General features: G+C 40.5%; 6 protein-coding genes across 14 annotated transcripts in view; 4 read left to right on the top strand and 2 right to left on the bottom strand.

The window, feature by feature from the left end:
* Positions 1-32047: 32047 nt before the first annotated feature.
* ZNRF2 (zinc and ring finger 2) lies at positions 32048-96039 on the top strand. Its single transcript, XM_063303960.1, has 5 exons — positions 32048-33197; positions 59372-59467; positions 85725-85830; positions 87050-87131; positions 88777-96039. The coding sequence occupies exons 1-4, from the start codon at positions 32729-32731 to the stop codon at positions 87105-87107; spliced, it is 729 nt and encodes a 242-aa protein (XP_063160030.1). The 5' UTR covers positions 32048-32728; the 3' UTR covers positions 87108-87131; positions 88777-96039.
* Positions 96040-113838: 17799 nt separating this feature from the next.
* On the bottom strand, positions 113839-148423 carry NOD1 (nucleotide binding oligomerization domain containing 1). Its single transcript, XM_063303959.1, has 11 exons — positions 148005-148423; positions 144854-145028; positions 139803-141606; positions 139231-139314; positions 137695-137778; positions 135189-135272; positions 131371-131454; positions 126113-126196; positions 120308-120391; positions 115327-115410; positions 113839-114326 (listed from the first exon to the last, which is right to left on the bottom strand). The coding sequence occupies exons 1-11, from the start codon at positions 148218-148220 to the stop codon at positions 114254-114256; spliced, it is 2856 nt and encodes a 951-aa protein (XP_063160029.1). The 5' UTR covers positions 148221-148423; the 3' UTR covers positions 113839-114253.
* Positions 148424-158483: 10060 nt separating this feature from the next.
* On the bottom strand, positions 158484-166152 carry GGCT (gamma-glutamylcyclotransferase). 6 transcript variants are annotated; one of them, XM_063303954.1, is made up of 6 exons: positions 166029-166152; positions 165089-165147; positions 163324-163494; positions 162721-162866; positions 161184-161319; positions 158484-158871 (listed from the first exon to the last, which is right to left on the bottom strand). In XM_063303954.1, the coding sequence occupies exons 3-6, from the start codon at positions 163483-163485 to the stop codon at positions 158710-158712; spliced, it is 606 nt and encodes a 201-aa protein (XP_063160024.1). In that variant the 5' UTR covers positions 163486-163494; positions 165089-165147; positions 166029-166152; the 3' UTR covers positions 158484-158709. The 6 variants fall into 6 exon arrangements, with proteins under 6 accessions (XP_063160024.1, XP_063160025.1, XP_063160026.1 ...); XM_063303955.1 differs by having other exon boundaries at positions 166049-166143; XM_063303956.1 differs by lacking the exon at positions 166029-166152 and adding an exon at positions 165628-165886.
* Positions 166153-184158: 18006 nt separating this feature from the next.
* On the top strand, positions 184159-204138 carry ENTPD3 (ectonucleoside triphosphate diphosphohydrolase 3). 4 transcript variants are annotated; one of them, XM_063303948.1, is made up of 10 exons: positions 184159-184728; positions 192532-192659; positions 194917-195034; positions 197772-197922; positions 199231-199390; positions 200330-200560; positions 200878-201150; positions 201365-201475; positions 202159-202296; positions 203888-204138. In XM_063303948.1, the coding sequence occupies exons 2-10, from the start codon at positions 192552-192554 to the stop codon at positions 204119-204121; spliced, it is 1524 nt and encodes a 507-aa protein (XP_063160018.1). In that variant the 5' UTR covers positions 184159-184728; positions 192532-192551; the 3' UTR covers positions 204122-204138. The 4 variants fall into 4 exon arrangements, with proteins under 4 accessions (XP_063160018.1, XP_063160019.1, XP_063160022.1 ...); XM_063303949.1 differs by lacking the exon at positions 184159-184728 and adding an exon at positions 184741-184759; XM_063303952.1 differs by lacking the exon at positions 184159-184728 and adding an exon at positions 191628-191720.
* A 2563-nt stretch (positions 204139-206701) lies between these two features.
* RPL14 (ribosomal protein L14) lies at positions 206702-213890 on the top strand. The gene is made up of 6 exons (XM_063303947.1): positions 206702-206876; positions 207418-207519; positions 208547-208641; positions 210076-210175; positions 212376-212429; positions 213786-213890. The coding sequence occupies exons 1-6, from the start codon at positions 206874-206876 to the stop codon at positions 213849-213851; spliced, it is 420 nt and encodes a 139-aa protein (XP_063160017.1). The 5' UTR covers positions 206702-206873; the 3' UTR covers positions 213852-213890.
* Positions 213891-255099: 41209 nt separating this feature from the next.
* GASK1A (golgi associated kinase 1A) overlaps positions 255100-256447 on the top strand; it is a 13421-nt gene continuing 12073 nt past the window's right edge. Inside the window, exon 1 of the mRNA XM_063302036.1 lies at positions 255100-255159. Within this exon, the coding sequence (XP_063158106.1) occupies positions 255100-255159 (60 nt within the window). The remainder of the gene's footprint in view (positions 255160-256447) is intronic.

Genomic DNA, 256447 nt, shown 5'->3' with positions numbered 1-256447 from the left:
TCTGTAATTTGCTCTAAGCATCTCAGGATGTGCACCTCTCCCCATCTTACCTTTACCTTTTTAAATAAAGCAGGAGGCTTGCAGCCACCCTGTACTTTTATTGTACAGGAACATATGGATGCAGTAGGTCTTATTGGAAATAAAGATGGTTCAGGAGGCCTTTTTCCCTTTAATTGAACCTGGAAACAATGAAAATCACTTGGGAAGGAGGGTGGTGACCATGAGCCCGTGATGTAATAAAATTTAAATTATAATATAATGTAATGGTATCTTAGCTAGCTAAAGGAGCAGATAATCAAGGATGGATGGATGGATGGATGGATGAATGGAAGGAAGGAAGGTTTTGCATACAAAAAAAGCCACACTCACTCTTGGTATCTCCGTACAGGACTAGAAAATAGTTCTGTCAGAAACCTTGGAAAGCTGCAATAATGCTCAGTTAGACAGACAGTTCCAAGTTAAATGAAGCCACAATCTGATCCAGGAAAAGACAGTACATTATATACATCAAATAGAGTAGAGCTGTGCAAATTTCAGATTTAAAGTCAAAAAGATGCTTCAGAGTACAGGGGAGTATGAATGTAGCACCAGTCTACAACTTACACCACATGCTGCGGAGAACAGCCTCATAATTCTGAGAAAAAGATGCAGCTGCTTTAAAGACTGATCACACTAATGCATCGTTTTGCCTTCAAATCCGAAGTGCTGTACAGCTCTGAGGGTGACAAAAACTAAACAGAAGGCCCTAAGCCCATGAAAACCAAGAACTGGTAATACACTGATTATATTTCTAAAGATATATGCCATAATACAATGGCCAGACAGAACCTAGGCTAACCTTTATCTACCCCAAAGACTTTAGCAGCAGGCCTTCCATAATCAAGAAACACTTTTTGAGAATTTAGTAGCAATATTTCTTGTGAACCTCTAGGGGTCAGTGCAACCTAGATTTTGATGGCAAGCACACTTCCTTTTGCTGATCAACTTCCATAGCATTATAACCTTTGCTTGTGTTAGTAAATTGGCACTGTCATTGTTGGTTGTAAATCACATCACATCACATCCCCTGGTATTTCACTGCAATAGGCTCTGAACAGCAGGACACCCCAGTCAAGGAAAAGGAATCTTCTACAAAGTCTTACCTGGCTGAGTGAGCAGCAGTATTTACATGGACTAAGTGAAAACATGCAAACACTTCCTGTGATTTCTCTTACCTTATCTTTGTCCAAGTCCTAATTTTATCAGAATCCCTCCCTACTGATACTTTCACTGTATCTGAAGAAGCAGAAACTCAGTCTTGAAGGTTGAAGAGGCCCGTGGTGTCTTTCATCCAACAGAAAAAGGATTAAATGGTGATAATGTCAGTTAATTTAAATAAACAGGGAAGGAAGTGGCTTAGGGCACGAAGCAGAACATAAATAGATAGAAAACAATGGTGCTAATTTGAAGGGGCTGTAATTGCATGATGTAGAAAGAGGGGAATGGGTGCAGTGATGGCTTTTGGGGAGCAAACCAGGAAACTACGCAGAGCCTCAATTTGCCCCTCATCTACCCCATTTCTTAATGGGTGAAGATTTAACAACATAGGTTTGAACTGCAACTAACAAAAAGTCTGTAGCTTTTATTTTATATATTTTGTAAAATTTTTCATATCTGAAACAGAAGACATAGTATGCTAGTGTAGTTTACACATGAATCAATGTTAAATTCTTTCCTCTTGTAGCTGACAGAAAATGTGTTCCTACGTCCACCTGTGTACAACAGGCAGTCATGGGAATTAACTAGTTATCAGTCATTAATTGGAATGAGAAGATTGTAGACAGAATGTGGCATTCATTATAGGAAAGAATACTCTCAAATAAACTATTTTAAAACCATGATAGTAGCATTTGTCAAAAGGCTAAAGAGGCATAGAAGGATCCCAGATGGCAAGGACGTAAGTGAGGTCATTCAAGTATTTGGGCATCCATTTTACTGAAACTTCATGGAAAATATATAGCATCAGCAAGAATAATGGCTATGAGATCAGTGAGAACCATTTGCTCCTTTTTTAATCCAAAAGGAGGCCAGTTAGTACAGCCTGGTCTCAAGATCTTCCAGGGGAAAACAGTCTCAGAGTAGACATAGGGGCCACAATTCGGGGTTTAAGTAAACTAGAGGAATTAGAAGTGGTCCAGAACAAATTCATGACATCAGCTCTAGCTTTACCCCCATGTAACTGGCAGTGATGTTGAAATTAGAAGTGGACCTTCCATCAATTTATATAAGGGTAAAGAAAGCAGTAATTTTATATTACAGGAGACTACTGAGACACTTATGCCCAACATTTATTTGGCAAAACAATGCCTCCACGAACAATTTAGTGGATGGGTGAATTCATGTTTAAAACTATTCTTGCATTTTCACTAGATCAAGGAACTGCTGAATGACATAAATTACCATACATTATTGAGGCATTAGTTGTTTTTTAGACTTTAGACAAGATAAAGAGCATGTGCATAGGCGTAAGTTGGCCAAGTGGTACTGATTTCTTAAAGATGGAAAAGGAATGTCATCTTTACAGTCTCTCACATCCTACCCTGAGACAAGCTTTCACAGAACTTTGTTTTCAGACAATGCCAACATCCTATTTGAATGGAAGATATACAAGATTACCAATTACACAATGTTTATGTATTTGTGATAATTCACAGGTGGAAGATCTGATCCATTATTTATTACATTGCAAATTATATCAGGAACCCAGAGTAGATTTATTATGCCTTTGTTAACCCAATTTAATCAGTCCAGCATAGAAGAAAAAATCCATTTCCTGCTGACCTATATAGACAAACATGTAACAAAACAAGCTGCGTTGTTTGAAATGGCTGTGAGGAAGATATGACTGCCCCTGTTGACAGTACTGTTAATTGTAAGGAGTATGAACTGAGCTGATATAGATGGTTGTAATTTTATATGAATTTTGCTAAAACCTGTGGTTGCAAATAAATGTATTAAATGTACCTAGTTGTCAGTTGCCAACTGTATACATTTGTAAGTTAATATTTTTAAACTTTCATTTCTTAGAAAGAATAAAATACACTTGAAAAAAGAATAAAATACACTTGAAAAAAGTTGAAATTCAGCCAAGCCCACAGCTATTCTTAAGTTGGGGAGGGGTCCCAAAAGTAGGGATGGCAGATATGGTCACTTCAGTTGCTGTCTGTTACGTTACAATGCAACAACTTCAAAAGTATTTGTAAAAACGGTGAGAGAAAGAAGATTTAGGAGGAATGGATGAGCCTAGCCTAGTGTCAACCCCTGGGCTATGAGTTTTAATTTGATTTGGACTTTCTATTCGAGGGACAGAGTATTGCACTTTTCTGTAAGATAGGACTCTGACCTCAGAACTACATGAGAGCCAGGATCCCTAATTTTATGCCAACCTGTGAAGAATTCAACAACGAAGCCATATTTATTTATTTATTAATCAAATTTATATGGCCACCCATCTCACAAAAAGTGACTCTGGGCAGTGTACAGTTGGCTGCTGGGGGTGGGAACAAGCTCAAAGGAGGAGATGTATTGATCTGGGGTACAAGCTAAGGCCACTGCTAAGGTACAGGCCCCAGAATTCACAGAAGTCAGCAAGATAGCTTTATAAACTTTTAAACTAAGACTTACGTCTTAGGATTTACGTCCAGTAGAATTTTTGATTTTTTTTTCAAATAACTGACGCTTTTACATTATTGCTGATCTTTAACAGCTCTGCTGTATTATGCCAGATGTCTCTGTGGGGATGGCACATCTGGCATACTTCGTACAATCAGCTTGGTTAGTTTTAAATGCATGAAGGGCCAGTCGGTCAGTGGCTACTAGTCTGGATGACTGTAAGTTGCCTCCAACAGTTCAGAAGCAGGATACCTCTGCCTCTCAATGTTAGCGGGGGAGCAACTGTAGAAATGGGGTGTGCCTTAATCAGGGATCTTCCCATCGTGATGGGCCACTCTGCAAAGCTAGATGCTGGACTAGATAAACCTTGGGCCTGATTTAGGACTGGTTTTATATGACCGTCCTTACAGGCTTATCTTGGATCATCTAAGGGCTCAATCATGGGCAGACAAAAGTACTGTATGGGTTTTTTCTTGTATGATCTTTGCTCATACTTTACTTGCTTTTTTAAATTATTGGTAGGAAAGAGACAAGGAAGCCCCTGTTAATAGACAGGGGTAACTGTTGGGACTTCATTCTGAAAAATCAAAAGTAAAATAGCATTACGTTTTGAGACAGAAACATTAAAAAAAGAAATTCCTTCCTCCTGAGAACAGGTGATAATTATTTTTTGGCTTAACATAGTTGCTGCTAAGAAGTAGCAATGTGGCACACCAGAAGGCTTGCCAATTATGCCACATGTGTGGTTTGTAACCTTTGTTTCACAGCTGTGAAAGATGACTGTCATCAGGTTTGTTTTTCACTGATTTGTATTTGCCTCTCTAATGTGTCTATCATTGCTAGAGTCTGATTGCAGAGAGGTGTGTGTGTATGGAGGAGTAAAATAAAATGCACACTTCCAAGCAAGGAAACCTCCTTCCTCCCGCTTCCAGCTCCTTCCTTGTTTTTAAAGCATCTGAGTGATATAGTGATATATACCATCTACTGTAGGTATTGACTTGCTTATATATGCTGTGTGATTCTGAAATAATGTCTTGGTGAATTCGGTTCAGGAAGAGGAGAAACTTGATGGAGCTGTTATTCCAGAACAGCTAATGGGATTCAGCAGCCTTGCTTCCTGTCTCAGCGAACTCTACTACAGACTGATGGAAGAGCTGTTACCTAGGGATAACTGAAGGAGGAACTTAATGGAGGGCTTGTAGGATGGCTTCAGTTGCCCAGCATGCATTTTAGCCACGACTTCTGCACTCTTTGCTGACCTGTTGAGAGGCATAGTGAAGGGAAGGTCACCACTGGTGATCAATGGTCATGTGGTCATATTGCAGAGGGACAAAGGTGGCAAGAAACACCAGGTATGTTACAATGTCGTCAGACAAAAGATGTATATCATGTAATGTGCATCATGGCATTACTGACACAAATCCCATACACTGGGTAATTTGTGAGTGTGGATGCAATGTCATTGTGGCTCTACTCTACTCACCCCATGCCAGTGCTGTTAATGATATTATGTACTCTGGAAACCTAGAGCACATGGGCTGCGTCTTGCATCCTTTGATTAGCAGACTGAGGATCACACTCCAAAACAAAGACCAAAAAGCTGGCAGAGCTTCATTTGATGTAGATATCAAATTAAAACTAAATTCCATTATTGAAACAAAGTTAATGTTAGTTAATAATGTACAGTAACTTAATGTAACTCCATCCTACGGTGTTACAAATGAGAATTCTGAAGCAGGGCCTGGACTGTTCTAGGAGTTCATAGCCCTGAGTTCTGGAAACTCCATGTAGTCCTTGTGCCTCAGATGTGCCATCTACCCTAGAACATGTGAAAAAGTCTTCATATTAATTATCTAAAGACAATGGAGTGGAAAGTAAGTTATGTAGTATCTAAAATATCACCTGATTGCACCATTGCTTCACTTATTTCTTTATTTATTAAATTTGTATGGTCATCCACCTCACACATATGACTCGGAGCAGTGTACAAAATTGAAACACAAAGCTAAACAATTAACATAGTTCAAACACAACCATTTAAAATCCATTCAAAACAATTAAAAAACTATAATAACAAAAAAAAAACCCCAGGGGAGAGTACATTCTCAACTCACACACAATATAACCATTTAAGGGGCTCTATACTTCCATGGGATGCCCAGGCCCAATGGCAAAACCAAGCTTTAAGGGCCTTCTTGAAGGCCAGTATGTTTGGGGCCAGTCTCACTTGGGCGGAATGATGTTCCAAAGAGCGGGTGTAATGGCAGAAAATGCTCTTCTCCCGGGTCCTGCCAAACAAAACTCATTGGCCGATGGGACCTGCAACATGCCCCTCCTGCTAGATCTGATGGGATGGGTAGATGTTATTGGAGAGAGGCGGTCTTTCAAATAACCTTGCCCCATGCCATGTAGGGCTTTAAAGGTCACAACCAGCACCTTGAATTGGAAGCAAACTGGCATATCTAAATTTCAATCAATGGGTAACTGAAACTGAGAATCAGTTCTAAAATCAGTGAGACAAAAGCTGTCTTCCTACAGTAGCCACGAAGTATGCACATCTAGCTACAGTTTTACAACAGAGTAGAACAGACAAAGGGTATGGAAGTATGCCTTCTCTGCCCCTGCTCTCTGGAATCAGGTCCCTCCCAAAACCCATGTGGCGCCCACCCTGCTGCCATTCTGGAAGGCCCTGAAGAGCTGGTTGTTCTTCCAGGCCTTGGGTTAGGGTGGTTCATATTGAGTGAATGGATCCCAACTTGTTTGTAACCATCATCACCATCATCCAAAGAGAAAGAACTTACAAATGGTGTGGATTGACTATAAAAAGGGTTTGACTCTTTTCCACATAGATGTTTCAAAATATTTGGCATTAGTTCAACTATTCACAATTTTATAAAAGAAGCTATGAAAAAATAGACAACAACTTTGATGATAAATGGTGAAGAATTTGGAAATGTAAACACCAGGAGAGAAATTTTCCAAGGAGATTCATTGCCTCTATTGCTTTTTACCACCTCAGTGATACCCCTCAGCTGTAACCTGAATAAAAGAAAACTCATGTATGAATTGTCAAGGCAAAGTGGAAGAATATCCACCTGTTATACATGGATGATCTGAAACTATATGGAAAATCAGGAAATAAAACCAAACACTTATTTAATATCACAAGGATTTGTGGAATTTGACAAATGTGAAATGTTCCCTATAAAGAAAAGAAAAATTGAACAAAATGAATAGAATTTGAAAGGGAGAATATCATAAAATATTTGTCCATAGAAGAAAGCTACAAATTGCATGGTGAAATTAAAAAGAAAACCAGTTCAGAATATTTAAAACAAGAGTAAAAAATTCTAAATTCAGAGTTAAATGGTAGAAACAAAATCAAAGCCATTAATACTTGGGTGATGCCAGTAATCAAATATTCTGCTGTTAACAGTAGGTTTGGCACAGCTTGAACTGGACAATTTAGATCAGAAAACCCCAAAACTGATGGCAGTGCACCATGCATTGCATCCAGAAAGTGATATTGATCGATTATACTTAGCATAAAAAATCAGAGGCTGTAGTTTCCTGCAGGTAAAACACAGTTGCAGAAGAAAAACATTGATCAAATGATTACATCAAGGCAAGCAAAGAGAAAACACTGATCTAAGTTTGCAAAGAAAACATCCTGAAAGTAGCAGAAGCAAAAAACAAACAAAAAAGACTATAAAAGTGAATTGCTGGAAAACTATTTAGAAAATTGGAGAAGTAAACCATAACATGGCCAATATATAAGAAAAGAAAAAAGAAAAGAAAAGGGATAAGACCAATATTTGGCAATGGCTGTGAGCTGGCACCATCAAAGAAGAAACAGGATTATTTTTTGTAGCCCAGAACAAGCATTACAGGTGTGATGAAATCAAGGATTCAGCATGTGTCACACAGCAGCTAATGCAGACTTTATAAAGAAAAAGATGAAACTGTGGATAATGTAATTAGTGGATGCAGGAAAATTGCTCAGGCTAATTATATCCAACATCATGACAAGAGTAGCTGTGCAAAAACTATTAATTTCCAAGTTTCCACAATGTAGTACAATTACCAAATTGAGGAAGTTATTGAAAATGATGATGTTGACATTTTCTGGGATGTTCACATACCAACTGATTGTTACCTAGAACATACTACAACAGACATAGCAATAATTGAAAAGAAAAGAATAATTTTTTATAAATGTGGCAATACTGAAGGACAGCAGAATTAAGAAAAAAGTATTAGAAAAAAAAGAAAATATAGAGATCTAACAATCAAAATAGGTAGATTATGGAAAAGCCAAGCCAAGCCAAAATTTTTGGTACATTAATTATTGGCCTGAATAACAAACAGAGTAGACACATTTTTAGAAGAATTATATATTTTGGTATATCAACTGCAGATTTACAATAAACCACTTTGCTGGGCATGTGTTATATCTTAAGACATCACTTGGATAATTCCTAGGTTCATGGCTGGGGCTCAAATTTCTAAAGAACCCCCATGAAAGATGTTACTATTTTTGTTTGTTCTTTGAACAGTGTTATTCCAATAATAATAATATCATCATCAGATGGAGTATGGAGCGTAGGAAGCTTCATAGAAATATCTGTGGGCAAGTTGGTGCCATACTGGAGAAAAAGGCAAGAAGCTGTAGTTAAGCATCTCATGGCTTAGTATATGTGAAACTGGCATATGTTAAATTACAATGTTCTTTTTGAAATCTTTTTTCCTGAGAATAATTTTTTAGCTTCATAAGCACAGATATTGAAAGCAAGGATCAAAATAAAATATATCTTTAATCTGCAGGGAGACAAAGCTGTTATTGCAGCATTTGCAGGCTCTCCCTAATCTAATAGGTCCAAAATACTTCATAATGAAATTAAATTTTCCTTAACGCTGCTGTTTGGTGTTGCCTGCAGAGAAATGCCACTAACCTGGATTGGAACCTGGATAGCAACCCCATGACATTTTGGCCTAATGTGAGTGCTCTCTTAAAGTTAATAGGCCTTCTAGTACAATAACAGCAGTTAGCTCTGTAATTGACATTGCAGTGTAAGGGATTGTCAGTACAGTACGGATCTACATGGCTGGAGACAAGATCCTGTCTATCTGCCAAAAGTAGTGAGACAGACCCATAAATATGAACATCAGAGTTAAAACGAATGAGTCCCTTCTCTGCTTTTCTAGGGAAGAATTGAACCACATATAAAAATAACATTAACCCCAATACCTGACATTTGGGGGAAAAGCATAAACATTTGTATTTTGCTTTGTATTTATATTTGTATTTGTAAATGCACACATTTCTTCCCAACATATCTCTGAATATTGGTTTGATAGTCAGCATTTACTATTCAGCATTAAGAGCCAGTTTGGTGTAGTCATTAAGGCATCAGGCTAGAAATTGGGACACTGTGAGTTTTCTGACAGCGAAGCCAGTTGGGTGACCTTGAGTCAGTCTTTTAAGCAAACTATGGCTTAGCACAATGTTCAGCCTAGCCACTTGACTATAGAAGAATGCATATGCAGTGCCAAACTCTGACTTGGTGTTGCATAGATTAACTTCATTGTGTATCCTCCCTCTCTTTGCTTCTCTCACAGAGCAATACAGAGGAAATCAGGTTTTATTTCAGTGTTTATTATGCCTGAACTCTACGTGAATATTCCTATCTGAATTAAGTTAGCCAGTATCTTAGACTGGTATGACTTAAAAAAAATAAATATAATTTGGTGGGTTTGGATAACACGGATATGTCTATGAAATCACCTGGTCAGGTCAATTTGAAGGACACTATGTTGTGCATACAATGGTCTCTCTCTCTCTCTCTCTCTCTCTCTCTCTCTCTCTCTTTCTTTCTGAATTGTAATTTAGGATCATCCAGTGAAGCTGTATGGTGGATGATTCAGTACAATGCTTAGATTTCATTACAAGATGTAGTAATGGATTAGAAGAGTATTAGAAAAAAATCATCAAAGATAAGGCTATTAATAGCAGTTAGTCATTATAGATATAGTGCATATTATCTTCAGCATCAGGGGCAATACATTCCTGAATGCAGTTGCTGGGGATCCTGAATGGGAGTCTACTTTTGCACCCTTGTCCTGTTTGTGGACTTCTTAGAGGCAACTTTGTGTCACTGTGGGAAGGAAATGCTGGACTGGTTCAACACAGATGGGTTTCTGCAGTTACCTGCACATTAACCACAAATATTTGAGAAGCAGTAAATATTTGACAACTGACACACAGGAACAGTCAGCATTTGACAGCATGTGACACACAGCAACTAACACAAGATAGTATTTGAGGTGTGTGTGGTGAAATCTCAACATAAATAAATCATTAAAATGAATGCATGTTGTATTTATTTCTGAGGTTTTTGAACCTCAGAAGGAAGGCCTAATATACAGCTAGTGGAAACCAGCTGGGTTGTGTGACTTGGTCAAAAAAGGCAAAGCAGCAGAGAGCCTGCTTTGTCCCTACTTGTCAGCAAGGACTCTCAGGGTAAAGGTCAGTTCTCAGATTGCTACATGTGCAGGAGATGGTGTTGTAAATAAATACATGCTGAGTCAGCCCTTATCAGTACAAAGAATCACCTTGGCCCTTGCTAGTTGGCCATAAAGCCTCTGGAAAGAAATTACAAAAGGCTCCGCCCTAATGTCATTGGAGAGAAACCAGTTCTAAATGGAAAATAGTTGTTGACATTTTTGTAACCCTAGCCCTTTCCATTCTTTTCATTAAGAAGACTCTGAGGAATGTGAGTCCCAGAAAAAAAATATTTCTGGACTGAGTCGCCTGACTGAGAGCTGCCCGGGTCTGCAGAGGGGCTGAAGAGATGCCCCTCAATTGCGGGTAGGGATTTAGGGCTGCTGGATTGTACAGGTCTGGGTTTTGTGTATGTGATTGACGTCACACATTATGCTAAGCCTTGGCTTGTTTATCCATGGCTAATTGAACAAACCCAATTGCTGGGTTTACACGACACATCAAGCCATAAAACATGGTTTTAAAACCCCAGTGGCTGAGGGCATGCAGCACTGGGAACCCAAATAACAATATTAAAAAGGTTTGGTGGAACCTACGTATATGCAGACTCTTTCAGAGATTGAGAGATTGATCTTTTGAGGTTTTTGAGGTTTTTTTGAGGTTCCCAGTCACAATAATAATAAAAATAAAATCACAACATAGGGTAAAGCACATACCCACACAAAGACTGAAATGTGAATATTGTTTTCAGTAAAACATAATGAGTAAGTCTCTAAATTTGAGACCCAATTAGAAATTGTTCCCCAAATGGCACTCTTGACCCCCTCCCTTTCCCAGATTGGCTCCATATATCTGTTATTTTGGAAACTGCATTGGGGATAATTCGGTTAAATTATTGGCACACAAACATATACAGACATAATAATTATTATATTTAATCAGCTGAAGCAGACTCATCTATTATGTATCAAATCCCATTGCCAACACTGAGCAGTAGCAAATTATCAGATGCGGAATAATCAGTTTTGCAAAATTTAATTTCAATTCAACTTCAAATCGCCAGTGACTTCTTCTAGTTCTCAGCAACACTAGAGGACAGTTGCCATTGTTCTGGAGTAAATAAAGTTTGCCACCTGCCAGCACTGACTTTCTAAATGCTGCTGGGTTGAATTGTCCCTGGATGTGCAGACATCTGTATAAGAAGGCAGAGCCTGGCAGTATCTCCAAATACATGATTTGCTTGTTAGTATTGCTCGGTTCACATTCAGCATAGACAATACAGTATATTGTTGACTCTCGTCTCCTTAGAATAACAGCAAAGGAATTACAGCGATGGGGTCAGTGATCTGTGAATGCGAATATGATTGGTTCAAGAAGAAGTAGGTGGTTCTCCCATCAACAGCAGTTTCCCCTCCCCTGAAATGTGAAACAAAAATTGTTGGTTAAATAAATTAGAAGTGTGTGTGTGTGTGTGTGTGAATAAAGCAACACTGCATAAATATATTTCATCTCTGCACTTGCAAATGTATTGAGTGAAAGCTTCATTTGTGACCTGAAGATTATGCTTCCCAGAATAATCAGATGAAGAGCAAGTACTCTAGAAAGAGAGAAAAGAGGAAAAGAATATTAGAATGCTAAAAATAAAGTTTACATTGTTCCTGGGTTTGGTCACACATTGTATGTTCAGAACTCACTTCTGACTTCCCTAGTCCAAAAAACAATATGTTTTGTGTGTTTGTGTGTGTACGTACACATAGTTACACATGCGCAGGCAGAGCAGGAATGTAAGGCTCTGGCTGGGTTGATTGGGTTTAGCATTTTGTGCAAACTTGGCCAACTGTCTTATGCAACACACAGTAATTAAATCATGGCTTAGTGTGATGTGTAACCCCAACCATTATCACTTCTGGCCTTAACTAGCACTGCTAGCCTCACTGTGCATCAGGGAAGGACCAGAGTCCCAAATGATGACAACTTGTAACAACTGATTACGGGGTTTATTATTGTCAAAAGGAGAGGAAGGAGAAGATTGGGAGGGGAGGTTTGCAAAGCTTCAAATAACACCTTAGAGTTTTCAATAAGAAAATGGATTGTAGGCAGTAATGTACTGATCAAAGCTGAAATGCTTGATCACAATCAACAATATACAAAAGTCAAGCACCTCTGGTCCACATTCTAAAGAATTCATTAATATAAAGCATTCCTTGTAATGAAGAAAATTCTGATTACCTGTTGCGCTCCAGCTGATTCTAATGGGAGTTCCAGTAAAACATTCAAGCCAGAAACAAAGCTTTCAACAGAGGTTAATTCATGCAGCCAAGGAATGCAGTGTTTTCCTTCCTGCTTCAGACAGTGTGCAATTGCAAAGTTACAGGAAGGTTGTCTATAATCACTTCACATTTTAAGCACACATTCTAGAAAAGTTGGGATGTGACTAAGCTTTCCTTTGCTTGTTTTTCCCCAACACCAAATGTTCTGTTCAGTTCAGTTATCCTGCTGAAAAACAGAGCCCCAAGCTCTTTTACATAATTTCATTCCAAATGTTCCCCTGGGTTGGAAGGATAAAAAGATAAAGGCGTGGGAACAGTTACAGTACAGTTACAGGTCTATTTAGAGACCTGTAGAGTTCAAAATACTGTTTTATGAGCATTGTTATAAACAGTTGGAATAAGTGTGATCAGATCCATTAATCTTCCTTTGCCATAATTATGAGCTGCAGGCAGGTTTTGGGTAAGTTCTTAGATTCAGTCTCCATAATAATAAGTGACTGTGAAGTCCAAAGAACTTGGTCAATATCCCTTAAGAACTGAGCATATGCCTTAAATATATCCCTAAATCCTTTGCAGCGGAGCAGATGCACAGGAGTTCCCTGGCAAGCAGTAGGTGGCAAGCAATAGGCTTAGTACATTTGGGGGTTTGGCTTAACCACATCTGACCAGTTGTGGCTCTTGTAATAAACCACATTGTTCTCTCCGTGTGAAGGAGAAAACAATTACTCTCTCAGCAATACAGGTAGTCCTCAACTTGTGACCACAATTGGGACTGGAACTTCTGTCGTGAAGTGATGTGGTCGTTAAGTGAGTCACACCTGATTTTATGACCTTTTTTGCCACAGCCGTTAAGCAAATCACTGTGGTTGTTAAGCGAATGATCCGATTGTTAGGTGAATCTGGCTTCCCCCATTGACTTTGCTTGTTGAAACCCCCTGGGAAAGTTGCAAATGGTGATCATGTGACCCCTGGGATGCTGCAACCAATGTAAATACATGCCAGTTGCCAAGCTCCCAAATTTTGATCATGTGATCACGGGAATGCTGTGACGGTCATAAGTGCAAGGACCAGTCGTAAGTCACTTTTCTCAGCGCCATCATAACTTCCAACATTCATTAAATGAATGGTTGTAAGTCAAGGACTACTTGTATTCCATATTGGACGTAACTGGTATACCAAACAGTATAATTCAGTGGAACAAAGGTTAGTCAGTGGAACAAACACATAGTCATTACAGCAAAGTTATGAGGCTCCCTGTATAATGTGCAAAAAATGTGGCAGGATTTTTGGATCACTTCTAGATCTCAAACCTCCCTCAGATAAGGGCCTTTCCCTGCTATTGCTGGAATCAGCTCTACAAAAGTACACATACTCCTCACTTACTGACAGTAATTGTTATCTATATGACACAATCGTTAAGTAAAACATCACGTGACTGCACCGGACTTATGACATCACTCCCACTGCAGTCGTTGAGCAAATCACCTGTGGTCATTAAGTCATGTGACTGCAACTTGTGATTTTACTGCCTGCTTCTCCATTGCTTCACTTGTTGGAAGCCAACTGTGAAGCACACAAATGGCAATCACATGACTGTGGGGTCCTGCAATGGTCGTAAAAGCCTGCCAGTTGTGAAGTGCCTGAATTTCGATTGCATGACTGCAGGGATACTGTGATGGTTGTTAAATGCAAGGACTGGTCATGCAGTTACTTTTTCAGCGCTGTTGCAACTTTGAACAGTCACTAAACAGGGCAATCATTAAGCGAGGATTACCTGTACTGCAAGGCAGTAGATCTCAGATCAGTTCAGCATTATTCTAGATTTCCTGCTGTCTGCTCTGGATCCTGTTTTATAGCCTCATTTTTGTCTCCAATTCCCATTGGCCTGGCTCATACAACATGTTTAGCTGGATGAGATTTGTATGGTTTTGACTTAGTGTGCTATATAAAGCCTCATATTGTGATACAGTCAGAAAACCATGATTAAGCCATTAATGGCTTAGCATGTGTCTTATGCTAAAACAACAAGCCCCAACTCTTCTTGCCTTTAGGAAAGTTGTTAAGACCTGGCTCTTCCACCAGGCATTAAGGGCCTGTTGAGTGGGAGTGCCCCTGTAGTTGTTCTGTTGTGTGCTTGGTCACCATTTTACCTTTTGTACTTGTACTGTATTGTCTGTTTATTATTATATGGTTTTGTTTTTTCTTCTTTTATTTATTATTCATTTATACCGTACGCTGCCCAGAGTCGCACTGTTTGAGTTGGGTGGCCTTACAGATCTTGAATGAATGAATGATGAATGAATGAATGAATGAATGTTTTCACCCAGTCACAATGTGTGGTCCTGTGTCCTCATTAGAGATTTAAAGGTCCAGAGACAAAATGGATGGAAACTAAAAATGTTGGGCTCTTTCTGTCTGTATCTCACAAACTTAAGTCCCATGGATTTCAGTGACTTTAACTGTGACTAAATCTGGTTCCATCTTATTGAAAATAAGCAATCTGTTCAAATGTTATCCTTAACATGGTGCCAGTTCACTAAATACCACAGATCATTCTATCTTTTAACAGTTTCTCAGACAGTGACATGTGTAAGCCTGCTTGGATATCAGAGACCTACTTTTTATGAAGAAATTATGTCTTGTTGTCATAGAAACAGCTATGAGAAGTTCCAACAATGTGCTATGAAGGCCTGGATGCTAAAGTATTCATAGTAAAATTCTGTTCATCTGTGTCCTGCTTAACAGTTGCCTACAAGGGATTTCTCCAGTGCTATTTGGCTCCTTAACAACTGGAATCTGTTCAATACACAGGATTTGAGATTTTAAAACAATCCACTTAAAAGGACACTCTGCAGCATCACACGATGGGCCATGACATCTGCAACAACTGGCAGACGCACAGACTGCATTGATACTTAACTAAGCAACGCTTATAAACAACACAACCAGGGGGACTCTGCAGTGCATGAAAGACTTAATTTCAAAATGGGCATGTGCAAATTCAAAGACACTAAACTCAGATTGTCTGTAGGTCTTTTGTTAGTAATGATGAATTAAGCATTTGTCTTATGAGCATTGTTATAAGCAGTTTCACTACTACTAGTATTGTTGATGCTGAAAATCAAGCCATCTGTGTAAAGGCATAAAGTGGTTGTATTATTACTACTGCTAGTAGTAATAGTAGTAATAGTAGTAGTACCAGTAGTAGTAGGTATGTATAAATGCTTTGGCACATAGATAACTGAATTATTTTCAAATATTTCAAAAAGGACAATCTAGAAGTAGTTCCTCCATCTCATAAAAGGACTGTAGGGGCATACTTTTTATCTGTAGTGGCTGGCTGGGGAATTCTGGGAGTTGGAGTCCACACATCTTCAAGTTGCCAAGGCTGAAAAACACCGGGCTAAACAAAGGTTTTGTAAGAGACCCTTCTCTCCACCTTTCTATGGCTTTGCTCCCCCCCACCAAAAGTCTAATATCAGGGCTAATCAACACCAAACCTGTATCTCCTAATGCAACGGAACAATATCCATGCCCCCCCACCCTCCATAACAGCATTTCTGCAACCTCCGGAATAGTCAGGGCCAACATTTTTAATTTTTTTCTCTTAGGGGAATTTTAAAGGATGAAATGGGTATCTTAAATCTTGCAATGTGGAAGGTATCTATTTTAGCCATACATTTGGGGGGCTTTAAGGGGCAACCCATAAACTCTCCTCAAACCCACCTCAAGCCAGCCTGAAAATGTTGGCTCTGTCCACCCTGGCGATATCACCAGCCATATTCCTGTAGTTCTCACAGGCCAAATATTAAAAAACAAACAAACAAACCAACAGCTCCATGCAGCAAGACAGTTGCACGATAGACCAGTGTTTCTCAACCGTGGCAACTTTAAGATGTGTGGACTTCCATTCCCAGAATTCTCCAGCCAGCATGAGATAGACTGTGATAGTCAGACAGACAAACAAATGCATTTTTTTAAGACAGTATGATTTGTTGAACATCTGATTTTGATCTTCCCCTAGCTTTCATGTATCCCATTATATGAACAAAGTCCTCTACAGTGTTCAGATTGAAGTCATCCAGTGCAAGTCACACTGACAACAAAGGTCCGCATAGTTAAAGCAACGGTGTTCCCCATAGTAACATATGGCTGTGAGAGCTGGACCATAAGGAAGGCTGAGAGAAGGAAGATCGATGCTTTTGAACTGTGGTGTTGGAGGAAAATTCTGAGAGTGCCTTGGACTGCAAGAAGATCAAACCAGTCCATCCTCCAGGAAATCAAGCCAGACTGCTCACTTGAAGGAACGATATTAAAGGCAAAACTGAAATACTTTGGCCACATAATGAGAAGACAGGACACCCTGGGGAAGATGCTGATGCTAGGGAGAGTGGAGGGCAAAAGGAAGAGGGGCTGACCAAGGGCAAGGTGGATGGGTGATATTCTAGAGGTGATGGACTCGTCCCTGGGGGAGCTGGGGGTGTTGACAACCGACAGGAAGCTCTGGCGTGGGCTGGTCCATGAAGTCACGAAGAGTCGGAAGCGACTAAACGAATAAACAACAAGTTCAAGTCAAGTCCAGTCCAAGAGCTAGTTTGATGTATTGGTTAAGATGGTGGCCTAGAAACTGAGAGACCATGAATTCTAGTCCCGCCTTAGGCATGAAAGCCTGCTGGGTGACTTTGGGCCAGTCTCTTTCTCTCCGTCCAACCCACCCTCAGGGTTGTTGTAGGGAAAAGAGGCAGGAGTGTTATGTATGCTCTCTTGAGTTGTGCAAAATAAGAACAGGATATATATCTAATAAAAAATTAAATATTGTTGAAAAAATAAACACATGAGAAGGGAGAATATGGGCCTTAAATTTGTCCATCAACAGTTAGCACCTCAATAACTGGCTAGGCATACAAGCTACTTTGTCTTGGTCTTTCTGCAAGACAGTTAATGCATTATATTTCTACTTAAATTATAGTTTTTATAAAATAGTGGGGGAAAAGGACATTCTGGATAGGGGTTTGGGTAAGTAATATGCTGCACGTGCTGTGGATATGAAATTCATTTATTTATTTTTGCTTCTCTACTATAGTGAAAGTGAATGGCTCATTAAATGATTTAAGGTTCTTTGGGGCACTTGCCATAGAACAAATTGGGTCAAAAGCAGGATTTCAAAATGAAAGTTATGTTTCATTTATAAACCAGCGTTTTTCATTAAAGCAAATGGATCTCTGACACTGAAATGGCAGAGTGCTTGTTAGCTGACTAATCCACCCAAAATCTTAGACTCTATCTTCTGGTTCCTCGGGGGCAGCAATTTTTCTACATGCTCATGAGCCCCTCCCTCCCTTTCTCTTTTTGCTCACTGGTCAGGAGGGAGCCAGGGCAGAGCCATTTTCCCAGACACTCCAGCTGGGAAGCATGGGTTCCTTTCCTCCTGACTGCTGCTCCTGACAGTGCTACTGCTCTCTGCTGCTGCTCTAGTCCTGCACGTTTGGGAGTAACTTTGCTTTCTGGACAGATTGAGTATGACTACAATTAAAAGAGGATGTCTCTTTAAAAATCTGTAATATCATACCTAGTAATGAGGTTTATGTTAGCATCTATACATGTGCGTACACTCAATGTAAATTGGTGTCTTCTTTTGTCGCATAACCGACATACTCCAAATAGTAATTCATCCAAACCAGAAAACTTTGCTGGGGTGAGGGAGTGATGCAGATGGTTTAGTGACATAAGCCATGCAAATGTTCCTGGCTGCAAACAGCGAAAGGATTCCCTTCAGGCTTGAAAAGAAGAATGTTGGAATAGTCCTTTAGTTCTGTGAAAGTTAATGTAGAAGAATACAGGGAAGATTTTCAAATCTTTCTTTCACCACGTGATCCTCCAGATAATTCTTATTAGTTGGCTTTCCACTTCAGTGCCAAGCTGTTCAACGGTAGTTGCACTTACTTGTGTGGGTGTGGGTGTGTAGGCTGCCCAATAATAGCATAGCTTTTGCATGCACGTTAACAATCAGAACTTCAAGAATGTGGCAAGGAGCCCAGATCTCAAAAAATGAATCAGGGAAAAAGAAGTACCCCTTGGGCTCTATGTAAATTTTAGGAATGGACTGCAAATTTACTTACCTTTTGGAGGACTGCCAGCTACACCATCGGGGGAGACAAAATCTATTATGTGCATCTTTCTTTAACAAGGGTTACAACCCTTTTAAAGTATTATTATTAATAATACTTCATATGCAGTTTTCTTTTCTGTTATGTTTAAATAGATAACAGCTATTAGAAAAAAGCAAAGTCCTTGGTTCTCCTGTCTACTTTCTCTGATGTTGGGGGTGCTAGTTTTTAATTTTAGGCATTCTGATATAGGATTGAAAGGGAACTTGATAAAAGAAAGTGGCCTCTGGGCCTAATCAGGCTATAGAACTCTTGGCTATTTTTGAACACCCTGGAGCAGTGTTTCTCAATCTTGGCAACTTTCAGAAGTGTGGACTTCAACTCCCAGAATTCCCCAGGCAGCCATGCTGGCTGGGGAATTCTGGGAGTTGAAGTCCACACATCTAAAAGTTGCCAAGGTTGAGAAACGCTGCCCTAGAGATATTTCTCCATAGTGTGCCATGATCAGGGACACCATCATTGTGGGATACTGTGGGACATGGACGCTCATCGGGGTATCTTCATTGTCCTTGCTCAGTAGCTTTCACTTGCGTACATTCCTTGAAACTTGAGAAACACCAGGAATATATTCCTCAAGGGGAGCCTTGATACAGGAGGGGTTTAACTCTTTGGATGCAGAGGGACCTGTGCGCTCTCCTTTGATGATTGGACCCTGTGTGCATCTAGCTGCTTGTCTTGTCTGATCAGGGTCTGTGTTCAGTATATGAAGTGAATAGGATAGGGATGTAGCTATGTCTTTGCACAGAATATATGAACGTAAAATAAGGAGTTTTTTCTGAATAGTAGAGTTTCAATATAAGTTATTTGATTTTGTGCACATCTCTGGGAATGCTTATGGACAGCATCTACGGTGTGACACTAATTCCCTGAAACTAGGTTTTTTAGATAAAGACCTCAGGGAAAGGGGAAGTAATGGAAGTGGCTACATAGAAATCTCCGACAAGGTCTTTCCCAGTGAAGTCTAGCAAACCAGAAAGAGGAACTAAACTGAGGTGCATGTGATTTTAGTTTCCCTTGTTTGTTGCCTATATTTAGCTCCTTTTTCTTTTCCTTTGGCTTTTTTTCTTAGTTTTATTTCTCTCAGTAAAATGGAGTTTGTACATGCATGCAGTTATAGTGCACATGAAGTGTTAAGGAGCCATATTCATATATTCTGCAACCTCATACGCAGCAATATAACACCACTGTAGCATTGGGATATTTGTTTTTAATGAGAACAAGCAACTTGAAACTACATTTGGCCTGTTCTCAAATTGTAGTTTAAACCAGTCACTATTATTATTGACATCATAGCGACCCAGCTTATATCAAACTGAACACTGCAATGCTTCATGTACAGGAAATAAGAATATATGAGTGTGAGGCTTCGTCCTCAGTTTTCTTTTACGCCTGAAATGAGACATTGCAAGGCATGGCAATATAGAGGGGTCACCTTTGGTAATATTCCTCTATGGGGAGCCGTGATTCTGAATCAGTGGCAGAAGGGGAAGAGAGTTGTCTTTCTGCATTTTATTTTGTAATTTTTAATTTTGGCCAGACAAGAATCAGGAATGCTTCACCTGATTTTGCTTCTCACATTAAGACCATCTCAGCATGGTATACTGAATTACATGGTTCACACATTAAAACCATATACAGTTTACATCTACAATGTGACATACTGTAGCACGGTGCTTAAACTAGTTAAGTCGTTGGCACCTGTTGAATAGATGTAGCCTCAGACAGCAAACCAGTGGGGCCTGTTTTGGTCTTATAGGCAGAGATCGATATAAATCATACCTGTATCTTGGATACCGTAGAATGACTTGTAGCCACTGTCATAAGGATATGACATAGAAGTGATCTTCATGCTCTTGATCAGCTTTGTTAATTTAGCTGATTAGCAATTTTCTTTCCTTTTCATTGCTTGACTAAAAATCCATAATATAATTAATGTTGTGACCTGAGCTGCAACTCTGTCAGAGAGGAATTGCTAAGAATAACAATGAAATTTAATTTTAGATGATGTCTGTATTTGTCCACAATCAGTAAATCCTGCTTTCAGTATTTTTATGAACTTGCTGTGTCTTGTTATTGCTGGATCCATAGCTATGATTCTACTTTCAACTATTACTTGATTAAAATTCAGGATGTAACAAGTAGATAACAGAAAAGCTTAACAGTTGTGAATACTTTCTACATGTAATTTATCTACAAATCAGGGATGTAATTTGAGACAGGTGCTTGACAGAGGATATATGAGAACAATAAGTTTGGACAGTTATTCAAATTAAAAGTATGAAGATATAAAAAAATAGACAGGAGCCTGAGTTGTCTAAGGCAGTGTTTTTCAACCTTGGCTACTTTAAGATGTGTGGACTTCAACTCCCAGAATTCCCCAGCCAGCATGAAACCCTGGTCTAAGGTAAAGTCCTCTGAGATACAAATTCTTTTTCCAGGGATCTGATAAAAAAGAGACCCAATTGCATCTTATTGATAAAACAAATATTACTAAGGAACTGTAGATTTCTAGAACTCTCTCATCCAGAAGACTTTAAACAATAGCATGCAACAAGATAATTGCAGAATAGACAAACTCTATTAGAAATATTTTGCAATTTTTTGGCTTGTAATAGAATAAAGATGTTTATTGAATAAATTGAAAGCAACTTTTGATCTGGCTTGATTCTAATTGCCCTCACATTGATTCTATAACTTTTGATTAAGCTGTTGGAGTGCCAAAAGTGTTAGAGCAGGAAGGATAAATGCTTAGGAAAGATGTCCTGCATCTAGATATAACAAGGTACACCTGTTCATCACTGCTGGATGTATCCTGCAGTGGAAACCTCTTGAGATTTTCCACTTATCTGAAAGGATAAAACTGTTTGATGAGTATTAGTTGAGAAATCCAAGTAGCACTATGTCTGCTGCGTTGAGTTCCTGAAGAAAAACAGGAAGTAAACCTAATGAATAAATGACTGACTGAATAAATAAACAAACAAACCTTTTCTAAAGATTATGCCTGAGTGTACATGGGGCTTACTACTCATCAAGACATCTAAGTGTTTTCCTTATTAAGTGGAAAAAAGTTTAATGATTCTTTCCTGCTTAACAAGAATATATGCAAAAATAATAAAGGCGGGATAGAAAATAAATAAAATAATAAGGTGGGATAAAATTATGTACATCATTATTACTGAAACAGCATCATATTATCAGGGTTAAGGAAATGGCTAAATTACTGTACCATGATAGCAGTTAGGAAAGGCAAGCCTTTATTTTTTTAAAAAAAAATTACAATATACAACTTCGTTTGATTGCATAGGCAGACAGAAAATCAGATTTAGTTTCTTTTACAGATAGGTAAAAACAACAATTACATTATAATGCCAATTCATCAGACCAACATTTGCGGTGTCTAGGACTATATCTGATAATTAAAACCAGAGTTGTGCAGTAAATAAAACCTCATATAATCAGTGTGTTGTGTGTGTGTGAGAGGTAGAAACTGGAATTACAGTTGCTGATTTTACTCCCTGATCTTTACAACTGTATAGCTTATTTGCACAGACTGTATAGGCAGGATCTGTGCACCTATGACTGGAACAGAAAGTCTAAGTAGAAACACTGATCAGTGTATGGAGGTCTGTAGCACTTCACACAATCCCAATTACCATTTCATGTACAAATTATACTCTACAAAGGTTTCCTAGAGAACTTCCTACAAAAGAAAGCAACTACATATTTTGCAATATACCACAGAATAATGGTCTTCCTCTGATATATCAGATGCTGCTAAATTATATCAATCTCAAATCTTGGAATCTTTCAGTAATTAAAGGCCTATACATATTACCAACCTTCTGTTCTGTAAATATGTTGAAGAATTTTAATAAGAGCAAGGGACACTCTGCTTTTGGGAACAGATGCCCATAAAATTAACTCTTAAACAAGCAGACTTCAGCATTCTTGGAAATAATCAGCATTGGATTTTATATAATTGTGTATCAGTTCGTATAACCATTTGGGTATGGAGATTTTCAACTTAGATACACTCTGAGAGGTGTGTCAAACATAATGCTGAAACACCTTTTGGCACAAATGGCAGCAACCCAGACTACAATTCCTCCACCTCCTGGCCTATCAGTCTGCCCTGGATGCTGAGAACTGTGCCCCCTTTGCCAGGCTTTAATATCCACTTTGCCATCAGCAATCTCAGCTGCATGGAAATCAGTGGGAAGGAAGAAGCAATGAATCTCTGCCACCAAATGTTCTGCTCCATGGCTATTAACAATGGCTACCTTTCCAGTGTTGTTGATGAATACCATAGCCATCAGCCAGATGGATGCTTCTTGGTACAAGGGGAAGTCAGTCCCTCTCGGTGAGGGAAAGGGACTCTATTCTTTTCCACCTCAGCAGGCAAAATCTTTGTACATATGCATGGATAGTATCTCTTTGCATGAATGTATGTGCACATGCACGTGCAGCTTCTTACTCACTGCATTTGGCCTTTGGGCATGAAATAGAGTCTCTTATGGTTCGATATTATGGGAATAAGCCTTGGGCCCATGTCTTCATCCCTTTTCTTCCTTCTTCTGGCACATCTGTAATGAAATTGAGTAGTTTACTGTTTTCCACAAACTGGGATAAACTAAAATACTTTAAGGATACCTTTTCCAAACAAGCCAAGAACAAATTATGATTTATGGTTCAAGCCTGCTTAAAAATAAATGCAGTTCCTGATCTGGATAAAAAAACAGTAAATTAGTTTAAATACAAAAACAGTTTCTCCCTTCTGATCACCATGATGCAGCTACATCGGAGGAGAGAAGACAGAATTGCAATGTGTCTGCAGATAACTAAGTTATTGTAGTATGAAGCTCCAAAATATATTTAGGACCAAAATATTAGCTTGAGACTATATAAGCTCTTACCAACTTTATTATGACAAATTACTATAATTTATTTAGCAGATTTCAGGAAACTGGTGAGACTGCTCTCAATGGCAGACTTGCAGATTATATTCATATAATACAAGTTCTTCAGAAATGATCTCTAAAACAAAAGGATATTTTTGGCTGGTCTTCATGAATTTCAGAAAAATAGTAAATTGTTGGCATTTAAAAGTCAGAAAAATATATGCAAATAGGCATTCCTATTACTAAGATTTCTTTTGCAGTTTTACATGTAGTTCCAAAATACTCAATATTTGTACTCAAGTTAAAGAAAAAGTTTATGCCATCTGATTCACCAGACTCTAAAAACCAATTTAACAGGATATAACAACTTTAACTTAGCATACCTCATCTTCTTTTCATGTCTCTGAGAAATGAGATTAGTGCTGAATTAGTCCAGCTACCGCATTTCTCTTTAAAGATGGCAGATCTAATACATGCTTGTTTCTCAGATCAAATTGAGCACAGAACTGTCCAAAGCTGTTTTCACTAGGTGTCAGTGTGGGTTAGTTTATTGGGCTCTTTCCTCAAAAATGAAAGAAAAGATTTGCAATAATGTCTAGTAATTTTGAATTTTTGTCATCTTCCAGTAGCATCTTGGTGTAATAATTCTGCTATTTTTGGTTTAACCATCTGCCATTCTCAACAACCTTCTCTCTCCTAAAAGTGACATGAAGAGATTAATATGCAAACATTAATTCAAAGTTTTTTCCAACTCAGATGGTGAACTTCCAGCAAAAGCTGATTCCAAAAAAATGTAATTTATATAAATAAATAGGAATAACAATAAGCTTAGATCCTAAATTACTCCTCCGTTCACATTCCTTATAAACAGGGGAGGCATATAAGTTAAAATAAGTGACTTATATATGGCTGGAAGGCAGGATGGAAAGGTTTTGAGGAGAGAAAATGTCTACCTATTCCTTACAGAGTTGTAGCCCTTCAAAACAGATATTATTTCCCAGGGTTCCCCTATTCCTAGGAAAAAAAATTGTGTATGGATGGTAGAGGGGAAGGGAGGGAACAGAGACAGTTGCAGAGTGGGTTAATTCTATGAAATCTCCATAGCTTTTACAGCCTTAGCGTATACATTTCTCAAAAACTGGTATCTTTGTGATAAATAAACAAGTGTTAGGAAAGTATATATTTCTAATACAACAAATTTTACTTTTATAAATACCTTAGAACTTTTGCTCAGATTCTACTGTTGTATGTATGAGCTCCCTTGAATGCTGTTTCTGTATTTTTTTTTTTTTGGCATCAACAGATTGCCGCTCCACAGCAAATCTCAATCCCATTATTTGGTTTCTATTCTGGCAGCATTCACACATATTGCTAAGCCAGGATCTTTAAACTTTATATTTTGAACAAGCCATAATAATTTGGGTTCATATATAACACTGATCTATAATGAGCATGTGTGCTAAATCAAAAGTAATCAAGCCATAAATCAGCATGATCTGTAAATCTAGCTATGTTTGGAAGTACTATTTCATCTTGCTGTTTCTCTTAAAGACTTGAAAGCAGAAAACCAAATTCAAGTTCTTGACCACTCAGAAAGATTCCTCTGATGATTTCAACTATGTCACCCAGTTCTGGTAAAACAAATGAGTCAATTTCAAAAAAGTTAGAAATGCTTTGTTCACAAATCATCTTAGCTAGCTATTCTTACCTCTGCATTCATTAAAAATACCTTCATATGTCCCCTTTTGCAAATAACATAGTTTTGCCAGGTCATCCTGTAATAATAGCTAGAAATCTAACACAATAAAAGCTAAGATTCTCAGAAATGCACTGTTCCTTTAAAAAAACCAGACTGTTGCTAGTGATTTGTATTGAATTAACAGTCAGTATGTATTGAACATCTTCAGCAAAGGATCGTTACCTTGTCGTGGTGCTGGAGCTTGAGCACCTCAATGATGCCATGAGCTAAACCGTGAAGGGCCACCCAAGACGGGAAGGTCATGACAGAGAGGTCAGACTAAATGCGATCCCTGGGGAAGGTAATGGCAACCCACCTCAGTATTCTTGCCGTGAAAACTAAATGGATCAGTACAACCAGAGATATGTCGGTATACCATCGGAAGATGAGACCCCCAGGTCGGAAGATGGTCAAAATGCTACTGGGGAGGAACAGAGGATGAGCTCAACTAGCCCCAGACGTGATGACGCAGCTAGCTCAAAGCCGAAAGGACGGCTAGCGGCCGACGGTGCTGGTGGTGAACGGCGAATCCGATGTTCTAAGGATCAACACACCATCGGAACCTGGAATGTAAGATCTATGAGCCAGGGCAAATTGGATGTGGTTATTGGTGAGATGTCAAGATTAAAGATAGACATTCTGGGCGTCAGTGAACTGAAATGGACTGGAATGGGCCACTTCACATCAAATGACCACCAGATCTACTACTGCGGACAAGAGGACCACAGAAGAAATGGAGTAGCCTTCATAATTAATAGTAAAGTGGCTAAAGCAGTGCTCGGATACAACCCAAAAAACGACAGAATGATCTCAATTCGAATTCAGGGCAAGCCATCTAACATCACAGTGATCCAAATATACGCCCCAACCACAAATGCTGAAGAAGCTGAAGTAGAGCAGTTCTATGAGGATCTGCAGCACCTACTGGACAACACGCCTAAAAGAGATGTTATTTTCATCACAGGAGACTGGAATGCTAAGGTGGGCAGTCAAATGACACCTCGAATTACAGGTAAGTATGGCCTGGGAGAACAAAACGAAGCAGGACGCAGGCTGATAGAATTTTGCCAAGACAATTCACTCTGCATAACAAACACTCTCTTCCAACAACCTAAGAGACGGCTTTATACATGGACTTCACCAGATGGACAACACCGAAATCAGATTGATTACATCCTTTGCAGCCAAAGGTGGCGGACATCTGTACAGTCGGTAAAAACAAGGCCTGGAGCTGACTGTAGTTCAGATCACGAACTTCTTCTTGCACAATTTAGGATCAGACTAAAGAGATTAGGGAAGACCCACAGATCAGCTAGATATGAGCTCACTAATATTCCTAAGGAATATGCAGTGGAGGTGAAGAATAGATTTAAGGGACTGGACTTAGTAGATAGGGTCCCGGAAGAACTCTGGACAGAAGTTGGCAGCATTGTTCAGGAGGCGGCAACAAAATACATCCCAAAGAAAGAGAAAACCAAGAAGGCAAAATGGCTGTCTGCTGAGACACTAGAAGTAGCCCAAGAAAGAAGGAAAGCAAAAGGCAACAGTGATAGGGGGAGATATGCCCAATTAAATGCAAAATTCCAGAGGTTAGCCAGAAGAGATAAGGAATTATTTTTAAACAAGCAATGCGCAGAAGTGGAAGAAGACAATAGAATAGGAAGGACAAGAGACCTCTTCCAGAAAATTAGAAACATTGGAGGTAAATTCCAGGCAAAAATGGGTATGATCAAAAACAAAGATGGCAAGGACCTAACAGAAGAAGAAGAGATCAAGAAAAGGTGGCAAGAATATACGGAAGACCTGTATAGGAAGGATAACAATATCGGGGATAGCTTTGACAGTGTGGTCGGTGAGCTAGAGCCAGACATCCTGAAGAGTGAGGTTGAGTGGGCCTTAAGAAGCATTGCTAATAACAAGGCAACAGGAGACGACGGCATCCCAGCTGAACTGTTCAAAATCTTGCAAGATGATGCTGTCAAGGTAATGCATGCTATATGCCAGCAAATTTGGAAAACACAAGAATGGCCATCAGACTGGAAAAAATCAACTTATATCCCCATACCAAAAAAGGGAAACACTAAAGAATGTTCAAACTATCGAACGGTGGCACTCATTTCACATGCCAGTAAGGTAATGCTCAAGATCCTGCAAGGTAGACTTCAGCAGTTCATGGAGCGAGAATTGCCAGATGTACAAGCTGGGTTTAGAAAAGGCAGAGGAACTAGAGACCAAATTGCCAATATCCGCTGGATAATGGAAAAAGCCAGGGAGTTTCAGAAAAACATCTATTTCTGTTTTATTGACTATTCTAAAGCCTTTGACTGTGTGGACCATAACAAATTGTGGCAAGTCCTTAGTGGTATGGGGATACCAAGTCATCTTGTATGCCTCCTGAAGAATCTGTATAACGACCAAGTAGCAACAGTAAGAACAGACCACGGAACAACAGACTGGTTTAAGATTGGGAAAGGAGTACGGCAGGGCTGTATACTCTCACCCTACCTATTCAACTTGTATGCAGAACACATCATGCGACAAGCTGGCCTTGAGGAATCCAAGGCTGGGGTTAAAATCTCTGGAAGAAACATTAACAATCTCAGATATGCAGATGATACCACTTTGATGGCTGAAAGTGAAGAGGAACTGAGGAGCCTTATGATGAAGGTGAAAGAAGAAAGTGCAAAAGCTGGTTTGCAGCTAAACCTCAAAAAAACCAAGATTATGGCAACCAGCTTGATTGATAACTGGCAAATAGAGGGAGAAAATGTAGAAGCAGTGAAAGACTTTGTATTCCTAGGCGCAAAGATTACTGCAGATGCTGACTGCAGTCAGGAAATCAGAAGACGCTTAATCCTTGGAAGAAGAGCAATGACAAATCTCGATAAAATAGTTAAGAGCAGAGACATCACACTGACAACAAAGGTCCGCATAGTTAAAGCAATGGTGTTCCCCATAGTAACATATGGCTGCGAGAGCTGGACCATAAGGAAGGCTGAGCGAAGGAAGATCGATGCTTTTGAACTGTGGTGTTGGAGGAAAACTCTGAGAGTGCCTTGGACTGCAAGAAGATCCAACCAGTCCATCCTCCAGGAAATAAAGCCAGACTGCTCACTTGAGGGAATGATATTAAAGGCAAAACTGAAATACTTTGGCCACATAATGAGAAGACAGGACACCCTGGAGAAGATGCTGATGCTAGGGAGAGTGGAAGGCAAAAGGAAGAGGGGCCGACCAAGGGCAAGATGGATGGATGATATTCTAGAGGTGACGGACTCGTCCCTGGGGGAGCTGGGGGTGTTGACGACCGACAGGAAGCTCTGGCGTGGGCTGGTCCATGAAGTCACGAAGAGTCGGAAGCGACTAAACGAATAAACAACAATGTATTGAACATAGGCTCTGACCTGTTTTATTTCTGCTATTATCTATCATGGCATTTTATAAGACACTGACACATACAGTATATAAAACTACATAAACTGTTGTGATCAAAAAGCCAAAGTTGACTACGATTAATGACATAATTATAAAAGTACTTGTTGGCAGCAAAGTTGAACAAATTGAGTAAACATACAGTATGTTTTTAAAAACCTTAGAAGAATTTTCATTTGGATTCTCAGACGAGTAAACTAACTTTTGCCAATTATGCTTTGTTGTTAATTATAAAAAGCAATTGTACTAGATAGATTTACTATTGTTCTTTTTTATCCTTCCATTTTATTTTAGCATTTTTTTCCGGAAATATACACTATTCAAAATATATAGTTACCTCTTTAAACTTTCATATGGCTGTTTAGTGTTATGGTTAAGTGTCAGCCCTTCAAGGAAGATCAGACTAGGAATCCAATGTCATATAGGTCAGTATGACTTTTACTGTAAAGCTGTAGTAACAGAATCTTGCAGGTCTGAATGGATGGTTTCCCCCCTCCCTTTATCTTCATGAGAACTAGGCAGAGGCTTCTCCGAGACGTTCCTGCCCCGATTCTGTCCTCTTTTATCCAACTGGTATCTTGGTAGCAGCTCTTCCTCCTGGCCCTCAAGATCATTCCCTCTTCCCTCTACACTAAGGTGTTGGACCAGAAACCATGAGATTGTGAATTCAAGTCCTCCCTTAAGTATGAAAGCTGGTTGGGTGACTTTGGGCCAGTCACCCTCAGCCCAACCCATCTTACAGGTTTGTTGTTGTGGGGAAAATAGGATGCAGAAGCATTATGTACACCGCCTTAGTTGTACACAGTAAAGGCAGCATATAAATCTAATAATAATAAAAACTAATTGAGCAGTCCTAGGCTTACATTATCGACAGTGCAGTGCAGTAGAAATTTTGCTCCATTTGGGCTGCTATCTCCACTGGATGAGGCAGATAAAGACTCCTTTAAACTGAGCTTGACTCCTTTTACGAAGTCTTTGAGTGGTCTCTCAGGGATCTGTATTGGATTGTATCTTGGTGATTAAAGGTATTATTTTTCAGGACACAATATATTCCATTATATGTTCACCTAAAACAACTTAGTCCTGACATTTCAAACTATTTTTAAGAATGTTGTGGATTCCTTGGAGGGATTTGAGGGATATTTTGATCATTCAGACTAAAGTATTATATCTATTTACTTACTATTTTGATTCAATATAGTTGCTTCCCTCCCTAGAAATTTGGAAGACTCTGAATATTAAAAAGATGTGCCACAGACAGTCAATTCCATTATCTGGGGCTGAAAACTTGAACACAGGAAATAATCAAAACTGGTAGCAAGAAAATTGGCAAGATTTTCTACACACGCATATTCAGTTTAGACATTATTTATTTATATTCCGCCTTTATTATTTTTACAAATAATTCAAGTTGGTGAACATACCTAATGCTCCTTCCTCCTCCTGTTTTCCCCACAACCACCACCCTGTGAGGTGAGTTGGGCTGAGACAGAGTGGCTGGCCCAAGGTGACCCAGCTGGCTTTCATGCCCAAGACAGGACTAGAACTCACAGTCTCCTGGTTTCTAGCCCAGCACCTTAACCACTAGACGAAACTAGCTTTTAAATTTAAATTTTAAAATTTTAGAGAAAGTGGTTTTATTTTGATCTTAGCTTAATAAAGATAACTGCAATGGGGACAAAGCTAGAGTCTTACTGGGATGTTTTTTAGTCTCTTACTATTTCCAATAGATCTGTATGGAATGAAAGCCAAGCAATGGATAGTGGATTGTATTTTATATTGCAGATGGCAAACGTAAGGAAATATTTGCAAGAAAGCTAGCATATCTTTTAAGACCTGGAAGCCCAATTGGAAGCCCCTATCAAGTAACACGTGAACAGTGCAGCTGTTACTCTTTTTTCACTGTGGAATATCTTTTGAGACAGGCAGTTGGAGGTGATACCCCTTCTCACAGAGAAAGGTTTATAATGACTTAATTATCAAGTGCCATAGGATTTCATATCTAAATGCTGTGGGAGAAGGCATAAAAGATGTTCACACAATTTGTCTGGAAAACCAGAATGAACAAAAGGCAAACACTCAGTTCATCAGTGTTGATGTTTCCATTTCAGGATACCAGTATATCACTTGTATTTTGCAGTACAGCTAGCTAAAAGAAAAGTGCAGCTTTTAATTTTTAATTAACCTATGTAATAACTTTCACAATGACTCAAGACACATTATCAAGCAGTAAAACTGAAATGTCATACCTCCATTAGAATAACTTTGCAGATTTATTTGTTATGCTTTTGAGAAGTTCAAAGACCAGTTTACTTGCTGTGAAGCCTACTTTATAAAATGGTAGCTACAAAAAAGTTTCAAGTAATTTAATACTGAAATGATGTATTACTAAAAAGAAAGTACAGAGGTTAGTTATAAATTGCCTAAGTCAACAGCTTCAATCTCAAGCTTTTTACAAAGAATCACATAACTTTCCTGCAGAGTTATGTACAGTTTATTATCAGTACACATTCACTGGAAAATATAACCGCTTTCTGTTTGTTATTCAATACACTGGAAACTCTGAATTTCACTCACTCTTACAAAAATTCAGAAAAGTTGAAAGAGCCTTATTTTTTGATTTCTCACTCATGCTATACCACGCAGGAACTCCAGAAATCACACAATCGTATTTCAAAACACAACTAAAACCAGCAGTATAAGACAACGGTGATCCCCTCCATCAAAGGAAATCTTAGTGAGAGTGACATTGCTACCCCACACATTATGGTCCTCGCCGCTTCCAATAAATAAAAAAGCAATAATAATAAGAGAAGCTTCCAACTGCCAAAATATTTCCCAGCAGCTGTTATAAAACTTTTTCCACTCTGGAGTCCTCTGGAAATGTTCTAATCCTAAATCCCAGAATTCCCAGGCAGTATGCTAATATGTGTTTGGAATTCTGGGAATTGTAGTCGGAACACTTTGAAAGAGCACCGGGCCAGGTAAAGCCCGGTATAAAGTAAGAGCGCCTTTAAACTTAGGTACGCTATATTTTACTCCTCTTCCGAGTGATAATCGGGACCGAACACCAACCGCTTTATTTTCCAATTTAGAACCGTGGATACGTTTCCCAGGGCAGAAGTTACGTGCATCCTTTCCCCTCCGATTAACACCCCCCCAAGGCTCGCGGATGGACAGGAGATTGATTGACAGATTCCTTCCGCTCACTACCTAACATGCTTCCAGTACAAGCCTTTGGGGTTTCTTTCTCCTCCCGCCTGTAACGGCTACTGACAGCAGAAACTGAACTAGCCCCCTTCTGCACCGAGGAAAGCTGCGCCCGCTGAACTTCTGCCTGCCGGCAGCAGCTTCAAAACGCAAGACCGCCCCGGAGGCTTGACCAGAGAGAGAGGGAGGGAAAGGGGATTCGCGCGAGTCGGATGGCCTGGCGTCTGCCTCACCCCGCGGGCCGAAGCGCGCGCAAACCTGCCTTCCCATTCCACCCGTCCAAAACGGTCGGGTGCGGTACCTCCGGGACTGGCAGAGGGCGGAGCAGGAGGCGGCAGGAGTTCCCTCAGTCACCCGCCCTGCCTCCCGCCATTATGGCGACATGGCGGTAGAAGGAGAGCGAGCAAGCAAGCGAAGCGACTGCGCAGCCGTGCCGTCCCCTCGCCTCGCACTTGAGTGAGCGCGGGGGAATCGGGCCGAGGCGGGGAAGCGGCCTCTCAGGCGAGTGGCCGGCCGCGGCCGCTTCGCTCGCTTTCCTGTCGGCGGGAAGGGAGAAGCGGCAGAAGGATGGCAGAAACGGCGGGGCTGAGCTCTCAAGCCGCAGCGGCGCCATCACTCCGCGCCGCGGCGATAGGTCCCGGAGCCTCCCCCGTCGCTGCTTCTAGGGTCCCGCAGAGATGGAAGCACCTTCGCAGACCCGGGGCCACTAGCTGAACACCGCTTCCCGCTGCTCCTTCGGCGCTCGGGCTGGAAGGACGAGTGGCGGACGTTTCGTTCTCTACTCCGCCCCGCCGGCGGGTCCCACAGAGAGGAGCCGCAGGAGGAGGAAGAAGAAAGGAGGCGGTGGCGAGGGAAGGACCATGGGCGCCAAGCAGAGCGGCCCTGCGGCCGCCAATGGCCGAACGCGGGCTTACTCCGGGGGGGACCTGCCGTCCAGCAGCAGCAGCGGCGGCGTTAACGGGACTGGCGGGCGGCCGATAGGCGGAGCGGTGAGGTACACGCAGCTGGCGCCAGGACTGCACCATGCGGCCTCCGGCTCCTCGACTAGCGGCGGGGCGACGACGGCGGCTCCCCCTTTGGCAGCGCCCAGGAGCAGGTCTTTGGGTGGGCCAACCGCCTCCGGGACTCGTGCAGCGCATTCTGCCTTCAACATCCCGAACAGCAGCAGCCTTTATGGCTCCCAGGACTCGGTCAGCAGCACTCCCGAGGAAGGGGGGCGGGAACGAGCCGCGGCGGGTGGCGGCGCAGGAGGACTCGGCGGGAGCAGCGGAGGACCCCGGCTAGTTATCGGCTCGCTGCCCGCACACCTTTCGCCTCATCTATTTGGAGGTAAACATTCCTGTCGGCTATGGTGAAAGGGGCCTGTGGGAGTGGGGAACTAAAGTCCTTGCTGAGAGAGAGTAGTTCTGGGGGCTCCCTTAATAAATGTCGGGAGAAGGAAAAGGGGAAAATGTTCATTATTAAATCTCCGAATGTTCGATGGCCAGACTCTTCATGGTTTTGATCTCGGGACTGCTAGTCTCCTCCAGGTCGAAGAGCATACTCCACGTGACCGATAACAGCAAAGTTTCCATTGAGCTGCTAGTACTATTGAGTACAACCTTGCTGTTTAACGAGATTGAGTTACACTGTGTTCAGGGGTTGAGTCTGCCGTTAAGTACTGTACAGCTAGGTAGGTTTGAACTCTGAAGATAGGTATTCAAAGTAAAATTGTAGTCAGATGGGAATTACTCCCAAACAAGTCCGACTGAGTACAACACGTTTTAAGTGCACAGACTTGGCTTTGCATTATTAAATGTAGCTTTACATGTACTTTAGAGCTGGCTGTTCCCTTGCTCTCATAGATTACCATTGTATGTGCACAGTGGGCCACTTCTTAAGTGCTTTTTTCACTGGATACTTTTCTGACAGAAACCGATGTCACCACTGGAATATAATGATCAACAAGTGCTTCTGTACTGAGGAGTCCTACTTACTTGAAAAATTCTTACAGATAATTTTTTCCCTTAAAGTGGCAAAGCCTTGGGTGGATTTTAATTGCTCATATCATCTAAGGAATATTGAAACTATTTTTTAGAGTAGGACACTTAATTGAAATCACACTGGACACAATATTACAATAATGATAGATGTTGGTTCATCTGTGCTTTTTATTTGGTTTTTCTGGAAAGAATTATTAAGAATGTTCCAGATTGAACAGGTCTGGTTTCTTAACTTTTGTTTCAACAGAGGAACTGAAAGAAGAAACCAAAGCTGTAGTACCTCAGTTAATATAAGTGTCTGCCCTAATTGTTTTTTGTTGGTCTGTAAAGTCACTTATCTGATATTTATATAATTAGGATTTAACTGAATAATATTCTCTCTGTCTATGCATGTTATTTTAAACTGACCAAAGTCTATGTTTCAGTATTGGCTTAAAAAAGAGAAGGAGTTTGTTCCTAGCTTAGGTTAATGAATTGTTCATTCTGAAAATGTTCTGTAACTTAAGAGTTACATTAATTTTATTTACTTGAAACAAAAAAATATTTTTTAATAAGCAAAGGCATTCAGATGGGATAAGAACAATCGCAGTAGCAGACTTTTTACGAAGTATAGAGAATTGAAAATGGGGTCAATAGTCCAGGTTGAAAACTTACTTCTGCACTCTTGCAGCCAATATAGTTCAGTGGAATCCGCTAAGTGCACATAACATTTCAGCCTTAGTACAACGCTGACTTTTAAAATGCAATAGAGCTTGTAATGTTGGTTTTGAATTCTTATGGAAATAAGTTGAATTTTTTACTAGCTTTGTTTTATAAAACAGCTTCAGCTTTTCTAGTGCTCTCCATTGCTCTTAATAGTGATTGCTTATACGAGGTCTTTGGCTGAGCTGAATACTTAAGTCTGTGAGATATCTGTATGATGAGACTGCAAGAGGATGGTGTGGGACGTTTGCTTCCTTTTTTCTGGCAAAGGTGATAAGGTGAAATGAATACAATCTTCCTGTGGAAGTTTTGGGAAGAGTACCTGATTGAGTCAGCACTGCAACTGTGTTTCAGGAAATACCTTGAATCCAGTTAAGTCTCAGTGTATTGCTATTACCAGCTCAGTATGGCTATTAAATTTTTAAAAATAAAATAACAAGTGTAGTGATTGGTTATTCCTAATATGTTAGTATTGTGCAGTGTCTGCACTGGAAATCTTATTACATGCCTTTTCTACTGGGTGTTCCCTAATGGTTGAGTTCACATATTGTATTAAGCAATACAGTAGCTTGCTTGATTCTGAGTTATTAGTTATAAGCCAAATTTGCACACCATACTGATTTATTGCTTGTATGAATTGAGCCAACAGTGGATTAACTACAGTTAAACAAATCATGGCTTAGAGTAATGTATGAACCTATCCACTATGTTCCTGAAGTATTGTTTATTAGAACGAAAGCCTCCTAAAGGTTGGCTGTTTCAATAACTATTGTATCAGTGCTTATAGCCTCTCTAGAAACAAACAAATTGCCAAAATGTTGGATTTTAGGCTGTGTTGCCTTTTTATATATTTAAATTTATACATGAGAGTCTCTGCATTTATTATATAGATCTGTCTTGGATTAAAATAGATGACTAGTTTTAAAAAACATTTCAAAATTACAAATTATAAAAAATTACACATTACACATAAGCCAAATGGTGCATGGGAATTCTTATCATGTTCAAGTCTCTCATCCCATCTATAGTAATCAAAATTAATAAAATGCTTTTGTTCTGAGTAATCTGTTAATTTTATATGGAAAATATACTGGCTCTGTGCCATCTTTCTCCCTCTGCGTCTAAATAGCTCATAAGGGCCTGTTAATAAACAGTAATTTTCAAAATGCCATCAGCTTTGAATAGTAGAAAAGCACTTTTCTGGTCTATTGCTGTTAGATATTTTTAATCAGTCTGATAACATTGCAACTTACTAGATGACTTTGTTATATGCAACCTTGAGCTCTCAGAAAAAAGTCTTTACAACTCAAAAGTTAAGGTTTTTTATTTAGGATGTAAATATCATTATGTTGTTAATCAAACAGTGCCCCAATTTTTTCCAACAGCATTTCAGTTTCTTAGAGCGCTTGCTGATACGTGATCTTGAACCATTCATATGCTACTAAAGTTCATCTTTGTAATGAGTGGAGGGCTGCTTTTAACTAGCTCAAGCTTGTCTAGATGTGGCTTCTTCTCTAGCAGTTCCTTGTATATTATGTACCTGTTTCAGATATACCATTTTAATTTTTTTTTCTTTTGGGATTTATTTAAAACTGGGTTCATTATTTGTAGACATGTATTAATTTGTTACTTGAGCAATTAATATATAAGTGAATGTTGAATTAGTTATGTATGTAATTGGTTTTATGTATGCTTTTTCATGTTTTTAATTTTTTTTTAAGAAAAATGAAAGAAATAGGGCTAATGTAAAATTTTTCCAAATTCGAGGGAAAATTTATATTAGCCGTATTTCTACATGTGATTGTTTCACATATTCAGGTTAAACTTGACATATTCTCATTCCTTTTGAGATGTTTGCTAGTGATGTTTTTGCTAGGAGTGTTTGCTAGTGATGGATAAGGTTGGAACCAAAAGTGAAGCCATTGCTGTTTCAAGCTCCAGCACAAGGTTTATAATAAATTGCTCAGCATGTTTATAATGCCAAGAGTTGGCAATTCAGAAAATCACCACTCTTTTGAGTGCTTTGTGGCTGGAATTGCACTTGTTTCCCAAGAAGGCAAGCTTTGTTTGTTCTCAGTCCCAAAACAGAACCTTTCACCCTTAAATGAACAGCTCTCCATCATTCAGGATCACCCCATCAACTGATTTTCATTCAGAATCAATCCCTAAACTGATTAACACTGAACCACAGTCTCATGATAGAGCATTCATTTCTGTCTTTCAGATCAGCTCCTTTTATTCACTTGATCGCTTTCTGCTTTCTCCTCCTGTTGAGTTGCTCCGCATCATTTTTGTCACCCAGTTTGTTTCTGTTGTAAACCAGAAGACTTTATAGAACCCCATTACTATACTCAAGCCTCCCTTTACCAAGCAGTAATGCTTTGTTTAGTTGTTTCTTTTTGGGCTGTCTAGAAGCATTTCAAAGCTTCCAGCTGTCCTCTATCTTTATTCCTGAGAATGTCCCTGAGACAAAAAGGATGACAAGTGGATGAATGCCAGCTTTTCATTTTGAAGCACTTGTAGTTCTCCTCCAAAAAACAAAAGTAACATTACTAGCATCAGCTGGGCATTTTACAGGCACAACTCCTTCCAGATGTGGATACTGATCAGGTATGAAACATTGCTCAAAGATAATGTGCCCCTTTTATGATTGCTGTGGCACATAAGATATTACTCCATGTGATCTAGGAGAGTGTGTTTATAGTATTTTCATTCTTTATGGTTTTCTAGAACTTTGCATGTTGTAGTAGTTAAAGTGTCAAAACTATTTCTCTACTCAGCCATGAAGCATATTGGGTGACTCTCCTTTAGTTATTTAGCCCATCTGGCAATGGGGGGCACTATAATGATGAAATGGAGATCAAGTATGCTGTCTGAACTGAAGGAAGAGCAGCATACGATTGTAAGTAAAAAATAAAATATTGCCATTTTGAGTTTTTTCCTTTGTATTAAAATTTCATTTGATTTTATACATTTGGGAGATGACTGTTGAAACAATTCCCAGATTACTCTGGCCATGATGACTATTCTGGCTAGCATCCAAATGACTTTGGTGTTACATGCATATTAAAAGATTAGGTAGGTAACAATTGTACTTCAGTTGCTAAGGCAGCAATACTGTCGTATAATTGTGAACAGATTTCTGTGGGTTTCTTCTCCCACGCTCCCCACGCCAAAAAAAAATAGAACCAAAATAGCTTATTTCAAAAACTAAAACTGAGGGGGCGCACTAAAGCTGGTGTGCCCCCTCAAGAAACCATCGCTGGACCCTACTATACTGGACAATTTTTGCCCAGTCTCCCACCTCCCCTTTTTGGGGAAGGTGGTTGAGAAAGTGGTGGCTTTGCAGCTCCAGAGGATTCTGGATGAAACAGATTATCTAGACCCCTTTCAGTCAGGTTTCAGACCCGGTTATGGGACGGAAGCGGCATTGGTCACACTTATGGATGACCTCTGGCGGGAGCGAGATGGAGGCAGTGCATCCATTCTTGCTCTTCTTGACCTCTCAGCGGCTTTTGATACCATTGACCATGGTATCCTTCTGGACCAACTTAGGGAGTTGGGGGTGGGCGGCATGGTTCTGTGCTGGTTCACCTCCTTCCTCCAGGGTCGGTCCCAGTCGGTGTTGATAGGGAGTGAGAGATCTGGCCCGTGGCCCCTTCTCTGTGGGGTGCTGCAGGGTTCGGTACTCTCTCCGCTCCTTTTTAACATCTACATGAAACCACTGGGCGAGATCATCCATCACTATGGGGTGAGGTATCATCAATATGCAGATGATATCCAATTATACATCTCCATCCCTGGTGAAGTGAGTGATGCTGTGGCCACCCTTTCCGAGTGCCTGGGGGCTGTGGGGGCCTGGATGGGGGACAACAGGTTGCGGCTGAATCCGGGGAAGACGGAATGGCTGTGGATTAATGGCTCCTCGATTTCTGGGAAATTGTCATCTTTAGTTCTGGATGGGGTTGCACTGCCCCAGACAGACTCGGTGCGTAACTTGGGATCCTCCTGGACTCACGGCTCCTGCTCGAAGAGCAGGTGGCAGCCATGGCTAGGAGGGACTTTGCACAACTTCGTGTTGTGTGCCAGTCACGCCCCTTCCTGGAGCGAGAGGCCCTTCAAACGGTCACTCATGCCTTGGTTATCTCCCATATAGACTACTGCAATGTGCTCTACATGGGGCTACCCTTGAAGAGTATCCGGAAGCTACAGCTGGTGCAAAATGCAGCTGCGCGGGCGATCTTGGGTTTCCCAAGATCAGCACACGTCACTGCTTTGCTCCACGAGCTGCATTGGTTGCCAGTATGCTTCTGGGTCCAATTCAAGGTGTTGGTTATCACCTTTAAAGCCCTACATGGCACAGGTCCAGGTTACCTAAGGGACCGTCTCCTCCCCATCACATCAGCCCGTCCCACCCGGTCGTGTAGAGAGGGCATGCTACGGACCCCGTCGGCAAGAGAATTCCATCGGGCGGGGTCCAGGAGGCGGGCCTTCTCTGCAATAGCACTTGCCCTTTGGAATATCCTCCTCCCGGAAGTGAGATTGGCTCCCTCCCTCCTGGACTTTAGGAAACAGCTAAAGACCTGGTTCTGTAATTATGCCTGGGGTGGGAGGGAGAATAGCCATTCTTGGGGATGGTTAGTTTCTTAGAAGGACCCAGCTCTGCCTACAAATCTCAAAGAACTTTTAGCCATCAAGGTTTTTATTATATTTATTGTATTTGTATTATTGTGACGGTTGCCTATTCTAAAACACCTTCAGACTCATGAGTAGGAATTCAAAGATATCTGATTTATTAAAGAATAGTATGCAGGATCACAGAGAAAGCTGAGAATGACGACAGCGCGCCAAATACAAACTAAAAACCCTCGGTGCAAATGAAATCCCTCCCCCCCCCCCGTAGAATCTTCCCAAGTTCACAATCCCAGGTGCTCCTAACGGCTTCTGATGGTCTGCGGGAAAAGTCCTTGAACAGAGCACATAACCCAAACACATTCCATTGTAAGGAATACAGATACAGAGCTTGGTACAAGGTTTCACAGCAGCTCCCTCCCAAACAGAAACACGCGTCAGCGCCATGGCATGTGAAACGTTACGATGTATAAACTACATTGAATCAGTGAACATGACAATTACTGGGTTTTATAGTTTTATATTTTTATTTTTATTGTAAACCGCCCAGAGTCCCTCTTGGGAGATGGGCGGTGATAAATTTGATTAATAAATAAATAAAATAAATAAATAAATCAAAGTTACCAGGGGAATTTCATCTAGATAGTGCAGTTATTTAAAGTGGCGTCAACCAGCACTAAAGTCATCAACTAAAAAAGGATAAAACTAATGTATTAAGGAATTAATGTTGAAAGCCGAAATAGGAATCTGTTGGATCTTCTGATACACCTCTGTGGATAGCTGCAAGAGAATTATTTTACCCTTTTTTATATGCTGTACAGAGAAAGTACACAATAGCTATTGATTCCTTTAGCAGGAAAGTTCAAGTGCCAGCGTGATCTTACATAGGTTCATAGTGGCTTTAGACAGAAGGCATAGTTGAACATGAGAATATATGGAAAAACTGATCAAGTTTCCTATAAACACTTTTCTGATCAAAATTTACCCCAGTGCCTCTGTAAAGGTATATGTATTTTACGTCACTATGATCAGCCATGACTCATCTGTTACATTTCTGCCAACTAAAAGAGAAGAGGTCTAGAGAAGTATAACCTCTCCAATACCATCACTTGGTTTTTCTAAAGCTTTCTTACAAAGGCTGTACTTCAACTGTTCTAATTGTTTCATGGTTGTATTTATTTTGTTTGCTGGAAAACTGAGTAATTTTCCCTGAGTTTCTCTGTTGCTGCGTTGTGAAAGAGGTATACTTCTTAAATACTGAAGCTGTTGCTATATCTGTAACATTTTTTCTGCCCTGGCTCAGATATACTTAAGTATGTCTACTACTGAGTGAGCAAGTTTGGATAGCATAACAATCCATAAATAGGGCTTATCAGTGAAAGCTCCAGTTTACAAGTGTAAACTTGTAAACTAGTTCACTTCAGTTGGCTGGGTAGAAAACATTTGTCTTTTAATTTTATGATGCTGTGTACTTCTGGGCACTATTAACTTTCAGCCTCAGGTGGATTCCCTGATAAACTACTTCTGGATTATTGTATCCTCATGGGATTGGTGCCTTTAAATAGCTTTTGAGCATGAAGTGCAAAACAAAATTATCATGAAAGTAGGATCTGAAGAAAAAGTCTCCCCAGATTTCTATGGGAGAAGTGTGATTTATTTTCGATCTTGTTAATGGATACACAAACAATGTGAATTGAAAATAGGAATGTACGTGTACAGAAAATAAATGTTTATGCCATAAGTAATCACATCATTAGGGATCCGTACTTTTTATTTGTTTATGTAGCAGAGATTTGGATATTGTAACTGTGGCAAGTGTTCCAAGAAAAAAACTGACAATTGTCCAAAGCTGAAATGATAGCATGGAACCATAGTTGTTCCAGAGTGGAGGAGGAAATTGAAATTTAATTATTTTAGATAGACGAGTAAAGAACATAACTAAAAAGGCCATGCTTCCTAGCAGTGAAAGAGAAGGTGTATTAACTATGCAATCGTTTATTTTAGCTATTGGCAATTTAATTTTTTTTAGAATCTGTAAAGATGTATATGTTAAAAAATACTTGAAATTCCTTGGTATGATTTATGGTATAGATTGGGACTAAAAATATTAGAGCTGTAATGTTTTGGGGTGAATTAATTGCTTTTTTGTGACATCTGGAATTCTTAATATACTCTAACAGTCTTTTTGTTTAGTTATCCCTTCTCCCATACTTGGACACCAGGCTGCTGACATTCCTTCAGGTAGGATTAAAAATAAAAAATAATGTAATTTAGAAAAATTGTTTGGGGAGACCTTTAGTCAAATTTAGTTCTAAAATGTGTCATGCCTTGTCTTGCCATTTGTCATAAGGGATGAACCTGGAAAGGAAGGAACCCACAGTTCCTAGCTAAGACAGGATTGTCATGTCAATTTTGAACAGGTACCTCCTGTTCAGAGGCCATGAAGAGAACAGACCTTTGCAGCTGAAACCCAGAACAATAATACATTTCCAGTTTCAATTCTGCTGAATCATAGTCCATCCAGAAACTTCTTTTGGGTTTAAAACAAAACATTTTTGTCTCGTGCACCCCCTGAGCCAAAAATAAAATACTTTTTACTGGCATCTGGAAATCATGTTTGCTCTCTTTATTCTAATCTGTAATAATCTAGCTGAGTCGTATTTGTGAGCATTCTGTTGAGTAAGCCAATTCTTGAATAAGACATCAGTGTGTGGAGAGCTGAGATCCCCAGCCATCGCTTAGAGAAGCCTGTCACTTATAATATAAGCTCAGTACCTTATAAATTGTGTCTTCTCTCTATGGAACACTGCAGGGACAATAATTTAGCTCCTCTGGAGATCAAATGCTTTCTTTAAACTGCCAAATGCAGTTTATGTCTTCATTTAAAAAACCCTATTTCTAATAATGTAATCAGACTATTAATGAAAGTGATCCTGTCAGCAGAAAACAAGTAGTATCTGTTTATTGTAGACTTATCCATGATTTTAATGGACAGGTTTTTATGAGTTTCTAATATTTAAGGACATTATTTAGTTTTCATACTTGTTTTTGCAATCTGAGGAGCCTACTTCATTAGCTAGTATTTGTGCCATTTAATATTATCTAATATTTGTCATTAGCAAAAGTTGTGAAGATAAGTAGGACCATTCTAATTTAAATCAGATTAATACTCAAATTATTTCTAGAAAACATATTGGGAAATACTTTGGGATATAGATCTTCAACAAATTTTGGAACAAAAATCTTTATCTTTGACCGTTGATCATGATGGATCTGTATCAGTTTCACTGTCAGAGAGAATACACAGTTACAGATCAGTTCTGAAGAACATGAGTAAGAGGTGCTACTGTGGTCATGCCCTGCTTGTGGGCTTCCAATAAGCATCTGGTGACCATTGTGTGAAGGATCTTGGCCTGAGTAGGCCCCTGTGTGATCCAATATAATTCCTCATTTCCTTGTATCTGCTTTAGCATGGGGTGACTTTATATTGGTTAAATACCCTATTTAGGAACAAGGACTGTTCATTTTCTGTTTTTGAATATTTTCTGTTTTTCTGTAAACTGCCAATACATTTTTTCTGTTGCTGCTTCTCATACTTTTTCCCCATTCTACAAAAAGGCAATGAAGCAAACTACTTATACTTCCTTAAATTTATTAGACATTTAAATTTATTTAAATATGACTGAATGGATAATTCGATTAGAAATTTATTAGTATTGGATTGGTCAAGGTAGCATCCAATACTGACTCTTCTCAAATAGCAATACTTGCTATTACCCCCCAACTGAAGGAAAAGCAATCTAATTTCAGTATTTAGTAGGGTTATGGATTTGATCTCCAAGCAGTGTTTTGAATGCACAGGGATGTGAGCATGGTACCTATCTGCAACACCTTAAATACCAGTTCGTTTTCCCAGGATTGGCAGATACACTTTTTGGATTTAAAGTGCTGCTCAGTCCTGGTATCTATCCCATGAAAGAGCAAAGATGTTAATGAAAGAAAGTACAAAATCTAGGAAATTCTTCCATGACCTCCCCCAGTTTTCAGAACATGATCGAGTGTTCTGAATAGGAGATATCCAAAATACATAGAAACCTAAGAAAGTAGTTCTGGTTCTGTAAAACAGAAGTGTACAAAAGCAAATTATTTTCTTAATACAGATAGTATAATGGGAACTTAATAAGGGGATGGGGGTAATCAAACACAATTTTTGTAAGCAAGTACAGAAACACATTGGAATGCAATTTTTGAAACATTTATCTTGTAGAATCATGCTTGGGCTGTCCCAGTAACTTCAGTGTGTTATACAAAGATTTCGTAACTGCCATAATATAATATTCTGTTGGAAATTGTATTCCAGTGCAACTTAATACTGGATGGCTAATTCTGATCTTAGTCAAGTTAACTTCTAACAGATGAATTCCCAGTTACAAATATTGGAGAGACTATCTAGCTGTATGTTCAAACAATAGGAAGGGATCTTAGAAGTCATACAAAATCGGGAGGGGGTGTTACCCTGAGAGTAATACCCAGCTGGTGGTCTTTCCTGTTTGCATTGGCTGTATAGTATCATTGCTGTCTATTGTCAGCAATAAATGAAATAATTTTCCTTATTCTCTGTGAGCTTATGCTTTCTAAGTTAGAATTTTGACTGAGGCTGCACAATGCTTTAGAAAGGATATATATGGAGTTGGCTCATGATACTGCCAGTTTGTCTGTCTGTCTGTCTGTCTGTCTGTCTGTCTGTCTGTCTATCTGCAGTGAGTGGGGGCGTTGGTGCCTTCCATTCCTTGCTAATGGGAACTAGTGTCAGTTGCCAAGAGTATTATGAGAGGTTCTGTGTCGCTATAATAGCTGCCTAGTGTTTTTATAAATACGTGTGTGCTACTTGCAAGCATGACACCTTAGCTAGTTCTACTTGTGGTTGTCTTGAGCATAACTGGAAATCTGCATTTTTATGATTTTGTAAGGATAAGCTGAATTCTAAGCAATAGTAGTCTCTATTTATTGTAGTACAAGTTGTATAAATATAAATATGTGTTGCTTAAAGTATTTCTTTTTATTTGGATCCTGGGATAGTAAACATTGTTACAAGGTTTGCTCAAAATGAAATAGAAAAGACAAAAGTTATTTGGGCTTGGCTAAACAAAGATGAAGAAATATAATTCTATATGGATTGTGTGCATGTGTTTGTGTACTTTACCAGGGCTTGAAAATAAATGGAAGAATGAGAATAATTAGGTGTTTGTATCAGGTATTTGAAAATATAGCTTCTTACCACAGAAGAATAGTCTGTTATCTTTGTGAGAGTATCTATGTGAGTTATGTGCTTCAGGCTGGAATGATAAATCCTGTAAATATAGTGTGGATCAGAATTGCATCTGTAATTCATATATATTTTCCTTTCATATAGATATTTGCTTAAATGTTTATTGCGTGTAGAAGATTATATCCAAAAAAAATGAGGAATAGTCACATTCCTTGTGAGTTAATCTACCTTTAGGGCAGAAGACCTAGGATAATTGAAAACCTTCAGGATTCTTTAAAGTAGTGTGATGTCAGGTTGATCTGTGAAGCTCTTAATAGGGCAGTTGCAGTGGTAGAATTGTTTTTAGGACTCTAAGAAAGAACTTGGCAGTAATTTATTTTAGCCCTTAGGTTTATTTACTTCATTCCAAACCTTTTTCCTGGAAGGCTTTGTATAATAGATCATTACTATTCAAAAGGAAGTGACATATGCACCTCATAATACTCCAGTGACCTGACTGTTTTGTAATTATAGGCTATACAAATATAGAATATATGTAGCCATTCAGAAGATACTTCTTCCATATCAGAAAAAATATATGCTATAATCTTGTATGTGTTTATTTTAAACTCTTTTTACATATAATTTATCAAATTTGGGGAGAATGTAATATACATATTGTTGAAATGTAGATCGATAATATTCCATTCAATGACCGGATTATTGAAATGTAAGTACTGTAGAGTCTATAAGCATTAACTACAAAGTGAACTTAAAACCTATAAGAAGTAAACATATTATACTATAGATAAACTTCGTATCTTAATAAATCACTTTCAGATTAATTTTGATAACAGAAAAACTGGACTACTGTTTCAATCCACTAGCTTGTTAGGGTTGTATAATAATAACTTGTTGTCTAATATGCCTATATATTTAATTATAAACCATTATGGATTATAATTCTTCAGATGGATTTATTCTGTCTCTGGGTTTGGGTTTCTCTAAACATAAATTTTTAAAATATTAGATCTTGTCTGATTCTTTAAAATAAGGATATATCTTTCCAGATTATGTAGAAACTCTTGTTAACTGTTAATTGTTAATGATTATTCATATTATATTGGTTACTTCTGTTGATTTGAATAATGATTTTGAAGTGTTAAATTGATATAAGATCACCTTTATATGCAATACTCATTTAATGTTACTCCAAAAGTTTTTATCCAATTTTATATGGCTTGTAAAATTCTTTTCTATTTCCTTTTTGCTCTTTTATAGCTTTTTCTGTTTTTTCTTGACTGTTTCAAACATATACATTTTTTTAAAATGCTTGTACAGAAGGTATCTGTACAGAAATACTGATCACTCCATTCATAAAACCTTGGCTTCCTTTATATATTTAAAAGCATGCAAATAGACATATTAAAGTCAAATATAAAATCAATCCCCCAAAACATATTCCCTCAGAGTATAAATTTTTAATCTAAAACATTACAGAATTATTGCTTCTTTAAGTTCCATGTATTGGAAGTCTGTAGAGACTTTGACAATATAACTTACAAATGTTTAAAATGGTACTTTAAATACCAGAATAATTTATACTAGGATGTCATACAATTTGCTTACATATTTATGAAATCAGTTATGTAATTTTGTTATTTTATTCTGGATCTAATGCTAGAAATTGTATACATGCAAAGCCTCATGGAAAAAATTCCTTCCTAATTATTACTTTCTGAGTCTAATTCACTGTTGAGTAAAATTCTTTGCCATGCTTCTTTGTATTAGTAAACATTGCACTATTTGTTCGTTTGGTTGATTTATATAGCCACCCAATTTGCAAAAGTGACTCTGGACATCCTACAGTTGGCTAGAAACATGAAAACAAAGGAACTAAAAATAAAACACAACGAACTCCCAGAACAGAAGAACAGAATAACCTAAGCCAACAATTGCATATTCATTTCAAGATATTTCATTTCTGGACAACTCGTTCCATACTCTAACCCGTGCCCAGGGAAGAATCAGGTTTTCAGGGCCTTATATAAGACAAGCAGGGTTGGGGGCCATCTGAATCTCATTCTGTAGGGTGGGTACTGTGTCAGAGAAGGCATGCTTCCTGGGTCCTACCAGATGACATTATTTTGCAGACAGGATCTGAAGTATGCCCACTCTGCTGGGTCTCTTGGAATAAGCAGAAGTAATTGGAGACAGGTAATCTCACAAATATCCTGGCCATGTGCCATGATGGGTTTTATAGGTGATAAATTGAATTGCACCTGGAAGCCTATAGGGAGAGAGTGTAGCTTGCAATAGGAATCAATGCAGCCTGCAAAATAATGGTATTAGATAGGCATACTGACTTATGCTATAGTTAGAGTTTCCTGCACCATTGCATTCTGGATGAATTTCATCTTCTGGGCAGGCTTCAAGTGTAGAGCACATTACAGTATTCTACTCAGAGCTGAGTTAGGTATGAGGGACTGTGAGCAAGGCTGCCTGATCTTGGAGGGAGTCCAGTTGGTACACAAGATGGATTTGTGCAAAGGCTGCCACTTGTTCTTCCAGCAGGAGGTGAGAGTCCAAGATGATCCCCAAATTGTACTAGTTCTGCCTGGAAGAGTACAACTCCATCCAGTTATAAAGATGGAGAGTCTCCTGAATTGGGGGACCCCAAAATTCACAGCTGCTCAGTCTTGCTTGGGTTGAGCCATAGCTTATTCTCCCACAGCTGGACTCACACAGCTTTGAAAACCTTGACAGTATCACTAGGTTGGCCTATGGTAGAGTTGCATAATTGGGTATCATCAGCATATTGGTGATATCTGACCCTGTAGTGGTGAGTCACCTCATCCTGCAGTTTCATGTGGATGTTAACAGCGAAGAGAGAGTAGAGCCTTGAGGGACCCCACAAAGGAAGAGCTTCAGGCTAGATTATCATGTCCACCACCACTCCCAAACACCAACTGGAACCAACCCTGGAGGAAGGAGGGTTGTTTTTTTAACTGCCTCTTGCATGGAACTCTACAAACATTAATGCAGGACATCAGTAATGTTTTTCAACAGTTCATTTCCATGGGCATTGTATAGCAATCCTTTTCTTCTAAAGATTGCTCTTTTTAAAAAAAAATGTTTTTATTATTGAAACTTAAACAGATTGCTGTTTTATGGGATGTGTTAATTTTTAACAGTTTTTAGCAATGTCATCTTTAGAAAAAGCATAAGACAGACATTGTAAAGGAACAAGATAATTCTCTTCTCTTTTTTCTTGCTTGCTTTCCTGGTGCTTTCCCCCTTTTCATCTTTTCAAACACTTAAGAGGAAAGCATTGCCCATCACTGCTAGGATTCTGATGCACTGATAAGGATGACCTTGATATGTCATAGCATTTACATTTATTTTGTGCAGCTATATGGGGTAGAATGCAGTAGAAAGTAGTAAGATGCTCATTTTCTAAACAGAACTCCTTGTCCCCAAGGGCCCAAATTTAGAACTTGTGCTGTAACTTTTCTATTACTAGATATATTAAGTGATAGCATGTAGGAAGTATACACATGCAATATTCAGGCATACTGTGGTTTAGGGAAATTGCTGTACCGTTAACTTTTTTTCTTTTTTCAGAGTCAGGAGTTCCATTTCTTGCCTATTGACATTTCTTTCAATTTGTCATTTTATGCATTCATTCATACACAAGGCAGTAATGAATAGAACAACAGAATTAAAGCAATGCTTGCATAAGATTTTTCCTAAACAGAAATCCTGCTGGGCAATTTCAAAAAAGAAAAGTGAACTCTGACACAGTGAAAAAAAGTAAGTGCTTACTCTTTTCACTTCTCTCTATTGAACTTGATGTATCCAAAGTCCAGTGAAGTTTACTTACCAGTGGAGAATAGTCAGAAGTTGGAAAGCAAGTCAGACTATACACTTAGACTTTAGGTTTACTTCTCCTTCAAGTTTTTTACATTGAGGTTTTATAGTAATTGACATATTATGTATTATTTATTGATTCTTTTTCAAAATCATGCTGTCAGTTACACTTCACTTTTTATTCATAAAAATTGCTGCAGGGTAACGAGTCACACACTGTGATTACCCCACTGGGTTAACCGCATTTATCATTGTTTGTTGTCAGTGAACCACACACTGGGATTGACCCTTTGGATTGTCGATAATTAGCAATACTTCCTCCATGTATATTTCCACCCAGATATTTTTCTTTCTTTTTTTTCTTTTATATTTTGCTTAATCATTCATTTCAACTTCTGAAGTGTGGCCATGCTAGAAACATGCAAACATACCCCTTTAAATTTGATTGACTAAGCTGTGAACAGAAGGCTTAAGAAACAGACCAGGTCTGCTCTTCTTTGTTTTACTTAAAGCTAATTAATTATTATAAAAGACTAGATAACGTTTCTTTAATGTGTAGCTTATCAAATGGTTACGAAACTGAACATCTAAAATTTAGTAACTGATCATGTTTAGCATCTAAATTTTGATAAATGATTGTTAAACATTTTGGTCTAAAGGGAAGTGGGGGGAAGTCTCTTCCTAGCGTATTCAAGCACGTCTCACAGTACTTTGCAGAGTCCTTCAGTTCTTTGTCAGTCTCTCTGAGGCAGGGTTAGGTGAAGGAGGAGTGCTAAGGAAAGTGGAAAACAACAGGATGGTTTTGTCCCAGAAGATGAAGTTTGGGATCATCTCCTCTCCCTTCTGTAAAATCTTTCCTCTTTTAAAATATCACCTTGGCCCATCCCTCTTGTTGATCTTTCACTACTTCTCTGTACTATATATGGTATGATCTTGTCCTCTTTTCCCAACTTCTCCATTTGCAGTACCTTCTTGTATTAGCTTGTTTGTGAATGCTACTAACCATCTTCAGTGTTTTGTGTCAGATGCAGAACCTGAAAGAGAATGGAAATGGGTCAAAGGAAGGGCAGGGTCCTTATGCTGTGAGGCAGAGTAAAGGTTTATGCTTTTGACATGGTTCATTTAGACAAGGAGAACTTCTTGGCATAACAATAGTAATTACTTAGAATTTGCTTTGGTAACTTCTTTCAGGTTCTGGGGCTGACACTGGGAATTTCCATATTGCCACTGTTTCTACTCCCCAGTCTCTCATCATCCAAATCTGTACCTTGTGTTCTGCAGATATGTTAGTTGATGCAAAGTATCAGACCAGTTACCGTATCAGACCAGTTACCGTATTTAGGGAAGGGCTGGGGAAGAGCTGCAAAGCTGTCAAGTCACTTTTCCTCTTGCTTAGAGCAGTTGAAGCCCAGCAGTTGGGAACTGGGATAATGCAATAGTTCCTGCAAATAGGGAAATGTATTGCCCATAAATACTACATGGTGCAGTATTTCAAAGATTGGTTTTACTGTGGATTCAGATATACCACATCTGAGTCAAAAATAAGATGGTTTAGTTCTCAAATCCTACCATGTTATGATATCATGAAAATCTGGAGCTAGTTTCACCATCTTTATGTAGTATTGCCATCTCTATAAAGAAAACTTTTCAAGACCCTTACCTTAGGGGACATGGATTCTGTCAATATATTTACTTCTGCTACTGCACATTAGATTCCCTGGCTAAGTTTGCTAAGCTTATTTAGTCATTTCATTGGGTTCATCACATGTTAGATCTTTTGGATCTCAAAGGAAATATCATTTATCTTTTCTAAATAAAATAGAGACACCTTGTTTAACATTGATGACATCATCATGCAAATGACATATTCCCACAAAGTCCTACTCTTCAATTCAAGATATTTTCCTCAGGAATAGATACCCCTCCTTACAATTAATCCATTAAAACAAGTTTTTACTGTATGTACAAAGTGGCATGCTATCATTAAACATTCATGTGTTGTTACTTCATGATATAGGGTTTGTGTATTAACAATGGTACTAGGTTCAAAATAATATTTATTGAAAATGGCCCTTTAATGTAGACAAGGCTCTGGATGTTTTCACTTGAGGATTTGGTGATTTATTTTTTTTTTACTATTCCTTATAATGATTTGGTGATTTATGTCCAGGACTTTCTTAATTGACCTTAGTTCTTCTAAACTGAATTTGCTGGCATAAAATTTGCAGCTTTAAATGAAAATACTACATTATCAAATCCTCCCAGGTGGTAAATTGAAACACTTTATATACCTGCATATAAGCCCATCCGTGGATGAGCTGACCCTCAAATTTTCAATCAAAATACCATCAAAAATGCACCGCCCATGGATAATCCAACCCGTTTTTGTATGTTTTAATTTTCACAATTGGCTTATCCGTGAGTGGCAGCTAAGTTTTCATAGGTGGCATTTGATCATACATTTGTAATATATCTGGTAGCTGAAGTTTGTAAAGGAGTATACAAATAAAATATATCGTTCTTGTGATTGTGTTCACATCAAGGGTTTTAAACCATGAAACAAACATTTCAACAAACTACCAGATGGATTTGCAGTTGGCTGACCAACCGCACTCAGAGTGTGGTCTTTAATGCAACTACATCTACATGGAAGGAAGTATGCAGTGGGGTACCTCAAGGTTCTGTCTTCGGCCTAGTGCTCTTCAGCTTCTTCATAAATGTCCTAGATAAGCGGATTGAAAGGGCACTCATCAAATTTGCGGATGACACAAAGCTGGGAAGAACTGTTAACACTTCAGAAGATTGATTCAAGATTCAGAAGGCTCTTGATAGACTTGAGCATTGGGCCCTATCCAATAAGATGAAATTCAGTGGTGAGAAATGTAAGGTCCTGCACTTAGGCAGGAAAAACCAGACACACAGGTACAAGATAGGCAGTACTTGGCTCAACATCATGCCTGTGAGAGGGTCTAGATGTCCTGGTGGACCACCACATAAGTATGAGTTTGCTTTGATTGGTAGCATAAGTATGAGTCAGCAGTGTGCTGCAGCAGCCAAAAAAGCCAATGCAGTCCTGGGTTGCATCAACAGAGGGATAGTTTCAAGATCACAGGAAGTGCCACTCTCTACTACACTGGTGAGCCCGCAGTTGATATACTGTGTCCAGTTGTCACCACAGTACAAAAAAGATGCTGAGGCCCTAGATGAATGCAGAGAAGAGCAGCAAAGATAAGGGGTCTGGAAGCTAAATCTTATGAAGAATGTCTAAAGGAACTAGGCGTGTTTAGCTTAACGAAGAGAAGACTGAGGGGAGACATGATAGCAGTCTTCCAATACTTGAAGGGCTGCTACAGGGAAGAGGGTGTCGATTTATTCTCCATAGCACCTGAGGGTAGGACAAGAAGCAATGGGTAGAAGCTCATCAGAGGGAGATCCAACCTGGAAATAAGGAGGAATTTCCTGACAGTGAGAACTATTAAGCAGTGGAACAGCTTGCCTCTTGGAGTTGTGGATGCTCCATCGCTGGAGATTTTCAAGAAAAGATTGGACAACCATTTGTCTGAGATGGTATGAAGATTCCTGCCTTGGGCTTAGGCAGGGGGTTGGACTTGAAGACCTCCAAGGTCCCTTTCAAGCCTTTGATTCTGTGATTTCAAATTGGATTGTCAAACTTAGTTTTAATTATGAAAAGGGATCTAGTTGTCATTTAAAAGTAAGAATGTATTATTTAGCTAATGTATGAAGTTATTGAAGAAAAGCCTCAGCTTTTAAGTATTGAAGACTGAAAACCTTTCTGTAAATTTACCTGGTTATGCATCTCCTTGAAGACAGATGGACTTATTTAGAATTAATGTATAGACTCAGGATATAATCCTGATGGAAAGAGATGGGAGTGAGGGGACAGCTTGCTGTAGTGTAACAATTTTTTTTCTAGACGAGGCTATGATCGACTCTTATCTCCATACCCAATGTAGGTAATTTTATCTGAAGATGAAAAACTAAGTCCAAATTGCTATAGTAATGTTGTACATGTGTAAGATCTATACATGTGCTTTAAAACCAATAGGTGAGGTCAGGGGCATCTATAGTGTGGGGCGGGGGGAGGACCAGAATGATAGAAGCTATTTTGAATATTTGTGCAATATTGATGAATTGTACAAAGGGATGGTGCTTCGGTTCCATAGCACCTTCTGCCTTGGCCCCTTGACCACCCCAGCTGCAGACACCGTTGTGGGACATTATATTTAAAATATAGTAACATTCTTAGATCAAATTGGAGGGCATAGAAAATAATAAGGCAGCAACTTTAATCTGAACAAATCTATTATCTGAGTGCCTTCTCAGAGCACGATTACTGCCTATTTTGGGAAGTAATGGCGATGAAACCTATCTGAAAGCTGTTGTGACATGAATGAGTTGCAACTTGGCTCTTTTTGCCTATTGCCACTCTCAGTGATCTGGCGCAACCATAAACCAATGGAAACTTTTGCTTCCATCCTGATTAACTGCAAGCAAATCTATTCTGAAACATAAGGTATAGTTGAATTTAATTATGATAGTTTATTAATTATAATTATGATTTGTTGAAACATTTCAGTTTTATAGTACATAGCTAGAAGTTTATTTTTGAACAGATTGTATTGAAAATTAACCAACATTTGTTGAATTTGCTTAACATGATATAATTTCTAATTCATTTAAAAAAAGGTTCCAAAATTCTCCCAGGTATACTATATAAATGGAATGAAGCATACAAGCCTTCTTATACTTTTCATGGATTCCCATTATTTTGATTCCACAATTATCTGGTTTTATTTGATAAAATATTTATAAGGCAGCCTGAAAACTAACCGTTTACTAGTTGTCATAAACTGTATTGCTGCTGTTAAATATAAAATTGCTGTTAGACAGCTTATATATTACTTAAGTATGAAGTGGCATTAATAAAATTAAAATATTATACTAAAATCAGTATGTTTTAAAATTAAAAGTATAAAGTGTCTTAGCAATACAGTGTTGCTAGCAATGAAGTTAGCAATGAAGTAATCAGACATATTTGAACAAAGAAGCAAATCTTTAATTGTTGGCAAAAACTGGCTGCTCTGGAAACCTAACTAACTAATTTTCAGTGACCACAACACTGAATCCCAGAAACTGTAGTTTTGCACTCATTCTTCAGCAAGGTATTTGGCCCATGTCTTCTCTATTCTTGACATACAACTTAATAATTGCTCTATTGAAGAATATATTCCATGTTAATTACAATAGAAAGACCCATAGTACTGTAACTTAAATCTTAAGATTTATAAAGGTCTTCGTCTTGCAATGAAAATATGACTCTGGCTTACTAGGAAAAACAACCAAAAGTTCCTAATTTAATGTAACAGTAAGCAAACCACCAGTGGAACCATCTTGTTTTTATTTGGTTCATCAAGTTAGGCGAAGTAGCTGAACTAAATGTGCAGCATGCACTAATGTTCTGTATTTTTATTATAAAAATACAGAACATTAGTGCATGCTGCACATTTAACAAAAATTCTTAAAGATTTTGTGGTATCTGAATTGGCCACTGATGTCCTAGGGAATTGCAGCCAGCAGTAGTTAATTGTAACTGGACATTTTTTTTTAATTCCCCCAGGGCAAAGAATTCCAGTTTAGGCCATTAATAGAAAATTTATGGCAAGAACACAAGAAATAAAAACAGTAATTAATATCTGAAGTTCCAAGCATCTCCATCTATAAGATGTTACATGTGTTATCTCCTATAGCATTTGAATGAAAGAAGTAATTGTATATGCATTTTTAACATGGAGTAGCTGCTAGAGGAATGTCACAATGTAAGAGGATGTCTGTAATTACATTACACAAATTGTCATAGTTTTTTTCATTAAACTTGCTGGAAATGTATTAAATACATACTATAATAATAAAACCAGTTGTGCTTCTTTCTAGTTGGTTACCAAGTTTCTTGTGAAAAACAAGTTGAAGTTATTTGGATGGCTTGAACAGAAGATATGGATTATTAATATTACCCACATCTTTTATTTTAGAACAGAGTGACCTCCATTAATAAAAGTTTTAACTCTGTGTGGCAATTAATTTTGCTGCTAGAAAGAAGTAAACATGCTTGCTTGCAAATTCTGCAATAATGATACTATATCTTGATCATATTACACCTTTGCTGAAGCAATTGCACCAGTTCCCAATTAGCTACTCGGCCGGGCTCGGGGTTTGAGTTATGACATTATTATGGTTGATTGCACAGTCAGCCAGATGTTTAGACTGAATTTGGCATTCTTGTCCACCTATTAAGTCCTTCCCAAGGATCTGGGATAGGCAGATGTTGTTCAGTAATAAAGGTATCATCGCAAGCTGCCTATTGTTGTTATTGTTATTATAAATTGTATGCCATCTGACTTCCAACAACTGGTTGGGTACAAATACAATGATAGACAAAAATGAAGAGATGGAAACAAACGAAGCCACACAAACCAAAAGGGGCTTAACTCACTCTCCCCAAAGGCCTGGATGAAGAACCAGGTGTTAAAGGCCTGTTGAAACACTAGCGGGGTGTGTGTGTGTGTGTGTGTGAGAGAGAGAGAGAGCTTATTCCAGAGGGCAGGCTGTGCTACAGAGAAGGCTCACTTCCAGAGTCCTGATAGGTGGCATTGCTTAATTGAAGGAATCTGGAGTGAGCCAACCCTGCCAGATCAAATCAGCTGGGCAGATACTATGGGAGACAGGTTGTCCCTCAAGTAACCATGTCCTATGCCATGTAGGACTTATACATGGCATGGTCAACAACCAGCACCTTGAATTCCATCCAGAAGCAAACTGGCAATCAGTGAAGCTTACAAAGTAGAGGTGTTACATGGGCATACCATGGCATGCCCATCACTGCCTGTGCCACTGCGTTCAAGAGCAGTTGAAGCTTCTAGGTTGTCTTCAGGGGCAGTCCCATGTAGAGCATGTTGCAGTAGTCAGGGCATTGTGATGGTCCAAAGAGTTCCCCAATCTAGGAAAGGGGACATCTGTCACACCAGATGAAGCTATGCAAAGGCTTCCTGGCCACAACTGCTACCTACTCATAGAGTAGGAGCTGCAAGTCCAGGAAGTCCCTCAGGGTGCACACCACCTCCGAATGGGGAAGTGAAACCCCATCCAAGGCCAGAAATGTGGTATCCCCAGATCTAAGCATCTCAAACACCCGTAGCCACTTGGTCTTGATGTGATTAAATTGGAGACATCCAAATCCACTGAGAAGGATACTGCAGTTGATGGTGTCAAAAGCTGCTGAGAGATGAGGGAGCACCTCCACCCCAGTAGGGAATGGCCTTGAAGGGCAGGAGGAAGAACCACTATCAAGGCAATAAGAGAAGTGAGGCTTGGGTCCATTCCAAGTAACTAATTTGAGAAAACATCTCAGGCCCATCCCCATTTCCCACAGATAAAATGAGGGAGGGGGAAGCACATTCAGACTTACAAGATTGTTACTATAGCTGTTCCAGTAAAAGTTGTTTAGACATACATTGTTTTCTAAATCTGGTCTACCTTATAGGGCTGACAATCCCAGCTCCACCACAAGTCATCTACAAGTGCAACCAAAGCTTTATTTCAGTCGTTGGCTAGCAGAACAATTTTTTTTTAAAAAGTCACATTTAAGTTGTTGAATATCAGTGTAGCCTGTACACCACAGAAATTGACTAGAATAAAACAAACTATAAAATCGTATCTAAAATTTTAAGTTTAAAAATTTTGGGCATAAAAATATAATACACATTATGGAATTTAGATAAGGCAATTAAATGATTATTTAGAATAATAGAGTAAAATTACCAACCTAAAATACAGAACTATTCTAATGCTAAAATCCATGGAAAACCTATAATATTAATATATCAAAAAAATATACAGTGATATTATGTATAAAGAAGAAGAATATATAAGGAGTTATTGTGGTTTAGAGATTAAAAGTTAGAATCCAATTATGTCTATTTTGTTAAAATGACTCGGGCAGCTGTTAAAATAAGGCAGAAGTAAGAATCAATTGATAGTAAGGACATAATACATTGTTATAGAATAGTGACTAAATGGACAGCTGCATCTGAAGTAGTTCCAAACGGATAATGTCTTAAGAGGTGTTTGAAGAGAAGTTATGGTATATTGTACAAACTATGGAACAGTATTTGGCTATATGTAGTCATCAAAGTAGAGATTGATTGTAGAGTACTATGAGATTGATCTGATAGTAACAACTTGAGATAGAAGGAATAAGTGCGACCAGGGTGCTTGGTGGGATGGCTATCAGCAGACACAGTTAAGGGTGGAGAAATATTAACATTTTGCTGCCCTTATTGCCACAAAATAATCCTCTCCAGCTGCCCACCCATTCCAAGTGGTGACAAGGGCCTCTGATGAACTGCTCGCCATACCTTTACTGTTAGAGAATTGCTTGGTTGGGAAAATTATCAAGGGAAATCCTACTACAAATATGAGAACCACTGAATGTCATCTGGTAACTGGATACAGGTTGGCTTTCTCTATCGTAACTTCTGAACTCTGGAATCCTCTCCCACTGAAATTCAGGAAGAGCCCAATAAACAGAAATACAATAGCATCCTCTTGTTGAAGTTCTCAACAACTGTTATTTAAAGACTTCCTGTCTCCAATATTGGGAATAGTATACCTGTCATGACTAATAGCAATTGATTGTTTTGTTCTGTATGAATTTATTTAATGTCAAATAAAGCTGTCCAGGTTGGTAGACATCAATCCATCTTGTCTTATCAAATTTCTTAATAATAGTTACATGCTATGCAAAACACTTTATTGTATTTGGCCTGTGGCCATTCAACTTCATCCTTGACATTAAATAGGAAGGAAAACCTGTATCTATCCATTTCACTATGCAGATAGTCCTTGCTTAACGACAGTAATAGGGACCAGAATTTATGTTGCTAAATAATGTGCTTGAAAAGCACAATGTCACGTGACCACGTTGCTTAGTGATGGCAACCCCGGCAGTCCCTGTTGCCGTTGTAAAGAGAGGTTTGCAGTTTGTTAAGTGAGGACCTCCTTGTGGCTTCCTGCTGGCTTCCAACAAGCAAGGTCAGTGGGGAAACTGGCAGGAAGTTCCAAGTCCTGGGTGGCTCGCAAGCAGGCCAGTGGGCAGTAAGTGGCTGGCACAATGTGACTGGGTGGGGGGTGGCTGCTGCCAGGTGCGGGAGGGTGTGCCAGTGGTGCCACAGTGCAAGCACAGCCAGGCTGGGAGTGGCTGCTGCTGGGTTGGGAGGGCACACCATAGCCCGGCTCCTTGGGAGAAAAAGTGGTGGGAGCAACTTACAGGAATGACTTGCAATCTTCTCTGCTGGCTTTCCCATTGACTTTGCTTGGGGGAAGCTGGTAGGGAAAGTTGCAAATGGTGATCATATGACCACAGGACGCTACAACCATCATAAGTGTAAGCCGGTTGCCAAGCACCTGGATCATGATCACATGACTGTGGGGGTGCTGGGGCAATCAGAACTTTGAGGACCAGTTGTAAGTATCAGTTCAGCACTGTTGTAACTTCAAACAGTCACTGAACAAGTGGTTGTTAACCGAGGAGTACCTGTACTCATAACTCAGGCCTTATCAGTATGGAATTAAGTTTGGGGGAGAAGGGTTTGCCCCAGAGACCATTGTTGTTCATTTGCTTACCTTAAATAGCCTTTACCTTTTAATGCCATTTCACTCCATTTGAACAACCTTTAGTATTAGTAGTAGTTTTATTTAATATGTACGTATAATTAAACATAATACAGGTAAAATTATGTACAATATAATCCAATATCACAGTAAAACAAGCTCCTTACTAATTTTTTGTCTTAATAAAAAGTTGATGATTTCTACCTGTCTTGAGTTTTTATTATTGTTAACAGTTCCCTTGCATATTCCTCTCAACTACTCACGTTTTCTGCATCTGCCATGTGGGGAGGATCTGTAATGGGGAAAAGAGGGAGACAGGTGATTGCCATCCCAGAACCCTACTTAGTTGGATTCTCTCCTCCCTCCCCTCAAAGAGAGCTATTGCCATTAACTGCCATATGGAAAGAACCCTGGAAAAAAAATTTATTGGCTATTTTTTGTATTTTTATTCATGATTGTTTATATTGCTTATAAAGCACTTTAAGAGGATTTTCTGAGAAGAGAGATACAAATAACTGCAATCATAAATATCCACACTGGTGGATGCATCATGATGGGTTATGCTCAGACTTCCTAGAGTTTAACTTACCTCAGCTTCCCTTCCTATTTAATTCTACTCAGCTCAGTCCTCACACAAAATACAGTATTTTGCACTACCCACCCCTAAAAAATCTGGAACTACATAATACTCTTTTGTAGCAATTAGCCCAATTGTTATATCTGTATTCTTGTGTTAACTATGAAAGAAACAGTTGTTTCTATTGAAACCTTTATTAATAAGATTCATCAGTCAAATAAGATGAAGTAAATCTCATATCCAAAAAGTTTTTGCCCACGGAGGACAATGGAGTGATATCCTTGTTGCGATTATAGCATGGGTACATACATTCTCAGAGATAACTGTCAACCATTGATTGATATTCTTGACACAATCGGCAGCCAAAATAAACAGACATAATTGATTGGTGAATGAAATAAGTGAGACAGCCAAAATAAGCAGACATAATTGATTGTTGAATGAAACTTACCTGTAAGCAAAAACTCTTTGACGGGCAAAAAAAGAAGAGCCAATATGTCGTTCTAAGCATAAGGACTTATGTCTTCCAATAACAGCTAAGATAATCAAAAATGAAGTGCCATGGACGTTACGTTTTATTCATTCTTCTTCTAAACTGAAGTTTGTGCTTATTGGTTCTTGTCAGTGGTATAAGCATCCAATTCCATATATAGATACAGTATAATCTGTCTTAAATACATGGCCTATTGTAACTGTGAATAAGACACTAACAAAGTACTGTGATCCCATATGTGTAAAAATGCAAAGAAATTAGAGATGCAGTTAATAAAGCAAAATGGGATTATTTATGTGTTTTTCTTTTTAGGATTCAAATGCCCAGTTTGTTCCAAGTTTGTATCTTCAGAGGAAATGGATTTACATCTTGTGATGTGCTTGACAAAACCAAGGATAACTTACAATGGTAAGAAAAAGAGTTCATTATTGATTGATAGTCTAATAATTAAATGAATATAAACTTCACAATTTTGATACATTTCTTCAGGTTAGATTTTTGAACATAAAGATTTCCAAGAATTAATACAGTACATATCTAAGATGTCTGTTGAACTTACCTGATACTTTCTTTATTTCAGCTGATTTTCTCTTTAATGCTTCTCCTAGATTATGTTTTATTTTTATTTTTCAAGGATCATAATTAGTGTTTGAAACAATTTGAAATCAAGGATTTCTTCCACTCTGATACTTATGTCTTGGCTATTTTTACAATGTGGCTGAACTTGAAGAATCAAAAGTGAACGTTGGAAAAATAAGTTGTCAAGTAATGAATCTTTAAGGTGAATATACATTCAAATGTGCAGAATAATCAATTTCAGGGGACATGAGCAGAAAGTAGATCTAGGCCAAGATAGAATTAGGTTGGCTACAACATTGGGTTCTTGGTTGTTGTATACAATTTGATATGCATTTATTTACATCCATTTCTTATCCAAGTACCCAACTATTGTAGCAGAAACATACATACACACAAACACCCTGCTAAACTGGCTTTTTTCCAAGCTCAGCTTACAATTTGTTTTAAACAAATAATCCAGGAGTTTTTAATCAATAAACCCCTATTTCAAGTTAGCTTACAACCCTGGCTTGTTTGGGCACTATACATAATACTCCTGTGTGTTAAAAAGTGATCTTTATATGCATTTCCTGATCCCACAAGCACCGTAGTCCTCATAGTCAAAACATTTACCCACGTTTGCCTTAAAGGAAGGACAGGCATGAATATACCCTGTGCTAAAATAAATAAAATTCTGGACTCAGAAAAGGTAACTCTGAGACATGTATATACTATGCAGATTGAGCAAATGTATTCTTTTTTTAATTGATGTTCACAATTTGCTTTGGGATTTATAGTCACAGTAATAGTAATTCATTTAGAAATATTTCTTCATCTTGTGATCCTATGATTTAGTTTATTTTGTATAATAAACTACAATGACAATAAGTGACAATCCAAAGTAGCCAGATGACTCGGTCAGTAATCACAGAGCTGTTGATAAAAGGTCTAACTGAAGCAGATGGGACATATCTCACTACTTCTAGTTCTTGGTATTGATTCTGTGAAGAAGCTGGATTAAAACCGATCTAGATAATCTGTGTCACTTAGAAATCACTGCTGGAAGTTGTAGTTCAGTAACATCTGCATGACATAGCAATCTCACTTTAATATGAGATTTTAAAGCACATTATTGGGAAGGTGGAGAAACTGTTTTCTCTTTCAGAATTCTGAAGGTGGCTGTTTTGTGTGATGATACGGGATAGGACAGCTAACAGCCCAGAATTAAAATGCGGTGTTCTAGGTTAGCTTGCTGTCTTATTCCACATTGCAAGCAGATCTCACTCAGGCTAGCTTTCATATTTATAAAAAACAGAATATATGTCATACTTCTTTTACAAATATAATCAATATTCACACATATAGTATTGACCATATTGGAAGCATAGAACGTTTTCCCCCTGCCCTCTTTGAATCTTGGAGACACTAAGCACACTAATAATGGCATATTTAAAGTGATGTAGACAATTAAGAATTTCCTGGAAGTGGCATATCTACTTGCCTGCCATTGCTGATAGTGGGGAAGGCAAAGAGAATGGCATAAATGCAAGTTAAATGAACTATTCTTCACTTGCTTTTTTAGTTTGAGTTCTGACAAGTTCAGTCAGAGGAAACATGCCTGGGGGAGTATAGCTGCACTTGGGATTGGAGTTACATTGAGATGCAAAGTTAATTGGGCCATTTCCATAACAATTTTATGTTATTTTATATCTCTGCCAGATATACAGAAGTAATTGTGAATATTGAGTGTTCCCAATTGAAGTGAATATTTGTAGCTCAGGGTTGCACTTTGGAGTCCTTGGTGCTCTCTGAGCCTTGCTGTTTTCTTGCAGACATTTCATTGCCAGACTAGGCAACATCTTCAGTGCTAGAAGGGAGTGGGCCTTGCTCTCTGTTAATATACCGTGGCTTGCCCTGCTTGTGTTGCTGGGGGTGTTGTCCTCTCCTTGGGAGTTCTTTGATTGGGCGGTTGTTTGCTGCTTGGTTGATTGACTGAGTGTTCATAAAATTTGCCAAAAGACAGAAATGGATGAAAGTATGAGCTTGAATATCAGAATCTGCAAACTCATGCAGTTGTGACTGATAAAGGGAGGGGAGGAAGTGGAGTCATGTAGGCAAAGTAAATGCCAGCGAAAGCTTTGGTAGATTTGAGGATCCTTGAGGACTCATCTTTTTATGAGTCTGAAGGATCCTCAAAGATTTGGCAAATGTGATGCTCCCTGAGAACTCATCTTTTTATGATAGGACGACAACAAAAGTAAAAGTGTTCTAAATTACATTAAGAGAAGAAGAGACTGTTAAAAACCATAATGGAAAAAAAAATCAGCTGTGACTGTTTCTGGCAAATACATTGCAGTTCTATAGGGAACCAGATATAAATATAAAAGGTGTTACTTTTGAGTTCAATTTTCAGTTTCTTAGAAATTGAAGAGTTACCCAGTGCACAAGTATACATGGGAAACTTGCATCATCTCTTCTAAAATTGCCTTCCAAAGTATTTGACAGGATGGGAAGATGCACAAGGAGACTAAAGCTCTTTTTCTAAAGCATCTTTAAATCAATAACATCAGGAATGGTCAGATAACAAGGATAACGAGCTGCTTTCGATTCTTCCCCAATTCGTAAAATTGGAACGTTTATTAATCTTCCTTCACGGTGTTTTGAGACCAAAGAATTTATATATTATATGCTCTTTGGACTATTTAAACAGAATTTCAGTGGAACTTTGTCCACTTTTTTTTATAGTTACAATCACCAAAATGTAGTTTTATTTTGATGTAACATTGGCTTGCAAATGTATAATAAATGCCTTGGTATAAGTTATTTAACAGAACACTAAAAATATCTACGCTATATCATTAAAAAAAAAAGATACTAAGAAAATGACCTAAATAGAATCTGTAAATGTTGTAGTCTTGTGACTTGTGAGAATTGCATTTCAAGGTAGAAATTGGGTCTTATCTCAGGATGTTTATGCAGTGGTTTATGTTTGATAGCCCATAAGCACCTCATAAGAGAACATAATTATTTTATAGCTTAGTTCTCTAAACCAATAAAACAGGTTTTTCTTCCCCTTGGAATGCTCTTTGTCTTAATACTGCTTTGTACCTATTTTATATTAATATCTTTCAAACTGCATTTAAAAATCTTTTTTTTTTCTATTCAAATTGCAGGAATAGATGACTATTCAGATCTGAGTATACATGTCTGAACTACTAAAAGAAGAGTCTTTTGATGACATAAATTGGAAAATATTTTCTGTGTCATTTCACTTTATGTAAGACCAATAAGACCAACAAGTCCAACTCATACATGTCCGCAAAATGGACTTGTATTTATTACTACAATGTTAGGGTTTTTCTCAATCTGGCCCAGATCACAGACACAAAGACTGCATTTGTTTTTCCTCACAAAAACTGTTTTATTATACAAAATTAAGCTCCTATTCCTTACTTTTAATCTTAATGCTAATTCTATGCTTGATTCTATTTTCTTACCTATCTTACTTTACCATCTTTCTGTTACTATAAATTTACAACTGTTTCTATCTTATTTAATCTATAAATTTCTATCTCTGTGTTCTGTGTCTGTGTTCCTATATCTATGTTTGTAGCACTGTGTTTTGTCTTAACTATTTCTTAACTCTTTCAATCTTTTCATTTTCCCCAAGTCTTCAGCTCTTGAAGCCAGTCTCCGACCATACGCATGTGAAAACCCTTTTCACTCTTCCATTGACTTGCGAATGGGTTTTTCTCTCCACCCCCACCCCTCACAGTCCTCTTCCTTTCTGGTGCTGGTTGTGGAGCTCTGCCCCTGGGCTGTTGCAGGCAATGGGCCTGCTTTGGTTTGCAGACTCTGGTCAGGCCCTTTTCCTCCTCCATCTCTCAGCTCTGCCTCTCAGCAGGTCCTGCAGCTCCAAGAATTGCTCCAAGTTTTCTTTTGCTATCTGAAGACTGCCTTTGTGTTGGAAGTTTCTCTTTCCCACTTCTCTGCTGTCTTCCTGGCTTGACTCTTTTCACACCCCATCCACCACATGTCTGCTTTCTGTTCCATTTTATGGGAGAAACTCTTCAATTAAGGAGAGGGTGGTGCTGTTTTAACTCCCTTTCCCCGGTAGCACCAAAACTATGGATCCCAGGAGGAAGAGGAAATGCCTGCTCACTCTGGATGGTGCGATCACTCTTCCACAAACAACTTATATGCCACTCCATTTCTGATACTCCAAGCAGCTTACAAACTACCAGTATAATACAGTTAAAAACAGAACCAATAATGACAATTTTATTTCAGTCAGTCAGATGCACCATCATTCAGAGGTAGCACAATCTTCATTTTTCCCCAGATGACTTCCTGAAGAGCCATGGCTTTAACACAACCCACTGTGTAGCTTTCTGACAATTCAGTCACATGCTCTAGATTCACAGTTGTTTGGATTATTGTTGTTTTCCTAGCTCTGTTTTCTTCTGCCATAAATCATGTGATATAGCTGTTAAACCAAATGTTTATTGTTTTAAAATTTTGGCAAGAAATCATGGTCAAATAATTTGGGTTTGGTCATTTTTATTAACATCAAAGCATGATCTTGAAGCCTCCCATTCATATAACTACCACAACCAAAAGAGCAACACTGTCTTCTGGCTGCTCAAAATAGCTAAACCAGGTCTTTGGCCTACTCAAATATTTATGTTTTAAACCCATTCAAAAATCAGTCAACCCAAATTTTAGAAGACTCATAGGAACATCCCCAATTGCTATACCACAGGCAGTAGCACAATTGCATTGACATTGGGCAATTTATTTGTCAAATATTGTGAAGTGGCTGTGCACAGAAGTTGACTCAGTCAGATTATTCAAATCCTTAATAACACCTGCTAGTGTTAGTAGGTTACATTAATCATCAGAAGGCAGCATATGACCAGCTTCATTCCTATTTGGAACTCCTCAGTTAATACGTAGCAAGGTGTTATTCTATGGCAACATAATACCTGAAAAGTCCCTGATAGGACAAAACCAGTGAAAAGCATTGGTTGCTGTATAAAAACACCACACAGGATATACACTATGTAAAAATAGAGAAATTTCCCTTCCTTCTCCAAGAGAGGGGTGGAAGTCATATAAAACCTCATACATGGAGGCATGACATAATGTAACCTCCCTCCCTCCCAGAGCTTAAGGAAAGGTGGACTGTATATACCATTCTGATAGAGACTTACTAATAAGAAATTTATTCTAATGTTTACCTAGTCTGTTTCACTGCAATTTTCACCCATTGGTTCGTTTTATTGAACCTGGAACAACAGAATATGTATATTGAATCTTCCCTCTAAGAGCCTTTCAGATATTTGAAGATAGCTTTCACATCTTCCCTTATTTTTGCCTTTCTGTAGGCTTTATCTATTAAGTTGTTCCTGAGAGATTAGAAAAGGCCTGTCTTTTGTGGGCATATAGCAACTTGTCAGTCTTAAAATGTGATCTGATTAATGCAGAATAGAATGAAACTATCACCCCCAATAACCTGTCCATTATGCTTACGTTAGCAAATCGAAGATTTTTCTTTGCTAGCACAGACTATACTGGTTTTATGCATTAAGAAATGTAGATGCCCCTTCTATCTTTTATGACTTATTTTTGTTCTTCCACACAAAAAATCTTGAATTTCATCTTGTTGGTTTTGAACATTTGATCATGTAATTTACAATCTGCCTAAATTCTATTTTCTGTGATATTTCCCTCTCTCTGCATTTACATGTAATTTGCAAATAAAACTACCATCCTCATCCAGGGCATTTTTTTTAAAATAACATTTATACAAATGGAGATATTGTATTTTTTTTAACAATTCCAAACCTGGGATTTATAAAAATGTTGAATAGTATTGGGGCTAGTACAGATCCTTCTACCATACCAGTCAAGAATTTCCTTCTAGGGATAGCCTTTAGTCAATACAACTCTTTCCTTTAGACAGCAAGAGTGCTGTCTTAACTAGTTTCATACTCCACCCAGAGTCCACTGTAGTTGGGCAGCCAATAAATTTAAATAAATGAATAAATAAATAATCTACATAACAAGAATAGTGCCTGACCCATATTTTAAAATGCTATCCGGGCTGTGAAAAAATGTCAGCTGGTTTGTTATCTGCTATAATGGCTGGTACAAGTAACCCTTGTTAATTGTGGAGGTTCCATTCCGGTGTAAGATCACAAATAACATGACCTTGAGTCTATGGAAATTGGGGAATTAGATTTCAGAGGAAGGGGTTGTCTTTTTCCAGTGGACCTTTTCTTTTCTCATTGCTGTTGTTGCACTATGTACCTACATTTGTTACTCCTCTTGAATTTATCTCTGTTGGCAATGCCCGTTTAGTTAATCATTTGGTGGAATATTTTTTAGGAAATGGGAAAAAGCTAGAGTAGCTTTATTGCCCATTTTTTCCAAAGCATATAAACATGGATCACAAACTATTATTATATCAAAACATTCAAAAACTAAAATACATGTGATAGAAGATCTTACATATATCAAAAAAAGGGTAAAGGTTTCCCTTGACGTAAAGTCCAGTCATGTCCGACTCTAGGGGGCGGTGCTCATCTCCGTTTCAAAGCCTTGGAGCCGGCGTCCATAGGACACTTCCGGGTCATGTGGCCAGCATGACTCATGGAACGCCGTTACCTTCCCGCCGAAGCGGTACCAATTAATCTACTCACATTTGCATGTTTTCGAACTGCTTGGTGTGCAGGAGCTGGGACGAGCAACGGGAGCTCACCCCGCCGCGCGGTTTCGAACCGCCGACCTTCCGATCGACAGCTCAGCGGTTTAACCCGCAGCGCCACCGCGTCCCTTTACATATATCAAACCTGCATACAAATATATTTTATATTTAGTGTTCATATATTATAACATTTGCACTTTTATTATGGCTCTGAAACCATGTTTTATTTCCTTGAAGAGTTTTGTTGGCTTTCTTACTTTTCCTTTCTAGCAGACCTTGATAGGTATGCCCATAGAAAGATAAGGTGTACATTCCAAAGACAGCTTCTTCAGAGGAAAGGTATTTAATAACGGTCAGGGGGCCCTAGCAAGGGGAGTGATGTTAAGATGGAGTGGAAGAAGGAGGTTCCTAATATGGAATAAGGTTAAGGTGGCATATGGGTAACTGAGTAAGAGGTGGTATTCTAAAGGAGGAGTTGAATGGAATGTAAATAATGTGCTGTAAGGAGGGGGTCCTGCACAATTGCCCACCTAACAGCTTGTTGTCATTACTTTTGCTCTTGGGTGAAGAATAAAGAACTTAATTTCATGCAACTACCTGTATCTTTGATCCTGGCTCAGAAGTGAACCTGGTAAGGAAATAAAAATTCTAACACGTATTACTTGAGATCAATGGTCAATATGGTAAATAGAATTGGCTAAAAAGCACAGCAGCAAAAATATTGAAGATTTATGAACAAAGGAATTCTTTTATTTTTATTTTACATTCTTAGCGTATATAATTCACAAAGCAATGTTTAAACTTTAAAAAATAGGGAAAAAAAAAAGTAAAAAAGGAGGGAAGTCCAAATACAATTTGAAACTGGGAAAAATCCTTAAAATGGCCATTATATAATAATTGCGTTAAAATCATGCTCCTGGCTTCCGCCAGACTTTCCAATAGAACATTTTACCACAAATTTTCCAAGTAGAATTTTCCTAAGAGTTAAATATCAATGAGTCTGATTATCAGAACCCAATCGACATCCCAGTATGGCCCAAAGAGTTCTTAATAGATTACCTACATCAGTGCAAATCCATGCAAATGGATAGACCAGCCTTTCTCAATCTTTTGACCCAGGAGGAACCCTTGAAATATTTTTCAGGCCACAGGGAACCCCTGCACATTCAGGCTCAAATATAGGCCAGAAGTTACAACATTATTATATTTGTTTCATGTGTAGGCCTGTATATATGAACAGTGTTCTTAAACTGAAAATAAAGAATGAAACTTACCTCTTTAATGTGAAGTTGCCTGAAGTTGAAATCATGGAATCACGTCTCATGGAACCCTAGGGTTCCCCGGAACCCTGGTTGAGAAACCCTAGTTTAGTTTAGTTTAGTTTAGTTTAGTTTAGTTTAGTTTAATTTTCATTTTCATTTTCATTTTCATTTTCATTTTTTCCAGGAGGGTAGTTTAGTTTGGTATGGTAGTTTGATCTTTTCTACTTTTGAAATTATTTTCCAATTTTCACTGTGTTGTTGATCATTGTGTATTTAATTATTTTAAATGTTTTAAAGTAGAAATCTTATTACTGTTGTAGTTTTACATGGAAATACTTCACTTAAATTAACTAGTAACAGCTGATAATTTCATAGTAGCTGTTTCATTTTTTTTTCAAATCTAGAAATTATATAACAAATGGAGAGTTTTTATGTGCTAGTTTAATGGTTTATATTTTTAACATTTTTATTGTGTTCTAAAACTGATGTCTGGGCTGTATAGTATATGTTGGTGAATATTCTATTTGACTTCAGCTAAGCAAAATAACTCCCATTTAGGTTTTACTATATTTGTATGTAACATCTGATTTTTCTTCGTTTTGCATGTGCATGCACATGCTTGTGTGCATGCATGTTCACCTCAAGACTTGAGTTGAACTCAACTCAAGACTCCTAGCAACTACCTGGATAAGTTCATGCAGTTTTCTTGGCAGCATTTTCAGAAATGGTTTGCCATTGTGCCATTTGCCTTCTTCCTAGGGCTGAGAGAGAGTGACTGGCCCAAAGCCATCCAGTTGGCTTTGTGCCTAAGGCACGGCTAGAACATCCAGTCTTCTGGTTTTTAGCTTGGTACCTTAACCACTCTTCAGCAAAGGATCGTTACCTTGTCGTGGTGCTGGAGCTTGAGCACTTCAATGATGCCATGAGCTAAACCGTGAAGGGCCACCCAAGACGGGAAGGTCATGACAGAGAGGTCAGACTAAATGCGATCCCTGGGGAAGATAATGGCAACCCACCCCAGTATTCTTGCCGTGAAAACTAAATGGATCAGTACAACCAGAGATATGTTGTTATACCATCGGAAGATGAGACCCCCAGGTCGGAAGATGGTCAAAATGCTACTGGGGAGGAACAGAGGATGAGCTCAACTAGCCCCAGACGTGATGATGCAGCTAGCTCAAAGCCGAAAGGACGGCTAGCGGCCGACGGTGCTGGTGGTGAACGGCGAATCCGATGTTCTAAGGATCAACACACCATTGGAACCTGGAATGTAAGATCTATGAGCCAGGGCAAATTGGATGTGGTTATTGGTGAGATGTCAAGATTAAAGATAGACAGTCTGGGCGTCAGTGAACTGAAATGGACTGGAAGGGGCCACTTCACATCAAATGACCACCAGATCTACTACTGTGGACAAGAGGACCACAGAAGAAATGGAGTAGCCTTCATAATTAATAGTCAAGTGGCTAAAGCAGTGCTTGGATACAATCCAAAAAACGATAGAATGATCTCAATTCGAATTCAGGGCAAGCCATCTAACATCACAGTGATCCAAATAGATGCCCCAACCACAGATGCTGAAGAAGCTGAAGTAGAGCAGTTCTATGAGGATCTGCAGCACCTACTGGACAACACACCTCAAAGAGATGTTATTTTCATCACAGGAGACTGCAATGCTAAGGTGGGCAGTCAAATGACACCTCGAATTACAGGTAAGTATGGCCTGGGAGAACAAAATGAAGCAGGACCTAGGCTGATAGAATTTTGCCAAGACAATTCACTCTGCATAACAAACACTCTCTTCCAACAACCTAAGAGACGGCTTTATACATGGACTTCCCCAGATGGACAACACCGAAATCAGATTGATTACATCCTTTGCAGCCAAAGGTGGCGGACATCTGTACAGTCGGTAAAAACTAGGCCTGGAGCTGACTGTAGTTCAGATCACGAACTTCTTCTTGCACAATTTAGGATCAGACTAAAGAGATTAGGGAAGACCCACAGATCAGCTAGATATGAGCTCACTAATATTCCTAAGGAATATGCAGTGGAGATGAAGAATAGATTTAAGAGACTGGACTTAGTAGATAGGGTCCCGGAAGAACTCTGGACAGAAGTTGGCAGCATTGTTCAGGAGGCGGCAACAAAATACATCCCAAAGAAAGAGAAAACCAAGAAGGCAAAATGGCTGTCTGCTGAGACACTAGAAGTAGCCCAAGAAAGAAGGAAAGCAAAAGGCAACAGTGATAGGGGGAGATATGCCCAATGAAATGCAAAATTCCAGAGGTTAGCCAGAAGAGATAAGGAATTATTTTTAAACAAGCAATGCGCGGAAGTGGAAGAAGACAATAGAATCGGAAGGACAAGAGACCTCTTCCAGAAAATTAGAAACATCGGAGGTAAATTCCAGTCCAAAATGGGTATGATCAAAAACAAAGATGGCAAGGACCTAACAGAAGAAGAAGAGATCAAGAAAAGGTGGCAAGAATATACAGAAAACCTGTATAGGAAGGATAACAATATCAGGGATAGCTTTGACAGTGTGGTCAGTGAGCTAGAGCCAGACATCCTGAAGAGTGAGGTTGAGTGGGCCTTAAGAAGCATTGCTAATAACAAGGCAGCAGGAGACGACGGCATCCCAGCTGAACTGTTCAAAAACTTGCAAGATGATGCTGTCAAGGTAATGCATGCTATATGCCAGCAAATTTGGAAAACACAAGAATGGCCATCAGACTGGAAAAAATCAACTTATATCCCCATACCAAAAAAGGGAAACACTAAAGAATGTTCAAACTATCGAACAGTGGCACTCATTTCACATGCCAGTAAGGTAATGCTCAAGATCCTGCAAGGTAGACTTCAGCAGTTCATGGAGCGAGAATTGCCAGATGTACAAGCTGGGTTTAGAAAAGGCAGAGGAACTAGAGACCAAATTGCCAATATCCGCTGGATAACGGAAAAAGCCAGGGAGTTTCAGAAAAATATCTATTTCTGTTTTATTGACTATTCTAAAGCCTTTGACTGTGTGGACCATAACAAATTGTGGCAAGTTCTTAGTGGTATGGGGATACCAAGTCATCTTGTCTGCCTCCTGAAGAATCTGTATAACGACCAAGTAGCAACAGTAAGAACAGACCACGGAACAACGGACTGGTTTAAGATTGGGAAAGGAGTACGGCAGGGCTGTATACTCTCACCCTACCTATTCAACTTGTATGCAGAACACATCATGCGACATGCTGGGCTTGAGGAATCCAAGGCTGGAGTTAAAATCTCTGGAAGAAACATTAACAATCTCAGATATGCAGATGATACCACTTTGATGGCTGAAAGTGAAGAGGAACTGAGGAGCCTTATGATGAAGGTGAAAGAAGAAAGTGCAAAAGCTGGTTTGTAGCTAAACCTCAAAAAAACCAAGATTATGGCAACCAGCTTGATTGGTAACTGGCAAATAGAGGGAGAAAATGTAGAAGCAGTGAAAGACTTTGTATTCCTAGGTGCAAAGATTACTGCAGATGCTGACTGCAGTCAGGAAATCAGAAGACGCTTAATCCTTGGGAGAAGAGCAATGACAAATCTCGATAAAATAGTTAAGAGCAGAGACATCACACTGACAACAAAGGTCCGCATAGTTAAAGCAATGGTGTTCCCTGTAGTAACATATGGCTGCGAGAGCTGGACCATAAGGAAGGCTGAGAGAAGGCAGATCGATGCTTTGGAACTGTGGTGTTGGAGGAAAATTCTGAGAGTGCCTTGGACTGCAAGAAGATCCAACCGGTCCATCCTCCAGGAAATTAAGCCAGACTGCTCACTTGAGGTAATGATATTAAAGGCAAAACCGAAATACTTTGGCCACATAATGAGAAGACAGGACACCCTGGAGAAGATGCTGATGCTAGGGAGAGTGGAAGGCAAAAGGAAGAGGGGCTGACCAAGGGCAAGATGGATGGATGATATTCTAGAGGTGACGGACTCGTCCCTGGGGGAGCTGGGGTTGTTGACGACCGACAGGAAGCTCTGGCGTGGGCTGGTCCATGAAGTCACGAAGAGTCGGAAGCGACTAAACGAATAAACAACAACAACCTTAACCACTACACCAAACTGGTTCTCAATAAATTACTGTTATTTTATTTGTTTTAAATCCTAATATTTTACTGTGTGTTGAAAAGATTGTGAGAAAATTACTAAGAACTTTATATACAGTGCAACATAAGGCATAAGTAATAAGGCAATTCCACTAAACCAAATTCCAGTTAATTTAGGATTGCAGAAAATATTCTGATTCAGAATTTTAAAGGATACCTCATCATTTTTTGCAGTCTCAGTTTATAGGATTCACGAGAATCAACTGTGAAAAATAGGATAGAAACCAGATTAGAATGATTCTAAATAGTGGTCATAATTCTGAATTGCCAAAGCTGAGATGCTACCAAACACTTCATTTTTTTCTCTCTAGTTGAAAATGAGCTGTTCCAACCTTACCAGAAGTTTTCTAGTTGTAATTCCTATAGCAATACTGGCCCTTATCAATTTTTAAATAAGCATTGATGTGGTTAGATTCCCCCCTGAGGACTTCTGAAATATAAAAATCTTGCACTAGAAATTTATATTCCTTCTATCTACATAATCTCTAGTGAGTGCCTGTAATGCTAGTCTTCCATGACATATTGAAAGTAATTCCTAATTTAATCTGGCTCTACAACTTTGGTTTGTCTAAAACTGAGTGTGAAAAGGCAGTTTCAGAGTTTGATATACACTACTAAATCATTTAAATTATAAGTGGAAATGTTTGAAAAATTTTGATGGTCCAATATTGATGTGAGGATAGCATGAATAGTTATTTTTAATTGACTTCTTTCTTCTGATAAAGGTAAATAATGCTATTTGATATTATCTGGCTCCTCTTGAAGGAACAAATTCATTATGTCAATTTATGTAATAGTTTTGTCCATATAATATTCTCCTTCTATTGTAAAATAGATTTTTTTCATACTTGGCAAGTTATGAAAATGATATAACATGAGTTCCTGGACAGTGGATCAGTTGAATGGCACACCTATTACCTTCATTGGGTTACTAGGATGACTTATATGTGCAAACTAGGATCATTTATGATGCTGATTTGGAGCTTTACTGATCCTGAAATCTAGAACTTTCAGAGCAACCAAATACTTTTTATAAATGTACTCCAGTTTTTATTCTGACTCAAGAATTATATATGCCCTCAGGAAAAAAGATAAGCATTCAGAAACTGGATCAAACCTTTCTTCTTCCTGGATCTACTATATATAACCGCATGATATATGTATTTATGTGTAGAATCCAGATTAAAGTCAATTTTTATTTATTTTATTTTATTTTATCTAATTTATATAGCCTCCCATCTCAAACTGGTGACTCTGGACAGTTAACAATAATAAAAACAAACAATAAAAACAATACCAAAAACTAAAATATAAATACAGCCGAGAGATTGGTGTTAGCACAACCATGAAATGGGGCCCCAGACCCAGGCACAAAGCCAGGCCTTCAGGGCCTTCCAAAAAGCCAAAAGGGTCGGGGCCATCCTAATCTCAGGAGGAAGGATGCTCCAAAGGGCAGGAACCACAGCAGAAAAGGCATGTCTCCTGTTCCCCACCAGGCACCATTCCTTGGCTGACGGGACCCGGTGCATGCCCATTGTGCTGGACTGGATTGGACAGGTAGAAACAACTGGGAAAAGACAGTCCCTGAGGTAACCCGGTCCTAAGCCATGAAGGGCTTTAAAAGTGACAACCAGCACCTTGAATTGCACCTAGAAACACACTGGCAACCAATGCAGCTCCCTAAGCAGTGGTGTTACATGTGTCGAATATCCAACACCATTTACTACCCGGGCAGCTGCATTCTGTACCAGCTGAAGCTTTGGAATGCTCTTCAAGGGCAGCCCCATGTAGAGTGTGTTGCAGTAGTGCAAACAGGAGGTCACGAGAGCATGAGTGACAGTGAGTAGTGCCTCCTGGTCCAGGAATGGGCACAACTGGCACACAACCCAAAGGTGTGCAAAGGCCCTCTTAGCCACGGCTGCCACCTGCTCTTCCAGCAGGAGCCATGAGTCCAAGAGGACCCCCAAACTGCACACCGGGTCGGTCTGGGGCAGTGCCACCCAATCCAAGACCAAAGATGGAAGAACCTTGATACCAGGGGGCCCAAACACCCAAAGCCACTCAGTCTTGCTTGGGTTGAGCCGGAGCCCATTGCGCCCCATCCAGGCCCTTACAGCCTCCAGGCACTGAGATAGGACATCCACGGCATCGCTCAGACAGCCCGGGGAAGAGATATAAAGCCAGGTATTAGCATACTGATGATACCTCACCCCAAACCGTCAGATCACCTCACCCAGCAGCCTCACGTAGATGTTAAATAAGTGTCATGCGCTGCCTACCTCTGAATAACATTCAGACACTGGTTTGCGAATCAGGCTCTGGTTTATTGCAGGGCAGGTACAGCGTTGGTAGAAAAAAGCTGAGAGTGACAGGAGCGCGCCGGTGCGGGGTTTAAATACCCCGCGCCGGTCAGCGCCCCCTCGCTCACGGTCACGTCACCCCCCTTTGTCCCATGCGTTGCCCTGCCGGTGGGTGAGGGTTTCCGGGATCGCCCATCATCAGGTTTCCATTCTTCTGCTGATTGCTTTCAGCTGGGCGATCCCCGTTGTATTGCCGCTGATGGCTTGGGTGGCTCCGTGATCCGTTTAGCTATTGTTTGTTAGCCGTTAGTCGTTGTGGGTTGATGGCTACTTAACTTGTACCCCTTCACCTATTTCCTTGTCATTGTCATGTGTGCCATTGCGCTGATGACTTTAGCTCAACGGCACTCATGACATACTGCCCCCTTTTCGAATAGTGTTCTCCCCCGGTTTTCTGGGTTTTCCCCGTGGAGCTGTCAAAACGCCACATTTTTTTTTTTTTTTTCAAAGTTCCCGCCGGAGTAGTTGTCGCCCCTCCCTTTGCTCCTCCCTCTGCCACGTGCCTTCCCAGGGTGTCCATGGTGCGCATGCTCGGGTCCTGACCTGGCGTGCGCATGCTCCAGCCACACCCTGTTTGTTTGGCTCAGTTCGGCGAGGCGAGAGGCGTGGCTGGTCGGGTGCTTCTCAGCTCCAGGTAGGGCCCTTCTTTTCTTATTTAGAGTGCGTCGCCTTTGTTGTGTCTCCTGGGCGTTGCCCCCAGGTTGCCCTGTTGACTTGCTTGCCACTCCCCCGCGGCCGGGGGGCGGGGGGAGGGTGCTGGCGATCGTTTGTCACCACCCCGTGGGCCCGGGGCGGGGGGAGTGAGTCCCGGGGGGGGGAAGGTCCACCCAAGTCGCGGGCTTGGGGGGGGCCCTTTCCCTTGGGGCACGGGAGGCGGGGGGGGGGCCTGCGGGGGGGGGTTTGGTTTTGCTGACCTTGGTTGCGGTTTGTCGGGGTATGCCCGGTGAAATGCTCTGGTCAGGTCAGGCGCGTTAACGTTGTGCGCCGCCACCCATTCCGGGTGGGGGAAGTGTTTCCACCTGACCAGATAGTGTAGAGTTCCTCGTTGCTTGCGGGAGTCGAGAATGTCCCTTATCTCGAAGTGGTGCTGCCCGTCGATCATTAGCGGTGCGGGCTGTGGCGTGCTTGGGTGCCATCGGGAGGTGGTTGCCGGTTTTAGGAGGCTGGTGTGGAACACCGGGTGGAGTCTCCGGAGGTTGTGTGGCAGAGGTTGTGTGGCAGGTCCAGGCGTATTGCTACCGGGTTCGCTATTTGCGTGACTCGGAACGGCCCGATGTACTTAGGCCCCAGTTTTTTCGAGGGTTGGGTTGACTTTAGGAACTTGGTGGATAGATAGGCCATATCCCCCGCCTGGAACGTCGGTTGTTGGCGCCGGTGCTTGTCGGCCTGCTCTTTGTAGGCAGCCTGTGCCTCCTTCAGCGCCGCCGTGATTACTGGCCATGCTTCCGCGATCTTCCGTCCCCAGTCGCTAGCGTCCACCTGAGGTTCCGGGGGTTGAGGTAGCTCCGGTATGGGGACGAAGTCGCGCCCCGAGACTACTTCGAACGGAGTTTTCCCCGTGCTCGTGTGGACGGCGTTGTTGTATGCGACTTCGGCGAACGGGAGCAGTTCAGCCCAGTCGTCTTGGTGGTAGTTAGTATATGATCGTATAAATTGCTCTAAGGTGGCATTAAGAACCTCAGTGGCTCCGTCCGTCTGAGGGTGCCAAGCCGTAGATAGGGCCTGTTGGGTCCCCGTCAGCTTCAGGAAGGCCCGCCAGAATTTGGAGGTGAACTGTGTGCCCCTGTCGGTCACCACACGTGCGGGACATCCGTGTAGCCTGTACACGTGGATGAGGAAGAGTTTGGCTAGCTGTTGTGAGGATGGGACCGACGTGCAGGGGATGAAGTGGGCCTGCTTTGAGAAGTAGTCCTTCACCACCCAAATGGCCGTTTTCTTCTGGCTGGGTGGGAGGTCCACTATAAAATCCATAGAGATTTCCTCCCATGGGCGGGAGGGTTCTGCCACCCGTTGCAATAGCCCCGCGGGTTTGCCTGGTGCCCGTTTGACCCTAGCGCACGTTGGGCAGGACGCCACGTAGGTTTTTACGTCTCGCCTGAGCGCGGGCCACCAGAATTGACGCCGTGTTAGGTGTAGGGTCTTGAGGAACCCAAAGTGTCCCGCTTGCTTGGCGTCGTGTGACCTATGCAAGATCGCCTGGCGTTGCGAGTCCGGGACGTAGATTCTGCCTTCCCCCCATGCCAGGTCTTGCGCCATCGTTACCTTGTCGGGGTTTGCCAGGAACCAGGGGTCGGTTTTGAGGGCGGCGGCGAGGTCCGTGCGCATTCCCCCTGGTAGTTGCGGTTGGCTTCTTTCCGTCGCCGGTTGTCCCGCCGTCGGCTGCGCCGTAGAGTCGAGCTGCCTCCGTGCGCCGCTTCGGGTGGTCACGGCCATCCCCAGTTCCGAGGCGGATAGGACCGTCCCAATGGTGTCTGGGGCGGGCTCTTCGTCTTGAGGCAGTCGGGAGAGGGCGTCGGCCAGGAAGTTCTTCTTGCCCGGCATGAACTTCAGCTGGAAATCAAAGCGGCTGAAGAATTGGGCCCATCGGACCTGTTTTGGGCTAAGGCGTCTAGGCGTTCGTAGGGCCTCGAGGTTCCGGTGGTCCGTCCAGACCTCGAATGGTTGGGTGGCTCCCTCGAGTAGGTGTCGCCATGTCTCTAGTGCCGATTTCACCGCGAAGGCTTCTTTCTCCCAGACGTGCCATCGCCTCTCTGTCTCGGAGAACTTCCTTGACAGGTAGGCGCATGGTTTCAGGAGTCCCGTGGGGTCTTTCTGTAGCAGGATGGCTCCCAGGGAGAAGTCTGAGGCGTCGGCTTGGACCACGAACGGCCGTTCTGGGTCCGGGTGCGCGAGGATTGGCTCCGTAGTGAACAGCGCTTTCAGCTTGTCGAATGCGGTCTGGCACGCGGGAGTCCAATTCAGCACTGTGCCTGGGTTCTTGGCGCGTCGGGTGTCCCCCACCCCTTTGGTTTTGAGGAGGTCCGTTAAGGGGAGGGCTATCTCAGCGAACCCCCGGGCGAATGACCTGTAGAAATTCGCGAATCCCAGGAAGCTCTGTAGTTGCCGTCTGTTGCGGGGCCGCTCCCAGTTTAGCACCGCTTCGACTTTTGCGGGGTCCATTTCGATGCCGTCCCCGGAGATTCGATACCCCAGGTAGTCTAGGCGCTCTTTGTGAAACTCGCACTTTGTAGGCTTTGCATAGAGCTGCGCCCTTCTGAGCTTGTCGAGGACTTGCCTGACTAGGGTTACATGTTCCTCGTGCGTTTTTGTGTAAATAAGGACGTCGTCGATGTAGACCAGGACCCCTTTAAACAGATGTTCATGCAGTACCTCATTGATGAGCTGCATGAACACCCCAGGGGCCCCCGCGAGTCCGAAGGGCAGTACCTTGTACTGGAAAGCGCCTAGGGGGCAGTTAAACGCCGTCTTCCATTCGTCCCCCTCCCTGATTCGGATGCGATAGTACGCCTCGCGAAGGTCCAATTTGGAAAAGACTTTGCCCGTGGACAGGTGGGCGAGCATGTCCTTCACCAGGGGTAAGGGGTATTTGTTGGACAGGGAAGCCGCGTTTAGGCCCCGGTAGTCGGTGCAGAGCCGTAGGGTCCCGTCTTTCTTCTCCCGGAATAAGACGGGGGCTCCGACCGGTGAGCATGCTGGCTCTATGAATCCCCTGTCTAGGTTTTTATCGATGAACTCCCGGAGGGTTGCCATCTCCTTCGGGGTCATCGAATAGATCTTTGGTCGAGGTAAGGGGACGTCGGGCAGTAGGTCGATCCGGCAATCCGTCTTGCGGTGGGGGGGTAGTTGGTCAGCCTCTGCCTCTCCGAAGACCTCGGAGAAGTCGGCGTATTGTTCTGGTAGGTCTGCTGTGGTAGCGGCGTTGTCTTGTGTGGTCCGCTCGTCCTACCGTGGGGTTGCTTTTGCCAGCTGGTACTGGTGCTCGATACTCGCCGTCGCCGAATGTGAAGGTGCGGGTCGCCCAGTTGATCCGCAGGTTGTTTGTCGCGAGCCATGGCATCCCCAGGACTGCAATGGGCCGTCCGATGTGCGTGACTACGAACGATGTGCGCTCGGTGTGAGTGCCCATTTGCAGGGTGACCGGCTCGGTTTGTAGCGTGGCTGGTTTCCCTCCTGCTGTAGAGCCGTCCAGCTGGTGGAATGCCAGTGGCGTGGGGAGGGGGAAGCAGCGGAGGTCGAGTTTGGCGACTAGGTCGGGGTGGATGAGGTTTTTTGAGCACCCCGAGTCCACTAGTGCCGCGGCCGTGGTGGCTCCGTTGCCGGCAGAGAGTTGAATTGCTGCCAATATTACGGAGCTTTTGTCGTTTCGTTGAGGTGGTCCGCGTTGCTGTCCCACCGCCTGCCTCGCCACGCGTCTCAGAGCAGGCGGGGAGCATTTCCCGCCGGCTGGTCGGGGTCGGTATTGTCCTCTTCCCCCCAGTAAGCGTCCCAGCCCTCTTCCGGTGTCGCTGTGGCCACGGTCATTCGGCGGTGAGGAGGCGGCCCCGGGTTGGGTGGTTTGGGGCTAATTTTCGGGGTGGGCTTGGGCGCGCTGGTCGGCGGTCGGTTGGCGAAGCAATCCGCCGTCTTGTGCCCTAATTTGCCACACCTCCCGCAGGGCTCCCGGTTGAACTTCTTTTTTGGGTATATGGGGCCGGCCATCCCCCCGTGTGGTGCGGGTACCTTTTTCCCGGCATAGTTTGTGTCTTCCGTGGTTGTCATGAGGAAGGTGCGGTGCGCGTGTTCGGCTTTCCCCGCGAGGTGGATCCACCCGTGTAACGTTTCTGGGTCGTCGCGGTAGAGGGCCCATTGGAGAACGTCGCGGTTGAGCCCCCTTTTGAAGATTTCCAGCAGGGTGGTCTCGGACCAGTCGCTGACCTTCCCCGCGAGGGCTTTGAACTCCAGGGCGTAGTCAGGGACCGTGCGTGTGCCCTGTTTAAGTCTTTGGAGTGCGCTTTTCGCCCGTACTTTGGCTAGGGGGTCTTCGAAGTAGTTTTTCATCTCTTTGATGAAAGCAGGGAAGGTGGCGAGGGCGGGGGAGCTGGACTCGTACAGTTGGACGTACCAGTCCGCCGCCCTGTCTTGGAGTTTGATCGCCACGGCGGCGATCTTGTCGGCCTCGGAGTCATAGGAGTGTCCGTGCCTCCCCATGAACTCCCTCGCGTTGGTCACGAAAAACGAGAGTTTTGTGGGGGTCCCATCGAAGAAGATGGGGAAGTCCTTTGGGGCCCGGGCGTTTTGTGCGGCCCCGCCTCTCGCTTCCCGGGGTGTGGTGTCGGCCGCCTGTGCCGTCTGCTGGCTCTCCGCTGGCCCGTGTGGGTTCGGTGCTTCGCTCGGGGTGTGGGCTTGTGCGGGGACGTCGTTGGGTGGCGCGGGGGGCATAAGCGCCTGGAGCATGGTCCGGAGTTCCGTCAGTTGAGCCCGCATGGCCGCGAGTTCAGCTCGTGCCTCCTCGTCCACAGCCCGCGCCGCCGCTGGGGCCGGTTCCGTTGGCGCGTCCTCGGGGGTGGGTTGCCGGCGGGGTTCATCGTCCCTCTGCCGCGGGTCCGCTTCCTCCGCCGTCTGATGGGTGTCTCCGTCGTCCTCCTCCGTGTTGAGCGCCGTGGGGCTGTCGCTCCACGCCCGTTGCTGGGGTGCGATGTGGAGCGCGGGGTCCTCCGCTGGTTTCGGAAGTCGTGCTGCTCCCTCCCGCGGTCGGGTTGCCTCCGTCGCCATCTCCCCTTGGGGTTGGAGCTGAGGCTCGGGTCGGGTGGGGTGGGCGTCCATGGCTCCGGGAGTCCGCGGTGCCTCTGGCCTTGGTCGGTCCTCCTCTGTCTCTTGCCGCGCGGCTCGCCCTCCTTGCCCGCGCCGTTCCGGCCTCATCTTGCTGGTCTTCTCGCCGTCTACTCCTCCCGCGGCTCGTTGTCGTCCGGTGGGGCTCGGCGAGGCTGAGTTTATGACTCTCAGCTTTATGTCATGCGCTGCCTACCTCTGAATAACATTCAGACACTGGTTTGCGAATCAGGCTCTGGTTTATTGCAGGGCAGGTACAGCGTTGGTAGAAAAAAGCTGAGAGTGACAGGAGCGCGCCGGTGCGGGGTTTAAATACCCCGCGCCGGTCAGCGCCCCAGGTTTCCATTCTTCTGCTGATTGCTTTCAGCTGGGCGATCCCCGTTGTATTGCCGCTGATGGCTTGGGTGGCTCCGTGATCCGTTTAGCTATTGTTTGTTAGCCGTTAGTCGTTGTGGGTTGATGGCTACTTAACTTGTACCCCTTCACCTATTTCCTTGTCATTGTCATGTGTGCCATTGCGCTGATGACTTTAGCTCAACGGCACTCATGACAATAAGAGGGGTGAGAGAACTGAGCCCTGTGGCACCCACACAGTAGGGGATGTGGACTGGGCCTCTCCCCTCCCACCAACACTGACTGGTACCAACCCCGGAGGAAGGAGGAGAACCAGTGCAACAGAGTGCTGCCCACCCCAATGATCATAAGCAAGCAGCAGTTGATTGAAAGGTAGAACCTGAATTTTCTTCTTTGGGAAGTCTTTGGTTCATGTACCAAAATGCAGAGTTTGAGAATAGGATGTATGTTACTGTATCTATTTTGCAAAAATAGAAAATACTGTCTTTATGAACATGCAAAGATTTAAAGCTTGACCCATCATTAAAAGAAGCAGCTAATAAGAGGGGTGTGTGTGAAATTTTAAAGATAAGACTGGTCGTTATGAACTTGCTTACATTTGTACAAGATAAGAATTGTACTTTGAAGCACAAGATACTTGTTGAATATGTACAATAGCTATAGTTCAAAATTACAAAAACAGATTTCACACAAATTTACTGTCTTTATTCTAAAGATCATTAAGTTATTCTTTAATGATCAAAGCACAAAGAGGCATTGTTGCTTGTTCAAGTCCAAAACACACAAATGAGATAAAATTGCAACTGAAATCATTCAAAATGTCAGTCTTGAAACAAAACAAAACTAAAACCTACACTTATGGAATTTTTAAAGTTAGTTCAGTTTTCATTGACAGAGGTTCAGGTAGTCTTCACTTAACGACTATTCATTTAGTGACTGTTCAAAATTATGACGATGCTGAACAAATGGGTTTATGGCCTGTGCCCGAAATTACGATGGTTGCAGCACCCCCCACAGTCACGTGATCAAAATTCAGGCGCTTGGCAGCCTGCCTGCACGTATGACTCCAGATCATGGAATTTGATTTGGATGTTTTTATAAATCTGTTTTTTGAAGGACAGATTTTGATTTGATTCGTTTTGCTACTTGCTTTATTTATGCTGTCTTGATATGAATTAGCATTATAGGCTTTTCTGTGGAAAACCTGGGATTTATTTTGCATTTGAGGTGGATGAAAACAGGCATTTTTAGGCTTGGTAAAATGGTCTACAGAAACACCTAATACGCTTAATTATTCAGAATGTCTCACCAAAATGGCAAATGGAATTTAACTATTTGGCTAATAAGTAACATAACTTAACTTGTGTGCACAACAAGCTGCTGACTTCTGAAGTTGAGCTAAGCAGGACCAGGTCAAAAGTTAAGAGCCTTAAGAGCTGTTGTGTGAGCAAATGCTACCTGTTTTCTTTTCCTCCTTGAGAGTGGTGGACTTATTGCAGCAACAGTAGTAGCTTCAGTTTGCTTCAAGGTTTTTGCATCAGTTTCTTTTTATTTTATTTTTCCTTGGTATGCCCTGTTTTTTCTAGGCTCCTTTTTCTATTTATAATGCATAGGAGTGGACACAGTAATACATTGTAATACATGGGAGAGTTTTCATTAAAATTCTGACTTCAGTGTACTGACTGGTATTCAACTCTGAGAAATGAATATTAATCAATGAACATGTGTCAATGATTCAGTAGCTATGTCTTTTTTACACTACACATGAGAAATATTAATGAATGCCTATATTCTTTTGTTGTACAAGGTAGACCTACTAGCTATCATCAGGTATAGTTGTGTTTGTAAGCGAGGCCTCTTAATAAAAATATTGACTGGTATTGTATTTTTCTGCTTCTTGACTCTGTAGAGTTTCCAGAAATCAAAATGTCTGGAAGTTGGCAACCCTTAAAGGGACTTTGTACTAATGTTACTGCATGGCATGTTCTTTAGGAACTTTAATGTGATATTCGCATGATTATTTTTCATTAGATTTATGGAGCCTGAAAGTGTACATATAGCTACAAACCATGGGCATTTTTGAATGAATGGAACTGGCAGTGGTTTGTCTGCTGCACAAAGTGCTGCTTCATTTACATGTATGTATGTCTTCTGTATATTAAATTAAACTTTTAATAAACAGAAGACATAATGTCTGTACTATCTGCATATCTGTACTAATAAATGCAAGCATATAATTTGTTATTGGGTCACATAATCCAACTGAGTTCTATTCCAACTCTCCACATTTCCCCCATTTCTGTTATATTGTTGTAACTCATGAACATAAGACGAAAGGGTTTGGGACCTCCAGGGGATCTTTTCCCATCCCTTTCTATTGTTGCAAGTCCAGACCAGCTGCGATGAGAAGAAACTATTTTAACACAGGACAAACCAATAGATAAAACACAAAAGAGTAAAATGACCATTAGGGGAATAATGGGAAAGAAGAGTTTGTCTGCTGAGCAGAGTTTATACAACACAAGTTGCTGCTTCATTTGTATCTTCTCTATATAGTAAATTCAACAATTTCTTGATCAGCAATGAAAGCTCAGATAAGTCAGGCAAAAAGAATTGAGCCTAGTTTAAAAAGCTCCCAATATCTGTGTCCTGGGCTATAGTGTGGAAAAGAATAGCCTGCTGATGAATAATATCAATGTCAGTTTTTAATCTGCTATGTTCATTAGCAGGAAGAATTAACCAGTTTATAAACATCTCCTTGTACTGTCAGTAAATAATCCAGGGCCACTTAGTTATCCAAATAAGTATGACCAGTGCCCTCTATTTCATGTTGTAAGGCATCTATGATGCCAGCAGAGCCCTTAAAGGCTTTTTCTAGTTCTGCTGAGGTGTTGGTAACAGCCTTTTCCAGGGATAGAATGGCAGTAAAGGCACAAAGGCTCTTATCTCAGAGTAAAACCAAGAACTATACTCCACCAAGAGGTTAGTTTTGTGCCTGAAGATGGGCGATTATACAAATCAATTAATCAAATAAATAATTCGTTCTGTGTGATAGAGCCAGTCTCTTGACTTTGTTGATGGTCATTTTATGATGCTTGGCTGCTATGTGTTTTTATGTAAAATACATTATGTATTTTGTCAGTTTTGTCTATTTTATTGTAAGCCGCCTAGAATCATGTATGTGAGACTGGTGGCTATATAAATCAAATAAATGAATGAAATGAATGAATATTCTTTCACTGGCCAGGGAATTAGATTAGATTATCTCCAAGATCCTTTTCCACCCTTATATTTTATTATATTAAATTATGCAAATTCTTCATGTAGCATTTTAAAATCAAAATTAGTATTGGAAAGTTTAATCAGATTTTTTTGCAGGTGTAATACTTCAGAATTACACCTTTGATTCTGTGGTGAGAAAAATCTGACTTGCCTTGTTAGTTTTTACCCTAAACTTTGAAATACCGTTTTTGGATTAATTAAACCAAGACCTTGATTATAGAAATTGCCTTCACAGCAGTGTGCATGTAAATTTAACTCTAGCCCCTTTTAAAATAACCTTTATAAGATAATTATGGCCAGTAAAAATAGATTAAAAATAGTTCAAAAAATTAAAAAAAACTTTTTCAACTTCTTTTTTAATCAAGCATGCGGCACGTTTGAAAGATTATTGTCCTATTTGCAAGACAAGTTGCAAGCCTTTTTATTTTTTTCCAGTACATAGTAATGTGTATTAACATTAAATTCCATTATGTGTGTGTGTTGTTTTTCCCTAAAGCAATGAAATATTTGTAACTTTTTAGCATTATAGTTTAAATCTTAAAATGTAGGATGACTACATTATAACATATGATCTACTTTGAGATCCATGTGATATTTTGTTGGATGCTATATTTTTAACGGTTCAGAATTTGTCTCTGCTTACAAAATGCTAATGAATTCTACTCAGTATGGAATTTGGAGTTCATTTTGAACTACCAGTTAGATGGATAACCTTATGGGGAAGAGGGAAGGGAAAATACTGATTTTAGAAGGTTTGTGTTCTGCCTGACATAGACAGAGCCTCCTCACCATCTACACTGATTTACAAAGACAGTACACAGACTTATTCTGTATTTCATAACCAAATCTTATCCAACCTAGAATTTCCCCATGTATTTGACTATAGCTCCTTGATCAGCATCTGGCAAGGTTCTGGTAACCTGTAGTCTTGAGATATATATTTTAGATGCCAGTGCACTCTAGTAGTGGCTACTGAAAACATAGATCTAAAAAAATCATGATTCTAGAAGATAGGAGGGATTTATTTATGCCTATGCCATACCCTGATTGTGATGCTCAAAGAGCGCTGTTGCCCAGGTCTTTCATAAGTGAAATAGATAATTCTAGTAAGTCTGACTCTGTTGTCTCTTTTACTAATTAACACAAAGTCTAGTGTGGAGACATGAATGTAAGCAGATGGATTTATTTTAATTTATTTTGTTTGTTAGATTTATATCCTGCCTTTTCTCTGGGAGCTCAAGGCAGCTTACATGCAGTGTCCTACCATTTTATCCCCACAGCAACCTTAAGAGTTAGGTTGAGAGAGTGACTGGCCCAATGTCACCAAATGAATTTCCATGGCTGAGTGTGGATTTGAATCTGGGTCTCCCTTATTCTAGTTCAGCACCTTAACCACCACATTATCGTTTTTGTCCAGCCTTGTATTGATTAGGACCCACAAGGCACAATTTGCAATATGATACCTGTTTTTGTTTTTAAATTTATTGGTGTTGACTGCTCTAGTAGTAGGCCGTTCCAAAATTGAGTTTCGTTAATCAGTATTTCAAGGGTATTTCAAGACTTCATGATCAGGGTGCAGATAAACTGTTTCCATGGGTGATATATATGGAACATTTGTCTTAGAAGATGAAGTTTGAGGGAACTTACGTTTTCTTTCTAGTGCATAACTTTATGGTACCCAACTAAAGTGAAATGTTAATTATACCATTACGTGTAATACTGGATATATTATGCAGAACTCCTTCTTGTGGAACTTGTGTGGCCAGAACAGATCATTCACACATGAGGGAGATACAAGTAGGCAAAGAAAGGAAAAGGAAGGAAACCCCTAATAGGGCAAAACTTCCTGTGAAACTGAACATAATCATGACTATGGAATGCAGACAGGTTTTTGCTGCTGAAATGGAATGAAATGTCCTGGAGGAAGACATGGTTGATTGGCTGAACAAGAGTGTTCCATACCACAAAATCATCTTGCAAATCTTTGTTGTTGTTTTAATAGCTGTAAGCATGTGAAGCATTGAGTTCATTATAAGCCAGATTGCAGTATGACTTTGTGAATAACTTCATTAGGTTTTAAACATGAAGCATTTCATTATTTTTGACTATTTGGGTTTTTTTTAAGAATATCATTAACAAGGAATATAACTATTGTGTCTATATTATTTTTTCCTGTTTCCGTAGAGGATGTGCTGAGTAAAGATGCTGGGGAATGTGCAATATGCTTGGAGGAACTGCAGCAAGGGGATACAATAGCACGATTGCCTTGTTTATGCATATATCATAAAGGGTGAGTACATACAAAACTTAATAACTCATTATTGGACTATATTTAGAGGCATGTAGACAGAATCCACCTTATCTACCATGACGTCCCTTTTCTCTGCATTCCCATGTACCACCACCCCCAAATACTTTCTGGAGTAACCCCAAATTCTTCAGACAGATGTGGGTATAGAAGGGAGATTTAAATGTTCTGTTATATTATTTTTTCCTAGCTATGCCTGCATTAAATGAACTGTCAAAATGAACTTACAGTTATGATCACGCAATATCTGTTCCAATGGTATATTTAATGTTTCAGTTAAAACATCTTTTTGTCTTTTTTGATCTCTGATAATATATAAAACAAAATGCAAAAAGATATTGTAAGGCAAAAACTTGCAAAGGTTTACCTATGTAAATATTAGCACATTTTTGAAATAAAAGAAATGCACAATTTTTTATCTGTCTTGTTTTCTCTGTTCTCTTGGAGACGGTATACATCTTTGGAACATTTAGAGCATTTATCCAAAAATCTGGTGCCTATTCTCCCTCTCCCTCTCCCTCCCTCCACCCCACAACTTTTCCACAACTGAAAACTTTTTGATACAGGTCTTAAAGGATGAGACACCTGCTTTCTCAATGCATTGCAGTAACAGCCTTAAAATATTGGCTGCTTCATATACAACACATATGCCTAGAGGGATGGGCAACATCTCAGTGGGTGATGTGTTTATTTGAGCGCTTAGGCCAAGGGCCATAAGAAGCAGAGCATCGATGTGATTACTTCATCAAGAGTGCTGGGGTGGTTTTTTACCTTTTTTGTTTCCCATCAGATTGTGCTGGGGAACTGTGCTGCCTTTTAATAGTTAGTTGCCAAATTTCTGCAGGGTAATCTCAGGAAGTCCATGGGGTTGCAAGAAAAAGAGGGTTCTGGAGTGGTAGGTGGATTGTAGGTCTCAATTTGGCCTCCCCGGCACTTCCTTAGATGGCTTATTTGGTTTGTTCAATGAAGCTTGTTCAATGGTTATGTATGAATGCATGAGATACAATAATATATTGTTTTATTAATTTCTTTAAAGCCAATTAATATATGGAAAATCATTTATTAATACAGTCTTCCTAATGATACATAATGATAGCAAAAACATTTATTTGGAAAACATTGCCTTAATTTCAGTGATGTTTGTAAGTAACTTACCCTCATATTTCTGCCTGAAATTTTTCCCCCTTTGTCATTCTTTTAGGTGCATAGATGAATGGTTTGAAGTAAATAGATCTTGTCCTGAACATCCTTCAGATTAATGGCCAAGTTTGCTGTTTTTAAAGGTAACAGTTGTTACCTTCTTACTCTCTTTAATATAATGTGTTTGGACTAATAAGTGAGTTACTGTGAGCTCTCCAAACAATCTTTTGATTTCTGTTGCTCTGTTTGTAATGGTACATTTACACAAGGTTTTAGTAACCAATGCAATGCATTGTATTTCATCTTCATAAACTCTGTATGCCAGTCCCTTTTTTAAAGAAGGTCTTTAAAAGAGAGATGGTCACTTAGCTATTACCTAGCTTGTAATCCTCAAGATCTTTTTCATGACTTAATGTTGGGATCACAACATTGTAATGTAATGTTGTAATGAAACACAAATTTCTCTTCTTTTAAATCTGAAAACCTGAACTCTGAAGGGCAAAAGCAGTATGTTTGAAATAAGAAATTCCAATTTTTAAATGCCCACTGCTGTTTCTGTTATAGTATTTATGTTTAAAAAAAAGTTTGAGTTCAGGCACAATACTGGTCATTATTTTAGGTTTGCGTGCCCTTCTAACTGTAGGCTCTGTAATTATATTGTGTGTATATCTCCTACATAGGTTTTATAGGATATAAAAGGAGCCACATATGCATCATGTGGATCTTTTGATTGCTATGGCTTAAGCCTTTATCAAAAGAGAAAGGGAGAACTCTTGTTTCACTGATTTCATTTACTTTTATAGATTTCTTGCGCCTAGCAGCAACAAAAGCATAGTGTTAGAGATGTGAATGATTGATGCTGCCACAGAAAATACTCTAAGCTTGCAGGACTTTTCTACTACTGATATTTTGATGAAATATTGTATTGTTGCTATATTGTATGTTGTATTATTTGTGTATTTTTAATAAGATGGTGGCAGTTCTATCTAATGCACCACAGAACTCTGCAATTGATGCCTGTTCCCTGACTAGTTATGCTAGAATTATCTACCCTTAAATATAGCAGAGATAGATATCTAAATGTGTATCTATATTGGGACAGTCAGTCTCTCTTACTCAACCAAGAGTTGTGACTGCAATTGAGGTAACCATAGGTTTGACTAAATAAACAAATAAACCTATTATGCATATATACAGGGTTGTAACAACCAAATTATGAGAACTCTCTGTAGCACCTTGAAACTTACACGTACCCCCATAGGGTTCCAGTACTTAGGTCCAAAGAGCCATAATTAACTCAGAAGTAGACATTTTCAGTTGTAACACCCATACTTAGGAATTTCCTCCCCATGGAGACCCGGCCTGCTCTTTCCCTCCTGGGTTTCAGGAGAGCAATTAAGAGCTGGTTGTTTCATCTAACACAGGAGGAGAGCAAAGGTTGGGTTCATGACTTTTTATATGTTGCTTTTTTATTTTGATATTGGAAATTTTCTTTTATATTATGTGTGGGTTTATCTTACGCTGATCTTGACTGTTAGCTGTCCAGAGCCTTTGGGAATAGACAGCATGCAAATGAAGAAGCCATGCTCAAAGATATTACCCATATGCTGAAGTGAAAGAAATTATTTCTCAAAATCACTAATATTAAGGAGTAAGTTCAAGAGAATTAATTACTTGTAATTATTTTTAAATATCTGAATAGGAGGTGCCCTGATTGATACTGCTGTGATTTACAAAATGTATTTTACTCTCAAGAAATATAATTGTATGTTTGTAAATTCTTTGTAGTCTCTTACACTGCTCACCAGAAGTAATGGATGTGGAGTTCCATCGTTAGAAATTAATCTGAAAGTGAACTTGTGTTCGTTTTGGAGTGGGAAAGAAAAGAGATGGAACAAGCATGGGACAAATGATACAAAGTGGGATCCTCAGTGTACCAAATGCTTACCTAAAGACAACACAGGGATTTTGAAAATGCTGCACATCCTGGAAAAATTCTCTCCCACAGACTTCATAGATATTCTTTTGTATTAACAGGCCAAAGTTACTTTCAGTTGTTTTAAGCAGTGTACTGAAACAGAATGTTCTAACATAATTCCTTGAACAGAAGCTGTGTGCTCTACATCAGTCTGGAACATTATACAAGGAAGATGCCATTTTTGAGTTGGAATCCCCTATTTCTTTATCCCATGGTAAAGGAGAAGACAAACTATGAAGTACAGTAAACCTACTCTTGAGAGTCCCCATCGAATATGCTGTTCACATTTTTTCTGGGAAATAATGCAACATTCTCTTGACATAGAAAATTTTGTAAGTAAAGCTTTGTCACAGTGCAGCCCAAAGAGCAAAATGTAATCAAGGCTGATTCTGAATTAATATTGTTGATCCAGCTAGAGTTATTGAAATCCACAAACTCTGCTCATTTCTGTATAATACATAAAAATTTACTTTTTCTGCTTGTGAATATCGTTGCAGCAACGGCAAAAATTTTTTACAAGTACATAATCTAGCAGCTATGCAATATTTTTTTAAAAATATATAGGGACATGACAAATACCATCTTTCAGAGTGCTGCCAGTTGAGCTAATTTAACGGGTATTATATTTTTTAATGTTTTAGGTAGTTATTTTCTTGTACTACCACAGTCTCCAGGCCACCCTTCCTTAGGTTCAGTAGTCACAAGGCAAGATGAAATACTTCATTGGGATAGCATCTGGCCTCTTTTTTTTTTTTTTTACTTTTTTTTTATTGGAGATCATAGCAGATTATAGTAATTTGCATCAGTGTCATTGATATGGTAGCTGTAATCCTATACCCAGTTGTATGTACTTCTTGTCTGATGTGAACAGACTTACATATATATATTTCTGGGTATGGAATTAACAACATTGCCTGTATTCTTGAATCTATAATGCTTTACTACACAAATGTGGCTTACCATAAATTGTAAAATGGACTTTCTCGGATAGGGTAGAAAAGAAGCTCACCAAATAAAATTGTGAGTTGTTAATAATATATTTGGGGATCTGTTTTGGAAGCAATTAAAGTATCTTGTGAAGTTTGTGATAACATGAAAATGTATTTAATAAAGGTGATGGAAACTTAACATGAAACTTAAAATGAGAAAAATAAGATGTGTTTCAGATTATTTCATTATATTTATGTATTCTGTTCCCTAAGATGATTTTACAAAAAAAAAGTCTTAACTATTACTGCATTAACTATTGCTGTTACATTGCGCATAATTCATACGCATATAGAAATACTTGGTACATTGCTATACATTCACAACTGTTAAAAATCTCAGACCAAATATACAATCCACTGATAATGTCTTGTGCAGTGTACGTATGTATTCAGTGCTGTAGCCAGCAAACATCACCTTCTTCAGGAAGAAAAAAATTATTCTATTCAATATTACATAGTGATCAGAATTTAATGTTCAGCAACATGAAATTCCCAAACCATATTTGCTTCCATTGTGCAAAATAGCCAGGGAAGGGGCATTTACAGGAAAGAGGTCATGAGGAACAAGTGGTAAGAACCCGAGTCTTTTCCCATTTACTGTTTTTTCTCTAAAGGATTTATTTCATTTTCCAGCACTAAATACCTAAAACCCCCTAATATGAAAGATCCTCACTTATTCAGAACATCCAGTTAATTATCTCTTATCTAAGACAATCTTAATTAAAACATGGTATTGTGCGTCTAATGTGGGGATGAGAGAACTTCAAAATTGTGGGGATTTAATTTGGGTTTTTTTATTAGAATCCTGAGATCAGTCAAAGCCAAGTACAAAAGGCATAGAAATAAAACAAATTTTTGGATACAAAATACTTTTCAGAATCAGAATCAAACTTAGCTTTTCCAGACAAAGATCTCTTCCTAATTATCCTGTCTTCTTCATTTCAGTAGAGAGAGTTGTTTTGAGACTGCCCAGTTAGTGACTGGCAAAACATTCTAACATCTATTTAAAACCACATTGACATTCTGTTTGTTCAGCACCTCCAATTTGGTTCCAATAAAATGCTAAGAGTTGCAGAGAGGTTCTACATTTGTCCCTCTGTCTGCTCTGAAAGCACTTTTTAAAAATCAAATCCAAAATAGTACATATTCCAATCATCTTAGCTTCTGTCCTATTGTAGACAAGCCCATCATTCAAATTCAAGATACATTATTTATGTCTGGAACATCCTACCTTTTTTTTTTTTTGGCTTGCTTCTGTCTTTGACTGAGTTTAGCAACAGGAGCAAGTATTCTGGCTTGTTTTTTTTTTGTTGCTGCTGCTGTTCAAAACTAAGGCTCCACTCCTAAATGATTTGGGAGGAAATCCACTAAATGTATTTCTCAATAGATATGCATAGAATTGTACTAATGGGTATTTATACTTATCACTTCACTGTGCATGATTACCTGCACACAAGTACCATTAAAAAGATGAAATCTGGATTCAAAGTAAAACACACAGATTCTCTTAACTTTCATAAATTTTGCTAAATAAGATAATTTTACTTGCTCAGTGCGTAAGGAAGCATTTTATATTACTAAAGCACAAGAATTAGTTTAGGCTTAATAAGTTGGTAAGCTTGGCATATATTTTTGCGTTTCTTAAAATTTCAGCTTTTCTCAACTCTCCCTCCCATAAGCCCCCTCCTTTAAATAGCTTCATTATTGTTAAAATGTTTTCCTTTTCACTATTAGAAATGTTACATCTCCATTATTTACTTTGCACTGGATTGGCTTCTTTTGGGGAAATATGGTCTTGGAGCAAGCACAAATTTAGATACGGAAGTGTTGCAAAAGAAACCAGGTAGTGGGAACCAGATGCTGGATGCCTTGCAAATACCTCCCTCAGCTCATTTTGCATATTGGAAGTATCAGGTGTTTTGTTGCCAAAACCTGGCTTCAGTCAGACTTAGAAGGAATTCTGTGCTTTTCTGTTATGTTTGTAGCGTTCAGATTTTTTTTAAAGAGCTGTAGGCAATTGCAGCAGTATATTATTCTTTCCTTGATTATTTGAATTGTCTCCTCTGACAGGGAAGTGTTGAATTAACATTAACTTCAATTGTTTCAGCTTTTGCCTGTGATAGCCCTGCATTATACCTTTGAAAAACAATTCGTCCTTTGAAATTAATTAGAAAGCTTTGCTACGTTAGCTGGGGTTTGGTGATTTTTCCAGGAGCTCTGGTGCTAGTACCTGATGCTCAGGTGAAACCTGTACTTGTCACTTACGCTTGTTCTGACTATCTTTTAAATCCTGTTCATACATTTTACATAAATAGCTAAAAATACATAGTGATATGTTTCATTTAGACAAAAGACTAGAGCTCTGCAACACTTTGGGATCTGATCTCCAGAAAGGATTTTGGAACATGCAATAGTGCTGCTGTAGCACCTGTCTGCAGGGTCTTAAATACCTGCATCCTTTTCCTGGGCATAGGTCACCTGGCTGCCCTCTGCCATGCAATCCTGCGAGAAGTCCCAGCTGGTTTAAGGTACTGTGGGGAGATATGTGTATTGTGCTCCTGTGTACACCAAAGGACTTCTTGGAGTTTGGATGCAAAATACTGCACAGCCCTACCCAAGAATATAAAAAAAAAGTTGCTAATAATATATCAGGGAGCCAAACTGGCCACAGTTTCTGGAGATGCACACATTGGTTGATTTCATTGTGTTTTAAAAACCCATTTAAGAGACTTGTCGGGTTTTTGACTTCTGTCTTTTCAATTCTAACTTCTCGTTTGTTTGTTTGAGGTTTTGTTTTCTTACCTGTTTTATTCTGTACCGTTCAAGCGTCCAGCAAAAGCTGATGGATCTAATAAGAAATGCTAATGCTTCTTGCTAGGTCCAGTACAGTTTCTGAACTCGCTGTTACTTCTCTCTCTCGCTAATTTCGAATTTTCAATGCTTTGTGGAACAGACACACTGGTACAAACAATTCTTACATCATACTGTTGTGAGTTTATCTTGGTGCTGGTTTTCTTGATAGCAGAACTTGCTATTTTACTTCTTTGTCCTTAGTTTTCTAATCTTTTTCTTCTTTCTTCTTCCAAATAGCTACCACACATTACAATTTGCCGTACCTTCTTTCTTTGTGCAACTCTCATGTTGACCTCAGTCCCCACAGGAATGCCTTATAAGGGAGGAGGGTTTTCCCCCTGTTATTTTAATTGCAACCACTTCCTGAAATTCAATAGGGGTAGCTTTCCTCAGATATTCAGGCTTCTGGACAAATCCTACACAAAGATATGTGAAGGTTAAAATCTGTAATCAGAGTTTGTATTAGATAAACTGCTCTGCGCAATAGATTGAAAAGTCAGAAGTGCATTGTTCTAAATTAATTCACCGATGAAGTCAAATTGTGGCTGTGGTGCTAAGATAAAACTATGTAAATTAAAAGATCAGGCCTTCACTGAGTTTAATGTAGTGGTGACAACCTGTTTGCAATCAAGAGCTACATTCTTTCATGAGAAAGTTGTCAGAGGCCCTATCTGGCTGGGGTGATGCCAAATTCCAAAGTGGTGCAAATGGCCTTTTCTGTCACCTTCTTTTTCCTTTTAATATTTCTTTTTCCATTTCATTATCACCTCTTCACACACTACCCATCTATTCATTGAAACAGAAACATGCACACAAATACAGTCCTGGTAATGTCATTTATCCATCTATCCATTCAACTCTTCCAGTCATTCTCCTCTATCTCACACATTCACACTTCCCCATTGGTCCATCTTATCAGTGATTGAATGGATATCTCCACTGTCCGCTTTGAAGGACTAGGCAAGCATAGGATCTGAAAACATGCCAGCTTGCTTTCTTGCAGTGGCAGCAGTGCATTGAAGTGCAGTATGAAGGTTTGGAAGGTGTTAGGAGCAAAACCATAAAAGGGCAGCACCAGCAATATGGTTCCAAAAATGGGTTATGTTATTTCAGTCATCGTTCTCTGTGGTTGAGATATACATGTGCTGGCCTGCTCTTCTTTTTCTCTGGCAGTAGCATGACGGCCTGCATGATGATGTGGGATGCATAGTGGGAGATTGAAATCCACATGTAGACTAGTTAATGCCACTATGTTGAAAGTTAAATTACACTTCTTCAACCTGATGTAGTCCTAGCACATCTGGAGAGCAACACTCTAAATTCCCAACCAGGTGATAGTTGTCTCAGCACACTTTGAGCCATCAAGATGGGGAGGGCTGCTATAAACAAATGTAAAGCAATAGTACTTATTGAGGCTGCCAGTTTAACCAGTGTATATTTGGAAAATTGATACAATAGGGTATGTATGCATGTATGTACGTATATTTCAGCAGAGGTTATTCCCTGAGGTACCATTAATGGTGTGCAATAGTTGCTTGCAGGAGTCATCAGTCCAATTTTTTGTTTTAGTTTGTGACAGGTCTTGCATTGCTTCAGCGTGGATATTTCCCTAAATCTGAAAAGTCTAGATGGTAGAGTTTGATTGATTAATCAACTAAAATATTGATCAGTGAGAACTGTCTTTAATGAGGCATAAATTAATTCGTGCAGTAGTTAGATTTGCTTAATTCTGAAACTATTTCAGCTCTAGAATGTCCTTGAAAAAAGAATAAAAATGAATTTAAGATAGTCCTTCTATTAAGTTGTGAACTGTTTATTAAAATTGTAGAGTACTGTGGATTGCCTTCAATATCCCAAAATGCAATTATATTGAGGTATTAAGGCAGAAATTAAGAATGTCTTAATTGATTTCATAGATTAATTGATCTAAAAGTGCCAATCAATTAATTGTTGACTGTTCTGTTTACAAGAGCTATAAAGTTCATCTTGATTTAACACCTTTCCCTGTTTTGACACCCTGACTTTTAAACATCCGCAACAAAAGCAAAGGATTGTTCACACAAACTGCAAAGGTGGTTCTTGGAGAAATCATATAGTCTTTGGTTTCAAAGTGTCAGATTTTCAGGTAACTTTTTCCATGTTGACTTTTTGTTTGGTGGTTGTTTGCCAAGGAGCCACTGTTGCAGACAATTTGGGAATGTGGCGTCCATAATTCATGTGAGGTACTGGCCACCTCGTAGATGTTAGTATGGCTGAAGGTGGTCTACAGATTCTGCTAAGTCATAGCATGGTTTCTTTGGCTTGGGATTAGCATGTTGTGTGAATTCAGCCATTGTTGGCACACCATGATTTAAGAATTGTGATGTCTGAGACCAGCCAATTACAACTTATTTAAAAAATGGTTAAACCATGACATAGCACAATGTGTATCTGGTATGTCTGATAATATAGCCAGATCTTAAATGCAAATATATATTGTAGGCAAGGTTTTGTAACAGTAGGCAAGCTTCATAATAGGAAACTTGTCTGCCCTTTTTGATCTTCTCATTGTGAAACTCCTAAAAAGCTTCCAATATTTTCCTGAAACTGTGATAACCATTAGCCTTATATAGGCATTCATTAAAGTAAGGTTGAAATGTGATTTTGGTTTAACAAGGATTCTAATGTCACTTCCCTACTAGCCTTAAATACACAGAATAATTTGAAAAATAAAAGGGGAGATAAGATATTAGAATGTACATTTGAAGAAGCTAAATTGCCAGGCCAGCTCTTAAATGTGAGATGATGATTAAGGAAAAACTGGACTGGCGAAGGGTATGAGCTTTTTAACCCACCTGGAGCTATTTGGATGGTTGAAAGAACCCACTGAAAATCAGAAGTTCAAATTAACTATTTCCACAAAATGGGAGATGGAACTTTGGGCATGAACAATTTAGCGAGAAACGTTATATTTGGTGATGGCAATGAACAAGAAGTCTTCCTTCATTATTCTGTTGATAAAAGAATGTAATTAGTAATGTTGAATGTAAAATATGTTTGTAATTTTTTTTAATGAGCTATATGACTGGGAAAAATTACTTGAGGATTTTTTTTAAAGGTACATCTTGTACTTGGTCTGCCAGTATACAATCATGATTTTTATTTTACTGATCTAGGTTGTACATTTTAAGTAACATTCCATTTGTTTAAAATATGTACATGTTAATAAATTTTGAAGCATACTTTCCTTTATGACTGGATATCTTTTTTGAGTTTTGTTTAAACATAAACAGGAACCTGAACTCAGTCATTAAAACTCTAGCTTATAACAGCTTCAGGATGCATTTTGTTTCTTATTCCTGTGGATTTTTACTTAGACAGACATTTTTGTAATGAAAGAAACAAATTGTGTATATTTAAATATATGACGCTTCATCCTGATTCCTATTCAGCTGCTGGCATGGAACAGTGAACTGTTCTGATTGTCCACAATGTGCAATATTAATCTAGGTACAGTATTTTTCCTGCTACTATGCCAAGAGTCAGCAAGGATCCATTACTTCTGTGGCTCAGAAGAAAAGCACAGGGTCCATCTGTCTTCAGTAGAGTTTGCTCTGTAGTAAATGTGTTTAGGATTGCAGCTTATTCCTGTATAGGATCTTAAGTAATATACTGAGAAAGAACTTGTGCTGTTGCCAATTTTGAATAACCCAGTAGTAGGCAACCTGATACCTTTCAGATCATTTGGACTGCCACTTTTATAAAACACAGCCAATGATCTGGGACTACAGGAACTGCTATCCATAGCGTTGTTTCAAGTTGCCTACTCCTAGAAAAGAAAATGTTAAGCTAAATGTGGAACGTGCACATTCACAATGAACTCTTTGTAAGAAAAGTTACCATGTGGTCTCTCCACCCAAGACACTTAGCTGCTGACTCCCTTTAAACTGGTTTGTTCAACTCAGTTTTCTGGGTTTGCATGGACTTTAAGTTAGCCATACTAATTGGGTTTGTACAACACACCAATCTACCAACTAGCATAGCAAATAGTTGTAAGCCCGTTTTTAGACTAACCCATTAAAATTTTTGAAGCTACTTGTTTCCATTAGCAGCTGTCAGGATTTCTTCTACTGCTACTTTCCAGATACTATGATTGTCTTGTTGATTGTGGCCAGATCAAAACCTTCAAAAGGCATCCTTTATAAATTACAAGAGCCATATTTTAACTTTACAGTACAATAATAAGTTGAATGAAAATTACTCCAGTCTAGTAAGTACAGAAGTTCATGTGTAGAATTTAAATGAACACCTGTTGGCTCTATTTGCAGTTGATTTAGATTTCACTGCTGTGTACAATAGAATTGCCTTCAATTATCACAGTTGTGCTTCATTGGCCTTAAATTAATGTAGAGTATGTGACTGTGTCAGATTTGCACTGACATTACATTCCAAATCTGATTAATGGAATTCAAAGTCACTTCTAGCAGTGTCAGACTTCTTACAAGTCACTTGCAAAGTGTCGTTTTTGTAGAAATGGATGGGCTATAAAATGGAGTACAGCATGATCCTCAGGCTTTGCTCTCTGTGCTAATTAATCTGGGAGAACAATGAGCCTCTGATTGTTCTTCTGGTTTCCCTTGGATTTAACAGAACCTCTTTCACTAAGAAGACGTACATTGGAAAGATTGGACAAAACCCATTCACTCAAAGAATTGGCATAATGTTGGGGGCTCTGTGTGTGTGTGACTGCTGAGGAGTTAGAGCATACTGAAGAGTAATGAAGTTCTGTATTAAATGATTTTCATCATATGTAATTATTCAATTATTCAAGTTTTCATCATGGAACTTTGGCTCCAGTGTTGCCTTTGGATAATTTGGCCCAAGGCGGCACAGAGAGAAATACTGTAGCCTTTGCTGAGCTGTGATCTTAACAGGCATGATTTCAGTGCCTGCTCAAAAGAGCAAACCACCAAGCTGCAAGAATTGCTGGCTTGAAAGTTGTCTTGGAGAGACATGGATGCAGAGTATATTTTCTGATTTCCTCATTTCCTTCTCTCTAACCCAGTGTTTCTCAACTTTTATCAACTTTAAGATGTGTGGACTTCAACTCCTGGAATTGCTCAGCCAGCATGTTGACTTGGGAATCCCAGGAGTTGAAGTCCACACATCTTAAAGTTGTTGAGATTGAGAAACACTGCTATAGAGCAAAGCTGCTTGTGTTCCTCCAGTAACAGAGTGTTAGATACACGTAACTCAGCAGGTTCCTTTCCTTCCCCTATGCAAATCCAGGAACTTTATCAAACCACTGCTCTGTCTTTCGTTCTGGGGCTTTTGAATATTCCCCCCAGTCTTATTCAACACCCCCACCACCCCACCTGCCTGTCGAGCTGCTTCCAATGAGATCTGTATCTATCAGCCCTGAAGAAACAGCCACATGCGACTGGTTTAAGCTATGCTGACAGGATTTCTTGAATATGCTCTTTCACAAATACTGTTAAGTTTCTTGCTGCCCCCAGAGGTATTGCTCTTGATGTCATTCCTCTGGTTATAGACAGACCAAACCACTTTTGAGCACAACAGACATCACCTCTCCGTTCCCAGCAAAAGTGCAACTGTTAATTGTATGTAGGCCTTGACAATTTCCTGCCAAGGCAGCATTTCAGAAACCACACTGCCTGTCTGGGTAAAGTTCTTGTGTGTTTCTTGCTAGCACTTAATGGATCTGTGACGAGCAGTAACTCTGATGTCAGTTCAATAATACTCTTCATTTGCCAGCAAACGTAACAGGCTGATTTGGAAACTGCAATATTATCTTGAAAGGGCTGCCCTTCACTTCGGAAATAATTAAAGGGCTTCAGAGGGTGAGGACGAGTAAATGTAATACTTGGCTGCAACTCTTTAAAGCAGCTGCATCTTTTCCTACAAGAGTGGCAAGTAAGTGCTATATTTGCAAATGTGCAATGCTCTCATGCACCATTTTGAAATCAAATCCAACGTTTTGCACAGCCCTATTAGCTTGCTTAATCCATACCAGATTTGGGGATTCATATAACACCTGAAGTGGGAGATGGAGAGAAGCAAGAATACAAGTCATCAAAACAATGGGAGTATCAAAACTACTTTTCCTCCAAGGGCTACAAGCAATGTATGTGTCATGCATCATCTGTTCCTCCCCAGTGTATCACTTAATACATACTTGCATACACATAGATACTGGTTTTCATAGCAATATGAGATAGGCAGAGAGATGACTAACCCTACGTTAGAAACATGGATGAGTGGGGAATTTGAGCTGTAGCCCTAATCCTTCCTCTCTGCTGCTCCATGCACTGACTTAGGCTATGCACAAAGACCCTTAGAAAACTCGTATCAGCCTGTCATTTGTTTCTTACACAGTTCAGTTCTCTTTTTTGTCTTTACAAAAGACCAAGAAAAAAAGTCAAAATCAACTGATTGGTGATTTTAAGCACATTCAAGCATATAATCAGGAGCATAATGGAGAACAAAAATCACTCATGACTTGGCAGATACCAATAAACATGAGACAGTCTGCCCCATTATTAGGATGCTCAAAAGCACAGAAGCACAAAAACGTATACCTTTCTGAAGGATAGATAAGTTGATACATATTTAATGTGCCAGCAATATATTATGCTCTTGCAGCTTGCAATGCTTGACAGTAGCAGCAGTTTACATTTTAACGTTACTTTGGACAATCAAACATCTGATGGAGAAACTGCATCAAGAGAAAACTGGCAAGAGGAAATTGCGTCCTTCAGTTATATTGCCAATATTAATGCTCCCAAATTGTTGCTGTACTGCAGAACATTGTACTCAGACAGCTGTATCTATTTGTGTTACCTTTCATTTGTGTTACATTTCCTTGGAATGATGAGAGCTGGAGGCCAATGAAGAGTGCCACGGTAGAAATGTCTGCCTGAACAAATAGTTTTTCTTCCTGATACAAGCTGCTGATCCCCCATTTCATACTGCAGTATGCCCACCACTCCATGTCTCACTCTATTGCAGATGGTCCCAGACATCCCACAATGACAACTTTGGACTTCCATTATTTGAGGAAATTATGGACGCTGGATGCCAGTGGAGACTAATACAAGGATGAGAAGTTTGAACACCTCCAGGTTTGCAGAACTACAACTTGCCTCAACCAACGTGGCCAATTGTGTGGGTTGTTGGGAGTTGTTTTTCAGCAAATATGTGCAGGGCCAAGGGCCCAAAATTGCCCATCCTATGATACAATCTTCAATCTGCTTGTTTTTAAAAAGATTTCAGATTTAGTGTCAAAATAGTTTTCAAATTTAAAATTCCAAGAACTAAAAAGTGTATTCAGATATCATATTAATCCATAAACCCTGCTTCAGTTAAGCACAAAGAAAATTAGCACTGGGATGAGGCAGGCAGCACCTGTCTCATGCAAAGATTAAAAAAGCATACAAGGGATAACAGTTACCTACTGCACTTATGCAGTTTCATAAATAATTTGTAAACCTTGAGTTAAAGTTGGCTTCTGATCCTGGCTTGTTTGGGAGCAACTGGCCCTCATCCTGAATTGGGACATTGTACAAAGCTATTTTTTTTTTCTGTGCACAGAAGTGCTATTAACATTCATGACGGTTTATTAAACTAACACTCTTCATTTAATGATTTCTGAAAGCAGCTAGTGAGACTTAAGATAATTAAAGTCTACCTGGGTTCTTTAATTCCTCATTAACTCATGCTCATTCTGTAAGAAATCGCAGTCCAAGTATTAAAACCAACAAATTATTAATTAATGATAAGGAGTATGGTTTGTTCCAAATAGCACGTTTTTGTTATCTTTTTAGTAAATGATGATCATAGTAGAATAGCTTAAAGAGTCTTCTCTCTCTAACCGAAATAAGTATTTCAGTGTCTAGAATAAACATGCATTTCAAAGCTTGTTTTCTCTTTCCTAATTGAATAAATGCAGACCGCTTACTCTTGGGTTAAAGCATGGTCTCTTATTTCTTTTTTTAAAACCTTGCTGGGTTTAGTATTAATACCTGGCTCAAGATAAAGGTTTGCATATCACATGCCAATGGGAAAAAAAGTACAAATATTAGTAGGAAACTCTTCCATGATTACATTCTTTGCTCAATGTGTCAAGATCATATTCTCTTGACCCAGGTTATTTTGACCTTTAAACTTCTAGAAGTTTAGAAATATTGCTGTCATATACTAGACTGCAGTGTGAAAAGAATCTTGCTGGGTTGATTGGATTCTCTCTAGTCCCCAACATGCGTTCAATATACTCATTCATGGTTGATTGTGAAGTAGTTCAGATCAAGTTGTAAAATGCAATGTGCTGTTCTTGGATTGCAGCTCACTATTTCACTCCAAAAAGATCAAGCTCAGAATTTTCATCTGTGGCTTTTGAGAGAACTAAGCTGCCCCATGGCACAATCTTCACTTGACTTGGCATGTTAAGAATCCAGGTGTGACAACACCCTTTAGGAAGCCTGATCAATGAAGAGGAGTTGGATGGAGGGGGTCACAGATACAGAGGAAAAGTAGCAACCAGAGAATAAAATCTCATTTTTTTCTTTTTTACCCTCGTCCCAACCTAACAATACACACGTACAGTAATTGCTTTAGAGCTTGTTGGTCCTTTCGGCCTCTCTGTCTACTGTTGTCTGTTTCAGATAGTAATGAAACTCCAAGATTTAAGACAAGTCATTTGCAATCCTGCTTTCTAAATTTCGGTTAACTGGTTTGGCTGGGAATTGACCTTTTGGGACCATAGAGTTGCACATGAGAACAAAGGTGAGAAGTTTTGTTTATTTTTTTTAATGCCATTTCCCCTCAGAGGTTATCTAAGACAGCTAATGTAGCTGAGCTGGCTCTTCTTTTGCTGTACCAATCCCCTCCCCTCCAAAGGAATCAAATCTCAAACTGGAAAGAAAATACTTTTATAAAACAATAACATATTCTATTTGTGTATTTACAGTACCCCTTTTTCTGTTTGGATTTTTAAAAACCCAATTTGATCCCAAAGATGAAGGAACATGCTGATTTCACTTGCAATGTCAAAGGCTGCCTCAAAATAAGGAATAGGTTCCTTCCTGTGATGTAGTTCTACTTAGGGTCTGTATTGATGGCTTTGCACAGAAATGGTCTGAAATTCATTCAGAACTAACCTTTTTAATGATTGTCAGGATATGGTAGGTCAGTGCGTTGAGTTCAGCTCTTGCAATATCTATGCTAATTATGTTGCCACCTAGTCAGTGGAATAGCCATAATTGGTACAAAGGCTAAATTTACTTTCAAAGGCTCTTTGCTTGCAAAACTTCTATTATTAGATAGCTTGAGTCTTCACAAATATTTTCTGAATGCATTTCATTCATATCACTGGAATATACTGCCAGAATGGATGAGACCTGATTAGGGTATAATTGATGGGGAAGTAATCAGGACAGTGTATGTGACTAGAATTTGACCCACTTTCCTGAATATGGAATATGTGAATGCTGATTTGAACATTCTGAATCTATGTTTTGAAGTTTAAACAAGACTTTAGGAGAATTGGGCTCTTCTACAATTTAACAGGAACACTTTGGTTAATGGCTATGTTGCTGAAGGTTCGATTAACCAACAGTTAAATTAGAATATCCCCCAAGCAAGCAAATATTCCTTTTGCTCAAGTTATCTATTTAATATCTATGCCCAACTTAGTATCCTCCAGATGCACTGGGCTATAACTGACATGATGACTAGCCAGCTGGCTGGAGCAATGTCTGATTTGTCTGAACACAACTAATTTGAGGAGAACTCCTGTGTATTGTGGACATATGTGCTATCATGATTTGCCTGACTAGTTTGGACTTTCGATCATTCTATTTGTGTTCAGCACTGGATTTGCAAACATACTTGTTCAATAGACTTTCCTGGATGCTTTGGAGGACTTGTGCCAAGTTACCATCAAAGTCTAGAACTTGTTGTTTAGCCTGAAATTCTAGTGCTTGCTTTGAGATGCAGAAAGGAAAATGGTAAAAAAAATCGCACTGCTCCAGTTACTATCTTGACAGATGGCAGATTGGATGCATTTGTAATTGGTCTTCCAAACATTTTATCATTATTTTCTAAATGAGTAAAGAGACAGAAAATGCATAGGTTTTGTTACTGTTTTCCTACAGAGAGACTAAAAGAATGTCTGTATGAACTCCTGGTACACTTCAAGAATCTGGCCTGTGGCATACTGAATGTTTTTAAGACTGTGGCTGTGCTAGGTCGTCAAGTCCTGGTATCATTTCATCTGGTGAAAAAAACAGATCACAATAGGTGGTTCCCTTGCCTAATGGTCTTGGGGTCCAGATTGTTATTCAGCATTCTAATGGACAAGGAATTTCCGAAGGCCTACCTGCCTAAAGGCATTGCTTACTTGCTGTAGGCTACAAAGCAAGTATTTATTTGCACACTTCAAATAATAACAGGGTGTTAGGCAAATTACTTTGGGTACTGGGATCTGAAAAAATAAGAAAACAGATTGATAACCCTTCACGGCAACTTTTTCAAGCTGAAGACCTCGGATGTATTGGACCATAAGTGTTATCTCTCAACCAGCATGATTACTGTTTCAGCATGTCTAGAGAATATCAGATTGGGAAAGATTTTCTTAAAGAGGAATAGGATATTATTTCTAATCCCATTTTCAGTTCACATATTTCATGTTCTATACAATTTGCAGAGTGGAGCCTCACAAAGTCTAATTAAGAATTTGGTTTGCTCGTTCCTGGCATAGAAAACAGTATGTATTGGTACCACTGTGATGATAGGCTTCTTTTCTGCAGACCAAGGATATGGGCTTCCCCACCTAGATTTCTGAGGTCCAGACAGACACATTACTCTACATCCTGAACTTCCACTCTCTCAAAGCAGATTCTTGGTGTGATCCTTTCTCTGTGGAGAAAGGAATTCTCCCTTTTTTGGTATATAAAGAGACACACATCTCAGCCCATGAGACATATCCTTGGAAGCAGTCTGGCCCTTGGGTGATTATTATGCCCTACCCATCGTGGGAAATAATTCTTCACTGAACTCCATGCAATTGTTTCATGTACATTTTGGGGACTATAAATATGTAAGAATAATGTTCTCAAAATGTTTTGTAAAGAGTTCTGTTGATCACCTTAAAAAAAATGGAATATTTATTATATGTGAAAGGGAGGGGGAAATCACAGAAGCATATATTGCTTTTATATTAGCTAGTCACACGTGCACGTATACACACCCTATGCCAAACAATTACATTATTAATGTTTAAATAAATTTGCTTTTTACAGCAGTGATAAAAAGTTCATTCAAATGTAGAAAAAGAGGTCAGTTCCTCCGACCACCATAACTGATGGACAATGAGTATCTTCCAGTCCCTGCTTGCTTTCTCTCAGGATGCTCTGTTTAGAAGGCTCAAAATAGCCATGGGTGATCCATGAGCTTCATGCGGCCCCCAATTCCATTTTTTACAACTTGGGAGCCCTCCAAGATTGCCATTTCAATTAATGTTTCAGTGGCAAATCAAACAAAACGAGCATGTTAATCCTCCAATAGACTTAACATACCTGTAAAAGACCCAAACGGGGGAGAAATTGGGCTAAAATATCCCTCTTCCTCTCCTGTGATGTTTTTAGGGCACAGTTCCACACTCTACAGCTCTCAATTACAGTGGAAAAGAATGTGAGGCTCTTGTGGCAATTCTGACTTAAGGTAGTCGAGAGTTAGATCTGGGAATACAATATCTCTTTGGGTACTTGTGGTCTAACCCCTGCAGGCCCCCTCAAGGTGGTACCTCCCAGATGTGCTTTTATTTGGGCACACTGGTTAGACCTTTTGGAGGTCACAGTCCGATGCACTCAGAAGCCACCAACTTGGGGAAGGATGCTTTTTTAGGGCTTCATGGTAAGCACTAGGGCTTTCTTCATTTGCCCAGGCATTCATTTTTGTTCTAGTTTAATGATGGTTACATTTCAACTGTTAGCATTTTATGTTGGACTGTTTCAGTGTTCTCTTTAGTTGTAATGCTCTGCTTTGAATCTTTTATTGTTTTGGTCACTTCTCTTTGGATGGTATTGATAGATCTGATCAACTTTCAAATGCTTTTAGATGAGGCAAGGCATACCTCAATTTCATTAAGGAAAATATCCATTTGCACATTATGGCTGAACAAAAGCTAAGCAAGCTTCTTAAATGCACTCTGTTGTATGCTATCTTGCAAATTCCCTATTTCCTACAGTATGTTCCAAGGGGCGCATCATTTTTGAGAGCAATTTTTAAAACAGTGTATCTCAGGCCATTTTTTATTTTCACACAAGAACATACCCCTCTCAGTAATTGCTAAATTACCTTTCCCAGCAATCTCAGCTTGGCCAATGAGGAGGCATACTGGGAATTGTAGTTCCTTACCCCATTCTACCAATAGAGTCTCTTTGTCTGACGGATGAACTTGCTGTTAATCATTAGATCATCTTACATCTCTCCTCGCGCCTGCTGGCTTTGCACTATTTTTTAACCTCTGACTCAAGAACACATGTTGGTGAGCCAATTGATTTGGATCAAAATAGTCCTTAGTAGCCCTTTGTTAACATGTTGGAAACGTTCAGCTCTGACTGAATGAAATGCATCAGAGGGCAGAACCCACAAGCATTTCTATGTTTGCAGAGAACATCACATCCTAAATTACAGCAGTTTCCAAGAAAGCCCCTTTGCTCTATGAAAATGCTTCTGATTTGCATTAGTGGGGAAGAAAGGCTGATTCATTTAAGATATTGAGAAAGATCTCAGTCCAGGTCTTAGTTCAAGCCATGTGGGTGGCTGGAAGCTGATCTTGAGTCAGTTGTTTTCCCTTCAAATTTTTACCCCAAACCTCAGCTTCCCCTTGGATTTTAGAACACTGTGTGAAATCACCATGTTTGCTGCAGCATCCATGGGGGAGGGTGTCAAAAAAGTCAAACTGGCAGCTGCAGCTACAATCCTCTTTACATGTGATTGCATGATTACAGTTGCTATCTTAACTTTTTTGACACCTCCCTCCCCCATGGACACCCCTTTGTGTTTGGGATACCCACTGAGTGGCAAAGAAAATTTCAGGAGGAAAGTAGCTAGTAGTAAGAGTGTTAAGCCATTTCCCCCCCGTTTGTTTAATGTCAGTACAAATTACCTTTTCTAAATGGCAGTTTGCAAGTGGGACAAGACTTTAAATAGTTTATGTCTCTGTCATCTGACACAGTTTGCTGAGTCACCTTTTTCCCTGGTATGCCAAGGGGGTTTGGAGTGATGTTTCTCACCTCTCATGGCAGGTTGTCATCGTTGGATGTGTGACCGTTTAAGGGGTTGCATCTTTATTTTTCTAAAAGCATTAAAGCGCTGTAATGCATTCCTGCTTTTTCCCGCTCCACCACATTAGCATGTTGGCATTCTATCTTTCTTGAGCTTGACAACTCCTGGTGATTTAATGGATAAAGCCATGAAGTTTTCCTGGCAACAGCGCAGAACTTGTTTGCCCCTGCTTTTTTCCAGGATATTTTTCAATTTTCCAGCCTACAGTCCTGGAATTCCTCTGTTACTCTAACTCAGTGTTTCCCAACCATGTCAACTTTAAGATGTGTGGACTTCAACTCCCGGAATTCCCCACCAGCATGAAATCCACACATGTTAAAGTTGCCAAGGTTGGGAAACACTGCTCTAACCAAACACTAATCATGCCTGACCCTGCTTAGCTCAGCCAACTGGGTTCCCCCATCCCTTTTCCAAAGCCATCTAATCTGGTGGCCATTTATCATGTATTTGTCCAAGACAGACTGTAGCCACTTGGTAACTTTAAGAGGTGTGAACTTCAACTCCCAGAATTCCCCAGCCAGCTAAGAGGAAGGCTGAAAGCAAAATAGGATCCTTCCCAAGAAAGTATCACATTACGCTGCTTCAAAGCTATATGCTTTGCTTAAGGTTTTTGAGAGACTTGTATGTAGCTTTGCTGAGATTTCAACCAAACTGGCAGGGCAAATTATCTGAAAGATTGCTGGTTATCCTGATTGGATCTGATTTGTAACCCTGCTACAAATCCAACAAACTGATCAACTACTTCCTTCAGTTCTTAAAAGACAAATTCATTAATGGAGTGATGGAAAAGTCTTCCATTGAGAACCGTTTGCCTCCACAGGAATTATATTTAGCACGTTACAGGACTTCTGTAATAGATCGATCTCTTTTAACTTGGAACACAAGCCTATTTTTATTTTCAGGGACCTGAGTTCTGCTGAACAGCGCCCCATTGTGACCTGCCAAATTCATTGAAAAGAGCCCATTGCCCCGTGTTTTGCCAAGGTACCTGGCAGTTCAAAATGTGTTTTCTAAAAAACCTAGTGAGATGGAGCTGGATTGCTTAATTATTCACTCTGTAGCAGCATTGGCTTCAGCAAAGCATCGTTACCTTGTCGTGGTGCTGGAGCTTGAGCACCTCAGTGATGCCATGAGCTAAACTGTGAAGGGCCACCCAAGACGGGAAGGTCATGACAGAGAGGTCAGACTAAATGCGATCCCTGGGGAAGGTAATGGCAACCCACCCCAGTATTCTTGCCGTGAACACTAAATGGATCAGTACAACCAGAGATATGTCGGTATACCATCGGAAGATGAGACCCTCAGGTCGGAAGATGGTCAAAATGCTACTGGGGAGGAACAGAGGATGAGTTCAACTAGCCCCAGATGTGATGACGCAGCTAGCTCAAAGCCGAAAGGACGGCTAGCGGCCGACGGTGCTGGTGGTGAACGGCGAATCCGATGTTCTAAGGATCAACACGCCATTGGAACCTGGAATGTAAGATCTATGAGCCAGGGCAAATTGGATGTGGTTATTGGTGAGATGTCAAGATTAAAGATAGACAGTCTGGGCATCAGTGAACTGAAATGGACTGGAATGGGTCACTTCACATCAAATGACCACCAGATCTACTACTGTGGACAAGAGGACCACAGAAGAAATGGAGTAGCCTTCATAATTAATAGTCAAGTGGCTAAAGCAGTGCTTGGATACAATCCAAAACATGATAGAATGATCTCAATTCGAATTCAGGGCAAGCCATCTAACATCACACTGATCCAAATAGATGCCCCAACCACAGATGCTGAAGAAGCCGAAGTAGAGCAGTTCTATGAGGATCTGCAGCACCTACTGGACAACACGCCTAAAAGAGATATTATTTTCATCACGGGAGACTGGAATGCTAAGGTGGGCAGTCAAATGACACCTGGAATTACAGGTAAGCATGGCCTGGGAGAACAAAACGAAGCAGGACCTAGGCTGATAGAATTTTGCCAAGACAACTCACTCTGCATAACAAACACTCTCTTCCAACAACCTAAGAGATGGCTTTATACGTGGACTTCACCAGATGGACAACACCGAAATCAGATTGACTACATCCTTTGCAGCCAAAGGTGGTGGACATCTATACAGTCGGTAAAAACAAGACTTGGAGCTGACTGTAGTTCTGATCACGAACTTCTTCTTGCACAATTTAGGATCAGACTAAAGAGATTAGGGAAGACCCACAGATCAGCTAGATATGAGCTCACTAATATTCCTAAGGAATATACAGTGGAGATGAAGAATAGATTTAAGGGACTGGACTTAGTAGATAGGGTCCCAGAAGAACTATGGACAGAAGTTCGCAACATTGTTCAGGAGGCGGCAACAAAATACATCCCAAAGAAAGAGAAAACCAAGAAGGCAAAATGGCTGTCTGCTGAGACACTAGAAGTAGCCCAAGAAAGAAGGAAAGCAAAAGGCAACAGTGATAGGGGGAGATATGCCCAATTAAATGCAAAATTCCAGAGGTTAGCCAGAAGAGATAAGGAATTATTTTTAAACAAGCAATGTGTGGAAGTGGAAGAAGACAATAGAATAGGAAGGACAAGAGACCTCTTCCAGAAAATTAGAAACAACGGAGATAAATTCCAGTCCAAAATGGGTATGATCAAAAACAAAGATGGCAAGGACCTAACAGAAGAAGAAGAGATCAAGAAAAGGTGGCAAGAATATACAGAAAACCTGTATAGGAAGGATAACAATATCGGGGATAGCTTTGATGGTGTGGTCAGTGAGCTAGAGCCAGACATCCTGAAGAGTGAGGTTGAATGGGCCTTAAGAAGCATTGCTAATAACAAGGCAGCAGGAGACGACAGCATCCCAGCTGAACTGTTCAAAATCTTGTGAGATGATGCTGTCAAGGTAATGGATGCTATATGCCAGCAAATTTGGAAAACACAAGAATGGCCATCAGACTGGAAAAAATCAACTTATATCCCCATACCAAAAAAGGGGAACACTAAAGAATGTTCAAACTATCAAACAGTGGCACTCATTTCACATGCCAGTAAGGTAATGCTCAAGATCCTGCAAGGTAGACTTCAGCAATTCATGGAGCGAGAATTGCCAGATGTACAAGCTGGGTTTAGAAAAGGCAGAGGAACTAGGGACCAAATTGCCAATATCTGCTGGATAATGGAAAAAGCCAGGGAGTTTCAGAAAAACATATATTTCTGTTTTATTGACTATTCTAAAGCCTTTGACTGTGTGGACCATAACAAATTGTGGTAAGTTCTTAGTGGTATGGGGATACCAAGTCATCTTGTCTGCCTCCTGAAGAATCTGTATAACGACCAAGTAGCAACAGTAAGAACAGACCATGGAACAACGGACTGGTTTAAGATTGGGAAAGGAGTACGGCAGGGCTGTATCCTCTCACCCTACCTATTCAACTTGTCCGCAGAACACATCATGCGACAAGCTGGGCTTGAGGAATCCAAGGGTGGAGTTAAAATTGCTGGAAGAAACATTAACAATCTCAGATATGCAGATGATACCACTTTGATGGCTGAAAGCGAAGAGGAACTGAGGATCCTTATGATGAAGGTGAAAGAAGAAAGTGCAAAAGCTGGCTTGCAGCTAAACCTCAAAAAAACCAAGATTATGGCAACCAGCTTGATTGGTAACTGGCAAAGAGAGGGAGAAAATGTAGAAGCGGTGAAAGACTTTGTATTTCTAGGTGCGAAGATTACTGCAGATGCTGACTGCAGTCAGGAAATCAGAAGACACTTAATCCTTGGGAGAAGAGCAATGACAAATCTCGATAAAATAGTTAAGAGCAGAGACATCACACTGACAACCAAGGTCCGCATAGTTAAAGCAATGGTGTTCCCCGTAGTAACATATGGCTGCGAGAGCTGGACCATAAGGAAGGCTGAGAGAAGGAAGATAGGTGCTTTTGAACTGTGTTGGAGGAAAATTCTGAGAGTGCCTTGGACTGCAAGAAGATCAAACCAGTCCATCCTCCAGGAAATAAAGCCAGACTGCTCACTTGAGGGAATGATATTAAAGGCCAAACTGAAATACTTTGGCCACATAATGAGAAGACAGGACACCCTGGAGAAGATGCTGATGCTAGGGAGATTGGAGGGCAAAAGGAAGAGGGGCCAACCAAGGGCAAGGTGGATGGATGATATTCTAGAGGTGACGGACCCGTCCCTGGGGGAGCTGGGGGTGTTGACGACCGACAGGAAGCTCTGGCGTGGGCTGGTCCATGAAGTCACAAAGAGTCGGAAGCGACTGAACGAATAAACAACAAGCAGCATTTGGCCAACAAAATCACTCCTTTGACTTAGTGATTCCAGGAACAAAGAGCTGTTTTACAGCTTACTGGATTTTTTCCTGAGATGGCAGGGGAAGGGGAGAGAATGGCTGAACTTACATATCACCCCTTGCTATAGGTGGTTTAATTTAAGGCATCGTATGAAATTAGCCATTCTGTAAGCCATGGCTTATGATGGAGTGCACAAACTGTGCCCCTAAATCTGCAGGCGATCCCCAGAGCATTCCTAAAGATTCCTGCTGAATTTTTTAATTTAATTTTTATCCCGCCTTTATTATTTTTATAAATAAGGCGGTGAACATACCTAATATTCCTTCCTCCTCCTATTTTGTCACAGAAGGAGGAAACTCTTAAGTATGTGGAGAGAAATTGTATTGCTTACATGTAATTAAATTTCATTAAATGTTTAAAGTTAGTTTTATTTCAAAAATCACTAAATACAGTTACTCCCTCCCCTTATATTAAAAGAAAAAAAATTATATAAACCTCCTAATCAACTTCCCCCACCAAAGATAACATTTATTTAATTATTTCCTTACTAGTATTCTATACATTCCTGTCTACTATAATAAAGATCAAATTAAAAAACATATAAAATGTTTTACACAAATTCAAATAAATAAGATTAAGTTTTAATAATCTTAATCATATTAAACCCAAAACCAGACTTTTTTTTTTATTATACCTTAATAATCTTAATCCAAATCATTAAAGATAAATGAAATCAGCCAAACCCTAAAAGCAGTCCAGATAAATATTCTTAGACCCTTATCCCACTTCAAAATAAACCAGAGTATTTACATATCCCCACAATAAGCAGAGAGCTTTTTTTAAAAAAAAACTGAACAGCCCAACTGCCCCCTCAGAAACTCCGACTTCTCTTCAGGAGACCTCCCATACATAATAACTTCTTTTCCATGGTGTTCCACCAGATGATCATTTTCACTTATGGCTTGCAACTCAATCTCTCCCTTAAATTTCTCCAACTCGACTATCCAATCTTCATCCGGCATTTCAAAAGAAATCCCCATTTCACTCTTTGAAGAGACATTTCTGTCACTGTTAAATTCCTCAGTTTCATCCACGACATCCCCAACCAGATGACACATTATAGACCTCATATTTTCCACAATGTCCTGAATGCCTTTCATAAAAACTTGGTAGGAATCAGGAAGAATCTGTTTAAAATCTTGGTGGCGGTCAGAGAAAGTCTGTTTAAAATCCTCCATGTCTCAAGCAGTAAATTATGATGCCCCCTAGGAGCTTAACCAGTGAAAGTCGAAGGTATGAAAGAATTCCAAAATGTGTTTACACAAGCGAGATAAGCAGACAGTTCCCCAGGGAAAGTAGAAGCAGAAAACTGAAAGTTCAAAATAGCCGATTCAACATGTAGGAAAATGCTAATATCTTTAAATTTAACACAAAAATAATAACAGGGAGTTACTCTCAATCCTCCTTAATATTTGGAGGGAAAACAAAGTCCAAAACTTAACTTTTTAAAAAAATATAACCCCCAAACTAACGATAAGCACCAAGAGAACCCGCTTCTCCTTGCTGTAGAAAGCCTCTCTTAGGGTATGCGTACTTAAAAGAAATATAAATTGGGTGATTTAGAAATGGGGTGGCCAGTCTTAGTGTCCCTTTAAGGCTACAGCATGGCTTGGAAATGGTGATGTCCCAGCCTCCCAGCTAGCTCTTACCAGTCGAATGCGAATGCTGTTTACATTCTGGCTGCAAGCAGCTGTCTGGAGGACAGATGGGGCGATTCCAGGTGTTTTCCTTTTTCTGGAAAAATACTCCTAGACTTCAGGAAAAACCTGCCTGAGCCCAAAAAAGCTGCCATGTTGTCAGCTCTGCCTGCTGAGCCTGCAGGCACAGCTGTTCAGTCCACCATGTCCCCACCGGAAGTCCACTAATTGGTCATTTACAAAAGAACAATTAATTCAGTGTTTCTATTTATCTTGAGATTGCAAGCTGAATCCCACAGGATGCCTGTTTACTTTTGGTAAAGATAGGAATGGGAACATTAAAACATGCACTTACCCTCAGCCTAAATCCTTTTGTTTTGACTTGTAACCAATGGAGATAATTAAACCACTTTTACGTTTTTAAAAAATTTATTGCATAAAATTGTGTAAAATTTTATTGTATACATGAAACAAACAAAAAAATAACCTACAACATAACCAGAACAAATATAAATCAAGAGAAACAGAAAAGAGAGAAAATACTTGAATAAGAAAATAACTCAGTTATTCAACAAATTGAACCTTGACTACATATTGGTGGCTTTCTTCCACATGATATGAAACATTAACAGCTGGAGAGTAAATACATTTCATCAGCCCAGGCTTTACAATCAGGTATAAGCGATTGTTTCCATCAAAGATTTTTTTAGCTGCAGTCCATGTCCAATAAATGCAGAGTTCTTCATATGCTGTTAAATTCCAAATCACTGATCAACTTTTCATCTTTTTATTTCCCTTCCCAACACCCTATTCATGTATTTATTAATACTGGACTAAAAAGGGACCACAGTCGAGCAGCCCCCAAATATCTGTCACTTGCACCATACATATTGAGGCTGAGATCCAGCCCTCACTAAACATCCTCTGAGACACCCAAAACACTAAAAAGAGAACTTTTTAAGAGCAGAAGATATACGTGTATCTTTAACATTCAGTAACATGCTAACTCACTCATTTAACTAAACCACTTTTAATACAAGTAAGGGCAACTTATATGGACATGTTGGATGCATTTCTTCTCCCTGGGATATAGGAATGAATGGGCACATGTTCCACATGAGCCAGTAGCAAAACAGAGTTATACACACAGGGGCATCCACAGTGATGATTACTGGCTTCAAAATGGCGAGTGTAACCAGGTGATAAAAGCCCTGCCCTTTTTTGTGTGTGTGTAATGTGTGTGCACATTTAAAAGGGACAGGAGTTTCACTGTCTGCTTTCACTTGTGACTTTGAAGCCAGTGACTGTAGCTATGGACACCCATGTACAAAAATGCTCTTTACCAAGACCTTTGTTAAGAATGCAAGCTCCCATGTTTCTCCTTAAACTCCCCAAACCCTTGAAAGGGGCGGTAGTGCAAAATCAGGTCTAAACCTTATGTACTAATACCCACAATAGATCGCTGAGAAATCCATCTTGCCATTTTCCTTTTGTACCAGTCAAAGGAATCATGGCTGGAGTCAAAGGCAGGACTCCCTGGATGCAGTTTTCTATGTTCCATTGGAGAGCAGATCATAGAAAGGGATTCACTGGTGGATCTAATTCTGTAACAGCAGCATCCAAACGTCTCCCTCCCACTAACTCACAGCTGAAACAAAGGAACGTGTGGGCAAGCATTGGGGTGGGGTGGGGTGGGGTGGGGTGGGGTGGGGTGGGGTAAGGGAGAAGGCAGCCAGGAGCAGATTTTGTGTGGATGAGCTGTGAGCCCCACTCAGTTCTGATCCTCCAAAGAGCTTCAGTGTCCTTTAAGAGTATGTCTCCTGAACCAGGTTTCTGCTGATGGATCTTGAGGCCTGGCATAAAACCAAAATCATCCCACAAACCTAACACAAATGTTGTTAGGGTAGGTTAATTACTAAGGCAATGTCCTCCTTTCACGCATCAGTCACAAGATGCATACCCAGGGCCAATCGTATTGTTCAAGCACAAGGAAGGCAAGGTCCGTGTTCATTTCGCCCAGGCTTCTGGCATTGTTCTGACTTCTGGCAAAGCTGTAATTGTCTTGGCCTGACAACCACCATATAGTCCGGAAAAAGTTTCTCAAAAGCAAATGAGTCTCTTTTCATTTTCAAAGACTTTGGCCTCCTCTTGGCTTATTGGGTTTCCATTTAAGCTGTTGAAAATGGAAAAAGAAAAAGTGTTTTTAAAAGCAGCTGTTTCTACAGGTACCCAGTGGGTGTGTTTCTTTTTCCTTCCTTCATCCTTAACTTCTTTTTTAGCTCTTGCCATTGCCTGTTTCTTCTGGGAAGCACAGGATACAGCTGTCCTGATTGGAGGATGTGAAAACACTTCAGAGCACTAACAGCCTTTCATATATTCCCCATGCTTAACCAATACCAGGGGAATACTGAAACTAATGATGCTTGATCGATTCTTCTGTTTTGAGAAACATATTAAGCTTCCTCTTCTTCAGCAAGAATCTGCATTAATTACTGTGATGTGGGCTCAGTTTAACAGAAATGAAATGGGATCTCTTTTGCTTCTTTCAGATTTGTATGCAGCTAATTGGGGTGGAATTAATTAAGCAAGATTAACCAAGAATGAGGCCATAAGACACCACCAAGGGAATGTCTCTCTCTCCTTGTTAATGGGGACAGCAAATCTGTAGCCTTCCAGATACTGAAATTACAGTTGTTAGCATCCTTCACTGTTGGCTAAACATCGATAGGATCATCAATTGCCAACCTTTGCATAAAGCATGACAGTGATAAAGAAATTTAAGTATAGGCATCACAGAAGTATAGTTGCCATGGCTAAACCAACCAGGCAAGGTGTATGTTTTTGCAACTGTCAATGGAAAACACCCACATGCATGTTTTAGTTTATACCTGGGATCATCCAACTATTGCTGAATGACAACCCCTGCAGGTCTAAGCAACAGAGTCACTGGTTTGAGATGGACAGCTATAGAAATTGAATAATAATAATTAAAAAAAAAACAGGGCCATGGATGAAGGTTGCTGGGAGTTTGGTCCCACTCCATCAGGAGGGCCACAGGCTTTCCACCCTTGCTTTCCTCCTTCTTGGAGAAATATTCCATTTAGTGAGGCTTTCCCCAAGGGCATAGGGCTGAAGGCTCACCAGTAGGTGTTATTCTTTGTGGTTGACCTTACCAGATTTCTTTAAGAGTTGTATTGTCCTGGAGAGCATCAGCTAAACTGTTGGCTCCTCGAGCAGTAATCTGATTCTGGATGAGCCTGTGGGGAGCAGGGACAGGTTAAAGGAAGATAAATACTTTGCACTGGACAAACTCTGATGTTTATGCCTACCTCGCTGCATCCTGCCTCTCATGCACTTGGCCAGAGAGTGGTGCGTCTGATGCAAAAAATCAACACTCCTCTTGACAAGCAAAGCTGGTGGCTTGCCAGGAATTAATGGTTTCTGATTTCTATCTGCATGGCTGGCCTGTTCGGAATCAGACAATCTTGCCATAGAAGCGGAGCCAAGAGACTCCAAGTTTCTTCAATTTAAAGTGCACGAGCTTCTTTCAGGGTTACTGAGCTTAATTGTACTATTAACTCTGTGACTCCTCTGCGATCACAGCAGAGCAGCTGTCTGGGGGATTATGCCATCTGGTTCCACACAACTGCCGAAGGCCTTTCACTGGCCATGTTGCACTGGCTGGGAACCACTTCAGCGAAGGCCTGCAAAGGCTACTGCTGGGGAAATGTCAATCACTGCAAAGGGTTCGGGCCTTTTTTTTTTTTTTAGTTCAATCCAGAAATGAGCAAACTCCTGTCTGTTGAAGCCACATTCCTCCAGGAATAAGCAGCTTGGGGCTGTATTTCATGCCAAGGATATGTGGGACAGAAGCAAGTGAGGGGCACAAGACAAACCAAAAGTAGGTAGAGGCCACCTTATCTCTATTTCTGATTCTTTTTTCCCCCTGCAGCATATCTCCTCTTTTTTTTCTTCCCAACATGTTAGATGTAAAAAAAGGCAAGACTTCCTGGAGTCAAGCTTGATGCCTGGTGACTGTAAGAACATATCCATGTTGTTTCTCTGACAAGAGCATGGAAATCGTTTGATACTGCCTTCTTCTGGCATCTTGCACTCTTAGCCCTCAGCTCTGGGAGTTCCTGGTGATCTCCCATCCAAGTACTAATCCGCTCCAACCCTGCTTCCCTTTTTCAAGGTCAGACCCCTGCTGTGATGCCCTCTAGATGTGTTGGTCCTACAACGGCAGAGGCAATCCATTGGGAAGAGTACTAGGAAACAGTTTTTCCCCTTGCCTCATTTATCTCTTATCTGACTGCATGGTGCTTGCATGTTTTCCAACATGAAGCTAAAAGGAACTTGAGGGGTTGGGAGAAGGAGGGCTTGAAAACAAAAATGAGGTGGGATAATAAGCTAAACATGTCTTCTCCCAGACTCATTTCCCAGGGCTGTGAATTGAATCACTGGGACCTGGTTAGCAATCTCCCACAATGCATCTATTTTGAACCTTGAGTCAGGAGTAGCAGCACTTGACGGAAATAGACAAGAATGACTTCCCCCAGTTTGTATGGGCAGGGTGGTGTGTCACGAAAAAAAAAGCCAAGTATAATTCTTGTCCAATCAGCAAAGGATGAGGCCCTTTAGGGAAACCAGGCCAAATTCTAACCTGATGTAAGCAAATACTTTCTTTAGTCATGAGAAAAATCACTTGGATAGAATGGTTGACAACTGGCCTGCTCTGCTAAGTGATTTGAAAGTCTCCCTTATTGCTTGCAGAGATTCTGCTCAGCTGTCATCTTGTTACTGGAGTGAGGGAAAAGAGACTGTAGTAGCCATGTAAGTTTGATTGGTTAGACAAAGCTGAAGCTTAGAATGAGGTTTTATACATATGCACATGCACAGAGCCTAACAGTGTTGGTCTTTAAGCATCACTGGGTAAATGCTGCTTTTCAGAGAGAAAGAAACAAAAAGTGTGACACTCCAAGCAAACAAGAAATGTTTGTGTGCTGTACACTTTTTAGACTGCATTTTCTTAACAGCAACCTGGTTGCCTTTGTCAACAGTTTGCACAGCTTTACAAAGTGGGTTAGGATACAATAGAGTGGAGCATCTTTTCTACTAGAGAGGGAATTCTTCCTGTTTAGGTTCTGTCCCAGCCTTAACCATCCATGTGTTTTCTAGCTGTGTTAGACTTCAATATCCATAATTCTAACCCTCTACTCTGGCTAGGGATTATGAAAGCTGACCTTGAGGAAACGTTATTCTCAGCTATGTTCTTAAAGTATGTTGGCCCTGAGGCTTGTATCTGCAGCAGCCGAGAACCTTGTTTGTTCCAGCCACACATGTATTCCATGCTCAACTGCCATCTGAGGTCAGATTACTTTGGCAGTGGTGTCTTCTCTATGGGATTCTTCCCCACCACACCTCAAGAAATCCCACCCTGTTTTTGCCATTTTAAAGGCTGCTGGGTGGGACAAATTTGAGAAGTGGGTGGGTCTTCTTCACAGGCAGGAAGCTCCCAAGGTTTCTTCCATTGGCTAGGCTGGGACCCACTGTTCCCTGGCTCCTCCCCCCGAGGACCACATTCTCCAGTTCTGTTAACCCCTGGTGTCTTGTGCAGAGCTTGTGCCGCAGAGCATCCCTCTAGCAGGATCCAAATTTAATGGTCAAGTGAGGAGGCTGTCATGGCCAAATACACACACTGCAGATGGCCTCCCTGTGAGTTGGGATTCTGGATAGTCCAGGTTCTCATATTGGAGGAGCTCTGTCAGGATATACCTTTATGCATGTCAGGCCCTTTCTCACTGCACATGAGCACTGGGGGTGGATTATGGCTGGAGAGCATGTTGGAAGCAGGACAAGCAATACAGCACAGTCCTCTCATACATTACCTGAATGTGTGTGTGTGCCCCCTTTATGTAACATTGCCATATAACACTGCAGAAAACTTCCTATATTGACCCTTTGTTCTTTGTTCTCTCCATCCTTATTTCTTTTGTGTTTGTTTTCTTGCCCATTAATTTAAGAGGTGAACCATCTTGAAAGCATTGGCAGAAAGGGAGTACACATATATTTGGTTTAATCTAAATTCAGTCATATGTCCAGCAGACCAACTGAAACCAGTAACTCTATTTTAGCTTTTCCTACCCTGCCTTTGGCCATATTGGCTAGACAGTCAGAGAGCTGCTGTCTCAAGGCATCTGGAAAATTGAACTAACCGATAACAACAACAAAAAAACAGAATGGGCAGCCTTTTTAAATTTGCTTGTGGCCTTGTACAAACTTTTTTAATGTCTGTTTTCACTGGGAACTTGTCTGCATGGTGCTTGTGTTTTGTTCTGTTCCTTGTTTTTGTACACAGCCTTGAGGAGTGCAGTTGAATTAAAAAGCAGACCAGGAATGTAAAAACAAGCAAAGCAAAGGGACAGATAGGAAGAAGAGATAACAGTCAAGTTACTGAAATTTATTAAGCCTGGTGGCCAGTCTGATTTGCGGAAACACCTAATGGTTTGGGTCAGCAATGCATATCCTCACCAGAAGACAATCCATCTAGCCCAGAGCCCAAAGGTGGACCTGGTTGCAGAACAGGAGCCACAGCCATTTGTCTGGCAGCAGGAAAGAGGAGAAGAGATAGGAAGCAATGCGAGATCCCAGTCTGTTGAGGGATCAACTCCATTAGACTCTTCCACTCCTTGAACTGGTCATTATTTAAGAGCTGGTATTAAACTTTAAGAACTGGTGCCAAGCTTGGAGAACATTTCCTCTTCCCTCCTCATCCCTTCTTCTTTTCATATAACCTTTCAGATTTAGATATGTGAAGGAATGTAGCGCTGGCCTTGGGGGTAGGGAGAGAATCAGCCAGCTGTTAAAGGGGGGCTTTGTGAAAAGATCACTCAATCCTGAGAAAGAGGGAAGTGTGAGAAAGAAACTCAGTAGTACAAAATGGAACAGAGAGAAACTTGGACAGGAAAGAATTGATGGGAGACAGACTCAAGGTCTACAACATCTCAAGTCTATGAGTTGCTTCTCTCTGGCATCAGTCTTCAAACTACCAGCTAACAATAGATACAAGAATGCTAATTCCAAAAATTACTCCTTTGGTAATGTAACCATATGTAAAGCAGTAAACTAATTCATCTCTGGCTTTCACAATGGTGATGTCAACATGTCTAGTTACAATTTCAGCTGATTATCTAAACTCAGCATCTTATGAGTACAGGGATAGGCAACCTGGTGCCTGCCGGGCTCTCTCCACCTAATTTTAATTTAAATAGAGACAGATGGATAAATAGGAAGCTGTCACACTTCAAAGCAAAGGGCAGCCTAGAGTGCTGTCTCCATTTACAGAAATGCTTCTCCACTTCATAAAAGGCATTCCTAGGAAATAAAAATCATGGTAGCTGGCAGTGTGCCCATCTACCCTGAAGAAAGACCAAAGAAGCTTGGGCTGGTGGGGAGCCTAGACATCCCAGCATCCCTTTGTAACCACAATGTCAAAATTATGAAATGTCCTAATGCAAGCTCCACCCATCTGTACATGTGTTGCAACATCACAAGCAAATATGTAAGGGCTGGAATTTGCTTTGTGATCAATTTTGTCACTCCCCCAGCCCACACTGGTCGAGGCTTATCACTAGAGATGAGGATTGAAAGCAAGGTCACACATTTTGCTGGTAAATAAATTTCTGGTGATTGCCCACATCCATTTTGTGAAGTGCAAGCTTCTCTGAAGGGGCCATTTTGTGACAAGTTCCACCACATGCTTTCGAATTCCAAATGGAGCAGGCATCGAAAAAGGTTGCTTAGGAAGGAGGAACTCAACCTGTCTTAAGAAGCATGTGTCCTAAAGACCATCAGATAGTCTTTCATATTTTGTTTCTGCTGAAGTGAGAACACTGCTGTTTGTTGTTTTTCTGCTGTTTATAGTTTTTCTTGATTTTCTCATTTGTAACCTGTCCTGAGATCCACTGGGATAGTGTGGACTACAAACAAGTAAATGAATAGAGAAATAGATAACATTAAAATGATACCTTCTTCAAAACAATCCAAATACCCAGCTATGGATCTTCCTACAGAATTCTTAATAGGTCCTAAAATATGGTTTACTGCCCGCAGCCACGACTAAGAGTGCGTCCTTCATAACCCAACATAACTCACCACAGATGGCCCAATCTCTTGTTAACCTTTACCATTTCAGCAAAACTCTCAGCTGCTTCATCATCCAACTCATTTTTTGTTAGCCTAGTTGAGGAAACAAAAGGGTTTCAGTCATGTGAATGAATGACAGTTGGGCGGTTCAAAACATTGGTCATTCTTGTCTTAGTTAACTTTGATGCAGTGTTGTCAAAAATCCTGGCAAGCCAGAATGGATTTAAAAAAACAACCACCCTCTTTTCAGTCCAATCTGTATGCCTGCCAAGCTTGCCAAGGTGTCATGAGTACTGATGGTGAGCAGGAGGGGGCCCCTATCCAGGGGGGAAAACACATGTGTAGTACTGAGGAGTTAAGCAGCCATTCAAAGAGACACAGATCAGACCCGCCTTGACTTTGGGGTTTATCTGTCTGGGTTTTTCCCACGCTTCTTCAATTTGTTAGGATTTTCTGTCTAATGTAGCAGTAATAAAACACTAGAGACCTATTCCTCGTCTCAGCGTGGTTCCTGACCATTAGGACACAAGGACTGTGCAATTTCTATTGTGCATAACTGCTTTACATTATAACTTTTGGAGGCATAACCAGATGACAGAGTTTTAGTTTGTTCACCATTTGGTTGAGAAAGTAAGAAGTCACTGAGACCAGAGAACCAACCCACTCCCTCCTTACTCAAAGTCATTTCTACCTGCCCTGAAGATTTTTTATTTTTGATGCTGTTATTATACACAACTTTGTATATCACCCAAAGAGGGTTCGGGAAGTGCCTGGGGTGGAGACGAGAATGAAGAGGTCTGAGAACTTCCAGTAAACACCAGCCAGTCTGGTCAGCTCCCCCCGCCCCTAGTTATATTCCAGTGAGCTGATACGGTATTTCCAGACAAAAGCATTACAGATCACAGTATTACTCAGGGGCCTGTAAGCTGCCCTAAACGATGATCCCATTTCTGTCCACAGACCAAAAGAAAGAAAGAAAGCCTCTATGCGCAGAGGCCATTTTCAATCATTCATGGGATGTGAATACTGAGAATGTGTGAGGCCAGCAATAAAAGATTGCACTATAGTTTCACCCCCCAAAAATGCTCCCTTGGAGGTTCTAGCCAGTCAACCATGCTGACCTACAACAGGCCACTCCATTCTACCTCTCCTCAGGATACTGTTCTTGATTTCTAATGGACTCTCAGTTTGTTGTTATTGACTTACATTATTCTGACGTGTCAGGAACAGTATCTATCCACCTACCTACCTAATGACTGTAACTGTACAAGGAAAAATGAAGCCACCTAGAAAAAATATTAAGTATTCTGGCTCAGTTCCGTTCATTTCTTGTTGATGTTGTTCAAGCCAATAGCAACGTAGCCATCATTCCCCAGAGTTTTGTACCAGATCCTGGGCACCACTTGAGATATCTTTAAATGCCATCTTCCCCTTTTGTTAGTGCCAGGACTGGCTGTTCTAGAGATAACAGTTGTTTATTGTACCTAGCCACAATCAGCCATGCATTGTTAGAACTCCAATGGAATTAAAGAGCAGAATAGTCTTGTTTTTATTCATTTATTAAGGCTTTCGGACATATCAGACAGTGTTCCATATGTCTGCTCCCCAGATGAGAAGGAAGAGTGTCAGGGGAAGAACTATTGAGCCAACCTCATGCTCTCCAGAGAGACTAGACTACAACTGCCAGCAATCTCAGACAACTCTGACTTTGAGAATTTTGGTCCTACCACCACACTATAACACCAATTGGTAGTTCCCAATATTTACAGCATCTCAGTATAGCAGGGTTCCTCAACCTTGGCACTCTAAGCTGTGTGGACTTCAACTCCCAGAATTCCTCAGCAGGCTTGGCTGGCTGGGAAATTCTGGAAGTTGAAGTCCGCACAGCTTAGAGTTGCCAAGGTTGAAGAACCCTGCTGTATAGTATAGTGGAAGATAGTACTCCTGTCATGACCCCGTTGCAAGGCACAAAGAGCCTCACAACGTGGATCATGATCATTAAGGAAAAGGGGAAGGGGATAATTAAAACAGTGCTTAAACCAAGCACCCAAAGCACCCACACCCATCGACTCATATACAGCTGAAAAGAAGGGCTTCAGATAAGCAGCGATAAGCCGCACCTGGTGCCCTGGAGGACACACCGGAACCAAGAGGACAAGGAAAGACACCGGGAAAACGCCTACGCAGCCATCAAGGAGCCCATCAAGAGGGATTGGGGACAATGAAGGGTGGAGGAGCACGGGACCCCGCAAGAGGGTATAAACAAGGTGCCTCACCACCGCAACCTCGTTCCCGTTTTTCGTTCTGTCAGCCACCATTCCAATAAACTGGAAATCCTTAATACCTATTAAGTGAGTCCGTGCCTTATTGCGAAGCGAGACTGACCCTTACAACTCCTTTGCGATTGGCCATACAAGCTCAGAGCTGATAGGAGTGGAATAGAAAACATCTAGTGGTTGGAAATTGTTCTCTTTAGGATTAGGTGCACAACTTAAATCATTTGGCATAATAAAAAGTACCAATTGCTCTAAGATATTTTATACTAACTGCTTCGATGGCTCTTTTTGGAGAGGGTGCTTCTTTCTGCCCCTAATTTATTTTATTTATTTATCTAATTTATCCCTGCCCATCTCCTCCTGTCGGAGGCCTCTGGGCGGTTTACAATAAGTGATTAAAACCATCAGAATAATACAAAAAATAAAATACAGTAAAATACTATAAATAGAAATAAAAAATAAAGAATAAAAAATCCAAGCAATGAAACATCTAAAACAGTCCAAGTGTAGGACGAGTGGTCTATAACAACCATCCCCATGTAACTCTATTCCCCTCTCCACCCCAAGCGAGGCATTCCTTGCTGCTAGGAATAGATTTTTTTTTTAAAAGAAAGAACCCTCTTTCCTTTATTCTCCTTTTTAAAGTTGCTAGCAACTTTTACTTCTTGCATATTAGCTTGTTTTGACAAGTCTGAGTAAGTACAGTTTCCTTCTCAGCTACCAGTTTCTTCCTTCTGTTTTTCTTTGACACAATGATATTCTTTTTCTCTCCTTGATTCTGGGGGTTTGTGAAGAAAGTTTTTATATCAAGAATTGGGAATACTGGCTCAACCACTCCAGCACTCACAGTATAGATAGGCAAGGTTCTCTCTCTTCAAACAGGGAAACCTTAGCTCAGCCTTTCTCAACTTTTTGACCCTGGAGGAACCCTTGAAATATTTTCCAGACCTCAGGGACCCCTGCACATTCAGGCTCAAATATAGGCCAGAAGTTACAAAATTATTATAGTTGTTTCATGTGTAGGCTTGTATATACTGTATGCATTAACAGTGTTCTTAAACTAAAAATAATGAAACTTACCTCTTTAATGTCAAGTTGCCTAAATTTGAAATAATTCTTTAAATAAATAGTGATCTTCCAGGGAACCCCTGGTGACCTCTCACGGAACCCTAGGGTTCCATACAACCCTGGTTAAGAAACCCTGGATGAGCTTATGCCTTCCAACCGATCCCATTGCCATGCAATTCCAACTTTGGGTCTCTGCAGTCGTGTGCTAGCACAAAAGGTCTGAAATGAGAAGCTCCTATTCCAAGGCTTTCTGAAATCACATAGGAAGCCTATACAAAAAGAGGGGCTTCTGTTTCAAACTTTCCCTCCCAATTGTGCCAAGACGGGACGCCCAAATAGCCCTGCTCTCATTCTCATGAGATTACAATCATAAAAGTAATTAATACATGACTAGGATCTATGAAACTATAAAAATTAGGGCCTGCATGTCTTTATTTTCCTGTTCGGCCCCTGATTTGTCTTGTAGACTACAAGATTGTTTGCAAAGCTGGTCTTTCTTTTAATGGTGCAGCAGTGTAATTGTAGACTGTGAACTAAGCAGGCTTACAGAGGGGCACGATTACCTCAGTTGTGAAGATACACATATTTCCCAACACCACATCCCTGGCCATTTCTTCTATGTTCCTACCATGCCCATGAAGAAGTTTTGTCAGTCCCAATTTTAAAAGAGACAAATAAAAAAGTAAGTTGAACTTACAGCAGTTTTTCATATCAAACCTATTTGATTACAGCACAACTATGACAACAGGAATAAAATGGAAAGCGCTTTTGTTGCTGGGAATTCTTTGGAGGAAATTACTATTTTATTGTTGACAAAAATAAAATACTTCTGAAGTAAAACTAATTAAATGGGCATTTGTTATCCTTTGCATGCCTGGTTGGCCACTTCTTGGCAATATTCTCAAAAAGGGTAGGAAGAAAGGACAGCCAGCCCAGTAGCCCTCTGTTGCCCAAAGCAATGCCAGGGCTGTCTGTTTGCAGTGGCCATGTGGGGATGATTATCAAGAAAGCCTCTGGAGTCCCAGACATTTGAAGAGCACAGGCAAAAATGCTTAAATTAAAATAACAGATTAGTTTATGATTGGTGCCACTGTTTGGAAAGAAGTTATTTGCATTCTTATTAACTGTAATGAATAGGGCTAGGCAGTCTGGAAGGAGTGCTTTGCTTCCACAAAGCTTAAAACAAAGCATCCCTTTGAAGCTGCTTCACAAAGTAGCCTTGCTTTGGGCTGTTTTGGACATCCTCTCAGCCTTCTGCCACAGAATGCATGCTGGCAAAGAAGGCTGAGAAAAGCTTTGTTGGGCAAGTGCTTTGGGAGAAGGTTTGAGAGGAACCTTCTACAGTGCTGGCCAGGGAATCCCCCAAGCTGGGCAGCTCTGATGTGGTTTATTCCTCAGTGTGTACTGGAGAGAGTCAGCCCAAAGTCCTTGGGTGTACACTGAGGGAGCCTCCGTAGGAGGACATCTCTGGCACAGGCTGCGCAAAATCCTGCAATAAGTGGCCAGACAGAAGTCTCCATGGCTCTTCAATGCTAGGGGGAATCCTGCAGCATCTCTGGAGGTGGCCAGCCTAAAGTCACCTTGGCACTCCCAGAGCTTTGGTCTGGGGGAGACCTGTGAGTCCTACCTCATCCACCATCTGCACTGGCTGGCCAATACTCCTGGCCAGTCTCCTGAGATCCAGGGCACTGCTGTGATCTCATATCCCCCAAGATGCATTGGCCAATAGTTCCCCTTTCCTCTCCTCCTTTGTTGACAGTGAAAATAAATTGGAGGGTTTACTTTTTCCACATGAATGCCTCCAAGGACTACTCAGTCCTTTTGGTAGCAGCTTAAAAACATATGCTTTGGGGATACAGTCAGTACCACTGTTATCATCCTGAGTTGTGTCTTCCTTTATTTTTCCAATCACAACCAGTAAGCAGATGTCAGCAAAGCTTACATACTGATTAATCCAAAGCTGAGCATAGTTACAGCCTTCTATGTGATTTGGGACCCAAATAAAGTAGGCTTCTGAATCACACTTGACAGCTGGACTTGCATCAAGCAATAAGGGTATAGTTTCAGGTCACCTACTTGAATCTATGGAGGTGGAGAGAGATGAAGCTGAAGCTGTGGGCATGGCCTTTTTCTCTCCTAGCTTGAAGTTCTCCAGATGTTTGGGTTAACAAATGATTGGGTTAACACATAATCAGATCAGTCCACTCTTTCATGCCATCCCCTTCTCAAACTGCCAAAGCTACACAGGTTGCTCAGGGTTAACCCAACCATCATTCTGGCTTAGTGAGACCACAGCTTTCCCAGTTCTCTGGAATCAAGCATGCCAGAAGGACATTTGCCAATGCTGTGACATTACCCTCCCTCCGCAGGAGGTTAGGATGCTGCAAAGCAGATTTTCCCCCCACTTTTGCAAGAAGAGGCAATTCAAGATTCAATAAAGTTTATCCTCCCTCCTCTCCAAGTTCCTTACCAAAATATATTTACAGTACTGTTGTGTTTCATCGCTTCTGCAAGGCTTTTACCCCCTTCCGTTGTGATGCCATTAAATGCAAGACTGTGAAGCAAAGGGTAGAGAAGGAATTGTAAAACCCCATAAGGCAGCATCATGTGAACAGCAATAATTATTCTGATTAGGTTTTAAATCATAACTTTAAAAAATTAATTAACAGTAAAATTCTGCACATGCTATCTGGGGGAGTTACAGATAATATAGAAGAAAAAACTGGAAAGACTTCCTAAATTCTGTGTTTATTGCAAATGGATCCTCTTAATCAATCAGCAGTTGGCTGTAAAGCAGCAGCTAAAGAAAGCCTCCCACATTTTCACAATATTTTGAGCACAGCATCCCAAGCTGCATTAATGCAGAAATGCATGACTGCAAGCCAAACATGGGAGTGAAGTGAAAGGGCAAGTTGTTTGGAAAATATGGAGGGGAATGCAGCTCCCAAGTCCCTCAACAGGTGTCTCCTGAGCACTCCAGGAACCCTGTGCATATACAGGCGGTCCTCAACTTACAACCATTTGTTCAGCAACCATTTGAAGTTATGACAGGGTTCAAAAATGGACTTACGACAAAGTTATGGCTATTGAGGCGCCCCTGTGGTCATGTGATCAAAATTCAGGCACTTAGCAGCCTGCCTGCACTAATGACTGCAGTGATGCTTCAACTCCCTCCATCTGCCTATTTCCCTACTATGCAGCAGCTGCCATGCAGCAGCTCAGGGGCTTTTTGGCACTGCAGCCACCCCTGGAAGCTTCAGCTGCCCCAGCCCGGTCCCAGCCTCCCTCACCACCCTGCACTCCAAGACCCCTGCCGCCCTGCCCCAGCTGACCTTTGTCGTCTTCCTGCTCCCACAGAGGTGTGCCCAGCCTGGCCCTTTGTGCCAAGAAGCCACTTTGTGCGCGCTGCTGGACCGGGCTGGGGCTGGGCTTCATGCTGCGCTGTGGCTCTAGGAAGTTTGCAGGAGGAAGGTGAAAGCTTCACAAATGGCCAGCAACTTCCAATGTGAGCTGCAGAGCATGCGCTGGAAGCACCCCTGGAGAATCTGTGGGTGCTTCCAGTGCATGCTTTGCAGCTCATGTTGGAAGCTGCTGGCCATTCATGAGGCTCTCAACTTCCTCCTGAAAAACCCCAGAGTTGCAGCACAGTGCAGCACAAAGCCCAGCCCCACCCAGCCTAACAACATGGAGCAAAGTGACTTCTTGGCGCAAAGGGGCAGGCCAGGCACGCCTCATCAGCAGTGGGAGCAAAAAGACGGTGAAGGTCAGCTGGGGACGTGGAGCACAGGGCAGCAGGGACCTCGGAGTGCAGGGTGGCAAGGGTGACAGAGCTGGGACTGGGTTGGGGCGGCTGAGGTTTCCATGGCTGGCTTCGTGCTGCGGTTCAGGGGATTCTTGCAGTCCCAGAGCTGCAGTGTGCCAAGAAGCCCCTGAGCCACAGTGCGGCAAGCAGCCCCAAGCTGTGCAGTTCTGGGGCTGCTTGCCGTCCCACAAGGCAGGATGCAGGGGAGCCAAAAGGGCAGAGATGGGGGAAGATAGGTGGTGGGGGGAGTTGGAGGCAGTCCCTTACCTTACTGAGGCTTGGGGCTGGAAGGGACCAAGCCCAGAATGGCTTGGATTGGGGTGAAACCTCAACTAATGACCAGTGGAATTTGCTTAATGATGGCAGCTGGGAGTTCTGGGATTGCCATCGCTAAGTGATGTGGTCACGTGACATTGCACTTTATGACCGCATTGCTTAGGGATGGAAATTCCAGTCCCAATTGTGGTCGTAAGTCAAGAACTACCTATATTCATTTCCATGCACTTTGATGTGGGCTCAAAGAGAATCAGTGGTTGTGCTGCCTTGAGGGACTGCAATGCCAAATTCAGGGAAAATCTTTTTTCCAAAGTTTAGAACAGTGTATCTCTACAGCAAGCTGGCTGGGGAATTCTGGGAATTTAGGTCCACACATCGTTGGGCTGCCAAGTTTGAGAAACACTGGTTAAGAGTCTCAGCTGTAGACTAGGTTGCAATGAGAAGCACGGCTAAAGGTCTGATATAGCTATCACAAGACTGTTGCCCTTGAGGCAAACAAACAAATCTAATCAGACCATTCTCTAAAAAAACAATCAGGAAGATGAGAAGTCAAAACTGCCTGATAGCATTGCTCTACAAATCTGGGAAACTGAGAGTCAGCTCTCAGACATGAAGTTCCATTGTCACTGATAGTAGTGACTGGTCTTGGGAGAGTAAGTGCCCTAATGAAATTTATTAACCAACTTCCCACTTTACTGTCACTTTAAACTACCCTAGAACCTTGGGGGGGAAAAATCCCTCAAAGCCTTTGAATATCTGTTTGTCTTCATGAAAAAAAGAGACTAAAAATAAACAGACTAAGAGATTAACTATGAAACAAATGCAGAAGAGTCTACACATGTTCACTGACTGAACATTTACCCCCAAACATCTGTTTTCTTCTGAAAACCAAGCACAAAAGTTTTAAGGGGGGAAAATCCTGAGCTCAGAAATAATCAAGATTCTGGAGGCAACAGTTGAGGGTGGCTGTCCTTCCTTCCTACTTTCCTCCCTTCCATATGGCTGTAAGTGGCTTATGCTATATAAGTTTTTTAAAAATATCCATAAGATTGAGCTATTGGCTACTATTAATAAAAACTGCTATTACCACTAGATAAGATCTTTCTGCCAACATGTCCTCCAAGAGAGGACCATCTTTACCATTTCTTCTGAAGGAAATAAGTGGAGGAGCATATTTGGCCTCAGGGGGCAAGCTCTTCCAGAGAGAGTCTGGAATGTCATTCTCTGGGTCCTAACCCCCAATCTCTCTTGGGACGGTCCTTGGAGCATTCTGCCCCTGCTAGACTGTACAGGCAGGGCAGATTCTACCGGAAGACCATCCTGAAGGAAACAAGGGCATAAGCTATAGAACAGATGCTTCTTTGGGTCAGGCTCCAGATAGCTATTTGTACATGTCCTAAGGAACTTTTGCCTAAAATGTATCCATTTTTTAAACAACAGAGGGTAAAAGTAAGTCCTGATATGGGATGAAGGTCTGTTGTCCAAAATAAAACATCTCACTTGGTAGAAATAAACCTTGGGATCCCCAGAGTCTGATAGCTTCAAGTATTTGAAAATAAGATCTTCTTCAACCCAAATAACATGTTGTATTTCTTTATAACAACAGCAAATCCCTGATTGCGATATGAATCAAAAACAAATGGAAGGACATGGGCATTCCCTTTTTGTATACTTGAACCAGCTCCCAAGTAGAGGCAGAATGGGCAGGAAGCTAGAAATAAGTCAATAGGAGTTTTTTATTCAACTCAGCCCTTGGGCTGAAGAATTTTGAGTGGAACCTAGGAAAAATTTGTCTCTGCTTGCTCAAAGTACATCATCATTAATGGGGAGATCATGACTTTCTCTAAAGCCACCTAGTGAGTGACAAGACTGAGCAGTTTTTCAGGGCCTAGACTCAATCATTTTCCTCTGGAGCTGTTTTACATGCTAGCTGGAATTCTAGAAGTTGTACTTCCAGTACTTCTATAGGGGACCAGATTGGAGAAGGCTACATGAAGAAGCAGGCCTGTTCCAGTGCCTGGGATTTATTCTAGGAGGGGATGGAAGTAGTGGTAGTTCAGGATGCTCTCTTGGAGTGGAGTGGCACCAGCAAGTTGTGTGTGTCCTAGACAATCAGATCTGGGCTGTAAAAATCTGGACAATGATGAGATGACATCAAATAGTGTTTTTTGCATCTCTGCTACCATCTAATAGTTACCCTTGTCAATATGTATTGAGGTTGGGTTCCATGGTCACCTGCAGATCACTTCCTCTGTTGCCCCAACTGCTTTGCCATCCTAGACAAATGCAAAGGCTCCTCTGTGGGATGTTCCCTGGCCCTCAATGAGACCAATTTTATTTTATTTTTTTTCCAGACTGAAGCCCTGACCAGAGCTGCCTATGCTTGAGGGCCCCAAAATGGCTACCACTCCTGCCTTGAGTGTGTTTACGTCACTGAGCTTCAATGTCTGCCTTTTTTTTTAATAATGCACCTATTCCCCCAGTGTTAATCAGATGTTGACATTTACTCAGAAGAAATCCAGCAAAGCCTGCCATCTTGTGGGAGAACTGGAAATGTCTACATGTATTATTTAAACAAGGAGATGGCTTGTTTGGGAGATGAAAGAAATGTGACTGACATCCCCACCACTTTTTTAAAAAAAAGAAATATTGCCTTTTAAAAGCCTCCCTGTTAATTTTGAGGGACTGCCAATGCCTATTTTATTTTTAATGTTTTTTATAGCCAAATACAGACTGACAATATTATTTTCTAACTGTCACACCACATTTTAAAACATCACTCACGTTTGATGTTTTAAATGGTGGATGCTCTACTTTACCCTCTAAACTCCACTGCCAAATGTTTATCAGTTCCTCTAGACTTCAACAGATGACAGAGTTCCTTTTTAAAAAAGCTTCTTTTGAACTGACTGCTCTTTACCTACAATGGGATGGTCAGTCTTCTGGGGTCTGAGAGCTGTACTTATTTGGGAGGACAAGTATACATGTTTTGGCCTATCATATCTGGGCTACAAAAATCCAGGCAATCACTTGGCAGAAAAGAATCCAGGTTTCCTGTTGGTGGAAGGACATTTGGGTAAGTTTGAAGGATTTTATTTTTTACCCTTGGCATACCCATTTGAGGGCATAGAGTTTTCACATGTTTCCTGTCTCAGAATGGCAGGAAATTCTGATAGCAATTTTCAGCAATTGTGATCAGAGTAGAACCCAAGGGCTGCAGAAAGGAGGTTTGGACCATCATCAAAGCCTGGCTCCACGTTGGAGAGAGTTCAAGCAAAGTCTTTTCTGAGGACCCTTCCCTCTGGTAAACACAGGCTGTCTGCAAAGGTATTTCTCCAAACAATACTTGGTTGTATCTAGCCATCCTTTGAATTTCTTCCAATGCTGTATGGCAAGGCCCTGTCAAAGGCATGGTGGGGAATTTTAAAAAATGGCTTTGTAATGCTCTGAATGATAGAATGGGGAAGAAAAGAGAGGCGATGTTGACAGTGGGCCTCACCAGAATATTGAGGATCTGCACAAAAGGGTCATGTGGCAATGCTGGTTCTGCAAAGCTCACTGAGCAATTCTGAAATCTGGAGGGCCTTTTGGGTCACATGTGGCACAAACATAAAACCTTCAAAATATCAGTCTACTCACAAACATTTTACCTGATATTGGTTAAGGTGGGATGATTTTTCAGTGCTTCTGCAAAAGCCTTTGCTCCTTCATCCCCAACCTGATTACCCCACATTCTGCCAAAGACAAAAAGAACAGGCACATTAAAGAACATTACCACCGTGTTCTTTTAATGGCTGGCTTCACACATTACAGTAAGTCATCAGAATCATACTAGTTGAGAATTCAGTGAGTTGAAGTCCACATACACGGAAAGTACTCAGGATGGGGGTGGCTGGTTTGAGGTTTAGTATAATCAGGTCAATTGTGGCTTTTTCAATAATCCATAGGTAAAATACATCTGGTTTAACATGATGTAGGAATACAATCAATGAAAAAAAAATCTAAAATCATATCTGGAAAAAGATGTGAACCCTTTGCAAGTAGTTATTTTTATTTGTTGCATTTCTTTCCTGCTTTTTCTCTGGAAGCTCAAGATGGTTAAGTTGAGGTCACTTCTCCCCTTATTTTATCCCCACAACATTAACCCCGTGAGAGAAGAACTTGCCCAAAGTCACCCAGTGGGCTCTGTCATTGAGTAGGTCTTGAACCTTCATCTTCCCATTCCTAATCCAACACCTTAAACTATTCCAGTCTAGATGGTATTGGCATGGCACCCTTAACATGGTTGCTGAATTAACCAATTTTCTGGATTTTAACAGTAGATGGAATCATAAATGAATCAAAAGGTTTGGGTTCACACAAAATCACCATCCTCCTCCTCCTCCTCCATCTAGCCAAGCTTTGTATTTTGAACAAATGCAGCTACTAAGTCTTTAAATGACCTGCCAAAGCATTTTGTATGAACAGAGCGAATAACATATGGAAGTGGGGATAAGCATGCTGAGATCTGTCTTTCCCCATACAACAAAGGATCAAGCTGGTACCCCATACAACTCATGTAACTCCCAATGTGATCTACAATCTGGATTACCCAATGTTCTACACGGAAATGAAGTTACGTGCTGAAAACAAACATCTTATTGTAGACAATCACTTTCAAACACACTGAGATGGATCCAACAATGTGGAGGAAGGATTCAGAACTTGCATGCAATTCCCTAATCTCCCTTATGCAATTCTTACCAAAACATTGCTTTGAAAGCAATACAGGACTTCTGCAAGTATGTTACTGGAATTTTAGGCTTCCTTATTAGCATTTTAAAAGGTGATGTTAGCATTTTAGCATGGCAGTCTATGCCTCTTTTTTAGGTTTAGGAAACCATGTTTTTCCTTTGAGCCAAGACTATTTCCTTTGAAGTGCAAAGAACTAGCCTTTTCAAAAACTAAACAACAGGAGTGTATTCTGAAGTCCTTGAAGAAAGATACAAACCTGGGTGAGAAAGGGAGGGATATAACCCATAAATTTGCCACTTGTGGAATGTTATCTAGGATCAATGTCTTCTATTGTTTGATTCATTGCTGCATCCATCACAAATATCAAATGTATGTCATTCCGTATAAAGACTTGACCCCCTCCCCCTAATAAACACTTTTCGCTTTGCTTGAAGTGCTTGTGGTTCATATTGCGGGAGGGGGGGGGGCAAAAAGGCCAATACCTTTGCAAAGGTATTGAAGTGTTTCTGTCTCAAATTCGAGGAATAGGTTCTTTCTAGCACTACGCCACTTGAGTGCCTGAGTTTTATGAGCAATGATTACATGAACCCAGAAATTGGTGTTGTAGCGGTTAAGGCACTGGGCTAAAAACCAGGAGTCTGTGAGTTCTAGTCCTGCCTTGGGCACGAAGCCAGCTGGGTGACCATGGGCCAGTCACTTTCTCTCAGCCCTAGAAAGGAAACTGTCTCTGAGAATTGGACACGATTGAACAGATTAAAAAAAAGAAAAATAAACTGATAAATCAAAATCAGTTTCCCCTGTATAACTTTCTGGCTATAAATCTAACATATAATGCTAATGGGTTATGGTTACTGAATATTTTAAAAAATGGGATTCAAATTAAACTTTGTAATACTTAGAAATCAATAGGGTTTAAATGAATAAGGCTTATTGATTTTAATGGGTTCTCTCAAAATATGACAAAATCTGGATCCAACCCAGTAATTCTGGATCCAGCCTACAACTTTGACTCTTGTAAAGCTTCACCACTGGGGCATTTCAAATAAATGTTCCTGTGTGCACGTGCAAAAATGTTAAAACTTATTTTCAAATGAGGTAAGACCCTTTGCAAGATGACACAGGCTATCGTTTCTAAAATTCATGAGATCTTACTAATCAAGAATATTAACCATGATTAAAGAATGATATACATTCACATCATTCATAAATGAAGATGCCTCTTCAATATTAACTGATACCAAATGCAACAGTCTTTCTTGGAAGTCTTCAAAATGTATAGGAAGTATGGAATTCCAACAATGAATCAACTTGGAATTCTTGCTAGGATAACGTTTCTTTAACATCTATTTTAGTCAAGTTGTCAAGACTTCTATGTATAAATCATTCCTAGAAGATATTACATTTCTTTGCATTATATTAATCAAAATCATCATAGATTATATTTAGAACTTCTTAATCAAATTGTACATATTATTTAGTTACTTGTTTTAGTTAATTATTTTTCCTAGGACATAGAAAAGGGTGCAGTACTAGAAATTAATTTAAGTTTCATTGTTAACTGCCAGATTTACTATAGCAAAATACTGGGAAACTAAAGTACATCTTTGTTTGGTTTAACTGTATTTAAATGTGTGAGAAACAGCTTTGGCTGAAAAATTAATATAGCAGCAAAATGTCTTAAACAACCTTTTAATTACAGATCGTTTTATTACACAAATGCCTCTTTGGACCTATTAACTGAATTTGGATATTTACAACTTGTATTTCTCCTTAAGATTACAAATGTATATATAAAAGGTAAAGTTTCCTTCAGTCAAATTTAGCTCTTGGTGATTCTGTGGACATATCCGCATTGTTTTCTTGGCAACAGTACAAAAATAGTTTGCCACTGCCTTCTTCTGGGATGCTTTTGGGACTTCCCAAGTTCAGCTCACAATCCTGTGATTCAATTCACATATTACCCAGGTTTAGCTTTTGGGGAGATTCATTAAGTTCATGTAGGTGTTGCTGCCCACATAGTCCCCAATGAAGCAGAATTTAATTTATTTTTGCTTTTGTGCGGTTTGTTTCCTGTTTCTTTTTTGTTTTGTTTTGTTTTTACATTGTCTCTTATGTCCAGTAATTGGTTAATAACTAAGTTTAAATATCTTTTTTAAAGTTTTTCTTAAGGATATATAGGAAAAGTAAAGGTAAGAAAATGCTTTCAAATCAAGTACAGAAGGACAAAGGAAGCTAGCAATGGGATTAGAAATTAGGGTTAATAAAGCTAGACTATTTAGCAGCATCAATGAATAATATTAAAATGTAATTACAGGTAGTTCTTGTTTAACGGCCACTCATTCAGCAACTGTTCAAACTTACGATGGTGCTGAATGAGTGGTAGTTTTGACCAGACCAGACCTCATACTTATGGCCTTTGCAGTGTCCTACGGGTATGATCGCAATTTGTGACCTTCCCTGCCAGCTTTCCACAAGCAAAGTCAATAAGGAAGCCAGCAGGAAGTCATAAGCTGTGGTCATATGAGGTCCTCACTTAACGACCCACACATTCCTTGCTTAATGATGGCAACTGGGACTGCTGGAACTTCTGTCACTAAGCAGTGCAGTCACATGATTTTTTGACTTACAACTGTGTTGCTTAACAGTGGAGTTTCTGGTCCCAATTAGTGTCATTAAATGAGGACTACCTGTACTGGTTTCTGTCCAGAACATTAAAAAAAAAAGTCACACGTACCCAATTTCATACATTGTTTTACTCTTCTGGATGGCATAAGCAAGACTTTTCCCTCCTTCAGTTGTTATTTTGTTGGCTCCTATCCTGCAAAGAAATTATTTTTTTCCTGGAAATCAAATCAACAAACATTTTTGTTTCAATGCTGCTTTAGACACTTAACACTGTGTTGGAAAAAACTGGGCCTTTCCCCATGGCTCCGTTAGCACTATGCCCCCATCGCTACACCAGCATAAAATTTGATAACCTCACTTCCAATCCTCATACTGCCTTTATGACCTCTGTTCTGGCTTGCTGCTCCATGCTGAGGTCCTGGTTTCAGATGGGTGTGATAAGGAAAGGCACTGGATAAGCCCTCTGGCTTTGCTGTCCCTCTCCTTTCTAACTGATATCAGCTTGCAAACATCTGCCAATTACATCTCTGCTGTGAATTTTTAAAAGCAGTGTCATTACAGCAGTTGTGCTTGAGATCTATGAGGTCAATCTGTGTACTTCTGGGTGCACCGATTCAAATTTCAGTAGCTCTTTTAATATCCATCCATCCAATTGTGCTGCATGATTTTTTTCTATTTCTGAATTGTAGAAATTCTGAACCTATGTCATATGACCTGTCCTTCCTAATACATACTGAAAGTACTGTATTGTTGCTTATTACGAACAAGCAATATTCGTTTATAAATTCTACCATTCATAAAATATAGTTGAAGTACTATACAATTATGCTTGCTCAAATTGTCTCTAATGCTTCTGAAAACATGAACATTTAAAAAAATGCATCAACCCTTCTTGAATGAAAAGTAGATACATAAATTCTCTGATCCATTCCTTTTTTGGGGACTGGGAAATCTTCCTGAAACTGTGACTAATAAATCATTTATTATAAGAATGCTAATAATTTTTACCATTAATATACTACAGCATAAAAGCCCATGAAGGAATAGATACTGGCTGCTTTATCAACTGATTAAAGATTTTTAAGTGGCCTTATCATCTACTTTTAATTGACTCATTAAAATTAAATAGATATGCACATTGCACAAACCTCATACAAGTTGAATCTTGGAGATTTTTCAGAAGAATGTGTAAATTAAATTGTAATCTAATGGGCAAAAGAGATTGTTCATCCTTCTGAAAAACGGAATTAAAATATTGAACAAGGCCCTTTTTCATTCTTTGTACTAATGTGCTTGCACGGAAACTGAGTTTTGAAAGCTGATGAAGCCTAGCCAAAATTACAACCCTAAAAATAATTATGGGAAACATTCACACAGGAAGAACATTCTTAAATTACGATTTATGAAGTGGCCGATTCTGCCACTTACACCCTGCCACTTCATGGCAGTCATAGACTGGGACTGCTTGAGAATTCTTCAGGGATGCTTTTCTATTACTCAAATTCACACAAATAACCCTCAAACCTGGGATATCATAAAATAATTTAGCAAATCCAAGGCCACTCCTGATCTCCCTCAGTATCTACCATTTTGAGGACCTTCTCCTGCTAGAAGCATTATCAGCAATTAATCTAATCCAAAGACTTTTCCAACTAAGGCTGCCAAGGTGGTATATCTTATGCGTTGGCACCTCAACCCTGGTTGTTGAGCATTTCCATTCCATCCAAATCCTCTCTGACCAGAGGATCTTGGAATGAGAACTACCCTCTGAGTTCCGGCTGAAGTCAGTGGGACAAATCCTGATGAACATGTCTCCCCAACTGGACCCCGATGTGATAATTTAATCTCAGTCCAACCCAATGAAAACTGCAACTGCTGACAGGCTAGGATCTTCAAAGTTTTTCAGTCTTAGGATTTTCAAGCTATATCATGGATGATCTCATAAAATGGCTGCTATAGGAAGATTTGCCCTTTCATATAATGTTTTACCATGATGGGCACAACCAGTCAGAAAAGACCCATTTAGCCAAACATGTTCCCCTTCACTGATCTCCTCACTCCACCCCAAATACTTACTAACCACCCCCTTTTTTTTTCTAGGCTGGCAGATACTGCTCTAGACAAAATACCGTGTCATGTTTCTATTCTAAGGCTCAAGACAACTGCAGCATGCCATTTCTCATTTATTTATTATTTTTAATTAAGAGAGTCTAACATTTATTTTTAAAAAGTCAGATGGGGGCAGGGAGCAAGTGGGTGCCAAGGCTGGTATCTACAGGCACACTGGTGTTCATGAGAATCACACTGGATAACTCAGAGGTGCTTTTCACTATGCAAACAGATTCAAACAAGGATTTGAATCCCGGATTCAAACAAGCCCACCCTTCTCCCACTCCATCATGGCAGCTGCTGGTAGAGTAATGCAAAGGTGACCCACTGTGCAAGGGGTTCTGCATATTGCATGGTTGTGCTGCTCCAAAGTTCAGAGAGATATAGCCCTCACGTACAGCAGGATTATGTGGAAAAATCTTGGTGTGGTTGAGGGGGCAGTGGGCCATTTCTGAAGGCTTAATTACTTGAAAGCTAGGGTGGGACAGGGTGGGACAGATACTTACTTAACATATATAAGGCTTGGGCATTCTTCAATGAGTCTTGCCACGTACTTTGCTCCAATATCTGTAATTTGGTTGTTGTATAAGCTTTGGAGGGAATAGTAGTAGTTAGGGAACAAACTAAATAGGTTTATTACATCAAATACATGTGAGATTTTTCCCAACTGTAAGCTACTTGGGACAGAAGCCTGTTTCTTTTTCACAAGAATCTATAAAAGTTATAAAAGCTATGAAAGCATTTCCACATAGTTTCAGACCCCTTGAAATTTGTTATGGAATGTTGCTCATGCAGTAGTTTTTGATGCATATACTGCTTTTTGGATTGGAAAGTATGACTTTGAAGTAATCCCCACTAAATCCAATTCAGTTTCTTCTAAGTGGACAAATACAGGTTTGCACTATTAAAACAGAAATTACCAGGTGGGAGGTACACAGCTTTCTTTTAAAACATTTCCTCTTAAGACAATTTTATTTACTTATTAATAACAACAGTCAGGGGCACTTGCAGTGTGGGGTGGGGTGTCAAAATGATGGTGGACACAACTCTGCAGTCAAAGCCCCACCTCCTTTTTCTGTGTATTGCACATAAAGAAAGACACAGAACTTCAATCACACAGTTGTGGCCTCCATCTTGACTTTTTTGACCCTCCCTGTAGATGCCCCTGGTAATACTATTAAAAGCAACACATAGTGTGCTGGGAACTGGCACAAGGAGGGACAGAAAGTATCAACTTCCTGCACACAGGACGCTACGGCCACAAGCAGTTCTATACGGGGCTCTTTCAGCAAACCTGTCCGGATCTCCTTTCTACTGATTGTTTGCATTCACATCACAGAATTGATAGAGATCCAACCGAAAGGGCATCGCATATAATCCAAAGAGCATCCTGAATCCAGCTCACCTCACTTGTTCACAAGGTCAGCTTGGTATGTGGAGTCCTTGGTGCTCTCTGAGCTTGGTTGTTTGCTTGCAGATATTTCATTACTCGAATCGGTAACATCATTAGTGCTAGTGAGTGTGTGGTTTGCTCCCTGTTTATATACAATAGCTTGCCCTGCCAGTGTTGGTGGGGGCGTGGTTTTCTCACTCAGTAGCACTGATGATGTTACCTAGTCAGGTAATGAAATGTCTGCAAGCAAACCACCAAGCTCAGAGAGCACCAAGGGCTCCACTGTTCAGACCTGGGCTACATATATTCTCTTCTATCAGTTTGTGATATGCTGGATGGGGTTTCTGGGAATTGAAATTCAACCTCTGCTGACAAAAGTTGAATGGGTCTATTAGCATGTAGTGAGTCAGGCATCGGACTGCTTCACCCCACCTCTGCCTAGTTTTCCCAGTGCTCTTCAATCCATCCCCATTCAATAACTGCATGATGCTGCCCTAAATGCGTGTTGAGCCGCAATCAACCAATGGATCAAGTGATCCGACAATGATCTAGAAATATGTGAAAATCACTACCCTTTCACAGTACTCCCCTTGGTCATGGGAACACGCCCTTCACACAATGACTATCTGAGTTTGGCCTCTGTACATACCCCAAATAAGTCACAATTTTGTATTTGGACAGCTCCTCATAAAGCACTCTTACACCTTGATCTGTGATCTGGTTCACGCTTACCCTAAAGCAAGAGAGAGACATGTGAGAAAGTAGCTGGCTCACAGCACCATATATGGGGTGTGGTGTGGGGGGGAGCTTGATTTAATTTGAAGAGGCACCAGATTTTCTTTAGTTTTCTTTGCAACACCATCAATCAATATTTGAAAGATACAGAACAAAATGGCCTCTTTTCTTCCTCCTCCGCTAACTGAAGCAGTTTATCCATAAATAAATTAATAAACTAATCTCTAACGGAAACAAACTGACTATAATTCCTACAAGTAATATTTTAAGACACCCTAGGATCACTTAAAGGACAGCACTGTGTGGATGAGAGAGAGAGAGAGAAGGAAGGAAGGAGGGAGAGATGGGCTTGAAATCCTCCTCCCTCCTTCTCACACTAATAATTTTACCCACGACATTTGGCAACAACTCTACTCCCTGATTCTTTCAAGGGGAAGGAGCTTCTTTCCTTGTAGTAGTTCCTATCAGATTATTAGGTTACTGTACCTGAGCACTGCCAGATGGCTAAAGCAAGGCTGCAGCTGCTTGATCCCATAATCGTTGATGTTGTTATTGTCCAGATCAAGGCCCAAGCGCTTCTGGAAATGATGCATAACAAAGGAGATGGCACTGCAGTCAGCAGAGTAGGCATTGCAGTATGTCAGCTTGATGTAATTGGCACGCATACCTTTGGCAACCCCCTTACCAACTTTCTCACTCTGAGTCTCATAGATGCATCTCAGCATCCAAACGAAGTTTGGCATTACTTGCACCTGTTGGTATTCTTTCAGCCTTGCCCGAGAGAGACTCTTCAGATGGGATTTCATGCTTTCAAAAAAATAGGCAAGAAGAATCTTCCTTTTCTTCTTGACCGTGGTCACAGGAACCAGATGCCTCAAGAGTTTCTGCCTTGCCTTGGAAAGCAAGCCACACAAGAAGAGATTAGTAAAATGAAAGTGCTCTTTATTTCGGAAAGGATCCCCTCCTGTTGGGTGGTAATTTTTCAACCAGGCAAGAGGCAAGCAGGAAGATAGGGTGGTGTCTTGCATGGAGCATTCAGCAAAGAACTGCAGCAAGTCTTTGGCCCCCACTTTCTCCGCAGTTACTAGGAAAAAAGCTGAGAAAAATGACTGCAAGGTCAAGTGCAGGAATTCGTAGGAAGATTGGTCTACACTGCCCACATAATTAGGAACTGCTCTGAGAAAACCTAAATGCAAATCCTGCTCTGGGAGGTCACTGAGGACATCCTCTTGCTCAAAGACAAAGAGAGACTTCTGCATCCCCACATAGGCTATTTTACTCAGTGCAAACAATTTCTCTTTATTGGACCTGTACGTCTCTTCTTGGCTTCTGTTGTTCTTCTTTAGCCAATTTGTCTTCTGAATGCGGTTCAGGTGGACTTCGGTCATCAGCAAGAAAATATCAGTTAGAGTGACAGTGAAGTCTGGGAGCTCATGGCTATCATACGCAAAGTGGAAATGTTCAAAGCATTTGAAGATAATCCAGCAAAATAGTGGCACTGAGCATAAACTGCTTAGATTTGGGTTGGCTTCCAGTTGGTTCAAAACTAAAGTCCGAGATGCCTCATCTTTGAAAAACATTTTAGTATAGTCTTTCAGGTTACTGCTGGAAAACCCTTGGAGATGTACTTTCTTCCGGACAATGTTTTTATCAATTTCTGTCCCTGTCCTGGCTGTCAAAATTTTCCTAGATCCCTTCAGAAGTTTTCCACTGAGGAGGCCTACCAGCAGAGCAAGTGGATGGATAGATTCAGTGGGAGAGCAAACTTCAGGAACACTACTGAGATCAAAATCAGAATGAATCTCATCAAAGCCATCAAATGTGAACAAGACTGTATGAGGAAATTTTAAAATGAAGTTGAAAACCTCCTCTAGATCCTGATCTGGGAAACAGTTATACTTGAAGAGAAGATCTTTTAAACAAATGGCTTCTTCCTGCTTAAAGCAGCTGAACATCCGGCATCGGAAACGGAAAAAGAATTTGGCCCCTATGTCAAAGGCATTCTTGGACCAGAGATTTTGCATCTTTTGCAGTAACATGGACTTTCCAATCCCAGCATCCCCAAAGATATAGATGGTCTCTCCATTTTCATTGATCAGACCAACATTGTCAGTAAGCAGATCTTCTAAGGTATCCACATTACTGAGTTTCTCATTTTTGTGACTGATAAACTCCATGATGTTGGCAGAGTAAGTTTCCTCAAGCAACATGTCCTCCTTTTGGGCATAGGACATGATGAACTTTGTATCTCGGCCCAATTCATCTTTGAGTTTCTGCTGGTACCTGCTGACTGAAGATAAAGCTGAGTATTACTAAATGAAAATTTAATGCAGTTAACCCAACACAAAAATTACTAAGGGCCATATAATTTTTTTTTATACGATTAGTAGATGATGTTATCTGTTTGAATTGTGCTTCCAGTCTCTCATGTCTCTCCGGAACATGTGAGAATTTTCAAATCAGCTGTGGAATCTCTCAAGGGTCATTCTAAAATATCTCTTTACATGTATAGACTGCAGAACATGATGATCCTCCACATAAGTATATTGCTATGAACATACGACAGGAAGTTGATGTCACACACACACACAGATTTCACATGCATGACGTTCTCACACATTACACAGCCTAAAGGCACATCAATTTTTATGGCCTTCTCTTAAAAGGTTTTATAAGCTGTTTTTGGAAAACTCTATTATTGTGTCTGTGTGTGTGTATTTTATACACACACACAAACACATTTATTCATTGATTGTAATGTTTACATTTGGTTTTAGTAGTATTATTTGATTTTATTCCAGCATCCCAAAGGTCTATCTTTGGTTAACACTTCTTTTGATGTTATTTTATGTAGGTGTATTAGGTTTACACACTATTTTTCCCCACATTATTATATTTGCAGCTTGCAAACTGTCACAGGACAGGTTACTCTGCTCTGAACCCAACTGCACAATAAGCAATTTTAAAATAACAATTAGATAAAATTATATACTTTCTTTAGTTGCCTTCCCCAGTGGGGTGTCACCCAAATGTGATGGATTACAACTCCTATCACTTTGTTTTGTGGCAAATAGTTACAAAGTTACATTCAATAAAACAACTGCTATTTAAATATTTATAATTACTAAAGATGTTCAAATGATAATGATTTCCTTATATTACACCTTGTTTTCCCCCAGTCTTATGGTATTTAATATATAGAAAGCATTATTATTTGGAGACCTTTGGTACCTAGAAATATGAATTTTGAAATTATGATGATCCTATTGAATAATTTGCATACTCATACCTAAATACATACACGGTCACCATGCTGTTCCTTTTCCAAGCAAGTGACATTATGTAAAGCACAAAAGAAGAGTAGGAAACAGCAAGCCAAAAAATTAAAGCAAAAGGAAACATAGCTAAACTAACGTACTGCACCTCTCCATTGATCATCCATCATCCAACAACCTTTATTTTGACTCTGCCCATATGCTGTTTCATCTATTGCCTACTCAGCTCACTTCCTCAGTCTTCCCCTTCCTCTTGACCCATTCACTCTTGCTCCTTATTTGTTTTGCAATTCTATTCTCATTCATCCTCTCTATATAACTAAACTCCTCACTCTTTTATATAATCCATATTTATTCGGCCATTCATTCTTAAGCCTTTCTCTTTTTGTTTCACCATGTACACTTCTTAAGAACCCATTCTCACTGCCCTCAACTTATTTTTATTTTTCTCCTTACATAACTCTCATTTCAATACAACTAATTAGGCAGAAGCATGCTCTTATACACAGCCATTTTAATTTCCTTCAATATACTTTAATTCCTCATAATAAACCACATGCTATTTACTACTTTCCTACCGCAATCTATCCTTGCAGCCTTACCTTAAAATTTCTCCATCCATTTCCCCATTCTTAGCTAGTGTACCTACTTGCTCTAGGGTGGGTTTTTTGTTTTGCTGTTTCTGTATAACTTGCAACTGTTTACTACATTTCCACACCAAACACAGTACCTTCATCTTTGATAATTAATTTTCAAATCCATACTATTTAATCAAACAATCTATATCATTCACTTCAAATCATTTGGGTACTCAGCCAATGATATGTCATCATCTGCACACAAAAATATTTATTCATAAGCAGCACTACTTATGCCTTTTATTCATCAATAAATTTATTTATTTATTTTATATCCTGCCTTTATTATTCTTATAAGTAACTCAAGGTGGTGAACATACCTAATATTCCTTCCTGCTCCTATTTTCCCCACAACAGCAACCCTGTGAGGTAGGTTGGGCTGAGAGAGAGTGACTGGCCCAAGGTCACCCAGCCAGCTTTCATGCCTAAGGCGGGACTAGAATTCACAGACCCCTGGTTTCTAGCCCAGCACCTTAACCAATTATTCTTGCCTCACTCCTTTCTCAGTTTGAACCTAAGAATTCCATTTATTTTCACACGGACTTTATTCCATCACTGTAATGGACTGTGAGAATAACCTTGAGGAACAGGAGGAAGAGCTGCAGCCAAGACAATGGTCAGTCCAAAGCAGGAATGTAATTTGAGAAAGGGTCTCAGACTTGACCCTCCCTAGCTCTCTTTAGGATAAAGGCAGGGAGTGGGGAGGCACATTCAGGGTTGTAAGATTCTGTTACTGTAACCTTATAACAAAACCATAACCCTAACCCTGTAATAAAAGTAGTTTTAGTATTCTTAACTTTCACGTTCAAAATTTCTATTATCTGACCATTGTCCTTGCTGTGGCTCTTCCTCCTCTTCCTCCATTTTTTTCTCTCTATTCCAAGAAACTTCCACTTTCCATTCATTATCCTAAGATATTAATCTACTAACACTTTTTCATACCTGGCTCATATGTTCTCTTTCCTTCTCTTCCATGTCCTTTTTTTCCTAAGATCCACTCTTGACACTTTGACAAATTGGTCTGTCTCACATTCAGAACTTCTGATCAACCTAATAACCTTAATTCTGTCAGTCTTTCATCACAAATAATCAAATCCATCATGCTTTAAGATTTACATTTTTTTGTCTTTAATTCTATGAATTAAAATGATAATAGGATCTGTTCGGTGAATATCTGCTTAGAAAAGTCTGTTTCAGGTACATAGCTTAAGCATATATGAACAAACTTGTGCTTAAGCTAAGTACCTGAAACAGACTTTTCTTGGCAGATATTCACCAAACAGATCCTGTTATCATTTTAATTCTTGGATCTCCAAATGGCCCAATCACTCTCTCCTCTCATTTCTACCTGTCCAATCATGTCACCTAGCAGAATATATTTTTACTTTGAATTGCGTATATTCAGAAAGTTGCACATTTTCTTCCAAAACTCCTTAAGACTACATATGCATTCATCTTATATTCCCACTTTTTAACTTGCTCTTGGTTTATTCTTGTATAATTTTTTTATTTTATATCATCATCACCATCATCATCATCATCTATAGCTTTGCTTTTCCATATTGCGAAACTAATTTTAAAAATTAAAAGAAAAAAAGCAGACTTTCATAATTGGATGTCTTACCTGGGTCGGTATTTTCCACAGGTTTGTTACAAATGACTTCTGATGGGTGAAAGCCAATCTGCTCCAGCCAGGGATGTAAGTCATAGTAAGCATCAGCAACTTGCTGCAGGACATACAGGCAATATTCTGCAACTTCCTCACCTTTACTCTGGGCTAGATCAAGAATTTTACGAACCTTAGGGAGAAATCACACAAAGTATCATAACATATTGAGGCTATGGGTGAATATTCACTGGGCCACCATCATACATTGTTCAATTGCTTGATGCTACAAATGGCTATAACGCTGACAACTTCTCCCTTAATATGACTGTTGACTAGAATGATCTTTCTTGAAACCAGTCCCCTCTAAGACATGTTGAAAGGGCAGCTCCAGAGAATTCCTAATTCTGTTGGCCATGGTGATCCAAACCTCCAGGAAATGCAACTTCATCATAACAAGAAGGTCTCAAGTTGGAAAGGTCTGAACTACAGCTAAACCTTTATTGGTAATTGGGCAACTTTACAAATGTAAGAATAAGATGACAAGAGGGGAATTTGCTTGCTCATTTTCCTATTTCCTAATTTTTCTGCACTTCTTTTCCCTAGTTCAGCCTGCCCTAAGATGTCTTCCTCCAGATGCAAATTACTATATTTTCCATTGCATCCATATATGCATGGCAAAGATAATGATGACTGGAATTCAAACTCACCTGGGGAAGACTGAGCTAGTTCCAAAGAAGTCAACAGAGTTGTAACTTTTTCATACTAGGCCATTACATTCCTGCATAGTTATTGTCAGTTCTAAGATTTTTCTTTTGGAGAAGGTTGTTTGCCAGAACTGGATGTACCAAAAAAATAATAATAATTTCATCACCCAAACCCCACCCTGTTCATGCACCTCCTTCTAAAATAAAGTTCTCGTCTCTTCTTCAGAGTCAGTATGACCATAATCTTTAGCTTATTTTCTTGAAGTAAATCTGGAAGAAAGCAAAATGGTGGATACTGATATAAGAAGCCACGGTGAGTGGATTTTCTCCAAAGGCACTTTCTTCCTTTGCTAACAACCTGCAAAGCAGACTAGCAGAAGAATGAAATTTCAAGAAAAAAGTACTTTGATTTAGTCAAAGTCCATATTGTCTGCCTGCTTTACTTCCCCAATAAGCTCATGCTTGAGAAGCAAAACTACCCATATCACAGTTTTGGCAGACCTGCATTTTGTATCCACTGGTGCCGCAGTCCAGGAGATAAGTAGCCTGCTTATATTCCACTGATATATTTATTCTACTTTCTGATCATTTAAGATTACATCCCAATAACTGTAATTACATTAATAAAATGTCATTACATGTAATAATAAAAAATACTTATTCCTCATCCTGCCCAAGCCTTCGTGAAGTATCTACCAAAGGGTCAGGACTAAACATTTATTTTCATGTGCACTCTCCTGCAATATGATAATCTTAGCCAGGCATGCATAGCTGTGGTCCAGTCAACGGCTATGCTAGGCTCTGGGAGGAGCATGAAACATCATATTCTAAGAAGCAGGCAGCACCGGGACAAAGAATTGGATGAGGTCAGGGCCAAAATAAATTTAAATTCATCCTACGAAAATGTTAATGTAATTACAATTAATTCATTAAATTACAGTTAGTGTGATTGCTCCCCATGTATTTAACATTCTCCTAACATCCCATTACCATCTGGTGACTACTTTTGGAGAACTCCAGAAGTTGCAACTAAGGCAGGGGGACAGGAGAGACATGTGACCCAGGAAATGCAAGTGGTGTACCCCAGTGTCTGGAGGAATGCTACTTCATTACTTACTTACACAGAGGCGCACACACACACACACACACATACATGTATTTATAATGGGACATGAAAGGTTTTGAGTGTCCATCATTACCTATAGAAGCTTCTCTGGGATCTGGAATGTGATTGAAACAGTTTCTAGAATCAGAGGAAGCTTCCATGTTACATTTGGAGAGCTCCCCATTTCAGATGCCTACACAAGTGCAGAATTCAGGAAGGGACAACCAGCACAGTCCCTCTGATTCTTTCCTAATACTTTATGTCCTTAAGCAGATAACATGACAAAGGGGCTATATAAAATAAGCAAACTTTTTTCCCCTGCACATTAATAGGATATAACTAATCTACCATCAAGTAAGAAAAAGGCCACTATCAGGCTGGCTAACACTGACAGTATAAATGCATTTTCACAAAAGCAGTAAAAGTAATCTGAAGCCAGTAGAATCCAGAACCTGAAGAATTCTTGCCTATCAGTTTCTTGACTGACAACAGGAAAAGTTTTGAAGCTTCAAATGCTGCTTAACTGGTTCATCAAGCAGATCAGCCAGAACCTTCTGAAAACTAATAATTATTAACTAGGGAAACAGCTCAAGAATCGTCAGACTCTGAAGGAATTAATTCCTAAGGCTAGAGAAAAGCATTTAAAAGAACACTCGTATCCAGAAGTACACGTCTTCCCTCTCATGGTTTGAATGTCTACAGATACGCTTTCCATCCAGATTTGTTGTGATTGGAACGTTGACTGAAGGGAAAAGGTTATTCACGCATGTGATGATGTAGTGAACGCCCACACTGCCTTTTTGCCTATCAAAATGTTTTCAGAAGGAGTCATGATTATGAGAAGGAATTTCTGCTTTGGATCTTCTCCATATGAACACCTGCAATCTATGTTAAACTGGTCTTATTAAATAAGATAATTAACCAGCAACATATAAAAATATATACTGTTAGCCTATTAAGCTAAGGACATGCCTTCTATCAAACCTGCTGATGGAGAAGAAAAAAGTCAAAGGATTGGTGGAATTCCTTTTATCTGGGGCCAGCACTAAACCCAGACAGTTTGGCGGAGGACAAATGGGAAGATCAGTTCAAGTTCTTCCAGACCGTCTACTCACTTGCCTAAGTGAACCTAGTGGCCTCCTCTGATGACTAGATGAGCTGTTAAATTCAAAGCTGCATTAAAGGCACTCATGCCAGGCTTGTTCAAGTGAGATTGCTTTACTTCTGCAAAGATTATGGGTAAAGACAAGGTTTCTATAGTGCACTAAGCCATGGTTTGCTCATTGATTAAGCAACCCCTGGTTTACTGATTAAACTACCCTTAATCCAAAGACTGAAATAAAAGTGAATACTGTACCTTGTCTGCTTGTGTAGAATACTGTGCAGCAATCTCTGCATCTTCTGTGGAGAAATAGTCATTCTTAATCAAGTTGTCAATCAAACACTGGGTGTTGTGGACTCGATCAACTAGCAGTTCTCTGTGGACTTTCAGTAAGTTTACGAAGGACAGTGAATCTCCGCCTGCTGCAGCTTTCTGGGTAATCTTCCTCTTACCAGCTAGTTGCTCTTCCATTATTTATTTCTTTATCGCATTTCTTACGATGAGAAGAAGAGACTGTGCTTCCCAAATTCATGTGTGGGCAGCTGCAGACGTATTGTGTTAAGGACCAGTTTCAACAAGACAATCAATCACGTCTCACCTCGGTGGATCCGTGAAGGTAACAGTGTATAAAACATTCAGTCTTTCACAACCTGGCATTTGTTGGGTGATGCCGTGTTGGGAAATAGTTGTTATGCAGCCAAGACTGAAAAGAAACATTTGGAAGTAACTAACAGACACATCTGCTAACTTATTTTGCAAGAATGTTCTTGACTTTTTCATCAATATCTTATCTCCAAATTCCTACAGAAAAAGTGCTTTGGCAGCATCTCCTTCAGTGTAAACGGGGGGCCGGTTTCACTCACTGCTAAATCATGGCAGGGTTTTCCCATGATCTGTTGAACAAGACAGACCTGGTTCATACACAAAGGTAGGCAATAAAGTATGGCTTATAAGCCATAACAGCTCAGCTGACACATTTATATAAGCACTGGGAGTGGGGAAGCAGGAAGGTGACATCAAAGTCGTCATGACATCATTGTGCAATTGATACAAATTACATTGGCTGTGGCTTTAACCAGACACCTATACACCTTTGTTTGTTTGTTTTTATTTCGCTAAATTTATTTTAGCTGCCCACTCCAGCAGGAGAGCCAGGCCCCTGTGTAGTGGTTAGGACACCAGGCTAGAAACTGGAAGACCAAGAGTGCTAGACCCCCCTTGGGCACAAAGCCAGCTGGGTGACCTTGGGCCAGTCCATCCCTCTCTCAGCCCTGGGAAGGAGGCCATGGCAAACCACTTCTGAAACACCTTGCCAAGAACACTGCAGGGACTTGTCCAGGCAGTCACCAGGAGTCAAAAAACTGACTTGAAGGGACCAAAAAAACAAAAACACCTCCAGCAGACTCTGGACAGCTTACAAAACTGAACCGATTAAAAACACAGACAAAACAAAATAACCCTGACTAAAAACAACCATTAACAGAAAGCATGACAAAGCCTGCCCCTCCACCCCAAACACAGTAACCTGTGTTACTGCCAGGTTTTAAGGGCTTTTTGGACCCCCAGGGGAGAGGGCATGGTTCATATTTCTGGGGGGATGCTGTTCCAGAGGGTAGGGGCCACAATAGAGAAAGCACGACAGAGAAGATTTATCTACAGTCATTTGGATGCCACCTCCATCTAAGACTCAAAGCACCTCTCACGGCATCATAACACCACTAACACACAATACGGGTAATCCTCGGTTAACAACCATTCATTCAGCGACTTTTTGAAGTTACAATGGCGCTGAACAAGGAGACTTATGGCCAGTCCTCATAGCTGTGGCCATTGCAGCATCCCGGCAGTCACGTGATTGCGATTCAGGCGCTTGGCAACTGACTGGCAATTACAACAGTCATAGCGTCCCACAGTCATTTGATCGCCATTTGCAACCTTCACAGCCAGCTTTTGACAAGCAAAGTCAATGAGGAAGCCGGGAGGGAGGTTGCAAATGGTGATCATGAGATGTTGCACCTAACGACCGTGCAGAATTCACCTAACAACCACAACTGGAGCTGCTGGAAATGCCATCATAAGTCAACATAGTCAGTGGCATCACACTTTACAACCGCATTGCTTAGCAAGGGAGTTCCTGGTTCCAATTACCACTGTTAACTGAGGACTATCTGTAATCCAAAAATACTCAATGCAAATAATGCCATATTGTCATACCATCATAAATACACCTCAGCCATCAACCAAGAGTAAAACCAACATTAAAAGCTAGATCCCCATAAAACCAGACACCCCATGTTCCATATTATTTAAGCTAAAATTGCATTATGGCTTAGTACAAAGTGTGAGTCCGATCAAATGGTATTTCTGTGTTGCATAGTTACATTGCTAATTAATAATAAAATGTATAAATACCGTCCTTTTCCACATGTAATTTTACAGTTCCCAGCATAACCCATCATTGGCATGATGGCTAGAGCTTGACACTGTAATTGTAATTCTGCAATATCTACAGGGCTGCAGGTTCCCCACACTTGCATACTGTGATTATTCTCACTAAAGGTGACGGGATGGGACTGAAACTTTCCACAGTTCCAGTTAGGGAGCTAGGAAGTTACAACTCCCAACATGCAGTCACACACACAAGTAAGTGCTTGCAAAAATGAGACAGTATGGAAAAAGTAAGATGACTCAGTCCTGGAGAGCAGCAGAACATTCTCTATGGCTGGAGACATCTGCATTACTAAAAAGACAGATAATATTCTCAGTTTAGCATCTATACGATAGAGTTAAATAGTTACGATGATAAAGGAATTATTATTCAGGCAATGATTAGAAAGTGATACAAGGTGAGAGAAGAGATGTGCTATACAGATTTTGGAAAACTTTCACCTCTTTGCAAATGGGGTACAAAATAAATTTTACTAACAATGCTTGAGAGCAGCAAGTTGTTGCTTTTTGTGGATACTGTACAAACAATAGGCAGCACCTTGTTCTTAAGCTTGGCATTTCTAGAGTTATAAGGGCTGTGATATTGCTAAAATTAAGCTTTTCTTAGGAGGACCTAGTTGCCATAAACATCAATGGCAAATAGGAACAAAATAGAACAAGTTCCAGTTTTAAAATATCTTGGAGTAATCTTTCAAGCCCAATAAAGAGAATATCTGTAGCTCAGGGTTGAATCATGGAGTCCATGGTGCTCCCTGAGCTTGGTGGTTCCTTGCAGACATTTCATTACCCGACTAGGTAACATCATCTTTTGTATTGTTTATAATTGTTTTTATTTTAGTTTTAACTCTGCTGCCCAGAGTCATTTGTTGAGATGGGCGGCCATATATATTGCATAAATAAATAAATACATGCCGTACAGCATTTGGGATATAGGTTTAGCTCTAAACAGCTTAATGGCAGCAGGTATGCATCTACCTCCCTTTGAGTAGAAAAAACCCAGGATTGCCTTGGCACCATTGTTGGCTTTGGCAGAGATTGCTCTGGATTGTTCCTGCCAATTTCCAGAGGCTTGAAAGAGGTACTGATGATTTATTTATTTATATTTCAAATTTCTATCACCGCCCATCTCTCCCAAAAAGGGGACTCTGGTGCCAAGGCAATCCTGGGTTTTTTCCACTCAAAGGGAGGTAGATGCATACCTGCTGCCATTAAGCTGTTTAAAGCTAAACCTATATCCCAAATGCTGTACGGCATGTATTTATTTATTTATGCAATATACATGGCCGCCCATCTCAACAAATGACTCTGGGCAGCAGAGTTAAAAATAAAATAAAAACAATTATAAACAATACAAAAGTTAAAATACACAGTGGCTGAGCAACGCCAACCCAAATCACTTGCATAACCAAGATACGCACCTACCAAGATCTAAAGCCCTAGGATACAGTTCAGTCTAAGTTTCTGTGAGCAGCTCCCATGCTATGTCCCAAATATCTTAATCCATATGGAAACAGGAATGATTACACTAGAGGTGATGAGAGTTCGTGTTTGCTGTCTCTCTTATTGGCCGAAGCTTTTATTTTCTGATGGCCCACTGGCCCTACTGATTCTTCTTATAACTTTGCATCAGGATGGAAACAAAAAATCACAGCTGACCTGTGTTCTGGCCTCTCCATCCACTCTCCGTAATCTCTAGACCTAGAGAAAGCGAAAGCCAAGATTTACCAGAGGTTTCGATATTGCACATCAGACTTGAGTGCTACAGGCAATCTACATGGGTGGGTTCCTCCTTGGAAACCTTTCAGAGCTGCAAACTATCTATTCAAGCTGGTTTACAGCCCACTGTAGAGCCTTCTTCCTGGCTGGTTTTAATGTTCTACCCTCAAGAGTATTGGATGGGAGGTTTCACAAAATCTGATTTCATGAGAAATTGCCCCTGTGGCCAGAATGAACCTGAGACCTTAGTGCACTTATTCTTGCACTGTTCCTTTTATGAGAACTTATGCACACATATACCTAAACCTCCTCCTTGTAGCGATCAAGGTCCTAATGAGGGAGAGGTGGTTGAGTAGCACTCTCTGACCAGCACCCACTATCATGAAGATAGTTGCTAAGTTTTTATCAGCAGCTATTGCCATAAGACGACTTAAGATGTCTTAATCTTGGAACAATATAATGAAGTTCTGTTACCCTTTTATTTTAAACTTACAGTAATTTTATCTACCTTGTCTTGCTGTTTTAGTTTGCTTACTTTCTATATATATACATTTTAACTGGCAGCAAGATATTTGGGAGTAAGTCTACTACACTGTACAATGGCTAATTTAAACTATAGTTAATTTACCAAATACTGTAAGCCATACTGGCTGGCTTCATATGTTTATGGCTTAATATGTTACATTAAGACATAAGCCATGGTTTAAAAGCAACAGTGGTTGAACTGATGCAGCATGGTAGGCCAAAACCAAAGTAATGTTCTGGTAGTCTTACAGTGGTTTACACAGCAAGAGACCAGTCAAGAAATTAAAATACTCACATTTTAGTTTCTACGAGCATGGGACAAATAAACTACTTTTTATTTTAACAACTTTCATTTCTTCTTGTCAGAAAAAGACCCTGATTTGGACTTTTGAGAAAAATCTGTCAGTTTCTTGGCTCACTCACATCCTGCTTCCACTTAGCCAACCTCTTTTAGAACAAAGCAGGAAGAAAAAAAAGGGAACAGACACCACAACTTTTGCGGCGATAACCATGTTGTAGAGTCTTATGGGGGAGTTTATTCAACCGGCATCCCCCACTGTATAGATATTAGTAATGAGTAAATTATTAGAAGGCCAAAGGGAGAAAAAAATTCCCTAAGAAAAGGGAACAGAGATCTCAGGTTTCAACAAAAGGGACAAATTCTGACTATTAATTTATTTAGTTATTTAAAGCTGTTTTTAGCCCCCATGACTAGGGGAAAATACAAAACTTCTATTACATACATACTTCTCTCTCTCTAGAAGACTCCCAATGATATTTCATTGAAGCATTTGTCAGATTTACTGCTTACTAAATTTCCAATTTTGCCTTCTCCATTTTCATAGCAACTATATGAGGTAGGTAAGGTTGAAAGACAGTGACTGCTCCAAGAAAAGAGTGAGAACTTTACAGTGAGAACCACTGAATCTGTCTCCACACCTAATTTAACACTCTGATCACTGCAGTCTATTGGCTCTCCTAGGGTCATCCTTCCACTTAGTTGTAAAAAAAACAACCACCCTAGTAGGAAAGGTTTCTAACAGTCCAACCCCTGGATCTTAAAATGTAACATTAGGAAAAGCTTACAAGTTCAGACTAACCAAATCATAGGCTCATAGCTTATTAAAATTCAGTATTACCATACTATTATTAAAGTTGAGGCTAAATCTTTCTATACTTTAGGGGTAGCAATCCAAACTTAAGTTTGCTAAAAACAAGCTGTCCTTCTCCTTTGGACTGCTATCCCTCACATACCAACCCATGCCAGCTGGAAATCCTGAGTGTTGTCATTCTAAAGCAGCAGAGGGAAGGCTGGTTTCTAACCCTCAATTAATGTTATGTTTCCATCACTGATATTTTTACCCAGCCCCCCAGATGGAGAAAGAAAAAGACAACATAAGTATTTCTTTATTCCAGGAGCCAGTTCTCTTTGGAAAAAGAAAAGCCTCTACACTGAAAGTTCTCAAATAAAATTATTTATCAGTGAGGATCAGGAAATCTTTGTCAAGCAAGGAACCAAGATTAAAAGGCAAATGTCTCCCCTGCAGAGGGCAGGGTGGGGTGCAGAATTCTCTGATGAAACATTTCCATCCATGTGTCTGTTGGGTTCTGTTTATAATCTGGCTGACCATGTCTGGGCTCAGAAGCCAAGCATGACTAGGTTTAGTTAGTCCTTGGACGGAAATTCCAGAGCTGTAGGCTAGACTGAGAAGTTGGGAAAAAGGAAGAAGGCACTAGCAAACTGCTTCTGTATTGTTGCCTAGAACACTATATGGGAGTATCCACGAAGTCTCCAGCTCAACTCAGAACCTTGCCTTTTACTTCTATGGCTAAAACACGGCTGATACATTTTAATTGCAAGAACTGCCCAACCCAAATATAACACCAGTTGTTGAGACATGGAGTGCCTCTTCCTCAAGAAACTTGAAGCGCCCAGGCTACAGTTGAGCACAGTGTTTCTCAATCTCGGCAACTTTAAGATGTGTGGATTTCAACTCCCAGAATTCCCCAGCCAGCATGGGGAAGCAGTCATGCAATGAAATATATTTTAAAAAGCCCAAACTCAGGAAGACAAACATTTTCAACAACATTCTACTTGTATAATGCATTCACTATGACTAGGCATACAGGATTCATTACAATTCATTGTAACACACTCATTGTAATGAGGTGTGTTGAACTTCTTTAAAAAACAATAGATGGGGCATTAGATGTTAAAATTGCAAGTAGATCCCCACCCCCAATTTAATTTTTTCCCCCTCGCAATTATACATGCTTCTGAGAATAGGAGCTAACTCTGAAGAATTCCCTATGTTGTCTTAGACCAGGTAAATGGCTTCCATTTCCCCAAATCTGTCTAGGTTTTTATGCATACTTCCAATCTTAGATTCACTGATTGGGCCTGCACATCATACTAAGCCATAATATGGTTAGTTTGTATTGGCTCATTTCATGGTATATCCTAGCCAAAAATGAAATCTACGTAGCCTTTTTCTCAGCTTACAGTGATGCTGAACTGCTTAGCCACAATTTACAGCTTAGGTTTAAGACAAGGTTTGCTTCAGAGAACAGGTAACTGACTGAAAGGCATACACCAACATCTGCGACAGCAGCAATGCTGATCCCACAGTTGAAGGATTAGATTAAAATAGTAAACTAAGGGGAAGCCCTTGTCTCATTTTAAAAGTGTTACAGAGCACTAACTTGGAGTTACAGATGTTAGCCCTATGGTCGTTTTGTTGCTGAAATCATTTGTTAGCCTGAGAGATAGTGATTAGCCCAAACTCACTCTGGTAACTTCACAACTAAATGGGGACTTTGCTCTGGGCCTGTTTTATCCAATTGTCTAACTACTGCACTAGGGGTATATAACTTACTTCCCTTCTGGTGTTTTCAATTTCCCCTCCCATCAGCTAACATATGTAATGGCAGGAGGTTGTGGGTACTGCAGTCTCAAGTATCTGAGAAACATCATGTTGCTCGCCCCTGAAGTACATTATGCTAGCTCTGCACTCTTTAAACTCAGGCGCTCTGACTTGCCCTCTCCCCTTCTGAAGTCCTCAACTTGCAGCTCAGCTCCTTTAGCACAATTGTGTCATGCCTTGTAGCATCAACAGCAGGTAATTTTGAGCCACTTAGTAGATCAGCCACCGCCAGCTGTCAAGTCAGCCACCAAGATTTACACATCACTCCATGGCTGCATGCCTGTGATAGCAACTAAAGTAAAAACTGGTTCTGCCACTGGAGTTGACACTAATAGAGAGTTCTCTTCTCCCTCCTTGATGCCTCATAGAATTTGACTTATCTTATTATCAGCAATAAATTCCTGCTGCTGCTTCACAACGCTGGCTCCTGATCACACATCTTGCCACCACCTGCATCTAACAGTAGCTTCAGCCCAATCCATTTGCAGAGATCTCTCTCATTTGGAGAAGGCTGGTGCATGTGTTTAAGTATCACTCATATCTATACCCCACCCTTTGATTCAAGCTCACAAGATCTTTAAGCACTGGAGCTTGTTAGCTTCTCTCTTCAAGTGAAACTTAGCCACTGAGGAGTATTCAGCAAACCTGGTTTAAATAAACCATGGCTTTTTATAACATATGAAACCAGGCCCTGAGAAAAGGAAGCAGCCCACCACTAACTTCGGGAAAGGCTGTTCCTTTCCCCCTTTTATTTATCAGCTGTTCTCAGGAAAACGCCTCTCAAGAACTCTGCCTCTCATCTTCACTCAGCTTGGAAGTTGACATCCTTCCTCCACCAATACTTTTTTCTATTCCCCCTTTCCATGAAGGGCTCCCATCTCTTCCTTGACGCCGGGCATCCCAAAGCAGGAATCAGCATTTCCGGTTTTAACAGCCTTTCTTCCTTTTTAGGATTACCCTGTGCGACGAGGCAGAACAGATGCCCTCGATGTCAGACTCGGAAGCCCGCAACTCTTTCGTCGCTTTGAATCTTGGAAGGCACTTGCGCTCACCCAGCACCAACTACCAGTTCGAACGGCAACTTTCTCCGCCAGACACTCCGAGGCTACTCAAGGGTCGGGAGGGAAGCGCCCCCGAGTGGCATGTGGGCAGTTCGCAAGATGCTTAACGCTGCCGTTGCTTCTTCGCCTCGCCTCACGACGGGGAGAGCAGCGCAGCCCCGACGAAGCGAAAGTCAGCTTGAGCCCTACTCACGCTTCCTCGCCAGGCTTCGTGTCCAAACTCCTGAGCGTCCACGCAATCCCAAGGGCCGCCTTTCCCGTTCCCCGACTGCTTTCACGCGTTCCATGCACTCCCAGCTCCCTAACCTCAGGGCGCGCTTCAGTCGTACCTGCAGCTGGATAGACAGGACTAGAGAAAGAAAAAGTAGCGGAGGCGGATCGGGCTTCCTGCGGGCGCGGCGCGAACTCCAGCCTCGCTGGAGGGGAAACTCCACGCCCTGCCTTTCCTCTCGCGGAACCCCCGCCCTCGAGCTCCTGGCTAGGACAGCCCTCCTCCCAACCGGCCCGGCTCAGCTCGCACTGCCCTCTGCGGGACTCGGGGGAAGCCGGGAGCAGGTCCTCGGCGCCCGGCTGGGGGCTGCCTTATGAACTTTACAGCGTTGCACCGGAATAAGCGCCATTGTTCCTAAAACCAGCAACGCTGCCTAAAAACAGGTAGCCTATATGTCGTTCTCAAATTAAAACCTTAATTTCAGGTCGTAGGATCACAATTCGTAGCTCCCCTTCAGGACTTGTTAGCATGACCAGGAGTACTAGCTCTATCTTTATTGGAAGGTTACGTTAACAGAGTCTGGCAAGGTTGGAAGTATTTCTCCCCTCCCTTCCTTTTCCTCTCCGGAAAACTAGGGAGGGTCCTTTCTGAAAATGCTTCCCATGCCCGGTCTCCTTCTGTGGGTTGAGACATATTTTACAGGCCTGTTGTCCACACTGTGGCTCTCCCTCCTGTTTCCCAAGGGCATTCCCACAGACCATTACAGGATGTTCTTTGCAGCTCCCTCCTCCTAATTTTTTTTATAAAACTAGTTTGAAAGGCTTGTCAAGGTGAAGGGGTGAGAATTAGTTAATGCATTTTTTGTTTTACACAGGACAAATCCTCATTGTTGGACACCTTTCTCCCATATAACACACTGCACAAGAACCTCCTGCAACTGTCCATCTATAAAAAGACACACATTTTTGATTCATCTTGTTAGGCACTGCAGCTATAATCAATAGTTTTTCTACAATTCCTTCTCCGAATTCTAAACCCCAGAATTGCTATGCCATCATAGGCACATCTTTGACATGACAGAAGAGGGATTTTCATGGGTTTATAAATAGTATATAAATTTTTACAAGGCCAGAAACAATTCCCAGAACAGCAGTGTATTTTTTTTTAATGCGGAAAAGTGAGTTGTGATTAAATCAGCTTTTTAAAAAGGTTGGGAGAAGGGTTGATGACTGGAGGCTGGGATAATAGCTTTCTATCCAAGCAAAGTTAACATACAGCTAGTCCTCGCTTAACAATCCTAATTGGGACCGGAATTTCTGTCACTAAGTAAAGTGGTCATTAGGTGAAATACCACATGACCATGCCACTTAGTGATAGCAATTCTGGTAGTCCCGGTTGCGGTTGTTAGGTGAGGACCTCCCGCTTCTGCCTTGCCATGCTCGCCTCGTCTTCAACTCCCCCCACCCACCTTTCTCTCCCCCATCTCTGCCCTTTTGGCTGTCCTGTATTCCGCCACCTACCCGTGCCACCCACAGCTGACCTTTGCCATTGAGGGGTGGGAGATAGGCGGGTGAGGGGAATTGAAGCGCACGCTGCAGTTGTAAATGTGAGAGGGCTGCCAAGTGCCCCCAATTTTGATCATGTGACTGTGGAGGGGCACTGCAACAGTCGTAACTTTGAGGACCAGTCGTAACTACCATTTGTTCAGCACTGTCATAACTTTGAACGGTTGCTGAGTGAATGGTTGTTAAGCAAGAAGTACCTGTAATATGTAAGAGATAGGTAGCTCTAGACTCTTTTCAGTAGTTGGATCGAACTGGCGCAGAAACATTCAGATTAAAGCACAATCCAGAAACTATTCCCAGCCTCAATTTATTGCACAGAATACAGAAACAGAAGAACCTGAAGGAAAACAATGGATTTTATATGAATTAATTAATAATCAAGGATCATCTTTCACCTTATGGTGTATGCGGCATCCACCAGTCATTTTGACCATGTTAAAATGTATCTAGACTACTGTAATATAAGAGAAATAGTCACTAGGATGCTCAAGAGAATTAAAACAAGTTACACTAAAATAGATCTTCAACATTTTGTTTTTCTGATGCACTGAGAGCAGCTTCAATCTCCTCAAACACTGGCGCAGGTCCTGCATAGTTGTTAGTCTCTATAGAGTCTAATTTCTTTTGATAATCCATTGGCAATCCATTCTGTTTTGCACCCATGCAGATGACCTATAAGAACAAAAATGGAAAGGTTCCATCATTAGATTTCTGTTCCTTACACAAATAACTGGGAGAAAAAGGATGAAGAAATATAGCAGCTTCAAACACACCCCATTTGAAGACTAGATAGTGGGCAACAGACAGCTGGTTGCGTTCACTGGCTTAGTCAAGAAGTCAATATAAAACAGACTTGTATGGTGCAGGTTGAGCAACACAGATACAAAAGCGCTTGCAGTGTCATTGCATAGCATTCACTGAACCCCCAACTAAAGAAATATTTTAAAAATAATAAAATAAAAATGACTGAGATCTCATGAGACAGCCACATCTTTATTATACTTACACCCACCTTTCTCTGAAAGCTCAAGGTAGCATAGACGGGGATCATTTCATCCCATCAACAACAATCCCATAAGACCAGCACTTTCATCAAATGGTGAGTCGGCCATGTGCAAGTCAGGCTTCAATGGTGGATTCCACACGGACCATGCCAAGGGACTCTTGGGCAAGGCTTGGGGTGTGGCATTCATTAGCTGCCTTCATGCTGATATTTGGCGACACCTCTGCACTGTATCTTAGGCCTTTCTTTGAGCTTTGTCCGATCTTGGAGGAGGGCAGTGGGGTTTTGGTGGGGAGGGACTGGAAAAACCCATTCTGTGATTAGAATCACTCATGTAACTCAGTATCCAGATATATACTTTGGAAAAAAATCAGACATACTATCAGCTTGGCAAGGAAATGCTTGTTGACACTGAGTAATATAAACAGTTGCTATTTCATATATTTACAGTATGATAGGGAAATGGACAGTAATTCCTTCAGGGATAAACTGTGGTTATATAACAGCATGGAAGCAATGTTTCTGTTGGTCCATTACTATGGGAAGTACATCTAAGGAATAGGAATGGACTCATGTGCATGTTTCAGGCTAACAGAACAGTTTCTGCTAGTATAATGTGCAAAGAGTCAAAATGCAAGGATCAGGGCATAACTGTCTTGGCATCAAGCGACAGCTGTAATTACCACATTGTGCTTTGCAATTAAGTGCCAGCAAAACTATTCCAAACATTATTAAATCTCATAGCCGGTTGTACAAGTTCAAGTGTTTTACATTTCAACATATACAAATATTGGCAGGTTATCTCCAGAAATGCTCAGACATGGCCTCCTTGCCACCATCCCCCTGGGTAAAAAAATAAAACAGGAATAGAGAGAAGGGACACAAGATAAAAGGTTGCTATGTTTTTCATCTTTTGCACTGCAGATTAGAACCTGGAAAGTTCCATTCCCCACTGACAAGAATAATAGTTATATATTAAAAAGGAACTACGGGGGCAGACTTACTTGATAACATAAATGTAGACACCTCAACCATTCCTTTCATTTTCCCCCTCCACACATACATTCTTTTGGACAAACAGCCTCCCAACCAATTCTACATCCACCCCCTTTACAGTACAAGCAGCTTCTTATAATTACTTATCATCTATGTGCTGGACAAAAAAAAATGAATATAAGATGAAAGTTACTCTGGTTGCAAACTAAGATGACTCTACAATGGATTCAAATCAAAATGACTTGAATAACTCTTCTTATTCTTAAAATAAGGTTCTTAAAATAACTCTTTGGGGTATCAGTAAAAAGTACAAGCCTTCAGAAAATCCCTTCTTTACAGCCACGGGTACAACAAAGGGAAGTAGTTATTGCAAAGTCATCAGCTTGACATGATGCAAGGTGCATGTTGACTCCGTATGTCTGATTTGTACTTGCCACTTTCCAGGAAGGAACGTAGTCTGGCCAGACCACTGTACCAAGCAGTAATCCCCAAGTGTAACCATGCAAACAGAAACACCTTATTTGAATGGAGCAAAACTGTTTCATAGTTATGTGGCAAAGAGAGAAAGAGAGAGAGAAAGAGACCGGGGGCTCTAGAGAACCTGTAGAGTAATCTTTTATAATTTACTCTGAGTAAAAATCCTAGACAGCAAAAGCTAAGCTACAGTGCCAAAGTAAACTTTACTTTGGAAGAGCATGTAAACACAAAGCTTTCATCGCTTGCAATAAAACTTATTAATCCAGCTATACATTAAACAAATTAGACATATACCCTTGATAATTACAGAATGTCATAAATCAAACATGTCCACGCATTAGTTAACTGGAACAGTATTGAAATCTGTTTTATCTTTTACGTGAAACCAACTACTTTTTCCTTAGATTCCATTACACTTAAAGTATGCCATTATGCACATTGTTCTAGATGATGAACTGCTGGAGGGAAGTGAATTCTTAGTCCATTCAGAATTGCAAAAGGATCATACCTTTTTATACTGTGGAGAAGGAAGATCATGGACATAGTCATCCATCTGGTAACTATGACATTTAACTACTTTCCCATCTGGAGTCCTAACTATGATTTCAATTGGGATATAAATGCCATTTTCCACTCCTTCTTGCCTGAAACAGAATAAGGAATGCCATGCCAAGTAAATTTATTTATTTATTTATTTATTTCTCTATCCCGCCTTTATTATTTTTATAAATAACTCAAGGCGGTGAACATACCTAATACTCCTTCTTCCTCCTATTTTCCCCACAACAACAACCCTGTGACGTGAGTTGGTCTGAGTCAGAGTGACTGGCCCAAAGTCACCCAGCCAGCTTTCATGCCTAAGGCGGGACTAGAACTCACAGTCCCCCGGTTTCTAGCCCGTTGCCTTAGCCACTAATCAAATATATTGATTTACCTCCTAAAAGCAGCTATTTATTTAGCAAAGCGTTATGTAACACCCCATCATAAGTGACTTAAAAGACTACTCTTTCCAGTAGTTCTTGAAACTCAAGATGCCAACAGTATCCAAATTTGGGATGCTAAGGCTGCATCCAGAGAATAGCTTTCTCAGCTGCTCAATGAAAACTTAGTACTAAATGCAAATGGAAAAACAAAAGAAAGGAAGCATCTTCTATAGTTTTTTTTTCCTTGAGAATTGCTCCTCAGAATCCTTTCATATAATAGCCTACTAATACCTTAACTTTTGTTCAAATGGAGCTGAGATCAGCACTCTCCCTCAATAGTCTAGGTGTGTCTAGAACAGGGGTACACTATTTGATTCTCCCCAGATGTTTTGTACTACAACTCCCAGAGGTTACAACAGCATGGCCAATTGCAACAATTATGGAAGTTATATTCAAAACCAGCCTGACATTTTCTGCTTCTAGAGGCTTGTAAATTTCACACACAACCCAGTTCCAGTTAAGACAAAAAGTTCACACAAATTAATTTCAAGAAGTCACAAGGCAATATTAATTATCAGCGCCAACTTCACCGAAAGGACAATATCTCCTCCTCTCATTTTCTGTTATTTGTGGCCCAGCCAAGCATACATCCTAGCATTCTTTCAAAATGGATTAAATAGAGTTATGTACAGAACTGGGAAGACCCAGGCTCAGTACTATACTCTGCCAAAGCAGCTTATCAGATGACTGTCTCTCAACCCAAATGACTTCACATTAGTAGCTGTGCAGATAAAATTGGAAGCAGAAACACAATGGGTATCACCTGGAAATCTGGGAAGAATGGTGGGATGTAAATAAAATAAAATAAAATAAATCAGAAAAGCCCTAGATTGTTTTTCCAAATATATGGCAAGCACTGGGATTACATTTGCAAGTTCAATTATACTGGCCAATTTGTAATATTTCATTTTGATACTTATAATGGGAACATCTGTAATTAGAGGAGTTTTTTTAGCTTGGGCAAATTTTGAAAAGTGTACGACAAACATCCAGAATAAGATCTCAACAGTGTAAGATCTGTGCAAAAATTAATAGACAGTGGAAGAACTGTATGCAACGCACCTATCGAGAGAATATAAATCACTAGTATTCATTTTCCATATTATCCCCCACACTTCTTCACCAGGGCTATAGGCAATAGTAGCTGTACCTCCATTCCACTGAGGACTTGGTTTCCCTTGATGAGAGCCAAAAGCAAGTTTATAATCCTGTGAATTAAAACAGGAAAGTCAGCAATCTCGTTTTAAGTTTCTAGTTTTTGTATAATGCAAAATTTGGAAAGGCAAAAGAAGCAGACTGGAAAAGTTGTATCTTAGATCACATATCTGATTTAAAATTCCATTTATGGAAAAAATTAATTAGAAATAATGAGTTCAGGAAGGAAAAAAAGCCACCATGAACCATATTTCTAGAGTTGGAAATCGATCCAAAACCTGTATTTTGAATGCTTGCAACAACAGAACAGCTAATTGAGTAACTAACTGGCTTTCAAACACTAAAGGTAAACACTGTTAAACTATTTTTCTCTCTGTAAAAATAACCATAGAAAGAACATCAACAGAAGCAGAGATGAATATTCAACATATATCCCTTGTATTATATAGCTATAGCTTTAAGTATTAGTTTCTTACTAATATTGTTGAAAAAAAGAAAGGTAGTACAAACCAGTAATTGTGCTAGGGTAAGGAAAACCACAGATGGGTTTCTTAACATTATTCTTTCCTGCAACAAGTTACTACCATAGGCAAAATAGAGGTAATGTTCACTCCTGCAGTTTTGCATTTTCAAATCTCCACCCAGTCCAGGACAGTTGTTAAAGGCTTCCATCTTTTGAAACTGAGCCAAAGAAAGCATAAATTAGACATTTATTCCATATACATTAAGCAAATCAGTAGAAATAGCATGGAATATCATAGAATTCCCTTACACTTGAACCTGCCAAATAATGTTTATTTTCTTTCCTTTTTTATTTTTGTTTATAAAGCCTATAAACTTTAGAGAGATCTATAACGAGATCGTGTAAGCCCTCCGAGGTAGACCAAACTTGGAAACCAGACATGCAAGCTAATACTACTTTTATTACAAGTTTACAATAACAGATTCGTGCATGTCTGAATGCGCTCCCCCGCTCCATTGTCATGAGAACTAGGGAGCATTCAGTCTGAGACTCTTCTTCAAAGTACATTTCTGCCCCGATTTCTTTTATCTGATCATTGTCTTGGTTACGGCTCTTTCTCCTGTTCCTCAAGGTTATTCCTTCTTCCCATTACAGTCAGATGCATTCCTATACCTATTTACAGAGGGACTTCCAGGAACACGGTTTTATTGCATCTCTAAGCCCTATCCCTTTCCATCCCCCTAGAGAGAAACCCTATCTTCCTTGCTCCTGTATTTTCCCTCTTGGTAAGCTAACTCTGACTGGGTGCTTGAAAGAACTCCCACCTGCAAGCACAGATTCCAGTTTTGTTTATTTCAAGTGTTTCCCCAAAAGAAAAAGCATAGGAAAACTAAGTCATCCTTTGGGGAAAGCACTCCCCAGTGGAGAGTATTTGCAAGCAATGGCTTCACAGCATGTTGGCAATCCCCAAGAACAATGATGCTAGCTCTGATAAATGGTGCTTCAAGGCACTCTCAGTGGGGAATGCCTTCAACAGAGGTCCCCAGGGAGGCACCACTTCAAGGTGCGCCAGACACCTTGAAGCAATTCTTCCCTAGCAGCTGGATGACATCTGTAAAAGGAGACAGAACATTTGCCCTCCCCATGACATCATCTGACCTACAGGAATGAAGGAGGGAAATGGCCTTTGGCCCAGATATTTGTTTTCCCTGAACAGAAACTGTTTCCTAGGATATGCCTTGGATAGTAGTCAAAATCAAGAGATTGATGAGTAGCTTGCAAGTTGGGAACACCATCCAGTTTTACACTCTGTTCGGCCATCATACAAAGCCATGGTTTGCTCAACAATGATTTCTTATTAAAACAAAACTAAACAAACCACACTATGGTTTAGCATATTTTATGAACTGTGCTTTAGGAAGTTCATCCCTTCAGAAAAAGACCCGAAGGCTGCAAAATATGACAAATTGCTCACTAAGTAAGATTTAAATGTGCAATTCCAAACAATTGTATTTATATCCTGGCAATGATCTATAGCTCTTTAAGAGTAGCACAAATGTCACAAATCTTTTTCTACTGAGATATAACTGTACCTCCTCCTAGGTACAGTTTATTATCCTGTGATATTTTACTGTAATATTTCTTTTTTCACAGGGGTTTCTTGTTCTTCCTGAATTGCCTTTCCTACCCGTGTTTTCTTCTGGAAATTATTCCAGTCACAACTGATTAGCAGCACAATCCCCAATATTTCTAATAAGTTGCATTCAACATTTTAGGCTGAAGAAAATTGCTTAAATAAAAGACATTACCTACTTTTGCAGGGAAGAGATAGAGGAGAAAAACGCTATCTCAGAGCAGCAGTTTAGAGAAATCTAAAACAAAGAAAAGTTTGTTTCAGAATTAGAAACAAAATGAAAAGGAACTGCAACCCTCAATTTCATATTGCTGCAGCTAGATAAAACTGTCATAGAGATTCCCTGAGCTCTGCACAGTTCCAGAACAACTGTTCTATCTCAAGGTGAAGTTTACCCCAACAAAGAATGAATTCTTTTGGGCTATGCATTTCCAAACTCAGTAACTGATTGATACCAAAGGGCTTCAGCTACAGTAGCTCAACTGCGAATATCACAAAAGCACATCCAGAAGCATTCAAAAGACTGCACAAGCAATACAATGCAAACAAGAGTTACCTAAAAAAGCAAGAAGGAAGGGGAGAACCATGGTCCTCTGATACTTCTAAACGGCAACTCCAATCAGCCCCAGTCAGCAAGACTAAAGGTGAGGAAGTCTGGAAGTTGTAGTTCAGAAGCATCCAGAGGACCACAGGTTGCCTTACAAGAGTAGAACTGTACCTGACTTCCTTAGCTGTACTTCGCCATCCTAAAGGAAAGCCAAGCAATTGTGCAGACAAATCCAAATGATTGCATCCAGGACATTGCCCTCATCTAATTCCAGGCCCCTGAATGAGACAGCCTGATGCCTGAGGGTCAGAGCAGTATTTCTCCCTTATTCTGACACTGTCCAAGGGCAGCCTGGAGGCATGTAAAATGGGCCTCTGTTAGGCCTTGATGCCCATTACTTTGGAGAGAAGCCAGGTGTCTGCAGTGACCTGAAAAAGGGCAGGGATTAGTAACACATTTCATGCAAATTTAATCTTGTGTGGACAGTGGATGGCTATAACTCAGAAGTGGGGAAAAGCCATTAATCCTCTCCTCGATTCTCGATTCCCCCCACACTATTCCCGACCACAGACCACTTGATCGAAGAAACCACCGTGTGGAAAGCCTCCTTCCTTTCGTCTGGTCGGGCTCCCCTCCACGCCACAAGCACCACCAACTGCCCAGCAGGTCCCCGAGCAACCCGCCTCCCTGAATTCCCTCCCCGGCTCCAGACCTGCCACTGTCGCGATCTCTCCTCGCCCCTTCTTCACTCTGCAGCGGACCGAAACAACCTGCAACATTCGCGATGACTCTGCTCATTGGCTAAGCACACGGTAGCCGCCGACTCTGATTGGTTCAAAAGAGCTCGCGCAAGCTTCCCATTTTTTCTTGTTACGCTGAGCGGAAGGTCGGTGCTGGCGCTTGGAAGCATGTTTTGCTCTTCGGTGACATCTCTTTATCCGTGCTTTTAGAATTAATCGAGTAAAGGCTCTCTCCCCCCGCCCGTCCCATTCAGAACGATTTCGCGTAGTAGGGTGTTTGCTATTTCTAGCGTTCAAAATCTTTCCCTAACGGTGGCAGTACTATTATTCCATATAACATGGCGTTGGGACAAACTGCTGTTCTGAAGCAATTTAGGGTGGCATCTGCCATCATTTCAAGGTGTGCCCGGTTGCCTGTGAGTAAGAATTACGAAATTCAGCCAGAATGATATCTGAATAGAGGACCTGTATGAAGCAATGGACTGCAACAACTTGAGAAACAATTTCTATTGACTTCAATGGGGTTCACTCTCAAGAAAGCATAGAATCCTTGGATAATTTTTTTCCTAGTAAATAGGCTCAGTGGTATATCAGGCCATGGCAGAGGCCAGACTAAACTGGCAATTTCTATGTATGGCTATGTAGAACTCACACATTTAATTCCTATGTTGCACTAACTCTTACCATTTGGTGGAATAAAGCTATGATACAGTGCACATCTGAACATATCAGAGTGGCTAGGTTTGCATATTAAGCCATAATATGGCTTATTCAGTTTCTTATTAAATTTATTTGTAAACCATGAGGCTTAACATGTTGAACAATCCAGTCAATTTAAATTATAATTTAAACCATAGTTAAACCATAGTATGCAAACCAGAGCTCAGCACAATGGGTCAACCAGTTGATAAGTGCTTTTCCTCCACTAAGTTGTCCTTTGTACATCTTTTTTTATATATATAATTTTTACCGAGAATTTTGATTGTAATAGTAAAATCTAATACAAACTAAAAGAAAAGAGAATAGAAAGGAGTGAAAAGTGCAAGGAAAAAGGAAAAAAAAAGAAATAGAAAAGTAAGAATGTAATAAAGAGAAAAATATATAAAGAAGAGACTTCCAACCTTCATCACAAGTATAAACAAATTTAGTGACTCTTCACCCCTCTAAGGTTACTAACATTTATCTCTTTATCACATATCCCATCCCTTATCTATAAACAAATCCATAAAACATCATCTTTTCAATCATGGTGTCTGCAGAAAGCCCATAACAGGTTGCCAGAAATAACAACATACCTTGTTTTAACCTTGATCAAATAAACCAACATTATATTCCTTCCTTTTATTTCTAACAGTCTTGACTTTTAGTTCATTCAAAGGTTGTAGGATTTGATTTCTCTTCATTTCTTCTTTGTCCCATTGCACAGAGTTTTTCAAGGCTTTAACAAGCCTCTTTTGTAAATCCAATAGGAAAAAATTATCCAAGTCAGTCTCTCTGTTTGTCATTTGTATTTCTTTTTTACATTTTAAAACCTCAGCCAGTTTCTTTTGTAGATCCAGTGGAACATCCTTTTCTAAGTCATTCTCTTGGCCTGTCAATTGTAAATCCACTTTTGATACCACCTCTATCTTGGCAGATAAAATTTGTTTTACATCTGTCATTTCTTCAATAACATCTTTTGGACATACCAGTAGTCCTCACTTAACAAACATTCATTCAGCGTTCATTTTTGTATTAATACAAAAATAATTGACCCGTTATACAGTACTTATTGTGTCAGAATCTTACTGGCTGGTAAAATAAGCCACTGAGATATACCATGTGAGAAATAATACAGAAATAAAGAAAATAAAATGTTTATATGAACACTTTGGAAACTTCAGATACTATTTATGATTGAAATTGACATCTTAGAATTAGGAATTGTCTTCAGGCTTTATTCTTCAGGAATTTTTCGGTATAAATTTGAGTGTTTAGGAGTTTTTTGTAACTTAATTTCTTACAAATTAGATTTCAACTATTCCAGGTCTCAAGTCTGCTATGTTCTTTGGATAGGAAAAACAAATATTCCCTTATTTTCAAGGACTGAGGCTTTGATCATGTAGTGCCAGATGCTGTCTTGACTTTTTTGATCCCTGTCTGCAGATGCCCATGTCATGGGTATAGAATTAAAAGGTAAAGGTTCCTGTTTAGTTGTGTCTGACACAAGGGAGCGGTGCTCATCTCAGTTTCATGGCCGAAGAAACAGCATTGTCCAAAGACACTTCCGTAGTCATGTGGCCAGCATGACAGTCACGGAAAGCTGTTACTTCCTGCCGAAGCGGTACCTATTTATCTACTCACATTTGCATGCTTTGAATTGCTATGTTGGCAAGAGCTGAGCCATCATGCCCCTGTATAGCCTGTATAGAATTATAGGCCTTAAAATAGCACTATGTTTCTTTGTATTCAGTATCAGTGAACTGTTTTGAATAGATATATTTGCACACTATAGTAAATCTACAGTATATGCAACTGAATGCCCATAGATAGCAAAGTAGGGAATGTGAATGCTGAATCTGAACATCAACTTGGTCTTGAGTTTGAGTCCACTCCTGCTTCTGCTGTGGGACAGTATTTCTATTTTGAAATCCTTCATATCCATACGATGCTTATTTCTCTCTGTCCAGTCCACTTTTTGGCCCAGATAGCTCAAAGAAACAGTGGCCAATGGCAGTCTTTCCCAACCCTGATTGAGAAAGATGCTTGATTATAATTTCCACTATCCTCGCTTTACATAGCCAATGAGAGCTATAATCTTGAAAGATTTGAGGAGTTAAAGTTGAGAAAGTCTGGCTTATGGGGATGGTCAGCAGCAATTTTTAGGAGGAAATATCCCATTTCAATAATGATTAACAAAGTATGTATAGGGGAAAGGCAATATAAAAATGTAAATAACCTCCAAGGTGGTATACGAGAGAGCAAAAGCCAAGTCATATACACACACACACCCCTCCTTTTTTCCAAGGAACAATGCAGAGGACATCTTCCTTTCCTTTTTACTGTCACAACAATCATGTGAAGTAAGCTAGGCTGAGAGATTCTGAATGGTCCAAGGTTATTCCCCAACTGCTAGCTCAGCTTTTCAGAACAACACCATCAGCATTTTTTTTAAGGCAATGGATCTCAAAATATTTGGTGTATTGTTTTAAAAGGCAATATTTGAATTTATTCCAGATCTTATTGATGCCCTTCAACATTTCCATAGAGCATTGAGTTAAAGAAATACCTGATCCACTATTTGGAAATCCCTCTAATAATCTTTACACAGATTATTGAAAAGTATACCCTTGAATCCATAATTTGATAATGAAGATTTGACTGGCTTCTTGGAATAGTTGCATTATGCCACATTGGTCTCCCGTATTATTATGTATAGTACATCACTGTTTCTTACTATTGTCCCTGCATTAAGCTGTACTGCACTTTGTTTTTTACCATTGTAAATGGAACTAATATTTGGCACTATCAATTCTTCATATATATTGGCACTGTATTCTTTTATTAAGAACGTGTTGGGAGAATGACATTTTTCCTAGCGCAGAATAGCAGCTGATGAGTGATTTTTTAAAAAAAATCTAAATCTCATGCCCAATAGAAGTGTTGCTTGGACAATAGACAAAGTGCCCAACTGCCACAAACACCTGTTAGTTTTCTAGGCCAATATCAGTGATTATTTTAGGATAATGTATATGAGAAATGAAGGCAATTAATTCATTTCAGTGCTAAATTAATTCAGTATTACTTTTTTTTTTACATTTGTCACTTCTTAGAGATAAATGTCATTTATAGCACAAAACTTGGTGGATTTCCTTAGAAGTGAATTCCACATCAAGTTCACCAGTTAGGGCTGGTGTGCTAGCTGTGCCCTTTTCTTAATAAATCAGTCTTAGAAGCTTTCACACATATCTTGGTCATCTTTAGCTTGAATTGCTATAATGGGCTGTATGTGAAAAGTGGTATAAAAACACAACAGCTACTATGATTTCGGAACTTACTTTGCTGTTCATATCACCCCAGGACTGTTCCACTTTAACTTCCCTGACCTGAAGATATGGATATCTCAATATGGTTCCCCTCATTGCAATGACTTCCATGAGGTAGTCTTGGTACTGCCTTAAAAATACTATAGTAGCTCCTTGAAATAGCTAGAAATTACAGTTGCAACTCTGTAAAAGTGGGGAGCAGAAAGCCCTTGGAGTGATGAATCACAATGATGTTGCATTCCTTTTATTGATAGTATATAAGGAAAAAAATATGGCTTATCTTCAACCCATGGGGTCAGCCCTCTTTTGTCTCATTACTTTACAAATATCCCTGAGAGGTATGGTATTCTCAGTTGTATATGATGCTCCATTTTCAATGAGCTATTTAGAGCAGCTGTTAAACTTGTTTGATTGACGTGGACTGAATTTAGGTTGGTGAATCCACCCCTACTTTAAGGGCCAGATTAGTTGAGAGATGAGGCAAGTCCTTCTCCATTGCAACAGCAGCACCCTCCTCCCCTCCATGCCAAGGTTCAGTTCCATTTTTCTTAGATTTTGCAACGAGGCTGGTTATGAGTTTTTATAACCATTAGGTGCCACCCTGACTCTACAGGAAACAACAACTAAAGCTTGCTGTTCCCAGTTAAATGTTAGGAAAGGCATGTTAATGACATATACATAATGCATCTGAGAGGGAAAAGACTTTCTGTTCCTTTAATTTTTGATGGCATTGGTTCAAGATCTTTGAATCCCTGTTGAATAATTTCCCTTCCCTCTCTTTTGCTTCTCTAGCATCATTGCTTTCCCTTCTTCTTGAAGATTAACTGGAATTCAAATATAATGGAGAAGATGCATTGCTTAAAAATATAAATTCTCCAGGGAAAGTCATCATTTATTTCAAGTGAAGGAGGGGAGAATAGTTTCTTAGATGTTGTTTTGCATGTATGTTATTCTTGTGCTGCTCCCTCTGTCAGATGTCAGGCTGTTTGACTAGTAAAGTGGTGGTTTGCATTGCTGGGGCTTGAATTTCCCATCTTCAGGGAGCCATGACATTTGTAACTCTACATAGTAATTGCTACCCTCTACATGATGGTGGTCTACTGGGGAGGTAATGAAAGCCTCTTACTAGGTAGTTCATCATTTATGGAAGATTTGCTGGTACCAAGTAGTGTGGCAATCATTCAGTCTTTGCTGGCACTGGTTGGTGTTTCCCTTTGATGTCAAAGGCAAGAGAATTGCCAGTAGGCAGTCTCATGACTGGTGGGTGGCAATGGCATGCTTACCAGAGAAGCTGTAGGAGTGACTGTGGTTTTACTATTTTTGGCTTTTGTGAGTAATGTTTTGCTCTTGATATTCTTGCTGTTTAAGCAAACGAATTACATTATAACAGTCTCTGACCTGACATGCAAGCCAACAGCTTAGCAGGTCCATAGGATGATCCACCTCTTTGGCTGGTTAAACTGCCCTCAAATTCTCATTCCCACTCCTTGTATATATTTAAATGTAAACACTGGTGTGATGAAGTACATGAAAATCACAATTCACTTTCTTTAAGCAAAATAAATAATCCTCCTGAAATGTAACTTTGCAAAGTTATTAGTTCATAAAAGGGCATCTGTGTCATGGATTGTAGGTCAAATGGAAAATAATTGGGTTAGCTCGCATTCTCTCCACTTCTAACAGAATAAACTAGGCATTACTATAATGAAATGAACAAATAAAGACATGTTGCTCTGCTCCTTAAGGAAATGTATCTGTCTGCAAAGTGATGTACACTTAAATGCTTTTTCTCCGAGAATACAGAGAAATATTCAGTTTTTGGCATTCAGAAAGCCACTCAGTATCTCATATTTGTCACTGTTTATTCAGTTCAGCATTCAGGTTAATTCTCTTTACACATTAGAAAAATGTATCTGCTTGTCCACCATGGATTTCCCTGTGATCACCATACATGTTGGAAAGACACATTTGTAGAATTTCAGTTGGGGCTATAGGGATTAAATTATTTTAGTTAGGAGAAACCTGCATCCTCAGAGGTGTTTGCAGGGTGTGATCAAAAAAGTCACATAAGAAATGAGCAGAGTGGCAATCATACAGTCATCTTGACATTTTGACCATACTCTGTGGACATCTCTGTACATTTTACAGTTTGCTTTGATAGTCACAGATTCAGTTCTGTGAGTGCACAGTATATCCCACTTACAGTTGCTATAACTACTTAAATGAAAAAGAGTGTTCTGTGCATGTAGAAGATGGGTGTGAAGCTGCCCCCAATACGAAACACTTGTGCTGATGGAGAAATGAATATAGGATACTCATAACTGCCTGAGTCAGAAGATGGATACAAGCCAATTAAGTTTTAATCCATCGACCACTAGTTACAATGCAAGATCTATTTCCAATTCATATGCAAATGTTTCAACTGTAAGTGCGATCTGCCCTATTTTCTACAACACTTTTAATACACAAATTCGATTTTTTATAATTTATCTTCTCTTGAAATAATTTTTTTTTATGTATTTCTCCATAAAGTACCTGTTTTTGTCATTTTCGATGTGGGGGCTACACACCCAAAATTGAGAAGGGTTGCAGTCCAAAAGACAATTGCTTTTCAATTCACATTTTAGTATGAGAAGTTCACATTGGATCACATTGGATTCCTTCCATCTCTGGGCGCCATGCATGGCCCTATAGTCTGAATGGATGTAACTGGACCGAATAAATCAGTAAGACTCTTTTTACTTACTTTTGAACCTACTTTGTCTAAGTGTATAATTCTTTATGCTTGGGTGGGCTAAGTGTGTAAGATCAATAACCTATATTTCTCTGACGTGCTCATTAATGCTATTTTAGATAATATTCTTTTGCTCTGCACACCTTTTGCTGTGTTAAGCTCTGCTCCATTCAGTGGTCCTAGCTGTCCACTAATGGCTTCAAAAATAAGTCATTCAAGGGGGATGGTTTAGTATATTTTGATCATACACTCCTTTTGCTGTTATCAGAGGGTCTCTCCTCACACAGATTTGCATTTAAATGCATGGATATTTACAGTACAGTCCCATATATCTCTACTTAGATCTAAGTCTCATTGAGTTCAGCGGGGCTTATCCTAGATAAAATTATAGTTTTAGTTTGGCGCTCAGCCTACAAGCCTTTTGTATCTTCATCTGTCACTTGTTTTTAAACATACTACTTTTATAGCCAGCATGAGGATAACAGGAACCCTTGGGAGTTAGTGAGAAAACTTTTTAAAGAGTATCTCCTTCCTAAATATGGTATTATGTGAATCAGAGGTCACTGTGCAGGGCTGTAATTGCAAAAACCTGTGATGCTTGCTCCAGAACAAGATGTAAAACTAACAAATATAGAATGTTTAGCTGCTGCTGATCTCACTATGGCCTCCTTCTGATTGGACTCCTATGGAGTATTTTTCTTGATAGTAGTAAAGGGAAGATGGAGTTCCTGTACTTTACTTTCCCCTTCCGTTCATAAGTGTACTTCCCTCTCCTCAGTAGAAATTCAATATCAGAGTACTCAAAAAGAAAATAGTCCAGACAAATAATATTGAGATACATCTAGCTCAAATGAACTCAGGTCAGATCAAATCAGAAGCTAAATCTATACTTGTTCAATAAAAAGAATTATAGCAGAGATGAGGAACATTTCTGGTGAACCGCTGTAATTAAGGAGGCTAACAGACAATATGTCAGGGCCTGCATGAATTACAAGGGCCACAATGCCATCATTCTTTGCCAGGCAACACACTTCCTAACAAGGTTCCACAATTGCAGTTTGAAAATAACATTTTAAAAAGCTACTTTGCTGGGAGGGAGATTGCTGGTTGGGGAATTCTGGGAGTTGAAGTCCACACATCTTAAAGTTGCCAAGGTTGACAAACACCGATCTATGTGCTACATATTGTAATCTGATCCTGATGCTGTCATTGCTTCTGTTGCCAAATGAAAGAACTGCATAACACTAGTGTAATCTTCCAAATGAGCATATACCTTACCTAATTATAAGTTACAACATTAGAGTAATTATGGTATTTCAGTAGAAATTCTATCTGACATAATCTGGTATTACACAGATAGATAATAAATCAGAACTGTGTGTTTTACAGACAAGGCCTTTGCAATATTATAACACTATTTATACTCTTATTCTGTAAAGTATAAATCAGCTTTCCATAGTCTTGTACCTTCCAGATGTATTGAGGAACAAATTCCAGAACTTCCAGTCTGGAAATGCTCAGAGTTGTAGCACCAACACATCTGGAGTCTGCCAGATTGGAGAACACTGATGTAGTTTTTTGTGCAGGAGGCTTTCTACAAATCCACTTATGCTACATTGTTTTCCTGATAGATGATTTATATATACAGAATGTCTATATTGTACATGTTAATGTTTCTTGGCATTTTGTGGCTCTGTTAAATGATATACACAGTTAAGGTCCTGGAATTCACCTACTTCAAAATATCTTTTTAATTTCCAGAAAAGAAGAACAAGTGGAGGAGGAAGAAGAAATATGAGTTTACATAGATTGTCATAGAAATATTCGTTTCTGAGTTGCTTTGTGTAGTCAAGACACATGCTATTATTACTCATGCAGAAAAAGAGCCTTGGCAAAGCCCCAAGGCTTAAAGATATACAGAACAGAAACAAGGGAAGGAAGGATCAAATCAGTCCAGTGATATGTGAGTGTCTAATTATTATCTGACCGTTTGGAGAGTAAGAAATGAGAAGACAGGAAACAAGGAATAAAACAAAACAGCAAGTTGATCTAAGTTATTAGTAACAGAGAACAAATCAAAACCAAATGCTTTTAGCCTCCACCCATGACAGAGGCTCATGGATGCTGGACCATCTTCACTTATCACCCAAATCCACCCCTTCTCCAAATCATATATCAAGAGACTCTATCAACAGGATAAAATAATGCAAAAGCAATAGGCGGGGGGGGGGGGAATCGTGCTTATTTATTATAGATTTCAGTTTTTCTTCTACTAGTCGTGTTTACACAAAAGATTTCAAAAATACAAGAAAAATATCAGCACATATAGTTAGGGCATTGATCAACTGCTTCTAGTATAGAAGCATAAACTCAGAAAAACAGTTCAGTTTAAGTCAGTATATTTAGTACAATTTTCATGCTCACTCTCAAACAGCAGATGTCATGCTTTGTCTTTTTCTGGCTTTTTGAGAGCATCCCAGCTCTTTGCAGGTATGTCTGCATGTGTGTTTATCAAAACAAGAAAAAGCATGAGTCTGAGATTCTGTCTACTTTATTGCCTATGAGATTTCACACTTCTACACTGGGGTCTTAAAGGTGTAAAGTGGACCCTGTCTTGTCTTTTCAATGATTGCACTTCCTTTTCATGCTCGTTATTGCAGGAAGAAGGAGAAGGAGAAGGAGAAGAGGAGCAGCAGCAGCAGCAGCAGCAACAGGAGGAATGTGGTGGGTTCCCCCCAAGGATTTTATAACTTTTTGTATTACATCATTTGTTCTGCAGTACAGACATTTCCATGTTGCAGGAACAAACATGTATACTTTGGGAAAAATAATACAATATTGTGGCTGTGATCATATGACACAGCTAATGTAGCCAGCAACTATGCTGCAAAAGCCCTTTAATCTGGCAGTGCATGATTATCAAAGCACTGGTCAAATGGGGGACATTTGTTTCCATGCTCCCACCTGCTACAAAAGTGGCTAAGATGTGCTGTTTCATGTTTTGGAAAAAAAGGAAATGTTTGCAATTCTACCCCCCCCCCCGCCCTCAGTCTCTGGTGCCCTAATCAAGGTCAGCACTAGTAGAGACAGAGGAATTTTACCAATCCATGCTAGTAGCTAGAAAAAGCAGTTAATTCTCAACTCATATGTTCATGTGATACGGCTGATTATGTTAGGTTAGTTTAGCCCCAGCAGCCCCAAAGCTGTCGCAGGTTAAAACTAACCCCTCTCTAATCTTAGTGCTCACTGAATTTATTTGTTAACAGAGCACACTAACCACCCCCCACCCTGATCCAGCTAAATGTAGTGTACAGACAGGATTTATATGTCTTATACAGTACTGGTTGTGGATATGTATAATCCTCTTCACATAAAGTCTCCTCTGCTAAACTTTACTTTTGGTAACTTCATAGACTTGTTGATGCAATTTTCTTGACAGCAACTGTATAGAAGAGTGCTGTTAAAGGAGAAAAATTCCCCACAACCCAGTTTGTGAGTAGAAACTACACAATCTGCTTGAACCAAGTGTATGTGAACAGTGCTGGGGACAGACCACAAGGTTCTGCCCACTTAAGGAGTGTTCAAACATCCTTTATATAGTTGTATAATAAATGCTGAGCAGTAATGATGTCAAATGCCAATCCTCTTATTTTTGTTAACATGGGTTAGGTTTTCTGTTTATAGTGAGATAAGCAGCATAATAAAATGGAGGTTGGCACGAGTCAGCTTTTGTGCTTAGTTACTTCATAGTTCCCATTTAAAAATACAAATACTGATTTAAGATAACTCATGAGCCAGCATCTGCAAATGCCTAAGCAAGCTATTAAGGAGGTTACTTGAATTCAGGGGCCTTGGTAGTTTGGAGGTCTTGGTTCAGGTATTTGTTTTACCCCAATTAAATTTGCTTTACCACAATTAAAACAATCCTTAAACTTAAAGGAAAAAATAATAGAAACCAAAAGAAAAGGATTTAAAAAAACTAACTTGAAGGAAAAAAAGCTACCTTATATATTAAATGTATCAATAGTCACTGGTTTGCTAATAAATACCCTACATTACTATAATATAATCAATACAAAATATTATTGTAAAATCTCACAAAATCTCTGCCATACAGTAGTAATACACGTTGCTTCATCCTTTGATTAGTAGAAAATACTGCCTTTTACAAAACAGATAGCTCACACATTTCTGTGAAAAATAAAGGCTGAAAAATAGCATATCTGGAAGGGTGAGAGAAGATTTCTGAGAAGGGCTGCAGAAGATGTAGGAACAGGGCAGATTTTCCCCCTTGTATCTGAATAGGATGCTGTTCCATAGCAACTTCATGCCAGCATGCCTTCAGCAAGCCAGTTTTGCTCAGCATGGTGATGGATAATGCAAAATGGGGCAGCTAGATTTATTAACTTGTGTACAATATTGAGATGATATTATTATTATTATTATTATTATTATTATTATTATTATTATTATTATTATTATTTAGAAAGGAAAATAAGGAAACATTTCCTGAGGGTAAGACCTGTTCAACAGTAGAACAGTCAATACTCTTTGCCCATAAAGCAGTGTTCTCAACCTTAGCAACTTTAAGATGTCTGAACTTCAACTCCCAGAATTCCTCAGCCAGCATGCTGGGGAAGTTGCCAAGGTTGAGAAACACTGCTATAGAGGCTGTGGGTTCTCCATCTCTGGAAGTTTTGAAGAAGAGGGTGGTTAGCCACTTCTCAAGGATGGTGTAACTGTTTTCCTGCATGCTGCAGAGGTTTACACTGGATGATCTTTGCGGTCCCTTCCAATTGCACAATCGTATGATTCTGTGAAATGCAGGGAGTGGTTGCCAGCTGCTTTCCCGGCACAATTTAATGTATTTATTATAAACTCTAAATGACTTAGTGTTTCACTATCTAAAGAATTGCTGATTTTGGTATAAATTTATGTCCAGACAGTAAGATTTGCACTTCTTAAAGTTATTCCTAATTTCATACTTTTTTCAGGAGTGTACAAGATGGCCTTCTCCTGCATAAGGCACAAGCTATTGGCACACATTCCTCTGAAAGTTACAATTGGCTTCTACTCTTTTCTCTTAGGAAATGAGTCAAGCCCCTTCTGATGTTGTTTAATCATAATTTTTGCCACTGCCCTAGCCAGTTTTAACTGATCTATTTTGTTTTGCTTTGTCTGTAGGTATCTTGACTACCCTCTGCAAGGAAAGGCAGGATGCAAATGGAAATATTATAAACAACTGATTCAAGTTGCTTTGCCTGCTGAATCTTTTGTCTGCCTTTTAGAAGGCAAAGGGTTAAGAACTTACTAGAAAAAAGGAAGTTGTTAAACAAGCACATATATATTGACTTAGCCAAGAACTGAGTCTTGAGATCTCTGTATGGAATCTAGTTGGCATTTTTAGTGATCTGTAAGCATTCAAATCTAAGGCTCAAACATCAGCTCCTTCTTTTTGTTTGGCTATTTATTTCAAGTCCTGCTCACTGCTGGGCTTTCTGAGTCCTCTGGAGATATTAGCAGAAGGAGATGGGAAGAGAAAGCTAATATATATTGAGCTGTGATTTTCTGGACAAACAACAGGACAAATCAGAGGCATTGTATATATTTCAATAGAGGTTTGTTCTGCTATTACAACCAAGGGGGCAGTGGGAAATGAGGGAGGAAATACTGATGTTGCCAATGAAAGAATGTCACAGTTTGATAGGAATCGATATACTTAAGCAAAAGGCAGGGAAGAGTTTTAGAAATAGGAGGACCATCTGTTTACAAAGCCTGCCAAAAATTGAATTGTGACAATTTTGTCAATTATCGTGATGAAATATAATCAGGGTGTCATTACGCCTGAAATCCCTGAAGAGAATCTGCTCTACAGGACAGTTGGTGTCCCCCTTCCCACCCCACCCCCCAAACGCCTTTTTAGCAACTCAGTGGAAATTTAGCCTGAACAAAAAGCCCTGGAAAATTGGCAGGGCTGTGAGATATTGAAACACTAAGCTCATGGTATGGCATTTAAACTGCTGTCTTCTGGGTGCGTTGCTGTTCTGCAGAGATCTCACACAAACAGAAATGGTTATTTCATAATAAAAGGGTTTTAGGGCTACCAGATCAGGGCTGCAAAAATCCAAGGCAGCCAAGGGAAACATAAACTTTTCACTCTTGGCTGCCATCTTCTGGTTATTTGGATTTCTGTAGTCCAGATCTGATAACCCAAGCAGGATTAAAACTTAGCATCAATGCTCTCTGAGGCCTCATCATTACAAGTCTCTAAGTCCTGGGTTGGTAGCCTGTGGCCTTGATACATGTCACGTTCTGCATTATTTTATTTGCAGTCCTTAGCCGAACATCAATCAGGTTAGGAAGCCTAACACTCAGTTCAGCCCTACAGCATGGAGTGGCCAAAGGGAGGGGAGAGGGGAGAATGAAGGAACCAAATGGGATGGGAGAAGCTTTTGGCAAGCGACCAATTTAAATATCTGGTAAGAGCAATCCGTTTATCTTTTAGCACTCTGCTTGGCAGGAAGAAAGGGAGACAGACAGACAAGTGAGGCACTTTGGTCTTCAGTCTTGCCTGTATGAAGATGCCCTCTGGGTAAATAGGCATCAAAGGAATGAAAGTCTTGATGGAGAACTGGAATTAGGAAGTTTGTACACAATGGAAAAATATTTGAGAAACAGTACAAAGATGGGAATTTGTTTTTTAGAAAATGTACTTGAATTCACCATGGTGAATTCTCTCATCATGGAGCACTGAGAGTTAGAAAGTGATATTCATTCAAAACCCTTACATATGGAAATTTTCTCTGCCAATATGTGTAACTGTACAAGTAGTCCTTGTTTAGCGACCACCTTGGACAGTGATTGTTTGCAGTTATGATGGTGATGAAAAAGTAACTTTGTGACCAATCCTCATATTTACGGCCTTCACAGGTCTGTAAAGCAAAGGAAAGCTGAAGTAAGATCATAAGCACAGTTGCAGTTTCACTTAGTGACCACTTTACTTAATGACCAAATTGCTGGTCCCAATTGTGTTCACTTAGCAAGGACTCCCTGCATCTGTCTATTGATTTAGCTAACTAAATACAAACTCTAGTTGTTTTTAAACCAAAGACTAGGGAAATTGTAACCATCAGATGACCAACAGTTTAGTCTTTGTAACCCTACAATAGCCACCCTTTGTAGAATTTCAACAGTTAAAGATACAGTGAGGACGGTATGTATTCTAATTGTGCAAAAATTTGTCTTCCACATTTCCTGAAAGTTTTCTTCCCCACAAAAGAGGCTTTTGATTTTGTACCTCATTTTCAAAGGACGTTAGAATTCTTTTACGACTTCCCTTTAGCGATTATTTTAGGCCTTACTCTATTGTTACAGTGAGTCATGCTGGCCACATGACCCGGAAGTGTCCTATGGACAACGCCGGCTCCAAGGCTTTGAAACGGAGATGAGCACCGCCCCCTAGAGTCGGACACGACTGGACTTTACGTCAAGGGAAACCTTTACCTTTACCTATTGTTACAAGGTAGCAGGGATGCTGGGAAGCTATGTTTTTATTGTATATTTCACCACCACTTTGTAACTTCTCTGGCTGGCTTTGTATCCTGATCTGAGAAGGCTCCACTGGAGGCTTTTATGCATTTTACTGAAGTGCAGGAAACCAAAGAGGCTGCGTATGACAGGAGCAATTATTGTACCATGGAGGACCAGATACAGATAGTCCTCACTGGTGACTGAAGTTACAACGGCACTGAACGAGGGGGACTTACAACAGATCCTCATAGTTGCAGCTGTTGCAGCATCCCCAGTCATGTGATAGCAATTCAGGCACTTGGGACTGCCGCAACTGCTGTCGTAAGTCGACATGGTCATGTGACATTGCACTTTATGATTGTGTCGCTTAGCGACAGAGTTGCTGGTCCCAATTACCGTCATTACATGAGGACTACCTGTATTCTCATCTTATTACAAGACTATATATAAAGCTTTACATCCCAACCATGCGAATCTCCCTGAAATGTTTATCTCCTTTGAAATTCTAACATAATTTCTTTGCTGAGGGTCAAATAAGTCAAGATGGCTGTGCACACATGCAAAAAAGAGGCAGGCATGGATTTATGTTTGTGGCCACCATTTTGACATTTTTAGGCCTCTTATTTCTTTCCCATCAAGCAGAATAAGATTTTAAAAACTGCAGAAGAAAATTTTACACAGCACTCAAAAATGACTGTATTTACCTAGAATGGAGAGAAGTATTTCCCAAATAATTTTCTTTTAAAATAGAGGAATCATCTTAGATTTAATCTGCAGAGAAAGTAATAATGAAGGCTGATGAATAACATTTTTCTCTTTTGGGTGGGGAGGGGGATCATCTTAAATTCAGATCTTTTTCCTTTAATGTGATACATGATCTAGTGCCAGCTTCATGTAAATAAAACCTCTGGTACTGGCAGCAGGTCTTCGAAATCTTACTTTTTTCAATATTCCACAAGTTTTTAATTCTTATGGCTGAAAGTCTGTAATCAGTGATGAATGAATTTCAGAAGATGTGTAAGATGGGAGATTAGGTCTCAGGAACCTGAACTTTATTGATATAATTCCTTATCATCCTGTTGACAAGCAAAAGCACAAAAAATATGCAGATCTATTTAATCCTAATAATTTATACAATCAATTATACAAGAAATCAGTTTAGGTTAATTTTGTATAGAAGTATAATAAAATTTTCATGCACAGCAAAAGAAATACACTCAGCTTTGAATGCTACCTGTTTATAATGCATAACGAAGTTTAATGACAAATGTCTAGGTATGTCAGCGTTTGATCTGAAGTAAGCTCCGTTCATTCAGTTACATTCACTCTTCTCAAAGAGTGCACTCCATTCTCTACAACATGCTGCTTCCCATCATCCACTGAATCACTGTGGGCAATCAGAGGTATATAATTGAAATGGGGAATTAGTTTTCCTCACTGAAGTCATTCTCCCTTAAATTCTTTCCTGCCCAGCTGACTGGAGATGGAAAGTGGGGAGAAAGAGACAAAGTGGTCTCTCTGCTCAAAATAGATTTTTATTACATCAAAAAATCAATTTCTCTCTCTGATAACAATGTGATGTAACATTAAAATTGTTTTAAAGGACAAAAAGGCCTGCAAAGGTATATCATAGTTTAAAAATAAATTGCTGAAGGGCCACTACTATGCCCTGTTGTTGAAAAAAGCTACCAAATGTTGAGAACCAGTAAACCACTGCTGCAGATCTGGTGTAGATTTACCTTTAAATTCAACATACCTACATTGTAATTGCATTGATATACTATATTAAGCCTAAACCAACCAAATTATGTAGGGTATTATGCAAACCCAGCCGTTTTGCTTTGTAAACTATAGCTTATAACTTACTGTGATTGTGAACCTAGCTAATTGATAAATCATCATTAAGCACTCTATAGTGTAGTAGCATAATGTAAGAAGCCAGCCAATGAGACATGTTTGTGTGTTTGAGGTTTGTGCATGTACATCATTAAAGCAATCTGCTGTTTTTTAAGCTGCTAAGGCAGCAATTTTTATTGCTAAGAAAAAGCTTTTATAAAAGGTACTCAACTAAACAGGCTTATCACCTTAGGCCATAAATTCCCAATTTATGAATCATTGCCCCCCCCTTAAAATAATTATATCTTTAATACAGTCAATCCGATGCAGTCAATCCGATGGACAACGTGCAAACAGAAGTGATGTCAGAAGAACAGTGGGTGTGCTGGAATGGCAGCTAGTAAGTGGGGTGGAGAGTATGTAGGAAGAAGGCATGCAGGAGATCAGTAATGAGACTTATTTACATCTGGAATCAACTCTACAGCACAGTAGGTTTTAAAAATCACTATTTGCTTTACATTAGCAGTTCTAGTGGCTTCCTTTTCAGAATTCCTGGCAGGGCTAGTTCCAATTTTAGGGAAGATGGATGGACTCAGTTACAGTGGTGATGAGTGCATGGTTGGGAGGCCTGAAAGAACAGGTTAGGGATAGATCGTCATGGAGAAAATCTACGTATCTATGTGGTTGCTAGAAGTCGAAAATGACTTGATGACTCATAATCAATAATCAATTAGTATAAAGTTAATGCTGCAGTTAGCGCTAGATTTCTGGAAGCAGATGATTTAAAATTTCCATAACACAGTACTCCCTAATTTGTGCCCCATTTGTCCAGAATTTCTTGATGTTGGTTCTCCATCTGTTTCTTCCAGGATACAAAACATTCACCCACTTCAGAGAACCATCATCCTCTTTGTACAGTAGCTATCAGGACCTTCTAAAACACATCTGCCTTCTTGGAGGGCTGGCTTTTATCCTACAGTATATCACATCCTTGAACTTTATTCTTAGTATCTCACTTCACAGTATTTTCCCCATCAGCTTCAGAGTTCCTTCACCCACCCAGCTAGCAAGATTCCCCCCCCCCAAAAAAAAACATAAAAGGAAAGGGATTTTTGAGAGAAATAGGATGAGACCCACAAGGAGCTATGTATGCTCAGGTGAAAAGGAGCTGCAAGGACATGCATCAAATGGCTGGCATTCTGCCCAGATAAGTGGCTAGACCAGTCCCAGCAGGGCTGGCTGGGGAATTCTGGGAATTGAAGTTCACACATCTTAAAGTTGCAAGGTTGAGAAACACTGGGCTGGACTACCGCACTACCAACATTACAAGAGTAATAAGTAGTACAAATAATGCAACAGTCATTCAGGTCTGAGTTATCCTGGGACAGCATCTAAGCAACCTGGATAAGATCATGAGCCTGCCCAATGGAAAGTTCGGTAATTCCACCATTCTGTCTCCGGAAGGATATAGAAAGGGGACATGGAGGAAGGTGAAAACAGATGGGTGCCCACTTGGCATTTGGCTCTCTCAGGATTTGGCAGGCATTGTAGGAGTGATAAGCTGCCCTTAGAAAACCACCACAGCGCCGCTCTCGCTGGCTGGGTCGTCTCATATACAGACCAGGAGAAAATATGCAGGGAGTCAAAATGAGGGTGTGGGGAACAGCCTTGGGCTTTTGGCCCGTAAGTGTGGTCCGCTGCATCCAGAAGGACTAAACTCCCAGTTAAGCGTGCACGCGACTGCAGCCTAAGCCGCGGTCCGTTTGCCCTATATTAAGGGAAGCCTCAGACCTCGGCCGGGCACGTGTGCCTCAAGCATCCACACGGGAAAAACCCGGCGACCTCTCTTCGAAAGCATCGGAAAGGGCGAAGAAGGGGACTGGTTCTACCCGGGGCTGCAAGGTGCGCACGCCTTTCCCTGCAGCAGATTTCGACCCAGACTGTCCCTCTTGCTTGGAAGGAAGTGGCAGAACGCCGGTGGATCGGCTGATGGCCCAGCTGCCGCTGGCAGCGAGGAGGGGGATTGTGGGTCGAGGTCTCTCAGCCTTCCCTGCCAGATCAGGAGGCGCTAGGGCCCATCCCCAGCGCAGGTCTCTCTGCCGCTCCGGGAAACAGCGGAGGGAGGGGCCAGCGGCGGCGGCAGCGCCAGGCGAATTTACAGCAGGGAACCCGAGGAGCAGCCCGGCGAGTGGGCTGCCTCCCGCCGCGCGAGGGACAGTTTCGTCCTGCCGGTCCCGGTCTCCCGCCCCTCCCCATCTCCTCCTTAGCTCGACGAGGATGAGTCCCCGGCCTGATCAGAGCGAGCTTCCTTCCCTCCCGCCGCTCAAGATATTATAAGACGGGTCCAGTGGAGCCTCCCGCGTGCTGGTCAGCAGGGACAGAGTCCTGACAGCTGCTCCTGAGAGAAGTAAGGGACGGGTCTTTCTCTGGGTGGTCAGGTGTGTGTGTGTGTGTGTAAGTGTGTCTGTGTGTGTGAGAGAGAGAGAGAGACGTTCGCCCTCCAGACTAGCAGAGGGGGTGTCGCTTGACTGAGCCGCTGCGTTTCCCTGCAGATAGTCTGATTTGGAAGGGAGGAGGAGGGAAGCTGGAGGAGGGAGGTGGAGGATGCTGTACAGCCAGGGCAGCCTTCCCCAACCTGGCGCCCTCTACATACGCTAGGACTACAATTGTCATCATCACCAGTGGTGTGGTGGGCGTTGTAGCCCCCCTACAGCTGGAAGGGAAAGCTAGGTTTAGGTTTATGGGGCTTCATAGAGTGTATGTGTGTCTGATATACACATGTGTGTGTGTCTGTGTTTGTGTACAGTCACACATACACACAAATATACATACACACCTGCCCACATACATATACTATATAGGCAGAAAGATTTTGATAGACTGAAAAGAGTGAAGGCCTCAGGAAGGGACTTCTGTGGCCATTTGTCTGCATTTCAGTCCAGAGGATTGCAGGGTTTATAGCCCTGGGAAAAACCTTCTTCCCTGAACAGATGGCTTCCCTTTAACTCTAGATCTAAAGGATGTCCAGACAGAGACTTGTAATACTTTGGGGCCAAAACAATAAAAGCTTATTCATATGGTTAGACACATCAAGTATATGTTTAAAAGAGAGAATTTTGGACAGTATAAGCAATATAAGGTTGCTTAACCATCTGAATATGTTTTTCTTTCCTTTTTTAAAGATGAAAATTGCTCTGTTTTTATCTTTGAGTCAGGCAGATTGCCATTCTTTAAATGCTTCTCAGTGGTGAATTTTGGAATTATGCTTAGAGGTGATATGGGTGATGACTAAGTATATTTTAAGTGAGATTTTCACTTACATGTCATGTCTGCGCTTTGTCCTGATGAGCCATCCACTTGGGAGCATCCTGGCCTGCTGATACCATTGGATAATGCCATCCAAGAGGTTGTTCAAAGCCTAATGGCTCATTAATGACAGCCGTCAACTCTAGTTCTTAATCCCAGGCTACATAAAAGCAACCACACATCTAATCTATGGCCTCTTTGCGCAGATACATTCTCTTCCTTTCTTTGTCTCTCTTTCTCACCGAAATATGGAATAGAGAGATCTCTTTATATCACTCAATCGCCTGCACACCTATGTACAGAATTCCCATGATATGCGCTCCCTGTTTCAGATGCAGAGACATGCTTGCTCCTCATCACATGCTCCTATATGAGTTCTTTCCTTCATCTAAAGAATTCCTACAACATGGAGCGTGGGATTTGTTCATGGGTGTGTTCTAATACACACTTTTCCCTTTAGTTTCTCAAAACATGTTATCTCACGTGAATAAATAGAAATCCCACTGTCCCTCTGTGCATATCTTTTGTGTTCTCACTCTCTTTTCAGATAAGCGCTCATTTATCATCTCCCTTTTGCTATAGCCTTCTACATCTGTATTCCTCTTTGCTCTATATTTTTAAAGGAGGCAATAAATGGTCACATCTTATACCTGAATTTTCATGCTCACTTTCCAAAAGCTCTTGCAGCAACACTGAGCATGTTCTAAAGTTCCATGACTTGGTGATTGGAAAATACTGGGTTTCTGCTCTGGAGCGTTTTAAGGAGCATGGATTGGGCACCACCAAAGTTGTGTTCATTGGAGAACAGCAGCAGCAACATATAACCTTGGAATACAATTTTGGGAGACAGATGGAGGATTTTTTTGTTCCCAGCGAAGCCCCTTGCTTTGCTATGTTTTATATTCCTTGTTGCATCTTCACACGCTGGGTAAACACAATGAACTCTACCATTCAGACACACAAGGAGGGAGTCCTCTTTTTCCAAGTCAAAGGGTTTTCCCCTAACAAGCCATTTTCTTTTCTAGAAGGAGTTAGCATTTAGACATCTTTTCTCTGCTATCTCCTGCCTATAGCCTGAAACGCATCTCCTATCCTAAGACATGTTCAGACCAAGTCTTTGTAATTCCTGCTTCACCCGTTTGCAAAGTTGATTTGTTAATGCCTCTCTTCTCTATTTCACAGCTTTTTGAAGTCCTCCCTTCTATTGGTTGTTGTTAATCTTATTTGTAGGCCTCATCTTGTTTTGACATCAAAACTAGTTGTGTTACTTATTTTCATAAACAACTGGTGGTATTTCTGTTTGTTAATAAATGCCAGATGTGCATTCTTCTGCTGTGTAGTTTGAACAAAAAGAGATGTCTTCCACATTGTCCCACCAGCCCTGTGAACAAACAGGTTAGTACTCACAGCAGAGGGGCAAAGCATCACGGATGCAGTTCAACTGATGTAGAGTAGCTTATGTTTCTTTGAGCAGAAACATATTTTAACACATTCCTTGAACTCATGCTCAGTGCTGTACAAGTCAGCTGATTTCATGGGGAGTGACCTTTTTTTCAATTTAATAAAATTTGGGAAACAAATATTCCCTGTGTGGTCGATCACTTGCAACTGAATTAGGAGTCTCGAGCTGGTTGTATTTATTTTTGAGGTGTTTGAGATTTTAACAATAATATTTTTAAAACAGCTATTATTAGGTTATGTCTAGTTTTTATGGAGACAGATGGTTAATAATATTAGCTAGCCAGAATGCTGCTACTTTTTTATGTCCTCTTGCAGTCTTGTATAGTAAACACCAATTTAATTTTATCTGTGTTTATCTGGGAAGGATGAGTGAAGAATTTTTCATGGGTGTCCTCATTTACTGGAGACTGCTTGAGCAAAGAGGCCCTCAGTTGTTTTTAACTGTTTGACCGCGTTAATCATTTGTAGCCAGCAGTGGCCCCAAAGAACCAAATTCTCTCTTGCTTAAAAAGGCTTCCTTCCTGGACCTGTGGGTTTTGCAACAAAGATCTGGGTCCAAAACAATATTTGAAAGCACTGATACAATGATACATTCATAATCTTAAGGAGAAATATAAGAAGTGTAGACATCCGTACCCAGTATCTAAGCTATGAAATTACTCCCAAATATGTGTGTATGAGTGTGTATTTTTATTGATGGTTTCATTTGCTCTTCCTATTAGTGATCATTTTTTCTAGATTAATAAAAAAACTTTTATAAGTTCTATAAAAAGATACAGAAACATTTTTTAAAGAATGAAATAATATTTTAATATACGCTGCAGCTAGAATTACCTGGTATTGGATTGCTTCCTCGGTTTAAGGTTGTTACATCTGGCTGACCTTGTCTAGGCTTTGAAGCTATGTAATCAGGGACAGTCCTATTTAATAATGAGAGACACTATCTCCAAGGAATATCAGGACCGTGGGCTGGATTGAGAGGCTGAAAAAATATTGTAGAAGGCAGCAATGGAAAACCACTTCTGTATTTGCTGCCAAGAATACTGCATGAATGCATCATGAAGTAACCAGGAATCAAACTGGATTTGAAGAAGATTATACAGTTTAAGTAGTTTTCCTAGTAACTGCTCCTCAGCTATGTCTTGCCCAGAAGCCTAGTTTAGGAAACATACAGTATGTGATTGCTATACAGTATATCTTTGTTGAGCATTGACTATCACAGATGTGATAGTAATTCAGATTGGTTTCATTGATTACAGTTATAGCTATAAATATTCATATTCATATCCTATAAATACTTCTTATTTTTAACCAATAATATTTACTATAAAGCCAAGAATAACACAGTTCAAATATACTCCTTCGAATATACAGTTCAAATATACAAAGAAATTCACAAGGACAGCGATATGCTCTGGGCGCAATCCATCCAGTCAAGGTACCACAATCCCAGGAATGAAAGAGTTGAATTGTGACTGTGTCTCAAATTTGCTTAAAAACCCAACAACGGAGCAATCAAAACACATCCTCCCAACAGAGCATATTCACAAAATATGTACTACATCAGTAAGAGCATACCATATCAGCGTTGTGGTCCCCATCCTTCTGTCAAACACGCTCCAGTGGTGGTAATGCTTGTGATCAATTTAAAAATAACAATGGTTATGATCAGTAGTGAGCATACACAAGAAAAGTAATTCCAGTTTCTGATAAAATCTGTTGGCCAGAAAGGATGCTGTAAGATTTCACTTTTCTACTGGTAACTCCCAGTATGTTAATAGAAGGAGGAACATAAAAAAAACACAGTTATATTCCAAATGTGCAAATTAGCAGAAAGTATTAATAAAGAATAAAAAGAGACATTGAATAAAAGATTACTTTTAACTGGATGTTTCACTGGACGTTGTAGCCTAGCTAGCATACTTCTAATAAAAGTCATTTTATTAGAATGCTCAATGGCCAGGTAGAAACAGGAATGAGATTGAAAGGAAGAAAGTGTCAAAGGTGGCACAAATCACAAGCAGAATATATTTGGGATGAGAATCTTCATCACAGAAACAAGTGGGACGTTCATTATTAGACCTATGTACTCTAGCCATTAGGCCTATCAACCACAGGGGGCAGAGGAAAACAAAACTTCTGTAGATCTCTAAATTTAAAGCAAAATACTTAAGAGGAACAGAGCAAATGAATATAAGTAAAACCAAAAAGAATAAAATGCTGCAACCAATAACTGGAGAGCAAAAGGAACTGAGGACCATGAAGAAAAAGAGGAACAGAGGCACCTGTCGGAAATGGGCAGGCAATAAGCCAGAAATAGGAGCCAAATACAAAGCAGGCTCACAGAATTGTGCAACAGAGTCACCAGAAAATTGGCTAAGAATAGATTTATAAGCAAACCAATATAGTCAGGCTCATCAGAAAGTAAATTATAAATCAGGCCGCTAAATTTGGGGTTTTCTAACAGGACTGGGGTTTTTTGTTTGTTTTAGTATTTGATATCTATTTTGTTCTTTTGGTGTTTTCAAAATGCTGTTCTTCCCCTTAAATTCTTGGGTTGAACTGAGTTAATCCTCTTGCTTGAGAATTCTGCTCACATCAACAGAAACATGTCAAAAATGGGAGCCACATATACTTTTGATAGAAAATCAACTTTCTTAAGGCTTTGTTTCTGTTTGGATTTACATAGGAATAATTGTCACTGAACTTAATGGAATTTAATTTTCAGTAGATTTGTATAGGATTACACTGAAAATGGAGTAAAGGTTACTGTCTTTTCCAGTAAAGTTGGCAGACAATAACTTTCTTGGGTAAAAATTAAGAGACAATGTTATCCTATATTTAAGTTGTCCTGAATCTTTCATAATCCATTTACCTTCTAATTTAAATGTTCAGGTGACACAGGTTTTACTCTACAAAGCAGAAGAGTATTTTGAGCATGGAAGGTTCCAGTCCTATACTGTATCTACTTACCTACCTTCATAGTCAGTTTTAGGCACATAAGGCATCTAAAGTACGTATCTGTTAGCTTAGGTGCATTATGGACTGTTTTTTGAAAGAAAAAACCCCAGAGCCAACTCAAAACATACCCATCAAAAGTAACTAGGCAGTTGAGGAATGAAGAGAGAAGGTAATGTGTTCCAATATCCAGGTACCTCCCTGTACATTATGGATTTATGAATGCAGTAAGTCTTTAAGGTAAGGCAGTGTTACTACATTTTTGACCAGTGAATAATGATGAGATAATGAATTGTCTGGAAATCAAACTTGGAACTGAACCCACTGTCTATTAACTCTTGTATTCTTACATCATCTTTTTTTAAAAGAATGTTTGATGTGGCTGGACATGCATCTCCTGCTCAAAATTATTCGTTGCCAGTGTCCGGTTTCCCCCCTTCAAGTCCTCTGTTTGCTTTCTGAGTGATGTTCCATTGTGGCATGTTGGGTTGTAGCTTAGTGCCCTGTGGGAGCTTAGCCATTGCATTTTTTAAACCATGGTTTATGGCTAAGCATTCTGCATTTATTTAGCCACTGTAGTTTAATCAAACCATAATAAAAACAAATGGTAATTTATAACAGTGTGTGAATATGTGGAGCCCTGTTTAAGTGTATCTACAAGCTTCTGTAAGAATGTGCTAAGAAATGCATCCACAATCTAGGTGTGTTGGACTTCAGCAAGCATCATTTACAACCAGCACAGCCGGTCCTTTGATATGCTATACAGTATTAGCTCAGCAATACTCATGGTTAATTTAACCATGCTTTACTAAATCAAACCAGTTTTGTTTTATTTTGGATTTTCACAATAAGTTTAACCATAAATGAACTACTTGGTTTGGATTTTCACAACATGCTAAGTTAAAATTTTGTTACCTGGTGCTTCATTATGTTTGTGAACACAGAATGCCCTTTTAAACAGCTGTTTTAAAGTTTGTGGATGTTTTTCCTGCTCAGGAAGCTGTAAGAGCGAATTAGTCTGAATTTATTGAGGCAATGTAGATAATGGGAGTACTGCAGTTTTCCTCATTAAGTTTAGAACACAATTAGAGTAGCAGGTAGCACTCCATTTCTTGCATTAGACTGCAACATTATACTTGAGTGCTACTGCTATAACTGAAATTGAGGCCTGGAAGTAATTGTTACACGTCTGCATTTTTATGATGCAAGCCCTGTTTGGTTCCCATTCAAATACCCATAACCAAATAAATACAAAGAGAGTCAATTGGCCATTTGGGGCTGGGACTCCTGACTTATTTCAGATCAATGAGAGGAATGCTCTGGAGAAAGCTATTCTTACCCTTCCCCACAGATCTAGATTAGCAGGGTCAAAATATGTGTCCAACTATGAGCATTCCTGGAGGTGGGGGAACTTCCATACTTCCATGATATGGCGGAAGCAGGAATTTCTTCTCAATTTTACAAAATGGACAGTTCTAGCCAGTCTACTTCACAAATCTCCTGGGATATGTGCCTGGGAGAAATGTTATAGCAATCTTTTCTGCATCTTTTCTCTTTAGCACATGTATGTCAAAGTACTGGGAAGCACTTGGAGGCATGGAATATGGCTACATCACAGAATCTACTGCACCATAAGTAATCCTGAGAATTCCATCTTTCACTTAGAAAGAACTGGTGAAAAGAATTTAGCCTTTGTGATTGCTATGACATATATAAAAGTCAGGATAATAACAACAATAATAAATAATGCAGTTATCTTATGATTCCTTTTCATCCTTGCCATACCCATGCAACATTTATTAACATATGCGAATAAGCTATTGCAAATCACACACAGCAGACAAGATTGTCACAGTACTTTGAATTGCTTAGAAGCTGTCATTCTGAACCATGCTGATTAGGAATTTTAGAAATTGTAGTTCCTAGGGGGCATCCATTTGGGGAAAGCTTCTGTGGACATTAAGCATGGTGTTGGTTCACCCATCTGCCTATGCCTCATCCAAAGATGTGCATGTTATCAGCTGGCTCTGAATTCAGACTTATTCTGGAATGCTTCTTGTATGTAAAAATGCTGTGGATCAGGCAGGAATTAAAATCATAACATCTACTGGTTAAATTTTTGCACAACAAGACAGAAGCTCTGTAATGAAAAAAGGAAGGCAACTTTCGTAAATGAAAATATATCTATTATATACACAATAAAATATATCTATTATCCAACTAGCTCAGTCTTTCTGGCTAAGGCCCTCCAGATGTGCAGGGAATTCTGGAAGTTGTTATCTCAACTTATCTATAGGGGGCTAGATTGGCTAAGACTACACAATAGTGTAACATCTGTATTCAGTCCAGTAGACTATCTACAGGATGTCATCTTCCTCATCTCAAGCTGATGAAGAACTTGGACTTCAGGAGTTAAAGTTTAGTTTAAGAAAGTAATTTCTCTTCCACAAATTAATAATGTCCTTTTTCTTCTCCTTATTTTTAGGTTTCCAAGTCCACTGCAAAATGCCAACCATTGTCACTTTAATCTTTCTGCTTTTAAGCATTGCCGTTATTGTTACTATTACTCTTGTCCAGATGAATCGAAAACAGATCCTTTCTCCGGGTCTAAAGGTAGGCTTAAATAATAAGCTAGGACTTTTGCCACATCTGATGTCTGAGATCTGGGCTTAACTGCTGAGCCAATTACATAATAGTGGAAGCAAATGTTTCTGAGCATGTGAAGATGCTCAATCCAGGGAGCCCAGTCTCCACACTCCTTAGACTAGAAGATGAGTGGCACTGTGCAGATTTAAGCCTGAGTACCTTCTTTTCTCTAGATGCTCTCCAGATATGCTACACTTCAACAACCATAATCCCAAGCCAGCACTTTGTTTGCTAAAGGACAAGGACAGAAAGCCTGAGGGTTTCTTGCTTAGATAAGAAAAATGCAGTATATGGTAGGTTTTAGCTGACCAGTTACAAGGAAGCTACCAAAAATTGTGGGGCACACGAAAACAGTTAGCATAAGATGTCAATCAAGAAGAGGTACTTCGATAATTAAAGTAGTAAGTATATAAAATGTGAGGTTAGTACTGAGAGTATCTCTGGACAATTACATAAGAGAAATCTGAAGCTACCCACCAAAAGCGTATACAGCTCCTTGTGAAAGGACGCATTTTAATTATACATATTTTCCTTAAGCGATTTGGATTTGATGGGTGTAACTGCTAGATTCCCCCACCAGTTACAACTTGTTGATGGCATTATTCTTCTAACTGTCAATTCCAAGGTAGAAGAAAAGGGGGGAAATTATTGATGGAGTAAGGTCAGAATTTGAGATGCATTAGAAGCATCTCTTTCAGCTCTGTTGAAAAAAATAATGCAACTCTCAGAGGTGGTAGCCTTTTTTCAGGCTCACACAAAAGCCTGAAAAACATTGCACCGTTTCAATGAATTTCAGAGACCGTGTGCTTGGCTGTGGTCCAAAACATGTCTTCTGAATCACTGCAAATAGTAGGTATGGGAAAACAGTTCTAGTTCCGAACTAGGCAGTGGGGCGGGGCAGGGGGTAAATTGTGTTCCCTATAATATGTTGGACTTGTCCCATTACACAGCTAGTTACTTCTCTTAGAAACATGGTCTCCACTAATTTTCACAAACCATACAGTACTTTGCCTTTGGTGCTACAGTTCCAAGCAAATTTACTTATTTCCAAATAAATAACTAAGGAAGTCTCCTGGAGCTCATCAAGATTTGCTCCCTAATCCAGTCTGTTTAGGATTGCTGCCTAAAACACTTTATTTCTTACATCACAAGACCATGTTCTTAAATACACCAGGTGGGGCCACAGAATTCAATGGACAACATTACTGCCTCAGAATATTACAATCATAATTCTTGTTCACTTGGTCACACATGGATCACCTTTTACTGTTTCTGTGTGAGTCACAAATATTTGAGCACAAGAGAGTTCCACTGTATACATTTGCCCTGGATCACAAGATGGAGCTTTAGAGAGCATTATGAATTCTCAAAAGTCAGATCTCCTGTAGCCATAAGGAAGGAAACATGAAACTAGTACTGTGAGTGCAAAGAAGCATTGCATTTGTTCCTCTTCAGTAGCTGTGCCTGCTGCCGCCTAGCAAGCTGGTTTTTGAGACGGAGGGAGGTTTGCACAGTAATATGCGATATGACAACCAAGCCCTGGCTTGAGCTATTTTGCTGCCTAAAGGGAAAGGCAGGATGACCCAGACGTTCCACGTTCAGAAGTTAACCTGACAGTGGGATTACACTGGCAACTGTCAGAACTTGCTCAGTGCTCATTTGAACAAAGGCTGCAGTGTAGCAGTTATGACCTTAGCAGCATGTGTGACATGGACAGAGTCACCCATGTGACTGTGCTGATGATGTACATGGCTTGGGCTGCCTGCCTCTCTGCCTGCTCTCACAGTTGCCAATGGCACTGCCTCCAATGTGGTGCCCTTAAGATACATTGGATTTCAACATACATAAGAGCCATGGTGGCTTCAGATTTGGGGGACTAAAGTCCAACACATCCAGAAGGCACCTGATTGGGAAAGACTCTGTTGGAAGAAGGTAGCTTAATGAGATTGTTAATGGACCAAGACAACATCCAATAAATATTATTGGCATTAAGGGATGGAAATGGCCAGGGGTCTCAAAAGAGTCAGCAGATAGGGAGATGTGATCAGAAAGAATAGGAGAGTTTCTGCTGCTGTACAGTCTCTCTCTGCCTTGCACTAGGGCCAGATAGGTGCCATCAAAGGTATGGTGATGGGGAAGTCATAAATCATATTGAGCTTGTACAAAGAACTCAGTTGCTACTCTTCTGGGTTTGTAACCTGTCTCTTCCCTCTGCCCTCCTCAGTATGGAATAGTGCTCGATGCTGGTTCATCTCGGACAACAGTCTATGTATATGAATGGCCAGCAGAAAAAGAAAATAATACTGGAGTAGTAAGTCAGACCTTCAAGTGCAATGTGAAAGGTGAGGAAGAAATGTTGAAATAATTGCATGGAATCAAAAGAAATAGCAAAAACTGAACTGTCTTGGTGGAGGAGAGGAAGGAGAATTAGTTTGTATGTCTGAGTCATACTCGGCACCTGTCTAGCACGTGATAAAATGATTTCTGATCTTGAGTCAAAGATGTCTTCTTCTGCTTAGAATTGCTACTACAAAGGAACAGATTTTTCAGTCTGGAATCTAACCACGGACAAAATCATGCATGAATTGTCATTTTCATGTCTATGGAACTGTGACAGTGATAGAGGAAATCTGTTTTCAGCTGTCCCTGCTTCATGGAAATTGCAGTGGTAGTTTCTGTGGGATTCCGTGAAACAGGCTAATGAGATTATTAGAACTTAGGTTCCAGAATACAAAACAGTTCTGTGTTATTATTGTAAGTTTTTATCTCACATGGATTCTATGAGCGTTTATCATTCTTCTTTCTTTTTATCTCCCCTATATCTGAAAGTGAGAGAAGTCAACCTGAGAAAGAGATTACCTGTATAGTCACTGAGTTTCAAGGGCAGAATATTTAGCCGTGGTCTAACCAGAGCTCACCAGGTTTCATCACTAACCTTCTCATGTTTTGGACAAAGACATTTCCAGATCAACTAGGCTTTAAATGTTGTTTGATCTGTTGCTTTTGAATTCTCCATGCAGGGGTGTTTTTGGTTTGCAATGGCATTTACTCTCTAATCAGACGGTTCTGTATGTCTAAGTGAGATCTTCACTGATGACTACAAACTCATGAACATCTCTGCTCATGCACCCAATTAGGTATTGCAATATCCATGGCAGCATTTGATGTTTTTTCCAGGCTAATTATACTATAAGAACCATAAATATAGAGGAACAGGAGCCTCCAAATAGAATCCTATCTGAAAATCATTGGCTTTGTAGCACTGCTTTCATGACTAATGAAAGGATAGAAAGCCACAGTCTGCAGCAGTCTGCAGCAGATTCTCAGTCTGGTTACCTCACATGATCAGGATTTTTTTTTAAGGCAGAGGACCACATATTTAAATATTCCTCATGTTAGAATGGATCACCATCCTTCCTGGATGCTATCTTCCTCCTTTGCACATATCCTTTGGGTGTGCTTACTGAGTGAAGTCAGGCATATCAGGTGTCAATCAATTTTAGCAGATTAAAAGCACTCTTACCGTGTTCTGTTCAAATACAGTGTTTTCTTTCCTAGGGTAAATTCCAAAAAAGGCATTCTGCACATTTTTAGTTTGGACAGTTTGAAGTACAGGAAAGGGTATTGTGGAGAAATACCACCAACCCACTTTCCTTACAAACCTCAGAGGTAGTTTTATAAATGTTTCTAAAATTGCAGTTTCTTTGCATGGTCAAGCATTGATCGTTATGTAAGCAAATAAGCTTATACATAAAGAACATAGTAGCTGGGTTTTCTGGGCTTCAGCAGATCAGTACCAAGGTATTCATCTTCTTGGCAGAAGTTTTGCCTTACGTCCCTGTGAGGCTTCCTCATTGCAACAATTCAAAAGTGGGGACTGCCTTACAGTATTTGTAACGTGTATAAGTTGTGAACTCAGAGGGCTGCTTGGTGATCGGAAGTTTAATGGGAAATGTCAATTAATGGGTTGCTGGGAATGGTGTTATCTCTGTTTTGATTGGTCTGCCTCATCTATTTGCTATGTGTGGCCTGGATCAGGTGCCTGGCTTGGTAGTACATCTTAATCAGCTCCACAGATCTGTTGATGGCCCATTTATTTGAATGCCAAATATCCAGTGGCTCTCCCGTTTGTGTGATCTATTATTTCCATATTCTCCCAGCCAAATGCGTGACCTGCATTGTCTTCTTATGTATTTAAGAATTTCCACAGCAATTACCCCACAGCACACAAGATCAACTGCATAGGAACACACATCAACAGAATGAGAATGTGCTTCCACTCACCAACCCACTAAAAAGTAGAATTTAGCTGCCTCCAAAATATATGCGAATTGAACAGCTGTCCTCCAATTTCATTAAAATGCACTAGGAAACAAAACAATGAACAGAAAGACATCCTCAAACCCACTACAATAATATTCCCATACATAAAAAATATAGCAAAACACAAACTGCTCCAAAAACTAGGCATCACAGTGATCCACAAACCAAAAACAACACAACAAAGAATTCTGTGCAAACCAAGATTACCTACCTTGCCAAGATAGAACTAATATTGTATACAAAATTAACTGCTAGGATTGCAACCAGCATTACATAAGACAAACAGGGTACACTTATTTAATGATACTTGAAAATTTTTATTCAGTCTTGTAATGCTTGTAAATCTCTTCTGTTTTTTGTTTGTTTTTCATAGTTCCTGTTTTCTTTTTTGAATGTGTTTTTAAATATATACTAAAATAAAACTAAAAAGATTAAAAACTCTAATGGAGCAATATTGGCAACTAAAAATGAATGCAAGATTCCCAAGTAGGGCTACCATAGATAGGTTGCAAAAATCTGGATGACCGCTAATGGAAGCAAAGAAATTGAGTTTCTGAGTTTTGTGATCCAGAAGTAGTAGCCCTAGTCATGACTACAAGATAAGTCTTTTCCTGAAATTTGTGCTCTAAATTGCTTTAAACATAAAAGAAAATAAAATGCCCAAGCAAAGTTAGCTTAGGTCAGAGTGGAATAAGAAAAATCATATTGTGCTGATCTTGGCAGAACGAACTAAATATTTTAATTACTTTTTCCTAGGTCCTGGGATATCCAGCTATGGTAGTAACCCTCAAGAAACTGCTACGCCCATCAATGATTGTATGAATAAAGTAAAGGAGAAAATTCCTTTACATTTGCACAGAAGCACACCTGTCTACTTGGGAGCCACAGCTGGCATGAGACTTCTGAGGTATAATAGGAAAACTACAGCACATTCTGACATGGCTCTGTTAAATAGGGCTACTGCACATAATTCTTTATTCATTGTTTCACTACTAAGTGCAGTAGAGCAGAATAACAATTCACAATAACATTTTCTCCTTGTTATTTAACCCCCATCAGTCTATGAGATTAATAGATAAGGGGTATGGTAGCTGACTCTATACGCTGAACAGAGATTGTCATCTTCTCTAGATAGACTGTTGAGAAATAAAATCTTTGCTGAGATTAAACAGATTTTTAATTGTTTTAAAGAAGGTCAATCCTAGGTCTGAATGTTCCTGGGTATTTCACAATAGTATTAGTTTTTCTAAATGAGTTTGGGCCAACAAAGACCTTGATGTTCTTATTTGTGCTGTGGGCTGCCATAATTGCATGGCAACCAAGGAAGAGGAAGTATGGTGGGGCTGCTTCAATGTTGTTTTGCATATGTCTGTTTTATTTTATTTTTTTTTAAAAAACCCTGCATGTATAGATTTTTGTGGGTTATGCAATGTAAATAATGACCTTTAGAGTTTCCATAATTGAAATAAAATGTTTTTTACTTTTTTTTTTAAGAAAATAGTCAAATGTTGAAATCCTGTCTTACTGCTACTGAATGAATTAAAAATAGGTGCCCATAAATTATGGTCAATATCTGTTATGATACCCAACTGTGATATATATATATACAGTATGTATAATTAGGATTCATTGCATTTTCTCTTGTGGACGCATGGCAACTATTCAATCTCTCTAATGCACAAGCATTTCAACACAGTATATGCTACATCTGTTATTTACAAAGCAGGACATGAATTTTTGGAACAGATTTACAAAGCAATACCATAGATGTCTACTCATATATAATTTGCATTCCATTCAGTGGGACCTACTTCTGAGTAAGCAGGTATAGACAGTTATATATACCTGTCAGAAAGCCTCATTGATCTTTCTAAGGAAACAAGGATAAACATGCCGCTTTAGTGTAGCTGCATGTATCTTGGGGCTTGTTCACACATGTATATTCATAACTCACCCACTGTAATGATGTTTGAATAAGCCTGCACAAATTAATTACTAAGATACAACCTGTACCATTTCAAACACAATCTTTTCCAAAGAGTTTATGCATTTGATTGAAATTTTAAAGTAATCCAGTGATACGCACACATATATGAATCAGCCTTTGAGTTAAAAAAAGATCATCAACTTTCTGTAGTTAGTCAATTTAGTAAATTATGAAGGGTAAACATCTCCTTTCAGACACTCAGCATTTTGTGTTCTGTGAATTACTTAGGTTGCAAAATGAATCAGCAGCCAGTGAAGTCCTTCAGAGCATTCAGACCTACTTCACGTCCCAGCCCTTTGAATTTAGGGGTGCTCAAATCATAACTGGGCAAGAGGAAGGGGTGTATGGATGGATTACAGCCAACTATTTAAAGGGCAATTTCTTGGAGGTGTGTGGAATATTCTGCATGTTTTACTGCGTTCTATTGTTTCCTACATATTTGAATGGATATATGCTGTGATTAGCATAGGCTTCCTATATTTTAAGCAAGACAAAAATCAGTGCAGTTTCCTAAGTATACTAGTACAATGTATATTACATAAAATAAACTTAAATAATAAAATATAATAAATAAAATAATTAATTTAAATAATAAATAATAATATTTAAAATTTAAATAAAAAATAAGCATGCAGAGAGGGCATGTTGTGGACGCCATTGGTAAGGGAGTTCCATTTGGTGCGGTCCAGGAAGCAGGCCTTCTCTGCAGTAGCTCCCACCGTCTGGAACATTTTGCCCCCGAAGGTGAGGCTAGCCCCTTTGCTCCTGATCTTCCGGAAAAACCTGAAGACTTGGCTCTGCCATCTTGCTTGGGGCAGGGAGGGGACTAGTTACTCCTGGCTGGAGCCTTAGAGTGCTCCTTACACACATGGACTGAGTTAGATCATCTGCCACTTGGATTTTATTCTTATTTTTATTTTTATATTTGATAACTGTATATTTTATGATTACTGTTTTAATTGATTGCTTTTGTTGTAAACCACCCAGAGTCCCTCTTGTGGAGGGAGATGGGTGGTGGCAAAAATTCGAATGAATGAATGAATAAATAAATAAATAAATGTGGCAATAATGTTAGGAAAGACTTACCAGCAAAAGTTCCTATTTTCGTTTTGTTTTGCCTAGCACTGATTTTCTGTATGCCAGATGTAAGCGTCTCATACATTTAAGGTATTCGTTAAAGGTGTATCCAAAAGAATCCCACAGACAATCTTAGAGAGATTTTTCCATTTTGATTTGAGCACTGTTTTCTAATATCTTCTACGTTAAGAAAGAGAGGAGCAGAATCCCACATTAGATGATATTTCAACTTGATCCTCTTTATATCTAGAAAAACCTTTGGAGTGCCTGGGTCCATCCTCACGGAGTCGAGACTACAGGTGCACTGGATCTAGGAGGGGCTTCCACCCAGATATCGTTCATCCCTGAGGAAACCACACAAACTTCCAACAGCACGCTACAGGTGCAGCTGTTTGGTTACCCATACAGTGTGTACACCCACAGCTTCCAGTGTTATGGGAGAGATGAAGCAGAGAAAAAACTGCTAGCTTCAATTCTGCAGGTATGACTGAGGACATGTTTGTTAGGACTTAGCTCTGGAATTCCCAACATGCCGGCCAAAGTCCCCAGTGTTCCAGCAAGCATAACTTTTGATACCCACTAGGCTCCCTTATTTCCAGGCCATCAATAAAAATAAATAAATAAATATGAAATGGGTGGGTGGGTGGGTGGATAGATGATAGATGGATCGTTTTCTTAAAGAAATTAAAATGGGGATGGGGTAACACTGCAGCACATGCTTTGTTTGTAAATGTCTTCTAATGAAATCCTTCCTGGCTTTGTCTTTTTTATTTTGCGTGGGTTTTGGTGAACAATTAGAATTCCGACAATAGAACTGGGATAAAAAATCCATGCTATCCTCAGAATTATAGAACTGTTCTGACAATGAAGCATTTGTATGGAAGCCTCTGCACAGCATTTCTAAGACCAGAGAACTACAGCCCAAGCCAGTCTGTCCATGTCATAGGAACTGGAGATCCAGTCCTTTGCAGGGAGGCAGTGTCAACGTTATTTGATTTCACATCTTGTAGAGACAGAGAAGACTGTTCATTCAATGGAATCTACCAGCCAAAGGTGAAAGGGAATTTTGTGGTAAGTCTTAGTTATTAGCTGCTTACTGTACTGTTCATTTCTTTTGTTTGGCAGAGCATGAGTCTTACTGCTGCTGTTTCTAATTTTATTGTACCGTAATCTTTATATCTAATATTTGCTAGTGGATCAGAAGGGTGGATATACATTTTTGCTCTGACAAAATAAATCTTCAGGTAGAATGCTTTTTCAGTCACTAACCTGGCTTTATTTATAGGCCTTTTCTGGATTTTACTACACAGTCAATGCTTTGAATTTAACTGGACAATTTTCACTGGCTGAGTTCAATTCAAGCATGTGGGCTTTCTGCTCACAGGATTGGAACAAGGTCTGTATCAATCTCTAACTTTTGAAAAAGAAGTACTAGTAAAAGACATGGCATATTCCTGCGTAAAGCCAACCTTCTTAATCCAATTGCTTAAAGAAAAAGCTACTCCAGAAAATGTATTAATTAATAATGGAGCTCTATGAGACTAGGCCTCATTCCAGGTTCATGCTGCTGGGAGTGATCCAGGCAAAGTTGAGCAAGTCCTTAAGACTGCAATACTAAGCCCACTTATTTGGAAAGAAGCCTCATTGAGTATAATGAGATTTACTTTTGAGTAGACATGTATGGGGCTCTCACATTGAAATCAACAAGGCATAAATGTGCTCCCTGATCCTAGATTGTGCCTTTTGGTTTACATTATTTGAAAAATAGAACATTCTGTTTTAATAGTATTTTGTTCTAAAGTTTACTAAGAAAATTTGGGTTACATCAGACTTTGTTTTCTCTGGAAAAATATATATTTGAAAGTAGACTGAAACAGTTACTTTCTGACATATGGTATTATTTGCCTGTTGTATTACTCCTTCTTGAGATGCTTGAGTTTGCAGCCAGTTACATCAAATCTTGCCATGGGATTTCAGGAAGACATGATTTTTCCTAAATACAGTATTTTAATCATTGTGATCACAACAGAAGAGCAGGAAATAGAATTTTTAAAAAAATAAAAGAGTTTTGTTTTTCAGCTGCCATTTATGCTCCCTAAATTTGAGGAAACGTATGCAAGATCTTACTGCTTTTCAGCAAACTACATCTATTTCTTACTTGTACATGGGTATAAGTTTAATGCTGAGAACTGGCCTCAGATTCATTTTCAAAAAGAAGTAAGTTAATTCTGTTTTAAGATTAATTTGTTTAATTAAGAAAGATACACGTCTTGAGGAATTAAGGGATCTAGAAGGGAATTTGGAGCCATTTTATAGCAGTTCTCCACAGCCTTTCTTAGAACTGCCCCAATTAAAAAATGGCTTATTATGGTCCAGCTTTGAAACATGGTCAGGTGTCATATCTGGGGCTCGCAGAGTTTTAATTCATACTATTAGACAGAACTTAAGTATTGAATCTGGATTTATCATTTAGATTTTATGTATTAAACATCAGATGGTCTTGACTATAGAAAGAAAGCAGCATTCATTTCAGGGCCTCTATTTTCTTATCTTTCTCTATGCATTAAGGAAAAAAGCTAGTACTTTGAAATGTCATGCTGATTTTTCTGTGCAGCAGTTCTAAGACTTACTAGGACTCAAACTCACATTATACATTCTGAGATTACTTTTACAACATGACAAACACTGCACAGTGAACTTAATCACACATTGGGCTAAGCTATATTGTGATTTGCTTGGCTTTGGTTTAATATGTTGGGTAAACCCAACTAACTTGGTAATTCAATAAACTCTGGTTAAATGAGCTATAGTTTATCACAATGTATGAACCAAACCAGTAAGATGAGAAACCAGACTTCTGGCAACATGAGGACCTTTCTTTTCATATATTCAGCTTTTGGAAAAGATAACATTTGCCATGTAGCTGTTCCTGTTCAGTATCTGGGAGTTATTTGTTTTTAAAATGTATATGTTGTCCTTCAAACCAGGCCAAAAGGTTTCAATTAATCTTTGGAAGAATAAAATCAAATCCCATAAAATAAGATGATTGTAAACAAAAAGACCTTCTCAAATAATTGGCCATTATTAAAATGTATACTTTGCAAGATTTTTACCACTGCTCACTGCTATACATCTTGGGTGAAAAAACTAATATCCAAAATTAGAATAGTGGTTAGTTTTGATTATAGTTTCCCTATGCTTTAAATATACATATGTGGAATACACTACAGTTCTGAGTTCTGATGTAAACCCTTAATCTCTTTTCCTTAAATGCAAAAGGGGGAAGAATACATGAACTCGAGGCTTGTATAGTTATTTTTGTGTTCGAATATCTGCAGTATTATTTTTTTAAAAAAAGCAGCAAATAGCTATCCTGCTGCCAGAAAGTCTGCCCTCATCTGTGCCTCCAGTTGGCAGAGATAAGTCATGGCACCACATATGCAAGATGGGTGAAAATATTCAAATAGCACATAGCTGTTTCTGCAGGTGGTCAACTTTGCCTGGGCTTGGAAGCTAAGGGGTGGGCCTGATTAGTACTGAGGTGAGAAATTACAAAGAAACCCAAGAGTTGTACACTAGGCTCGACCAACTGAAAAAAAACAGAACAAAAAACAAGGTAGTGGTAAATCACTTCAGTATTGTTCTAATTTTTTTTTTTTAAAAATTACAAGGGTATGTCCATCTAGTCACCAGGAGCTGAACTCAATGGAAATGTGTCTTTACGTTTACACAGAAAATTAGCTTTTCATAGTAAGAAAGGCCTTATATTTTAATGTCAGTAATACAGTGTTTCTTTTTTGTGCTTTAGGTTGATAACAGCAGCATTGCCTGGTCACTGGGCTACATGCTTAGCCTCACCAACATGATCCCAGCAGAGAGCAATAGGATCTGGTTCCCTATGAACCCTTCTCTGTTTGCTGGACTTCTACTCTTCTTCACAGCAGTGGCATTGTTGTGTGTGGTTTTCCTGGTATATTCATATGTTCGGTCTCGCATGCGAAAGAACACTTGTCAAGCTGAGCATGTATTTGCCACAGAATAAAACAAGTTCACAAAGGAGACCAGAATTTTCACTAATTATGTAAAAAGCAAGAAAAAAAACCCCTCAGTATCTATTAGAAAGTATCTCATTCTGAGTATTTCAATCTATTTTAGTTCTCATCTAGAACTTTGATGCAGTTCAGGATGTAATTGTTTATATGCAGCAATAAAAGCAAGAACCCAGAAAGGCCTAGGATGCAAGGGGTGGAGGGTTATCAGAGGGAGATATTTTTAACTTATTCCAGTCTAGTAAATAGCCTTTCCCTCCCTTTTTTTGAGGGGGAGGGGGGAATCACCTAGGGTAGATTAGTTAGCCAGGTCTTTGTATTTCTAATCAGGATGATTAAAGAATAATTTGAAAAATAACCTTTCAAAACATTCATGAAGTGGGAGTTAGTAATCCACTATAGTAATTAGTGACAAGAACTTATGCAAGATGAGTTAATACAAAATGTAGAAGCCTACTTTCATGTACACAGAAGCAGTGTGACAAGAATAATCAAGTCAGATGGGTATTGGGAAAAATATGCTCCAACTATGCTGGGAAAATAATTCCTACAGTACATATTTAGGTTTAATGGGCAGCAAAGATCCACAATCAGGAAATGGCTTAAGAGATGGTATAAGAAACCACACAGACCTCTACGGTCTCTAGAACATTGCTGCTCACCAATTGCTGGGCCAGTGATAGAACCCATGTATCACCTATCCATGGAAGAAGTCAATAAACCCAGTGACACATCTCCTCTCTACTGCAACACATATAATGCCCAGTGCCCCAATCCATCAGCTTGGTGGCACGTCTGCAGTACCCTAAGTATTCTCCCAAATTTTTCTATGTTGCTCATAAACAGTGTTTTGAAGCTCGACATACACTACTGTTCTTTAATCTCACTACTTCCAGATCTGTTGGGACTACAATTTTCCGCCAGCATGGCCAATGTATCTAGAAGATGCCAAGTTGGAGAAGGAAAAGAAAATTTTAAAATGGCCCTGTTGGGAGAAGGATTGATGAAGAAGAAAATAAACAGCCAATGGGAAAGGCTGGGAGAGGCAACAGTGTTAAGACACAGAGGCACTCTAGTAGTTCTCCACATAATACATGAGACTGGGAAAAGACAGATGATGAATGCTACTTGTCTTTTGCACATCTAGAAGAGAAAATAAAGATTTACTAGGACTCAAACTCACACCGTACATACTAGAGCAATTTCCTAACCATTCAGCCACAGCATCAGAGACATCACACACATTGTAGAACGTGTATTTATTTCCTCTCTTCCTGGAACAACTGACAGAGGTACCAGGAACATCTGCAAAAACCCTACATGAGTGGAAGTGATATTTTGCATGGAGGGTTTGGTTTGAATCTGAAGAACATTCCCATGCAAAAGAATATAGTTTTTTTAAATCCTGCCTTTACTATTTTTATAAATAACTCAAAGCGGTGAACATACCTGATACTCCTTCCTCCTCCTATTTTCCCCACAACAGCAACCCTGTGAGGTGAGTTGGGCTGAGAGAATGGGACTGGCCCAAGGTCACCCAGCCAGCTTTCATGCCTAAAGCAGGACTAGAACTCTCAGTCTCCTGGTCCCTAGTCTGGTGCCTTAACCAGTAGACTAAACTGGTTGGATGACCATGCATATCCCAAGAGCCTAGACCTATGGGAACTATTTTTCTATGCAGCTCCCCTATTTGGCACAAGACATTCTCCAGACCTGGCATACTTCCTTTCTATGATTATCATACCTGTGTTTCAACCACTGTTCTAGAATCTATCTGATTTCCCCATTTTTAATTGTTTGCCTGCACTACTTACTAACCTGGAGCAGTAGTTCTAGTTTTTAGAATAAGATCTCCTTTACTTATTTTTGTAAGACGTTCATATCTAACCAAGACAGCTTACAAATGTAACCTGTCCCCCAAAAAGTGTTGAAATCGAAAAATGGCTGCTTAAAAAGCAGATTGAAAATTTAAAAGGCCTTAAAGCCTATATGGTAAAAGCCAACACAGACTGGGCCATCTTTTTTTCTTTATATGCCTACAGCAACTCCCAATCGTACAAGCCAATAGTAAACCATATTTTTCGGCAAACCCAGTGGCTCTGTTTACACAAGAGATTAAAGGCCTCGTGCCTGCACGAGCAACAATCTAAACTTGGCTAGTTTTAATCATTATTATTATGGTTCAGGGTACCGTGCAAACTCCAAAAATAGATTAATTCAATAACAAAAAGCCTATCGTTCGAACGCTGGCACTGAATTCAGTCGAGGAAGACTAAAAGTTGCCACGGATTGCCCAAGAATTGACTTTATTATCGGCCCACGATCTCCCTTCCCATTTATTTCCGAGCCTTCATACACACAATATCTACGATGTATGAACACAGTTTAAAAGACGGAGAAGGAGACGACATACTTTCTTGACCAGCCTCCTACCACAGGACAACGCATGCGCAGGAAGTAACCGCTTGAATTCATCCGATTGATTTCATTCATTCGTGAAAGAAAAAAAGCGGAAGGGCCGGCAATGAGCACGCGTAATAGTATTCGCTGTTCTCAAACGAAGTTGCCCTTCCGCCTGTCATTGTCCAATCTCTGCTCTGCAGCCTCCACCTCGCCGAGACTAGAGCGATTGAGTCCCGCCTCTTCCTCTGGTGCACATCCGCAGTTGGGATATTGGCGGAGGTATCGCGAGGCAACCGGAAGCGGTTCTTTCTCTTTTCTGAGTCGACTCGTGCTGCAGCCATCATGGTGAGCGCGGGAGCCTGGCCGAGGCCTTGTCCGCGGCGCTTTTATTAAGGCTTGCTGACGTGGAGGGTGGTTGTGAAGGGTCTCGGGACAGCCGCCGTTTCCCCTGGGTGGCAACGGCTGATTTAAGGCGAGAAGGAGGGAAGCGGAAGGGCCCATGAGGGAGAAGGGCCTAAGGGTCTGTCTTGGGTGTGAGAGGAAGAGATGGTGATGGGCGGTTCACGAAGGGCAGGGGGGAGTTTTGTCAGCTTTTTTACCATTTCTTCTCGGCCGTGGTGAGAAAATCTTCTCCCATAGGAGTTTCTCAGATTTCTGTAACCTTTGTACGGCCACGCTGTCGCGTCACATCTAAATTGCCTTGGGCCTGGGGAAGAACATATTATAATATCAAAAACCGGTTACTGTATTTCAGTTGTTTCAAAGTTCAAGATAGGATGTAAATAAGTTGCCTGCTTTGTAGGACTGTTAGAAGAGGTGCATAATTCTATAAACTTGTCTAGTAATGAATCATTTGAGTCATTAAAATAAAGTTTATCTGATTAAGGTGTTCAAACGCTATGTTGAGATTGGCCGAGTTGCTTACATTTCATTTGGACCACATGCAGGCAAGTTGGTAGCAATTGTGGATGTTATCGACCAAAACAGGGTAAGTTTCAGTGCTTATGCTTTATGTTTAATAAAGCAGTGCTTTTATCTGTGGGAGACAGCAGTGATCAGGAATTGCACACAGGACTGGTTATTTCATCCTTCTACATTTAGCCCACCTATTTTCTATGTAGCTGCAGTGTGCTTGTTATAAAGTATGATTATCAATTATGATTATGTTAAACAGGCTATTAACATGTATTCCATACTGGTTACAGAGGAGGGGGTTCGTTTTTTATGGTTAGTATAGAATTGCAGGCCTGTAACTTCTCAGCAAGCTTGTAACTTTTGTGTGCTTCCTTAAGGAGACAGCTAATGATTTAGAGAAAGAAATTGACACCAGGCAAATGTTCATCAGTTGCCTAGATGAATATCTGAACAAAACAGCTTGCTTTCTGAATACATCAGACTTTCAAAGATATAAACTTGTACAGGTGTTCCTCTAATGCTCCAGAAATTCTTGTTTCTGTAACCAGCTTGATTTACACTGAATTCTTTATAGTAGAGTGACTTTCTGCACCATGGATATATGCACATAAACACGGTTACGTTACAAGTAAATTTGCATTCCTCAGTAGTAGTATTTCCTGCAAGTTTACCTATAAACTCAGCACTTCAGGGATACTTCTGTAGTTTGCTCAATATATAACATTCTCTTCATTTAGTCTTCAGTAAAAGTTACCACCAAGAAGAATGTGCATTGGCTTGTGATACGAAGCAGTTATTTTAGTGTTAAGACTATTCACACTGGTGTTCTTCGCACTCCTTTTTAAATCTTTCTCATGGTTCTCAAAACCAGAGACAGAAATGAGAAGCTGTTGGTATCTTATAGAGAATGTTTCTTGTGAGTGTAAAATGAACTGAAAGGAGAAAAAAACCCACTGATTATGTTTAATTCTCCATTAAAGACTCCATTTTTTGTCTTTAAAGTTAGGATCTGAACAAATCTGGGTTTCTTCATAATCTCTGCATTAAACATTTCTCTGGAAAACTTCAGAAAGCTTAAATTTTTCCCTTGGTTTCTACAGGCCCTAGTCGATGGTCCTTGCAGTGGTGTCAGAAGGCAGGCTATGCCCTTCAAGTGCATGCAGTTAACTGATTTTGTTCTGAAGTTTCCTCACAGGTTGGTTATCTGAAACTCCAGAATCACTATCCTCTAAATTTGGATTAATACAGAAATACTTGCATTACTGCTGCTATTGGAAGGATATTAAGAATTTATCCTGTTTTATCATGGCTGAAAACTTTGCGGGAATATAGGGAGTCATAGCACTTTCTTGTGTACTAGGTTATAACAAGAGGAAGCCTTGATATCAGCATGAAGGCTATTTTGTTATTTTAATTTTTTAAAATAAGTTACTGTAAAATGGTTTCACAAGGTATAAGAATGTTCACACATCAGAACTTCATATTAAGCTCTTACTTAAAGTTTAAGTATTTCCAGGCTAGACCATTGCCTACCAACTTTAGAATTTCTTTAATTACAATTTGTAGATAATTTTCCTAAATTAATTTTAATCCATCTAGTGGCAAAATCTTATATAATAAAATAATATCAAGGAAGCCTAGGCTGTCAGAGTTATGATTCTGTGTGAATTCAAATATAACGATATGAAGGAATGATAATTTGGCATTAAATGTGTCACTCAAGCAAGTGGATAGCATGTAGCATGGAATATTATCTGGACTGGTAATTTAAAAGGGCTGGGTTTGATTTGAAAGATGTGCTTTGGAATGCCTGGGAGTCCAAATGCACTGCCTGTGTGATACTCATTAAAGCAGCTGTGCCTTTTCCCAGGATTATGCAGCTATTGTACATTCCAAAGCAGTACACAACCGTACTTGTTCATATTACCTATGGGTGACTTGAACTAGCCCTGAACACTTCTTTTTAAGTGGGCATTAGATTGATTGGATGGTGACTGGGCAGCCATTTTTAGCCATGTTAACTTTGGTCTAACAATCTTGAGTTTTATTATGAATTGTTTATTTTATGTTAACTGCCCAGAGTCAATTGATTTGGACAGTATAGGTATTGTATAAGTAAATTACTAAATGTTTTGGTCTCCATCTCCCACCAGCTTCAGAGTCCACTGAGTTGTAGTTTGATGACACGCAGTAGGCTACAGTTGTTCTACCATGCTACTGAAGCAAAAATATAACCTGAAATTCCAGGTCGTCATATGTTCACCCTTGGATGAAAACCTTAGAGTCCTCCAAAAATAATTACCAAACTGCAGTCTTTATTATATGCATGACTGGAGAGTATTAACTATGTTAACTTTTCATTAATTGACAACAAAATGAAATAATTTGATATTTTCTAAAGCCATTCAACAACCATGCATTGCTTACTTGGCAACCATATATATTTATTTTGTACTTTTAATTATTTTAACTTTTGTAATTTTTATGATTGTAAGCTGCCCAGAGTCACTTGTTGAGATGGGTGGCTATAGAAATTAAATTAAAGTTCATCTTACATAAATGTTGATTGTAAATGAAAGATAATCTTAAAAACAGAAAATACTTTAATTTGTCTATATTTTAAATTCAGTGCTCGTCAAAAATGTGTGCGAATTGCCTGGGAAAAAGAAAACATTAATGAGAAATGGAAAGCCACCAGATGGGCACAAAAAATTGAAGCCAGGGAGAAGGTATGTTTTTGAAACCACATAAAATATGCAATAGTTTTGAGTTAAATGGCATTTTGGAAGCAGCTGAATGATGAAGTATAATTAAGAACTCTATTTCTGCAGTATCTGTGGCCAGTTAACTGTCTATATAATAAGTTGTTCAGGAAACTTGCCTTTTTTGATGCTTCTGCCTCTTGAGGTACAGCAGGCTATAGGACTTGGAAAACAGTTGGGATTCTGAACAAAATGTCCTTCATTCTCATGCTCTGTCCTGAACTTGGGACAAAACAGGGCATTTGTTCCACATTGTTTGAAGTTCTCTGCCATAAGTAACAATAGGAACTTGATACAATCCTTTTCTCCCTCACTCCTCATCCTATGTCAACAAAAGTAATTGGGATGGTAGTCCATGCTAAGTGCTGCCTACCATTCAGCCTATTGGAAAAGTAGCTAAAGGGATGACTTTTATGTTTGTTGAAAATTGCTTCTAATAGAAAACACTTGTGAGCCAATCACTCTCTCACACCCCAGCCTACCTCAGAGTCCTCATGGGGAAAAATGGGAAGAGGGAGCACTGTGTATGCTGCCTTGAACTCCTGTATGAAAAGAAAGGATATAAATCTAGTCAATAATAGAAGCACAATTAATTATGCTTTTTGCTGCCTGCTTGCACCATTTTTTAAAAAGGTCTTGGGGAGGATTAACTTTGTGCCTTTTTTAAATTAAAAATATTTTTCCCCTCAGGTTCTTTAGAATTCTTTGTATTAGTTTTTTTTTTTTCTAGATTTGGTCATTTTTAATACTAAGCAAATCCTTGGTTGAAGACTCAGATATGTAAAATAAATAAATCATCTCCACTTCATTGCTGAATGCTCTAAATCCTTTACAGTCCTTTCACTGTAAAGTCATAATCACCTTGGGCCATTTATTAGTTCTCAGATGATATGATGAAGCTAAAAGAAGAAACTTTATCCTGAGATTATTAGGAAAAAAAGAAAGCATGTCATTGTAATAACAAGATCTAATTGAGTTAAGAATATCCAAAACAAATTGTCTATATAGCTTCAGTTTTATATTAATGTTTTTGTGGTTTTAATTTAATTTATTTTATATATTAATTATATACGTTTTATATACTTAAGTTTGTGATGGGAAAAAAAGTAAAAGCTTCCCCTGTGATCCTAGACACCCAGAAACAACAGAGCACATGCTTCTTCATTTGCACTGGTCTCATCTTACCATTATAGGTTGTCCTCAGTTAATAACGGTAATTGGGAACAGCAACTCAGTCATTTACACAGTCGTGTAAAGCGCAACATCTGTGACTGCGCTGACTTACAACAGCAGTTAGAGTTGTGGTCATTAAGTGAATCCTGTATAGTCATTAAGTGCAACATTCACTGGCAGTGAAAGTAAAAAATGGCAATCATGTGACTTGGACACTGTGACTGTTGTAGTTGTGGGCTGGTTGTCAAAACACCCAAATGGCAATCCATGACTGGGGATGCTGCAACAGTCACACCTTCAAGGACAAGCCTTAAGTCTCCTTGTTCAGCGCCTTCATAACTTTGAATGGTCACTGAACAAATGGTCGTTAACCAAGGACTACTTGTACTGCATCAATGCCCAGGGCGCACAACACAATATTACACCACCCTGTTGCTTTCAGATACTGACTCTTCTGCAACATTCAGCATTGCCAAGTTCTGTGCAGCAGTGGTCAAAATTGGTTGGATGATGACTTGTGCTTGGGGCTGAACTTTATGAACTAGATCTAATAATCACCTAGTTTGCCATATTAAGAACATTTTGTACCTTGATATAGTCTTCCATATACTGATTTTTTAATGCTCCTCTACACCCATCTAATGCTTCTCTCTCTTCTTTATGATTCTTGTTCTTATATATTATTTTAGTGTTTAACAACATACCTTTTATATCTTCCAGCTTTTTATAACTTTTAAGATTTTCTTTTTCACTCATATATCTCTACCTATCTCCGTCTCTATATCTATCTGATCCTTTATGCTTCTTTTTAATGACTATACCCTGCCCCCTTATGCTGGTCTGTGACTGTAATAAAGATTTGATTTGATCTGATACCATTTTGAAAATAAAAACTATGAGGTGACTGATTGTATTTTGCTGATGTATAAAGCTGGCAGTTTTTGGGAATCAGGCTCAGGATCTCAGACTTCTCTGTCAAAAAATCTTTCCATAGAAAGCCAAGATGACGGATTTTGATCGTTATAAGGTCATGAAGGCTAAAAAAATGGTAGGTATATTGTATATAATGAAAGTCTGCTTTCTAAAATCTGTGTTGAAGAACTGCAGATAGTTCTGCAGACATGTTCATGGAATTTTAGTTTTATATCCTGGGTGAAACTCATCTCAGTTTTCTAAAAGAAAGCCTTTAAGCTGGTTCTCAGAAGTTAATTGCTCTTTCAGCATGAACATCTTGCAACAGGCCTATAGCTGTATATAGAAATATGTTGGAGAAAAAAATATAAGTGGATATAGTCACAAGTGATATTTGTGCTTAACAAGATTTTTATTTTATTTATTTATTCAATTTCTATAGCTGCCCATCTCAGCAAGTGACTCTGGGCAGTTATAGAAAACATCCCTTTTCCTTGCTATAAAATCACAAATTGCTGTCATCTATGTGCAACCAGTCTAAACATCTTGTTTGTCTAGATATTTGTGTTTATGACAGACATGACATGGATGCTCAGAGAAGGAGTTGACTGCCTTCCAGTCTGGTTGTTTTATGTTTGGTTGTATTTGTGCTAAAGAAAACATGGGAGAACATTTTTAAACTGCTACATTTACCATTTCTTCCATTGTTTGGCCCACCTGACTTCATTTTCACTTGTTTGTTGTGCTATTTTCTTCTGTGCTATTTTTAAACTTACAATATTTTGCATGTGGAAGTCTTCTGAAAATGCATCCTTAAACTGTTTATTGAAATTTTGTTTTTAATATTGAAAGCATGATTCAGTGTTGATTCAGATATTGAAGGATTATGTTTTTGCTGAGAACTTGCCTTAACATCATTTAAGAGCTTTCAGGATGTCAACTCCATTAGAAATTGGGCCAGAGGTGACTAAGGAAAGAGTTTTCTCAGGGTTCACATCCCATTACTATATTGCTCTTGCCAATAGACTTTCCTGGCACTGCATATAATGGTTTTAGGTGCAAAGTAAAATCCTTAACTTTGCAACATGCAACTTTGGTTTTATTTTTTTATTATTAGGTATTTTAACTTAAATTACAGATTTGGGGAGTTGCATGCCACTTAGAGTTGATTGATTGGAGAAGTCTATAAACCCTGTAAATAAAATGAATGAACACCCAGTGTCAACTCTTGATACAGCTGGCTTTCTGCTTTTAGCTGTTCATCGGTAAACTTCTTTTGAAATAAAAGAAGGGATTATGGATAGGATTCTTCAGCAGCAAGTACTATAGTTCTGTTTTTCTGCAGACTTTTGTCATCTGAAAGTGAAAGTTGAATAAAAACTGAATACTGAAATATGGCAGATTATCTTTCAGTTGCTCATAAGTGAATAGTTTGTAAAGATGAAAACTGAAACATTCTTGCTTTATAATTATTACATAATTGTTTTTACAGAGAAACAGGATCATCAAGCATGAAGTTAAAAAGCTTCAAAAGGCATCTTCTACCAAGAAAGCATAAATTGTCAACAAATAAAACTTCAATATGTACCTAACATGATCCACTGACGTGACTGATTATTTTCCTCTATTACTTCCACCAAATTAACAAGAAAAACTGACTATTTGTAGGACTGCTATGTTTAATAATGAACAATTTATACTTATTTTAAGAGTACAGAGAAGATTTATTTACATTTGTGGTGCGAGGGCAGGAGTGCCCCACATACATTGGGCAGATCTGTATTTTTATTTATTTAAATGACTTTATTTAAGAGACATCCATCTTAAGAGACACAACTCTGGGTGGCTCACAGCAGTGGTACAAAACACTGGTGTTTTGTAACACCATAAAGCAAATGTAAAAACCTGATGCCACAATCATTCTCCGATTCAGCCAACACCACCATCTTCAGGCTCCAACCTCACCCTATCCCAGTGCTTGGGGCAAGAGTCAGCTCTTTGCGGCCTCCCACAGAGAGGGTAGGGGGCTGCTGGATCACAAGGGGAAAGATGTTCTGCAGGGCAGGGGCTGCTATGGAAAAGGCACACTTCCTGGGTCCTGCTAGGTAACAACATTTAAGGTGGGGGGCCTGGAGGGTGCCTATTCTGTCCAATCTGGTGCAACATGCAGGTGTGGTCAAGGGGAGGTAGCCTTGTAAATAACCTGGCTTTGTGTCATGTAGACCTTTAGAGGTGAAAAGCAGCACCTTGAATTATTCCTGAAAAAAACCGGGCAAGTGCGGCTTGCGCGGCAGAGGTGTAACACGGGTGAGTCCGGAGGTGCCCAACATTGCTGCTGCATTCTGGGCAAGTAATTTCTGGGTGGTCTTCAAGGCAGCCCCATGTAGAGCACATTGCAATAATCCCACGGGGAAGTAAATTGTGACCAAGTGATTGAGCAAGGCCTCAGTACCCTTAGCCATGGCTGCAATCTACTGCCAGTTTACCCCAGTGTGAGCTGCCCACCATTTCTAGGGAGGAGAAACACATGATGTCCTTAGCATTTATTATTTATTAAAGTTATATGGCCACCCAACTCACGGTGACTCTGGGCAGCTAGTGCAACCTCTATCCGTGTTTTCTGATGCTTTCCATTTTGCTCACGACGAAGCAACGCTGTCCTGTTTTCATGCTGCACTTCAATTCCATGTAAACAGACTCCTTCACTGGAGTGCCCACTGTGGGAGCACCGCACCTCCCTTCGGTCACTGCCTTCAGCTTCCCTTTCCCCCCCCAAGTTTGTTGATGGAACAGAGCGAGATGTACTTGTCTACTTTCTTAACAATTCCTTAACTAGTCCAAGTGATAGGAAAAATACTAAAACTAGTATAATTTACTTTTGTTTTTGTTTTAATTGGTCCAGGAGGGATAAAGGAGGAGGGCAATCCAATTGGGCCATGGTGGGCAGAGTTTGGACAGGATATCAGGCCATCACTGGGTGAAGTGATTGAAAGCCTTGAAATCTGGAAAAGGATTTCTTCAGCCAGTTTCCTTTCCAGCCAGCTTCTGCACAAGAGACAAGCAGCTGAAAGCTCGTGTGGTATTTTGCAAGGGCCAGGATCTGTGGGGGCAGACAAGGGCTCAGTTTTTTTTTTTTTTAAGGAAGGCTTAAGGCACCATTCGGTTCCTGAACATCCCTCCCACATTACAAGAAAATATTATTTTTTTAGTTCCATCTGCTCTGGAAGGAAAAGGGATTCTGGCAGGCCTCATGCAGCTGCTGGGTTGCACTTTTGTACCTCTGAATTAGAGAAAGCATGATTGAACTATACAAAGGGAGCACTGTCCAAGGCCCCTGAACAATTTTGGGTGTGTCTCTCAGATTCCTTTGAAAAGCTATCCAATTGTTAAAGTGATAGCAGAAAATGAATTCAAATCTTTTCAATGTAAAATAATATAACACAGCTATTTAATGTAAACTAAATCATGGGTAGATATGTATTGGGCCTGCCTACTTTTGGAGTCAGATCTTGGCATGCCAACAAATGTTTAGTAGGCTCTCAGCCTGCTAACAGTTGTACTGCATGCTCTAGAGCAGTGTTTCTCAACCTTGACAACTTTAAAGAGTTGTGAGTTAAGAGTAACTTTAAACATGCTGGCTAGGGAACTTTGGGAGCTGAAGTCCACACATCTTAATTTGCCAAGGTTGCAAAACACTGCTCTAGAACCCAGTCTGGATTTTTTTTTTCAATTCTTTGCTGAGAAAATTACTACTTGCCTCTATCTTGATATAAAGGGAATCTTAGATTTAAGAAAAATGTGTGAAATATATGTTATTTCAACTATAATTTTAAAACTGGATTCTGGCTTCAGTATTTTTTATTGAAACTGGTGGTATTGTTTCATGTAACTGTCAGCTGCCTATTTCTATTAATGGAACCAATCTCAATGTGTAGCATTTCTACACATGAGCAATACTCTAGAAGCCAGAGCTAATCAGCATCCACAATTTCTGTATTGGTGGATTAATGATCTGGTTTTATTCAAGGTAGCTTTCTACTTCTTTTCAGACTGATGCCTGTTGGCAGCTAAAATACACAAGAACAGAAGCCTGGACATCTGGATACTCTCATAAGGGTCATATCTGGTTTGAATGTCATGCATTTGGCCTAGGTCCAGCTGTGCATAGGATTATTGGTAGGTTTATAGCTAGCTTGGTATAAAATATAGTAGGTAACACTTCATATGCCAAATTGGTTGTATTTGCACATCACTGTATGGATAAGCAGGCTTGTTAAGTTGGTACACCTGGGGGGGTGTCTCAGACAGAGTTTGGCATAATAACAATGTAGACAAAAGAATCCCTTTTCTGGGGAGATTAGGGGAAGGGGTCAGAGAAGTTATTCCATGCAGGTTTTTCCAACTCAAGTTGGAACTCTGGAAAGAATCCAGAGCAAGTCTGCTGAATCTCCCTCTTATTTAACCCTGTGAGTACAACTTAGCTTTTCTGTCTCCAAAACATTTTGTTGCCTTCAACTCCAAAGCACTTTCTTTATAGCCGTTTCTTTATAGCTAGTAACTGAGGAATAAAGTTTTTGAATAGGGTTAGGCATACATAAAACTCAAGTCCTACCCAACAGCAGTTCTTTGGGCATGGTCACAAACATTCTTTAAAAAAATATATTTACTATTTTTCTGCTTATGTAAGGATATATCCCATTTTCTGCTTATGTAAGAATTAATAAATAAAGAGAGGGAGAGCCCACAAAAAACCCCTCTTACATATAAAGTCTAAATTAAGAATATTTACTCAGTTTGTGTGATATGAAGAAAAGGGAAATTAAACATACGGACTTCTAGTGGTAACATTTGCATCTTTCTGCAAATTTGAATTTATGCTTACTATTTATGTGTATTTTTTCCGTATTCAAACTGAAATTGAATATGGCAGGTGTAGAGGTTTGGACATCTTTCCAGTCAGTATTTTGTGACACCTTTAGCAGAATTATAGCTTCCAATATTTCCTGTAATAAGAATCTTTGTAATCTTACTTTTGGAATATCCAACCTCTTTTCAACTTCAGTTTCTTCACGATCAGACATTAACTTGAAGACCAGGAAAATTTTCACTTAAAACTGCCACCAAACTGTTCAAACTGCAGGGTGTCTACAGGGTATGGTGAAAAAATTCAAGATGGTGGCCACAAAGGTGTGATTGAAGCTCCACCCATTTTTAGGTGTGTCAGCAGTTGCACCATTGTAATCACCATCTTGAATTTTTGACAACACTTCTGCAGAACTTGAAAGCAGAATCCATAGATTACAGCAAATCACTTGCTGAAAAGTTAATTTGACACTGGAATAATTGTCCACAGCTCCACAGCATAGCATAAATTATCTTCATGAGGGAGTTGAACAAAGGAAAGGTTTTTTTCCTACCTCATTACAAAAGCCATCTAAAGAATGGAAAAGAAAACCCTCCTAGGTCTGAAACACTTTGAAATAAAATGCTTTGGATGAATGATATAAAAATTGAACTGTCTGGTCACATTACACAAAACACATTTGGAGAAAAATATAAAGGTATGAACCATGTGAAGAAAAAAACATTTCAGTGGTTAAGACAGGATTGGCTTTATTATGCTTTGGTGTCGTATGACAACCACTGGCACAGGAAATACTGTGTGGGTGGAGGGAGGATAGGATTCAATAAAATAGGAACTTATTTTATTTTACTGAAGCTAGTATCCCATAATCAATAAGGAAACTGAAGCAGAAAAGAGGTATGATATTTTAGCAAGAAAATGATCTGAAATATACCTAAAATCAACTGTGAAGTACTTAGATGAAAGTAAATTAAAGGTTTGGGAATGGCCTTCACAGTCGTGAGAGTAGAATATTATTGAAAATCTGTGGGGACATCTCAAACATGGAGTACATACAAGGAGGCATACGAATATTTCTGAGCTAGAAGAGTTCAGCAAGGGAGAGTGGGAAAAATGCCTAAAACAAGAATAGAATGAGCTAGTTGCAAGAAATGTTTGGAAGCTGTTATTTCTGTCAAAGAAGGTGTTACAAAGTTTTCACTGAAATTTGCAGTATTGATTTCAAATTGTTGGAAAATTGATATGTTTAATTTTGTACCATGTAGGAGCTATGTCAGCTTCTATTCATTTAGGGATTCCTTGAAACATACAATATGACCAGTGATGTCTAAACTTTTGCATACAGTTGTGGATGGTGTCCTTCTAGCCTTCTAGTATCAATTATATTTCTCATCATAAAAGCATGTAATATCTATTTTATCTTCCTGTTAGTGCTCACACCATTGGTGTATAACTAATAGTAACATAAGCATCTACAAAAACAAATGAACTTTCCAGAACTAAATTAATACACAAAATTACGTATGACCAAAAGGGAGCCATTATAGTACATGACATACAAAATGAATGTTGCATTTTTAGCATGCCTACAATTAACTGAACTGATCAATGTCTTGCTGTAAAAAGCTCATGAAACAATCAACATGACACAATATTTTTTGCTTAATTTTAAAAGCATAGGAATGTAAAAAATAGATGCTCAAATAGGGAAGTTCCTATTTCTTAGCGTTTTTTAAAAGTACACATCATATCTTCTAATCTTGAGAGATGTATAGTTGTTCCTTATAACCCTCTATTTCTCACAAGCTCTGTAACTTGCTTTCACAAATATACAGTAAAATAAGACATACAGGTAAGAACCTAGGTTGCCACAAGATGGTGATGTTTCTCCCTTTTAAGTTCCTGACAAAACCTGATAGTTCCTTTTAGTTGTTGAAAAATGTGCAAAGCAAATTTCTTGCAACATAATTTATTCATACTGTGATACAAGTGTGATGTAGTTTAACAGAAAAAAATTGTACCTGTGCAATTATTTTTAGTTTCCTTATTTTATTGATAGATAAATGGAATTTTGAGTTCTGGTCAGCAAAATAGCCCTGGCCATTAACAAAAACAATTTTTCTATTGCACATTAATGTTGGGACATTAAAATTGGAATTTTTGGCAGTTATTTTCATGTTCATGTAAAAATAAAGGTCTCCTTTTCCAGGAGTGCTGGACTAGTTCGGAGACATAATTAATCCTGTTTGGCTTTGATGCAGATGTCTTGGTTTGCAAAAAGAATGGTACTGCTGGATAGGACCGCTTAGCTAGTAATTTTCTGTTTTCTTGCTCATTCTTCTTCCAAGCAGGTAGGCTGAACTGATGATACAGCCATCACCAGCCATATGCTAGTCAGTGGCATCAAATCACTGTTTTTCTGCTGGAGGTTTTTCAGAATCCGTTCTGGAGGACAAGATTGAAGCCAGAAGTTGATTGCTTGTTCCTTGATGTTAATGTTGGCTTGGAATGGCAGTGTTTGGATGAGAAGTTCAGCTTGGATGGAAAAGCAATATTGTTCCTATTGTAACAGTGTGGTGAGATGTGATCTTCTCACCAGAAGGATTACCTTAAGCCAGCAAAAGCTCTGCAGCATCTGAATGTGAAATACGTTGAATAATAATACTGTCGATCAAGACTATCTGAATTACACAGATACAGATTATAAACACTGTGAATAAACAATTGATAAACAAGTCTTTGGCTGTTATGTGCTGTTTAGAAGAGATCTTGGAAGAAAGTATTTTCTGCCATTATCTTCCCTTGCTTAACAATGTAAAGGTAGCTTAAAAAAGGAATGCTTTTTGGTTTTAACTTGATTTGTAAACATGGATTTATTTGCAAAAATAGAATAGAAATAAATACAGTGAAATAAAAACTAATTCAGGAATTCTTTTTAAGCATGGTAGGTTAACAAGGCATAGAATCCTGGTCTGCACACACAGTGAAGGTGAAATAAGAATGTTTGCTAATGACCGGGATCCTCTAGAAGGCTGAGGATGAATTTTAGTCAAAATTGCTAAAAGTCACAAGCTTTTTCTTTTTCTTTTTTTGGGGGGGGGAGTCCACTGATATCTCTCTGATGTGCAGTTATGGTCTTTTGTGGCTATATAAACAGCAATACTCTCAGCTTCACCATTGGAAATAAAAGAAACCTCCAAGTTTTAAGGAGGTGTATTTCTGATTTTCACTGATAGAAATGAGTGTGAAGGAATAGATCTTTTCATTGTACTTTTCTTGTTATAGCCCAGGATGCAGCTGGCTGGCTTGAGGAAAAATGCTGAAATGAGTTTGGTTTGATCCAACATTTTTATGTTGTGGCAGTTTACTATTTTATTCTAATTACCTGGGTTTTCTTATATGAAATGCCTGAATTATTTTTATAGAGCAAATGAGAGAAATGCCCTGTCAATATTCTGAGATGATGGAGATACATTCTCTGGGTTCAGAGAGAAGTCTTTTTTGCTTTCTCCAGAACTCGGAACATGGAGAAATATAATCTCTGGCTCATCAACTAATTAATTCTCTCTTTTCATGATGGTTGCTGGAAGAACACCAAGTAGTGATCAGCCTAGCCTTGAAATGACATCAGAACTGCTCTGCCCACCAAACATGACAGAGTTATAGAATTTTAGAGTTGAAGAAACTTGGAAGTCCTCTATCATAACCACTTGCATAAGGCAGGAATCTCACAATATATTTCTCCAGTCCTTCCTTCCTTCCTTCCTTCCTTCCTTCCTTCCTTCCTTCCTTCCTTCCTCATGGAGGTTATGGTTTTTCTAGAATGGAAGACACACTTCCTTTCTAGAATAACAATTCTAGCATATTGCAAATCCGATCTGCAGAACCTGACATCTTTTAACAAATGTGGATGGGGAAAATGGGGAGCTGGCACTACCTAACTAACCTTGACTGATCTCAGGAAGGTAAGCAGAGTTGGATCTGGCTACTAGGATATCCCAGCCTTCTAGACTAGATTTGGAAGTCAGAAATTGTCCAAGAAGACAGTGATGGCAAAATGCTTCCATCCTGTGCCCCAAAACTCTACTGTTGTGTCCAAGTAACCACCAAGAAAGAAACTTGACTAGAAGGAGGTATTTTGAAGGGGGAAAAAACTTTTACTGAAATGAATTTTTTATTAGATGTCAGTTTCATTTTATTGCCTTGCTGAGTCTGTTCAGGACAGAGATAGAACCCCATCCCACCCCTGTTTAATGGTAATGACTCTTCATAATGGAAGATTAGCATTATATGTGTGTGATAATGCACTGCATTAAACCAAAATGGTTTAATGGTTTGAGTTGGCTAAACATGGCCTGTGAGCCCAACCTTAGTGGCTGAAACTTGCTTAAAACAAACCAAGCTTTGATGTGTGAACCAATCAGGCTCAGATTCCTATGCCCTGGCATCTTACATATGAATTGTGACTATGTTATAATCTCTGATAATATTTTTATTATGGTTGTGCCATTAATGCACATGAGAAAAACACAGTAACATGAACAAAAGAGAGTTCATTGCAAGAAAGACCTTGTATTCAATAGCAATAAAAATGTGAGAAGCAATAGTCAGAAGAATGCAAGTCAACAGAGTTATAGAATGAACAGAAATAAACTGAAGCAGTACCATGCTGGAACTCATATTGGATGAACAGTGATCACAGCCTTTATTACAGGCTTTGTTCTATACAATTTTAGACAGTTAAACTGGAGCCAATGAAAAGAGGTAGGAGGGGAATTAGCCCTTGACTTCCACTCTTACCTTTGAGCCTGATAAAAAGTATATTCTCTTTCAAACTGAGCTTGACTTAACAACTTTATGGCCACAACCATATCGTTGACAGGACAGCAATACTGTCTACAATAAACTCCAGAGTGATGGTTAGGCTGGGATCTCTAATGGATGAAAATCACCAAGAAGAAGATTTCAAGAAAACTTTCCAAAATTACAAGCCGCTTTGTAGTAGAACAGATTGCTGGGAAAGCAATGAACTCTCCTTTGCTGGAGGGATTTAAGCAAAGTGTGGCTAACCATCTGATCTGTCATGGATGCTGGGACTGTATTTTATCCCACAAATCCTGTATTAAGTTTGGGCTGGAATTGCATTACCCCCAAGAGTCCTCCCACTGCTTATGTTCTATCACTTTATGTATGTTAATACTTTCATTGAGGATGAGGACTAAGCAGTGCCAAACAATGGCTTCATCAAAGGGACAGGCTTTAAGATACAACTTGAAGGAAGACAGAAGAGGTGCCATTTAAGTGTTTTGGGATGTTCAGTGGGGGAATAGTGGAATGAGTGTGCTCACCAATTTCCTAGGGAGGCAAGTGTCTACCTCATCTCTCTTTTTTGTGAATGCTTCTTTCCTCCTGTGCTTCCAAGGTGGCAAACTCTTGCTAATCCTGCAGTAAAGTCTCATTCAACCAGGAGGTTCACTGAATCTAAACCAGTGTTTTGTTCCTTTGTTCTTTATTGTCCTGCCACTGTTAATGTATTGGCCACACATCTGCATTTCCTCCTAGAGAATTCTGGCTTTGTTTTTCATCCTCCTCCTCCCTTCAATGCTTATTTTGACCATCACTCTGCTATTGCATCCTTTCTGTCTTTCTTTAATAAATCATGCACTGAAAAGCCCCCAGGAGGACTATGAGCCCACAACACTCTTGCTTAATATTTATCATTCCATACTACGATAGCCCATCAGCATAATAATTCGTTCAAAAATGAACAAGACTGCTCTCAACCAGCAGCCCCGTACTGATTAAATTGACCCTCACTGATTAAACAATTAAGGCTTGAGTTCATTAGCCTATCGATTAAGCTGATTCAGGCTTTCAGCTTCCAACATGTAGTCACTGTTACATGTGAAAAGAATGTAATGAACTACTGTAGCTATAACTCCAAACTCAGCATCTTATTATTTTGCTTTAAAAAAAAGCAGGTGACTCAAAAGCAGATGTTTTGGGGGAGTGTTGAACAGACAGCCACCTCCCTCATTCTTGGCCAACATAGCTTTTAGTCATGTCTGCTGGGAATTATGGGATCTAATAAAAGAGAATATCTGTAGCTCAGGGTTGGACTGTGGAGTACTTGGTGCTCTCTGAGCTTGGTTGTTTGCTTGCGGACATTTCATTACCTGAGTAGGTAACATCATCAGAGCATTGGCTGGGTAACATCACCACAGCACTGATGATATTACCTAGTTGGGTAATGAAACATCTGCAAGCAAACAACCAAGCTCAGAGAGCACCAAGGACTCCACAATTATGGGATCTGTAGGTCTAAAGCCCTCGATGGCCCTAAGCTTTGATGTGATGGCTTTGAGCAGAGATCCCCAGGGGCAGGCAAGGACAGTTTTAGGGCAAAAGCAGAGGGAAAAACTTAAGGTTGTTGTTGTTGTTGTTGTTGTTGTTATTCTTCTGTTGCCATACACCTGTCTGTTCACTGTGCATGGACTAGGAGAGGCAACTGAGATTTGTGGGAGACAGAAGTGTTTAGCCCAACAGTTCCAGGTGACTCTATTCCCATTTTGCATATTGGGGTGCCTGGAAGAGATTCTCGTGATTGTCAGCTTTGAAAAATCTGGAGCTAGGATAGATCTCAGAGTTTACTATGAATAACAATACAGTATATCATAGAGAGATTGTGAGTGAGTTCAAAAAATACTAAGGATGATGGTGGTGATAATTCTTTAGTGCAGACTATTAATGTTGAAAGGGAAAGTTGCTTGTGCTATACTGTGTGTTGCCTAAATACATAATTAATTACTTTGAATTTCTTACCGCTCCTGTATTATGAAACTCAGACGAGGCTACAGTGAATCACAACTATTTAAAGTAAAACCAAAAACACTGTGCTTCGCCCAACAAAACACAAAGGCATTTGCCAGAAGCCAGATCTTAACCTGGCACTGAAATGAAATCACTGGATAAAGAGCCAAAGCACCAGAGTGAAAGAATGGAAAGAAACACTCTTTATTTCAAGTACAAAATCACAAAACATGAAGACATACTGCCATTCTTCAAGTACATCTAATATCCCAGAATATATAAATGTCACACAATGTAGAGTTTACTATCTATCAAAGTCTAGTAACAGATCTTCCATATATTGAAAGATAATGGTACATTTCAAGCATACTTTGTCAAATCTTAAATATATCTTGTCCTGCGTATCTTCTCTTGAATGTGGTCTTATGTCTTTACAAATACCCAGGTCAAAATTTGTTTTGTATAATCAAATTCTATGAATGGTACACAACTTAAAGTAATATTTGGCACCCTATCCAGTGCTAATTCAAGCTCTGGCTTCAATGGCTTGTTATTTTGATATCTGTATTGAAATGAAGCTAACAAGAGAGGACATTTCATACTGGGATAGGAACACCCTTCCTGGCATCTCCACATGAAATATAACCCTCAATGGTGGCGATTCAAACCCCTATTCAACAGCCCTTAATCATTGGCAGGTAGTATATGATTTCTCAAATATGGCCCAAGCTCTTTACAGCTTTAAATGTCCACCTTACCACCCTGAACATGGATTTTGCCCTGGCAATGAATGCAGTTTTAATTATATTTAATCATATGTCTTGTATATGCTTTAATGGACCGCATTGTATCTGTCCCATGCTGCCTAAGCTGCAGCTTCTGTTATGTCCTCAAGGGCAACTCCTGAAGAATGCATTATGGTCCTCTACTGCTAAGCCAAGTCAAGCTTTTGTACATCAGACCCTTGTATGAATCCATTTTCATGTTTTAGTTTGTTTAATCTGGATTGATTATAGAGGAACATATACAACTGGTACTGGATAAGACAACAACTATTCATTAAGTGGTGTCCAGACTTTTTTTTTTCTTTTTTAGATTTTTATCCTGCCTTTTTTATAGATAACTTAAGGCAGCAAACATACTTCATACTCCTTCCTCCTCCTATTTTCTCCACAACAACAGCCCTGTGAGGTGAGTTAGGCTGAGAGAGAGAGACTGGCCCAAGGTCACCCAGCTGGCTTTCATGCCTAAGGCAGGACTAGAACTCTCAGTCTCCTGGTTTCTAGACCAGCACCTTAACCACTAGACCAAACTGGCTTTCATTTGTCTAGAAAGCTCTACATTCTATATTCTGCAGCTATTCTTCTCCACTTGAAGGGATTTAGAGTAATACTTTGGCAGTCACATGATGAGTACTGTAATGAATTTTATGGCAAGTTGCTATAAATTGTAATGCAAGAATGCCATAAAACATTCACAGTTTTCCTGAGCAGAATGCAGTTTTTCCAACCTGGTGCTCAATCTGGGGAAGGGCAACGTAATTTTTATTTCTGTGGAAATCCAATTATTTATATAATTTATAGGCCTTCCGACTCGTAGTGTTACCAGATATCTGAATAGGCAAAGGAGGACACAGACAACTGAAAAGAAGAAGAAATGGGGGGGGGGGGGAAGGAAGACACACTAACTGTTTAACTTTCTTGGCATCTGCAAGGAAAATTACAGTGAAAAACTGCAAAAAAAAAAAGTATGTACTTAGGCCTACATGTATATGAAATTACTTTTTCCAGTGTCACAAAGACTGGTTTTTCAATCCAGGAGTGTGCTAGAGCTGGATAGCATGTAACTGATTAAAGTCTTGTCCATTTTAGGCAGCTTGGCAAGCCAGAGGGCACTAATCAACCATTAAGGTCACAGAGTGACCTTTAAGGGGAGAAAAGGGAGAAATACTTTGTTAGGTACTCAAAAAGCTGGGCAATATTTGATTTTAATTCTATGCCTGCCAGACAGAGGACATGAGGACAAAAAGGAGGACTTGATTCCCAACACTTGACTCCCAACAACTCTAGGTGGTTCACAATTAGTAAGAAAAAAGAGTCAAAAGATATATTCATGTCTCTCCCATTAATGGGATGTGTGAAACTGCAGAAGTGCAGACTATCTTTATTATTTCGACTTCAGAATAGAAATAGAATACTCAAGGCCAACTCTGTTTCCTCCAAACTGAGCTAAAGACCTAACCATTTCAATGGCCCATGAGTTCTGACTAGAGAAGTACCCGTGCCTGTAAGAAACGCAGAATGAATGGATCCTTTTACTAGACTTCCTAAACTATAGTCCTGCTTTAACACATTTTCATTCATCTTGATGCAGTGGCTGTGTGGCTGTGTGCAGGCAGGACTGCAGTGTTCAGGGGGGATCCAAAAGGCAAGATAGCAAACAGGGGAGTTATAATGCAAGCCCCTCCCCTCTTGCACATGCCAGCTTGCCTTTTTTGACCCCTCTGGTAGATACCACTGCATGCATGTGAAGGAGAGAGTCTGAGAGAGTAAGGAAGGCCAACTGGTCCTCATCAGGCTGGAAGGGGTACCATACTATATTGATTTGCCTTCTACTGTAGTTGTTTTTTTGTGACTAACATGTCTACTATAGCAGCCATGTTGTAACACATCCAATAAAGATTCAAAATGTGCTCGTTGGCAAATCCCTTATTCCAAAGCATGAAATTTGATAGGGTAGGTAGGAATTCAGGAATTTAGTTACTTTGATTTAGTTCCTGGACTGAACAATTGATCGATTGATTGTTAGGCTGATCATCTGTTCTAATTTACAGAGGAGAGTCTTGTATTTAAAAAGTTGTCTATACCAACTCTGACTGATAGATTGAGAATTAGGAGAATGAGCAGGGGGCAACAGTTGGCACTTGAAAGCAGGCAGAGCCATCTACTCATCATTTCTTCTCTAGATTAAATTTCTATTTCAACTGTATTGAAACTCGGTTATCTCATTTCTCTTTTAGACCAAGGTCATATATTCCTTGAAGCCATAATTGGCTTAACTGTGGTTTGTTGGATAAATCACAGTTATATCTCAGCCAGTGATTAGCCTACCTTCTACTTGGGGGGATAGCTGAAAAGTCTCAGGGAGGTTTTGGCAAGCCAACCAGAGGGAGGGAGAGCAAATCACTGTATTAACATGCTTACCATGGTCAACTGAACGATTTACTCAATTTAACCAAGTATCTGGCTTCTCATGACACCCTGAGCCATCAGTTGACCACATGGGCTAGGTTTGCACAATACACTAGGCTAAAAGGTGGTTGGCTAATTTGTGGTTGTGTGTTGTGCCAACCTAACCATGCTTCCATAATTGCAGTCCGGGAATTTTCAGAAGGAAAATTAGTAGGCTGCATCAGAAAATCACGGTTCGTGTGCCAAGATCATTTTAACCTGTTTGACAAATCTAGCACTAGTCCAAATAATCTTGGTTTCCATAATCAGAAAAATAAATCAAGTGCAAGGCCTTAATACAGGTATTTCTGACTGCTCCACAGACCGCACAAATGGTACTCCTGAACCACCACAGGCATAATTTGAATGCCCCTCTCTTATGGCTTTTCTCCACTTGCACCTAAGCATGGTATAAACATATCCTGGCAAGATCATTTACTGCCCTGACTGAATGAGTGAAATAGCTTTAAGTCATCCACAACCTTATCATTCTAGTGCAGGGTTTCTCAACCAGGGTTCCGTGGCACCCTAGGGTTCCACAAGAGATCACTAGGGGTTCCCTGGGAGATCATGATTTATTAAAAAAATTATTTCAAATTTGGGCAACTTCACATTAAAGAGGTAAGTTTCATTCTTTATTTTTAGTTTAAGGACACTGTTAATGCATATACACAGGCCTACACGTGAAATGAATATAATAATTTTGTAACTTCTGGCCTATATTTGAAGGGTCCCCTGAGGCCTGAAAAATATTTCAAGGGTTCCTCAAGGGTCAAAAGGTTGAGAAAGGCTGTTCTAGTGATAAGATAAAGCTGACAGTAGGGCTACTAGTTCTGGGCAGCAAAGATCCAGATGACTACTAGAAGGTAGCCATCTTTGCTGCCATATAGCAGCTGTCTGGAATTTTGCAGTGGAGGGCTTGTCACCATCCAAAATACAGTAGCTGCAAGGTGTGTAACATCTGTACTCATTCCATCAGAGAATCAGTAGTAAGTAAGATCTAAGATGGCTTATTGGCTGTTCCAGGCTGACGAAGGCACATCCCTTCCCTCTGGTCCCTTACCTGCTGCCGTGCTGCTGGTGTCTCCCCAAAGAAATTCTGTAAACTTTGTTGCCCCATAGAGTTGGACACAGCAGTATTGTCCTGGTGGTCCTTTGGATTTGCACAGATCTGTATTGTTTAGCACAGAGATTCCCCTTTGTGTTATTTGGGCAACTCTGCTCTAGGTGCACAAAAACAATTCCTGGCCACACATACAGATCAATCTGTATGGTACAATATGACATAGGAAAGCTCAAGATGGAAATAAACTCACTAGTGGAACCATCAGACATCCCCTACCTGCTTCCTGAACAGAACACAGAGGAACCTAGGAGTTTGTTGACCATCTAGAGAAAGAAAAGGAGTAGGGAAATCCTAAGCAAAATGGCTGCTTCTGATGTAGCACCTTTTGATATATTTTTAAGCTTTATCCACCCAGAATAGGGTGTAGGAGGAGGAAGGAGCCTAAAGATGGCAGATATCTGTTGCAGATATCATAATTGGTTGTTTTTCCCACTGGTTGCTGAAAAGGGAGAGCAGTAAATCAGAGAAATCAACCAATGTTTGTGTATGTATGTTTGTGTCCATATGTGTGAGTATAATATTCATCCCCAGCATGATGTTTTTTATGAGGGATTTTAATAAATTGTTTATTCATCCTTGTAAATCACCAAGAGTTCTTGGCAAGTGGGCAACCCTAGAAATATAGATAATAAAAATTAAAAAAATTAATATCTTTGCCTGCCACAACTGCATGTTCATCATCAGGACTGTGCCATTTGGCAGTGCCTTGGAACAGAGGCAACAGAGGCAGGATAGAAAATCAGCAATGGAAGCAGCACATTTTGTGCCAGCCTAGTTTTCTGCCAATTCAAGAGTGGGTGGAGAGCATCTCAGATCAGCAGTGGGGAAAGGCCCAGAGAAGTTTTTGAAAAGGGATGAGTCAGCCTTCCCCAGCAGTTGTGACTTCCTCTTCCTTATATTTACTCAAGCAGTTAGTCCAACTAACTCAGGACTGATGCTAACCTGAAGTGTCAAAAAAGTCAAGGTGACATTGTAATACAGTAAAAAAGGGGAAAGGCTTTGATTGCATGGTCATGGCTGCCATCTTGACAGTTTAGGTACTCTCCCAGACACCCCTATGCTGAGACCCTTTGCATGCATTAACTTAACCCATTGACTTAAACCATGCAGCTCTTCACCATCAAGGAAAATGGTATGGATACCTCACCCGTGCTTAGAGCCCAGGGCATGAATCCAAGAGATCCAAAGCTGTCACAGGTCATGTTTGCCAAACATATTAACCCATACCAAAGTGAACTGTGGCCTGTTGACTTAACTAACCTACTTGGCTGAGTTTGCACAACATATTGGCAGGTTTGCAGCTGAACAACACCTACATTTACCCTTTCTTGGGATCCAGAGCCTGGTGCAACCTTACTACACCTTGTCTATCAATAGCAGCCTCTGCTTGTGCAGCTTTTCGGTTGCAGCTATGATCACAGGATACAGTTTGATTGAATAAATGTTAACCTACCCTTGGGGAGAGGATGAGTGAGTGAATGGATGGAAAAGCAGCATACAGAATGATTTTTCTCTTAATAACCTTGTGATGCAGGGCTGGCAGAGAGAGAGAGAGAGAACGCTTAAGGTCATCTAGGGCAGTGTTTCTCAACCTCAGGAACTTGAAGATGTGTGGATTTCAACTCCCAGATTTCCCCAGCCAGCATGTTATGCCCAATGAGAGACTTTCACATGGGCCTCCTCCTAGCCTGGCCCTCTACTCATTATGAAGCACTGTGCACTTTCCCCCAGTCCAGCTGTATAGCTGCCTGCATTGGGTCAAACCTTCCAGTTTTCAATGACAAATGACCAAGTTGCAGAGAAATGATGCAACAGCCTTGAACCCTAAAGAAGGCCACCTTTGACTTCTCCGCAGTTGCAGCTTCCTTGAAACTCTAGAACCTGCAGCTTTTAACATGAAGAAAGAGAGAAAAGAGGGAAATACCCGAGAGGGCTTTTATTGTGAAAAGGACCTCAACAAGTGAACAAGCCTTCCCCCCCCCCCCCGCCTTATCCCCTCCCCATAAGCCTGTAGGAGATGGCAAACCTGGAGGACTTGAGAACTAAGTGGGGTCGGCTGCTTTAGCCTGATAGCTCCAGAGCCGCTTCTGTGCTGTCAGTAACGCACGTCTAAGATCAATCCAGGAGAAGCAACGTTTCTCGCCGCGTTGCGCTGTCCTGGACGGTTTAGCAGCTGGTCCGCAGATTTCTGGAAGGGAGGGGGAATCTGGCCTCTTTTTGGATGGGTGGATGAGTGACAGGCAGAGCGAACTATTCAAGTTCTCTGGTGGGACGTTGCCTTGGAGAGGTTGCGTCTGGTTGCAGTTACCTCAAAGAGAAATGGAGAAACACCAACCAAGTTACTGTTGGAGAAGGGATCGAGTTGAGTGATGCAAGGCGAAAAGGAAGGAGATCCCTGCCGTGTCCCGGAGTCTTATATCGGATATAAAAGCAGGAGGTGGCAAAAAGGAAGAGGACACATCTGAACATGGTAAGCCATAGTCTTGCTTTTATCAGTGTACTCCCATGCATCTTTACTGGGAAGTAAGTCCTATGGAGGAAACTAACTGTGCACTGGATTACAGCCTACTTAAATGTATCCAGATGTTTACGAATAATTTATTTGTATCAGAAAAATCATAGCAGAGGAAAGGATGCACTGATCCCCAAGGGACCTTGTCCGTACATTCTCTCTGTCCATTCCACTTGGCAGTTCCTCCAGTTAGAACCTCAAAATCCCATGTCATTACTTGGGTTTCAGCGATGCTGCCTTGAAGCATGCTATACTCTGTTAGGTTAATAAAGGATGGGCCTGAAATAGGAAAAAAAAGTTCTGTTTCAAACCCAGAACAAACCACCACATTCCAGAGACCCTTCCAAACCATTTCAGGTGATCTTCAAGTTGGCAGAACTGACACCCAGAATAGTTTGGATGTTTTGGGATTCAGATGAAAGGGAATCTGGATGGTGCAAGTCAGGCTATGCCTGGATTCATTATGACTGACTTAAGAAATAACGTTAAATATGATGTCACTATGGCTGGGTTCACACAACACACTACTGTATGCCAGAATGAAACACGTCACATTATAGTTTAATGCAGCATCTTAAACCAGCCACTGGAGAAAGTTGCTGATGAATAGAGACATAACTGAGCAAAAGATTGTAAGATTGGTCTTTGTATTCTTGGTTCATAAGAAAACAGGTGGATACATGGACAGCAAAACCTTTTGGAAGGGACCTGTGTTCCTAGTAAGGCTGGGAAAAAGCCATGTCTTCAGCTTTGGAAAGTGGCTTGTAATAGAACGAGATATTATCCTCCAGATAGCTTCACCTACAACAGTGTGTCTCAACCCCAGCAACTTTAAGATGTGTGAACGTGCCAGCTGGGGAATTCCAGGAGCTGAAATCCACACATCGTAAAGTTGCTGAGACTGAGAAAAACTGACCTACAACAAGCAGCATCTGCAGCAAACCACAATTATGCTAAAATGACAATACACACGTGTGATATTGTCATATAAATGCTGTGATACATATTTGTGTCCCAACATCTGATGCAAGTATGGGACTTGCATGATGGCATCACACAAATTTTGTCATTTGAACCCCTTCCCTCCACCCCCTGCTCTTCAAATGCCTCTATTTCTTATAAGCCCCAGCCACCATTACCAATGGTCAAGGATGCTGCATAGGCCAAAGTATCTTCAGGGTATCAAGTTATGTACCCAGGGGGGTCCATGCTAAAGTGATACTGAGTTGTTTGAAGTAGTAAGGCAGCTTCTTCTGGAAGATCAGCTCTTCCCATTATTATGGAAAATAAATAGATAAAGTCTAGATACAATATAGCTTTCAACCATTCTTCCACAGTGGTGGTGGTAGTTTTTGCTTTGGCATCCAAAATACATAGTGTAAACATAACTACTGCAGATATTTTTCCAATGTTTGATTAACTAGAGAAGTATAAGAAAGTTAATGGAACTCCATTAAGGAACATCGAGGGCTTTCAATAGGACACTATCCACTTTCTCCATTGAAAAGATGATCAGTTTGGTCTAGTGGTTAAGGTGCTGGGCTAGAAACCAGTATGCTGAGAGTTCTAGTCCTGCCTTAGGCATGGAAGCCGGCTGGGTGACCTTGGGCCAGTCACATTCTCTCAGCCCACCCCACCTCACAGGGTTGTTGTTGTGGGGAAAATAGGAGGAAGGAGTATTAGGTATGTTCACCACCTTGCGTTATTTATAAAAATAATAAAGGTGGGATAGAAAATAAATAAAAAATAAAAATAAATCTTGCTTCTGGTCCTGCCAGCCCCATTCTGGTATTCTGTCCATTGCTAAACTACTAATGTGGGCATCACTCTCTGTGTATACCCAAAGCATTTGGACGTTGTCTCTTGCAATATTCTGCATGTTCTTCAATATTTGAGCATGAGTTTAATTTTTTAAATTTTTAAACAATAGTACAGTTTTTTCCTATTTCCATCCAAATGTGCTATGACTGCCATATTTCTGGTTAGTATGAATTTTGCCCACCTTGGCTCGGAATTCTGTTGTAATCCCAGTGTATTTGAGAGACACCAAGATGAAGGGCTGATATTTGTTTGTTAAAGAGGAACTGTATTAATGAAAGTAGCTGTGACTATATGCTTCTGCCATTTCTCCAACATGATTGCTTATGGCAATTCCAGATGCCTTCCAGGAATCCTTACCAAAAATGTAGATAGGTAAAGCAATCCTTTTCTTTCTCACTTTTTGGGCAAGGTCCTGCACCATTTTGCAGTAATCTTTGTTTAATATAGGAAAGCTTTCCTGGCAAAGATGCCTAGTAATCCATCTAATCCATCTGATGCTGGATGTTAGCTAGAGAGTGGGAAGAAAATATTTAGCAATGGATAATGTGGGGGAGCTTGTTAGAGGGGAGGACTGCTGAGCCTGTTTTTCTTTGAAAGGATTGTAGCCTTTCAGCAAACCTGCAAGGTTGCACTTTTCAGTACTAATATAAACATGGCATGCGCATATGAAATTGAACCATAATGTTTCTGGTACTTTAAAGTGGCAATAATCCAGAGCTGACAACCATGCAATTAATACTTCATACTTGCTCAAGAAAGGATTAGTAAAAATGGGACTGTGATTGCATGGAATGTCTAATTTAGGCCACTGGATTATTTGGCACATTTATACTTTGCACTCTTACATTGCATGTGGATAAAGTGTTTTGATGTGTTTTGGTCATCTATATTGGGGTTCCTGGATTGACAGAAAGCATCACAGGTGGAGGGTGGGTATTACTGACTACCAGCCTGTGGCTATTTAATATACCTAGAACAGGGATCCTCTTAATTTCTATTGGCATAAGGTGTAGGCGAGTCTTTAGGGTTGTTGTAGACTTGAAAGCTTGAAAGCTGGAGAACATGTGATGTGCAGTCATGAAATGGCAGCCACAGGAGACTTGGCTATTCACAAAATGGCTGTCATGTTGGATATGGACAGTCACTAACCATCCATCTACCAAAAGACTAATCCCCCACCCTGAGGATGATCTTTACCAAGTAAGATTCTTGTGGGGACCAAAGGCAGCTAGTGGGGATTCTGATATATGTTTATCTATGGTTAAGTAGGAAATAATATTTCTTTCTTTCTTTTTCTCTTTCTCTTTCTCTTCCTCCTCTTTCCTATTTTTTTCTGCTGCAGCGGCAAAATTATACTCCTTTCCAAAATCTTGCCTTAGCAGCAAAATTATACTCCTTTCTAAAATCTTGCCTTAGGCATTTGGCTGCAGTTTCTAATGATAAAGCTAAGTCTGCCTCTAATTCAGGTCAATATGTAAAAAAAAATGTGAAAATTACAGTAGCTGAGATTCCAAGTTTGCATGCACTCTTGAGTCTTCTGGCAGGACCTTGCCAGAAGCTTCCAGGAAGGACCCTAGAGTAGATTGGCAAAGATGCAACCTATTTTTTAACCTCTTAGAGTATAATGACAACACAAAATGAATTGTTGACATGTAGGAGCAAGCCATGCTAGGAACTGGGCCAGAGAAGACCACAGAGAAAATGAGCATGTTTATTTATTCTTGGGACTGTGGTCAGTTTATGCGGGAGCATTCTCTCAGTGTACTGGCCTCCAGATGTGTTGAACTACAACTCCCGTAGCCCCAAGACATTTAGGGAATTATGAGAGCTGCTGCCTGAAACATCTGGAGACCATCTGGTTGAAGAAGGTTGATCTATAACAAGGCCTTCAGAAGAACAAAAGGCTCTACTTATCATATCTGACATTCTTGGACAAGTGTTCTTTCTAAGTTTGCTGCTTTTTTCCCTTTGGGAGTTGCAGAAGCAGGATAATAATAGTCAGCATCATCCTTGTATGTCTGTGTTCCTTTTCCAACAATGCAGAAGGAGGGGAAAGGGTTAGAAGGTAACAGAAGCAGCTGGGTAAATTGTCTCAATAGGCAAACCCATCCCTCCCAAACCTATAGTTTTAGGACAACTGGGGCCCTACAACTATGAAGAGAATATTCAGAGTTTGTGGGAAGGTAGAGAGCTGAGCTTAGAGAGGGCCTGCCAGGGACCAAGGTTAAAACAATGAGATCTTCCATGTGTGTTGATGTAAGTGTATCAATTCATAAGAAGTGGTTTAACTGGTATATATCAATTACCTGATCACTATTGTATCAGGTAGCATTTTCCATGTGTGAATGCTTCCAATATAATTTTTAGTTCTGAGAGACTTGATTGCACACACAATGACTTTCAATGGAGTTGGTCCATACAATAACCAAGTGGTAAGAATTTGGGGGATGGAAATGCACACATGAATCAACTCTCTGTGTGTCTGGTTTGAAATGCATGGAGACATGACACTGCAAGATTTTTCAGCATAATGAGATCGGTGTGCCACAAATATCAGATCAGCAAGTATGTGAGGAATGTTACAAGCATCAAAACTGACATGTGATTCCTCACTACATATTAGGTTTCCAGATTAACCCCTTTATTGATCCCCTATTTTTTGCCACTGATGATTTTTTTTGCAATCGTTCACAATATTACTCCAGTATATTAGATTCACTCAGGATTCTTAACAAACCAACTTGAATGAGAGAACAAACTAGCAGCTACACTAAATGTGTATCTCGTGAAAATACTGGATATTGAGCATTCTTCTTCTCTCCATGTCATGAGTATGGATGGTGAGCAGGAGGAGGCCCCTATCCAGGGTGGAAAACGCATGCATAGTTTAGAGACTTTGAGCTGTCATTCAAAGAAACCCAGAAAAGACCCGCCTTGAGTTTTGGGGTTATCTGTCTGGGTTTTCCCACGCTTCTTCAGTTTGGTAGGATTTTCTGTCTACAATAGTGTCATGCACTGCCTACCGCAGAGTAAAACACTGACGCTGATTCATGCGAGAGCAGGTTCAGGTTTATTTCTTTGCATAGTAACAGTTGCGGAAAAAAGCTGAGAGTGAGGAGCGCGCGCCGGTGCGGGGTTTAAATACCCCGCGCCGGTCAGCGCCCCCTCACCCTGGGTTACGTCATCCCCCCTTTGTCCTGCATGCTGTCTTGCCGGTAGGTGAAGGGTTGCAAGGCCCCAGCGGGTGCCCCGGGATCGCCCATCATCGGTTTCCTCATTCAGCCGGTGATTGCTGTCAGCTGGGCGATCTCCGTTGCGCTTGTGCTAACAGCTTGGGTGCGCCTCGCGATCTGCCTATCCTTTGTCCTTCCTTCTCTCTCTTTTGTGTTTTGATGGCTGCATGCTCCAGCTAGGGTCTGTGGTTTTTGTTGTGCGTGCTAAGCTTATCTTGAGCCCCTTCCTCTGTTTCCTCGTTATTGTCATTTGTGCCGTTGTGCTGATGCCTTCAGCTCAACGGCACTCATGACATACTGCCCCCTGTCTGAATAGTGCCCCCCCCGGCCTTCCGGTTTTTTACCAGGTGAGCTGTCAAAATGGTTTTTTTTTTTTTTTTAAATTTACCGCCGGAGTGATTTCGCCCCTCCCTTTGTTCCGCCTTCTACCTCGTGTCCATCTAGGGTGTGTTCCCAGTGCGCATGCCCCGGCCACACCCTGGGCGTGCTCATGCTCCGACCACACCCTGCTTGTTTGGCGCAGTTCGGCGAGGAGAGAGGCGTGGCTGGTCGGGTGCTTTTCAGCTCCAGGTAGGGCCCTTATCTTTTTTCCAAGTGCGTCGTCTTTGTTATGTGTGCATCCTGGGCGTTCCCCCCAGGCATGCATAGGTGACCAATGTCACTCCCCTGTGGGCCCGGGGCGGGGGAAGGGTGAGTCCCGGGGGGAGGGAGGTCTACCCAAGTCGCGGGCTTGGGGGGCCCTTTCCCTTGGGGGCGCGGTTGGCGGGGGGGGGCTGCAGGGAAAAGGGTGTTCAGGGGCCGGTTCGGCTTGTCGCCCCTTTGGCTTGTCGGGGTACGTCTGGTGGAATGCCCGGGTCAGGTCTGGCGCCTTGACGTGTTGCGCCGCCACCCATTCTGGGTGGGGGAAGTGTTTCCACCTTACTAGATAGTGTAATATTCCCCGTTGACGGCGAGAGTCGAGTATGTCTCTTACGTCGAAATGTTGTTGGCCGTCGATCATCACTGGGGGGGGCGGTGGCGTGCTCGGGTGCCATCGAGAGGTGGTTGCAGGTTTCAGGAGGCTGGTGTGAAATACCGGGTGGAGTCTCCGTAGATTGTGCGGCAGGTCCAGGTGTATTGCCACCGGGTTCACTATTTGGGTTACCCGAAGCGGCCCGATATACTTAGGCCCCAGTTTTTTCGAGGGTTGCAGTGACTTCAGGAATTTGGTGGATAGGTAGACCATATCCCCTGCCTGGAACGTCGGTTGCTGGCGCCGGTGCTTGTCGGCCTGCTCTTTGTAGGCCGCCTGTGCTTCCTTCAGCGCTGCCGTGATTATTGGCCACGATTCCGCAATCTTCCGTCCCCAGTCACTAGCATCCACTTGGGGTCCCGGGGGTTGTGGTAGCTCCGGTATGGGGACAAAGTCGCGCCCCGAGACTACTTCGAACGGGGTTTTCCCCGTGCTCGTGTGGACGGCGTTATTATATGCGACTTCTGCGAAAGGGAGCAGTTCGACCCAGTCATCTTGGTGGTAGTTTGTGTATGAGCGTATGAATTGTTCTAGGGTGGCATTGAGGACCTCTGTGGCTCCGTCCGTCTGGGGGTGCCAGGCAGTGGATAGGGCCTGTTGGGTCCCCGTCAGCTTTAGGAAGGCCCGCCAGAATTTAGAAGTGAATTGTGTGCCCCTGTCGGTCACCACACGTGTGGGACATCCGTGTAATCTGTACACGTGTATCAGGAAGAGTTTGGCTAGTTGTTGGGCGGACGGGACCGATGAGCAGGGGATGAAGTGGGCTTGTTTCGAAAAGTAGTCTTTCACCACCCAAATGGCCATTTTCTTCTGGCTGGGTGGGAGATCTACTATGAAATCCATGGAGATTTCCTCCCATGGGCGGGAGGGCTCCGCCACCTTTTGTAAAAGTCCCGGGGGCTTACCTGGTGCCCGTTTGGCCCTGGCGCATGTCGGGCAGGAGGCTACATAGGCTTTCACGTCCCGTCTCAGCGCGGGCCACCAGAATTGGCGTCGTGTGAGGTGCAGGGTCTTCAGGAACCCGAAGTGTCCCGCTTGCTTGGCGTCGTGGGATCTGCGCAAGATCGCCTGGCGTTGCGAGTCTGGGACATATATTCTGCCTTCCCCCCATGCCAGGTCCTGTGCCATCGTCACCTTGTCGGGGTTTGCTAGGAGCCAAGGGTCGGTTTTGAGGGCGGCAGTGAGGTCTGCGCGTTTCCCCCCTGGCAGTTGTGGTTGGCGCCGTCTGGTTACTGGTTGCCCCACCGTCGGTTGTGCCGTGGGGTTGGGCTGCTTCCGAGCACCGCTCCGGGTGGTCACCGCCATCCCCAGCTGGGAAGCGGATAGGACCGTCCTGATCATATCTGGGGCGGGCTCCTCGTCTTGGGGCAGTCGGGAGAGGGCGTCAGCTAGGAAGTTCTTTTTGCCCGGCATAAACTTCAGCTGAAAGTTGAAGCGGCTGAAGAATTGGGCCCATCTGACCTGTTTTGGGCTGAGGCGTCTGGGCGTTCGGAGGGCCTCGAGGTTCCGGTGGTCAGTCCAGACCTCGAATGGTTGGGTGGCTCCCTCCAGTAGGTGCCTCCATGTTTCCAACGCCGATTTCACCGCGAAGGCTTCCTTCTCCCAGACATGCCAGCGCCTTTCTGTCTCAGAGAATTTCTTCGACAGGTAGGCGCATGGTTTTAGGACTCCTGTGGGGTCTTTTTGGAGTAGGATGGCCCCCAGGGAGAAGTCTGAGGTGTCGGCTTGGACCACGAACGGCCGTTCTGGGTCCGGGTGCGTGAGGATTGGCTCCGTGGTGAACAGCGCTTTCAGCCTGTTGAATGCGGTTTGGCACGCGGGAGTCCAATTCAGTACTGTGCCCGGGTTCTTGGCGCGTCGTGTGTCCCCCACCCCTTTAGTCTTGAGGAGGTCTGTTAGGGGGAGGGCTATCTCCGCGAACCCCCGGGCGAATGACCTGTAAAAATTCGCGAAGCCGAGGAAGCTCTGGATTTGGCGCCTGTTACGGGGGCGTTCCCAGTTCACCACCGCCTCGACTTTTGCGGGGTCCATCTCTATGCCTTCCCCGGAGATTCAGTACCCCAGGTAGTCTAGGCGTGCTTTATGGAATTCGCACTTTGAGGGTTTGGCATAGAGTTTCACCCGTTTTAGCTTGTCGAGGACTTGTCTGACTAGGGTCACGTGTTCCTCGTGCGTTTTGGAGTAGATAAGGATGTCGTCTATGTAGACCAGGACCCCTTTGAACAGGTGCTCATGCAGAACCTCATTGATGAGCTGCATGAATACCCCCGGGGCCCCTGCTAGTCCGAATGGCAGCACTTTGTACTGAAAGGCGCCTAGGGGGCAGTTGAACGCCGTTTTCCATTCGTCCCCTTCCCTGATTCGGATTCGGTAGTACGCCTCGCGCAGGTCCAGTTTGGAGAATACTCTGCCCGTGGATAGGTGGGCGAGCATGTCTTTTACGAGGGGTAAAGGGTATTTATTGGATAGGGAAGCTGCATTGAGGCCCCGGTAGTCGGTGCAGAGCCGTAGGGTGCTGTCCTTTTTCTCTCGAAATAGGACGGGTGCTCCGACCGGTGAGCATGCCGGCTCTATGAATCCCCTCTCTAGGTTTTTGTCGATGAACTCCCGGAGGGTTGCCATCTCCTTCGGGGTCATCGAGTAAATCTTCGGCCTAGGTAAGGGGACATCGGGCAGCAGGTCAATCCTGCAGTCCGTCTTGCGGTGGGGGGGTAGTTGATCAGCTTCCGCCTCTCCGAAGACCTCCGAGAAGTCAGCGTATTGCTCCGGTAGGTCTTCTGGTGTGGTTGTGTTGTCCTGGGTTGCCGCCTCTGCTTGTCCTACCGTGGGGTTGGTCCTGCCCGCCGGGACTGGCGCCCGGTACTCGCCGTCATCGAATCGGAAGGTGTGGGTCGCCCAGTCGATGCGCGGGTTGTTTGTTGCGAGCCATGGTATCCCCAAGACTACGATGGGCCGTCCTATGTGGGTTACCACGAACGATGTTCGTTCGGTGTGGGTACCCATTTGTAGGGTAACTGGCTCGGTCTGCATCGTGGCTGGTGTCCCTCCCGCTGTTGAGCCGTCCAGCTGGTGAAATGCCAGTGGCATGGGGAGGGGGAGGCAGCGTAGGGCGAGTTTTGCGACTATGTCGGGGTGGATCAGGTTTTTCGAGCACCCCGAGTCCACTAGTGCCGCGGCCGTGGTGGCTCCGTTGCTCCCAGAGAGCTTGATTGCCGCCATTATTATGGCGTTTTCGCCGCTCTGTCGAAGTGGTCCGCATCTCTGTCCCACCACCTGCCTCGCGGCGCGTTTTAGGGCAGGCGGGGAGCGTTTCCTGCCGGCTGGTCTGGGTCTACGGCGTCCTCTCCCCCCCAGTAAGCATCCCAGCCTTCGTCCGGTGTCGCTGTGGCTCCGGTCATTCGGCGGTGGGGGGGTGCCGGCGGGTTGGTTGGTTTGAGGTTAGGTTTCGGTGCGGGTTTAGGAGCGCTCGCTGGGGTTCGGTTGGAGAAGCAATCTGCCGTTTTGTGCCCCATTTTCCCACACCTCCCGCAGGGCCTGCGAGTGAATTTCTTCCTTGGGTATGTGGGACCGGCCGTCCCCACGTGTGGCGCGGATACCTTTGGGTAGGTGTTGGTTTTGTCTTCCGTTGTTGCCATTAGGAAGGTGCGGTGCGCGTGTTCTGCTTTCCCCGCGAGGTGGATCCAGCCGTGCAGAGTCTCCGGATCGTCCCGGTAGAGAGCCCATTGAAGTACTTCACGGTTGAGCCTTTTAAACCCTTTTAAACATTTCTAGCAGGGTGGTCTCGGACCAGTCGTTGATCTTCCCTGCTAGAGCTTTAAATTCGAGGGCGTAGTCCGGGACAGTGCGTGCGCCCTGTTTGAGGCTTTGGAGTGCGCTTTTGGCCCTCTCTTTGGCTAGTGGGTCCTCAAAGTAGCGCCTCATCTCCGTAATGAAAGCATGGAAGTCAGAGAGGGCGGGGGAGTTGGACTCGTACATTTGGACGTACCAGTCCGCCGCCCGGTCTTGTAGTTTGATCGCCACAGCTGCGATCTTGTCCGCTTCGGAGTTAAAGGAGTGTCCGTGCCGCCCCATGAACTCCCTGGCGTTCGTAATGAAGAACGACAGTTTTGCGGGGTTCCCGTCGAAGAAAATGGGGAAGTCCTTTGGGGCCCGGGCGTTCTGGGAGTCCCCTCCTCTCGCTTCCCGACTCCTGGCTTCGTCCGCTTGGGCCGCTTGTTGATTCGCATTCGGCCCCTGGGGGAGCGACGGCCCGCTCGGGGTGTGGGCTTGCACGGGAACGTCGTTGGGCGGCGCCGGGGACATCAGCGATTGCAGCATGGTTCTGAGGTCCTGTAGCTGGGCCTCCATGGCCGCGGGTCTGGCTTGAGTTTCCCCGTCCGAAATCTGCGCCGCAGCTGGGGTCGGGTCTGTCGGGGTGTCCGCCGGGTTGAGCCGCTGGTGGGGTTCAGGCAGTCCCGTCCGCTGGTCCGCTTCCTCCGTTTGGGGGTGCGTCGGCTGGGTTGCCTCTCCGTCCTCCACCGTGCTTGCTGCAGTTGGGCTGTCGTTCCACGCCCGTGGCTGGGGTGCGATGTGGGGTGGGGGGGTCTCCGCTGGTCTCGGGAGGTATGTTGCTCCCTCCCGTGGCCGGGTCGCCTCCTCCGCCGTCTCCCTCTGGGGTTGGAGCTGAGGCTCGGGGTGGGCCGGGCGGGTGTCCGTGGCTCCTGGGGTCCGCGGTGCCTCTGGCCTCGATCTGTCCTCCTCCGCTTCTTGCCATGCGGTTCGCCCGCTTTGGCCGCGATGTGTCGGCCTCATTGCTCGTGGTCTTCTCGCCGTCTATTCCTCCCGCGGCTCGTTGTCCGGTGGGGCTCGGCGAGGCTGAGTTTGTGACTCTCAGCTTTATGTCATGCACTGCCTACCGCAGAGTAAAACACTGACGCTGATTCATGCGAGAGCAGGTTCAGGTTTATTTCTTTGCGTAGTAACAGTTGCGGAAAAAAGCTGAGAGTGAGGAGCGCGCGCCGGTGCGGGGTTTAATACCCCACACCGGTCAGCGCCCCCTCACCCTGGGTTACGTCATCCCCCCTTTGTCCTGCATGCTGTCTTGCCGGTAGGTGAAGGGTTGCGAGGCCCCAGCGGGTGCCCCGGGATCGCCCATCATCGGTTTCCTCATTCAGCCGGTGATTGCTGTCAGCTGGGCGATCTCCGTTGCGCTTGTGCTAACAGCTTGGGTGCGCCTCGCGATCTGCCTATCCTTTGTCCTTCCTTCTCTCTCTTTTGTGTTTTGATGGCTGCATGCTCCAGCTAGGGTCTGTGGTTTTTGTTGTGCGTGCTAAGCTTATCTTGAGCCCCTTCCTCTGTTTCCTCGTTATTGTCATTTGTGCCGTTGTGCTGATGTCTTCAGCTCAACGGCACTCATGACAAATAGCAGTGAATAAAACCCTAGAGACTTTCTCCTCATTCGGTGTGGTCTTTGCTTAGTCAGGACACTCCATAAACAAAAACAAGCAATCTGGATTGACCTCCAGATACTTTTGCCTAGAATTCTTTCTATGCAAATGAGTGTGATTCAAATTAGTATGTTTATTTCAATATCCATAGTCTGGCCAATGCTTATATTCCATTATTTAGTGCTAAAACTATTAAGATCTATGCTATTTAATGAAAATTTAATGTTACATTCAAAGAAACAAAAGACTTTGATAATTTGGAACAAGGTTATTCTTTCAGGAATGTTAGGAAGAAGCTTAGGCAATCACAGGAAAATCATAGCACCTGTAGTTATAGGATAACCTAGTGTTTCTCAACCTTGGCAACTTGAAGATGCGTGGACTTCAACTTCTAGAATTTCCCAGCCAGCATAGCTGGCTAGGGAATTCTGGGAGTTGAAGTCCACGCATCTTCAAACTGCCAAAGTTGAGAAACACTGGGTTAACCCATAGTTAACCATGTACTTTCCAAGCTCAGTTTTTGAGAAAATCTCGTGGAAAGCAAATCCCACACAACCTTGGAACTCCTAAACTTGCCTACCTCTTTGCAGCTGGCCCCAGTAACTCCCTGGGCTACTTCTTGCTATAGTTGCCAAAAACTGAGTATCATTTTCCTGCCAATTTGAGGTGGAAAACATGAGATTATAGTCAGTGGGAGTCTTAAAATCATCATAGTTCTTTTTTTAAAAAAGCCCCCCTCCTCCTCAGTCTTCTCCAACATAAGGAGAAAAATTCAGCATGGACACCACCTTCTTTCATTACCTGCAGACCAGACACAGCCCACCCCATGGTAGTCCTCAGTTTCCTGAAAACCATTAAATGCATCCCTCATTCTGCTACCATAATGTTGGCAGCCCCAATTAAGGAAACACAAGAGCTCAAAACTTGTAGAACACGTTGCAGCCTGACATTCCAATTGTTCCTTCCGTTTGCATGACTCCATCAATCCCGTTCTCCTGCTCCCTTCTCTTTCAGCAGCCCAGACCAGTAGTGTGAGGAGCACACTATTTTATGTTTTGTTTTGTTTTGTTTTGTTTTGTTTTGTTTTACTTTATTTTACTTTACTTTACTTTACTTTACTTTATTTTACTTTATTTTATTCCTTTTTACCTATGGTGTCTTGGGACCTAAGGAATGCACCTGATCTCCTAGGGTTGGGGCGGAAAGAGAGAAGGGAGAAGAAAACCAAATCTGCTGACTTGTAATTTCTCTCTTAAATACCTTTGAGGGAACTTACTTGATCCTGTTCCCTTGCAGATAATATTTAAACAACCAATAAACTACACATTCTTGAGGTGAGATTGAAACTCCATGTTCAGTTTTCCTGTACTCATCTTGAAAATGGATCATTAAAAGAAAATGTTTTCCCTCTCCAAAAAATAAATAATTAAAGATGGCACTGGAAAACATAAAGCAGCTTTTAAGGCCATTAGATTCAAAGCAGGAAACCTCATCAAGAAAGTTTGTGTGTGTATATCAAAACACATTTTCCCCCCTGTAGGATCTTTAAGCTGTAATCCTAATACTTGGGAATAAGCCCTATGTAATACAATGGAAGTTACTTCTAAATAAATAATGTGTGTGTGTCAGCATTATTAATCTGATTTGCTGTTTTGATGGAAATAAATGCAAGCTGAAGTTTACTGTTCTCTGGTGATTTTCAGGTATGGTGTACAGCACATTCCCTTCTGTGCTCTCAAATGAAATTTTGACACTAATCTGTCATATTCAATATATACTCAGTACTAATATGATCATCAAGCGTGAGGCAGCTGATGGATATAAATATTGGGACATGAAGCAAGGAACAGTGCTAGATGTTGAAGGACATCTGTATGTGCTGTGCATCCTGCCCTCCACATCTTAAGCTAGAAAGTGGTGGAAGATGGGTCTCATTATCAATGCTGAAATAAGATTCATTTGCCAATCCTATCAGCCTCTGCATGTGGAATGGAGTAAGGGCCATTCTTCTGCCTGAAGCAACAAAACAGCTTGAGTTGGCTTTCATGAACAGGCAAAGCAGTCTTAAGATTTTTCTGATGTCCTGTGCTGTTGATGAGAAGCTTCCTGAACACAGAATGGTCTCTTCTGCTTCTAACAGTTTGAGTTCAGCACAGTCTGGCAGTATTGATGGTTTACTTCTTAGTTGTTATGTATCTAGCTGATATTTTCCTAGGTTTCCTATTTGCCCCTGCAGGAAACAGTGTCTGAGGTGGCATATGTTTACTTAAGGGATGTGAAGTAGAAGAAGATCTTGGGAAGCAGCTGTGTCCAGGTTGGATACGGGATAAGGGAAAAGCTGCCATAGTGGCTTGAAGGAGATAGCAGAAACATGAGACATACCCATCAGAGAATCCCTCAAAGCAATCAGGCCCCACTTTGATTCCATTAGTCTTTATAGGCAGGCCATTCAAACCAGACTGTACCAGGAAATGAGTCAGCCACGACAATGGTGTAACACACACCCCTCTGACCATACGTTCACTCTCCACCCTCTCAGAAGCAAAGCATCCATCAACCATCTGGCCTGCATAGTATAGCAGGCCTCTGATGTACTGAGATAGGCCCATGGTTGTCAGAGTAGCCATGAAGTCCTCAGCCAGTCCATTTCCAGGGTCCCCAGCATAGACATTTAAGTCCCCTGCTGTAGAGGAGTATGGAGATGGCCTTGAAAGGAATTTAGTGACTGTTATGTAAACAGCAGCTTCACCCAGATGGACAGGAGGGGCTGAGGAAAAAAACTAATTCTCATTAGTATAATAGGAGGGAGAAAGAGTCTCTTTCAGCTGTCAAGATTCTGTTATTATGCCTTAAAGCAATAATGTAAATTCCAGTAGTTAATGTATTGTCTGTTTCCTGATCTGATCTACCTCAAAGGCCTGATACCTAGGATCAGAGTGCGAGGATTCTCCAACCCTAGGCTGGAAATCATTTCCATCAGCTCTGTCAGGCAGACTGGACAACAAGATAGGTGGTATACCAACAGCAACTCTGTTCTGCTTCCTCAACCTAACCCAACATGGAGGCTCTTGCATCTAAATTACAGAGAGATTAGTTTCTTGATAAGGAAATGGAATCTTTATGGATTAATGCAGTTCCATCATCCCACCCACTCTGCCCCACCTATCTTTCTTGATGCTGTGTGGCATATCCAGGTTTAGCAGATTAAATCTGGACCAGTACCAGCTCTTCCAAACCACATTGGCCCATTCATCCATGATGAGATCATGGATATAAGATATTTTACTGCAGACTAATGGCATTTCATAGCAGCATTAGAAGATGAGGGGGCCAAATGATATGACTTCCAGGATCTCTGCTTATGAGATGAAGGGTTGTATCTCTTGCATTTGGGAAGAATGTCACAACACATCTTTCTTCCATACTTCTGTCCTCAGTACTTCTATCTTCACCCTCAATAGCAACAGCTTGGAGAATTGTCACCTTCTCCTCTTCACTGTGAAACATTTTAATTCGTTCTTAAAAAATCTAATCTTGAATAACTCACAAAATATCCTTTCTTCCAGGCCAAGGGGGATAACTCATATTCCCCCAAAAGGCAACTGTAGCCCACTGTGGCTCTGTAATGTCAGAGTTCAGTCCAGGGTATGCAGAGTCAGGAACAACTGCCCAAGTCCTGCAGAGACTTCCCACCAAGTCACTTTCAGCAGACCCAGCAGTTCAACTGATGCAGCAGCTGTATCAGATAGATGACAGATTCTTATCCTGGTCTCTCTAGGGCTTGATGGCCTTCTTTTTGCCAGATGATAATACCATGGGTAGTGAGCCTGATTTGAAATGACTATATGACCACCATGAACTTAAACCGATTCAGTAAAATATTGGGAATTGACTGTCGTCCTTGAAAATGAATTGCCAAATTCTGGGGGGGTCTGGCGAACTGAAGATGGCTGTGCAAAAGCGGAGCTGATGACTGTGGCAAAGACCAAGGTACCAGTGAGTAGACTGGTTCTTTGGAACCTATCTGGATAAGTAGAGGATGGGAGGTCGCCCACATGTGTTCCAGACAGCTGCTCCCTATGAGGAGACCACAGGACAGTGGTTTTCCATGGGTTTAAGTGCCAGGAGATGGTGGGATTAGCCATTTTGCTCGCAACTGCAGCAGAGCCTTTTAAAAGACACTAAGTTCGCAAACCTCACTTTCTAATCACTTTTGGAAATTGCTCATTAACTACTTCTAAGCTATTAGAGACCTTCGGAATAACAAGTTTGAAAATGCTGGATAAGTCTGCCTTTAATCCTGAACAAAAGAAAAGTTTAATCATAAGCTTAAGAATTTTAAGAATCTAAAATAAACACCAAAAAGCTAAATAAGACTTTGATCTTAGAAAGTTATAAATGGACTAAGGGCCCAGATAAAATTGGAATATTGAAAGTTTTACAATAAGATTTTGGAATTAATTATAAAATACGAACAGCTTCTCGTGGGAAATAGATGCTGTTTTAGTTTTTACAAGACATAACATAGATAAATAATTTCATGATTTCAAAAACTGGACACTACAGGGGACTAAAGATTTTAGGTAGAGGAAAGATATACAGGTCTGCAAGATGGTTATGACAGTAAAAATACTGAAAGAGACTTTTGAAGAATGGAATCAGAAAATAGTAGTCACAATATCAACAATGTCAGTAATGATGTCTGCTTCTATGGATAGGCTATGTCCAAAAGATGTTCCTGAAGAAATGTGAGTTGTAGAACAAATTTTATCTGACAAGACAGAGGTGGTATCAAAAGTGGATTTTCAACTGAGAGGCCAAGAAAATGATTTAGAAAAAGATGTTCCACTGAATCTACAAAAGAAACTAGCTGAGGTTTTAAAGTTTAAAAAAAAGATATACAGATGACAAACCAAGAGACTGACCTGGATATTTTTTTCTTTTCTTTCTTTAGTTTGCATTAGATTTTACTACTATAATCAAAATTCTTAATAAAAATTGTGTGTGTGTGTAATAAATTGCCAAATGTTTCAACATCAACTGTAGCTATCAGCTAGATACAGCTGGTGGCCAAAGTATTGCCACACAATTGATAGTCCTGAAGCATTTTTCCGCTGCGTAAGACATTTTATGTTTTCAGAAAGGCTCAAGTTTTCCCCAGACTTTCTCTATATTTGCTTTTCTCTAGGCCTGGCCAAGGCTCTGGGCCAACATTTTACAGAGAATGCATGAGGAGATTTCTTTGCATTAAGAAGCAAATGGTGCTAATCTGAGAAACCTTTTGCAGTCTTTCAGTCTTTATGTTTGAGAAAATGAGTAATATTTAAAGCATTTAGTATCAAGAAGCACTATTTGCATAAGACTGCTTTTTTTTAAAGTAATATATATTGGCTTCCAGGATTAAAGCTGTAGTTTGAAATGACAGCAGATACTGTGTCAGAGAGAAAGGCCCTCTTTCCATGAATCACCAGCTGCCTTGAATGTGAGTCCCCTCAGGCTGGGAGATTTTTGGTGCATGGACAAAGATCACAGAGAACAAAAACTCAGACTTTTTTTCCTCAGGCTGAATCTGCAAAAATGATAGTTACAGAACAGATTTATTTGTTCTCCCTGTCTGTGTTGAGAATTAGACTGTGTCTTCCAGTCTTGCTCATCAAGTGAACATCTTTCTTTTGAAGACCATTGGAAGATTCAGGCAAGGAAACATTTCTGAATAACTTTAAGGCTCAGATTGTACCATCAGTTAAATATACATGGAAAATCACACACTGGCCATAGGTGTGTTGCATTGTTTTATCACTCCTGTTCAAGGGTTACCAGCCTGTCATGGAAGGTGTTTCCAGAAGCCAGAATGCTGAGGCACCTTTTTTATTACCCAAACAAAACTATGGAAAAGATTGTGATGAAAAGTCACATTCATTTGAAACCATTCATACCAAATAGCATGTTTACTTTGGAGTTGCTCATATACTTTTTCAAGGAATGGATGTCTCTACCTCTGAAGAGACCAGAGGAAGAACAGACAAGGAAATTAGTAGCAGATTTTTGGCATGGCCCCTCTCAAAATTTATGTTGATTCTGTTTTCCACAAGGCAAGACTATGTTTGCAGCAGGAGCCCTGGCTAGAATGAATTACAATAATCAGAGGAGAGGGGGGACCTGGAGGAGAAAAAGGTACAGATGGAGAAAAAAAGACCCTGAAATTTGGAGTTCAGGCAGGCAGAATTACCCAATGCAGAGTGGGACATTTGTCCTGAATGGACTAAAGGCAGCAGAATGAAGGGACCTCTGAATTCTAAGTGCAGGCCTTTACCTACTATATAGGTAGGGACTATGAGCAGCTATAGAATGAACTTTAGAAAGCTTGGTGTCCCCGCATCCTGCTTTTCCCGGGAAGCTTTAATTGCAATTCCAACTTCCAAAGACAGATCCAAAAAAAGTTGTTTCCAGCTGTGAATTGTGGTATGTTGATTCAATTATTAGGGATGCTTGGTTTCTCAGATTATTGAACGTTCTGTCCTATTTGCAGCTATCATAGATAACTGGTTAAATCCTAAGAGACCATAACTAAAAAATCATCTTCAGTTGGGGCTTCCAATTAATACAGGTCCCTAGACTCTGGATGCAGTGGCAGCCTTGCACTGTTGGCAAACTGGGTTTACAAATTCTCGTCTTCTTTAGCCTCCACTCATTTGACTCTCCTCTGATTATAGAAATGAGATTTCCATTAAATTATCTCACTGCAATTAGCTACCATCCACCTAGCATTAATAATCAGTTTATTGAGGAACCGACTTAGTGACTTTTAGGATTGTCAGAATTAGCTCTTTCTATGATGATTCTGGCAGATTTTAACATCCCAGATAAATCTTCCTTTTTGGGTAGATGTCACTATCTTACGATTTAGGATAGCTAGAGGCTCCATCTATCCAAACAACATCCTTGATTTAATCTGGACTAAGTACGTGGAACTCTTTTTTGCCTGCCAAAAAGTTTTTGAGTTTCAGCTGCTTATTTTGGCTGTCCCGTGCTTTTTTCCCTGCCCACTTATTTTGGTAGTCTCGATCATAAGGATATCTTCAAATGCATTCTATAGGATATATCTGTACAATATTCATATAAATGAGTTGTTGATTAATAAACGTTTGCAGAACTTGCCTTTGTGAATTGATCTGCCATTGAGCAAAACAGGAACAAGAGCTGAATGTGCTTCCTGTATGGAGTGACATCTTTAAGAAAACTGAACCTAATCATTTCATTGTTAATATTACTCTTTGAGATAAACTTTCTCCTTCCATAGTATTTTGCAAAAGTAAGGCTAGACCAGATTCATAGGAAATTGTGTATTTGCAGGAATTGCCTTAGCACTTTTCTCTGTTAGATTGGTTTCATTTGCACCAGAATGACCCATGCCATTGAGAACAACCTGTAATTCTTCCACTCAAATAACACTAACTTTGGAGTCTTTGGTGCTCTCTGAGCTTGGTTGTTTGCTTGCAGACGTTTCATTACCCAATTAGGTAACATCATCATAACATCATCATCATAAATGAGGGACTGCATCATCAGTAGTGCAATGATGACGTTACCTTGTCAGGTAATGAAACGTCTGCAAGCAAACAACCAAGCTCAGAGAGCACCAAGGTCTCCACAGTTCAACCCTGAGCTACAGATATTCTCCTCTATTGAAATACTAACTTTTTCAGCCCCAAATACTGAAAAACTGACCTATGGAAGAAATTTCCACCCTGGTTAACTCCTAACTTATGCATAAACCATATTCATGTTCAGAAACTGGATTAAAATATGCATTATTTTAAGTCACTTTGTGTGGGATGGGTGGCTATATAAATGTGATCAATCAATCAATAAAATCTTATATATAATTATAAAATATGCATTACTGCTGGTGAGATGGAATCTTTCTAATGTGCCCTTTCCAATTTCTTTACCCTGCTGGAGCAGGCAAAACAACAGTGGATGACACTGTGAACATACCTTTCCAAGTCCTAAGTGGGACTCAGACTGAACACAGACTAGACAAGGATTGTTGTGTTCCATCCTGATCACCCTACCCCTTGTTTCCCAATCTCTTGTTCTGTTTTCAGAGCTGCTATGCTTCAGCCTCCTTGGTGGTAAGGAACCTTTGAGTCCAAATCAATTATAGATTTCCTGTAAAGTCCTTCATCAGTGAAACTATGGTAACTTTTGTTTAATGAATATTTTCAGGATCCATTGATTTCTCATCACACAGGTGACAAAGAAACTGGTTCATGTCTGGATTATTGATAGTTGCATTACTTGATATTTCCCTCAATTTCCTAATCTGATTCCAGAATAATGCCATTCTTACTTTTGTGGACTACAAACTACCCATACCTTTTTCTCTCGCCAGTCCCTTTGTTGGCTCAGTATTTGTGAAAGGTACCAGCATCCATAACTTTATAAACTGTCTTTATGGGCAAGCATGATGGTATCATCTTCTGGAATAGATCTTTTTGCTTTAAGAAGCAAATGAAGTTTTCAAATTTTGTAGATGGCAAATCAGCGTAGAATAAGGAAAATACTCAAATAGCAAATGATAACTTCTTTCTACTTTGATAAGGCCCCTACTTCACACTACCAGCATAAATGGTAACAAATACATGGAAATTAGATTGTTTGCATGTCTGGTTAAAAGCTAATGACTACATTTCAGAAGGCTGAGGAGCTTTCTTTAATCTCATCTATAACATCAGAAATAAAACACCAAGTAGTTCAGTGGAGTTTTCTCCCTAGTAAATTATACAGGCAAGTATACTTATGCCAATAAACTTGGTGGAATTTACAGGGAGATGTTGAGCATCTGTATTTTTATGATGAAGATTTTAATGACTACATTAGCTTCTTTGAATATAATGGAAAAGCAGGGTCTCTCTTTTTGTCAAAGCTATGAATTTGCCTGGGCAGGGGCATCCACAAGGGAGGTCAGAAAAGTCAAGACAATGGCCATGGTGGTTGAAGCCCCACCCCCTTTTATATGCATTGATCATGTGATACATGTAAAAAAATGGCAGAGTTTCAATTATGTGGTCACAGCTGTCATCTTGACATTTTTGCCCATGCTCATGGGAGAGGTGGCCTAAATTCCATCATTACAAGTTTTCCCCAGCCTGGTAGCCTCTGGGTATATTGGCTTCCAGAACATTGCCCATGCAGGCTGAGAATTGTGAGAATTGTAATCCTGACATAATTGAGGATGTTAGTTTGGGGAAGGTTGCACTAGACCAGTGTTTTTCAATCTTGACAACTTTAAGATGGGAGGACTTCAACTCCCAGTATTTCCCAGGCAGCATGCTAGCTGGGCAGTACTGGGAGTTGAAGTCCACACATCTTACAGTTGCCAAGTTTGAAAAAACTGCACCAGACCACTGTGCAAGAATACAGAGTTGCTGCTGGCTGTGTGTGTGTTTTTAAAACCACACAGCTGAGCCTTTTAGTAAGTAGAATTTGTCTCCATGGCAATCAGGTGAGACTTGTCATAAAAGGATTTATTGGTGGAAATCTTAACCTCTTCACAACAGGCCTTTTTGAAAACCAGCATACATCAATCACTCCAATAAAAGCATTGTGTAAAAGTATCTGCAGGTGCTTTCACAATCTCCTGTGATGTACTCAGAATGAAATTGCCTTTAAAGAAGGCAGGCTTTGGCTTAACTGGACTCTGAAGAAAATGAACCCTGTAATTGTATTTGCATATACCTGTATTCCATTCTTATTGCTGCCCTCTCTTCTTGTCTCCACTTTTTCTTGCCCCACCTTCAATATTTAAATTCTAACCACCCCCAAGGAAGGCCCAGCATGGAAGTTGTCTTCTGTCTGTGTCTAGGATGGTCATTTGCATAACATTTGGATAGATATTAAGCTGTACATTTAGAAATAACATATATAATGGAGAGAGAATTTGGCTTGGCCTAGTAGGGAAGACACACATTCCCCCCCTCCAAGTCATGCTCTTCAAATGTTTGCAGGTATACCCATCCATTAGAATACAGACAACAAAAATGTTTATATCAACTAAATCAACTAAAGAGTGGTAAAATAGGCTGTAAGAACTACAGGTAGTCCTCATTTAGCAACTACAATTGGGACCAGCAATTTGGTCATTAAGTGAAGCAGTTACTAATGAAATTGTAACTCTGTTATGATCTTACTTCAGCTTTCCTTTGCTTTACAGACCTGTGAAGGTCATAAATATGAGGATTGGTTGTAAAGTTACTTCTTCATCACCAGAACTGAGAACAGTTGCTAAACGAGGCAGTTGCTAAACAAGGCCTACCTGTATTCTTTAAGGAATAAGAAATTCTATTGATTTTAGTTGAGGAGATTTATAAAGAAGAAAGAATAAAATGCAAACTTCCATGAAGCAAAAAATGTTTAGCAGTGCAAAATAGAAAAAAATGAGAGCAATTTAGAATTAAATCCCGATTAGAGTGGACAATATGGCTGGTAGGTTTGAATTATTATTGGAATTATTATTTCTTGTGTCACGCTTTTGATTACTTAAGACGACCTGAGATCATCAAGAATTATGAGTACAGCCTGCTTGAAAAAAACTGGCTTTAGTTGAAGGTTGGTGGTGGAGAGACAGAAGGTGTAGGAGTCTGGCTGAAGGGGTGAAAGGAATTCTCAAAGGGATGTTGGCAAGAGGATGGGCTTGGAGTGATGGTGGACTATTGTTACCTATTGTTGTTAGGTTGCGTTTGGCAGAAAAAGCAACAGTGAAAAGGCTATTCATTTCCAATCCTCCCTAGCAACAGAGAGTTTACAGGGATACTTTTCTTAAGAGTCTTGCTAGGCTGTTCCAGAGCGGTGCTGGAGAATGGAGGTGGTCTGCATCAACACTAATAATAAAAGATTTTAAGTGAGGGACTGCAACACTGCAAAGCTCTGGGATTTATTTTCCTGGCTTTCCTTGGCAAGAATCTCATTGCTATAATGTGCCTTTGCACTGTTGTCCCTGGAGAACTTACCCCCAGTTGCAGGTCAGCTTGGTCCTCCAGGTGAGAGGCCGGGAGAGTTGGTCTTTTGGAGGAGAATGCAGTTATGGGAAAAGCAGAGACTCTTGTCTTCCAGGGAGCAACTAGGACTTCCATGAAAGTAGTCTAAGACTTTCTCTCTAGGGTTAGAGTTTTTCTCTAGGTTTCTCTGGAAAAATTGGGGCTCTGAACATTCCTTCTGTTTGGTTAGGAATATACAAGTAAAACTTAACTCCTGGTGACTACATGGTCATGCCTAGGTTGTTTTTTTGCCAACAGTTTTTTTGCCATTGTTGTTTTCTGGTGTGTGTGTGTCTGTGTGTATCTTCCCAGTTCAGTCTTCAGATCTGTGGTTTCATGGTGGTGTTTAGGAATATGCAAAACACTTTGTGCACACAGAATTCTCATGGATCACACAGTATTAGGCAGTCTTTGCTGAGATTGAAGTACGCATGCACTGATCTGGAACACACACACACAGAGTACATTGTGCATGAACCTGGAGTATGTGTGTTGTAGCAGAGGTGTTTGGTGGTGGAAGACAGTAAAGAAAAGGAAAGCCAATGGCACGTGGTAGCAGAGAGGGTGTGACAAGTGACAGCACGGGGGTAAGGAAGGAAGGTATGCAGAGGTAGAGAAATAGAGCAGGTGGGTCACATCAATGTGTTGGGTGGATGTGAGTAGCAGTGGGGAAAGAAGGTAAGCTTTAGGAGAGGGGTAGGACAGGTGGGTTGAGTGGGTGTAGGATGGCAGCGGCGGGGGGGCACAGGCAAGATTGGGTAGTCAGGTAGGAATGCCACTCTTGAATTAAAGTTTGGTGGTGGCTAAGGGGAAGAGGCACAGAGGGATGCATGCTGGTTGGGGAATTCTGGGAGTTGAAGTCCACACACCTTAAAGTTGCCAAGTTTGAAAAACACTGATCTAAATGATCCAGGTTTCATTTCAGCAAGATTATGGTCTGGCGGAATTCTGAGCCACAGTGTGTTTGGTCTGTGGACCAAGCATAACACATTTTTTCACTTCATGTACCCTCTTAGTGTGCACAATCTTATATAGCCAGGTCTGATCCTGCCTTGCTTTTTCAGGATCAGCCAAAGTTGCTGTGAACTAGGAATGTGGAATTCCCCAAACAGTGACTGAATAATCAGTTGCTTATCTTGAGGGCTGCAGTTCTAGAACTTACAACAAAGGTAACAAAGCCAGACCGGGTTTTGATTGACTTTAGCCCACCCAAACATAAATGCACCCTGGAAGCACATTGATAGTGTGAGGAAGCAGAAAAGTAAAATATGTTCTAATGGTTCTTGATCTTAGCTTGACCAGCCCTTAGTTGAGAAACTGGATTAGCACATGACCAGGAATATGATAAGGCTAATCTCATGGGTCAGATACATCTGCCATATCCAGGTAATTTGGAACATACAGATACAATTAAAGCTCAAATTCATTCTTTCCCCCCAAAGGACATTTTAACATTTCTTAGAAATCAAAATTGGTAGGGAAAGGCTCTCTCACAAAGCACATCTGTTGGCCCCCAGGATTCAGACAGAGTGACGTTTTTATCTTTTGACTGCCCTTTTTCAGAGTGAAGATGAGGAAAAATTATTTTTAAAATCCAAGCCTCACACTTAATTTTTTTCCCAATAATTTTATTAAAGCAAGCCTCACACTAAGACCAGGCCTGAACACCTTGTAGAGGGGAAGGAGCCACTGATAAATTAAAAATCATTGTGAGCTGCAAAGGAAAACTTGGTATGCCGATCAGCAGTTTGGTAGTTCATGAAGCCATGGCAGTGCTTGAGCTGGCGGCAGCGGTGAGGCCTGGAGGTGTTGTGTGGCAGTGAGTCTTTTGGGGCGGTGGTGAATTTATTGAGTTTTTTAAAAATGCTGATGGGCAGCACAAGGCTGCTTGGCAGGCTGCATGTGGCCTGCAGGCTGTGCATTGTGCAGACCAGCTTAAGACAGATTTTGAACATGGCCTTGGGATCAGGTCTGGTTGGTTACCTGGTTTGGAAACTACCAGGAAATTTCAGGGCTTTATGCTAGACTGGAAAAGTGAACAACAACAAAAAAAAAATCCCAAAGAAAGTGATTGCAAACTATTCCCATGCAGTTGGCAAGAAAGCTACATGGACATATCCACAAAGTCACTACGGAATGAAGCTCACCTGGTGGGCATCTTTACCTTTATACAATGTAATCCTGAGGATATTCTGCAGAGAGGCTAGATGCTAAACATAAATAACAAAAGGGGGATGTGGTTTGAGGGTCATGATAGAAGAGTCCCTGTATGGAACATGGTATACTTTCAGAATTAAAAGATAAGCTTTCTTTCGTGAGTCAAAATATTGTTTATATGAAATAGAATTGTGTTATGTGTATGGGAGGAGACCAGTGGATAAGGGAACACATGATTGTTGATCTTTTCAATTCACTTCTCACAGGGAACAACTATCTGAGCAAGATCAGAGATTCATGTCTTATTCCTAAGTAATCATGAAAAGCATTGGGCATCTTTTCCATTTTGCAATGTTTCTATCTTCCTAAGTCTTATTCAGGTGTTGTTTAGTCAATTACTCCAAATCTGATCAGGGAATTTCCAAATATTTCTGCCTCTTTGTATACTTCATCATACAGACATCCATGCTGTAGCTACATACTAGCCCCTCTCTTCACATGTGTCTCTTTAAGGAGTCCATGGAGGCTGTAATGGGCTGGATGGGACAAAGCAAACTAAAACTGAATTCCAGCAACACAAAGGTACTGTTCTTGCAGAAAAAACAAATCTGGCTCCAGTGAGGTTTCTGGATGGAATCATGCTCCCTCTGAAGGAGCTGAGTTGCAGTTTGGGGTTCTTCTGGATTCGCAGGTCCTAGTAGAAGCTATGACTGTAGAACCTGTGGCTGGTGTCCAGTGGTGGCACTTTTTGAACAATAGATTCCTGTACTCATCACCTCAAGGCTACGCTACTAGAACACTGTCAGATACTACTGGAGATGCTTTTGAAGACTACCCATAAAATACAGTAGGCACAAAATGCAGTTGGCTCCTTGTTGGTGGGTGAGACTCAATACTGCAGTAGAATCCTTTTTTGCAGGCATT

This window comes from Candoia aspera, chromosome 4 (assembly GCF_035149785.1).
Source record: "Candoia aspera isolate rCanAsp1 chromosome 4, rCanAsp1.hap2, whole genome shotgun sequence".
NCBI lineage: Eukaryota > Metazoa > Chordata > Lepidosauria > Squamata > Boidae > Candoia > Candoia aspera.
This window is presented reverse-complemented; position numbering and strand designations above follow the sequence as displayed.

Coding starts and splice junctions, on each gene's coding strand:
- ZNRF2 (XM_063303960.1), top strand. CDS start 32,729: ATGGGCGCCAAGCAGAGCGGCCCTGCGGCCGCCAATGGCCGAACGCGG. Junction 33,198..59,371: donor TTCGCCTCATCTATTTGGAG/GTAAACATTCCT, acceptor TTTTCTTTTTAG/GATTCAAATGCCCAGTTTGT. Junction 59,468..85,724: donor ACCAAGGATAACTTACAATG/GTAAGAAAAAGA, acceptor CTGTTTCCGTAG/AGGATGTGCTGAGTAAAGAT.
- NOD1 (XM_063303959.1), bottom strand. CDS start 148,220: ATGGAAGAGCAACTAGCTGGTAAGAGGAAGATTACCCAGAAAGCTGCA. Junction 137,779..139,230: donor AAAATTGTGACTTATTTGGG/GTATGTACAGAG, acceptor TTCCCTCCAAAG/CTTATACAACAACCAAATTA. Junction 135,273..137,694: donor CCAAGCCTTATATATGTTAA/GTAAGTATCTGT, acceptor ATTTCTTTGCAG/GATAGGAGCCAACAAAATAA.
- GGCT (XM_063303954.1), bottom strand. CDS start 163,485: ATGGAAGCCTTTAACAACTGTCCTGGACTGGGTGGAGATTTGAAAATG. Junction 162,867..163,323: donor TTACCCTAGCACAATTACTG/GTTTGTACTACC, acceptor TTTAATTCACAG/GATTATAAACTTGCTTTTGG. Junction 161,320..162,720: donor GATTTATATTCTCTCGATAG/GTGCGTTGCATA, acceptor ATTCTGTTTCAG/GCAAGAAGGAGTGGAAAATG.
- ENTPD3 (XM_063303948.1), top strand. CDS start 192,552: ATGCCAACCATTGTCACTTTAATCTTTCTGCTTTTAAGCATTGCCGTT. Junction 197,923..199,230: donor GCTGGCATGAGACTTCTGAG/GTATAATAGGAA, acceptor TGAATTACTTAG/GTTGCAAAATGAATCAGCAG. Junction 200,561..200,877: donor TGCTAGCTTCAATTCTGCAG/GTATGACTGAGG, acceptor GTGAACAATTAG/AATTCCGACAATAGAACTGG.
- RPL14 (XM_063303947.1), top strand. Junction 207,520..208,546: donor ATGTTATCGACCAAAACAGG/GTAAGTTTCAGT, acceptor TGGTTTCTACAG/GCCCTAGTCGATGGTCCTTG. Junction 210,176..212,375: donor AAATTGAAGCCAGGGAGAAG/GTATGTTTTTGA, acceptor ATCTTTCCATAG/AAAGCCAAGATGACGGATTT.